General features: G+C 43.7%; 14 protein-coding genes and 2 non-coding genes across 23 annotated transcripts; 7 read left to right on the forward strand and 9 right to left on the reverse strand.

Moving 5' to 3' along the window:
* Positions 1-40,885: 40,885 nt before the first annotated feature.
* BRIP1 (BRCA1 interacting DNA helicase 1) lies at positions 40,886-98,665 on the reverse strand. Its single transcript, XM_031053731.2, has 20 exons — positions 98,613-98,665; positions 97,070-97,198; positions 96,118-96,229; positions 95,462-95,653; positions 95,041-95,168; positions 94,033-94,167; positions 87,586-87,879; positions 86,893-87,114; positions 86,350-86,549; positions 83,107-83,239; positions 82,438-82,589; positions 81,960-82,131; positions 81,706-81,843; positions 81,138-81,299; positions 61,013-61,172; positions 60,123-60,244; positions 47,767-47,879; positions 45,326-45,408; positions 43,338-43,664; positions 40,886-42,550 (listed from the first exon to the last, which is right to left on the reverse strand). The coding sequence occupies exons 2-20, from the start codon at positions 97,160-97,162 to the stop codon at positions 41,667-41,669; spliced, it is 3,822 nt and encodes a 1,273-aa protein (XP_030909591.2). The 5' UTR covers positions 97,163-97,198; positions 98,613-98,665; the 3' UTR covers positions 40,886-41,666.
* Positions 98,666-98,992: 327 nt separating this feature from the next.
* Positions 98,993-116,922, reverse strand: INTS2 (integrator complex subunit 2). Its single transcript, XM_005154418.4, has 24 exons — positions 116,605-116,922; positions 115,973-116,111; positions 115,266-115,368; positions 114,917-115,030; positions 114,128-114,258; positions 113,866-114,039; positions 113,150-113,376; positions 112,203-112,328; positions 111,724-111,795; positions 111,517-111,631; positions 110,789-110,857; positions 110,194-110,328; positions 109,543-109,719; positions 108,742-108,850; positions 107,707-107,811; positions 107,079-107,243; positions 106,685-106,886; positions 106,016-106,141; positions 104,281-104,470; positions 103,118-103,360; positions 101,973-102,080; positions 101,364-101,469; positions 101,063-101,239; positions 98,993-100,650 (listed from the first exon to the last, which is right to left on the reverse strand). Exons 1-24 carry the CDS (start codon positions 116,895-116,897, stop codon positions 100,481-100,483), a joined length of 3,576 nt encoding a protein of 1,191 aa, XP_005154475.2. The 5' UTR covers positions 116,898-116,922; the 3' UTR covers positions 98,993-100,480.
* Positions 116,923-119,419: 2,497 nt separating this feature from the next.
* Positions 119,420-172,315, reverse strand: MED13 (mediator complex subunit 13). Its single transcript, XM_005154339.4, has 30 exons — positions 172,174-172,315; positions 169,994-170,228; positions 160,160-160,328; positions 146,958-147,103; positions 145,983-146,180; positions 144,905-145,099; positions 143,920-144,082; positions 143,502-143,612; positions 140,868-141,551; positions 137,283-137,499; positions 136,256-136,340; positions 135,831-135,952; positions 134,554-134,644; positions 134,141-134,355; positions 133,492-133,688; positions 131,363-132,279; positions 129,770-129,937; positions 128,501-128,724; positions 127,742-127,931; positions 126,736-127,201; positions 125,921-126,140; positions 125,136-125,327; positions 124,764-124,987; positions 124,168-124,310; positions 123,780-123,938; positions 123,500-123,685; positions 123,158-123,306; positions 122,736-122,909; positions 121,478-121,578; positions 119,420-120,821 (listed from the first exon to the last, which is right to left on the reverse strand). Exons 1-30 carry the CDS (start codon positions 172,237-172,239, stop codon positions 120,689-120,691), a joined length of 6,540 nt encoding a protein of 2,179 aa, XP_005154396.1. The 5' UTR covers positions 172,240-172,315; the 3' UTR covers positions 119,420-120,688.
* Positions 172,316-200,782: 28,467 nt separating this feature from the next.
* Positions 200,783-204,322, reverse strand: RSKR (ribosomal protein S6 kinase related). Its single transcript, XM_034068945.1, is given in 15 exon segments — positions 200,783-201,016; positions 201,111-201,221; positions 201,292-201,380; positions 201,451-201,540; positions 201,644-201,671; positions 201,769-201,809; positions 201,919-202,026; positions 202,640-202,709; positions 202,827-202,895; positions 202,969-203,052; positions 203,612-203,812; positions 203,814-203,868; positions 203,870-203,954; positions 203,957-204,016; positions 204,193-204,322. Coding segments are annotated over 15 exon segments (1,455 nt in total).
* Positions 204,323-204,343: 21 nt separating this feature from the next.
* On the reverse strand, positions 204,344-218,144 carry BLTP2 (bridge-like lipid transfer protein family member 2). 2 transcript variants are annotated; one of them, XM_031053665.2, is made up of 39 exons: positions 218,049-218,144; positions 217,170-217,299; positions 216,885-216,931; positions 216,493-216,655; positions 216,302-216,420; positions 215,673-215,733; positions 215,192-215,390; positions 214,933-215,056; positions 214,466-214,590; positions 214,312-214,379; positions 214,069-214,217; positions 213,709-213,827; positions 213,397-213,560; positions 212,801-213,065; positions 212,494-212,699; positions 211,251-212,340; positions 210,823-211,014; positions 210,538-210,740; positions 210,340-210,458; positions 210,046-210,266; positions 209,752-209,942; positions 209,568-209,667; positions 209,292-209,494; positions 208,717-209,011; positions 208,441-208,598; positions 208,156-208,362; positions 207,982-208,081; positions 207,624-207,806; positions 207,238-207,359; positions 207,004-207,159; positions 206,808-206,929; positions 206,542-206,722; positions 206,377-206,463; positions 206,181-206,291; positions 205,966-206,101; positions 205,644-205,768; positions 205,317-205,418; positions 205,079-205,213; positions 204,344-204,878 (listed from the first exon to the last, which is right to left on the reverse strand). In XM_031053665.2, exons 1-39 carry the CDS (start codon positions 218,111-218,113, stop codon positions 204,696-204,698), a joined length of 6,726 nt encoding a protein of 2,241 aa, XP_030909525.2. In that variant the 5' UTR covers positions 218,114-218,144; the 3' UTR covers positions 204,344-204,695. The 2 variants fall into 2 exon arrangements, with proteins under 2 accessions (XP_030909525.2, XP_030909526.2); XM_031053666.2 differs by lacking the exons at positions 204,344-204,878; positions 205,079-205,213; positions 205,317-205,418 and having other exon boundaries at positions 205,711-205,839.
* Positions 218,145-218,316: 172 nt separating this feature from the next.
* SDF2 (stromal cell derived factor 2) lies at positions 218,317-224,868 on the reverse strand. Its single transcript, XM_005154421.3, is given in 5 exon segments — positions 218,317-219,337; positions 219,960-220,156; positions 220,235-220,424; positions 220,427-220,678; positions 224,827-224,868. Coding segments are annotated over 5 exon segments (969 nt in total). The 3' UTR covers positions 218,317-219,049.
* SUPT6H (SPT6 homolog, histone chaperone and transcription elongation factor) lies at positions 220,479-247,954 on the forward strand. 2 transcript variants are annotated; one of them, XM_034068687.1, is made up of 37 exons: positions 220,479-220,548; positions 225,760-225,901; positions 226,363-226,521; positions 226,695-226,765; positions 227,356-227,551; positions 228,222-228,306; positions 228,697-228,970; positions 230,059-230,160; positions 230,629-230,745; positions 231,263-231,352; positions 231,799-231,941; positions 232,203-232,354; positions 232,789-232,887; positions 233,003-233,132; positions 233,218-233,368; positions 233,778-233,932; positions 234,503-234,698; positions 235,176-235,315; positions 235,394-235,511; positions 236,002-236,078; positions 236,238-236,373; positions 236,787-236,924; positions 237,251-237,418; positions 237,855-237,982; positions 238,726-238,933; positions 239,386-239,533; positions 239,768-239,910; positions 240,638-240,778; positions 241,868-242,063; positions 242,198-242,436; positions 242,552-242,665; positions 243,151-243,275; positions 243,690-243,802; positions 244,015-244,092; positions 244,180-244,346; positions 245,680-245,867; positions 246,027-246,213. In XM_034068687.1, exons 2-37 carry the CDS (start codon positions 225,793-225,795, stop codon positions 246,211-246,213), a joined length of 5,181 nt encoding a protein of 1,726 aa, XP_033924578.1. In that variant the 5' UTR covers positions 220,479-220,548; positions 225,760-225,792. The 2 variants fall into 2 exon arrangements, with proteins under 2 accessions (XP_033924578.1, XP_030909493.1); XM_031053633.2 differs by lacking the exon at positions 220,479-220,548 and having other exon boundaries at positions 225,793-225,901; positions 246,027-247,954.
* Positions 247,955-248,854: 900 nt separating this feature from the next.
* PROCA1 (protein interacting with cyclin A1) lies at positions 248,855-250,819 on the reverse strand. Its single transcript, XM_034068946.1, has 4 exons — positions 250,669-250,819; positions 249,696-249,828; positions 249,458-249,592; positions 248,855-249,380 (listed from the first exon to the last, which is right to left on the reverse strand). The coding sequence occupies exons 1-4, from the start codon at positions 250,817-250,819 to the stop codon at positions 248,855-248,857; spliced, it is 945 nt and encodes a 314-aa protein (XP_033924837.1).
* Positions 250,820-251,996: 1,177 nt separating this feature from the next.
* LOC117436955 (adenine phosphoribosyltransferase-like) lies at positions 251,997-252,968 on the forward strand. Its single transcript, XM_034069094.1, has 5 exons — positions 251,997-252,119; positions 252,261-252,354; positions 252,434-252,580; positions 252,667-252,762; positions 252,841-252,968. Exons 1-5 carry the CDS (start codon positions 251,997-251,999, stop codon positions 252,966-252,968), a joined length of 588 nt encoding a protein of 195 aa, XP_033924985.1.
* A 321-nt stretch (positions 252,969-253,289) lies between these two features.
* RAB34 (RAB34, member RAS oncogene family) lies at positions 253,290-256,159 on the reverse strand. Of its 2 annotated transcripts, none has more exons than XM_034068883.1 (11): positions 256,098-256,159; positions 255,334-255,420; positions 255,158-255,249; positions 254,755-254,820; positions 254,447-254,548; positions 254,306-254,370; positions 254,177-254,228; positions 253,947-254,028; positions 253,773-253,863; positions 253,577-253,684; positions 253,290-253,479 (listed from the first exon to the last, which is right to left on the reverse strand). In XM_034068883.1, exons 2-11 carry the CDS (start codon positions 255,385-255,387, stop codon positions 253,412-253,414), a joined length of 780 nt encoding a protein of 259 aa, XP_033924774.1. In that variant the 5' UTR covers positions 255,388-255,420; positions 256,098-256,159; the 3' UTR covers positions 253,290-253,411. The 2 variants fall into 2 exon arrangements, with proteins under 2 accessions (XP_033924774.1, XP_033924775.1); XM_034068884.1 differs by having other exon boundaries at positions 255,334-255,459.
* A 281-nt stretch (positions 256,160-256,440) lies between these two features.
* RPL23A (ribosomal protein L23a) lies at positions 256,441-258,486 on the forward strand. Its single transcript, XM_005154341.4, has 5 exons — positions 256,441-256,538; positions 257,020-257,200; positions 257,501-257,677; positions 257,975-258,044; positions 258,419-258,486. Exons 1-5 carry the CDS (start codon positions 256,514-256,516, stop codon positions 258,431-258,433), a joined length of 468 nt encoding a protein of 155 aa, XP_005154398.1. The 5' UTR covers positions 256,441-256,513; the 3' UTR covers positions 258,434-258,486.
* Positions 257,354-257,427, forward strand: LOC115947355 (small nucleolar RNA Z17). The gene has a single exon (XR_004081287.1). It is a non-coding gene; the product is annotated as a small nucleolar RNA Z17 (small nucleolar RNA).
* Positions 257,833-257,899, forward strand: LOC115947354 (small nucleolar RNA SNORD42). Its single transcript, XR_004081286.2, has one exon. It is a non-coding gene; the product is annotated as a small nucleolar RNA SNORD42 (small nucleolar RNA).
* A 2,790-nt stretch (positions 258,487-261,276) lies between the features above and the next one.
* TLCD1 (TLC domain containing 1) lies at positions 261,277-263,339 on the reverse strand. The gene is made up of 4 exons (XM_034068717.1): positions 263,121-263,339; positions 262,899-262,981; positions 262,491-262,573; positions 261,277-262,043 (listed from the first exon to the last, which is right to left on the reverse strand). The coding sequence occupies exons 1-4, from the start codon at positions 263,315-263,317 to the stop codon at positions 261,648-261,650; spliced, it is 759 nt and encodes a 252-aa protein (XP_033924608.1). The 5' UTR covers positions 263,318-263,339; the 3' UTR covers positions 261,277-261,647.
* On the forward strand, positions 262,173-273,911 carry NEK8 (NIMA related kinase 8). Of its 4 annotated transcripts, none has more exons than XM_034068713.1 (15): positions 262,173-262,630; positions 264,490-264,695; positions 265,554-265,786; positions 266,459-266,590; positions 266,785-266,993; positions 267,380-267,459; positions 267,946-268,127; positions 268,331-268,481; positions 269,501-269,577; positions 270,649-270,766; positions 271,009-271,159; positions 271,380-271,543; positions 271,749-271,907; positions 272,055-272,213; positions 273,776-273,911. In XM_034068713.1, the coding sequence occupies exons 1-15, from the start codon at positions 262,533-262,535 to the stop codon at positions 273,802-273,804; spliced, it is 2,148 nt and encodes a 715-aa protein (XP_033924604.1). In that variant the 5' UTR covers positions 262,173-262,532; the 3' UTR covers positions 273,805-273,911. The 4 variants fall into 4 exon arrangements, with proteins under 4 accessions (XP_033924604.1, XP_033924605.1, XP_033924603.1 ...); XM_034068714.1 differs by having other exon boundaries at positions 262,174-262,663; XM_034068712.1 differs by lacking the exon at positions 262,173-262,630 and adding an exon at positions 263,615-263,808.
* Positions 273,903-284,317, forward strand: TRAF4 (TNF receptor associated factor 4). 2 transcript variants are annotated; one of them, XM_034068716.1, is made up of 8 exons: positions 273,956-274,089; positions 278,538-278,855; positions 281,203-281,254; positions 281,577-281,681; positions 281,764-281,925; positions 282,340-282,501; positions 282,573-282,728; positions 283,359-283,991. In XM_034068716.1, the coding sequence occupies exons 2-8, from the start codon at positions 278,713-278,715 to the stop codon at positions 283,989-283,991; spliced, it is 1,413 nt and encodes a 470-aa protein (XP_033924607.1). In that variant the 5' UTR covers positions 273,956-274,089; positions 278,538-278,712. The 2 variants fall into 2 exon arrangements, with proteins under 2 accessions (XP_033924606.1, XP_033924607.1); XM_034068715.1 differs by lacking the exon at positions 278,538-278,855 and having other exon boundaries at positions 273,903-274,089; positions 283,359-284,317.
* The last annotated feature ends 144 nt before the right edge of the window (positions 284,318-284,461 follow it).

Consider the following 284,461-nt stretch of genomic DNA (forward strand, 5'->3'; position numbering starts at 1 on the left):
TCAGAGAGCTTTTACTTAAAGGCACTATCATGAGATTGTCCAGAAAACATGACAGGTTAAAGACAGTAGTGAACCAACCTGAAGCAAATGCTTTTGTTTTTTTGGCCTTCTGAAAACCTGTGAATCACCAGCCATTACTATTGGCATGGGTAAGCAGCTGACAATTTGGAAATTACTGTGAGCCCAGACACAAAGCCAGCAGCTACTCTAGCACAAAACCTATTTGCCAGCACATTTAATGATTAAGCCAAAATCTAAGTGTTTCCTGCCATTAAAAATGTATTAATCATGGAAAATATTTGATAATAAACTGCAGTTTTACTTATATTCTTGCCTTCTATTCAAAGCTTAGTTGTTCAGGTTACAGGGAAGTTACCAGCAACAAAGTTGAAAAGGATTTCAGGCCAGCCAGAGCTGGTTAAGCTGCCCAGCTAGTAGACTATGTAGAAGAAAAGATACTCTCAATATTTCTAATTTCATGTCCATGCCATTGTCTTTGCTAAGATATTTCTACAGATCTATGAATGAGAAGCTGGTAATAATGTTACCTATGCAAGTAAGTGCATAAGTTTTGTCCAAGACCATAAATTCAACAGACCATGCCAACTTTTACTTGCTGTACACATTCAAATAATTTGGATTAGTATCTCCACAGTGGGGCAAAAATGAGTTATAGTCTTAATTGAACATGAACTGATAATTTCTGGATATCAAAGCTACATTTTACCATAACATTTCAGATGTTGTATATTTCCTAATAATAATCAAAAAGTTATGCTTCTAGACAGCAGCACTGCCATTTAATGACAAATGAGGCACAGGAACTACTTTGCTAAAAAACTGCTGTATGTTTCTTCAAAAGGCTTGATGGAGGAGCACTTAAACCTCCAAGTGTTTGTCTAAAATATTAATGCCACACCACAAAAGAAATAATAACAGATAATATTTCACAATAATTAAAACAATATTTAAGGAACACAAGATGACCATTTTGTTTAACTGCATGACAAAACCCCTGACCAAAATTGTTTTATAAAATGACTAATGGAATGTAATTGCTGCAAGATTTCCACTTGAGCATGAACCGCTGGGTCTTGAGGACCTCTGCTGTCCAGGCAGTGCACTGTACAGCCGCATGCTCAGAGTATTAATCTCCACTCAGCAGCAAAGGTAAACAACTTCGCTTTATCTTTAGATCTTACCCTATACATTCAGTATAATAACCTCTGTATTTTTGTACATTTTCTTTCAGCTATTGATCATTTATAAAGTTAGAGACTGCTGTGAAAATTCCCATAGCCAGTATTCCAATTCACCTGCTTAAATCTGTGCACTGACAATGAAACTTGGAGATATGACTATATTTTCCTTTCACCATTTGAAACAGTTCAGAGTAAAAAGAAACTCACAAGTAACATTGGAGACACCACAGATACAGCAGATGCAGTAAAATCTTCATAGAGTGTTCTCTGTGTAGGAATAGTCTCCATCTAGGACAACAGCAAATCAAAACATCTAACACCCAAAATCTGGGGACAGTAGCAACAGCCCAGAGAGGCTGCCTCTGATACCACAGGGCAACTGGAATGCCATAAGAATGCTACCTGTGAACCAGCCCGACTGATCCACTACTGATTGAACGTGACTGCTTCAAACACCAGTTCTTACATACAAAGGGGAAATACCCAAGTGAGGGCTACAAATGCCAATAAGAGAAAGAACGTCTGGTTATTAAATTAAAGAGGCACTTTCAGGGAGCATGAGAAAGGTAAGCATTTTTATTCTGCCCTTTAGGCTTTGGAAAACCACCCTCTCTGTAACATCTGCTCATTGCACACACAGAATTCACACACAGTCTATAGACTTGCATATGACACATACTCATAAAAGTGGCTGGGGTTTGTTCTAATTCTTCTTAAGCTACTAATTGTTCTTCATTAAGAAATAGTTTTTATTTTCCAGGAATAGGTGGACAGAAAAGTTTTGCACCAGAACTTGCTATTTGTCTCTTTTGAATGCCACTGGAAGAAAGGCTGCACAAACAGAGTGCAGGCAGTGTTCTAACTCCACCCTCGGTGTCCTGCCCTTGACAAGTATTCTCCTTTTAGAGGTATTAAATCTTGGCAACATCCATTGCAGTTCCCACTTAAGCTGAAGTAAGTACATGTACAGAAGGGCTCTGTCAACATATCTGAGTGGAAAGATGTTTGGATTAACTAAGAAAACCTATTTCAAATCTCAGATAATAAAATGTCCTCCTAAATCCTAATTGCAACTTTCATCTTGTGTCTTAGGCCTTGCCACCAGCTGATGTGCCGATACAGATCAAGTGTTTAGTTTGATAAATGCGGCTTACTAGGGTCTTGGTATTGCTGACTGACAGAGTAGCTGAATAGGATCCAGGCTTCTAAAGGTGATTATCTGCCTAAAGAAGGAAGAAGATGAGCACAGGACAACCTTGTTTGTCATTTTGTGCACTTAATCAGACAAAGCTCATAATACTAAGAGCTCCTCTATACTATCAAAAATAAAACAAAAGCAGCTTTCGAATAAATTACACTACCATTTTACAGAGGGGGAAATCCATAAGCATGCATTGGAGAATTATCTTTTAGTTGCTATTTTCCAGCAAAAAGAACTTACAACTGTGACACTAAATCATATTTCCAGAGTCCTTTCCTTAAGACTGTTGAGTTTGGAGTTTATTGCAGCCAGATCTCTCTATATGCACACATAAAGCAGCACTCTTGTTTTAAACAACATAACCAGGTAGAAAGCCACTAGAGTACAAGAACTGTCCTTTTAGTTTTAAATTGTTAGCTAAAAGTAATAGGAATATCACGTTGTTTCAAGGAAGATACCGGCCCAACAAGGCTTCACCCACCAATACCCCTGTTTGCTGTTTTCAAAAGGAAAAATCTGGGAAGGGGGAAAAGGAGTTTTACTATTGGTTCTGCTTTGGAGTTAATAGAACACCTATAGTTTCTTTCTACAATGTACAAAATCTGTGATATTTAATTTGCATTTCTTTAACTACGAGTTTGCATCAAATTGGTTTAATACTCCTATAAGTACAAATGGAGTATTAAGAGTAGATGTAATCAATATACATATAAATAAGCAGTATTTTCAGTGGGTTGTACTCCCCCATTCAAACGACAAATAAATAACCCCCCACCCCAAACCTGAAGAAGCAATAAAGCTGCCTCAGTCACATCTCTTGAATATCAGGATTTCAAAAAGGATGAGTCAAAATCTCATTTGGAATGCATTTAATCCAAAAAAAAACATTGCACATGAAGAATTGCCAATAACTTGTTATATCATTATTATTACAACTTAACAATCGAATTCCTATTTCATAGTGAAAGGTCCTATTGCATGTTACATGCAGAAAACACTTAAGCAGCCAATTTTCATAAAATAAATCCCAAAGTAAAGGCCATTTTCTCTAAACCTTTAGAATGGGAGCAGGCTCATTGATGTCTACAGCACTGCTCACATGAGTGCAGCCTTGCAGTGTCGAGAGCTGATACCAAGCACTGCACTTTTTGGCTGTTGAATACTTCAGCTCACAAGTTCAGAATACTGATTATTGGCAGTATAGTTTATTACTATTAATTTCATAGCTGACAGGTTTTGATTATGAATTCTGCAACCCAAGCAATTTCCAAGTGTTTTGTAACCACACCTAATTCTGCATCTGAATCATTAGAAGGATAAAGTTGTTATACTTGTAATGGTATTTGTCCTACTTTGAACATTACCAAACTGTTTTCTCTAATCCTTTAGGAAACACCATAATGAGGCTCATCTGATGGCTTCTATTAGTTAGGAAGGCAAACTAAAAGATTTAGCTCCTCAGTCTGTCTCTAAATCTTCTAAGTGAAAGATGATTTACAGTTAAGCTATGAAAAATGTGACCACTCTCAAGTCTGGAAAGTCTCAATCTGATTTCAGCAAACTTAAATCACGAGAAAAGATTGCGTCTCACTAACTATAGATTTGCTTACCTAGGGAATCAGCATGTGGTGTGAAACATTCATTAAGTTATAAAAGGTTTATAGACTTGTCTGAGCTTCTATTAGGAAAAGGTTTGATTTTTCACTGAAAACACTGATCTGAAAGGTTATGTTTCTAGCTTCTGCGTTTGATATCTAAAATAATGGTTTTCTGTTCCAATTCCAAGAATGTTACAAGATCAAATACAATCTAAATAATTATTGTGAGACAAAACAGAGTCATCTCACTACATCAAGACAAATATTTACAGAAATTAGAAAAGAAAGTGAGGTTGTTTTTGTTATGATAAAGCTAAATACCCATCCTTTTGGAATTACTTGATCTCCAAAGGGTCTGAAGACAAAAAGAGGATGAAGCCATAAAACATTTATAAAGACAAGACTGTATTTTGTTTAGAAGTCAAAGCAAAGATTTAACAGCTAATAGCTTCACAGCAATAAAATCAGGAGATAAGAAGGGGAATGGAACCTAATTGAATAGACACACAAACTTGTACCAAGGTTTTGAAGGTTGATGCTTGCCTTTGTCAGAGACCCATGCCCATGCTTCACCACACCTTAGGATGAACTCCATCCCCCTATTAATTCTTCTGAGTCTCTACACAGCACCTACAAACAGGTTGGAATTTGCAATACAGGGAGCAGGTGCCCCTGCTCTTGTCACCAGTATTTCTCACTTAACCAGTCAAGTCCTGCTAAACAACATGTGGGAAACTTGCACTCTGAAGCCAGAAGAGGCGACTGCTTAGGAAACATGCAAAAGACATCTCTGAAAGCAAATTTGGGTTTGATCCTAAGAACCACTCTTAATTAGAGTCAAAGGGAACTATTTCCTTGTAAAAATATTCTTCTGTCTTAAAAATAAAGTTTTGTACATTAAACCAGAATTTTATTACTAGTTTGATGGCCAGACAATAATCACCTAGGTATATAAGCAAGTCTGCTATAGCTGATACCTCTGTGCAAAATTTAAACCTCTGCTCCCCTTCCCCTCCACAAAATAAAAGGGAAGAAGAAATAGCTAGAAAGAAAAGCAGAATCTCAGGAAAGAGCTTTAAAATGCTTTAGAATAGAAGTGAATGCATATCCAGTATGCTTATTTGCAAAACCAGTAAAATTATTTAGAATAGACACAAGTTCACAAGTTCATCATATCTAAATGAAAATTAAGGTTAAAGCATATGAGTTTAGCACCATGGGTTGATGTGCCCATTTTACCTTCCTCCCAAGAATGTATTCACAGAAATCTGGGAAAGAAATTGTTTTCATGTCCTGTTCAAAGGGCTAAGCATTGTGCAGTGTTGAGTGGCTTTCCGTTTGAATAGCAATACAAGCACACCTGCTGAAATAGTATTCTTCAGTTAATGTTTACTTGGGGAATAAGAGTTTGGGTTTTGCAGTTTCGTGCTATGACACCACTGAAAACCTAATCTGAAAAGGTCTTTTCAGTAGTACCTTTGCTATGATCTGCATTTGATGTGATCTGTTCCGTGCTTTTGTCTGTTGTTCTGGTGTGCTTATCCAGAGTCTTTGTTATTAGCAACTTGCTATTCACACAACCTGTGAAAAGTTTAATGTAACTAGTGATCAGCTGAGAGCATCTTCAAAAGCACAATAACTTTTGTGGTACTGGGTGTAACCTAAAATTTGAACCTCTTCAATATTATGTATCACTGCTTTAGCACATTCGTGTAACTAAATTCTATATGAACCTTTATCATACACACAAAAGCCTTTACAATGCCCAAGGTATTAGAAAGCCAAGTTATTATTTCTCTTCAGTGCAGTGCTGACAATAACAGAACAATATGATGTATGACTAAGGCAGATGAAAATGAACATCTGAAACAGTCCATGGAAACCGTGAATTGCTTACTTGTTCTAAAGAATATATTCAAAATTGGCTTTGAACTTCCCTCTGCTGCGAATGATGACTGCAAAGAATATGTAAAAGCAGAGCTAACACAGACACAATCCATTTCTGACTTACACCTCCATTGTCCTCAACTGCACTTTTTTTCCCCACCTTTGCATTAGGAAGAACTACAGTGTTAAGGAGAAGTTCCTTTATAGATAGACATGAACAGGTTTGATTTGCATTCACATTCATATAACAGCATTGTTAGTCTATCCACAGTACACATCAAAGAGTAATTTGTATTTAATTTACAAATGTTACTATATAGTATTCCAGATGTCTAAAAAATATTCTGACAAATGATAGACACATTATTATTGTTCTCTATAATGACTCCAGAGCAAAATAAGGTAAAGCTACTGTCCAGTAACATACACAGAAGTTGCTTGCTTACACATTTGTCAGAGACACCTATTTTTTCTCTCCTAGCTCTGTTGATAGAAATTATTCACACATTCCTCAGAAAGGGAATTTAGTAATAGGCAAATATTCCAAGCTGGCAGCTTTGGAGAAAAACACTCTGTTTAAACACAGAGCAATTGGTAGTTATAGGAAGTCTACTACCCCACTCCTGCTTGCTAAGGCAATTCAACAAGGACCAAGAGTACCTCTGAAAACTAATTGTAGGATCCTCCTGGTTTCTAGTCCTCAAAGTGTGGCCTGTTCTCCACACCTGGGAGGTTCTGTCCTTCGTTACAATAATTCCTATGCCCCAGTCATACAATGTTGATTTTAAGACACTAAAATGCAAATCTACTCATCAGAGAATGTAAGGCAAAAAGCACTAGACAGCACAAGCATTCCAGTATGTTTGATTCTTATTCTTCCTATGAGGAACAAGCACACACAGCTAGAAAATAAGCTAATAGTAACACTTCTCTGTTAGGACAAATCATTTTGTGAACAATTTAACTAAACAATGTGCTCTGCAATAGTCTCTATTTGTATTTCCCAAAGCAAAAAATCACACACCCCCCTACTTATCTTTTTTACAGTTTGCCCATATTTCATTCATAACACAAAAGCTAATAGATAACTTAAAATACGCACTTACAAGTAGGTGATATGCTGTATTATGGTACGACTTACCAATATTTTGTCCATTTTGCAAAATTTTACAGGATTCTGTACAAATATATCTGGCAAATTACTTACCTATATTTAAGGTACTGATCTCAGTAATGCTTAGCTTTTCCTGTTCTGGTTTTATACACAGCATAGCAGTTTGGCTTACAATTAAGATAAGGTATGTGTATCTGCGGGCACTAGGACAAAGATCTTAGAAGCTTGCCAGACAGAGCAGAATTCTCTGCAATATGGAAAACAAAAACTAGTCCTATTCGAAAAAAAAAACATTCAATCTGCATATTAAACAAAGTCAATCTTTCTACAGCATTATCAACGTTTATATTAATATCCTCCTAGCAGTCCATTTAGACACCGAGGCTGGGTAAGAATAACGCTAGTGTTCTGCTGCCACCTGCAGCTGAAGGAAGAGTGCTTGTTTTTTCAGCAGTAACCCAAGGCCAGAGCTTGTCTGACGTTAGCTATGATTTTCAACCATTAAGATAAACCAAATCTGTACAAGGTCTATTGTCTTTGTTCCGGAAGAAAAAAATGGTGAGAAATTTCAAAGGGTGATCCACCTATTTGAGCAATTCATAATGGACTTGGAAGAGAATAAATGTATGAAAGCTTTGAAGAGTATAAAACCTACATCAATTCAGTACACAACATTGAATGCTTGCAAAAAAAATACTTCAAACAGGTCTTTATTTAATATTTAAAGACTGGGTATTTTTACATTTCCAATGTCCTTATCCGTACACACTGTTACAAGCAATTTGACTCATTCAGAAGCTTTATCACTTTGCTAAGGGAATTGTGCAGTATTTTAAGCTGAACAAACCTGATTCACATTCTTCCTGAAATGGGGCAGTAGTAGTCCTTGTAAAGATCTATTACAGCCTCCTACTGCATCCTGATGCTTTTCTCTGGGTGTGTTATTTCTAAACATTTATTAACATTCAGAAGTGAACACCACCATACATATGAAACGACACAGAAGACCTAAGACACATAGTCACAGAAATGAAATGAACCTTGTCTGAAGAGTTCCTAACTTATGTGCTATCTTCAATAAACAAAAGTGATTGCCAAGAAAGGCTCAAAAAGCTGCAGATTAAACTAGAAACTCCCTGTAACAGATCTGCGGCTTTGAATGGTCAGTTCTGAATGGCCTAAAGTCTTAATTAAAATCGTATATATACACAAACACGCATATTCTTATGTATGTATGTGTAGGTATATATATGCGTGTGTTTGTGTACACACACATACATGTAGTAAAAAAAGGAAAGATTTAAAGATATGCCCTAAAACAATGCACACCAAAGGTATGAACAGTCAAAAAACTAAACTGGTCATACCTTGTATAACTTATCACATACTGCTTCAAGAAGATATTAAAGTCATAGAAAACAGGTATCAATATTAAATCAGAGTAGATAAGAAACTGAAAACAAACATATACTCCTTTGAAAAAAAATATTTCGTAACAGTAGCATGTGTTTGAAAATCAGCATAGAAAATGTGCCCAGACATCCAATAATGTGACAGGAGGTATTAGTGCATGAAAGATCAGGTGGCATTCGTGCATGAAAGATTAGCATCCTGTGGAGGCCTTGGAAAATGAGCAGGGACTGGTTAATATTTACTAGTCCGGGTATCCCATCAGACAGGCTACAACAGTGACTCTGCCAGTCAGCAGTGCTGGCAGTGCTGTCTGCCTCCCTCCCTTCAAGCATCAGAGCAATGAGCTCCACTGCAGCTTCTTAGCTCTCTTGCCAATGTTACTGTCCTATAAAATGTAGTGAGCCCCTAATGGCATTATAATTTAATCATAGCAAAAAGAAGAGTGACTGTCATACTGACAGCCAGTAATTGACATGGCCTGGATTTCTGCTGTCAAAGATTTGCATGTCAATCAATAAGAACCAATATGGCATGTGTTTACAATGATCAGAAGTCATTTGATATCAGTATCTTAGCAAAGCTTTGACAGAAATGAAATAGGATCCATGTTCTATATTCCCAGACATAAGAATTACAATAGATTCATGCAGAGCTCTCAGTTGCTGACTTAATGCACATTAATGCTGAGATGGGTTTGAGAACACAATGCTCTAACAACAAAACCATCAGGCAATGTTTGCTTATTAAATTCAATGAGGATGCCATGTCTGCTCCTGGCACACTGTCCCATTGCTGTTCCTATTGATTTTGCAGCTTTCCATTTTATGAAATAATACATCTCCTCTAAATGTGCATGTGTGCGAAACTCATCACCTCTGGTAATGTCATCAACCATGAATTATTACTGAGCTACATCTAGACTTCTTTCATAGTTTCTTTTGGCACTTCATGTGTTCACTTCCACTTTCTGTCTGAAGTATTGCAAGATCATCAGCTAAATTTGGAATGCAATTGGAGAACACTCAGGCTGACAGGAGGATCTGAACATTAGATTCCAGAGAGAAAAATAACTTATCAGGCAGATATCCTTATTGCTTTAAATATCTGGCACAGTGTTCACTGGGAAACTATTCTGGATGAGGGCCACAAAAACTCACATGAACTCATGCTGGTTTTATTGCAAATTCTTGATAGCAAAAAAATGCATGTCTGGTAGTAATCATAGCTGGGCATAATACCATCCTGTAATGCAATTCTGTGAATCCAAAGAGTGATAAAAAGTATCTTGACCCTGCTTATCCATGACTGAGGAGGCCACAAATTTACCCAAGTGTACTGCAAGAGCAATAAAGCTTTTCTCTCCATAAATGAGTTTCACATTCTTAATCCTGCCTGCACACTAACAGAGCATATCTGAGCATCCTTTCACACTAATATTCTCACACACACACACACAAATACACCCAGTCTGCAGAAAGTACAATTCATTCTAATTTTTGCTAACTTCTTCCTATTTCTTCATATGGAACCTCTTCTAATGAATGATCTGCTATGGCTGCTAATGCCAGTTTTTCCAGATAACCTATTAGCTGTATGTGACATTCAATTGCAGTTGGAGAGTGTAAAGTGCAATCACACTGTAGGTAGCTTTACCTGGACCATTCATTAGAAGATGGACAGCTGAGAGATTTCCCATGTCTCTCTGGAAATGTACCTAAATATAGTATTAAATGAGTTAACCTGCAGAACAATAACAATCCAAACTCTTTTTTGATGGAAGAACATGAAAAAAAAAGTTAGAACTGGGTTCTAGCCCAAGTTCTTTCTGCTCAAACTGCCAAGTCTGCATTGTCTTGCTTGTACCAGCTACTTGCCTTTCCTGGATGGTCATTTAATGGGGCAATTGCTTCATCATTTCTAAGTCTAAATGATATGTGCCTAGACAAGTTTTGCTTTTGTATATACGTAATTCCTTCATCCTTTTATTGGCTTTAGTGCAATTCAGTGGTGACTCAGTTTGCAAAGGAGAGATGCGCAGCTTTGGTTTGGATAAGAATTACCTGGCTCTCCAACAGCAGCAAGTTTTTGCTTCCTGCACAAAATGCTTTTTCACTTTAGCACACCATTCTACCATTGTGACCCTAATCAAATAAACTGATGAAAGTAAACATCTGCAATTCAGGATGCATTTGATCACTGCCTTTCCTCTGCATTTGAACCAAAGGGCTCTTTTACAAGATAACTGCCCTCTCCCAGGGTGGTATATGTGATTACCCAATTCCTGTTGTTACAACAGACATGCTTAAACCACCTATTGTGGGTACTATCCATAATTATATTTGTGGTTTTGTTCTGCACTTCTTCTGGTCTGTGAGCTCATGCCTTTCCTAATCCTCTTTAAATGAATGACACACAGTTCTAAGGCCCCGAGATCTTGTTACCAACAATTACCAATTTCTGCCTTTTTACAACACTTAAGGAATCAGACCTACAGAAAGGATATTAAAGATCTTTCAAATACATGAATCAATAAGTCATGTTGAATTTAAAGAATTTATCAGCAACCCTTTAATAAATCTGGAAGCATTAAACCTAAGAAATATTACAGTGACCCCAGGTTAAGTACAATAAGGGAATATAGATGATGAAATATGTCTGACTATTGTATTGAAAAGTGTGCAGAAGACTGTTGGAACTGCAGTGCTTGGTTATACCCCTCTGCCTTGATCTTGTACCACGTTATTATTATTCTCATTGGGTTGGTACACTGTGAATGTTCACAGCCCATGGAATTAAAGCGAAAAGCCTACTCTTTGTAGTAGAAAGACTCTTGAGAAATTTGAGGTAGCTGCATCCCTGCAAGGTCTGGTCCTAAAGCATTTTGGCCACTTAAAAAAAAGAAGTATTCCCCTGCTACCAGCCCAAAACAGCTTTATTTCTATTATTTATGACTTTAAAATGAGCTATATGAGAGAACCTCACATTTTCAAACACTGCTTGCTTAAACAAATACCTGGTAACTATCAAGAAGAAGAAAAGTCCCTCCCCACCATGGTTACAAGGAGGAAAGTAACTTTATTAATACTAAAGTAACCCTGTGTTCCTTTTCTTTAGCATTTTGTTAACCTTCTCTTGGTATATTCAGGGTGATTTCACCTGGCAAACAGACCCTTTGCTTGTTCCTCAAGTATCAGCAGGTGACAAACCCCTTGAATTATTGCTGCAACCTATTGTCCCATTTCTTTAAAGTGGTTTCACTTAACTCTTCCTAGTAAAGGTATTCAATATACTGCATCCAAAAGCTGAGTGGCAACTGAAAACAAGATATTAAGAACTATGCATGACATTAGACAACTGTATACTATATGCCTGCAAAAAAAAGCTGACCAATCCTGCCAAATACAGTAAAATGAGACAAGTATTTCCCTGATTCTTTCTGTTGCATCCCTTTTATGATAAAGTAATAATTAAGATCTACATATATTTAACAAATACAATTAAAATACATTTTACTGATAACTCTCCATTTTATTCTCTGCATTTTGCAGTACAATTTACAGGAACCAATCCAAAGTAGCAATCCCAAACTATTGGGACTTCTTCATCCAGTTGCAAAACACAGGTTCAACAATAGAACTGTTTAGAACGCACAGCATGACTGAAATCCAAGTTGGGGGAAACTCCTTTCTCTTTAAAGGTCAGATAGATTCAATTTTGACTGAAATTTCAAAAAGATCAGAATAATAAAAACTACATTAAATTTGGGACACAAGGAAAAAAAAAGCATACAAAAGTAATTTCCATAAGAAGGCCAATTTTGGTTTTGTGTCACTTGATGTATAGAAAGTCTTACGCCTTAATAAAGCTATATTTTATTTCTTTAAACAATCAACTGCGGGATTAGTGAATATTATTTGTTACATTTCAGTGGACATCTAAGCCCTGTGTCCCTTCAATAATAATATTCACTCCAGAGATTAATATTTTCTAGATAGAGCTTATTATAACATTAGTATTTTAACGACATTCTTTTTCCAAACACAAGAGACAAATTAATATCCACTCTATGCAGACAGCCACACATAAAAGGCAGTTAATTTAATTGGAATATCTGGTAGAGTAAAAGCTAAAAATAGATTACAGACTGCACTGCAATACTAACGACATTTTATTGTCCATCGTATATGTATTTCTTTATTGCCTAAACTGCTAAGTTTTATTTTCTTCCCCTCATATAGAACCTTTACACCTAAGTTGGATTTGAGAGATTAGAAACTGGCTGAAAACTTCTTCATTGAAAGTGGCCAAATTCTGAAAGCCCTTATAAATGAATACATTTTAGAAAGTGTAGGCAGATTTGTATGAGAATATACATGCACATCAGCCTTTGTAAAGTGCTTTAAGATGATGAGAACATAAAGATTCAGATACAGACAAAATTCCATAGAGGGAAATCTAATCATTACTTTCATCCCCTGCCCCATCTCTAACAGTGTCCAATACTACTTGGTTCAAACTGTCAGAATTGAGGTGACAGGCAACCACAAAATCGAGGTGTACAATCCTTGACCCCCACTACAAGACTAACCCTGATAAACTGGAGCAAGTTCAGCAGAAGGCCAGCAAGAAAGTCAGGCTGCTGGAGCAGCAGCTCTAAGAGGAGGAGCTAGGAACTGCCTTGTTTAGCCTGGAGAAGAGATAGCTTAAACCAGGGACACAATTGGAGCTTGCCAGTACCTACAAGAAGGTAGGAACCAAGCTCCTTACTGATGGGTAGTGTGGGACAAGAGGCTGTGGTCATAAATTAAAACAGGGGAAGTTCTGACTAGATATAAGGAAACAAAACCAAACCACTGAGACGATAACTGAGCTGTGCAACAGTGGCCAAGATAAGCAGGGAAATCTCCACCTTTACTCCAAGTTTTTGAGACTGGACAAAGTCCCAAGGCATCTGGTTTGAATTACATCCTGCTTTGAGCAGGAGACTGGACTACTGATCCCCAAAGGACTCTACCAATCTGAATTAAGCTGTTCTGGGCCCTGTTAAACATCCATCTGAATGCACAAGAGCATTCTTCTAAGAGCGGCCTAAGTGACCAGGAAGAGAAAGAAACTTAGGAGAAGCATAATGACCCATAGCCCAGGTTCCAGTTCACGGATTTCCAGAGCTGGTAGGGTGTTTTCTCTCTATTAACATCTTGTTTCCAGTTCTTGAAGTAATTAATTCTTGTTGCAGAGCTTTCTTCCACGAGTATTTCTAATTGCTTTTGGAATCCATTTACGCACTAGGCACATGTTACAACCTGCTTCAGGGAGCCTCACAATTCAATTCAGCAATGCATGAAATGTATCACGGTCTTTCATATACATCAAACGCTTTTCATTCATTGCTGAGCTCATGGGTTTTTTTTCTCTAATGAGAAACCCTTTTTTCTTATTGTTTACAAGCAAAGTAATCAAATTGTAATCAAGTTTGCAGTGATCACTTTGGAAGAAAGGCAGCAGTGATAAAATCCCTTTTGGATCCATAGCAGTCAATCATTTTTACCTGTTCTCTTTAAAGTTCAAATACTAAGATGAGATACTACTAAACATGTAACATTGAATCACTATTGCAAAATGCAGTATTAGTCTAAGAACTTATTAAGAGCATTCATAACAAATATGTTCCTTCACAGAGAGATAGTTTCCTTTTGATTTGCTGAAGGGCCCAATCTAAAGCCCTTTTCCATCAGTCCTTCAATGGATTTCAACAGGATCTGAATCAGATTTTTACTGAAAAATAATTACAGGCAAAAATGTGAGAGGAAAAAAACCAAAACCCAAGCCTGAAAGGCACAAGCCTACATCCAGGTCCATCACTTGCGGTAACCAGAATGTGCCCCCAGCCAACTATGGCTTCTGTTTTACTTGACCAGGCTACAGTCAGCCACACACACAGGTGGGTTTTGGACACAGAAGCTCATGTGTAGGAGGGCACAGTTATTTCTCCCTATGATAGTTCCAGAGAAAAGAGGTTAATAACAATAAAGGGCTACCCTCACTTATCTTTCAACAGCTATTAGATGCTCTTCTTCTGAACATGTGTACTAAATTTAACTTTAAATTGTTGCAAAAGTTGACTCCTCCCAAACCTTTCAACATAGGTTTTATTCCCTCTCATTGAAGAACTGTTCTTTGCCTCTGCTGCTAGATACACAAGAAGAAACTAGCTTAATTTGCAGCAAAGATTAAGGCAGCATACAGGAAGCCTCTCTAGCTCTAAAGGCAGGGCAACCCTTTTGCAGGCTCCCCAAGAAGCCTATGGAATCTCTTTCAGTGAAGATTTTGAAGATGACAAACATCAGACAAAGATGGTCTAATTATATTTGATCTTGTCTCTGTATAAAGGGCCAAACTAGAATGTCTGTCTTGTTACATCCTTCTGATCTCTATGACTGACTGATACTTCTTCAGATTTTAGCTTCTGTGCATTGTGCAAACAACACTTTTATTTCAAACCACTCCAATCACTTGCTCATTCATCAGACTATAAAGTTTGCAAACACTGTAATACCTAAACAAGAGGCAGTGCATGCCATGCAAATTCTAAGCATGTCTAAAGAAGTTTGATGAAATTCTAGTCCATCACAGTGCTTTTTTCTTTTTAAAGCTTAGTCTTTATTTAAAAGTTTCTAAATAGGCTCCTCAGAGATTTACCATTCATGCAGAGACCAATATAGTCCAGGAAACTAGAGAGACATAAGATTTTCAAATCCAGTTACAGAAACAATGGCATTTACTGGGCTCACTTCTTCTCCTAGCGGAAGTTTGTTTCAAATTACTATGGGCTCTAATTTGACATACACTATTTAATCCAATACAACTAATTTCTTTGAGTTTTACTCAAACTAGGTAATTTGGGAGAGTCACTTTTCTTACTTTGTTTTTTCTTTTTTAAGACAGCAGTGAAAATACAATATTTACGAAGCCTGCTCTACACCAGAAGGCTTTGATATGGAAAAAGGAAATATTATGCTCAATTAAACCTGTAGAACCAGCTTTAAACTGTGATTTTCAAAGCTGCTAAAATAAGAAACCTTCTTGAAAATGCCATAATCAAAATGAATATATATACGTGTATTTTCATACAACTAAGTTACATCAAGGAGGCAAAATAGGGCAAGTTAAGAACAGAATGATAAACTGAACTATGAAGTTTGTTAACAGTTTCATTAATACCTTCAATTACTATTAAATTCAATATTAAAAATAAGTTACTTTAATATATTTTCCATAGAATTCCAACTAAACACAATCCCCTGTATATGTATATAAACCTCCACTGGGAAAAACACTCAGTTACTTTCTGCGTGCATAATGACACTACATAATAATCTTAAACTCATATTCAAAAGGAGTTTAAGTTTTTAACTAGGGATTTAGTCACACTTCATCAGTATCATATTTACATGAGCTCAGTCAAACACAAGTGAAAGTTTTACTGTCAACTTACTTTGCATGTTCTGGTACTAATCCATACAAACTCCACTGAGGTAGTCCCCAAGGTACAATCAGTTTTCAAATGCTGTGAAGAATGTTTAAACTCTAGGCTAAATGGATTTGCCAAGGTATGGATTTTGCCCTAGGATAAGTTTAAAATGAGCAAGGTAATTAAAAACCATCTGTAGTACTATATACCAGCCTTAAAGATGACAGAGAGATACACAATTTAATATTCTGCATTATCTATGTGTTTTGTACATGTATGTATAGTACAGATTTGTAAATATATGCATTGTAGTAATCAGATAAATCATTACTATGAATACTATTTTATTCTTTTTTGCAGTTACAAATTCCCCAGAGTCTGATTGAGGGTGAAGCACCATCATGCTGGGTTTTGACCAGACAACACAAAATGAGCTTTCAAGGGTTTGCTATCTAGATAGGCAAATCAGACAAGTTCTCTATTAATGGATTTATACATCCTATAAGTAAAAGATACAACAAACCCAACAAACACTACAAGCACTTACGGTACAAGGCAGCATCATATGTCTGCATACCATTATAAATGTTTAATACCTATTTCTATATAGCAACAATACTTTTTAGCTCTTTAACTATTATAAATAATCAAGGGGATGTGTATACAGGAATTTAAGGTCTAAAAAGTAAGTGAATATGGGCTATTCTTAAAATAAGTAATATAAAACTGAACATTTTAAACTTCTCAGTCTATTAGCAATAAAGCACATTTGTATTTTAAGAGGTTTTCCAAGTGCAAGTGTGATTTACATTGTTCAGACACTTAGAGTTATTATTCATTTCCATGAAGCAATGCCCAGGAGAAGGGCTTTGCATGATTCATCTTTACCTTGTGCCAGTTCTGTACTTTTTGTTTGCACCTGTGTAGATGGCAGAGCTTTTGGTGGTGGTGGTGTGTTCAATTTGGGGCTTTTTTCCCCCAAAGCTGTATTTTCCCTCTGAACTACCTAAACACTCTACCCCTTACTTTACAAATACCTGCCATTCTCCCAGAATATTTGATATATTCTATGAGTTAGCTCTAAAAAATTCCATATAGTCGTCAAGACCTATCAGGGTCATTTCCTTCAGATGAGTTATGTTTTGACTGGATTTTTCAATTTTTTTACTATGGCAACATATGGCCAATCAGACTAGAAAATCCCATCTGTTTGCAATTGGTTTCAGCTACTATGTTTTAGTCTGCTGGTAATATTTTGCATTTTAAGCTAGGTAGGACTTAGGCTAAGATTTTATTTTTTTTAATAGATTTCTACAAAGAAGAAGATTCTGAAACAGGTTTAATTCAGCAGTGACACTTTGAGATCAACTTCAAGGCTTTCATTTCTATACTATCATCAAAATCAGAATAATTGTTTTTTTTGTAATGTCTGTAGTTCTATAAAAGATAAAATCACCAAGGAAATGACAACCCCAAATGTAAGTGTCTTTAATATTTATATTATAGCCCAATACAGCATTCATTGTGCTGAGATCAATATTTGTCTCAAGCTATGACTTAAAGCATTTAGAGGAAATAGTTTATAACAAAGCATGACTGCTTCTGGCATTGAAACTACCTGACACTGGACTTGTCCAACCAGCTTTGATTGAAATTCCTCTCTCAACATGTCTCAAGAAGACTTCCTGCTAAACAAACACCTGGGTGGGGAAAGTAGCTGGATGAACCAGGACTGCAAGCCTGGGCTACATTTATTTTTACTGGATTACTTATAATCCATACCATTCCTTTTTTCTAAAACTCTTCCATTTGTATATTCTTAGAAACTTTCAGTACAATGTATCACCACTGTTAAGCACAGCTATGCTGCTTTAAAAAGCAACCACCGCTGAACAATGAAACTGTATATTCAATTAAAAAGAGGGCAATAACTATTATAGTCAAATTCATATTCATTACATGGCCTACTATGTACCTCTGCACCTCCTGAAGCAACTAGCCAAGTGGTATATCAGATGCTGTAAAAGGTGACTTATGAAATTCTTGTACTTGCTAAGCACCAACTAAAATAAGTTGCATACTCACAGGACAAGGCAGTCTTTAAGATTAGAGTCTGATAAGGGGATAAATAAACCATACACCTAACAGGAATAATAATCTAAGCATTGAAGTTATTAAACCTACTGTGCATCAAATCATCTCACCACTGTGTATGATGAAAACACTTGAAAATAAACACCTGATAAATCATCATGCAGAGACACGGCTAAACGCAAACTTATACAACGTACACACCCAAATGAACATTTCAGGACAGATTTATTAGCTTGTGGATGTTCCTAATTATTTGAAAAACTATAGTCTTATTACCAATAGTAACAGAAATCTGTAATAAGACCCTAAATCTCAGAAAAAAAGAAGTCACTTACTGAAGAAACGAAGAATAAAAAGAGAGAGAAAATTAAGCCAATCTTGTCACGTAAAGAAAACATATGGTGGGCAAGGGCAGTTGTCCCTTGCATCAGCACTGTTATCCTGTCACTACCAACAAGGCTTTCTATAAGTACGAACTCAAAGATACAATGCAGAAGGTATACCAGAGAGAACGCAAGGGAAGATTTATTGCATTCAATTATTTTTGTTTAAAAGTTTCCTCTGGGGCACAAGCACGTAATATATTGTACTTTCCATTACCTGGTGCAAATGTAAAACATACCTGAAAAACACATTTCATGCTTATTACATATTAAAACAACAAGTAAGATGTCATGGCATGAGTTGATAGATTAACTGCCAGTTACTGATGTTGTACTTTATTAGTTAACAGCAAATTAATATCATCAGGCATATTTCCTCTCTTATACCTAAAAAATACTAGCATGGAAACAGAGATTCCCATAAATTCCTATCACTAGATTCTAGAATAGGGCTTTTAATATAACTTGGGACAAGATAAGCAGCAATTCAGAATTTGTTTGCAAACATATTACACTTATGTAAAACCTCTACTACCTCAGTTACCTTTTGCACATGAAAGAATTTTTATACTATAAACTCAAAAAGGCTTCCCCATGATTCTTTCGCTGTGATACTGATTCCACCTCACACACAAACACCCTTGTACCTTAGGAAGTAGCTCCTAAAGAATATTTCAACAAATTGTACTGAGTTTACAGGAACTGTCCCTATTATAAAATGTGATCAAAATCATCAGCAACACCTTTAATTTAAGGTTATATAGCTCTGTAGATTCACTGTTAGACAAAGTAAAACGAATGGGAAGCCAGCATGTTCTTGTACGGGCTTTACATCACCACACTTACTTATTACTTCCACTATCTACTATTAGTAAATCTTATTTGACTTGTCTTCCACACTTTTTTCCAAAGCAATGAAAGCAAAGATATAAATAGAAAACAACCTGACACAAAAATCAGATGCAAGCTAAAGTCTAAAACATTATTGTGTTGAACATATGGCTAAGTTTGGTCTTTCATGCTTAGTATTCTGCATGCTCCACTGGATGCACATTTCAATTACAATTAATTGTAATGAGTGACACATTGCTACATACTTCTCCTGGCTCCACCTCCAGAATAAAACTACAAACACATTACTTTTGGCTAAACCACATCAACTTCCCTTCAGATACCACTTCAAGCCATATCACAAAATGAAGCTTCTTCTAGTACAACAGCCAAGTTCTGCAAACACTTAGCCATAATAATGAGCTGGACATGTCCCCAGCGTTGTTGTAAGTAGAAGGCTCCCCTCTAGCACAGGCTGTTCTTCCATGTTAGATATATATAACCTTCTGCTTCCTTTGACCTGAGAAGAACCCAGTAGTGGCTTTCTGACATATTTCTTAAGGATAGGGTTATAAAATTGGAGTTCACAGTCTGGAGTTCACTGTCCCTGGCCTAGTGATAACCCTCACAGTTTCTGCTGATGGAAACAGTCCTTCCCTACAGCCCCAGGAATTTGAGACCAAATGTCATCTCTTCACATGTATAACAGAAAAAGTGGACACAAATGGGTTTACGTGGATTTAAAGTAATAAAATCCCACAATAAACATCGATCAACATCTCATAATTTTGAGAATTTTCTAAGCTTCAATGAAATTTCTCAAAGTTGTCCAAACTCCTCACATCCTGCTGGTATTTACTGTCTGAATTACAAAGATTCTCTCTATCTTTTTCAACCTCTCCCTCTAAGATAATTATTTTCTCTTTTATCAGGATACTATCCCATTGCTAAATCTAATAGGCTCAAAGATAAGTTCTCCAGCCATCTCTATTAGCAAGAGCTGGACAAATCAGCCCTTCAGGTGAGTAATGGCAACTACAAGTACAGCCACCCCATATGACTGGATTAATAACTCTGTTTAAGGCAGCCTTTGGTCTGCAATATAAGGCAGCAGCTGTGGCTCCAAGCAGCACTCCTGACCTCTGATTTATGTATGAATTTCTGATTTAGACTTCCAGACCCCTGACTCCTGTTTTGGTTCCTGGCTGGGTCCAGATCTGTGGCTCTTGAAACACTGGCTTACAGCATATTTGCCTATCACTCAAACCTTCCCATTAGTTAAAGGATTTATTACATCTTCCTGAGAATTCCAATTCAAGTAACTGTTTTGTCCCACACTTTCACAGCTTTTCGTTCAGTTAAGCTTTTAAATAGGGGATCATCAAAGTTTCTTCCATTGTTCCTGGTCCTGAAAATTTATTGTGTAGAGTTGGTATGACATGGCTGAATACACATTCAATAAAGAATAGAGTAATGGGGAAATTTCATAGCCAAAATTGACCAGTTATGCATATATCACCTCACACAGTGACGTGGTCTGAAGTCACAACTCCAGTCTCTGAAACCTAAAAATTATATAAAATCTACAAGAACAAATTATCTATCTTTGTTTTTCAGTTTTTTAAACATATTTTTATTGTTTCTTATCTTTACTGTACAATCCCAAGCACTAGAAATTTAATCAAAGAAAGCTGATGTTCATAGATGCTCACAATCATATAGGAATTAAATTGGGAACCATCCACCCACCTTACTTGTCCCCAGGAAGAAAATCTGTGCATTTTATCTCCATAACATTACTACCAGAATGAAAGTGACACGTTACCCTGAATGTTTAAAAGGAAACAGGCACCTCTTTGAAGAGCACAACGTGTGCTACTTGCACATAAGCCTTTGTTATCATCACAAGTGGTGGTATTTCTACATTTCAAACTTGTCTTTCTGGCAAACTTCTACTCCATCCAAAATACATTTTAAACACAGGGTTTTTTTACAGCTGTTTTCTGTTTTTCCAGCCACCTCTCATCCTTACTGACATCCATATTATTCCTCCAGCACTTTTCCAACCCTCAAATAAACAGACATGTCCATAGTCTCTCTGCTTCAAAACATACTTACTGGCATGAGCAGGACTTTGGAGTGGAGTCCATGAGTCCAGATTCGAATGCACACCAGTGGACAAAGGTGTGTATTGATCTGAGTTAATGCTAAGCACTTGACTCACAAAGTTTTTAGTATTATCTGTGTATGTCATTTAATCTCTCCATAAACTTAGTAATTAAAAAACCCCAAAACAAACCAGCAGTAATGGTTATGAAAACTAGTATAAGTAGACCTGGGTTACATTTTTCGTACGTTAACTTTTCAGTGGTATAGTATGGTGCCTATGGCTTAACACAGAACACAAACGGGAAGGAAGCATCTTTTGAATGCTAACGTTTCAGCTTTTTCTTTAGTATGCCATGAAGCATCAAAATGACTGAAATTCATGTTCTTTTGCAGATGTAGCTATGGACTCTGCTTCCCCCTCCTTTACAAAACAATTCTTTTACAGAGTTCTAAGATTAAGCTATGACAATATAAACCCACTGGAGTTCAGAGTCACGCTACTGGAAAGCACAGTAATGAAGAAAGATTCAACCCCCAGTTCAGTGATGACAAATGAGCTATATAAGCTGACATTCCTAACTTTTGCCAAAAAGAAAATCAATAGAATCTTTAATGACTAGCAATCATCTCTAATCATACCAAACAAATGGTTGAGAACCCTCCTGTAATAGGGACAGACTGTGTTAATATAGTAAAATATGTGCTATAAAGCAGAGGAATGGCTCTACAGCTCCTGCTCTCAAGAGCTCCACTGCTGCCCAAGAGACAGCTGGCATGGATAGAACTGCAGAAAATAAAGCTTTGAAGGAATGCGATTCAGTCTGTTATAAAAATACTAGTAATAAAACGATAGAGAAAAATAACACTCTAGCTGTATTAATTTGTTCTATAAAAGCAAATGCAAAAGTAAGTAAATATGAATCTGTATTAAATTCCTATTTTCATATTTTCCAGCTCCAGACCATAAGGAAGTATACAGTGGAGGAAGTGGGTTTGATTAATTAAAACAGCAGCAATACGAGACTGCAGCTGTTCCTGCTTAAGCACAGAGCTTTGGAAAACTTTGTTCAGTTCTGCAACCTTGATCTCAAGGCATTCCGTCCCAGTTTCCTTCAGAAGAGGATGAAGAACTTGACTAATGCTGTACAACATGGCTAAACTTTCATCCAGAATCTTTTTTGTGGGCTTTGCTTTATTCAAAGAAATGCATTTTAAACAGAACTTTGGGGGAAAATCTGCTATATAAAGAGAACCCAGAGCTGCTGAACTAGAAAGCAAAATTGTTCTGCTAAATCTTTATTTTCATATTTTGAAGTACTAAGCAAAAAACTATAAAAAATATACTGCATTTAGATTATTTTAAACAACCACAAATAAGAATGGCTGTGCCTGGTTTATTCAGAATCTAGTGAGTGTTGCTAATGCAAAGGGGAAAGGAAAGCTCTGTCCAGGAATCCTAAAAGAGCAAGTATTACAGAAGTAGTGAAATGTGCAGCCCAGTGAAAGGTTCAGCATCTACTGGTAACAGCACAGCAGTGATTCAACAGCAAATAAATGAAAAATCAATGAGCTTTGAGAAATTCTGACAATGAAAAGTCTCTCTCCCTGTGAGATCAAGTGGAGAAGCCCCATTAACAGAGCAGCCATCTGCTTTTTCCTGCTTGTTCTGTGTGGTGCAACCATTCATGCTTTCTCCTTCATCATTACAAGGACATTCACAATTGAGTAAACAGGTCCAACATGAGGGGAGGAAAAAATCATGTTTGATGACACAGAAGGGTGCAAGAAAACAGCCTTTAACAGCAAACAAAACCCAGCACAGTATTTGGAAATTGGAGAAACAAGAACTTGCTGCATGCACTATCCCCAGTGCCAGGCAAACCAATGACTCCAGGAAGCCCTGAGCCTGATGTGTGCCCCATTGAGGAAAGTGATTATTCACACTTAGAGAGATTAAATATTTGTGTAAATTCATTTGCAAGAGCATCTAACACTCTTGTCAAGCAAGCCTGATTGCCCTGAATGCTGCTGAATAAACTTTGAGATGAAGGACAAATTTGTATTATTGACAAATGCCTCTCTTGACTTGTCTCCTTTGATAACCCACCACGTTAATGTCGTTCTAGACAGGCTAAATGTTTCTAATATAACTGCTGAAATACATACTGCAGAGGAATACATTTTACAAGAGATACCATATAACAAAGTGGCGGTAGATAAGACGAGCCTAAAAGAGAAAGGAAGTAAAAATTCCACTCTCTTGAAGAGAAAATTGGCTCAGATTCATTCCCTGAAGGTGACATTCAGAACAAAATCCAAAGCAACAAGTGGTTTGGATTTGGGGTCTGTTTTATCAGCTGATAGTTGAAATCTAGCTGTAAGAAAGGAAACATTCTGGTTCCATTCATGGTGGCTCTCTTGTTGCTTTGCATGACTTTCAAAGCAACAAAATAGTTGGGAAATAAATTAATTAAAGAACAACTCATTATAATTAACATTCAGACATCTGCATTTACCAAAAAAATGCAAAATAAAGCTTGCCTCTTAATCACAGTCACTCATGTGGACAGCGCACTGTGGAGGAATGTAACGAGTGTTTTGGCTACAGCACTAATTCTTTTCAGAGTATAAATATATTTGCTTTAAAAGTAATGCAGAACATACATATTCCTTTCCAAATTCCCCAAGTGCCTCCTCTTCTTTTCCCCATCCTTCCTGAGGATTTTTTTACATGCATTTAATGGACAAACATTTCTTCAATTTAGTAGTCTTACAGCTAATTAAGAGGGGATGCTAATTCTTTACCACTAAAATTTAGAGCTGTTCCTCTTCAATCTGTATTCTTCAACACAATTTATACTGAAACTATAGCATGAGCAGATCTGACCTTACATAATGGCTCTCAAGTTTATGACACAAGAAAAACATTTTCTCTATTACTATAAATTCTAATGACTCATTTTAAATTAGTAAAATGAGGGAGTTTAGCTCCACTGATGAACTTACATGTACCGCATTGATACTTCTTTTAAAAAGCATAAGTAGTGAAATACATGAGAAAAACTAAACCAAATCATTCACCAGTTTGCCGCAGATTGGCTTTATGGGTTACATTTAAAATAACCTTTATTTATAAATATTTTCCCCATGCAGAAATATCCCAGAATGTTAAAATCTGGCATGGAATATTTACATGCATGAAGCAAACCCGTATTTTACAGTGATAAGAGAGATGACAACAGTTTAAGAGATAATAACGCCTGCTTGTTTCCCAGAAGAATGAGGTGTAATCTCATGGTAGGGTGGTTCAAACAAAATCACATTCACTCAAAAAACCCCTCTAAACTACTCTGTAAGCTACAGATTTCTTACTTTTAAAAAGAATGTACAGCACTATCATGCCTTTACTACAATTTCTCAGATGATTTCCAAATGTTTCATTACTGCATAGTATGGGATACGGTTTCTGATCCAGATGCTTAAAAGAACAAATCTAACAAAGAAACTTGATCTGAGCTAGACTTGGCAAATTTTCCAGAAAAAAAAGTAGACTGATGTTTTGGAAGCTGCTCAAACAAAAGCCAAAATGGAAATATGCCTCTTTCAACCATACCCTAGGCTGCTGTTAAAAATAAAAAGACACTTACAGTTTCCACAAGTGTGAACTGCAGCTGAGGTTTATAAAATACAAAACTTAGATATCAAAACTGCCCAAGAATAATTCTTCACTCTAATCTAAAGCTAACATAACCATTTGATACACTGCATTAAGAAAAAAAATACCAACATAAATGAGATCCTACATAGATTTTAATGATTCTGTATGAATTAGAATGAAAACACTCATTATTTTCATGTTATTAAAATTTACAATTTAAAAGTAAGCTGTGGTAGCATGGAAATGGTACAAAACTGACACAAGTCCATTAAGCAATTATAACTCATGCTTCTACATAAACTTTAATCTGACCATTTCAAAGCACTTAATGAACACCAGCTAAAAGTTTTGAGAAGTTTTTTCCATCTCTGTACTAGGAAGCCATAGGAAAGACAGCTCAAACATGTCTGGAGTCACGTATGATTTACGTGAATTCAAATGTGCTGAGGTATTGTTTTATCTGATAGCCTTGTTCCTCCCTGAAGAAAGACATGGTTAAACCTTTGTATAGCCACACATCTATCTATAAACACCATAAAAATCTTTAAAATCTTAGCCATTTCTTTTTTAAATTATTATTATTATTTCAAGACTTTCAGAGAGGAGAAATCCAAATTTGTCCTTGGCTCCACTTACTTCAAGCAAAGAATTTGGCCAAATGTTTGTATTCCATCAATATGAAGAAACTATGAACTTAAACAATAAAAATAACTAATACCATATAAAAATTAACCATGGAAGAATGATCGTAATTGTCTATCTTTCCACCCCCCTAACCTTATATTAGTGCTGTATGGTTGCAATTTAAGAACTAGAAAAATTCCCAAACTAGAATTCCTACAGCAAACTAGCCAGACATAACTACCACAGAGAATATCCCTGTCCACTTCATACCACAGTCTGCCTGGTCTGATACACACCATGGAGTTTAATTAGGTAAACCTATAATACTATATTCACATTATATAGGTCCGTTTTATTCTACTTTCCTAGAAAGGGGGAATGGCTCACAGAACCCAGGGGTAGCTGACGTAGAAAACATCTGCAACAAATCTAATTCCCTCTTTCATTCTCCTACAACCACTTGGCTCTTAAAGTGTGAAAAATGGCTATCACTTAGTAAACTTAAGTGTCAAACTACTTGAAAGTACACTCACTTTAAGAATAAAAGTTAAATTGCAAACGTGCTTACCTTGACTGGAGGTTAGCATTTTATAATAGAATGGAAATTTACAAGAAGGGTGAGTTCAATGTACAAAACGAATGATGAGCAGTTTAGATGCATCTAATGAATAAAAGTTCTGTGGCATTCAGATGCTTTAACTACTTCATCTATACTTCAATTATGCAACAAGGTAAAGTACAAATTTAAAAAAGACTCGAATATAGTCATTTATAGACAACATTTAGACTCCTGTCAATGAATCGTGGAGCTTTTAATTTTGCCTGTGCATGATTGCTATTCTGTTTTGAACTCACACCCACAATGGCCAAGATATTTCCCATACTGATAACAAAGAGGGGTTTTGTTACTGCTGATTGAGGAGTCAGTGGCAGCTGCACTATGTGGCTGACATAATCAGTATAAAAATACTAGCTTGCAGCAAGGGTTGCTCATTAGAATATAAAACAATCAGAATGTGGAATCTGTAATTTCAGCAGCTGCTACTGTACATTTTCCATAACTTTCAAGCTCCAGCTCTCAGCACACCCACTTTCTGCTTCTACATGTCCCAGATCTCACTTTTGTGATAAAAACCATTTGTGCAATTATACCACAAATCAAATGCCTGAAATGATCCAGTTTAAAAATAATCCCAGAGAAATGGCAATATTCTTAATCCAAACCATTCCAGAGATGCATTTTGCAATGCAGCTTCTTAAAGAATTGCCCCATCGCAGCAGAGGAACAGACCAAGGCACAGATTAAGACCTAGGAGTAATGGAAGGACAGAAACTTCCCAACTCAGGCTTGCCTTCAAAGCCAGCTTTGCCTGCAGAGATGACCTGAGTTTTTATACACAAAAGCTTATTCTATTTTTGCATCAACACAGCACTACTGCAAAGGAAGCAAGCAAAATTGTTGCATTTGTCACTCACAACCTCAGTGAGCATTGGCCTTGGTTGATGAAAGATCACTTGATTATCAGTGCCAGACAGACAATAAATCACAGTGCTGGTGATTGTCAAAGCACTTTAGGGAAATTTAATATATGTTGGGCGAGTTTCTGTTTCCTGTATTTTTCAATATCTTGTTAAAAAATATTTAAAGTAGTTATATATATTTTAACTCTTATTTCTCTCCTGTATGTAGTTTTTCTCAGAAGACCACTTTGTGAGCAGCCCCCATGAACAGAGATGCTTTTATGCACCCCCATCAGGCTTGTGCCCAGACCAGTCCATTTTAACATCACAGTCCTAAAGCCACAGAGGCACAAGGTTATGGATCTAATGCTACATTTAAATGGAAATAATCTCTGCCGTCATCAATGATAAAAACCATCCTCAACTAAGAGATCTTCCTGGTAAAAGCATACCATATCAGATGGTATGAAATCATCCTACAACACTTAAGGGAACCTGTACAATTGTCCCTGACCTCAACAACAAAGGAAAGCTATACTTCCAGGTGAGAAAAATAACATAGTGCATTTACTGGCTTCCCCTCAATCACTCCTGCTGTTGTCTGGATTGCACCTCTGCTGACCAGCTTTCTCATCCGTGTCTAACATCTTCTGACACTCAGCAAGCTCTGTCAGAGGAGAAAGAAATGTAGCTGTCATCAACCTACTAAAAACTCTGCAGAATGTATCTTCTTATTCACCCTCCTAACAATATCTTGCATGAAGACATTTATGATTAATGAGAATTAAACTGTAGAAAGAGAAGAAACGGTACTTTGGAATTTAAAAATAAAACTGAGTAAAGACTATAAATTATACCATGAGAATATCCAGAGAAAGAATAGGTTTTATGATCTAAGAGTTGGCCTCATTCCTGTGCTTTCCAGGCCAGTTTCTGCATCCCCCTCTGTACCGGGTTTATGGGGCAACACACTCCTTAACTAGTTAGTAGTTACTCAAGAGTTATCCCTTCTTGTCAGTGACCATGGAAATATGCACTTGTATAAGTAAACTTTTAAGTATCTGGTACTATTATTCAATAGTTTACTATTATTCAATAAATTCAGGTCTTAAAAGAAGACATCAAAAGTGCTAGCAACTGCAAGATGGCTTTCAGAGGTTGTCAGGTATTTCTCACTTAATAGGATTGAGTTTCACTTAAATATAGCTCTCAAGGAATGAACTAAAGAATGACAAATTCAGTCACACACCTAGAGCTTTCAGCCTTATCAAAGAATACTGTAAACAGGGTTATGGAGACTTGCAATGAAACATGGTACACACTAGCATCCATAGAAACATTTGCTGAAACATCATCTACCTTCCTCCCAGAGTTATAAACCCATTTTTTTCTTCTTTAATAAGGCTTCATCTTCAGCAAACAACAATATTGACAGCATCCAAACATTCTTTTTATGAGAAGGGTAGCTGTGGCCTGCAAGTATTTTCAATGCACTCCACACAATTCAAACAGCAATGTCAGCGGAAAACAGCAATGACCACAGTGAGGATCTCCTTCCCCTCGCTGAGAGAGAAGGAATGAATGCATTTTTGGCCAAGTGCAAATAATCACATTCAGTGTCAAGCACAAGTAAAGCAATTCAGACAGATTAATTCCTGGGAGACAATTGATTCTGGCACCAGCAGAAAGAAGCAACACAAAAGACCTTTTCCAAGGTTATTTATGGCTCTTCCCCTCTGACAGTGTGCATAGGGATTCTCCGAAAACATTTAATCCATTTAAGCTCAGGTAAGTTCCAATATCCCCTGGCCTGTCAGTACAGCTTTTATGGAAATACTCAACAAGCCTCACACAAGTGCTCAAGAAATGGTGTGGTGGAGATCTAGTTTTCCGTATGAAATAAAATCACCCACTGAAAGGAACAGATCAGATCTAATTGTGGTAATTGGTTAAAACTGGTAACTAAAGAGATAATTAACCTCAAAGTAGCTGGGAGGGAAAAAGTGCAGAGCAGAGAATGTCATTTCATAGGAACTGAAAAGTACAGTTTGTGAAGCAAAAGTGCAGTGTCAAACTATTGCAGATACAAACCCTTTTCAGCTTGATTTAACAATTAGCTGCAAGTTGTATGCATGTTTTTAAGAAAGGAGTGTCTTTATAGGCACTTGTACTGCATTTAAACATACTTATCAGTGTATGCCGTATTATCACTACAAGTTTTGAAAGCATTTATTACAAATGTTGACAATCATGGTTGCAGAACCTCTGTAATTAACAGTATCCCTGTGCCTGTTCAGAGCTATATATTCCCTGTCATTTTAAATAATCCAAGTAAAAGAAAATAATTATTTCTTCAAAGCCTAACCAACTATTTTGTATTTGTATCAGTCAAGTGTTTTAGCAAGCAAATATCCATTTGCCCAGCAGCTAACAGTGCAGGAAAGGGAATCTGGTCTCTGCAGACAATTTCACATTGATTTTTCAGAAGTGTAAGATATGTCTGTCCTTAACATATACTGGGTAATGATCTATTACATGTGAAATGTTTAAAGAATATTTTATAGCTAGCATATAATATTTGAATTTGTGTTGGATGAAGCCACCGCTATATTTAAATGATGGCATTAGCTGACATAAGCAAGTATTTAACACCAACCAGATGCAGTTAAACTCTAAAATTACCAGATGTAAGTAATGTCAGATAGAATCATAGAATGGTTTGGGTTGGAGGGGCCTTTACATGAATGTTATTCTCCTCCTAATTCTCAAAGATACCTGTTTCAATGCTAATATATAATCATAGAATCATTGAACAATTAGGGTTGGAAAGGACTTTAAGATCATCTAGTTCCAACAATTGCCACTCAGAAATACTTTTCTTGAGAAATAGTCGCTATATCATTTGGGCTATATTGTCAACAAAACTAATGTTAAGAAAATTTAAGCTGATGTAATGGTTTTCACGGCATCTTTTCGACAGCACAGCTTGTATCCAAGATCTGACCACTCACAATTTCTAAACCAGATTATAAAGCTAAATCCATGCAAACCCTTAATGGATCAGGATTTTATTTCCAGCACTGCAAAAACTTCAGTTGTGGCCAAGTCTTATCAGCCACAGTGGCAGACAGATTACAGAAGATGCGCCACGGATAAGTATGAAGCGCTAGCAGCTTAAACCAATTACACCCTTAGCACAAAGTTGTCAAGCTACAGATGAATGCCAAATCCTAACATGTAATTTCTATCATCCTTACAAATCTTAAGGAGAATTATACTGAATACAGAGCCTGTAAGAAAAGCAAATGTAGATGGGAAAACACATGACAGAAAGAACAGTATTTGCAAATATGTAAGATTTTAGTGGTGTTTAAATAAGGAACCCACATTAACTCAAGAATTACCATTTCAGAATCTACAGGATTTTTACTAATAGTCCATAGTTCAAACTTTCCTGTATCTATTCTTTAATGGACATATCTATTAAATTATTTGCCAGCTGAGAATCATTTCTTTCACAATAAGAAGCGTAGTGAGAGGTAACTACAAAGCAATCCATAGCTGTCCTACTTACTCTTCACAGGCAGGAAAATATGTGATAAAATGCATGGTTTGTGATTCACTTCCTCTGGTTTCCTTACTTTGGTACTATTAACCTGGAACTCCTGATGGCCTTCTACAGTGCTCTTAGACCATATCAAAAAAATCTAGACAGACAATCACTGTACAATTTCAGGCACATAATTAGCAATTATTTCATGCACACTTCACAATAATAATCTGTTACCTACTAAGGGAAAGAAACATTAATGAGCTACTTCTGGTGCTGCTCTGTGTACTGTGTTTGCATAATAATGAGGTCCAATCTGCTGGAAAACACATAAAGGACAAATTAATAAGGTCGTCATTTTTGTCTAATGATGCTTAATACAGTTTTAGCAATCTGCTCAAGACAAAAGATGGTCACTCAGACATAGCCGATTATGCATTCGCGTGGCAGATGAAATCTTTATTAAACAGAATGATGAATCTGATTAACATGCGATAACAAATATACAGTCTGCGAGAATGACCGTGCCACCTCCTGCAAGCATCCCTCACGTCGACTATTAAGGCTTTACTCAGATTGAGGTCAGACTGGTATTCCCGATAGGCGCATTAAGATAAAAGTTTGCCAAATGTGGTAACATGATGAGCAAAACAATATCCTGTTATATAAAAGCTACTGTCTCAACAGCTGACTGTCTAATCAGTTCTAGCAACAACTCCTTAATAAGTTTAAAAATCTAATTGTCAGTTTCGTTCACCTTTTAACATATGAAAGACAATTTATTACATTAGCTAAGCTAGATCTTAAAGCACCCCCAGTCCTCTACGTTTATGGTACCAAAACATTTTCTCTAAGTAGCCAAGTACTGTCTAAAGTGGTTACCATTTCACAACAATTACTGCAAACAGGATTATAAAATTATTTAGAGTAATTGAAAGAATATAAAAAATACTAGTTTATATAGCACTGATTCCACCAAGACTGAATATGTTAATGGAGGTTTCTAGGTCAGTGGCCAACACGTTACATGATGTAATCAAATTTGTAGCAGTAAATGAAAACCCCTGATTTTTCATATAAATGCCTAACTGATGAAAAGTACGTTAAAATATATTTACAAAATGTGATTTGTTAATCTTGCCTTACAATTCAGTGGTGAAAATAGTGTCACCTCTTTAAAGGATTACCAAATCTAGAAGTAAATTACAGACCTTAAATCCAATGATTCTATTTTAAGCTTGCTTTGCTATAGCAATATGATTTCTATTAAAGGAACAATTCCTTGCCTTCCAGAACCAACTGTACTTGATTTACAGACAGCACACAACACAAAGTAATTTAAGATGACACATGATACCTTATGACAGTGTGCATGACTTAATACAGGGTAGGCAGCACTATAAACTACAATGCTGATTTTATCTCTACAAATATATTGCTCAACAACAGCAGGATCTTGTATTCAAGAACATAACTGGGAGCTAAAACTGACTTAATCACAGCTTCTTCACTTTAATGCATATGTGTTTGCTCTGATATATGATAGTATATAATAAATCATCATTTTAAACTCCTTTGACTCATTCTATATCTCTTCATTTGCATTCATGTATTCCTAATTATAGAAAACAGCCATTTGATTTAAAGCAAGGAGGTGATAAAATCAAAGCTGTATTTACCTCTACCATCATTCCTCCCCAGTCCATTCTACCGCCCTAAGTAACATTATCTTCACACACACACACACAAAATAACAGTAGTTTCCTTCCTCATCCCCACAACTCTTACATTCAAGTCATCTGGCATAGTAATCTAGACATAAGTCACACAGTTTGCAACAGATCTGAATCAAAGATGCCAGTTCTGACAATTGTTTCAAGGGTCTATTTAAGATGATGGGATATGTTTTTCCCCAAGCCCATCTTTGAAACAGACATGCATTAACAGATTAGATATCTCTACTGAAAGCCATTAGCTTTCAGAACTGCTCTCCAAAGCCAGATGTGGCCTTGTTGCCTCATTGCTCTTCTAGGCCTAGAAGTTTACTGAGATTTCTTCCTAGCGGATAGAAACAGAATATAAGAAAAGACTAGGAAAGGAAGGCACTTCTTCAGGAAACCTGAAACAATCAACAGTGTCTTTCTAGCTTAAAGAAACAGAAGTTAAATCTACAAGTAGGCTAAGAACATAACACTTGTTTGTTTTATACTAATAAAAGCACAACGCTTTAAACCCAGTACCAGCTGATTACACATTTCTGCATGAAGCACCTGGGATGAAAGACAGCCAGTTCACCCTTCCAACTGCCTACCTATCCAAGCAGTATGACTCAAACTGATGAGTGGTTGGTTTGCACAGCCAGTCATGGGAAGCAACAAAGAAGTGGAACACAATGCTGCTGATTTCCTGGCAGTGTTACAGAGCCTCTTGTTTGAAATGTACAGAAAAAGACTGTTAAGAAGGTAAAACAATTTCATTATACCACACAGGATCCTATTATTTCCTATTCCTTCAGTATAAATTCACTCAATATTTCATTATCTTTGATACAAAATGAATGCTAGAATACCATGAAACCTTAGTAATAGTGTTTGAAGTTCCAACTCTCATGGCAAGTAATGCTTCATAAACTGTCCCATCATCTCATTGTCATATAGTGCATTTCAAATAGCTTGTACAGTAGATAATGATGGACACACTTCAAAACTTAAGGATCGTACTCAGTTTTTGGCAAAGTTTTAGTCTCAAAAATCTAATTAAATTCAGTTATATTTATATCCACAGTACAAATGAGGGAAAATTGAGGAAAGGCATAGGTGTCCTAAGGTTACCTGCATAGCTCATTCAGGATGGAGCCTCACCCTCTGTCTTTATCTAAAACTAAGGAACTAAGAGTACAATAAAAATACACATAGCTTTCAAAGAGTTCAATCAAGAATTTAGTTTGCAAAAATTGTTGGAAATACAATACCTATAAAAAAAATTCTTGCAGTTGACTCCTTTAGACCTTGTCCATGTTCATCCATCAGGGTCTGATTAGTATTTTTTTAGTGCCAGAAATAATATAAAACTACATGTCTGAAAGTTCAAGTCTGGCTCTGTAATTTGTGTAAATATGTATTGTTCTGGTATTCCTTTCATGAAAGACATGAATAGCTGCTGCTTACTTTCCTATCCCTTTCAATATAGGCATTGCATCAAATTAAGTACAGACAACTACAAATACATTAAGTGACCTGAACTCAAATCCCTATGGTAGAAATTAGATGAATCATACACAATTCATATAGATAAAATAAAATTTTCATCCTAGCTTTTAAAAAAATAGTACTTTAATATTTAAGATACAAATAATTCAGTAATCATTTCAATGTACAAAGTAAACTAATTTGACTTACCCGAGACTGTACTTTATTATTGAAATGAATAACCTCAGCTCCTATCAAAGGACATGGAGAAACTGACTGAATGACACAGCTCCTGCATTGTAAGTAACTTGTCAGAGAATATTCCTTCTCATTCCAAACAGCATTTAAAGATAAACTGGCATTCAAGTCTTTCAAAAGGAAAGAAAAAGTACTTTATATAGGCATCAAGAGACATTTTTAAACAGATAAAAGATCACAAGTTGCACTTCACATTTCAAAATGTAATGTTCTTATTTACCAAGAAAGTAACATGGTAAGGAATGCTTACCAACCTCTGCAGACCTAGCAACTTCTAAATTAGAGTCCTTGTGCCAAAATCCACCTATTATTAACTATGCCATCCTAACACCAGAATTGCCCACATACGGACAAAAGTAAGTACTGTACTTCTGATATCTGCCACCTGAATGCTGCTAAAGGATTACACATTTCATGTCCTGACATCTGGAATCATTTCATATTGAACACACTACTTCTGCAGAGTCCTGCTTCAGCCACTGGAGCTGCAGGGTATATGCCTTCAATTCATGGATTGTAATGTGTTATAAGAAATGTAAATGATTCTGTTCTCATTATCCTTATCTTTTCTTTTTGATCAGAATATTAGGTAAGGACATGAGAAATTTGGAGCAGAGGGGAAACTGGTATGCATCCTCAGTGTTAAACATGCAGAGCTCAGCAGATCTCAGAAGAGTTTTGCTTGCTTCCAGTCAACAGTAATCGTGTGTGGCACTCCTTTTATGTATCAACCAATTCTCCCTCTCAGTGTGATGGCTGAACAAGACAGCATCTCAAAGGAAAAATCTTACCATCAACTTCCTAAAAGGCCAAAGGCAAGGGCTGTAAAAGTCCTGCAAATACCCCAGTTACGAGAAAAGAAGTGTATATATTTTCTTGGCCCAGTACCACTGTCAATATCCCATTTGCCAACTTCTGTATTTCCAGACTCCTGAAAAAAACCCACTGACCCACATGGTTTTGCTATTTATCTGCTTTCTGCCCAAATGCTGTGTCTTGGACAGTAAGCTTCTACTGCTGCATGGTAGTATCGCTTCTATGCTCATTTCACCTTTCAAAGCTTTCCTGGGATTTTCAGAAACATTCACAACCCTTGGAGAGAGGACATAAAAATACCAGATCATTGAAAGATCAGATATTTTCATGGAAGAAAAAAAAATTATTTGCTTTAAGAAGCAAAATGTTCCTTTCAACAAGTTATGAAACAGAATGATGGCCTTGAAGGAGAAAGCAAATGGCCAGAGCATTTCATTCATATCCAGTAAAGAATGGCTGGGTATCAGACTTCCTTCAAACTTACAGAAATATAAGTAGGAGCAATGCAAAGGTGTGGAAGTTACAGAATAATTCAGACTCAACCACCACACTGTGGCAACAAAGCACTGTTAGACAAAATATTTCATCAACAAAGATGTAGTGAAGCGAAGAAATGAAGATGACACAAAAAAATAGAATCAGAATTATTGATCAAGAGGTGGGCAAAAGTCAATACCAAGACTTTATGATAAAAACAGTCTTTGCAGCAACTACACTCAGGAAAAGTAAACAGGTAGAATGCATGATTTGTAACATGGTATTCAAGGTTTCTTACAAGGAGGAAATTTCCTAATGAGGAAACAATAATAACAAAGCTTTAGAACAGCTCTGAATGCTCTCCGCATAATAATTTACAGAAAGACAGGTTATAGTCTTTTTGAAAGCTCACATACTTCTCTTGGCTTAAAAAGGCTTTCTATTAAAAATATCTGGAAAACTTCTATGGTGTTACTTTGGAGATGAAGAAGTACTGGGGCAAAACACTCACACTGGTTGACTCCATAGGAGATTTCACAGATCAAGAGATAAAACACAATACTAAAATTAAAAGCTTCTGCAGAAAATGAAAGAAACCAATGCATTGTGAAGTTAAAGCTAAAGGACTTGACAAATGTTAGGTGGTATTTATCAGTAATCAGTAAGATTTACCTTCATTTTTCACTGGCATCTGATAAACTGCCAAAGTTTCTTTCAGATGACTAAGGCTTGCAGCATCTGAGATGATCAACATCATATTATCATCTTCTGAACTGGCATCTAGTTCACACATACAATTATTAATGGATTCTTTACTTCTTGTATTAGTATTTCTGAAGAGTTTCCAGATTATTCTCAGTTCAATATTACTGCAGCAAACTTTTCTCAAAATTCCTATAATTTAAAAAGTGGGGTATAAGACTTATATGTACACATGCTTTTGAATACAGTACTGTCTGAATGCACTACAAACTTTCCACATTTACAAGATGGTAATTTAGGCCCTGATCCAATACCCACTGAAGTCAGTGAAAAGACTTCTATGGAGGTAAATGGACTTTGGAAAAAGGCCTTATTTAAATTTTTTAACATGTCCAAAAATTTACTTTTCAGCAGATAATTTTCCCCTTGTTATTACACCCAAATTGACCAGAGAATTTGCATCCACTTTGAATAAAGTCATTTATTTTTCATTTTCTCCAAACTGTGGCAGATTTTTTAACTTTCCTCAATCAACTGACATCTGAAATTCAGTTTAAACACCATAAAAATTCCCATTGACAGTGGATACCTTGGCAACTGTAGGCATTAAAGAATGCTTTAATTTAATTCCATAGTGCTTCTATTTTGCAGATTACATATCAAATTGCAAAGATATGATGATACTTATAGATCAATGTTAAGGAAATGAAGTTGACTGGTAAGATTATAAAAGTCTTAAAGGAGATACACTATGGTTGCTGTGTGAAAACAGAGGCAACAAGTGGCCTTCATCACCTGGGCCTTCCTTTACTGCAATGACAACAAGGACTCTGCTAGCTGGTATGTAACCCTAATAGCTCCAGAAGCAATATGGGTATCTCCCACACTCCCTTGGGCTCAGGTCTGGTTTGTGAAAGAGAAGACTTGTCCTTTCTTTTTGTTTGATTTCATCTGATCCAGATAATTTCTGGTCTAGCTTTGATCTGATGTTCAGCTCGGCTACATCACACAATGCGGTCATGAGCCACTACCACCTGGTTCCAGCCTACCAAGCCTGGCCTCCCTCACTATATGCATGAAAAGGATGACTTGAGAAGGTTATTTGGGACTTTTTTTTTCTTTTTTGGCTACTGTAATTCCTTTCCTACCAGTTCCATGCTTGTTTTATCCCTTTATGAGCTTTTGGGGCAGTAAAAGGGATCCTAAGAAAGGACAGAGGACCTTCAAGGGTCTCATAACATAGGGGCTGCCATAAACAAGACTGCACAAGAAACAGGTCTTCGCTCTGTGTCTAACACACACTTCTCTTCATCTCAACCTCTGTATCATTTCTACCACCACCTAAAAATTCTGGCTTTCTTTCAAGGTCTTGAGATGTACTTGCAAGGCACTCAAAAGCAAATGTCTTACCTTCAGATCTGCAAAACCTAGGACCAGTTAAATCCCCACTAAATTCTCCTGGAGAACAATGGGTTATGTGTTAAGTGCATTAAGCATCTATATCTAATTGGTTTTGTAATTGATGAGAGCATTTTGCAATTAGGTTCTTACCTGGCATGGCACAGTAGCCTGAAGATAGAGTGCATTTTTAAAAGCAGCAGTTGTTAACAGTAGTAGTTGTTACTATCATTATCAGCTTTTAGACCTTCCTAAATTAGAGTGCCTTACAAAACCACAGAGACAACTTCCAAGAACATCTAACCCTCACTTTGTAAAATGGGTTACAGAAGACTAAAACCCAAACTAAATTAATACAAGGTAGGTTACATTTCGAAGAACAACAGTGTGAACACAGAGTTCTTCAGTAAAACTTTTGATAGGTTCATTAAGACATGTATCAGATTCACAGAGCTACAGTGCCAAGATATTAGCAAACTTCTCACAGCAACCGGTAGCAAATTAACACCTAATCCTTAGAAGGAACATTTCCCAATGAATGGGCCACTATGTTACAAATAATTTCTTTCAGCCTTCCATAATGCCAGGAGCAGTTGCCTTCAGTTAACTCTTTAATACCAGTCAGACTCCCATTGTACTTCAAGATAGGTCACTATATCAGGACACTGAATCAAGCAACAGAAATATGCCATAAGGGTAACTTATTTTCACTGAAATAAGTAACAGTAACTTATTTCCACCCAAATGCCAAGTAAAAATAGTTGTGGTACTGTGACTAGTCCCTCTTTCTCCCCCTGCAAAGATTTTCTGCAAGTCTCCAGGGCCTTTCTAGTATGTCATGGATCCAGTTCCCATATCCACTGGAGAAATTCAACAATTACTCTAAAATTTCCTTCGAGTATCAAAAGTGCAAAAGGAAAAAGATGGATTAAAAATCCTATCATTCCTAACCTGAAACAAATGACCAGTTCCAGAGATCTTACCCTCTGCTTTTGGCAGTATTTCAGCTCCACAGACAATACAATAAAGTCCTTTCTTGCAAGGCTGGTGAGGTGTTTCCTTCTAACAAGACAACATACAAATTCATGCAAATACTAGTTTGCATATAGTAACTATGCAGATTGAAGCACTTCAGCATTAACACAAAGAAATGTATCAAAACTGCCTCAAAGAAATATACTACTTGAAATACCCAAATAAATCTATTTGAATCAATACTTATAATTTATATTAGCAAATAATTAAAATACCCACCATGCTAACACTTAACCTAACTTAAATAGAAATACTGTCATATAAAATATGAGGCATTTTATAGTTTATAAAGCTCCAGGCTATCAAAGATTTAGTTTGGAGTTTTGCAAAGGAGCCTAAGGTGATAGGTGCCCAACCCTTCCAGAGTTGTAGTGTGATTGTGTTCTTACACTTATGCAAATCCTGCCCTATAAGTTACATACTAACCAGAAACCAGAAGCACTGCTTATATTGAAAGGGGAATCACATCTGTGATGAGTTAGGAGCTGCACTCTGCAGGCAGTCCGTATCTGCATTTTCTACTTGTGTTAACAGGACTTGAAAACACTCAGCCTTTTTGTTTCCCATGAGAAACAAAGGTATCTATTGAGCATGTAAATCGTAAAGATCTAGAGCAAACCATACAGACCATGAATAAAATATTTAATCTGTATTATTTCACTTAAAAGATTACATAATAAATTATTCTTATTTCCCTTGCACCTTAACATTCAACAGCAGCCACTTAAAATGGTATTGTATTCTATCTGCATGGTACCTTTCTTTCAGAGGTGTAGCAACTGTGCCTAACTGCAGCTTTTCTTCGTCTGTGTTGCCTCTGAACTTTCAATCCTTTAATAAATCCAAGATTTTATGATTATTTTAGACAGAAGAGATCACATAGGTATAATATCAAAATATGAGAGGAAGTGTCAAGAATTTAGCTTTTATAGATTTGGGAATTCCAAACAAATTGCTCTAGGAAAGTTGGTACACTGACTTCCCCTCTATTGGCAGGCTGGCAGTTTAATTCAATACTGGGAATCATCATAAAAATATTAACTACAGAAATAAAGGACATACTTACCATCAACGTATTAAATACCATAGTTAGGTATAAAGACAGGCTAAAACTGAATATTCACAGACTTTACACCAAAAGAAACTGTCCACCCCATATCACCCCAATACCCAGCAGTAACATAAAGACTATTATCCATCAGTTGTCTGAAGCAACACTGGTATGGTCAGGATTTGAGTTTCTGAACTTCTGGAAAATCTAGTATCTCATAAAATACTAGAAAAATCTAGTGTCTAGTAGGCCAAATACTGATACTTCAATACATGATTTAAAAAATAACGATAAAGGAATAATTTTATATTACATGAGATAAAAAAATGCAAAGTCTTTGACTTGCAGAAGGCTATGTCTTAAAGGATTTCTAATCAAAGTAAGATGCAACACAAGATCAAGAAAGGAACAATCTGCTCCAGATAAGGAAAGGAAGATGGATTTTCTTTTTTTTTAATGTTACAGATTTAAAGACAGACAAATCTTCTGAAGGATAAATAAGAGACAGTGGTCTATGAGATGAGCAGACAAGCCACAAAGCTTAAGTGATTTCTATTATCTATTTAGATATACATAAACATAAAAAGTGGTTTGGAATAGAAGACTTGTTTTAAGAAAACCAAGCTATTAGAGACTCATGAGGATCAAGTTGATCAGCAAAGCCACCTGCCACAGGCTGCCTCAGGATTTGCTGTGGGATATGAGACAATTCTAGTCCAGAGCCAGTTATAAACAGGACTGTGTCCACCCTACTGAGTCTTGATATTTAATCAATTACTTAGATCTAAATTAAGTATTTTTATCTTTAGATGTGTTATATGTTTAAAGTGCTCTCAACATTAGGGCTCACTTCTGCCTTATCAACTAGTTCAAAACCATCAGCATCCAATGATTAAGTGAATACCAGGAAACCTAAACCAAAGGAATATGGTCCTCATGTGGATTCAATATACTAAAAGGCTTAATCCAATGCCTTATACTAAGTATTGTAAGACAATGCTTGTTAAAGAAATTCAACAGTATTCCTGTTGTTCTTGCAGAGTATCTAATTTTATAAAGATGCACTTATTGTGTAAAGAAAGGATACTATTTAAATCATATTGAGAGGAACACATGCACAGCCGTGTCTCAGAACATTATTTAGATGAACTATTGAAAACGACCAGTTAGCAATTGGTCAAAATACATGAATACCTATGAACCAAACTTAAGACTGTAAAAATCCTGCATCTTCATATACAGTATGAAGATGCATATTCAATATATGATGGAAATGAACAACCCTTTATTGAAAATTCAGGCATAGTGTGTTTTATTAATTGTGGTTAGTTTGATTGCAATAAATGAAAGAAATGTGTATAACACTTCAAATAAAAAATAAACTGAGGAATATTTAAAGACCTTTATGTACACATTTACATTGGGATATATTGCATATCTGTAGGACATACAAATAAGTACACGTTTTGATACGAATACATAATTTGACCAAAAGAAATCAGATCACATAAAAGAAAACTTTGAAAGAAACCTAAACTTCTGAAACAAAACAAAGGCCTCTGAAGGAGCCTCTCACCATCATCAGATTGAAATGTTCAGATACTGCTACTACTACACAGTTTCTGAGACATTTTGGCAAAAGAAAACTGACTGAGGGAAACACAGTACTGAAGACTACCTCTATTTCAATATTTAGGCTCAGTCTATCATCCTATTTGATCAGCAAAGACCTTATTCTTCTTATTGAAGAAAAAAAAAGCCCTAACAAATGCAGAAACCCATAATTTGATTATATGGGTGCTTTTGGAGAAACCCTAATTGTTTGATTGTACTTAATGGGGGATTAATTAAACCTGTAATAGACAAACCTCTTTAGCCTATAATTACAAGTCAAATGCTACTTGGGCTTCTATTTCAAATTTCCACACATGATGCCCTTTTGCCACACAGTTAGGATGGAGTATCTTAGTTATATTTATAGAGATCTGTGTTTTTCATAACTTTCACAGTGAAAACTGAAAAAGTATAATGAAAAAATTGAGTCTGAGAATAGCACATATGAAAGGAGCACTAGAAAGCCATCACAGCTCTCTAGTGAGGCCATGTTGTAAAGGCTGCCCACTAAGTTTTCTACAGCAGCTGTCACTATGTGCTGGGACTGTTCAATGGAAAAGATGACACACCTTTATTTCGTGATCTGGAAAGACTGATTTTGTGTTTTTTGGTGTCCATCTCTTGAGGTGCTATCCGCTTTGCTTCTATCTCACTACTCATCTCTACATTATTAAGTGCACTGTCCTTGCTCCCCTCATTTTGCATTATTCCATGTAAACTTGTGCTTCTGCCATCATTATCATCAGTCATGTTTTTAGTCACACTTAGTGTTTCTGAGGTGTTGATTGCAGAAAGATAGTCAGTGACTGCGGGGTTGCCACATTCAATCCAATTCTCAATTGTATTACAGGTTGGAACCAGTGGTTTGATGTTCTGTTCCTCAGATTCTACCTCATCATTATCATAAAGTTCTGGTGTGAAATAGATGCTGTCATCCTCATCTTCAGCTTCTGTAGCTACATTTAACACTGAGAGTTCAGATTTCCCTCCTGCTGAAGGAAACTCACTGCGGGGCCCAACCTGAAGCTGTAGCTTATCAGGATGCTCTTCAGCAAGTGGAGGCTCAGCATTTTTAATTGAAAAATCAGTTGTTTCCAAACATGATTCTGATACAGTTGGTTGATGTTCTGAAATTAATGATGACTGGCATTGATTTACACCGTCAATAACTTCACTAGCCCTTCCCACATTCTTCTGTTTGCTAGTAGCTGTGGACACACAGTTCTTGGCTACAGGCAAAGGTGTTGAAGTCAGTGGTTTAAAGCAGCAATGTTCTTTCATAGTATCAGCATTAGTCCAACCCTTCTTTTCTTCTCTCTCAGTTTTATTTGCTGGCATTTGGGGTGTGCAGTCCATATGTTTTGCTCTTGGTGCTACATGGTGAGAATGACTCTCAACAGTAATTTTCTGGCCACCTGTGAAAATCACAAAATATTAATTAATTGTATATGCCTTCCCCTGCTGATTTACAGCATATTTAGCACACTGAAATTGCCACTGTTATATTAGGTTTACAGGTTTTTTTACAAATACTCATTAAGATCCAATACAAACAAAAGCCCAGATGTTTCAACTATCTCTGCACATGAACTACCAGAACTAAATGAATAGATTAACTGGAGGATGTAAAGCTAGAATAAAGTATGATTGGATTTTAAATCTGTAATTCTTCTTTATTATTGTGCTCTTCTGTTATTTAACAGAATTTATGTTATTCTTTCTTGCCTGGAATGAGTCATAAACTTTCCTAAAATTTAGGAATGAACAGATACTTACTTGTAAAGCTGGTACCAGAAAAGATTATACGCAAGATGTCTCACAGCATTGTCTAAACAACTGATGTAGCTTGAACCAAGGCACTCACCTTACAATAATGCTAATCTCTGTGTTTTAAATATATTTTAGTTTTAAATATATTTTAAATTATCTTCATAGTTTTCAATGGAAAAATAAACTTAAGTGAAAACACTTTAGAGCATACTATAAAACTATCAAACATTATCAACTGTTTTAAGACAACCAGATGGAATGACAATTAATTTCAGTCGGTTGAGCACTGCTAATACACATTTGTGAATACTTATCATTTTGCACCATAACATTCTGTAATTTCAAAAAACATTTGTTTCTTCCAAAATTAAAACAATGCAACTTCACATTTCAAATTGTTAATGAGTATTTTTCCATAGGAAATGAGCATACTTTGTTTCAATGCTGCTGTGATGTTACTCGGCTGATCCTTTGCTGTAGAACTAAGTGAGCTGATGGTTGTAGCAAAACTGATTTCTGAAACCAAGTTTTGCTCCTGACTTTGTGCAGGAACACCTGGTGACAGATGAATAGTCACCTCCTGCTGAGAGGATTGTGACAGGTCCTTTGAGTTTGAAGGTACACAGACAGATTCACCACTGCACACTGGTGAACCTTCAGTACTTTTCTGATTCTTTACAGCAAACGCACGCAAGGATTCAAGTGCACTACTAAAATTTTCATGGTGCTGGATTTGTTGACGAATCCATTTAGATAATCCTAAGAAAATAAAAAATAGATTGTTACTACAAAACTACATCACCTATACCAGGTATTTCATCTCAGTACCCTAACATTGCAAATACTTCTACATATGTACAGACAGATTCATAGATGTCACTAAGTTGCTCATGAAAGTAAGATAATGCATGTCTTCCTTTCAGGGCTGGGAACTTGATTTAATCAATGGTAGTATTTTGATGAGTAATACTAATAATATCATTCTTTTTTATTTAAAAAAGTTACCTTTTTACCTAATATGTTTAAGTTCAAACTGCTGCATTGCAAAAACTTCATTATATTCTGTTATGCCTGGATGTTAATTTTGCTTGTTTTCACAAATTATTAAAAAGAAACTTACATAGAGGACAGCTATTTATTATCATACTGATAGGGACTGGCAAAAATTGGAACATAATAGAGCTTTTGCAACTTTATTTCAGGCGAAGGAACAGTAACTTGGGTATTCAGAAAGAATCACACTGCCTAATAGCTGATACATAATACAAAATGCTCTTACATAACAAAAAATTCTCAAAGAGCAGATGTCTCAAATATAATAACTGTTTAGGTGGTGCTGGAACACGCAAGAGTGAAGTAAAAAGTAACTTCCGTGATTTTTAAGAGTTTTAAGCACCATTTAAATATGCTTTTAATAGCAATTACCTTGCACAACAAAAATCCAAGAGAGAACTTGATTCTTCTGTGAAGTTTTACATTTTAGAAAAAGTACTGAAGTACTAACCTTACCAAGGCTTGAACATCTAGGTTATTTGTATTACCATATGAGTTACTTCTGTTTACTCAGATAACTTCAACGTATTTTTAGTACAGATATGTCAGAAAAGAAGTTTGGCTTGTACTGCAGCAGCTGAGCTCCACCTGCTGACTAGACTGCAACATTATCTGTTTACATCATCCTGCCTATCTCTTTGAAACAAGGCAAGAAGATACACAATCCATTCTTATGCAATTCTTTGTATTATTATTTCTTTATTCAGGTAGTGTGCATGACATGTTTTATTTTATTTGCCTTTATTTCTAGCCAATATAAAATTACAAACAGAAAATACTTTTTCTGTATTGAGTATTTGGTGGTTCCAAATGGCACAACCTTTATCTGTTCTGATCAAAAAAGCCAGAATGCCAGATTCAGACTGCTAACCCTGATTATGAAAGCTCCCTATAGGCAGAAAGCATACCTCCACTGGATACTGATCCAATGTCCAAATAAAAACCTAGTAACTATTTTTTAATACATACGTATATATACATGCACACATACGTATACCTACATTATACATATTTAATATGCAAAGACTGAGAGTCCTTAAGTGTTTTTATAGGTCCCATTTTAAGAATGAATTCTTAAATCCTGCACACTGAAATTTTTATATCATTATCTGTATACCCAAAAGGGGAAAGAAATTAAATCAATTGAATGTTGCTATCAACATGTTTCAGTGGGTTTAATGAACTAGCAAACACCAAGATACAGGTTTAGAGTTTTCAGTTTCAACTGCACAATTTTGTATTCAATGGATCTATTTCTTTTTGATTTTTCCTCCTCACCTGTATTTCTAGAACCATATTTCTGTAATCTGGATTTTCCACTAGTTGTTAATACTAGAAACTTTCCTACAAAGATGTTTACAGCTTACCAGTTATGTATTTATTAGGGTTATTCCGGAAGCGGTCATCAACTAAAATAAGAGCACCCCAGTCATTCCTATGTCTTATACACCTATAAGTGAGCAACAAAAAAAGAGTGTATTTATAATTATAGTACATTTGTTAAAAGCCGTGGGGACCAGGCAACAGGGACTGCAATGAGTCAGCTAGAATATACAAAAATATACTGGAAGTGCTTTCCTGCTGTCTTGCACCAAAATTGTTGTGGAAGCCACAGCGACTTAATTGTCCTTTAGTTCCTCAATTTACTATATGAAAACAGGTACATTAGAAAAAGAAAATACCCCCCACAAATACTCAGCTAGTAACCAAACCACATCTTTTGTTTTCCACTCTTAGCTGGGTTGCATAAATAACGAAGGGAGAACTTATAAAAGTATGAAAGAAAATAGACTGATGTAACTGAAAGCAGTTTTTTAAGTAACTATGCACTTTTTTGTTTCTAACCCACATTATTCCTAACTTTCTTCAGGAATAAAATGAATAATGCTACAGATCAAAGTTGTTAGCGATACTGTAGAGTTCATAATTCACTCGTTAGAGGCCTACAGAACTACTCCAGCAGTCATTTCACACACACTGATGTTATTTTTAACATTATTTGGATTTCTATACTGCCTGCCAAAAAAAAAGTAATTATTAGGGAACAGTGATAACAAATGAAATATGGAAAAGAATCTGTCAGCAATAGTTTAGGGTTTATCCCCATTGTATAAGAAGAGGACAACACTTGAAGATGATGTTTACAAATGTACATAAACCCATGAGTATCAGCATTAGGTCTTAAAATGGGAGTTACAAGGCTAGATCTCCAAAGAAATATTATTTATTTACATTTGAAGTCTCTCTGTGATAAGCTACAAAAGCATCTTTAAACAGAATTCTTCCAGCTTCTCTTTTTTTTCATTGCTTTAATATATGGCCTTTTAATGCATAGTTTAAATGAATTATGCCCACTGGAGATATATCCCACACTTCTGGAAAAAGTTGAACTGCAGGAATTCATAGCATGATTGTCACCTGGCCATACACACCATCTGTTCTATTCCCAGAGGCTGCTATTTCATTTCATGGACTGGTGTTACTTCATATCATGTACCAGCACTAAATTAGGAGAAAAGTGCCAGACTGAAGACTATCATGCTTTTGCTCACTTCTCTCCCTCCAGGCATCTTTACAGTAGGAAGCTTCCCATCCACTGATTAAGTCAGTCTCAGCTTAGTAGATTGTTCCAGTTTTATGGAAATGGTTATCATACACTGTCATCCTTTGCCATATCTCAGTTTAGAGTTTAGTATAAGAGTGTTATACACAGTTTATATATTTATGTCAGGATGGAAGTCTATTTTGTCCATTCAAGTTAGCCCAGCATGATTTAATTCAAATTATAAATTATACAATAAACAATTTTTACTAAACTAGATTTAAGTTAAAACCTATTTCACAGTGACAAAACTTCAGTTTGTGTTATTAGCATTCCACAATGTCCTTAGATTTTTGTTAACAAATTAACTAATGCTCTTACTCTCCAAAGAGGGATCTAAGAAATCAGCCCTGTAACAAAAAGAAATTACAGTGAGATTTTACTAGTATAGAATATTGTCTCTCAAGTTCTTTTCTAAGCCTGCATTTATATCATTATGTTTGAATAACATCTAATTCAAATAACAAGAGTCTTCCAGCTAATGCTTCTCTTTATACATAAATCTGTGTCTGTACCTCTATATATATCTCTGACAGAAGCATGGCATCTATGCCAGTATGGATGACAGACAGCTATGGGTATCCATGTATATGTTAAATTTCGTTGGAGCAGGATGAATTAATTCTATCCTGTTAATAAGACTGGGGGTAGGTGGGGGGAGATGTTTTCAGTTAAGAAAGTAAGCTATACTTCTTCTTCTAAACCAGGAAAGAGATCAGTGAGCATGATAATTGAATTGACCTTTTGCAAAGGTCTGAGAAAATCCCTGCTACTTCTCCCTTTCAAAAATACTTGTAGGCTAAACATCAAACAAGTGCTCTGAGCCCACCAGGAGTGTGAACAATCAGTGTATTTGAAAATACCTAAGAACTTTAGTTTAGTTTAGAAGCTCAAGAACTATTTATCTCTGCAAATGCTTTCATTTCTGTATATCTGGATTACAAATAATAAAAGCTGTAACCAAAAGATGGTGGATCCTGAATGTAAAACAAAACAAAACTCTGGATTATAACAATGTTCAAATGCACAACAACCTGAAAACCAGACAATTGCCAGTATAGAACAGCTGAAACTTGATTTTCGCAATATGGATATTTTGGCCCAATCTATCCCGTTTGTGCTAACAATGAGGAATTAATCCCTAAAGGTGTTGCAAATTTTTTTTCCTATAAATATATATTTTTAATTATGTTCAGCTTATCTCACCTTCCCAGGGCTTGGTTCAGAGCCCTATAAGCTTGAATTTCATACCACTGACTCCCTGGTAAAAGGCCTCTTGTATTTTTGTGCTGGTCATTGTATTTCCTCTTTAATTCAACCTAAGAAAGAAATAATGAAATACGTTTTTTAATAATGATGTTGAAAAGGAAATATTCTGAAAGGGGGAAAGGACCAAACATGCATTAAATAAGTGAATATGTAAAGCGTGCTTCAGTGTTTCAACTTTGTATCTTGCATACAGCTACGGTTTTTACCCTTCTAAAGTTATTCTTAACATGTGATCTATTCCAGTAATTTATATGGAATAACACAACCACACATTTATCCAAATCTCTGTGCTAGCAAGAGCAGGATAAGCTTTCACACAGGCAGAAAACCCAGATACTAGACCACAGTCACATTTGCTTATCTGGAAGCAAATTATATAATGGAGATCTTTATCCTTTATCACAAACTCTGACTCCTAATCTATTGATGGTACCAGACCATACTTTTCTCAAGTGAGGGTTAAGCAAATATAACCCCTTCTTCTACAAAAGCTAAGAGTGTACTTCAGAGACAGAGTGGCCTCGCCAAAACACCAGACGTCAGCAACACCACCTCTAATTCCTAGCTTAGCATCACCTTCTGCACTTTGGAAACAAACATTTCCCTGACTAATTGTGAAGCGAAGGCAGCAGCTAAGGTTTGCTGGCCCATGGGCCAGCGTATGGCAGAAAAGAGCACACTCCTCTTGTTCTGAAAATGCTCTCCTACCTGCTTCAAAAGCAGATCTGGTATCAACTGCAAAAGAAATCCCAGCCACCCCTTTCTAATCATATGGACTACACATACAATGCCTGATCTGTACCTGAACAAGAATTTGCATTGGGACATTATACACAGTTCCAACATATATCAGAATGACTTATTTTTGGGAGGGGGGAAATGAATTTTATTATTATTTTAAATAAACAAACATAAAACTACACCAAAAAGGATCTTTCCTTTGCTCTTTTGTACAGTATTAACCTTTCTAAACTGACAAGTGAAAGGACACGCTTCAGGAGAGAAAATAGCAGACTTCTAACCTCTTCTGACAGGTAACTTTCAAGTTGTATTTGGATAAGAAATTTTATTTTATGTACTTCTGCCCTTTAAATTGCCTGTCAAATTTCTAAATTCAATCCTTACAGCCAGAAAGTAAATTCAGTTTGATTTCACAGATTTAATATTTGTTCCAGTCACTCAGAATTTATTGACTGGCAAGTGAGGTTTCCTTTGCAATTTTCAAAACGGAACATGATGTCTTCCAAACATTTTATGAACATTAAAATCATTCCTTAAAAATGAACTTGAGCACATCTGTGCATTTCTACAAATGGAACCCCTGTCTGGAGAAACAAAAAGGTCCTCTGCACCATCTGAAAGGAGGTATGATGTTGGGAAATTCCCTTGAAGCCTTTAAAACATAACCAATGACAATATACACCTGCACATTATTTGCATTTGTCTTCTAGTCCTGGTAAATTTTCTAACAACTTCCTCTTTTGAAGATTTTCCGTTAGCTTTGGCCAATTGGAAGAAATGCAGCATTAGCAGTTTCTTACATTCCTAGCAAGCACTTCCAAACAGAATTCCTACTCATCTGTCTTACACAAATAAAAATGACATTTTTCATTATGTGCATAAAACCACTGAAGTAACAGATGGCGTCAAACCAGTAGCATCATCTGCTCTATTCTGCATTACCCTGTAAAATGTAATGTGAATAAAACACATTAGGTTTATATTTTCATACATGTTAACTTAAATGTGTATTGCTTGTAAAGCATATCAGTAACAACATTTCATTTCTCAAATCATAGAGAAACCCACACTCTGTTTCATTGTGTAACGTGTCATTAAACCCTGTCTTTTCTACCTTAATTGAAAAAGGGTTAACAGAAAATAAACATTCTGTTTTCTCACTTAAATGATCATGTCTCAGCACGAGATGACAAGTTACATTGCTGAGAGTTCAGTTTTCATTGTAAGTCTTCTAAAAGTAAAAGGCCAGGGCATGTCATTTTAATGCAATCAGAATCTATTTCATTGTATAACTCTTACATTATCAAGCATCAAATCAACGCCCAATTCAAAATGACATGTTACATATGTGAAAAAGCCAGTCTCTCCTGCTAGCAAATATCCTAAATGTGCAGTAAACCACAGGCTAGAAGGGATTAGTTAAAATGTCAAAAGACAGCCTTTTACTTTTACCTGTTCATCCTTAAAAATATACTCTTAGCTATCAGGCATGCTTTACAGACAAATAGCTTCAGCAAGCAGCAGCAGAAGGCCTGTGGCAAGCTCTGCCATCTTGTAGCTGTCAGACAGATTAGTCTTTGATCTATCTGGGAGGTCATGGTCACATTCACATTAACTGAAGTCTAACAACATTATACCTGCTAAGCACTCGTTCTTTTAATGCCTAATTAGTTCGACATCTTTCACTATGGAATATTAAGGGAGAAAAAGCATCAAAAAATAAATGCCATGAACAAATTTTTTTTTAATTACTTGGGAAAATATTTTGAGGCAGTTTCTGCTACAACAGAAGAATTTTCAAGTGTGGCTTTCAATCAAAACCAGCAATATAAGTTTTTCATCAACGACAACATGAAAACCTTGTATAATGAATGTTGTTTAAGTGTTTGATAAGCCACAAAAGAAGTTACCTGTGGTAACATTGCTTCACATGAAGAAGCTCAGAGTTATTCAGGATTCAAGCAATATGTAAGTATATAAAGTGGATTTATACTGTGATGACCATGGATTATATCAGTTGCCTTATGGCACGAAGCTCAGAAAAGTTGTTCAAACACTAGAACCAGGACCCAAAATAGCCCCCAGGACCACATGCAGAAGCATGCTTTTTTAGCAACATGCCAGGCTGAACCACATTTCGTCAAAATTAACAAAAACACGCCTGTATTTAACAGCAAGGATACAGATATCCACCTACTATGAACTATTTGTTTCTGCAGAAAAAAAATCAATAGTTTGAACAAGTAAAATTAAAGCAGCATTTTCTCCTTTAAACTGAGCTCTTCCCATTCTGTAAATATAAAGGTTTTCGGTGTTCTGCTGTCATAACTAAAACTGAGATAACAAAGTATGAAACTATTGCAATGCATATTAGATATCTTCAGCTAAAGGTCTGCCCAGCATCCTACATGCTAATTTAACTGTTACGAAGTTTTAAGGAGAAAGCATTCAGAAAGTAATCAGAATACTGTAAACTGATTATCAGTGCCAGTATTACAATATGAAGGTTAAACAGGCTAAACCACAATATATATTTTCTTACTTGGTGAGATTTAAATCAGCAAAACTAAACTGTGTCTGGTTTTACTGCACCTGGCAAAGTTTGGAGAGTTTTCTTTGGATTCGGTTACTTTACTCAACCAAATGTAGTGCTATACTTTGCTTTCTAAAAACAAACAAAAAAATCCTAAGCTGTTCCTAGCAGTTAACAAGCCAGGAATGTTCCCTGACAAGACATCACTTCACAAACATCCTTAACTGTCTCCTATTTTCTCCAGTAGATTCAAAATGACCCCCGGTTTGTAACTGTGGGGGACTACACTCCAGATTACCTAGAAATCTATAGACAAGACAGAAATTCATGAATACAATGGCACTGTTGTGAGCACTGGGACAGAGCACTCATCTGAGCCTGCATTCCTCTTCACATCAGCACTTAGCAGTGCTGTGACAGCTCAGGTTAAAGAAAGAGGCAACTGCTAAAAGGAAAAAGCAAATAAACTTGAAACTGTGCCGGTGCACGAACACATATGTAGGTAGGTACATGTACACACATGGGTGTAAACTCATGTCTTCCACTCCCCAACACTCTCCTCCATCTGTCCTCCAAGGAAATACAAATCGGAAAATGGATATAAATGTGTTCTGGCATTCCACTGACTTGTTTCTCTGGTCTTATGAGGAAAATAGTAATGAAAACAAAGAACATTGCTCATATCAACCAAAAAAACTTTCAAAGACACATTTAGATTTAAAATCTACTAATGCCTCACCTCCTAAAAAACAAACAAGCAAAACCGACCACATGGTCATTCCCTGCTTCCATCCCCTCAGAAGACATTAAAATGGTTTTAAAGCAAATTTACCATCCTAAAAATCTCCTGTGCCCAGTTAGAGTCTCTCTTCCACCTGAAATAGCAATAATCAGAATACTTCAAGAACATACCTGCCTTCTACTTTCCTCCTGATGAATGCCAAGTAATCGTAAAAGTTTGTAAGTGCAGGAAAGTAAGACATGAAACCCAATTTCTTTTCTCTTACATCTGAAAATCCTTAAATAGAAGTAGCATTAAATAGTGCAGTGTTTAACTTTTCCTCCCTCACTTCAAAAGCAGTAACAACGTCTGTGAGATTTAAGGCTAAATAATGCACGTGTAAAGACCTGGCTGAGTCATAAACCATGCTTCAAATATGCTCACTCCTCAGTGGACGTACTAAAAGCAGTATTGTCTCAATTTATTAGCCCACAGGAAAAAGATATTACAGCAAGAGGTTATCTTTAAATGCTCCACACATTCCAAGTGCAGTGTTAACACATACAAAACAAAATGAAATAAGCAAATGCTTATTACCTATAATTTAGCAAACCAGATTCTGTATATGACAATAATATATTATGGCCATTCTAACCATCTCCTATGCCTAAAGATGGCCACAAGGCACACATATCATGTTCTCTTCTGCTTTCATACACCAATACTGCATCTCTTTAAAAACTAATGAAACCCCCAAACTGTGAGCACAGCAATACTATATATACAGTGAATATTACCAGGTAGAGACATGATCAATACTTTGCACTGCTCAGGTATCTTCAAGGTGCTCTGTTACTCAGCTCCACCCTGCGAGTCTCTTGAGCAGATGAAGCACTGCAAGGGCAAACCCTGCACCCACCACCCTCTACTCCAGCAGCTGCCCTGGCAGAGGCCACTGACTCCAATCAGTAACTCCTGCATCAGAGCCACATAAGCTTAACAGTAGTTCAGGTGACCTCTTCTGCCTGAAGATTTCTATGCACCCTTAAAAATTCACCTTCCTCGAATAATACTGAATGAAGTAGAGAAAGAACATCTCTGCAGATCTAGATCTCTGACTAGCTGTACTAGCTTTAGTTGCAGGCTGTTGCAGCTAAACAGTGCACCTGAAAAGGTACCAGGCATTCATCAGATTTAAACAGCACAACGTCTTCTGGGGTAGAACAACAGCACCACCACTCATGCAAGGCTGTATTTCTCTTATTTTGAACTCAAGAGGTATTTTACAACTAAATGCTTCCCCAGTATTCTCACTCTTAATCCCAGTGTTAGAGAGATGGGAAGCTTATGTAATGTTGTAACTGCTGAACACTTTTAGTATTGTCAACTACACCATGTGGCATCTCAGAGATCTGAAAGTTCTGCGGTTTGACAAATCTTGTAGCACATTCACCCCAGGCCCATCTACTCATCTCAGTCTTGTAGGCTTTGAGGGACTGTGAACAAGTGACTTGATTAAAATCTAATGCAACCAAAACTCTCCTCTGAAGAGAAAATTCAATCCATTTCCAGTGAAGCAGAAGTGAAAAAAATCAAACAGCTTCCCCTGCGGTCCAACGCTGCTGCATACGCTCAGTGCTGCTGTGTCTGAGGTGAAGTGGTAAGTGTCAGTCATCCTTACAAATCCCCAAGGTGATAGCTTCACTTTTAAAGCTTTCAACATACTTTGACAGTAAAGTAAAAACTTAAAGGTCAACACTACCTGCTAAGGACAAGATAAACACAAGAAAATCACTTTGAAAAATTTTATGGATCAGAAAAGTAAACTATTAAATGTAAAGGTAAAGTTTTGATTTGCTGCGTTATTTATCCAAAGGCTTAACTTCTGGATATATTTAGGGATGAATTCTGTGATCTGTGCCAACATATTGACATTAGCCTTGCACCAGTAGAAGAGAAATGCCATCCACTAGTCTCACATGTTAAGTTAAACTTGAATGTTACCTTTCCTAGCTACAGGCATGCTGTATGCCACAGGATTGTACAGCAACTCCCACAAATTAAGCCTCTCCCATCAATATTTTTTCATAATTAACACAATTTCTGTTGGATGTGGATGACTTTGACTTTATACAACTATTCTCATCTCTCAAAAAGATGGGAAGTAAAAGGCTTTTGTGATCTATTACTGCTTCAAACGGATAGAAGAAATTGCCACACCATGATGTATTTACTGCATTGCTTGTTTTTTCTCTAACACAAATAGATACACCTCCTGGTAGTTACACCTCTTCTCCTTTGGGGAGAAGAAACTAAAAATCAAGTGATGGAGATCTGTATATCCAGCCAATCATCTGGTTACGATGCTATTCTGCACACTGCATTACCCCCTTAGCAAACAGAATTCACAGCAGATTCCAGTGACTTACAGTGTACTGCTGCAAGACCAGAACAAGGCTGAACAGTCTAGAAGTACGCTTTTGTCTAAAATTTAGAAGTATATTGCCCCAGTAACTGCTATTGAACATCGAGAAGCTTGCTGCACAACTTTGTACATTTCAGTGATGTAAGTTTAGTTCTTATTTACATCCTTGATTGATTCCAAAAGCTATTTTGCAATTAGAATTAAAAAAACCCAAAACTAAATCTGAAGTGGGACATGGAAAAAGGACTAGTGTGTGTATGTATGTATTTATATATACAAATACATAGACACGTTGCACTTTTACGCTATTCAGTATTTCCTGCTCAGAGCACATTCAATAAATAATACACCATGATGCTTGCCTTCCCTGTGAAAATTCCATAAATGCTATTCTGCTCCCCACATTATATTTGTAATTTATCTGACAGTAACAGAATGAAGAAGAAAGTCAAAGTGACTGAGGTTTAGGCAGCCATGACATAGACAATCAATCAAACAATCGATCACTACTTCCAAACATTTCAATCATACAGAAGATGATGGCACATGCTGTGCCTTGAGGCTTTTACAACAAATGTCAGGTTTCACTGGAAAGTTGGAGGAAAGTTGCTCAGAACCATTCAGCCTGCTTCAAACAATCACATCAATAACAGAACAGTCTCACTTCTCTCCAAAAACTTAACTTCACTGGGAACTTTCAAATTCTACTAAACACAACAATGACCTTCCCATGAAATGGGACTGTCTGGACCAATTTTCCCATATCTTAAAACAATCCTTCATTTCGAAAATAAGTGAAAACACTTCTGAAGTGATGCAAAGCTGTGATGAAATTCCTGCCATGGGTGGTACGTTTCTCAACTGAGGTTAAGCCCCTAAAACAAGAATCATTTTCTTAGAATACAGAATGCAAGAAACGAATTATTTCAGCAACCACTTCTCTAGCACAAGATTCTTTCTCCTTTTAACGGAGAAAAAACCATACAGGTTTAAAAATTGCCACAAGAACTAGAAATTAACTTACATGTTTTGAAAAATGCCATTATTCTGAAAGGATACAAATATCTCTGTGGAGTCCTCAAGAAAGGAGAAACTTCAGCTAGATAGCTGCAAACTCTCTATATCATTAGGTTACCTATAGCTCAGAGCACTGTAATTGAAATGGTGTGCTCCATCATGCTTCAGAAATTATGTTACTGGAAACAATAAAGAAAGTATTTGCCATTGTAGATCATATTCACCCTATAGCAGCTATGGGAAATACTTCTCGTTAGTGGCGAACTCAGCTACAGTCCTTGTGAAATGCCACTACACAGTAATCCTGGCCTTATCAAGTTTATTTTCCTTGCACATCTACTGATGTAAAAGAGTTTGACTCTGTTTTCCTCTATACTTTGCTAAAGTTCTCGGAGCTGTTACATGATTAAGTACACTCTACTGTACTACGATCAAAAGCATCTGGAAAGGTGGAATTGAAGAAATGCTCTCTGGGAAAGTTAGCTTAATGCTTGCACTTCAGAGTCACCCATTATCAACATTTCATAGCGAGTTTCTTTATTTTCAGGTCCCCAAGGTGAGAACAGTAAATTATGACTTGAACTAAACAAGTCACACTTGGCTCCAAAATCAGATTTTCCTACCTCTACTTTCAGGTCCCAGAGGTGGGCAGAGGAAATCCTGGTCACAGCCAAAGAAGTCATTTTTGGCTCTGAAATAAATTTTCCTGCTTTCCTAGAGCCAAACCCCACCATTGAGAGTACCATAGCTTTAAGCAATACTTCAACATTTCTTTTATATATTTTGCTTTAGCAACCTGATTCTTTAGCAATAAGAAGCCGTTTTCAGTTACGCAGAATTAGGGGTTTGGCCTCTCTTTCTTAAATAAGTATTGCTTATTATACAGTTACTAAAGGAGAGTAAGTTCTTGCCATTTAATACCAGAAGTTGTGGCATATATTTAGCACAAACATATGGCGAAAATAAAATTGGATACTATACATCACGCTTGACAGTGAGTTTCTCCCCAAGTAAAGACTGATGCCTGGATCCAAAATGCAACAATTCAAAATATATAACAGTAGTTAATGAGTAGTATGTTAGCATCAGATAACATGTATATGGGATTACACATCTTTTCTTGTCACATTATTTATATTCTCTAATACTACAGTTCACTGGTATTTAATCACGTTACAAATCATAAAACACATTTAGAAAGCAGGTTCATCACAGACAAGTAACAGTAGTGGAGATGAGCCAACATCAAACTGCTAACATGAAATACTAGTCTCCAAAGGCACGATTCTACAAACCCTTACAACTGTGCACAGTCCTAGAAGTATTAAGGGGATTACTCACACAAGTAAAAGCTATGTGCAGGAGTAAGGGGTTATGGAATTGAGTCTTAAGAGGACTTCTACTAACCCAAAAGCAGACATGCAAAGTGTATTTTCATGTAGAAGCGAAGCACTTTTAGTGATTTAAACCAATCCCAGAACTACCTCATTCATGGATATCCAAGGGAATTGTTAATCATTTGTATTTCCTATTTTTAAAGGGATGTCATTATTAATCATCTTATCAGTTTCTTCATTTGGTGTATCTGTTAAGCCCCTGTTGCTATGTAAAAACTACAGCTGTACCTGTGCTAACAATTTTACGTCTATATAGGTCAAACTTGACTTGCATCACTGTGTTTTGAATTTTCTTCCATCTGCTCAAAGTCAAGTTCTTCCCAAAGCCTCAGGGTTGGAAGTTTTAAATTACCAGGTATAAATCAATTCTCTGTTAGCTTAAAAAAACTAAAGAAACAACAACTGTATCAGAAAAGCAAATGTCCCAACTATCCTAACAAACTTCAACTGTTTCATTTGGGAACTTAACACATCCTAAAAAACCAACCAACCAAAAGATAAACTCTACATGTCTTCTAATTTTTAAAAATCTGGATTCTTCTAACCTCAGGAGAGAAAGAGAATTTCAATAGAGAAAAAAAATTGTTAATAAGGAAAAGCATTTAAAGTGGAATCAGCCACCCTAAAAAAAGCATTTAGAATAATTACAATAAAATGAAGAGGAATAAAACTTTGTTTTCCTTTCTGATGTTCAGGTAAGGTCTGTTGCCGTAGGGGGACTGAAGTAATAAACAATTTGCTTTTGTTAATACAGATGATTAAAAATACAGTATCAATTGATTTTATATATAGTTCATGATTTTTGTAACAGGTAGTGCTTAGTTTTCTGTACCCTTTTATAAAACATCTGTTTCATTCCATTCTGAGAAGCAATCCTATTGGATCACCTGTTGCAGAAATAAACCAAGAGAATACTTTCAGGTGGAAACTGGTGTTGTGTCTCTTTTTTCCTCCCCTCTTTTTAATTTTACAAGTCAACCTTCAATATCAAGAGCCAGTTTTCCCTAAAAATGCAATTCTAAATCCTTTTATGAGCTGACATGCTGCTGAAAAAGACGGTTAATCTTCCAGTTGCTTTTGTATCTATGTTCATATTTCTACAAAGCTATTCATTATTCTTCAGTGAAGAGAGTGACTTTCCTTCACCATGCAATTGAGCTCAACTGGTAAAACAAACATACATTAACAGAACTTTTTGGAGTATCTACTACGCCTAAGGGCTTGGTCAAAATAAAACATCATTCAATTTAAAGGGAAGTACTGCCCAGCTGGGTATCACTTGGGAGCCAAGTTCTTGAGCAAAAGGCACATTTACAATAAACCAAATTTCCTCTAGCGTTATTCTGGGAGCACTGCCATGCACCAGACAGCTCCTCAAATCTGATGCTAAGAGACTGGTGCATGCCCTTCTCTCATCCAGAATTGATCACTGCAGTGCTTTGTGCATCACCATATCTAAATATATACACTCAAACCTTTAGCTGCTTGCAATTTGGCAGCTAGTGTTTCTATCCCTACTAAAAAATTTAGAGGTTTTCTTCAGTCTAATTAAAAAAAGTTTAACACAACACTGATTTTTTGGAATTTAGTTATCAGTAATGGGATGTTCTGCCTGTGATTCTGTTATTTTACATATTTGGTTGAACTCGGTAAAATCAAATATACCATTTTCATCTTAAACATAATTCACCCTTGACACATTCTTTTTAATTTATTTTTGTATCATTTAGAACACAAAAGTCCTGACTTTCTGAAAATCATGTGGAGTAAACGGTAAGAGTTCCAGCCATACTACAGACCATTTTCAAAATACCATTTCAGCATACACTTCTAAACCAAAGCATCCCTAACTCTGGAAACAGTGCTAAGTATTCTTTCAATGTAAATGCTTTTATACTGAAGTACAGCATATTACATTTTAGTAAGGCAAAAAATGCTGTGGCTGAATGAGTGCTTCAAGAAGGTTATGCAAACATTGAAAGAACATTGCGCTAGGCAGCCACCACTAATACAACCGTCCTAGTCCTTATAGGATGTGGGTTTTTTCCAGCAAGGCTGTAATTAGGCACACACTGTAGACAACAAAGAAGCCTTTGGTTGTTCACTGTAGTTCAGAATACATCTCTAAAGCAAAAGCTGAGTCTGTATGGGCTTTCAAGTGTGAACCTACGACTTTGTTGTTTGATTTGGCACTAGTAATAACCAGAATTCAGCTGTTCCGGTATTTATTTATTCTGTGATACTATTTTGTTTCTTACTTCACAGAGTAGTCCCCAAAAGTTCTAAAAGATTCACATAAGATAAAACAGTGACAGTAGCTATTATCACTGGAAGAAGTGTGCCAGCAACTGGGTGACTACCTAAGTGACATGCACAGACCACTGAAAACTGAGCAGTCTTACAAATGAGTCAATAATAAATATTCTCAGTAAGTAGAAAGAAAGTCTGAAAAAACACTTTTCCATGTTCATTAGCTTTCTTTTCCTTTATGAATGCTTGGCTTCAACAACGAAGTGCCTATTCTAATGGAACATCACCTACCCACGAGACAAGATGTGCTGAAGTCAAAGGGAAGGAAGGGTTGATGTGGGTAATTACACAGAAGTCCAAGCAACAGGATCCTGCTTTGGCCACTTGCTGAAAACTAGAAATAGTCTCCAATTTCTTTAATTGGAGGCACTTCAAAATGCTGTTTTTTTAGAAGGCAGAAGTTTTTGCCTAAAATGAATTATGAAAATACTAATGTCTTCAGTATCCAGGAGGAGGTTGTATTATGTCATGATTTCATACCTCAAAATTGCAAGCTAATAAAGTAGCATTAACTTGGAAAACATTTACAGTTCTACTGGCTGTTTAAGTGGGAAATATCATTCACATAGTTACAGTACAGAAGGCAACAGGGATTAGAAAGGTGATGTATTGCAATCAATAACGATGTGTGTGAAACATTGCTTCATTGTTACTATTTTACACTAAAATTACATTTATCTTTCCACCTATTTTCTGAAATAATCTTTTGATCAACCTAAATGCCTTATTTAAACTAGTATTTTCCTAGAGTTTATCCCAGAGCTTCACAACTGAATGACCAAAGTGACTTTGTTCCTATGCCAATGGCATGAGTTTCAGTGCATGAGAAAAGGTGAGGGAATCTGGACTGCTGCTTTGCAGAGTATGAAGTTAATGAGCATTTTAACAATGCAATAGCCTTCACCAGCAATGTCAGTCAAAAACTTACAATACATCTATAGCATGATATACATTTATTTACAATGACATAAATGAGTCCCCAAGACATGCTATGCTGTTTCTCCTCTTACCTGTGTAGAAGGAAACTCAAAGAATTCAAAAGGGATTGGGAGGAACACAAGGGTACACATTTAGAGAAAGTATTTTGTGCATATTTGGTGTTTCAAACATGACATACAAATAAAGCACAACTCTCACTTGGTATCCTACCTGGAGGTCTTTCACATTTGGAAACGGAATACCTATGGTTATAACTGCACGGGCATTCTCATCACAGAAATCCAAGCCTTCACTAACTTTTCCTCTGCAAACAGCTATAAGGAGTGCTCCATCTTGAAGAAGCCAGAGAGGAATATACAAATCATTCCCAGTGATAAACTGAGTATCAGAAGAAAGTTTCACTAACATCTTTCAAGAGACTTTAAAGAGCTAAACATAACAGAGCATAATACACTATGTATCAGTCCAGAAAAGATAAGTGGATATAAAAATATAGACTTCTTTGTTAAAGGGATGAGATTAACTCCATTTTGGTCAGTAATATTGTGTATGATATTGAGTATCAACTAGCTAAGTAATTTCACTCTATATAATACAGTAGTACTTAATTATGCAAGAGCTGTATGTATCTACAACAAGCTTCTAAATTTCAGACCTTGTATTTTGCACTCCAAAAATCACACTATTTGTCTTTTTGCTATACTTGATCTTCTGTACTGATATTTAAGTCTTTTGAGAAGAAATCCTATACTGGCTGCACTATAAGATGGCAATTGACAGTTATGCAACAAACAGTAAATTTGACTCTCTGAGAAGCTGCTCTAACACCCTGTGGGACACACAACTGCACATCCTTACACAGCTCAGTGCCTTTTGGATATCATATCATGATTAGGATTACGCATCATCCTGTACTTCCCTACATCCTCATGCAACAATATAAGTAGCAGTTAATCTGCCTCATTTACCACAATAATTTATTAAAATGAGATTAATATAACTGTTCATTCATACCTTATTCTGTTAAGCACTTTAAGAATCCCTTTTATTTTTAACTTGAAGATTCGGTATCAACTATTTTGTATGTCTGAAGAACGTACCTTTTTCTCCTTTACATTTTATTGCTTCATAGTATATTTTAAGCAGTTCATCAAAGTCACTCTTTGCCCCTCCTTGAGGCTCTGCAATGACTGTTTTCACCATCTCCAGGTTTTCCCATAAGCCAGTATGCATCCAGCGATCTTTCAGTTTGTCCAACAGCTGAAAACAAACAGAAAAATCCAGAAGAGCTGTAATGAAAAGTTAGTGACTTGAACTGTTCAAATAAAGCACCCAAAGATACTTCTTCAGTGAAATTATCCAGGTTTGTATTAATGAAGTATCCCTACCATACACTGCTCCACAGCTATGCAATGCTTTGTGAACAATGGCCACTAATTTTGCTAATTAGAAAAGCTGATGTTTTCTGAGTTATAAAAGCAAAACTCTAAATCTATGAGTGGTCACTAAAGAGCATCTTCTGGTACTCCACAAACCAAGAGGAATGTCATCCAAAGAAAAAATTGGAATTATCTGATTACTCAGTAAGACTGAAAACAAATTCTAAGCTAATTTTAAACAAGTTTTTATATCTTCTATTTTCACAATATCTCAGTATTTCTTAAATTACATAGGTAAGTTGGGGTGGAAGGTATTTATGCAGGATTTAGCAACAGTCTCCTCTCCTTCCTGAAGGGCCTTCAGCTTTGTTATACCTACCAGATTCTGAGCTGTGCACATTTTACTCCAAATCAGTACATGTTCAGGTCTGGATGCAAACAAGCTTGTTCCACATTTAGTGTGAATGTAATGAGAATATGTATTGCATTACAAAAGAAAAGTCTAAAATCACCCTGGAAATTGAGTGGATGGAGGTAAATACTTTATTTGACTCCATTTATTATTCAGTAATCACTAGAGTGATCCTAACTATCATGTAGTAGCGTTACCCAGCTTCATACATACAGAGATTTTAAATTCAGAGATTTTGTAATAAGGGTTATGCTCTTCATTTGTCTGTTCTTCCCTCAAGTCCACACACTGAAGACTTTCTCAGTATTTTGCTTCAGGCTATATAAAACTACCTGGAACCTGCACTTGCCCCAGTTGATTCCTCAGAAAGCCTCAGCATGCGGTAACTCCAGCCCCACTTACCTTGCTGAAGCACTCCAGCCAAGATCTCAGCACCCTGAATGGCTGGGTTGTTACAAAATTAATCTGTCCCATGTCCAAATATCAAGTTTAAGTGTTATTGTGAAGCAGAACTAAGGTAACTGTCACATTTGAGTTTAAAGGGAGAACACCTGCAAATTCATATGAGACTCTTTACAAGAACCTGTGCATTATTTCATGTTCGCAGCATTAAAAATCTGAACTTACAACATTAAGTATTTGGATTAGTTCCTTCTGAGGTACATGTGGTTCAGAGGGGACAAATACTGCATTATTCTTGAATTTTCACCAGCTTTGTTCAAACCTCTGCTCAGAGAATCACACGTGCTTACTACTGATGTGACACCATTATCAAGCAAGCACTGAGAGACTAAGTGATGAATAGTAGGAACAGTTTGCTACACACATAGATGTTACTTTAAAATAAATCATCTCTTCTTAATGTGTCTGTCCTACTTCTTGTCCCCTTTGCCACCAGATCTGTCATTTCCTGGCAGCATCCTATCTGTAATTTTTTATCTAAAAGGTCATAATACTATGATGAGCAATGACTGTCCATCTTGCCATCCACAGTCTGCCACTGTGTCTTTAGTTCTTGGATATGACATGGAGATAATTCTGGTAAAGAAAAGAATCAAACATATTATGCCTCTAAGTACATCCATTTGGGATCTGCTAGAGCTGCCAGTGACTGTAACACTATTAGCTTTCCAGATTTCATTCTTCCTTCTGTGAAGTTAATGTCTGCCTAGGCCTCCACTCTATATGCTAAATTCACCTCCAGCACTGCCTGCTATTTACCATGCATGACAAGAGGAAGCCAGTAAGATAATATACACAGGATATATTTGGGTATGTGTGAATTTCACATTTACATACATAAACTACCCACGTTTTGACTTGTAGGGGTCACTCATCCCTGACTTTCTCCTCCTCGTATCATCCCCCCTACTGAAATCAACTGGTATTTTTCACAAAACCTCCCTTATAAAGTGTTCTTTAAAGAAAAAATTGTTTCTTCATTCCAGAGAACCAAAGTCTGTTGATAGTCTCAGAAAGGACAAAATTCCTTACAAAAATTACTTGATCCCTCAAATCCACTGTATTTCTCTCATATTTGTAAAGAGTGTAACTTATTTTCATAGTTGGAAAGGCGGCAGTAGAAAAGCATCCTCCAAATTCTAACATCTTTTCTGTGGGTTACACAACCACTTGAGACAAGTATCTCTTAAGACCATAACAGGTTCAGATTTCTTGTTTAATTGACAGCAACCTGTGATCTATGATTTTTGATGGACATGTATGGATTATTTATTAGAATCTTCAGCAAGAATGGAACAATTCATTTAATTCACACAAAAGCTATTACCCCTTCCATTTAATGGAGTTTGCTAGATGTGGAAACTTTCTGGTACACAGGAAAGCATGCACAAACACACACAACACCCATGCTCCAGACAGAGACACTCAAGCAACAAGAATTATGGATATGACTGGATACAAATAAATAAAATATAGAATCCATACGTGCCTCATAAGAGCTAGGAACCAAGTGCAGGTTTCTCATAAAAAAATATTTCACTTTGGGTTGAAAAAGTGCAAATGGGAGGACGATATAATGCCAGGAATCCCAGGAAGCAACCATTAATGCCCACAGTCAGTCACTTTTTCTACCCAAGGGAATAATAGCTTCTGCAGTAGAAGGCAGTCGGTGTATATTTTATTAAATCCCTTAAAAATGGATTCTCAAATGGTTTATTAACAAATGGTCTTCCTCCAGGAGAGCAGAAAATCTTGTTAGAAAGAATCTGTCATCTTCCCATGCACCACTGAGGGATTTTTACTTTGATATCTTTTCCTTTTTTTCCCCCTTCTGCAGTTTAAAGACCTGTAAGCTATGATCATAGAAACTATGAGCTCAGTACTCAGAGTCACCATTCCTCTTTGTCAGCATCCCCCTTTTTAAGCAGTTTTTGAAGCGCTTTTGAAGTTCGGGAATGGGAGAAACTATTTTCTCAACATCTTTGCCATTACATTGCACTCCTAGGAAAAATCCTCTTCTGTGTCAACGAAGGAAAAGCTTTGCTTGTTTCCATCTGCCGCTTTGTTTTATACAGTGCCAAAAATTGCATTAGGGGTTTCCCATGTCATGAAGCAAGACCAAAGACTTGTTTAATGTATTTTACCCTAAGGCAAGATCATTGTAATTTCCAGCATCTTAGCAAAGTTGAGAAGTTAACTTGCAGCAATCAAGTTGCTGGGGATGCACTTTTTCTGTAGTATTCATTACCTTCTGGCAGTGATTTTTGAAGTAGCAATTACCTGAGATGAGGGAGAGCCTAACAGAAAACACTGTTAACATGTGAGTTACTTATTCTGGTTTACAGCTCCCTAGCTCTTTTCCTGCTACTAAATTTATTTACTTAGAATATTCCTTAATGAATGGATTGCACCTTGCTAGCAGAGTAAAAACACAAGAAATAATCCCTTCATCAAAAAGTGTTTGGGGAAACAACAGGACAAGTCAAAATATGAAAGACCTTTCAAGAGCAGTGCAGGACAAAAAGGATAATGACCTAAGCAGCAGAGTAAAATAACTCTTGCTTTATTGACTAGTTCAACAACTTTTACCTATGTAATAATAACTATCAGTTAAAGTTCTATTGTATATTCTCATGCATCATTAAAACTCTATGTTGTCTTGTTATCCATACATTTATATAACGATAACTGAACAAGAGGTTTTTCAAGGTGCACAATATTTACACAAGTATCTTGTAACCTGCTTAACAGTCTGCTGTTATACATTAAAAACCCCACTTCTCTAACTTTGGTATTTTTTCATATTGTTTCTATGTAGTTTTTCTTTTTTTAATGATATGAAGCTCCAGTTTTCATTGTTATTCAGATATGAATATTAACTGAGGGGAGAAAGGAAACAGCCATTAGGTTTTTCTTAATAAAATCAGTATTGGAACCACTGTTAGTGCAAAAAGTCAGAGATTCTCCAGGGACTAGCATTGATCTAAAAGCCTTTTCCCAAGCAGAGCTCTTCATGTGTTTGCTACCAGAATTTTCTTTTTGAATAAGCACTGCTTCAAATCAAAGTGTGTCTCCAGTGGGCTGGAAATGTGTTTGAAGGGTCAAATAGAAGTTCTACTCACAGTCAGCATAAAACTTCAGCAATGGAAAATAGACATCTATGGCCAAGACAGGGGCTGAGCAACAGGACTTACCTCACTAGACTCCACTTTGGTAGAACTAAGAAAGCTGTGCTACACTCGGGACTAAAAGAGCATTCACGTGCAGAAAATGGGCTTATCATCCAATCCACCAACACGTAAACATGACACTCAAAGACATACAGTGCCACTATAATGATGCACTCTTAGATCATCTTTCAAGTATCAGTCCATTAATGTACTTTCTACATACAGACACCAAACATCTAACAGTAAAACTTGATAGTAACAAATACCTTTTGCTTTTTGTAAAACATTTTAGAAGTATTTTGTCTATCAATAAGAATGTGCAGATATCAGTCTTTTGAAAATCTACTATGTCAGACCTCACCAGCAGTGTGCTTAACATTTTAAATGGCTTTTCTGTACATTTTATATTAAATGCAAATATAATTTATACCTTCTTCAGTAACAGAAGACATTAATTTCTGTATCTTTACTCTCCTACTGATCTCATAAATTCTGCTTTGCTTCAAGACACTGAGAAACTCAGTCCTTCAGTGAGTGCTTTTATCTTATCTAAACAACAAGGAGGCGGCAGTGGAGTGGAGAAGGCAGAGGAGTGCAGATACCAAATTCATACACTGAGTTTTATCAAATGTTTTGCTTGAATGCAATGCAAGTATCTTGACAGAAAAATAACAGGTGTCAAAACCAAATAAGGAGTTTTTATTTCCTCTGCACCTACTGAAAACCCCTCACATTCAGAGAGAATGTCAAGAAGATATGCAGTTTTCTCGCCTTACTACAAAATGTTTTTCACCATTTGGACTGTCTGCAAAGAAAGAACAGTACAGGTTGCTTTACATATCACAGGACAAATTAACCTGCATCTGCATGACTGCCTCCTCTCTTCCTTTTAGTGAAAGAAAAGTAAAAATCTATACACTGACAGATCCTTCTGCAAATTTATGCTATTAGGATGGAGAACATCACATTTTCCACTAAAGTAATCCTCTGGTGATCACAAGGCACAGATGTTTTTATAATGTATCTAATTCCATAGGTATTGCATTACCTTTAATAAGCTTTCAGGATGCTGCAGTTTGCTGAGTCAGCTGCTTAGCTACAGCTGTAACTTTTTGTTCAAACACTCTCCCCTGTCTCAAAGCTCTGGTCCGTTCAGTGTGATGACTGAATACCTGGGTGAGTGCTGTACTTCCATTATGAAAGAATGGTACTGTCTCTGTATTAGTGATAATCCCAAAATACATTCAGTCATTAATAAATGCATTTAGTACATCACACACTAAAGGCCTTAAATTCAGGTTATTTTAAAGTAGCCCTGGAGAATGTATCTGGCCAAACTCCACCCACTTTTTCAAATCACATACTGGTATTACAGGCCCTTTAGCAACTAAGATGGCTTGGAAAAGTATAGAACTAGCAGAAGATATTTAACAGTTCTGTGAACTAAAAGGGTTGCCAAGCCTGTGCATTAAATGACCCAGAATCCTACAGATAACTGACCTCCAGAACTACTAGAACTCTTCTATGTGGGGGAAACAACAGTTTACAAAACCAATATGGTGGCTTGATATCAGTAATTAATTCCATTTGCACCTTTATAACCAAACAAAACACGAAACCCAAAACCCAGCAGCAGCAACAACAGAAATAGTCCTTTCTGGTTAAAAGTGAACACAAAGGAAACAGTAGAAGGAAGAAAGTAAAGAGAGTACTGAAACGGGAATAAAAGATTTCAGGGACCAGAGGTAACTGTCTGGAAGGATTTGTGTGAAAGGAAAACGCTGAGTTTCCTTCCAGAAACAGGAGGGAAAATATTTGGGCCAATGAACCAATAAAATCTAATGTCCATTATCCAAAACTTTAAAATAAATTTGGAATAGCACTCCAGAACTATTAAAAAGAGCACTATAAAAAGCACAATGTCCCTTAAGAAGAATAAAAGGTCACATGTATGAAAAGAAAGCAATGAAACCCAATAACATTTATCAACATCACCAAAAATATTACCTGCTTTTAAAAGGACTGAAAGAATACGTGCCTTATGGCCACTAGTCATTTCCCAAGCTGTAGAATCAATTTACATTTTGTCTTTGTGCCTTTTTTCATTTTTAATCAACCTTTACACCTTTTCAGCAGTGATTTTATTCTCAATGCATTCCTCACCAAAAAAGAAAACCCCTCAATTTAGCTTGACACCCAGACATTTGCACTGCATGGGGCTGGGGCTCCACCAGCCAAGAATAACTTGGTCCACTGAATTATTTAAGCAGTTGTTTGCACTCAATTAGATTTTCATGAAAGGTTAAGCAATAGACTGATTCACAGAAACCTCTTTGTGGTTATGGGAGGTATCTAACGTAACACAGAGATATATTTAAAATTCATTATTTTAAATGACTAAGCTGATACAAAATACTGAAGTATCTAGTCATCAAAAAAATTTAGTTTCAAATTCCATTTTCTGCACTTCTAACAGATTTAATTTAAAGAGAACATAAAAATGTCTGTCCCTAAAAGTTTTAATTTGTGAAGTAAAATCTACTCTCAAAATAGAATGCTAATTTCTCACTGTTAATGGGAAACTGGAGACAAATACCAAAAGCTTGCACAAATACATATGCACAGGTAATCTTTTCTTTATGTGCCAAAAATAAACTGATTCAATGCAGCATTTTAATGGAAATAGGCCACACAAAGATGCTATCAAGCAGAGGCTATGCCTCCCTTCTGCTGCACATATCCCTAACTACTTATTATCATCATGGGGCTACCACAAGCTTCCAAGCTTCTTTTAAACCATACCTGGTTTACAAAGTCCTAACTCTGATCAGTTTCTGTCTGGTTTCACTTTCCCAAAGTTTCAATGCTCAATGATTGCAAACAGAATATACACAAAAATGAAAATAAAATATTTAGCTTTTTTTTTCTGTGATCAGGAAAAAGAAACCAATAATTAAAGAATACAGGGAAAACAGTATGTTCAGCAATTTTGATTTCTTCTTTTTAAGGAATATGAAGACTAGGCAACATAGAGAGGAATTCTAACATGGGAAGACCTTAGAAGAGTCCTGATATAAAAGTAGACATTGCGAAGGAATGAGACCAGAAAACTTCAGCTTGCACAGATAGTCATGATTCCAAAATTAAAACAAAATCTGACGCTGATGTAAGCTCAGCTGGTTATTCCCTTCTGTAAGACAAATTATACTGTATTGGAAAGACTTGGACAGTCCAGAGATGGAATCCAGGGAGTGGTAAAGGGACCTTGACCCAAGTTATGACTTCAAGAGCTATGAAGAAAGATCATGCAGTCTTTTCATTTTCCTAACAGGAAATCTATATCACGGAGTCCTTCCTCGACACATCTCCTGGGAGAAAGCTGCCCTCAATTGGAAATCTGCAGTACTGCTATGTGTGCTATTTCCCAAGGTTTTTCACTTCGAGATCTCTTACCATTTCTTCACTGCCACGTAAGAGTCTTGATTTTCAAGAACTTGTGGGGGGAAAGTGTCTTTTTAAGTTCAGAAGTACTGTACTTATTTCCCCAGGAAACATTTTAAACAAATGTGAAAGAAACCCAAATATTTAGGACTAAAACTAACATGTTGAGATAACCATATATGCTAGGCGATGCAGGGTTATATCTGTGCTAACCCACACTGGCTTGGCAGCCACACTGGGGGGGGAAGAAAGGGAAAAAACCTAAATCTACTGTGCAACTCAACTACATAATTAAACTAAACCCTGAACATGGTGAAAAACTCCATATTACGAACAAGATTCTGATCACCATGTGCACACTCCAGCACAATAAAAGGTGAATAATTCATACTCATTTTCAAAGGAAAAGTATGCATCACTCAACTTGGGGGAAACACAGGGGATTTCACTGGTATGATTTTTCTTTAGGGACAATGACAAAGTGCCGCTCACCAGCAGGAAACTGAAGCACTGAACTGTGTTCCATGTGCCATAAATCAACACTGCAGCCTACAGGATGTCTCTCTGGTACCAACATACCATCAATTTTTCAATAACCTCCTTAAATAATGGAATATGTGAACGGCGACAACAGTAATGAAAAATGAAATGTTTTGCACGCCAAAGACTCTAGAATAACGTGGTTAATATGTTGCTTCTACAGTTAAAGAAGCTTCTTTATATAAAATCTTTTCCCCCAAAACCCAATCTGTTTTACCCCAGAACAATCTGGATAGCCCTTGAAGCATTCAGTCTTTGAGCTCTGTCACAGCTGGTTCTAAACAACCTGGTTCAAAACAGGGTTTCTTTTGTGGTTTTAAAATTAACCAAGACAACAGCTTTCTGTGTTACCAGAACTGCCTGTACATTCACCCTAGGCTATCATTACACTTCCAGGTTCCAGTGAGGGAGCAATCCTTCACACAAAGACAGCTCCCCAGAAAAAAAAGTATTTTTTAAAAGGATTGTGTAGATCCTGGTCCAGAATCAAACCCCAAATTATTAATTGTTCATTAATGCAGTCAGGGTCCTTCACTGCTGCCCACCATGAGCCAAAACCCAAGTTCACTCATCCTTGACCTTTTTTTTCCCCAGAATAAAGAGGGGAAAAAAGGACAAGGTTGTCTTAGTGGCACATGAGCAGTGAAGCACAGTACCATCTGGGAGAAGTGATTCAACAGACGTGCAGGCATGAGGCTGACCAAGTCTATGAATACTCACACAGTAAATGGGGGCAGGCAAATGTCTGTCATGGGGAACTGACACCAAGGGTGGGAGAGTAACAGGTTCTATTAACACTAACAGAGAATATATTTTTTATATTTATAGAAGCCATTTTACACCTGTAGCTATTATATCGTTTTAAGAAAGAATAATATTCCTTTACTTCCTCAGACAACTTAGTAATTTTTCACTTTTATATGGCAAATCAGTGCACATATCATCAGATAATTTCTCAGGCACAATCACGTATTGTATCCATGATGTTGAGCTCTGAATAAGTAATGACATAATGATAAATTATGATAACAGGGAACCATATCAACTCTTATTCTTGAAGAAACCTAAAACCTGCCATTTGAGAAGCAGGACCACTAAACAGAAAAATCAGTACAATTCCACACCAAAGGCAAAGAATCAAACAAATGTTCAAATACAGAAATGCAAAGTGAAGAAACTTTCTGCAATCATGGCAATGCCAATGATGACCCTTACCCATGTCACCAGTAGTAGAAATACATATTTCATTCAGAAGAAATTAAGAAAGAATTAATCTCACACAGCAAGAAGCTATTCAATGACTTCAGTGAAAGAAAGTGTCACAGTAATCTGTGACTAAGTATATAACTGTTAAAAATAACATTTCTATAACAAGGGATAAGATAGGATTTCATAGGTAAAAGAGCATGAATAATAAGAATGAATCATAAACTCTTCTCTATGCCACAGAAAGACTCTGATGCTGGGGAGGAAAACCTGAAGGCAGGATCTCTAAACACAAACTTTACCATAAATCCACTGACCTCACTGGAAATGTTAAGACTCAAGTTCAGACTTGATTTTGAGATGAGGTTTTGTCCCAACTTTTCAATGAGGGAGAATTGCTCTGAATTTTGAAAATTCCGAAATCCCTTTCAATACATTTAATATTCATGTTCTTGTATATGCCGCTACATTGCTGATACAGAACATGCTATCTAAATATATGCTCTTAAGTATATTTTATCTCATATAGAGAGACAATGAAATATATGACTTTTCACACAAGTCGCTCACATCTCTACCACATCAGGCAGTGAACCTCTTAGAAACACCAAAAAGATCAGGAACTCTGCAGGTTGTAATGGTTCAGAACCTGTGCAAAACACACTACCTTAAAAATAACGTTGCTTATGTATATTGTTCCCTATTAATAATTCTTTCCATCCCACTTTCTCTCCCCTTCATTAAAAGCTCTTGAGGAAAAAAACAGTGACTGTAACTGTTATTTACTATTTGGACTCTGAGATTCACAGAGTATAAAATTCTTGACTGTGAAAACTCATTTTCAATGCAGATACTACTGGAATGGTAAGAAAAATAAGCGAGCAGGAAGTGTTAATTACAAGGGAAACTGGAGCATGTGTTAACTAGACACAACAATTCAGCTTGCAGCACTTTGACAAGTCAGAGCTCAGAAGTGCAAAACAATACTAGATTTTCAGTTTATTTTCCTGATGCTGTATGCTCAGAGTATTTAAACTAACAGCATAATAAAATATTAAACTGCACAGCTCCCAGGGTGTGAAATTCACAAGCAAAACACTCATCTACCAGCATAGCATATGATTTTTTTAGACATAATACCCAATAATCTGCCACAGACTGTCGCTACGGATTCTACTTTATATGATGTGCAGATGCTATCAGGAAGTGTATCTGCTCCATGTAAAAAGCAAGTGCCAGAGGGCACTTGAATAATTGCACATCACCTGCTGGTCACCGTAGCAGTTCAGTAAGCCACAAAAAGTATATTTGTTCATCTCTGCAGCCAGTAATTAAAAAGATAAGGTGGGACTCAAACCACAGCTAGAAACTTCCCCTGAGCCAACAGCACTGAGCTGCTAGAACACAAACACCACAGTCACTGTGCACTCAAAAGAGTGGCCATGTTTAGAATGTCTGACTGCAGTAAGCGGTACATAGAGACAGCAAACAGCTCCTCCATTCCCACAGTTTCTGCAGGTTTCCACAGAACAAGCAGTTAGAACAGTTCATTCCTTTCATATCACCTCACCCAAATTTCCACTCACCCTGAATATTCACCTGAGTAACCCTCCAGTTTATTTGGTTAATATGCAGCAGAGACTCAGTTAACAAAGCTGTAATTTCATACCAACAACTTTATAACACAAACCATATTTCATAAAGAGATCAGAATTTCCAAATGAGTATCTTTATAGATTCTCATATGAAGGTCAACCACTGAAAAGCATGTAAAAAAGCATAGAAATGTCTCATCCCTGAGACTGAGCTCTAGCAGTAAAAGGAATGATGCTGCTCCCTTCCTTGAGCGTGCAATATCATCTCTTCCCTTGAGCTATCTCTGACACTTCTGTGAACTCCAGATGAGCCAACTCAGTTCACAAAGTCAGCAGAAAACTAACCAGGGAAAAAAAAACAACACAGATAAAAACTTTTCTTTTGTTCTAGAGATCCAAATCTCTGATACAAAATTCAAAGTAGCACAAGAATGATGACAAGGAAAGGGGGAAGAACTTTGTCATTCAGCAGCAAGCTGCTGGATCATCTCCTCCAACTTCTCTAAGCACATCTAAGTTTGGATTGTCTCTAATTTCCCAGAAACCAGGAAAATTACCCCATAACCAGTGCACATATCTAGGATCCTGTCATATTATTTAAGAATGAAAATACATATTGTGCAACTATTCAGATTGTTAGTTATCACTCCCCAAAGATAAAATTTTATCTTTGAAGGAGCCCAAGACCAACATTTTTATTGGCCTGCTTTGTGAGTAACAAAACTGAAATCAGCCACGAGTAACCAAGCAGTAGAGAAAGAAAAAAACCACAGAAACACCCCAGACACAAACAACTCAAGAGGTTAAAGAATCCTAAGTGAAAACATTCTAATAAATTCATAACAAAACAAGCAACAGCTTTAAAAATCTAAGAGAACTTCAACTATATTGCACTTCAGTTATTCCTTTGAAGGATAATCGAGCACTTTCAGCTTTCGTATTCCAAGGAGGTATGTTTGCTGCAGCTTCTATAATTACACAAGAAGTGATCTTGTGCAGTGTGAACTACTAGCTCCATCTTCAGATTTAGTTTAGCAGAGTAACTTGATTGAACTCATGACAGGAAAGAAGGAGGCTTGTCAGCATAACTTGAGCATAAATATATACCTGGCTATAGAAAAACTCCTAATTCTTTTTGTACAAACTTCACTCTTCCTTCTGCTACTGTCTTTCTCTATTTGAACCAATATCACCACAACAGCCTTCAGTGCCTGAGGCAGAGAAAAGAGCATAGTGATGGAATGGTTGAAGCCTTCCACCACACACAGTGATTTTTACATACATGTCTTGATATGCCCAAGTCAATGGGAAATATTGAAACTGTAGACTTCAGAAATCACATTAAGATTTACAGGAGCTATTTGAGCTCCAGAAGACACCTCAGATAATGCACACCAAGCCTGTAAATTGTTCATTTGGATGAATGTGAGGGCCCCAATACCTAGACAGTTTATATTACAGGCATTTAAAGGTTTAAATTATGAAAAAATAGAGAATAAAACTGCAAGTAGATACTGTACATGATTAATGGAAGCAAATAAAACCATAGAAGATGAAGAAGCTGAGATAAAGATCAGAGAGAAAAAAAAGTATCAGTGAAGAGTAGGAGTGAAAAGCAAGCAATGAAGAAATAGTGGACAACAAGTAAAACAAGATTCTATCCATATGGGTTTATTACGTACAAATGTTGCAATGCACAGATTTTGACTCTTTGTAATTCCACTTTTTTAGATCACGTTTTCCCCAAATTATGCCCCATCAGACAGAAATCACTTTACCAAGATTTTCATCAGAGTAATGCAGAGACACAGCTTTAGAATCTGGCAATAAGCCTTTCTTTTGAAAGAAAAACAAAAACCGAAGGGTCACTGTAATGTCATGAGCCCACCTCAGCTTCCAGTCACTGACAAAGCTCCAGTGGCTTCCAGGGGGCATTGCACAGAGTGGGTAGTGCCAAGGAAGAAACCCAGAGAGCTTCTCACATGTTGTTTGATTACTCTTCCAACATTTTGCTCTACTTTCATTGTTGGGTATTTGCACATAACGTGAGACAGCAAGGAGGGCAAAATTCTATTCTCTAAAGTATTTTCTTGGTTTTAGGGTTTCTTACGTAGTGTCATAGCATTATTGAAGCTGTTTGGCTCAAACAAATAAAGCTTCTGGAATAAGAGAATGCCTTTCCCTTGAGGGCAGAAAACAAATGCTGTGCAGGAAGTATCATTATTAATTTATAATTATTTAATAACTTACCTGTGATATGCCAGCCTGTTTGAAGGCTTCTTTTCTTTTCATCCCCAAAATGTGATGTTGAATATTAGCTATAGTTAAAACATCTAAAACTAGACAACATATTGAAACATTCTCTAGCCAGTATCATTTTTAAGATATAATAGTGTAAATCATATTCTCCATCATTAACAATATGCAGAAAGTTAACATTTATGTAACTTCAAGGAACAAATTTCTGTCATAAAAGATACCTGGTGCAAACAGATCCCTACATCTTGCAAATGTTTTACACACAGGAGTAAATCTCTTCTTCAAAGTACTCCTACAGCTGTCAACAAGAATATTAAGAAGAATATTACTCTTGATAAAGCATTTAGCCGTGCATGTAATACCTAAATACACCTACCTAAAAAAAGATTAAACAATCTAATGGAACCCACCCATAATAATATATAATGCATAATTCCTCACCTAAGAACTCCACAATCAGTGTGACTGCACCATGGAGCATCCATCTCTGGTGCAAATAACTGTTTTCCCACTTAATTTCAAATTCACCTTTTAACTGCACAAACCTAATGGTTTCTACTTTTTTCCTCCATACACATTACAAGCCAAAAGACACTGTGGAATGTTTATCTCTTATCTGGATATTGTCATTTTACTGTCTCAAACTTCTTAAAACAAGCTTTTCGCTAGGGAGGAAATCAGTCAGCATCAGACCTAGTGGGGAAACCCTGCACTTGCTCAATGTCTATGGCTTTTACATAGTTCCAGATGTTCAGAACATTAATAATGCACTAACTCAAAACCTCTTTTTGAAACTTTAGAATGTGCAAATTGCATTAAAACCTCTTTGCCCTCATTAATGGTATTGTTACAATCCCAGTACCCTGGAAAATGTTTTTTGGCATTTGTTTAACTTTGTGATATTGCCATTTACTCTTTTTAACAGCCAGTGCTCAAATCTTAATGCTTTTAATAGGCCTGGCTAAACAGACTACCATCTTTTGTAAATTTATTGAAGTAATTTATTAAACAAGTAAAAGTTATCTGAAGGCAGCGTTGGGGTTTTTATTGACGGCAGCTAAAAAAAGGGTTTTTTTATCATTTATTTACAAAACTGTGTTTCAGCAAAGTTTTACAAATTAAAATATTTTGTTCTTTTTTCAGTCTTACAACTGATGCATTTTCTGCCACTCTGCCACAGACTTCTCAAAAAAAGAACAATTCTACTAACCTCATACAAATCTCAGTAAGAAAGGGGTCTGTCTTAGGCTAAGAAGTGCCAGACATTCAGAATTAATGCAGAAACTGTATCCCTCTCTCAGCCTCTCATATGTAGGGGTGGCACATTTATGTCCAGGCCAGGAAATGGCACATTCAAGGACTCAGGCTCATATCCAATGCAGACACACTGCTCTGCAATGGCAGAGTGCAATAGCAAGAGGTTAAACTGAGGTCCCTCCTGTTGATTCCAAACAACTACCTAGATGGAACCCAAAGATTCTCAATCTATTTGAAAACAGCAGAAATTATACCTACCGCCATGCTCAATTAGATCTATTGCCAGGCTCTGTGCTGCTCACAGAATTAACTGATGTTAAGGTCTGTCTGCCTGAAGTTGTATAATACCACCAAGAATGGTTTTGTCAACAGACTAGTAAACAGCACTTGTCTGTAACTTCACTACAGCTTTGGTTGATACTTTAAACACAGAAAGGGAACCAAGACAGTCAACAGAGGTGTTCCAGTCCAAATGCCTTTACTATCACCCAATCCTGACTGTTCTCACGGAAGAAACCATGATCAGCCAAGAAAACAGGAAAATGGGACAAGATTGACAGAACCTAAGCTCTGAACTCGTTGCTCTTGAGATACATAGCGACTCAAATGTGAAATTCAGAATTTATATTTTGCTAAAGTTATTATATATGTATTCTTATAATCTTACCCCAAAATTCCCCAGTGCAACAGCAAATGCAATGCAGCATTAATTGGGCTGTATGTATATGTTAATATTAATATAATGCAACATAATAGTTCTGCCAGGTCCAAGAGATTTCCCTCTACAAAACTATTGGATACAGTATAATACAAAATACACAGCAACAGTGTGCAACTGCTGAGCAGGACTGCTTTAACCTCAAAAGTTAACGCTTTGTAAAAGAAAGCAAATACAAATGAAATACAATTAATCTGCATCAGTGGAGAGCACTAGATCTTGAAGGTGTAAGTGGAAAAAAAAAAGCAGTACACAAATTTTGGATTCTCAAGAGAACACTTCCCAGTTGTTAAGTTTTACTGTTTGAAAACCATCATTCAAACCCTTTTGGGCAACTATGTTATTTTTAAAATGTTACTTTCAAGTTATGGCTCAACAATTAGCAGATACAAATCCAGTAACAATGCCTCACAGGAAAAAAAAACCAAGCAAAACACAACAAACCCACAACATTAACATCACTGGCCAAAGCCTGTTTTGTAGAAAAGCTACTAAAGGTCAGTTAATTCATCATGATGGATTATCACTAAAATTTATAAGCATTAGCATTTTTCTCCTTGCTGGATACCTTGACTTTGATATGACACATGCTGGATGAATCATCTAAGGCACAGGCACCAGGAAAGATATATCTTAATGCAGACAGGTTGGCAACATGAACCCTAATGGTCCTTATCTTAATCTTGTTTAAAAGCATCTTAGATTTTTGAGTAATCTTTTCACCTTCTGATATTCTCTTTTATAGAGTGTTTTTGCTGGAGTTGCTACTGATTTTCACATAAACTCATTTTTGTTGCATAATATCACCAGTTTTAGTAGCCTTCAAATGATCTAGGTTTGCAATTTAATCAATGCTAAGATTAAGCTTATGTTAAAAAAGTCAACATGCCAGAAGAATTTGTATGTTATTGTAGATTATCCATTTGTGAAACATGGCATCACAGCTGTTCAGAACAGACACCCACCAAACACGGAGACGTGTATCTGATGCACTGTTTTATTCTCATCCATATATTTTCCTCTACTGCATTATTAATCTCAGATATTTTCCATATGTATTTTTTAAACAGTCACTTCTCAATGAAAAGTATGTTTATTCAAATACCTGATCAAGATAAAAGGAAGTTCCTCTACTATTGCTTTTTCCCTATTCAAATTGCATCTGGCAATTCCGAATTACACAGACAGATCAAGGTGGCAGACTTTGCCCACAGAACCGCACTGAGCTGTTTCTGCTACAGCTATTTTGATAAGAAAAACCCAAACAATGAAGCAGGGGATAGAATGGGCACAGAAGATAACCACCAAATTAGTTTTTATTCAGACTTTTTTGCAGTAGCAGAAGTTCATACATTAGGCAAAAAGATCCTTTGAAAGTAACTTCTCAGCCTAAGTATCTTCTTCTTAAATCATTAGGAAAGAATGCAGGTTTACAATGCTGACTTCCAATTCTTTACAAAACAGTTGAATAATATTCTACAGATTATAAATATCTTGTGGTAAGAGGCACTCCAGAGCAAAACATAGACAAGTGACTACTACCTCTTCCTGGCAGTGGACAGCTTCTTCAAAGAAATCTAGAATCTCCCAGGAAATAATCTACCTAAAGAAGCACTAATAGAGAAAAATGCAAGCCACTGATGGATGCTTTCTGCAAGCATTAGCACTGGAAGGAGTATGTGACTGAAACGCCAGCTGCTACAGCAACAGACCCTGCTGACATTTATAGCATCCATCTCCAATGTTCTATGAGCAGGAGCCAGTTTTTTCATTTTATGATTAGGTTAATATGGTGACATTTAGAAATTTCACTTGCCCTCTATTTGTACATGGAAACCTTCTAGTACTTTGACATCTTCTAGGTGAGTACGAGATAGTTTTTCTATTATACACTTCAGAAGCCTGAAACAAATCACGATATTTCTGCCAGAGTTTGTTTCTCCAGCTCTAACATGAATACAGGAGTCAGTCACCACTTTCACCAAGTATTGGCAGATCATTACTTTCATGTATAAAAAGCAACCTGAAATTTCAGAAAAAATAGAGAGAAACAAATATTACTCATAAAAGCTCCTTAAATTCCAGACTGGGAAGTTTAAATTATATTATTTTTTCTACTCCTGCCCAAAATTTATTTTCAACATTGTGTAGAGAAGCTCTGCCTAACAGTACAAGCCAGAGGAGAATGCTGCCTGATGCTTGCTTTAGGGTCCCAACATCAGTCATCACAAACTGCCTCAGGCAGGGTTCTCAGCTTCTACTTCCTGTGGCAGAGGTTAGACCCTCCACTTTTTCTGTTTCCATAGACTGGGGCAAAAAAGTAGTGATTTACCATTCCTACAATGAAAAAGAACATTTACCTATATTTTATTAAAGTGAACAAAATTCAAAGTGAACAGAAATGAACAGAAGTGCTATTTCTGTCCTTAACATCTCCTTGTATCTAAACCCTTGAAACTAACATATAATTTACTACCTGAATTACATTAATAATGGGCTTTCCAGAAAAATAAAACTAACTTTATTTACAAAGCAAAAGAATTTGGGATAACTATCAAAGAGGTTTTCAGACAAACAGTTAAGAAAGAATGGGCAGGATGAGTGCTGAAAGTGAGGTACTGAACCAGACAGAGCCATCCAAAAAGCAGGGCTTCTGATTCTTAAAACAGAAAGAGAACACTGCACTGGAAAACACATCTATAAGTGTAACCAAACTGACATCCAGTGTACATGCCTAAATTCAAGCTCCATCAAATTATCTGCATAGATAGTACTCGACATTCAGAGCATTGCCATCAGCCTTCCAGACATGTAAAAACTTTATTTTTCACTTAATCCGAAGTTGAAACACCAATTCATAAAACCTTCAAAGAATTTGCTTAACTCATAATGGTTAATTTAGTGATGTATGTGACACGTATATTAATCAGATCTTGATAGCCTTGAACAATTTCTTTAAAAGCTGTGGGGTTTTTTAGAGATATAGTAACTTCCCCACAAAAATCTCTGAAAATCAGGTTTGAAATGTAAATGTGCAGGTAAGCCATATTCTGTACGATGACAAAAGAAAAATACCTTGTTTTCCCTGTACTAATATGCTTATGCTTACATTATTCTGTGTTTTCAACATATTAATCTGAGACTTACAGGCAACCTGATCCAGAATAGTAGAAGTGGAATGAAAAAGGGCATCAGTAGAAAAATATTGGCAATGTGATTTAAAAATATCATCATTCAATTGTCTGCAATTTATATTTATCAATATTTTTGCTAGGATAATGGAAGTGTTCCCACAAAGAGAAAAGACCACTCACTGTATTTAGCTAGATGACCTTTCAGTGAAACATAAGGGCAGTGAGGCGGGAGGGTACAAGAGCTGTCCAGCAATCTCTTTCCTTCCTTATTAAATGTCATTACAAATTCTCTCTATGCTTTCAATTCAGATTACTATTCTCATATAAGATCAACCATCACGTACTGTTCAACATTAGTAAAAAGAATAATGACAATACTCCTGTTCCAATTCTTCAATAAATTGAATGCAAAATTTATTTTCAGATCATTAACTATGCATATAAGTGCAGTGTCTTGAGCCAGGTTAAGCAAACTTCTAGTCAGTAACCTGCTTTACCAGTGACTGTACATTACCTGGTCTAATGTGGTCACCTAATGGTTGCTGTCAGTAATTGCATCAATAACTCTAATTCTTTATAGACACCCAGTAACGAAAAACCCATCACTTTGCAGCCTCATCAGTTCAAATTATTATAAAGACTTTGGAGATAAAAAAAAAGAAAATTAAAGAAAACTCTTTCTTTCTCTTTTTAAAGTTTTTCTTATTTTCCTCTTAAGGAACTTTCAAGATGAGGGAAATGGTTGAATCTGTTATTTCCATTCGCTGGGGGGGTTTGTTCATTTGGTAGGATTTAGTGAGTTTGGAGTTTTTTTGAGAGGTTTTTGTATTCTTTGTCGAGAGGATTTTTTAAAATCATAAATGATGGTTCCAAATGAAAAAATCACACTCTTACAAACATTACAAGACAAATGGGTATGAATTATGGAATTATATTGCAGGTTTATATTCCTGTTCCTCAGAGCTCACCAGAAATAACAGCAAGAAAGAACTGAGAGAAGAAAACAGAACCACTGTGAGGTACAGATTAACCATACTTAGGTATCTGCTGTCAGTGAAATTAGATATGACGTAGTTTGAAATTGAGAAATTTGATTCCTTTCAGACAATGCCAGTGAGCAATTCCCCTGACTCAAGAAAAATACACAAGAATCTCCAATGAAGTGAAATGGAACAAGAGAGAAGGAAATAAGAAATTAGCTGAATGAATACAGCAGTCAAGTAGCACACAGAAAACATGCTAAGGCATTCTTGCTGCCAAGTTATACACATAAATTTTCCTTTCCTGATGTGTGTTACAAAGATTAGGTTGGGGGATTTTTATAATAGTTTCAAAACATTCAGGGAAACAATTAAAAAACCCTGCAGATCAGTCTGGCTTGTTTTGTAAAACTGAAACAATTGTACCCATTAGCTAAGATACAGGCACCTGCTGAAAACAAATATAAACATGGGTTTTCATTAAAACAAACTTTTATACCAGCCTATAGGAAATTCACAACCTGACAATACAATGTCATCACAATGTGTTATTACATTTATTTTATATAAAGATTTATATATGTTGATGCATAAAGCAAGAGATTACACAGTACATTTTCAAGCAAAGTGTGTGTCGTTTTAAAGGAAGAATACAAATTAAGATTGCCTTACCTTATAGGATGGCAAAAAGCACAAAATTCCTTGGGCTACTGTTTGACACACTGAAAGCAGAAGTGCTCCCACCTCATCCTGGAACTCAAAGGTCTCTGTATGCTGGAATGTGGCACACAACTTCCGACCGTTAGGGCCCACTCCAATGGTACCAATCCAAACCTGGTGTAGTTCATATTTTAAAAGTTAATTCTAAAATACACAGCACAAACTGTATGAAATTACTTGAGGTTAACTAATGAAATATTAATTGTGAGGGGAAATATTGAGATATAATATTAGATTTCTAAACAAATTAATTCCAGTACTTAAAAACAGAAGAGAAAGTGCAATTAACTGGTAAGATGGCTGTTTACCAATACAGCACAACTTTAACTTTTCCAGGAACACATTTAAAATTGCCCCTTTTTCCATTTGAAAATGTACTATATAATTGCATTAATCCAAGCAATAGTTCTGTACATTCCTTTTTACACTTATAGAATGGATTTGTCATCAACAGTTACTATTTCACATCCAATGGCCATCATTACACCTCAGGAGAGGGAACCACAATGCAAAAGTTTACCTGTGAATTCCGAATAACATGATTTGCCTCCAACTGAATAGAAAACTTCACACCAAGCTCTGAAGAAAATGAATCCATTGGAGAGAGTGTACCGGATGTCAGAACAATTGTTCTCACATCATTTAAGTCGGAAAAAGCCTAGTATGGAGAAAGAAAAGCAGGAATTCAAAGTGATTGCACTAATTTTCTAAGAACTTATATGCATTTGTCATGACTAAAATTACTGAAGGTTTTCTGCTTCACACCCAGCTTACCACAGCAGGATTCAAGCACCAAAAATTAAGTGTGTGGACTACAGTTTTGTGCCGCAAATTCTTTTTACGCCTGGGCCGTGCAAAGAAGGCACTTGTATCTGAAGCATCAAGTTGGTTTTCATTCATCCAGGTGTAAGTTTGTTGTAAAGCAACTCTGTAGTCATCTGCAAACCTACAGAGAGATACAATAATATGAAAAAATCCTACAAGAAAGAATTGAAAGTTTAAGCATTACGCTCATACACAGCACAATCAGTGTTGCTAAAAGGCATTTACAATTAAGTATAAAAAAGAATTTTATACTTTCTAAAAAAATAGTGAAATTTTATAATAATTAATATTTTAAAATAAGGTTTAATCCAGAAGCAGCTCAGAAGCCAGACACCATAACTGAGGGGTTCACAAACAAAAGAGGTGTTTTGTCAAAGCAGCTGAATTCACCACCACCACACTGCTCAGGCTACGGACTTGAACTGACCTGCTCTTATCTTTAAAAAGATATAGAAGAACCATGAATAATCCCTTCAGCACCATCTGAGTGGCAGGGCTCACAACTGGTATCTCAATCAGTTCCTCTTTACCAAACACTGATACTTTTTCTTCTTTTTCCAGGACAGCAGCTAAATGTTCCTATGACAGGCAAACAAACTCCACATTAACAACATCCTAAGTATCTTCTCAAAGACAAAGCTAATAGAGATACAAGAGTTCCAGCACACTGCTTTAAAAGTTCACCTAAAACACCCATATAGTCAGACTGAAGACAGAATTGGAAGGGAAAAGTAACATCTTTAAAGTGTTTGGTTTATACAGAAAGGAGGGATAAAATTGAAAAGAGGGTAAATACATTTCAACAGTCAAGAAAAATGCAGATGGACAAAATAGACAAAACTATTACTGACTCAATGCTGCAATTTAAATAATTGCACATTATCAGTTATATCCATTAAAATATTGATTCTCCACAAATCCCAGTAGCTCAAGTGGAATACTCATGGTTTTCCATCGGGCATCCTCTTCACACAGCTTTTTATTATTGCAATAAATTAAAAGACCTGTTAGCATTTTAACTCATTTACATTTTATGATGTTTAACAACATCAATATTGTGCACTCTGGTACTCAGTTATATAGCATACAATATTACCTGTAAAATGGGAAAAGTAGTATCAGTTATTCCCATTTTGTGCAAAATGCTGAGCATCTCTTTTCCATTCCAAACCTTAAAAGAAGTTTCATACCCTCTTTCTACCAGTTGACTAGAGCTCTCCTTTAACCAGCTGTAAAAAGAAAGAGAAATCAGAAATAACTTCAGCATTAATTTTAAATATTTAGAGATACTTTACATGTAAAAACCAAACCTCAAAAATTGCACCAGACTTCTATAATGTTGATGGTGAATATTTTACTATATCTAAATACAGAGAATCTGCTTTTCTATATGTCTCTTTGTCACTGTTGAACTAACTTCTGGTAACTGCTCATGCTGCAGCTCATTGAAGGTGAGAAGAAAATTTGTCCCTATAGCATTCTGTTTTATCATCACATAGTATCTCTACAATAAAGAAAAATGATTAAAATATACAATATGTCAGGCTCATTTAAGAAAGACTTCTGCTGTACTTTTCAAGCTACTCATTTTTACTCTAGTTGATGCTAGTTCACTATGGGGCAATAAAAAGTGCAGGTCTATCTGCAGGTATCTGTAACTGCTACAGTTTGAAAATGAAGCAGAATTACAGCTGTTATGTACAAAGCAAAACGTGATAGGACTTCCTGAAAACCTGATCTAAACATGTAGATCACCTCATTTGTGGCACAGCTAAAATCTTTTCTAACTGAATGTGTCCTCTATCATCCCTGCAGTATTATGAGACCTTCTCTCTGTCTAGAGAGCAGGCAGGCTTCCTCCTTGTCAGGAAATGCCGAAGCTGTCCGTTTCATCAACCAGCAGAAGGCATCAGAAAGACAGCTGTCATTTCTACAACCGTTCAAAGTATTTACCTGTAAAAACAGTTATTCATTACCAACAAAAGCAACAAGGCTCAGTGACTGTTTCAGTGCCAGATTTCCTGTCATGTGTCCACAAATAATCTGATCAATGGAACAATTAAAAAAGAACCCAAACCTTTCCTTTTGCCAGGTTAAATGCAAACAAACCCCCATAAATACTACCAGAACAACCACTTCTTTGGCTATAATTTGCTTTTCCTTATTAAGCAATGATGATCACTAACACAGGCAGGACTTCACCAGTGTAGTACCCTGCCCCATTTCCTCAAACGCAGGATCAGAAAGACCTGGAACTAAAATTAGAAAACTGCCACTGTGACAGAAACAACACAGATTTACAATGGATAAAACATGTCTGCAGATATAAAACTTCTGTCTACCTGTTATGAACTTCAAAAACCATCACATACTTTTGAAATGGTCACACTATAAATGCAAACACAAACTTCACACAGTAACCTTCCTAATACTAAAATATCACCAAAAAAAGCAAATCCTAGAATAATTTCCACCAATTCTGCATCTCATCAGAAAAGCTTGACAGTATGCCTCCAGTGGTATACCTTCAAATTCTTCAGAACAGTCATTCTAGCACCCCTGTGGCACTAAGCCCATGCTTAAGTGCTTTCTAGAATGAAGGTCCAGGATCTTTATAACTGAAGTAAGGTTTTTCTAATTACCCACGTGTTTGGCAAACTCACCTCACACTGCATTTTACCAGTTACTGGCTATTTACACCCAGTCTTCTGTTGTCCATGCTATTGTAAAATTTGCCATGACAACCATCCTTATTTTTTCTGATAAGGTTAAAAAGCTTGAGGCAATCAAATCACCAGCCATGCTATTCTTATCTTTTACTAAAATTTAACATTTCAAATATCTAAGGTAGGAGAATCAGCTTCTGTGACACATAAACATTAACTCTCGGAATGGAGACTTGTTGTAGTGTACTCTGAAGTCTATTTCATCAGCCACTAATGCAACAAAATGACAATCTTGACATGCACTTAATCAGAGTTCAGTTCACTTCAAAGCCACTTGTATCATTATTCACTTTTGTTCTGCTGAGTTTGCTGCTCCAGGTTTCATTAGCAGTGGTTTTGAACTCTTTCAGTCCCTGGATCCCTCACATGAAAAATTCAAAAATTAAGGACTACAGAGCTAAATTCCAAATTCCTTAGTGGTGATAAACACTTCTGATTTTGTTTCAAATTCCTCATGTTCCCGCTCCATCCATAAGACTTTTGCTTTCACTCTTTATTCCTTGCCCTCTTTCCTGAGCTTCTGACCCCAGCCCATTTGCTTTTTTTCCATCCCTTCTCATAATTGTTAACTTCTTCTCAGGTCTTCCACTTCCTACTCTATTTCCATAGTTTCTGAAAGTTACCTTTTTTTTCCACTCTTACTACCTTTTCCTCTATGGGTGCAGAAAGAAGCAAAAAGGAGAACACCTGGGTTTTGAGCTTCTTTCTGCCTTACTGATCAACTCCTGCTTTCAAAACCACTCCCTCAATCATCCTTATTTCTCCATCCACTGGACTCCTCTATCCTTGTGTTCCAACAAGACAGGTACAAAGAGATTCAGCATGTCCTTGGTTTCAATTTCAGTATGAAAGCAAATCATTAAAATCACATTCTACTGACATAGTCCAGGAATTATCAGTAGTCCGGTGTGGACAACTTTTTCATGAGAATAATCAGAAATTCAAAAGGGAAAGATCGTGCATGCTTTGTTCAAAGACGTTGCTACCTGAATTCTCTACAGACTTTAGTCTCTTCTAAGAATTTGCATGTACCTCAGTTTTTCAGACCCTTGTATCTTTGTTCAAGTTGTTTCACAGGGAAAACAAAGGGCACGACAGATAAATTCACTTTCACCTATGAAGAACCCATTCCAAATAGATTCCAATCTGATTCCAAGAACAGATTCCAGCCTGCTCCAAACACCTCCTTCCCAAGGCTCTGAAAGCATTTTATAAATGTAAACTATGTAATGCTTTGACAAAATAATGCTGTTACTGTTTGTTGTGTAAGCTAACAGAAACATGTGAAACAGAAAAATTATTTATCTCAGGTAAAGTTTTCATACAGAGCTTCCTAAGTTAGGACAGTAACCCCCAGAAAGATCAGTGAATCATTCAAGAGGAAACATACTTTTCAAAACAGGATTTCAGTGTTTGTCTTTGAATAAGATGGACTTTTTAACTACATCAAAACCCTCCGAATTCCCCAAATGAACAAAAACTGGGTGACTCCATAGTTTGAATTATACCTAAGTTGCAAAATAGCAACCAGTAAATTGCATTAGCAACAGGAATCTAATTGTACTTTTAAAAACCTCTAATTGATGTAATGGAATTAGAAAGAGTTGCTTTACTTTGTCAGAGAGCAGCACACAGCCTGTAGGGGCTCATGATCCTTCTGTCTGATGTGGCTGTTGATCATGAAGTCTAGCTCTTCTCGAGCAGCTTTTAGTTGACTTTCTGTAACACCAAAGCTCATAGATTCTCGAGCACAGTCCTCAATATTATGGGCTTCATCTAAAATGACTACTTGGCCTTTTAGGTTAATTTCCATCTGAAAAGAAAATTATGATCTAGTGAAACAAAGTGAAAGACAGTAAAGAGAAACAGCAACTAACAGGATGCTGTTAAAAAAGTCTGGATTAATATAATCTGAACCTACCACACTCTCCATAAACCAAACAACTGCGAAGTTTGGCTTACCTTCCATTGATCAAAAAAAAACCCAACAAGTCCCAAACTGATCAGAGTATGGGACCAGTGGAAGCATTCCTTGGAATACAGGAGTTATTTTGTAGATAATATTTTGGATACAAATCAGATTTCAGTTGGCCATTATGTTTTTAACTTCCCTTTAACTTCAGTTATTGCAATCTCTTCCTTACAAACATACTTACACTCTCCCGTATCTGTGGGTCCAGAAGATAATTATAGGGACAAAATACAATATCTGCTCCCACCATGAGTTCTCTGGCTGCAAAATACGCACAGGCACGAAGCTTCTTTCCCAGACTTACTAGATCTTCAATGTCCCAAGCCTGATACACATTGTGGGCAGACTGTAGTGCATGGTGCTCACTGAGTTTATGAACACCATGATAGTAAGGACAGGACTTGCCCTAAAGGCAAAGAAGGCAGATAATCCATGGTTACAAAATACTAATGATAATCAAGTGAGATTAAATCCCCTAAATTGTTACACGCATGTGACTTCATTTTCTGGGAACATTCCTAACAGCTACTTTTTTATGTCAGATACTAATGACAAACACATCAAGTCAGACAGAAAACAGGTAAATTCATGTTCCTAAAATAAGGGACACTTCCTTCTTCTTCATCTATAAAAGCAAAGACAATCTAAGTCTTCTTAAGAACATTAACCTCACAGTCATAAATACTATTCTTATCTGCATAATTTTTTTTCAGTACCAATACTGTGCATCACATTTTCTAACAGTATTTAAGCGAAATTACCTGGACCCATTTAAGCAACATAGTATAAAGAAGTAAACAATGTTACTCATTCTAACTGTTCAACTACATTTTAGTGTGTTCGACCAGTGTTCATTTTCCCAAATGAAATTACTCACATGTTTTCCTTCCAGCAACTCTACACACATTTCATTCCTGTTACCACCACTATTAGATACCGTTGGATGAATACAGGTATAATCCCGGCTAGAAAGAATTGTCATGGGGACACTGGAATATGCTGTTCTCTTCAACTCTCTGGTAATCTGGGATATTTGCTTGTGTGTTCGTGTTCCAAAAAATATTTTGGGAACGAAAGGCTGATCTCCATTTCCTTTCTTCTTCCTGTTACTAGCATCTTTATCAGTTTCTTTTCCAGAAGAACAGGAACACTCAGTGCAAGGGCCAGAAGACTGCAACCCAAGAAGAAAAGATTAACAAAATCCCACTGTAAGATGAACATGATAAATCTGTTTATGCTCTATCTAGAAAATACCCTCTAAGATAGTTTAAGTTAGTCAGTTAAATCATCAAGGTGGCCTATCAAACTGCAAAAAGTTTAGAAATGCTAAAGCATAGACACCACATCCTCATGCCTGAAAAACCTTAAGAAACTTCTGGCAGTCACTAGATGCAACTTTATCAAACCCAATTGCAGAAAGAGCTATTATTCCAGTTAAGTATGTACACAGGCAAACAAACTTCTTGTATTTGAGCTTCACCATAAGGACACTTCTGTTACAGAACAAGAAGTGTCCAGCACCTTCACTGAAGACAACCTTGGAACCAGACACTCAAATTAGAATACTGAGAACATTTTTACCTTGAAGCAAACAGAAGAAATTTAGACAGTTTAACAAAATCTGCAGATAAAACAGACTGTCATACAGTCTCTATTAGAAACATGTTTGCCATGCCATTATGTCAAAGGTCATCTAGTATGAGAATTAAAGACACACAGGGAATAATTCTAAACAGAACCTAATCCTGTAAAATATTTGTTAAAAGTAATTTTTTTCTTCCTGAGAAGCACTGTCTCTCATAATGTAAAGTACTGGAAAGACTGTCATGAAATTATAATAATTAGTGTGAAAAAAATAGCAGAAAAGAAGTAACTCATGAGTAACCATGTCCACATACGTCCCATAAAAGATAATGAATTCTTCTAGTATAAAAGAGTTTTTATTTCATTTTCAGGTGACAGTGCAAGTAACATGTAGTTGCCCACTCAAATACTCCTCCCTCCCCTTTTAATTGTAATCAGTAAGATTATCCATTATAAACAAATGCCAAATCCTGCTGTGTGTTACACCACAACTCTGGAGATCAAGCTGTCTTTTAGCCTCCACTCTGAGGAAAAGCAAGTTCGTATTACCTTTAGTCTCTCTCAGCCTTGTCCGCCATTAAATATTACAATACATGATAGAACGCATGTAAATGTAACCCTTCTGGAGCTGTCACTCACTGGGATAAAAGGTTCACTGATGTGCCAAGTAAACAGGCCCTCAAAGCAGATAAAGTTACACCCATGCTGGAATTGTTACATTCGCCTCTCAGGTTGCCAGTAACAGCAGATTTCATTACCATGTGCTGCCACATTAAATAGCCAGTTCCAAATATCCTGCCTTCTATATTGAATAATTACTTATTCACTGAAAGGATAAAAAGAAGAGTTATGAATGGGGCTCTTGTCAACAGCGAAGAAGGAAACAGCTGACATATGGTATATGTTACATATGTTGCAATACCCAACTGTGTTTGCACTCACGCAGAAAACTGCAATGCAAATTGTACCTTGATAATTCTACCTACATTCTATTTTGCTCTTTGAAATAATGAAAACACTGCTACAATTAATATAACTGAAGCAGTTACTGTGTAGGGCCTTTAAGAACATGCTCATCTTTTGATTTGAATTCAAGTCAGAATGTGTTTTCAAAGTTAAAAGAAATACACAGAATTCCAACATGATACCATACCTCTAATACATCACTGCTATTGCTCAGCCTGACATTTAGTTTGCCAAATAAAAGTAACAGAAATTATTAGGAATCAGGCAGCTATTTTGAAAACGTTTTTCTAACAAAAGAAAAATGCAGTTCAAATAAATATATATATAAACATGAACTGAAAGCTCTTCTATGATGGGTTTAAAAAAAAACAAAACCCAAAATTCTTTATTAAAAGAATTAAGTATCCTTATGTGTAAGGCTTCTTAAGGACAGTGTTTTACAGGTGGCCTTTAAAGTTTTTCCTAAAAGGTGTGAAATTGGTGTAGTACTGGCTTTAAGCAGCATTTTAGCCCATGGTCCAGTTTTCAAATGTTACCTTTTGCTTTGAAAAACAAATTTTATTTCAAAAAAATCAACACTGCAAAAGTTGTAAACTCAGGCTCATTTATAGTAACTCATAAGAGTATAAACATCTGAAAGCCACAAACACCATTAGCCAAACATATGTAAATACATAAATAAAACCTTTCTAGAAGGTGCTTTATAACAAAGTAAAACTTGAAGAAACTGGTTAAAGCAGTTTAAAAGTTAGGTTCTTCCTGCTATTTGCACATTATTCAAATGTGTCAATTTGCATTTTTAGGCTTTAGAAAATGGTGTGGCCATCTTTAAATTTTATTGAAACCAAACTATCTTAATTCTATATGTCTACAAAGAGAATTTACTATTAATATCACACACCAAAACCTAATGTGGTGTTATTCTCCTGTTACTACAGCAAAAGGAAAGAAAATAGTCTCCACCTGAGCAAAGTGGTAACTCCAATATGGCAGTTTCCATAGCAGTATTGCCTCTTAAAGTGCAAATTTTTAGAGACACAACAAAGAGCTGGTTAAATTATAATAAAATCAGACAAAGTTTCCATTTACTACGAAAGAATTGGGAGTGGGGAGCCAAGTACAAATACGTAAAATATAAAAGTATTAAGACAACAAAAAACTACTTTATAACACCCTCTGACTTCAGAACTAAACATATTTTCAGCTGTTTGTATTTGGAATATAGATTTTCAGTTGGGGGGGAAGGGGGAAGATACTTCTCTGCTTTCTGCAGTTTAATCAGAAACACACAGTAACAGATGCTGTTAGAGATCAGACACCAGACTGTATGGACCTTAGGCTAATCTAACTTGTTTCTACTTCTGTCAGGGGCTAGATAAAACAGCCTATCACATCAATATTTATATGGCAAAAACGTGGAAGTCTGATTTAAAAAGGAATCATCAAGTCCACCAACCTGTCCTACGTGTAAAATAGAGCTAAACAAACATTGAGGCTATGATCTTTGAAACACAAAGAGGTAAGAGGAGTTCTTCATATCTTCATCTACATTTCCTGGTTACAAAGCCATCTGAATGATACAGCAGTGAATACCTCTTGTGTGAAATATCACACAAGCACAATCTAGTAAGATATCAGCAGTGACATTACTAGAGCTTTTCAGCTATTCCTTTATAAGCTCTCAAAAAGCACAGTATTCTGCTGGTGCTGCAGCCTCTTGATTAAAGTACACAAAGCAGCTGTTTATCCTCTCACAGTAACCAGCAGGTGAACCCAGTTCAATATTTATCACAGGCTTTCACAGATCACTGCTAACCAAGCAAACGTTTTAATTAAGCTGGAACTTGCTTCAAAGAGCTCATTCAAAATGTCAGTCAGCAGAAAAAGGATCAGATACGGTGTCAGGTGAGAGCATGTAATACAAATCCACAACTTTCTTCATCCCATCGTGGTAAATTAGCCTATTCTGAAGTCCAGACCCTGATTGTAACAGGCTGCCAGTCTCCTGGAATGTGTAACAGAAGTCACTCAAACTCCATTGTGAAGGTTGTAAGCAATATGTTAAACTGCAATGGGCTAGCACATTAAGACAGATTCTTTTCACAGCTGTTTTTTGATACCCCAAGTGTTTGTTACACTACTCTCCATTTACTGTTTACTTTTTTTACCTGGTATAAATGGGGATTCCTTAACCCAGCTGACCCAGTTTCTCAGACCGCATGCTTTGACAGAATTAATCAAGAGAGTACCTTAAGGGTATAATTTCCCATCTAAACTCACACTAGAACTGCCCTCTCTTGCAAGGATTAACAGCAGGACAAAAATGGATTCCCAGGCTGTGGACTGAAAGCAGCTAAAAACAGTCAGTTGCCTCAGGCAGAAGATCCTCACCCACTGGGCTCTACAAGTGTTCATCTGATGCAGCAGCACTGAAAGTGCTTCTCATGTTCTTCCAACGAACTCATTCTCTCTCTTGGGCTATAAAAAAGGGCTTGACAAGAAACTAAACTTGCTTTAAGCACAGGACTGACTACAGTAAAACATAAGCTATACAAATCAGGATTATTTCATTGATTAAGAAAATATTTTTATTGCATTATTATATCATCCTAAATATATAGTCCATTATGGTAAGTGCTGAACATCACCTCAGCTGACTTTGTTTCATAAGCTACACTAGAAAACTAACCTACCAGCCTATGTTGTGATGCTCTTCATGTCTTAATGTAGTTAAGCCACAGAACTACTAATGATAAATAAGGTCTTACTTTCTGCAATTGTTTCTTGACAATTGTTTCACCTCTCAGTATGATGAGGTTCACTGCAGATAAATAATACCTTATTATTTCAATCTTAAAAATAATTTATTCTTTTTCTTTTATGTCTTCTTAAGTTACTTCTCTCTAAAAGAAGTACTAAACAGCATAGTATTTGAACTTTGAATAGTATACTGTACTGTCTATCTGCAAACTCAGATCCATGGAGAGCACATTATAACACAAACAGGTACAGCACAGGTACTGTTACAAAAATTAAGAGTTTTCTCAGAAAATCGGAATACGGTTCAATATTTTATATTAGTTGATCTATACTCAAAGTTTTCAGTTTACTTCACTATGTGAACTTTCTAGAAGTTGTAAATAAAGTTTTTCAGATACCCACACAAAAGTACCAAAGCACCAAAGCAAATTTTACAGGGAAGGAAGAAAGGTCTTATTTGAAAATCAACAGCACACTCTGCTGGCCTTTGTACTTCAAACCAGCAATTGAAGCTCAGTGGCACAAAGCATTTCAAATCCTACTCAAAAAATCTACAGAGCTTTCCAAAACTGGCAAAATTTAGTTTCCATCAAATGACCTAGAACACAGATTCACTTTTGTCAAGAAAAGATTAACTCCCAGTGTCTTAAAGTAATACCAAAGCTTTTGGCTTCCTTTGTTTTCACAAATGTATAGTATACTGGAGAAGAGCTCTTGAAGTTAAAACACACACTGATTAAAATAGAACCCAATTCAGGACATACAAAGAGCCAAGTGCTGTTGCAAGATGTTGAAACAGAAATTGACAAACATACATAAAACCCCCTGTACTTAGAAGCTGAGCTACCTACAGATGGTTATTACCATAAAGCAATACAAAAATAAGAAATATATATTGGAAAGGGAGAACATTATTTGCCTTTTGAAAGAAGGAAGTAAATTTCTGTACTGACAAAACAAAGACCAGACCTCATTCCTGTCTTCTATTTGTATCAAACATACAATTTCATGATATTATAGCATGCTCCCTGCATTTTAATACAGACAAAAACTATTCTATCATTCCATTCTGATTGTATTCTATGCCACAGCCTTTGATAAACACTCACGGGAACTACATTAGTAATGTAGTTTGGCACCTGACATGTCTCTACTGCCTCAGATTTCTTCAACTGGTTTTGCTTCAATGAACTTCTATGTAAAATCAGTGAGATTCAAGAAATGCAGAAAATGCTTAGCAAAAAGCTGGAAAAAATAGTTTCTGCTATGGAAAGTGGTAATTAAAAAAAAAAGAAAAAACCAAACCCAAAATATAACTCTATCACAGTTAACACACAGGATTTTATTTCTTAATCATGTGCAGTATTTATTACTCATTTTTGTTATAATATATTGTAATGACCAGCTCAAACTTTCTCCAGCTTAAAGACAAATTTATTAATATTAAATGCTGTCTTTTATTTACTATATATGCCACAAAATAATGAATGGCAAGTTGAACAAAATCTACACTCCTGATGTCACTCAATTTCTATGGTCCTAGTTTCAAGTTCTTCCACGATATCATAAACCTGCCATAAACAGAAATATAACAAACAGATTTACAGCTGCTTTACAACTGCTGTCACATATTGAAAGTTCACAGGCAGAATTGCTGGGCCAGACTGTGTGCTACTGGAGAGCCAGGGTGTAAAAGAGTTCAACCCACTGTTTAGAAGAACAACTTTCACAGAAACAGTTCACACTTTGCAAACCACATTGGTTAGACAGCACCATTAGGAGCAAAAGCCACTGCAGCTCTTTCCAGCAATAGTGACAAAGTTCACTATTACTCCAAAGCAACCTATATATACTTGGAAATCTTTCCATTAGGCTGTAATGCAGCCAGAGGTATAGTGTTTTCTGAAACTATATTAACAAGCTGTATTTCATGCATAATCTCTTTACAGTAGATTTTTTTAAACTGCTTTTGAACTAACAGTCCTGATATAAACTATATTACTGTATTACTTACTGGTTTGAGAGAAAAAGTGGTGGGTTTTGCACTTTTCTCAGAGTGAACAATCAGCTCTCCATTTTTTCTCTGATTATAAACTTCTAAAGCATCAACAAGCTGGACTCCTTTTGCAACACAATGACGTTTTCTAACCTGTTGGGAAAAAAAAGAATGTACTGTGTTCAAACACACTGGGCAGAAGTATGTGCTGACACTAGCAGTCAGTGATTTCCTTTCAACTGTTTTCCACTGGATCTGTTTCAGTAACACAGTGCACCACTAATATTTTTTAACTGTTTAAATAAATCTAAGCCAGACAACAGTTTGGGAAAAGCTATAAAGTCTTAATTAAAAAACTCAGTAACAATAACAACAAAATCTGTAATTACTGCTGAGCTTTTCTTCTTTAATTCCCCACTGTAACAAAACTGATAGGAATTACAATACTAGCAGAACTTTCATAAGTAAAACAAGAAATAAAACCAAGCCATACTTATCTGAAAACCTAAACAAAAGCAACCACCTGAGCAATACTGCAGAGCAACAACATAAAAGCTGTTTACAATGCAAGTACTGTCATGTGACTGACACAGGTGGAAACATGACAAAAATGTTGCACTCTACATAGTAGGGCAGAGATAGCTGCATTTTACAGGATAAAATAAACCAGAACTTGAATACATTCACAGCATTATTTAAGTTTCTAATACGTATTTGCAAGGGCACTTCAATTCTAGAATCTCACACTTTTACACAATAGTGTGGATCAACTGCTTATAAACAAGTTTTGGGGATATTAAGTGTTTAAATATGCAAAATATAATTTAGGACATGGTATTATGAACAATTTTGAGCAACAATGAACTCTTTTGTAACAAGTGACAATACAACTGAAAAAAAGCTGTCAGTCGAAACTATGACTGTGACTCAATTATTCTCTAAGCCCTTCTCTGAAATGTTGATTGCTATTTGACAGCTTCGTTGAGCTACGCCTGGATTATTCTATTGCAAATAAACTTTCCTCACCTGCTGCTCAGTTTCTAAAGGACGAATCCTTTTTCTGTCTACTTGAAAATCATCGCTCTCATTGTCATGTAGTGATAACCTTTTTTTGGCAGACAATTTTGAAGCTAGTGTTTCATTTTCCTTACATTCTGTAATGAAAAATAAAATAAAAGGTATGTTCAATACTAAGAATGCATTAAATAAGGGCAATATTTTAAAAATGGAATTTACTATAAATACACATGATATAGGAGATAGCATTAGACATTCCTAGACAAATTAACCATCATTCCACATTGATTTCTACACAAAGCAGAATCATGTAGTAGTCTGCTATTATGACAGTAAAAAAAGTCCCTGACTTTAAAGCAAAAAAACTTGACATCACTGGCTCATATTTGACTTCCAGGACAGATTTTTAGCAGCTTGGGTATGAAGTTACCTGTGTTTGTTAGTGGGCTTCCAGGTTTTACAGAACTTCCCGTTTCACAATTAGTAATAGAAGAAGCACCATGATTCACACTCGTTGCTGCCTCACTGCTCTTACAGTGGGAGTGACACGTGCAGCGACACAGCGGTGAGGTCTCTGGCTTTCTGTCTTCCTTTTCACATGACGATTTAAGCAGTGGTTTCTCTAAAGGACACAGTCATTTGTCTTCCATTGAACACTATTCAAGACTATACATGAGAAAAAGACTTTCAAAACAGTCAAGATGACAGCTTTTCTTTAGGTACCAGTTTTAAACTTTGTGTCTACAAAGTCTGAACAAGCATTCATCACCCTTTGACAAACTGCAGTGCAAAGAACTGTAATAACTTGCAAAAATGAAAAACACCCCTCTCTTACAATTCAATCTGCATAACTACAATACATAATTATATTATTTCAAAGTTCCAACAGCCATATAATTCCCTTACACCATATTGAAATCCATACAGGCCATTTCCAGCTTATGTTGCCAATAAGACAATATGTATAATGGTAGACAAAGACGTGCTTAGATTCCTGAAACCAGGAATGTTTAAAGGCTGAAAACCAGCAAATTTATTATATTTTGGCAATTAAAAACTGGGCAAAGAGATACCAAGATAACTTACCATACTGAGATTGCTGCCATGATAATGCAGAACAAAGTAATGCCAAGCTTTTCCCACTTCCTGTAGGGCTCTCCAACAAACAGTGTTGCCTGTTATTTAAACCCTTAATAATCTTTAAGGAAAGTAACAAGAACAAAACCAGAATTAATAGAAAACCAAACAAAGTGGAGGTCTTTAGCCACGCTTGAAATTACTTCTAAAAATAGATCAGGACACCTGCTGTCTTGTAAAAAAAAACAAACCAATAAATGAAAATCAGAAACACATCACCACCCCTCATTACCCTTAATAATAACAATAGGTCAGGAAGCCTTAGATGTATTTCTCTCTAGAGGAACACACCTCACTAGCTATGCTTGGGGGTTCACTTAGAGAGGACACTGAAATACGTACCTGCTATTGGGAATACCTAATGGGACTGGCTCACTTCCTTTAGCCTTACAGAACCAGACCATTGAAAACATCTGTCAGGTAACCAAACCAGTTGTCCCATAGGAAAAATCAAACCCATTGTCTCACACCTTAAAAATGGTTAAAACTATTTTAAAAAGTTTAAATGTAAGGTGTAATAATTCATTTTTAAAAATGCCAAAAAGCAAAATCTTAGTGAAATACTATGATATACTTAAGAGAGATGTTTAACTAAATCATTCGCTCCTTATATGGAAGGAATTTGCAAACTTACATAAAATACCTATTACAGTATATTTAATTAAACAGTCATATGTAACTCATAACTTCTTAGCACAAATATTCACAAATCCAAAAACTACTTCAATTTCCCCTAGTCACGGGCCAGATTTCATTGTATGGCACAAAGAAGAGTAAGTTACAAATTCAATTCTCAAAATACTGGTGGCTCCGAATTTCATGTGTTTGTTTTCTAAATGCTGGTAGATATTAGAAAACATAAGCTATTAGCTTAGCCAATGTTAATCTAACTTCTACTTACAGCATTCATCATAGCAAGTTGTGAAGGGTAAGCCTTGCAAGGGAACATGATCTTCACTCCCCCAATAGTATATGCTGACACATCGGAGGACATTGCCACTTTTTCCTCCGGTTTACTTCAGGTTTATAACTGCAATAAAAAATAGTATTAACAAATCAACACTAACAACCAGGCAAAGCCTGAAACAACATATGGCACCAAAAAAAAACCAAGCAGGAACTGCTGACCTGGTAAGGGGTCTGGGCAGTTCAGGATATTATCACAACTGGCATACAGGGACTCATACTATCCACTGTCAGTTCAGATGCACTCCTTGCTACACACGAGAGCAACTTGCCACCATCTGATGAGTAACACCAGCAATTTAACTAAACACATGATCCACTGTGCACATCCTTTCAGATTCTCTCAGACTGAATACTATTGGGATAAGCCAAATCCTTGGGGGAAAAGTATTTTGAGATATTTAATAACTGAAAGTAGCTAACTTTTCAATTAAGCAGGTCCATTAGCTTGAACTCCAACACATTGAAACTACAAAGATACACCTGACAACAGTAGCTTGAACTGTTCATTTTATAGCACTGAGAAATTAAAGCTGCACATTGGACTTCAAAAATTAGATGTTTAAAAACTGACGCTTTTCTTCCACAAATAATACAATCATTATTCAGGGGAAAATGAGGTGTCACTGACTTTGCTATTCTCTGAGCACTATTCAGCATTTCTCTCTGCATAACAGAATAAAGTCAGTTTCCCTATTATCCTAAAACCTTGTAATTACTGAATTAAAAATACTGAAAAGGCATAGATGGCTTTAAAAAATGAATACTTTTTTAAAACAACACAGATTTTTTTCTTACAGGTTTCCAGCATCTACAATATAAAAGATTTTAAAATGGCAGACTCCCTGCGATAAATTATCTCGCTAACCTGTGTCCTAATCTCACTTTTAATGAGTAAACATATGCAGCAAATACCAGTGTATGGGATGAGACAGCTTCATCATCTCAATGGGCAAAAGAAATCCTAGCAAAAAGAGGCTGCTAACACGAGTTTATACCCTAGCCTTCCTTCCAAAAATGTAACTCCACCCAGCAAAAGGGTTTTTCCCCCTGTGTGACAGGGGGAGGTGGAGGGGTTGTGTACGCTTAAAGGAGCACTACTTAGAATTGAGTTACACCCGAGACAAAAAGCAAGCCCCCATCGGGGTGGTGGGAACAATTCAACACCGGACCGGGCAGGAAGCGGCAGCGGTCCGAGACCCAAGGAACGCGGAAGGACCTTCTGTGCCGGCCTGCGCCTTTGGGCTCACTCCCCAGGGCAACCCCGACACCGCCATGACCCTACTCTAGATCCATGACTTTTCTGCCTCTGTGCGGCTGAGGGGGGGGTGCACTGAGCAGCTGCTGCTGCCATCCTCCGGTGCGTGTGACGCCCCAGCCTTCACAGAAGCGTTTCCTTCATCTTGTTTAAGGGGTGAAGGCCCCCAGAGCACCGACCCCCCTCCCCACGGGAGCCCGTTCTCCTCACGGCCGCTCACCTCAGGCGACACTGACCCCTTCCCGGTCCGTCCTTCCCGCCTCCGCCCCTGCGCCAATCAGCTGACAGGAAAGAGCCCTGCGCCGCCAGTCAGCAAATAGCAGACTGAGGTGCTCCCGCCTTCCGGCTGGGCGCTACGGGAACCAATCACGGAAGGTCTTCTTGGCTACAGGTGGTGGGCGTTGCTAGGCAACGACGCGTTCAGCTTGAGGAGCTGTACGGCACAACAACCCTTCCTTATCACAGATAATGGCTTTAGTAAGGTCAGCGGGTTGTTAACATCGCCCCGCACGGGCACCCGTGGGGGAAAGGCCTCTGCCGGTCCCCGGGGTCAGGGCACTCGATACAGGTAAGTCCCTTGGAAATTACGCCATAAACTAGTTTGTTTTGGGTTTTTTTTATTTAAATACACTAAAACATATAAAAGTCACCCTTAAGAGAAAGAAAACAAATCCCCCAAACATACATTTCGATTATTTACATACTTTACAGCAAGATGACACGGATATCCTTGGTAGCCAGATGGTGCTAGCGGGTGGTTACAGCAGGCTTGGCATCCTGGAATGCAACCCCAAGCTGGTGTGAGCCTTCCTAAGCCACCATCCAACATGGGCCAAAGGCAAGCTCTGAAAGGCTTTGTCAAGGCCACACTAAAGAAACAGGCAATTATTTCTGGAATATAAACTGGTTGAAATTGAAAACAGTATTTGCCATATTTAAGGACCCTGGCTGCTGTCACGTAAGAAAAGAGTTAAGCGCTGGAATGACAAGTTTAGCAATTCAAGTGTGTCGAAGTACTGCATTCTGGCACAACAGCCACACCTTCATTTCGTTTCTCTGCCACAAAAGCACATGCTGTGCCACGCACCATCAGAAAACTCCCAACTACAGCACCACACACCTCATTCTGCAATGCACAAAATCCATCTGTCGAGGCCAAATCCTGCAGCTTTTGTAGATGTGAAAGGACAACCAACTTCATACATGAAGCACAAAGGATTCAGCTGCATGTCAGCATTTCAGTATGGCTAAAACCTGCCATTCCCCTCATCACAAGGAAATGCAGCTTCTGTCACAGTCTCCCTCAACACTGACATCCTTTTTTAATCTTATCCTGATGACAACTTAAAAATACCTTGGCACTTATCTTAAGTCTTTCTCATCCCTTTTAAACTAAGTGATGTTAAAAAATACTGAACAATCTGAACTGCATGAAAAACACCCATTCTTCAGAAATCACATTCAGACAGCTTATTTTGTACTCCTTTCCTTAAAGAAACTTCTAGACCAGTTTCACACTTTTAATGCAGGCTATCTTCAACTGAAGTTCCTGATGTCATGAACTCTGACCAATGGTTTGAAACACAAATTAACAAAAAGTGAAAGCATCTTCTTAGTACTCAATGTGATGGTACAAGGTAGTTACACCACTTTTTCAAGTCTTCCTTGGAGTATTCCATCTTGCTCTGCAAGGCTCTGGAACAGTATTTGATTTAACATAAGCAAAGTGCTTCCATCTCAAATTTTTCTTACCATCGTTTTGTTGTTTGCTCAACAAATTCAGTATTCACTTTTAAGAGTCTTATAAACCCTTCTGGGTGTTGCTGTTTCACTTCAGAAGCCAAGCAAGCCTGAAAACTATGCTCAGTTTCACTGGAAACTATTTACTGACCTCATGGGCCTCAAGTTTTCACTGGAAGCAAAACAATCCTCTTCAAAGAATTTCCTTTTCAGACGTAACTGAATTGAATGAATGAAAAATGTGGACTTCTTGTGCTCCAGTTCCTCAATCTACTTCCACATCTTTCTCCAAATTTAGGCACCATAAACCATGGGGTTAGCTACAGCACAATTTGACTTGAGTTCTTCCTAAACTCCGCTTACGCTCATGTTAATTATATCAATGATAGTATTTTCAACACACTGGCATAACCGAACATCAGGGTCCATGCTTGCAACGTCCCCTGAACAGCTTTTGTTAGATGAATCTTTACAAAGACCTGACACTTCATTTGGTTTCTCTTTCAGTTGCTGGAGACCTAGAAAATTAAGTAGAAACAGCAAAGTACATATAAATAAATGAATAAATCAAAAATTAAAACTGTTCCATTATACCCATAGGTATGCTATGAAATTGCAAATTTTAGCCAATCCTAGGTCATGGACCAGGCAAAACTCAATTATTTCTACAGACACTACAACATTCCTTTTTTAATACATCTTGAAATTATAAAAGCAGGGAAATAAAACAGAAGGCAGTACAAAGTTTAATAAATAGGGTATTTCTAGCACCCTTTAGCCTCTAAACTCTGCCCTCCAACCCATTAAATCTGCCTATCCTTACTCTTCCTATATTTACAAGACACCAGCAGTACATTCCATACTACATTCCAACTGCACTCAAACTTTTTTTCTCCCAGGGACTATGACAATACAAGGTATTTTACTTACGTGTAATAATTGGGTCTACATCTCTTGTTTGTGTAGCAACATCAGAGGCACAAACTTGCCCTATTTGTATCAGCAGAGACATAATATCCTCATATAAAGGAGGAAAGGCTTGACAGAATGACACCAAACAAGGCAGGGTCGGCATAAAGAAAGCGTAGCGCTTCGACTGGGTTAAAACTGCCAAGGAAAAGAAAATGGTTAAGTACAAAGGAATCATTATAAAAACCCAGTCAAGGAATGTTGTTACTTTTATAATCGTAATTAACACAACAATGTCTTTGTTAGTTGCCAGAGTGCTCACCTGTGAGTAGGGTTCCCATCACATTGATAGCTAAACGAGCCACACTGAGAGATTTAGGTAGTGCGTACTGGATACACAGAAATGAAAGTAACTGGATGGCAAATATCTGTTGAGCAGGTGGAAGGCAAAAGAGAAATAAGCAATAATGTTACAGATTGCTTTGTACCTTCTATCCGAAGCTCTTCATGTAACTTATGAGTTACCAAATACTCTCTATTTTACCAATGAGGAAGTTCCTGTAGCTACAAATATCAGACAAAAATTAATAGGAAAAAAAATTGCTAACTGATTTATACTCAACATAAAGAACGAAAGTCACTATTGAATAGAACTTTCATTCACGTGCTTGAAGGCAATATTGAAATTCATGAATGTTTCCTAAGCAAGTGCATAGAGATATGTTAGAGGAGTTGTCACAATCTCTGATTTGAAGGGGATTTAAAGACCAGGCCTTTAATATAAGGTAAAAGTGCTACAGACATCGGCTTGATATCACAGCCAAGTTAGAACAGGACTTTTTTTATGATCCTTTAATTTTCTGCCCTTAACCAATACTTCATCAGGGTTAACTGCTCACAGTGATTCTCAGACTACATGACTGTACAGTACCTGTTTTTCAAGTTCAGGCTGAGCAATGAGCTCTGGTATGAAATCCAGACAGATGTGCATCGACGGAATCCCTGCCACTGTCAGTGCCAGAAGTTCACATGGATAACCCTGCATGATAAAGGAAACAGATGTCTCAGCGGGGTTTAAAAATTCTGCTTCAATTAGAATTTAAAATATTATCTGTGTTAATGCTTTTTTCAACATCAATATACTTGTAAATCTCTTTCGTTCAGAATTACAAGCACCGGACCAGTATCTCAAGGCACCAAGAGGCAGGCTGAGTGAGAAATGCAGGGTTTGAATCAGTTCTTTCTCCTCAATATTCAATGTATTACTTGCCTAGAAACTGTCCCCTACGCCTACAACTAAACCAGACTGCAGTGACCCTCTCCTGTGTCTTTCCCCAATGCTCCAAACTTCACCATAGGCCTCAATTTGCTTATTTCATGACTGGACCATTATGACTGCTTTAGCACTTAATCAGTTCTGGGTCAAGGCAAATTAACTGCTTTTAAAGAGGAGTTAATGTGTTAAATATGTTGGCACCTGGCAACAAGTAATTAAACACACACCAAAAACACATTCATATTTTAAAGATAGCTAGCCTTTCCCCACTTCTTTTTCTGAAGGCATACAGCTGCTTTGGCAGGGGCAACCTTTTTCCTTCCACTCTAAAGTGATGAACTGTGCCCTAACAAAAAGGGAAGATAAGATGGATAATGTTTACATTTGAAGCCAAACTACAGTTTTGAATAAGGCGGCATACTAATGTAAAAACATACCCAGAAAATATAAGTAACCCACAAAAGATGTGGAGCCAGGAATAAGAAGGTGATGAGGCCAGTTTTCCTTGGCCTAGAATGGACAAACTATCTCGGTACAAAAAAGGGCAGAGGCACAAACAAAGCTTGTGCTTAATGATGAGGAACAGGCATAACCTAGGTGCTCCCTTCTCAGCCACAACACAGAGTCCAAGCACTGAAATATGGAGGAAATGCAGGTACTACGAATTTGACAGGATGGTAAGCAGTGAAGTGCACTGGTTTAATTTTTGAGGAACAGCATTCAACATCCTTTGCCACCTTCATCTGGCTGTTTCTTAACCAGAGGAAACATGAAAACCACTAAAATAGCGCAAAGCTGACCTGGAAATGAACTAGTTTAACTATGTTGGGATCAGCTATATACATCTGGTGCAGCAGACAGCAGATCAGACACTGGACCTCTCGAAGATTACACAGCAAACTGTCTTCTTCTTCTGGTTCAGGACTCTTAGGGCCTGTGGTACCATGAACACTTTTCAGCAAACTGTGGGTGTTACTGCTCTGGGATTTCTCTTCTTCTGTAGGTAGGCAGATCTCTAGAAGAATCTGCACAGCAGCACTGTCCTGTGAAGAAAATAAGCAATGTAACATGCATAAAACAAAACCCAATGAAATCAAAGAAATCAAATGCAAACTAATGACTGTTTAAGAACAGAAGACTGTCAGGTGGCTAGAATTTATACCTATAGATATTTTTTTACATAGAATAAAAACAAGTCAGTTCAAGAGTCACAAGTCCTACAGAACATTAAAAGAATCCCAACACTTTTTCTGAATCAAGACTCAAAAGGAAAAAAACTTCAATCCAACAGATAATCATAACAGATCAAACAAGTAAGTTCAATGGAATCTTGTACTGTTTCAAAATATCCAGTGGTCCCTTATGGCATCCAGGTCACACAAAATAAGCACATGGCCATGTAATTCACAGTATTCAGGGGAGACTACACTACTCATTTAAATAAGGAACTTCCTATTCAGTCAAAAGATCATCTTCTAACAGGGACTATATATGTGACATTCTTCCAGATGGAGTTAAGAAGAGACTGTCTGTGCAACAGGATTAGTCAGGAATTTCCATAATGTCAACCTAAGTTAACCATTGTTCAGCCTCACTGGCTGCTTCTCTCAGATAACATAGTTCAAATGGTCATGCACAGGTCTGTCACATTTATTCATGTTTTATTGCTCCAAATGTAAGAACAGAACAAACCTCTGTACACATGCAACAAGACAGAAGGGCTGGTAAGCAGAACTGTTCTAACAGAACACAACAGTATTTAACCAATGCAAGGCTTCAGACTAGGAAAGAGAAGACCTAAAATATTTAACAATCTGAACACAGAGGCAGTTTTCATTTTCACGGTAACAGATGTTAGTAAAAAAGAAGTAAAAAGGTCTCCTTTTTTAATTTCCTGTTCCTATCTTTCTGTTTTATCATTGCCTTCCCTCACATCCTTTAATATCCATTTCTTTCCCCTTACCTGAGCAGCAAGCAATGCATTTTTCAATTCTTCCCTTGTAACTTCTGGGGCCTCTGGACCCATTGCATTGTTTTGGGATGGCCTAATGTCCTGCTCTGCTGTTTCTTTTAGATGAGAATTGAGGTAAGCTTTTGAAGCAAGAAGATATCCATTCAACATGTGCAAAGTTATATCCATCAGAGGAGGGCTCCTGATACAGGAACACATGATAAAATAAAGGCATTTCAGTAGGCAAATCAGTAAGACAGTAACATAAACCGACTAAAAGCACTTCTGAAAGGCTCATCTGGTTGTAGTCTGGTTCATACTAAACCTGTTTTCCCTAGCAGAACACTAAAGGTCACTATCCCTTCTGCTGGCCTGCCATCCAGTCCTACTTCTATCATGTGCAGACACATACATGCACACTACAAAACCAAGCAACTGCCAAAGAGACCAATTTCTGACAAACAAAGGAAACTCAAAAAGGGTCAGCTGCAAGTGAAGTAAGGAAAATAATTATCTGAATGATAGAGAAAAATAATGCAGGCAAGCTCTGAACTGCTTCACAATACCAAGACGATAGCTTTCAGGTCACACTGTATTATATATCTCCCTAACAGTTTTAGAAGCGTAGGAGTTTTCATTTGCATCCAGGGCTGAAGGAACACACATTTAAATATTTCACCTACGGGCTGAGGATTAAAGATGTCATCAACAGAAACCTGAGTCTAGCAGAATTGTAGCAACTCAAAAGAAAACTGAATGTATGGCTCCATTGCTAAAGGGCAAGGGGGGACAGATGCATGCAAACAAGAACATGAAGAACAAATCAAGCTGACTATTAGGTATTTATTATGAACAAAAGGGTAACAAAAAGGGGAAAAATAAACCACAACTGACAGAAAACATAAAAAAGAATACACAAGGAGTAAAGCCAGGGGCTGAAGTACATACAATTGTTAACCATATTATTTTAGAATAACAGATGCAATCTGCTTCATTACTATGAAAAGCAAAGTTATAATTTACAAATTCTGACTGTCTGCGTTATTTCATATTCTCCTTAAAAGCTGATCCATTGCTACCAATTATGATAATTTTCACTACTTCAATTCTCAGCTTATTCTTCTGCATCAGAGCCATAAAAGCAGCATTACACATCCTCCTCTGTCACCACTGACATCTAGAGGAACTAATTTCTAAGTACTACTGAAAGACTTTCTTGAGAAATTAAGCAAATCTACCTTTGTCATATCCATCTAGCATCCACTGGCAGAAAATGTTACTCAAAAAGATGGAATACCTACAGGCCCACGAAGGATGACAAAAGACAATGTGAAGTGAAAAGATGCTACAGCTACAACCTCAGCAGCCACCACCACCATGTGGCAGCAGCCATTTTAACTGTGCTGCAATGTCTATTTAGAACAAATTCACACACAAATCTAAAATGGATGACCTATGTACAAATCCCAAAGTTTCCAAAACGGAACTGGGTGCAAGGCTGTCCAACCAGACATGCAGCTGGAGAGTGTGACCTGCTGAAACAGCACACCCAGCTCACTCAGTCCTCACATCAACAAGCTTAACAAAAAAGAGATGGAACTTAGAAGCTCAGATGATTACTCTGAAAATGTTTTGTGGTACTGAAAGCTTTTAGAAGTTTTCTGTAAGACAATTCTATGTTTACCATGCACAATGTATCAATATAAGTAGCACAGAACATAGAAAGCTCAAGGAGGGAAGTGCTTACCTATGAACTCTCTGATCACACCTCAGTACAATCAAGGGATCAATCATCAGATCATTCTGAGTGTATTTCTGCTGTCGGACTATTTTTACTGAAGGCTGCAGAGCATTAACAGTCATAACCCACAACCTAAAATGAGATTATTTTATGATTTTTAATAGATAATCCATATGTGAAAAGGGATCACATAAGTATCTGGACACTCACTTACTTGTTTGCTGTGTTTTTCTAGGCCTATCAAGAGGCAAAACCCCCACACTTCACCTGCAGCCCTTGAATTTAGCCAAGATATTGGTAACTTATATTCACCGCAATTGCAGTAACCAAACTGCTTTCCCTCCAACAGATCATCACTTCCTCACAAAAGGCATGTTCTTACCAGAGAGAGTTCACGTTTCATCAGTAATTCACCATAAACAACGCACACTACAAAACTATACTCCTATATTTTAAGCAAACTGATGGCTTTTTTTCCTGTGAGAACAAGAACCACCTTCCTTATAAATGCAGAGGTTAAAAATTTCAAGGAGCAAATAGGAATTCAAAACCAACACTGTCTATACAGTCACAACCTCCAGTTCCCCAGACAAAGGCACTGTGTCATGATTTCTGAAACAGAAAGTGCCACTCCACCTAACTGCATGACCACACTAACCAGGATTTTAAGCCTACCTTCTCGGCATCACAGTGTTAAGAACCATCCAAAGTTTATTGACAGTCTGAAGAATCCCCCGAGGGACTCCAGCATTCAGCAAGCGATTCATATTTGATGTCAACACTTCTGCATACGGAATCAATTCAGCAGCTGAGAGAAGTGTTAAATGTTCCAGGATCTGCATCAGCTGGGTATGATTTCCAGGCAGCATGGAAAATGCTGTGAAATGAAGACAAGGGGATCTTGGGAAAAGTGGACTTCTGACATGTTCTCTGACTTGGCAGCAGCACACTTTCAGTACGCAGATGCAGTATGATCAAATGAATGAAATGGCTACACACTTCCAAATCAACCACATTCCAATCAATTTAAAAAGAACACTGCTCACTTCAGCTGAAGTAGTTTGTTTACCTTCCTGGAGCTGTTTGGGAGAGTGATTCTTTGCAGTGTTTGTAAGAAGCATCCTCCTCAGTAAGGCATCAGTGCCCGTGATCTGCTCCTCACAGATCCAGTCATCCACAATGCAGAGGTGTGGATAGTTAGTTGCAAGAAGACGTAGCAGTGCAGAATGCAAGCCTTTAGGGGTTTTAAGAGAGTACACACCTTAGATTTGAGCAGCTATATCTTTCACCCCAACATATTTGTGCCCATCTTTTCAAGAACAGACCTTAACTGAATCACTGCCAAGAAGTTCAAATGCTTGTGTGTTTATAGCCTGATATTCTAACTGCAACAGAAAAGTTACCTTTTGGAAAGGTGGGAGGACTCTACAGTAACTCTTCAACTCAGTCTGGAATAATTTCTAGGATTCTCAGGCAATTCCTATTCTAAAACCTACTCCAGATCGGCAAGGCCTATGCTAAAAAGAACTGCCTCCCTCAAACTTCCACTATTCCTCTTATATATGTAATCTCATAGCTACTACTGACAGATTTTAAAAGAAAGGAAGGCACACTATGGAACAGACAACGGCCACTGGGCTGGAAGCATGCTTAGCCTTCCTTCTTCACACATATTACACTTTCACACACAGATATACCTCCCAGTTCCTGCTGCAATCCTTGTGCTTGCCGAATGAGGTACTTGATTGGAATCTGATCCATTAATGCTGAAGAGTAAGACTTGGGTTTTCTCTGCATGGCAGCTATAAGGGAACAGAACAAGAAACCACATGTGACAGTCACAGTTGGGAAAAAAATACTACCCCAATAAGATCAGTAAAGAAAACGTAAAGCACTTGTTTCTGTGTTATCTGTGTAAAACAGAGAAAATCCCAAATAACACATCTCATTCCTGTGAAGGTATTACATGAAGCTATTCAGGAAACCGTTTCTGTGAAGATTTCCATTTACAGATTTCCTGGCATTTAGATTTGTTCACAGGGTCTCCATACTGTCTTTGACCAAGTCCAGCTGATTTTGAGATCGTAGCTCAAATGTACACTTTCTTTATTCAAGGGTTTTTTCTCTTTAACAACAAATGGTTATCGGTTGGTACCTGGAATTCAAATTGTTGGCACATGTAACACCCTGCAGTGAGCTGGAAGTTAGAAATGCAGGAAGAACCATAATTTATTTTATAGTACTTTACCCTTTCTCAAACAGCACTGATGAATGCTGCAAGTTTGGCATCCTAAAGAGGACAGGTAAAAACACCCACCAGACATAAACACTATGTTTGCAATGAAATTAAGCTCTGTCAATAAACTACACCACATTCTTTAAGAACTGATTTAAAGAGATCATTCAGCATTGTCGACTATAAAATCCCAACCCAAAGAAATGGGTGTGCAAGTTTGATGACACATGAGCAGACAACAATCTGAAGGAGTTAAGAAGTCTGGTAACTTGCTGGTTAGCTCAGACCCTTTTTAACCTGGAAAACAAATAACTACAGTTTTAGCAGAAACTTTTCTCTCCCAAATTCGTACAGCAATGCTATATTTATTACAAGAATCTAAACTTTTTATGCTGTGTGAATCTGACAGGAACATGAATTCTAGTTATTGTAAGAACTCTTCTCTTTGCATCTAAGTCTCAGTTCATCTGTCTTCCACTGCTGCACTCATATGTACCTAGTATCTTTGTGCTTGCCAGAAGTGCTTCTTCATATGACAGGACATAGTAGAGGACAAGCAATTGCGTTGTGATGCTGTATCGCTGAGTAAGACGAGCGTTTTCTCCCTGTACATAAAACCAAAAGAGAAAGGTCATACTGCATTCCTGACACTTGAGGACAAAAAGTGGAATTTCCTTGCAAATATGAGAAAGATCAGGCAGTGAGCCTTGTATAAAAACACCAAACCATACAAGGTCCAGGATTAAAGTTGCAGGGAACTTTTTAAATGAGTTTCAAAAATAAACTGTATTTTTGACATCTTGGGACACTAACAAGGAGTAATCCCAGGATTCTGATGCAAGGCAATGCTTGCCACTCATTCTACATTTGTCCAAGTGACCATTCTCATGCTTCTATCATGAAAATGCTTCTTTCAAAACTAGCTGCAGTGCCTTAGTTAAACAGCATCTTTATCTAACAAGACCAAATCCATACAAAAATCATACAAATCCTACATAAACACCTCCACTTTTCAATCCATGAAGTGCTTTTCTTTGCATTTTTAAGATTTGAGTTGGTGAGTTTGCAAGAAAAAGGGCAAGACAGGGACAAACAGCAATCCTCCTAAAAATCTGAGTACCACTAACAAGGTTCACTTCAGAACACACAACCACCCCCATAGCAGGAGGCAGTTTACTACACAGGCATTAAAGACAAAAAAGTGAGGCAACTTGATAAATCAGCATGAAGTATATATATAAAACACTGCATCACACTTCACATTAAAGTACATGACAGAAGCAAACAAACCATTTACCCCAGTCAGTCCTTGAAAAACATTCAGTATCTCCTGCTCTGTGACAGGCTGATTTGTGGCCTCTGGGTTGGATTTAGATGCAGGAGTAAGAATAGAGTTAATGTAGACATCAATGAGAGGAAGCAGCTGAGGATGGAGTGGAGTGGTGGTTTCACAGAGCTGCCGATAGATCCAGTCCTAGAAAAAACACACCATTATCTGTTCAGTTTCAAAGCTGAGACCAGTTTGGTTTAGCTGCAAATACATCCCTTTAAACTAGTTACATAAAATGTAACTGAATGAGGCTTGGACTTTGGAAAGTATGACTGAGTTGGGCCTGGTCATAAACTGTATCTGTGTATCATGGACCCTGCTCTGCACAGACCCACCAATAAAACTTGTCCTGGCTGGAAATACTCCAACTGTGATTTTGTTAAGTGCAGACAGGGGGAGAGAGATAGCTCTCTTATTATTTTTAATTTCATTAAATTGTGACCTCTGGATTACAGAGCTAAAACTGGGTACCCTGACTTAATATGCAGCCCCTTCTTCAATTACATGGCAATAGGCTGTAAGAGTCATCTAGAATTCTGTTGCTAAAATTCAACCCAAAACAACCTACCCTGCAAAACCTAGTCAATATTACGAGCAGAAATAAAATGAAGGCCATACCTTAATGGATACTTTGTGCTTGGTGAATGATCGGCTTTTTAACAGCTGGTAAATGCAGTGAATAGGTAAAAACCCAGTAATGTTGGCACTGAGATTGCCTGTAACAGGCACACGAACTGCATGGGCCGTAACAACCTAAAGGAAAGTTGTAATTAACACACACAAAAAATGCCACAAATGTTCAACTTCTCACAGTATATAAGCACAAGGTGACAAACACACACAGCTACAGTCTTTCTGGCATTTACTTATTTTTGGCTGTTTGGAAGCTGGAGAACACTTTTATGTAGTTTAATACAGTATGTGCAGAGGAGTAGCACATGTACAACACTTGTGAACGGTCTCCTGCTACTGCGAAAAATAATGCCACAGCAAACAAAAATGGTTCCTTTGCTTGGCTGCTATTTACAAAAGCCAAGTGTTCAGAATGCATATTCAGAACAGAGTAGAAGAAAGAGACAAGACTCTTCAGTACCATCAGGACTTGGATTCTTCTTGTAGATCAAACTGAAGTGATTACAGAGGAACAAAAAAAGAGCAAAAGGAAAAAATAAGGGGGGGGGGGGAAGGGGAAGAAGAACCAGGCTTAAAATACCTGTTCAGTGAAAATCTCTTGTGTGAAGATTGTCTTCATTCTGCTGAGTGAGCTGGGCTTAATAACAATCTGAAACGAAGAACAAAGTACTTGTCATTTCAAGTTCTCGCTTTCTTGTACATAAGAACTGCATATCCCTTTTATAAACTACTAATGTTTCAACTTTCTAAACTTGTTTTCACTGGGATACCCAGAGAACATTCACAGGTAAAACACAGGCATTTTCTAACGTCACAAGTTCATCACTCCCTACCTTCCTTATCCAAAAAACTACCTACCTAACTTTCACATCTGATGAGACACTGTTTCACCACAGTGATGGGAAGGCAAGACTCCCTTGGTAATTTTCAGAAACTAATTATTACCCATCTCCATATTTCTCTGAACTATTTAGGATAATTGCAGCTCAGTTTGGAAATTACTTCAATTAGTCTTCTAAAATAACATCACATCTTGCAAATAATGACCTCAACAGGTCAGCACTTTTAGAATGTACATATTATGTTTTATCATAACGTTGCTCTGTATCAAGAGAAATGCATAGTTTAAAGTTTTTCTAAAGGAACTAATTCATTTAGGTACCTTTTTTTTGTTTTACATTTGCTTTAAGTATAACAGCAAAACTAAAGTTCTTCACATAAAAACTGAAGTAGATATAAGAGTATAAATACACAGCAAAAAGTTAAAGAACAGAGAAACATACATGCTAGAAACAGTTTAGGACTTGCCTTCATTCCCAAGGTGGAGCAGACCAAATCAATGATAGCACTGAGCTGGTTACTGTGAAAATACATGGCTACCAAGAGAAGCATCTCTCCAAAAGAAGCAGACACACCTGAAATGCTAATGATAACAAAGAGGAGTTGATTTCCCATAGGACATAAGTAAATGTGAGATTACTGGAATGATTAAAAACAAAAGCTGCCTGCCCTCACCTTTCGAAGTAAGCTTCTTCCTTTATCATCCAGCTGAGCCACATAACCATGAGCTGCTCTTGTTCTGGGGTGCTGCACAAAGAAAATCCTTATAAGATCCTTTTCCCAGGAAATACCGCTAGTTTTGCTAACAATCAGTAGCAGAAAAGCCAGTACTGGAGGAATCTTGAGCCAGGAGACATTCTGACACTTTCATTTTTGGCTTCAAACAGCTCATAAACATTGATATTTGGCAAAACCCATTCCAAACAAAGCTAATGTCAATGCTCCCCTCTCAAAAGATTTGCTATAAACAAGAGGGAGAGCAGAGTGGACCATCAGTTTACTCATCGCAGTCTGAGCCAAACCCCTTCAATCAACACAGAGAGGTTTGTATAAAGAATGAGGAGAGAAAAACTGTGCAGCTCTGGGGAGGTCACTGCCCTAACCGTGCTAAAACATTAACATCTTTACTAAGCTCCTGCTCTATTGAGAAGTACCTGACAAGAGTGGAGAAGGCCAGAAGCATACAAAACGAAAGAGATACAAAGCGAACACCAGCTGGAGTCGCGGGAGGCCGGCTGGTCATTAGCTGCAGTAGCTGCTCAGCTTCTTCATCAGTTGGTCTGAATAGGACAGAGGAAGAACAAAAGCCATGCTGCTAATTTAAAACTGAGGAGATTTCCCATCTCATCACATTTTTCCTGTTATTTAATCTGTTTATCAAGTTGCTATCAATAAATATCAAGATTAGCTCGTAATTCTCTTTAAACTCAAAGACATAAAAACCTCTGTTAAGAGAGAACAACAATGAGAAAACTTCCCCAGGATATAATCTTGCCTATTAGTATTAAATACTTAAATTAAAACTAACAGTGTGTAAAGATTGCACATCAGCACCCCCCAGAAAGTAAAAGCAAAGGAACAGAAATTCAGAACTCATACTGTTTGTTGCTAGGGCTTTTCACTCTTTCTGTTCTACACACTGCTCCAACCACTTGGGCTTAGACTTCGTTTAACGAGTCTGTAGAACTGATTTTGCAGCACTGAAGAGAGCACCATATGTACTAAAATATTTTAGATTAAACAAAAAAAATCAGTAAAGTTGATAAATGGATCTTAACCATCAGAATGAAAAAAAAAATTCTACTGAGAATAATACTGGAAAGTGAAAACCACCCCTCCCTCCATGAACCATGGCATTATTTATTACTACAAATAATATTTGCTCTCTGCGCTATAAAGAAGCTTCCATCAGCTGGCAGCTCCAGCCCTCCACATGAGAAGGGCCTCCCCTAGTACCAAAACTGGCGAGTCTTGCCAAGACTGCTCCAAGGACACAATGGCAGTGAGAGACAGCTCATGTTAAAAGTGCACAAAGCTCTCAACCTCTGTTTAAATGGACAGACAGTGAATAAAGAACACAGAGCATTAGAACATTCATTACTTCAGCCCAGCAATTCCCATCAAAGCGCAATAGAGACGTAACAATGCACTGGCTTTCACGACATGCTCTTCCTTCAGTCCTGAATACACGGACACATTTGGCTCCATATCAACATCTGCTTCTTCAACAATGTGTGTGCTGTGAACCGTGGGAAGGATTCCCATGAGCTCCAGGAGCAGCTGCCTCCTCATTTGCCAAAGCACAGAACTGATATTATCTCTTTTTCTCTGTGTAAGAGGTTAAAAGATGAGAGCAACAATGTAAAATTCATCCCATTGAACAATGTATTAAATAGAAGCTTCCGTAATTATGAAGTCAAGAGAAAAAAACAGAAGTGGGGAGGGAAAGGGACGAAGAATTCTTTTTAGATAGAATTTGCAATACCAGGGCAACAGTAACACACGGTCATATTACAACAGCTTATTACACCAAAACACAATCTTTAACTAACTCAGCTAAGGAAGTCAAGACACAGCTTCCTATTGTGAACACTGAGGATGAATATATTCATCAGGTAAACATTAGAAGCTTACAATCCCCTGGTTTCCATGCCTCAGGGACACTATTTATAGGCTCAATGGTCCCATAAGAAGAGGTTGCCCTGTACAAGCAGCTCCAAGACAGGATTTATTTGCATTTGGACAAATAGGGGTGCCCACACCCAGAGAAGTTACCACAAGCACTAAGAGCAGCAGAATATTCAAAGGTCTTTATACCTGTTGGCCATTTCGGACAAAAGTTCCAAACCAGGTTCGAACCTTTGCATTTGTTCCAAGTAGCAAACCACTCACAAAACACACCAGGTCACTCACTCCATCATCTGAAGATTCATTTTTGGTGTGATCCAAGGTCAAAGCCACACCAAGACCTGGTAGATGACACTCTTCCACCTAGATAAAATGCTCAGGTTCAATGATCTTTGTTGTTTTTAAAGCTCCAATAATGATGATTCTCACGACAGACTAATGACAGACTTACCACCATGCCCCGGACCCTCAGAGCTTGGGAAGGGTTCATTTTACACAGGTGGCGGAGTGCTTCTGTCCTACGTCGGCCTCCAACACTTTCCTCATCCTGCCGCTCTCCATTCTTAATCAAACCTCTGCAGACTAAATATCCAATAGGAGGTGTAATAAAATCCAGCCTTTCCAACAGAAAGCCACATGAACAAAACCACACAAGCCAAGATGTTCCATTCAGCTCACTATCATTTAGTAGTTGGGCCACACAAACTTTGTCTGGGTAAGAACACAAGATCTACACTAAATAAGCAAAACAAGGAGATAGCCTTTCTCTTCAGAGAAATTATAGGGTCATTACAGATATACAGGGTCATCCAATTACTACTCATGCTCTATCTGATGTAACTTGTGAATCTGGCAACCCTGGAAACTGAAATCTTATTGTGAGATAAGGGATGTTAAACAGGCATCAGCAATGCAAATTCTTCACCTAGTAAGGGACAAAAACTACTGACAAGGCCAGACCAGGTTTGTATCATCACTTGAGTCAGCCTTTATAAAGGTGACCTACACATGAACAGCTGCAACATCCACACGATGAGTCTACAAGAAAGGGGAAGCAACATAAGAACAGGAGCCCATCAGCATCTCTAGGTATAAATGTATTCAAATGTATTTTGTAAGCCAAACACTCTTCAGCTCAAACATATATGAAACGTGGATTAGCTCAGAATTAGCTGTATTGCTAGAAATCATTTCAAACCTTTAGGAAAAGTTACCTGGACAAGAAGAAACTGTAACTCACCCTCATTGAAGCTATCAGGAACGTTGGCCACCAGAAGGCAAAGGAACCAGGCTCCATTTTTAACGTGCAACAGAGCTTCAGCCACATCAACTATTGGCAACAGCGATGGCAGCTCTGGATGAAAAGAGGGATTTGAAAGTCAGTGTTTCACTGTGAAACAAATGAAATCTTGCATTTAATATGCAAAATAACACATTCAAGCCAATGAATGGAAAAACAACCAATGATCTATTCCTCTCTCAAAGAGCTTGACAGCCTGGATTAACCTTAAATCAGTCACAATGGCTCCAAGTGATTTTGTTACCTTTGTTAAGAGGCTGGAAAACACTAAAAATTCAGGACACTTCACCTGCTTGCAAAATGCAGAGAACATCTGCTGCCTCTTCCAGGTAAACAGGGCTCTCAAAGAGCTCGGAGGACTTGAGGAAAAACTCGCCATTGGATTCCGATACCTACAAGACATTATTCACCATCACCAAACAGGCTTTATGAAGCAATCTGTATAATCAGTCTTTTAAGGCTTTAAACTCAGCAGACTGAATACATGAAACCTGCCAAAATGTACAGCTATCAACACAGGACAGGCAGAAAAAGTGTTTAGAATGAGAAATATTTACACAAGGAAAATAAAGTGCTGGTGGGTGAAAGGAAGAACCAGGAAGGAGAAGTAAGAGAAATAGGATGTCTAATATCATACTGCAATAGCAGTAAAGAGCTGGATGGAGAAAAGTCATAATTTTGTTTTCAAATATGATTTCTGCACTGATGCTTCACAAAATCATATGAGTACAGCATGTTACAGTCTATCAGATTAGCAAACATCACCCTCATTTGTTTCAAGGAAGAAAGACTTCCTATAGGAAGCAGAGGGATACATGAGGGGCTTATACCCAGGTATACCCAGACTGAGACTTCAAGTTCTGCTGAAGCAGGTAAGAACTGGAGTACCCACACACAGCAGCAGGGCCAGAGACAGAACCACAGAGCACATCAACCCACCCAGAGTGCATTTCCCTGATGTAACACTTGTAAATGCCCAGAAATAGATACATTTACCTTATTCATAATTGCCAGTAATTCACTAAGTACAAGACGAAGCCGACGAGGTGAATCGCTGTGCTCAAATTCCAGCGTCAGCCCATGCTGAAGCTGCGACACCAAAATGCTTTCTCCACTACCTCCTCCCAGCTTGTGCCTAACAGACAATTGAAAACAAGCATTAAACACTTCTGCACTCACAGCACAGCTGCAGCTAAAGGAAGATGCAATTCTGCAGGGATTTCTCCTATCTTGCCAATGCCCAGAGAAGACTGTGTTAACTGCAGCACATCATGGCATGGAACTGCATAGCCAACAAAGTTTCAAGCACATCTGCTCTGCCCACAGCCGAGTGAGACCGTGAGCCCACAGTTCCTTCCTGCCCCCCCAGCCTGGGCACCTCCCCAAGCAGAAACATTAGGGTTAGAAAGGGGCTCTGGACATCACCCAGTCCAATTCCCCTGCCTGGGCAGGGCCACCCTGAGCCGGAACGTGCCCAGGAACGTCTCCACAACGGCCCTGTGCAGACCAGCTCCCTGCTCTGTCCAAACCCGGGGTGTTGCCAAGAGACTCCTGAGGCACACGGAGGGCAGCAGCGAATAAAGCAGCTGGAGAAGCCACACAGCGGCTTTCGCCACGCTCTGCACTACCGGAGCTGCTGCTCTTTGCTGGCGTCCTGCTCCAGGGCGTGGAAGTCCACGGACAGCAATGCCACGATGGAGTTGACGGCCTCCACACCCGACAGGAGCCGCAGGATGAGCTTCTTGTCCTGCGCCCAGCTCTGGCTCTGGTCGGCGGGGGCGCAGAGGGCCATGCGCACCAGGCAGGGCAGCAGCAGCCGCAGCTCGGGGTCGCTCAGCGCTGCCAGCCGCACCACATCCACCTTCTGCATGGCCTCGAAGGCGTAAGGGCTGACGAACTGCAGCCCGGAGCACTCCGCCATGGCGGGGCTCCCCTCACGGCTACCCGCCGCCGCCGCCGCTTCCGGCGCACGCTGAGCACGTCACTGCGGGCAGGGCGCAGGAAGTGAGGCCATGGCGGCCCGGCCTGTGGGGAGGGAGGAGGCCGCAGAGCGAAGGCTTCGTGAATAGTTTATTCCATTTGAATTGCTGTAAAGTATAAACCGTTTCCATGTCCTCCATCGCAGTTTGTACAGCTCAGAGTGCGCGGCACTCGGCACCAGCACTGTTTGTTCTTTGATCGCTTCTCTGAGGGAAGGGGAACGGCCCCGGCTGCAGTATCCCGACCCCAGCGCTGCGCCCGGGCCTCCCGTCCAGTGCGCTCGGAAACCCCTAAGCTCGGTGAGTAACGTCCTGCGACAGTGACCCTGAGGATTGTGCTCGGCCCCGGCTGCAGCTCCAGCCCTGCAGGGCAGGAAGCACCACTGGAAACAACAAGTGCACCCACAAACGGTAATGAAATAAACACCCTTTAAGCACGAAGCAGAGTCCGGGTCCTTCGCTACAGACAAACCAAACCCTTCCCACGTGGAAGTGATGTTGTACAATGTCACCTCATTCATTCGTTCATCAGAACATGGGTTCTGCAGCATTACTCCCCCAACAGACCGATAACACTGTGCCATTCTTGTGTGCTCAAAGTATATGGTGCAGGAGCAGTGAAACCAAAACACATGTTACTCTTACGTTTGAAAGTTTTAAAATAATGCTGTGTAATATTGTGATATCACAGTATTAAATGGTGCTTGATTAAAGACATCTGCAGGTCTTTATAGCAACACATGAAGTTAAAATTACCATCAGAGGTAAATACAGAAATACAGTAACCTGCACCATAGCTGAGGATTTAAATATAAATCCATTTATATTTAATTACTTCAGGAAAAGTTAGAAAGATCTAAATGTTACTTTAAAATGTAAGGGTTGTTTGCAAGTACAACTGGGGGCCCGCTGGCCTAGCAGCAGGGTTGTTAGAAATCCAGTTCAAATAGCAAGTCAAAAGTGAGTAAATGACTTAAACACAGCAGCATCTAGGTTAAAATGGGTGGTTTTAATGTGAATGGAGGGAGCCCAGATTCTTCTCTCAGTGGATACGTCAGAGGAGGTGACCTCCACCAGCCACAGAACAGGGTGCTGTCGCAGAGTGATGCTTTCTTGCAAGACCATTCTGAGAAGCTTATTTTCAAAGATTTAAGCTTGTACTTGTTAAACAGCCCCAGTGACCCAGGTTGTGACGACTTCATTCATTAACCAGCCATTATGTGCTCTTCAAACAGGTAAATGGGAGTAACTAACCAAGAAAAAAAAGGATTCCCAATGCAGTAGTTGACTCCATGGTGCTGGCAGGTTTGATATGAACAGTGCTGGCTGTGACTCACACTCCAGAAAGGACCCTCATGTTCTGTCCTAGCTGAACTTTTTTAACCCAGTGATTACAACACTGAAATTTACTTTAACTGGATTGGCAGGGCAGTGTGGAACCGGCTGCTTTCACAGTTGGAGAGGTTCCTTGGGAAGGCTGTGATCCAGGTAACACAGTTACACCAGTGTGCAGGCAGTTGATTCACTTACCTTTATGAATACAAGTCAGATTGAACTCAAAGCCACACCAAAACCTGTCCCTTGGAACATGGCTAAACTGAGCCAGGGCTAAAAATGACCACCTAGCAACAAAGCTTAAAAATATAAAAAGGACATATGCTTTGAAAATTCCAGTTTTAGGAGCACTTTTCCACTTCAAAAATCTCAAGACAAATGCAAAACAAAACCAAACCCTTCTGAAGGACAATAATGTGCTGCTACATCTGTGGTGTTACCATTACCAAGATAAAGTAAGACAGCCCCAGTTCTTAACTATCAAAATATGCAAACTTCTGATTGCAGTCACGTTATTCTGAAGGAATGACTGAGAATTTTCATCACCAATTGTACCTCTGTATACAAAACTCAGCATAGTTGCTAATATTGTATATACACAATTCAGTGAGACTGTTCATGTGACAAATGATCTCGGGCAGGTATTCTGCATTTACAAACATGATTTCCATTAAAACACTATGTTTCATAAATGCGATTCCTTCCTTGTAGAGGATTAACAATAGGTGCACAAATGGATCTTAAAACTTGCTCCTTTTAACAGTTTAAACCAGCGAGAAGGGCAGTATTAAGACCCAGGATGTGGGTTTTCGCTGCAGTCAGATGAGGAACCCAGAAAAAACAAATGTAATTGCTCTTCAGCACCCGTAGGGGCTATTTTAGAGCAGCATCAGACACTGGGTGTGTGCAAGGAAAAAGGAGGAAAACTACTGAGGAAAAATGGTCACTGTAGAGTGAGACGTTTAGGAAAGCCTTGGGATCTGTCAGTCCCTTCCTTAGGGAGGGCGAAGCCTCCTTGGCACATGCCCCAGCCAGAGCCTGAAAAGGGGTTATGGGGAAGGCCATTCACTGATACTTGGGACCTTCACCACAGTGCCAAAAATACATGAAAAAAGGAAAATGTTCAGGGTTTCGTGCTGTTTTTTTTTTTTACTAGTGGAATAAAATCTGAAGACCAGAATTCACTGAGAATCTATATACACCACATTTTAGTTCAACACACACCAATCTTAAAGTCAAGATTGACTAGTCTTGCATTTGTGAAATGGCTAGAGCTGGGCTAAATTTCAGCCTTACAGGAGACTTTGGATAAGATCAAGAGTTTTCCGTGTGTTTCACCTCGGATTCAGGTTTTATCACAAATGTGGAAGAAAACAACAGTCACCACAGTGCCAAGAACATCTTGGTAACAAGAATGCACAATAGATATTCTTGTGATATTCAAACTTGTATACTGGAAAGGGATCTGAGAATCTAGCCACAGCCCTGAACCATAACACAAACTTCAATTGAAGAGTTTATTCATTTTATTCTCACTACAAGTTAAACCACCTACAATATCACTTATATATTGCCATTGTTACTCTGTAAAGGTGTGATATAAAATGCTGTAAGACCCGGTACCTTTTCCATTTATATAAACACAGTGAACTTCATTACTGTACATGTACTCTGCAACTACAGCTTAGCTGTAAATCCCCCACACACAATGGTATGGACATTAACCCCTCTATCCCCATTAAACTGTACATCAAGACAATACAAATTGACTGTCCCGACCCACCCCTTACAAAAAAATAATACTCTAAAAGCAACCTACTGCAACTTTTAATTAAGACGATTACATATATTTTAGACCAATTGCTTTAAAGCAAGAAGGCAGTATAAACCTTCTAGGAAAATTTTTATAAAAGAGGTTAAGAAATATAAGACAATTTATACATTTAAAAACTTACAATAAATAAGAGATGCAGGCATTTTTGAATACTAGGTACTATAATCCAATACAAGAACATCTTGATGTTCTGAAGCCATAGGTTGAAACTTAATTGTTCCTCATGTTTCTTCTCATTTCCATGCTTTTAATATTCATTAACCATGACTGGGTACTATGGCTCATTACTCTTCACAAATACTGTGGCTGGGGAAAAATGGTTAATTTTGCTACTAAAAATGTTATAATACACTTTCAGATCATCATTCTAAAGCGTCCCCCATAGTCAATGACTCAAAGACAGCAGGGTGATAGCTGCCCCTCTCACAAGTCAAACCAATATTTGCTCCAAGTAACAAGATTCATACCCCATCACAAACAACTTGCACTGAGAAGATTTATAACGTAGTCCTGCAGTGAAATATCCCTTTTCCTCATTTTTGTCTTGCAAACGTCAGATGAAGATCACAGCATATTCATGATAAAGTTATACAACTGATTCAGCACCACAAAATGAATTGGGAGACATGACCGTCTGTCCTGGGTTGCAGGATCACAGGTTAGCCAGGAGAGTGCATTGTACTGTTCCAGAACAAACCTGAAAAGCAAACAAGCTTCCATTAAACCAACAGATTTTTCTACCAGCACTTTATAGTCCTAATATACTATAATCCAGTTTCTTTGGCATTAAAAACAAAACAGGTTTGCCAATGTTCTGAAATAACATGCCTTATGAATGACTACAAGCAGCTCAGTGGAAACTTTAATTCTGTGCTTAGTTAACATCAAGAGGTTCACATATTGAGAAGAACCCAAACTCAAGAAGACAAAAAACCAGCATTTTCTCAGCAAGTTCCCTGTGCTTACATGAGTCTAGACTCTTGTATTTCAGCATTTCAGTGTTTCCACAAGAGTGCCCTGCTTAACGGTAACTGTCTTCCACTGATCTACATACTGTCTTGTGTGTTACACGCCAAACTCTCTTCTGGTTTGAGGAATTCATTGTCTTTCAAATATTTTCAGTTGCAATCAACACTGATTAGTTCAAGAAGGGCTTAGAGATGTTTGTGTTTAATCGCGCTGTTCTCTGATAAAGCCATCTTTTAATCACTCCAAGCACAGCAATTTATTCTGTCTCTGATATATTAAGGATATCAGCAACACAAAGAAAAAAGCTAACAGCAAGAAAAACAAACAGCAGCTTCACTGCAGCAGCAATGCACAATGTTTTTGCAAGTGATCAATCATAAATACCTGAGCACATCAGAAGTTTGATTAGAATCAAGTGGATGGGAGTGTTTACTGTGGAGTAGCTCGTCTGATTGCACTGAAGGCACGTGGAGGTGCAAGGAGGCCTGGGAAAGAAAGGAAGATGCCAGCAGTTACTGCCTTGTTCAACTACAGCCTATTATTCCCTCTGTGTTGTTGGCCCATCCCTTGCAGTCACCTTCTATTCTCTGACATGGAAGCCAAAATAAACCCTATCCTTAGGCCATTAACAGGTTCAGGAATGACCAGATATGAAGGAAATGCATGCAGATCTCTTCTAAAAGCACAATGCTAGTAGTATAATAAATGTTAGGGAAAAAAATTAATCCCTTTGTTACATTAAGTGATTATTAAAAAAAAGCAAATCAAATGGCCCAAGACATCTAATAACATATGGACTCGGAAGTTCAGTTGCTTTCCATAAGACAGGTCTGTTTATAATCCATATAAAGAGCTGCTTAGGGTAAATAATAAATCTCCTATGCAAAAATATGTCTTATAGCAAAGCCACAGCTGACCTTAGGCCAAGGCTAATCCAGACACAAATAAGGCTGCAGAAGATATATCTGTACCATCAGAAAATAAAGCATGGTATTAGAGATCCTAATTTAAGTCAAAAGTGAATAATGTTAATACAGAATTTTTCTCTATGTACTATTGTGTAGCCTTAAGTGTGCCAAGTATGTCTTGACTGTACCATAAAAAGACAAGGGAATCAGGTAATATCCAGACAGATGATACAATGGCTATCACTTGGCAGCAGCCAACACGGAAACCTGGCTTCTGTGCTTTTTGCAATGCATAAATAGTGTTATATTTATACCCAGTAATTTTTACATATTACATGGCACTTGTGTACTTTTCTCTCTACCAGTCCCGACAGGAGTGGGACATTAACCAGAGATCCGTCTAGATGCTCAGCCTGTTCTTAAAAACACTGTAACACAAAGCCAGAGAAAGAAAGGAGCCCAGACTACTGTGAAGAAACCATTGGAAGAGCGCAGAACCCTCCAGAACATCTGCTACTTCCATTAATCCTTTTTCTTCCCTTAAAAACGAGTGAACATAAAAAGCCAAAGCTCAGAAATTTAACACCCAACCTCTCCTGAAGCTAAAGCACACATATTCCAAGGGACATGCTGCAACTTCGTTTTGAACATAATAGCTTTTGTAATTCAGATCCCTGCACACTCCACAACTTTCTATGTCAGACTGCCCAGGAAGATGGCTTAAATTACAGTACCTTAAGAAACAGGGGACACTGATTTTGTGCTTGAGGGCACGCTGACCAAAACCAGTCAGGCAATGGACCTGCTTTGGCAGTTGACACAAAATAGCCAAGGGCCAATGGCTGTTGCAGTATATTTGTTACTTCATCATGAGATTCTGTTGAAAGCAATCGATCTGTACCTTGACCCTGTGAAACAACAGGCAGTGGTTTAATATTAGGACAGCACAAACTTGATAGGAATTATCTGTAGCTTTCAAAACACAAAGCACTTTGAAATACCCAAGCATTACACGAATCTTGCAAAGACAATCCAATATTAAATTGATTCAAAACATTTTGTAGGAACCTTTCATGCCACAAAGGGAAATTAGCAGATGGAAAAAAACCGAACCAAACATACCCCTCAGCCCCCCTGGTTCTACTCTTATAGTTACCTTGCCCATATCACCTCCATGGGGGTAGTGGGACCCTGGAGAATGTACAGGGGATCCAGTAGGGGATGCAGGAAGAATATTTATAATATCAGGATCAAGATCATCTCCAGTGTCTAACAAGTCAAAGATTCCCATTCCATCTGCTCCATCTTGAAAAAAGAAAAAGACCAGTGAATGTCTATATGCTGTGTACAGTAAATGATAATGCATTCTGAAATCAAGTGATTTTCCATATCAGTCTTGTGGCTCATTAGAATAAAAGTCTTATTATAGGGGTAGTGACAAGGGGTCTTTTTTCAGTTGGGTTTGGTTTTAAAGCAAGAATAAATCCAACCTACTAACCATTGTTTGTGTTAAAGGCCAGATCCAAGTTTTCAGTGGTGTAAGTTGACGATGCTACTTGCACAGATGCAGATGTGGGAAACACAAGTATATGAGTGCATGATGTGTCCTGTGGGGTGTTCAGCTGAGATGTCTGCATGTTTAAAGTGGTGCTACGTCCAAATACAGAGCCAGTCGATACAGAATCTTTGGGAGAGAAATCAAGTATTTCCTTAGTTTTGTTAACCCCAAATTAGTAGTTCTCTTGCCAAAAAAGAGGAAGAGAGAGCTTGTCAAATACCTGGCATAATAATGAAGGACCCCTGTGGTTCCATTGCCACCAAACAAGCACTGAGAATGCTGGGGGAGTCCGCAGCAGAGATACCACACATTCTGCACATGTCTTTTAGTCTCTTGCTAAGGGACTGAAGGTTTCGGCGACTCAGCAAACAACTCCAGTCTGAGGGAATAAATGATACAGCATACAGCTTGTCTAGGAGAACAATGCTTGCTGCAGAATACATTTCTACATAAAATAGAGCCTGGTGTAAACTTCAAGTCTTAATACAGAATACACAAAGGAACTCAAATTATTTAGGTTTTCTTCCAGAAGTGGGGACAGACACTTTATATTACTGAAAACTTAAAGCTTCAAATTGATTTTAGACTCTAAAAAATGCCAGTGTTACCTTTTAATTCCCCATGCCCTATTCTTCCCAGGCGACCTATTACAACTCTCCATGGCAAAGAGCTCATCTGCACAAGTCCCAAGCACCATTCCCAGAGTTTCTGAAGACCAAGTCTGCGGGCAGAACCCTTTTTCCTGCGAGCTCTAGAATTAAGAAAGGGGAGAAAACAAAGCTAGAACCCATCTGCAGTAAGTTTCTATTGCCACTTTTGGAACTTATTTGCATTAACCTGAACAATCCCAGAACCCAGCTATGTTTGTATTGTAGTACATCGACTGCAACTTCTGCTTGTGGTTTTTGTAATTAATCACATTCTAACACTGACATCAAAAGCCAGTTAAGTGTATGGGGGAGTGGGGTGTGAATAAGAACAAAACCACCCAAGAATCACATGAAATCAAGTAACATTCTTCTAGAAATTTAACTCAAACCAGTATGCATGTAATACGGAAATTACCCATTTGCTTTAGCTAGTGTTGCAGCACAGAGAGTCTGCAAAAGTCAGAGTTATTCTTACAGCATCATAAACAATGAAATTCTTCATGGGAATGAAAAGATACACATGCTAAGAATTTATGTAATAGTTTTGTTCTTACCTGTTTGGTACATCAATATTAATTATGCAAGTTTCTAACTGTTCTCCATAGAGATCTGTACAAGATGCAAGAAGCCATCGTTGATCGTGAGACAAACAGTAGCCTACAAAAAGCACGTTATACTTCTGGCCAGCTTCTCCAAAAGTTTCTCCTAGTTCTGTTTGCTTGTCCTTTACTGGAGCCAGTATAAAAGGAGGGGTGTATAGTCGAATACACTCAGGTCTCTATAAAAATGACAGAGCACACAATGAAGTTTCAAGAAGCAATTATTCCTAAGAACTCTAGTTAGTTAACATGAAAGAACTAGTGATTTAATAAACACGGACATTTCTCCGATCTGCATATTTACACAATCATGTTAACAATACTCACATCAGGGCTCTTAAGAGCCGTTTCCATGGCTAAACCTGGGCCAAAGCCAGTTAACGTTTTCACATTGGTGGAAGTTGGAAGAGGTCTCCGACACTGAGTAAAAGCTGAAAATGCCAGAGATTTTAAATGCTGAGTGTAAATCTGCCGGTCCTCATGTTTCACAGGTTGGAGAAGGTACTGACACGGGACAATCTAGAACAGATTACAGAGGGGAAAACAAAATAATTGCTGTTTCATCCTTAGATTAAAATGGCTTTTGAGCTAGTGTCTGGGTATGCAGCTTTTAGAGTTTTACTTGGCAGTCTGGATCTTGGCTATCTCCTGCCACTTCTTCCAAAGCTATGTGGGACTTCAAGGGATTATTCTCCTTGAAATTTTCCTCAGAGAAAAAAATTACTTGTTTAGAAGAGAATCTTAATGATTTCTCCAAAAAGATGTCCTCTGTTAACTTGTTCTGCAGCTGCTGACAGCACCACAGTTGGATGTCTACCAGGAAGGAGCACTATCGAACACTCAGCAGGGTCAGGCCAACAGCACAGATTCCAGCAGCTTTCCTACGCGTTACTCATTATTGGAGTGAGGAGTTTGGAATCTACTACAGGATTTGGCTTTGGTTAATTACACTCAAACTGCTCTGAAAAACTATAATCCTCATGACTTAACAGCAGCAAAATTGTAAGTAATGTTTACAAAGCAAACTCTCACCTCAAGGGTGTTACCGCCTCCAAAACATAACCAAAGCCAAAGATACTTTGCTCAATATGTTTCTATAAACGTTAGCTCACCTGCACAGAAATTATATTCTTGATGTTAGGAGGAAGAACCTGAACCATCTCTAAGAAGCAGCGCAGAAGTCCAAGTGTCCACAAACTAGATGAGCTGCTGTTCTCATCCTTTTTTTCATATGTAAAAGGATCGACAATGTAAACTACAATTGCAGGTGGATAGGTGATAGCATGTGAATCTCCATCTGTAGGGACTCCAACTTTATCACGATCCATAGTGCTGGAAATGAAATTTTGAAACCAGTTACAAAAAGCCAAGTTTTATACTGATTTACTTTAAAACTAAGATCAAATTGTCAAATATTAATCTGAAAGACCTTTAAGTCAACTGTGGTGTAAGAAACAGTCTGTTTATTTCATTCTTGTATCCAAGCTTATCAGCAACTCAGCATTGCTTGTCTTTGCTTTAGCCTTCTTTATTACAGAAACTCAACGGCACATAACTCTATTGCTTTAACTGGGGAACAAGAGCATTTACAAGGTTGGTCTCTCAGTAAGAGCTGTCTTTACTAATATAACTTCATTAACAGAAAATAGAACTTTAAGATGCTGACAGTGCATAGTTTGGTGAATTTTAAAGTTTATTTTTGTACCACAACAGACACTGAGATAATATTAGAACTGCAGCTAAGATCAGAACCAGAAAGTTCAGCTCCATTATGAAGGAAATCTCATTCTCTCTGAAAAGCAGCCTTGTGGCTATTTCTTATATAGGATTTTTACTAAAGGGACAAGAGCAGCATTAACAGGTTCACATTAGTTGAGCTGAGGGGTTCTTTTTTAGCCAAAGAAGGTCTGACTCTGCGGTTCGTTACCTTTCAGAAACTTCTGGATGGGGCTGTGCAGGTGCTGAAGTAGCATCTCCAGACATCCCAGCTGTTTGCAGTGTTGGCTGTTGCTGCTGTCCTCCTGTTTGCCCATTCTGGACTGCTGCAGCCTGAGTGGGCAGGGAGGCAGAAGTGGTATTGTTCATACTGCTAAAAGGTGGAAATGAAGAAGGCTTGCTTGTTGGGATCCCACTGCCTAGGTTGGCAGAAGAGGATGATGGGGCAGTGGTGGTCAACGTCGAATTAGCTGTAGTAGCTGCAGAAGACATGGCACTGTTTGATGTCACTGTAATAGTACTACTGGTGGGAGCTGCAGGAGCAGATGACGGAGTGTTAGGATTTCCAGTGTTAGCTGTCACTGGGGGCAGAGCAGAGGCCGGCTGGCTGGAGGGAGGGACCAGATTTATTTGGGAAAGTAAAGAATTGTCCAAAGGCTGAGAAGCGAGATAAGGACCTAAAACCAGAAAAGAGCATAAATTTTATATTGCAGCTGTTTTTAAGCTTACTTCATCTATGTACGCCTATAATTTTAACAAAACTGAGAGCAAACCTTCAGCATATATTTTACCTCTCTAATTAAAATACCTGTAACTAAATGTTCAAATTCTAGTATTCTTGTAAGACTCTTTCAGAAATATCCAGAAATACTTTATTTAAAAAAAAACCCAAAAAACATTTTCTTTTTCAGCTATGTTGAATTGCAAGAAAGCACTGCTTCACAACCTAAGTTCCCAGTGCAAAAAGACAATCCAGGTCCCTGCCAGGCAGCAAAATTGCCATTCCCTAAAGATACTGATAGATGGTAAGAAGCCATTTGAGCATGTATTTAAGTAGGTCAGGGGCTTGGGGTTTTTTTCCCCCCTCAAGCCTAAAACCAGAAAACCACAACAAACAATAAGACTCAATGAATGAAGGCAATGGTCTCTTACCCCTCTACTGGAATGGATTAAGTGGTAATTGTATGAAATAAGAAACACTGAGAAAAATTTCATACCCAGCTCATATCTGCACACTTGAGCATATAGTTTGAGTTTGGAAAATGCTTCGTTGTTGGCATTAGATGTCTGTGAGAACCACTCTGTGACCAGCTTCTCAGAAAGTTTCTTTGAAGCAGTAGGACCAACTCTCATGATTCCATCAGGCAATAACTTACAGATAGGTCTGTGCTGACCAAGCCTGCATGACTGAAAAGAAGGAAACAGAGGAGGCAAGATAAGGAATTTGTAAGCCTTAAAAATGTTTAATATCACACAAAGGATCATATATGTGTAAAAACAGAGAACTCATAGTTCAATAAAATGTTACTTTGGAATATCATTAATCCTAGAAGACTACACCACTCTGAAAGGCTATATAGTGATTTCATAATTTATTTTCAGGTTTTCCTAAATGCAAGAAAACCAGGTCCAGACATCATCTACTCTAATTTTAACCACAAACTAAGTGATACATGTATTTAATTAATTAATTACAGCTAAAACAATTGAAGTGGTAATACAGAGTTTTACCACTGAGTGGCGTTTATCAGATAAAGACTCAAAACAGCTACTACCAGAAGGAACAGTGAGCAGCATGAGCAACCCTTTATCTTCCAAGTGCCCATTCCTAAAATCCTTTCTAGCAGCTTTCTGAGATAGCATTCCATGCAAGTGTTTATATCATCTGAGACAAGCCTGATGAGTAGTTATGAGCTTGTATTAGACACAGTCTTTCAAAAACTCCATCTCACTGCTAACTGCCATAAATAATGTACCTCATATATTGCAGTCAGATCCCTAAAGAAGCTTTTTGCTCCATTCAGCAGAGCCTCGTTCTCAGGGCACACCACAACATAAGCAACATCTCTTTGAGATCCATAAGGTTCCAGCATCAGCCTCTCCCAATACGGCAATGCAAATGGAGACAGCACCAGAAAATCGTAATCGTATCCCAACAAAAATGTTGGGATTGGCAGTGGTTCCGGGGACTCATCAGTTCCTGGAAAAGCAAGACACATTTTCCAATATATTAAGCAGAAAGCTTAAAATTAACACCCTGCTTCTAGGAAACACGAACAGAAAAAAAACACGAGCATTCCCAGCATCTAACAGGAAGTAGCACTGGTTATAAATGGAACAGTTCTCATTTTAACAGATATAAACTGAAAACCTGCATGTATGATCCAACCCTCTGCAAAAAAACATCAGCTAATTGTTTTCATTTGAAATCACTTGGGACCTCAAGAAGTTCACAGTTGTTTACTATTTCTATCAGTATACAGACAATCAGGAACAGATCTTTCTGGCCAAGAGGAGAGCCTACATAACTGGTGATCAAAAAACCAGAGGGAAGAAATGTACATAGTCAAAGCAGGTATGTTAAGGACCGCAGAAGGAAGACAAACCAACACTGAACATGCATTTATAGTACATGTAAATGTATAATTGCTGTGTTCTAAATATAGCTACAAAAGATCTGCTGGTAAAAGGTCACTCTTCTACACAGTGGTAAATCAATCTCATATGCTAATGAAGTCAGTTTAAATCGCAAATGCACAAAATTTACCTTGTATCTGTAAACGTGCATAATGTGTTGGCCACTCCCAATATTTATCAGAGACAACAGTGTGATAACCTCAGATCTTCAACATAGTTCTGAAACTACTGAGCAATAAAGCACACTTTTTCAAGCATTTCAAAGCTAGTAGTTTTAACTATGCTATTTTTGGAGTCTTTTGAGTAAAAAAAAACAAACCAAACAAAACCCAGAGCAATTACTCTGTTTTTAACATTAAATCCATCTTTGCAATTTCAGTCCCTCACTTGGAGAAGCATCAGCTGTACATTGACAGGGCAATCAAGGCTGTTCATTTTAAAACTCATCTTCAACTCATTCCCCCCTGTCTAATAGCTCTTTTTAGGGTAGGGAAAGGTCACAAATGCTGCCTAGAATCCCAGCAGGCTACACAGCACCCAGACCCTGAGGTTTGGTGGCCAGAGCAGGCAGAGGTGAACAGACCAGAGCCTACTGGGCAGCACTTTACCGTAAGAGCCTCTGCCAGCCATCTTGTGGAACTGCTGCCATGTGAGGGGTCCCTGCACACCCCAGGACCGGACCGTCCGCTTCTTCTGAATTGCATCCTGAAGGACAGGCTGGAGCGAGAGCAGCATGCGGAGGATGTCCTGGGAACACTGCATGCTCACATCCACAACTGCAAGGACAAGAAAGTCGTCAAGGCCCTACTGCAACAACAGGATGCAATGAAGCCCTCCACAAACACCCCAGAATCCTAAATCACCTTGATTCGAAACTAAATCATTATCTTCCAAAACGTACACGCAGGACACCCAAAGGCCGTGGTGTAACACGCTAAGCCCACAAACTCAGAATTCTTCTTCTTCCCCTCTCAGCCACTTAGAAAACACACAGATTGGTTTTTATCATTATTCGTTTCCATGTAGAGTTTTTCCCCTGAAAGCTTTACCAGCTTGATTTAAATTATGGGGAAAAAAACCCCTAAAATTAAAAGCAATAATAAAACCCCAAACATAAGACCACGTTGTACAACCCTTAAACTACAGGATTTCCCCTCCAAATAAAGGAGGGTTAGGCAGACTGCCACCCAGTGCTCACTTCACAGAAGTCGAGGGAAGCATCAAACAGTCACAGCCCATTTCATCAGCTTGTCACCACTATGCCATTTAATGTACACAGTGTTTAACAATAAAAAGCTGACACAAAATGTGGTATGGCTATAATTTCACAGCCTTCTGTTTAAAAGTATCTTTACATATTTTTATCCTAAATACCAAGGTCACAGTAACACTCAGTTTTCTGGGTGCCCGAAAACATCCATAGCCTGTGTTTTTAAACTTAACCCCCACTGATACACAGAAACCAAGCTGTGTTTTACTGTTAGTCCTCCTCATCCTCATTAACAACTGTGAATTGCAGCTAACTGCTACAGAAGTTTCACATTTCACTGTTGACCCTGCTGGAGTTGCTACTTGTAAAGACTATTATTGTGAGAAGTACACAAATACACACAGTAAAGAGTATTTGTGACATGGTGTCTCATTAGTTAGACCCTAGAAGGAAAAATCCAAGGATCTCTGGCAGACCAACATACAGTCAAGGCTACGAAAACGCTTTATTTGCCACACATGCCATTAAACTATTGTTCTGCCCACCCTCAAGGAGGGGGAAGCCAATTGTATCATAGATCTTGTTTAATTCTGCCACAGTAGCCTTGACAGTACAGTCACCATTTGAACCGCCTACACTTCCTATGTACACTCATTCCACAGAGCCTCTGTGGATGCAGTCACCAAAAGCTGCTTTAAAAGAATAAGCCCCATGAAGTGTTGTGGACAGTTACTGTGGTCTTACATTACACTTAGGAATTTACAGCTGATGGCAGCCAAGGCCTGCACTCTGCTTGGTGTAGTGTACAGCACAGAACGTAAAAGGAAGGGTTATTCTCAACACCATTAAAATAGAAGTTTATGCAAGCACACAGGTGGAACAAACAATCTTAAGCATCTAATATTCACAAAGGAAAAATACAAAACCCAAACCCTTAAAAAAACCCGTTCATAGGTGGATAAGTAGAAAACAAACTGGTTTCCATATTTACCATTTCTTTTTGACCAGTGGTGCAAGCAAGTAGTTTTCACAAGTGCTTCATCAACTTTCCCTCCTGACATATTGTCCATGAACTGCCGTCCATGTTCCAAGGCTAAGTAGCAGTCATTGCAACAATCCCTTTCTTCTACACGTACCAGGTTGCTAACTGCACCAACTTTGGGAATGGAATCTTGATCTGCTGCTCCAAACGGTGAGAACAAGTTGGTGCACTGATCCTGCAGCAGCAGTATTAACTCATCAGGCAGCTTCTCAGGTTCTTTCAGCCCTCCACTGCCATGTTCAATAGAAGTAGCTCTGAGAGCTTCAAAGCGTTTTTCTGCTTCTTTGCCGCACTCTGTATTACGTCCTAGAATATCCAATTCATCTTCAAGAAACAGTCCAGAACTGTTGCCGAATTTTCTATTCATAACAGCACTGAAACCACAGGTACACCTATACTGGGCCTCTTGTGTTGGATCAGGAATGTAAACTCCAACATCAGCACCTTTGATGTTCATATTGCAAACACATATGCAGCAGCTGTCAAAGTTACAGTCTTTGAAGAGATTCATTACAGACTCTGAGAGGATGAGATTCACATAAAGACTATGTGCCTCTGGAATGGAAGGCACAGTTGCAGGTTCAACAGAATTAAGCGGTCTACATGTTGATGGTGTGGAAGCTGGTGAGTATAAATCAGAGTTCTCATATTTGACTGAACCCTGTGCACTTGCAGGTCCACCAGCCCCACGAGGGGTTCGAGGAGTCCTTGGTGTTCTAGGAGTTGGGAAACGAGGGGTAGAAGGAGAAGGGAGAATTCCAGCTCCACTGTTACTGGGAGGTGCGCTACTTGGTGGCATCCCAAATGGAGTATGAGTTTGTGGCGTGTATGCAGGGCCATACTCTTGATCCATAGTGCTTCCATCACTAAGAGCAGCCAGGAGAAGAAGGAAATACTTTAAGTATACAACATATTGGTTTTGAAGTGTAAGTCTCAAATTTCAAAGGAAGGACCTTCCTAATTAATATTTGCTTTTTTAAACTAGCCTTTCATAATCCACAGCAAGATTTTCACTCCCTAAGGAACTCCAGGAACATTTGTTCTAAATGACTTTGCAGGACTCCCACTGACAGCACTGTTTAAGAATCTTTCCCCACCTCCTTTCGTCTTTTTCTTTGCACAAAGCTTCCAGAGAACAAATGTGGTCAGAATAAATTATAAATTCTATGGTTGTACGGAGTCTAAAGGACACCTTTCTTGTTCATGTTTTATTTACACATCATGTTGACACACACTAAGAAAACATACTGGGTCTATCACAGCAGCAGATTCAGCTGGATTCATGAGGAAAGTATCACCTGGAAATGTTTAAACATTTGCTCTCCTAAGCAGCTGAGTACCTCTAAAGACCTACAAGGCTAATGAGACCTGGAAACATATTGCTTACGAATGACCCTAAGCGAAAGAATGTCAGTATCAACACCAAGATTTAATATTCATATCATTTTATCGACACATGCATAGCCTCCTTGTTGCCTAATCCATTTGTACCCACTAGTAATGCAGAAGAGGAATAACTATTTTCTTCATGAACTGCCAGCAAGACAATCACTACCAAACGCAGATTACAGAAATGCCTACTGCAATACTACTGTTATCAGGCAATGTCACATTGGGCAGAGCTTCCAATCAAAGGAAATGTTTCCCAGTGCAGCCAACTACTGCTATTTAAGAAAACAATTTAAGAAACAGAAGCACCACCTACTAAGTCCTTACAGTACCTACAACACCACCGCAAAAAAACAAACTCCCAAGTTTACATTTATCTTGATTGTTACCATCTTCATTACTTATTAAAACTGGACTTGCACCATTAAGCTTCCCCAAGAAACCTTTAAATGAGACAACAAATAAAACGTACGCACAGTTAAGAAGCTATTTGAGAAGACTATTTCCTACAGTAAGGTTTAACCATAAGGATTTCTCTAAAGGCTCTTGTCAGTTGTAGAAAACACAGCTTGTCTTTAGAAATATTCCTCATTCCAGAGTTACCAAAGAAAAACAGTTTAGGGGTACTTCCTATAGTGTGGATAACTGACCACTTCCCAAAGCTTAAACATCTGTGGCACAGCTCATACCCATCTTTGATGAATGGCATGGCAGGTCCTGGAGGAAGTAAATCCAACTTTCCCACAGCCCAACTCTGGCGATAAATGCATTCTTCTGGCAGTTTGATGGGAGGAAGACACTGGCTGGGAAGCGTCTTCAGTGGTGCAAACATGGAACATCCCACTAAAGCTTGACAATTCTCAGGTTTATAAACATAAGAATAATCCTAAAAGTGAGACATGGTAAAACATCAGCATGGAAATTAAACCACTTTCACAATGAAAACACTTCTCAAAAATATACAACTAAGTTCAAGCAGTGGTTCTTTAATAGTAGATCCTGATATAGCTGCAAAAGAGGAAGTTAGATGTATACACACATTATTTGCACCCATGGCTCTCCAAAAAGCAATATGCTAACACAAAACAAACAAGGAACTGCAATTACTCTAATGCATTCCTTCAGCTTACTAATGAGTAACTGTGTATTACTCTTTCTTGATGTTTAAGTGGTAAAATACTATATACTACTTACTAGAATGTGCACCACCTACCCCAGCGTAATGCTGAACACAAGTTACAAATTGTACTTAATTTTCCACAGTTCCCATTCAGGATTAAGTAACAAACAGAACAACAATTATTAAAAACATTTATCAGGACTATCAGCAGTACCTACCTTTATTTCAGCAGGTTTGGGGCTACAAAAACCCTCATCTACTTCAATTCTGAACTGAGCTCCCACACTTGAGCTATTCCCTTCAAGTACTGTTCCTCCAAGTGTAGTGTCCATACTGCCATATTCCTTATTATTCATGTTCATTGGAGAAAATCCCATAATATGCTGTTCCAGTGAAGGTGGAGTTGGATACATTTTATGGAGATCTGCAGTGCCTAGTTTCAGATTAGAAGGAGGCTTTAGAGCACAAAAACATTTGGAAGTGTTTCCCATGTCTCAACATTTCAGTAGGGCAAATGAAACACATGTTCCCAAATTCCCACAACATACTAGCAGTCCAATGTTTAGAGCAAGTACTCTGTTCAGGGTGGGGAGGGGTGGGAGAAAACACCACCAAAACCAAAAAAGCTTACTTATGCATGACAGTGGGTCTAGATTTCCTGCTTTTGCCTCTTTGCAGTTGGATTTGTCGTCAGTGCCATTCACTGTTCTTTTAGATCCAGGCTAAGAGAGAAAGGTAGTATTGTAATAAAATCACTTCAGACATGAACACATACTTATATTCCCTGCTAACAGGAAATTTCCTGGGGAGTGGACATACAAAGTTGAGGCTTTGTATAATATTTAGAAAAATGAAAATAAATCAGAAGGCCAGCGCTAGTAAGTTGGGGTTACATTTGTCCTCCCTTAATACCTGTACCTCAGAGAATGCTCTCCCATCAAGTCACGATGCTATTAAAATGAAAGACTACTTAGAAAATAACAGCCTGTTAGCAGACAAATAAAAAAAGCTAAATAGGGCTGCCCACAATCTATCAGGAAAAACATACACGCTCCCAAAGCCATGCTAACATTACTGGTGTTACCAATGAACAGGAATAGAAACACAGAGAAACACAAATCCTGGAACAAGAAGTACAGGGAAGAAAAGCTGTTGAAATTAAAAGAACAAGAGATACATTTTACAATGTTTAGACAGTACTAGCAGCTATAGAAAATAAAGAGTCCTCATGTTTTAAGAGAAAATCCACTTGCTTTATATAATGATGACCTTTGATGGCTATTAAGATCCTTCTGCCCTTACTCAGCTACAGCTCCCATTAAAGTTGATGAGCATTTTGTCTGGGTAAGGGGATTTAGGATTAAGCATGGAGCAAAGTACAGTTCGGGAAAGACAACTGATTACAAACAGTATTGAAATAGAAACTAGAAAGATAATGGATTCAGAGCCATCAGAGACTGCAAGAGAAACTGTTCCAAGATAATAGCTGCTGCAATGAAGCAACTTACTTGGCAGAATGTCCACATGTTTAAATGCCTCTTTCAGAAGTTTTTGTTTTATTTTGGTATTACCTTTATTGACTAGTGAAACAGAACCTAGACCATATCAAAAAAGCACTACTACCACTGCTGAACCTGTAAAACTATACCTAAAGGTATATTCAAGAAGCATATGCTGTCTGGATAGTAAGGATATAAGATCAAAAGCTTGTTTCTATCAAAAAATATGAGTGTCTAAGTCAACTAGAACAGTACATCTGCTAAAGAGGAGCTTACAGCACTTGCTTATCTGCATGTTTTGCAATCTCCTACAAATGCCAACAAAAAAAAAACCCAAGCCCCTAAGAGACATACTTGTTCCTCACAGCTTTTTGTCTAGCAGCTGCCCCTGCTTTTGCACATCACTTACTGTTAGTTCATCTTCATCAGAATTGAAGAGATTGTCAAGGTCAGTATAGGAGACCACTAAGTCTGTTTCATGGAACAGGCTAGTTGATGCAGTGCGAGCATGAGCAGCAATACGTTGGGCATCTATAAAGCAAAACAAACATGAGAAAAACATGGGCAATATATATTCATTTAAAAAAATAAAGACATCTTAAGAACCATTTCCACAGCGGGGGTGGAACACTTGGATTTTATAGACAGCATTTATTTGCAAGGTGCAACCAAGAAAATGTGTTCCAGACAGACTCCTAATTCCAAAGGGACAAGGAAATGCAAACTATAAAGTAAAATGTTAGTTACCTATTAGAATCTACTGAATATTCAAGAGATCATTAATATAGTATAATTAAAAGAGGAAAAAAAAAAGATAAAAATAAGTCTCTTTACCTTGCTTGACAGAAGGACTAAATAGAGACATAGCATCCTCTCCTTCGTGGGATAGAACTGTAACACCAGATGTCCCATCCTCAGCCTATTAAAAAGCAAGCAAACAAAAAGTCCAGAAGTTTGCTTAAATTAATTGGCAAGATGGAAGGTATTTTATCTCCCTGGGGAATTCTTGTATATATATCAAATGTATCAAGTTCTCATTAGCCTTCTAGCTCAGCAAGGGTCTGGGGGGTCTGGTTAGGCATTTGCTCAGAGAGAAGGAAACTCGGGATACAGACAATATGCCAGCCACACACAGGTGATGAGCATGGATAAGAATGTAAATCTTAGATTCTGTGTTGGGGATAAACTTCAAAAGCAAGCTGTGGCTTCTTCCTCATCACCTTACTGAAAAACACTTGCTATCAAATGCTGCACATTAATGATACTAGTTACTAAATGAAACTCTCGATACCAGGAGTGCATACACCCACAACTACTCCTAATAAGTAAGTTTAATATACAGGCTCCCAATGCAGGCATATTTTCTCCTTTTTTGGAGGGGGTACTTTTGCTTTAACTTGGTACCAGCTAAAGTGAAGCAGGGTAGGGGGAAAAGGGAAGGAACAGTAAATAAATAAAATTTAAATTCACCGTGCAGGCAACTCGCCAGAGTTCAGCTCACCTACCCCAAACCTTTCCACACATGGACAAAGCATTTGCCTCATTCCTCCTCTCTTCCCCAAGCACCTGCCATCACCCATTTCTACAGAAAGGCTAGAAAGATAGATTGATTTTTGTTCTGTTCCAGCAGTGTTCTCCCAGCATAAGCCATAAACCCTAATGCAATAACACCATCAGTGTGCCAAAAACATTTTAGGTGTAGCTAGAGGCATGCTGCATCATTTCATTGATCATTTCTGCTAGAATACAATTTTCTTTAATGTACTTCTAAATACACAGAGAAGGATTTAAATTATATTTGGTGACTAAAGCAATTTGTTTTAATCTCATCACCGATTTGTTTCCTCACTCCTTTACTCACCTTGTGTTTCTTCCCAGCTTCCCTCTCAATGTTCTGCCTATCTTTTTTGCTATCAGGGAATAAGAATTCCACATCACCATCAACAAAGGCATAAGGATCAATTTCAGGTTCCTGGTCAGCTTCCGTCGCTACTGCTGCTAGGTATTGGTTTTTACTCTGATACTTTTGCACCAGTTCATCTGAAACCTTTAGAGGTTTCCTACATTGCACCATTAATCTGCACAGAAGAAAAATAAAAATCACAAGATATTGTCATTTATGATGTGGAAATACTTGAACTAACACACAGCCTTTATAAGAACAACTGCATCTTCCCTTCCCACTTTCTTCTATTCCACCCCAGTTTCAGAAGATTTGGGGAAAAAAGATTAAATCATTAGTCATTTAATATAACCTCCTCACACACGTCAGATACAGCAGTGATTCATTCTGCCCATCTCTCCTCAAGCACTGTCAATTCAGATAAAGATTAGTAATTTAACCCAGGTCATAGCTGTCATTTATTATAAAGTACAAATGTATTAAACTATCTATATCCACGAAAAGGAACTCACCAGGTTAAAAACATTACTCATTGTCATGCCCCATCCATGTCCAAACAAATGATCAGAAAGAAGTGATTAAACCTGAATTCTTCTTTTTTTAAGAGCTTGATTTTACATATCCAGGTATACAAAAGGCACCAAGTGAGAAAGGTATTCCTCCAAGCAAGAAAAGTATTTCAGGAGTATCAGACTAATACAGGGATTTCTTCTTGTTCCAAGACCCCCTTCCTCTCAAGCAGCGACAGAATGACCAGCAAGAAGCATTTACAGAAGTCTCGTGTGTGAAATGAAAAAGGGGTGTTGCAAGAATACAGATGATAGAGGGATACCTCAAGTCCAAACAGAGGTTCTAATGTGTCTATTCTTTCCCTTCTCAAGCCTCTGTCCAAAAGGAAACGGACATAAGAAGCTGTCTCCCACAACTAGCAGGCCCTGGTTTGGGCCTAACTACATGCAGACACTAATCTGGAGTTTAGAATAAGGTAAGCTTACATTTCTCTTCTGAAAGATCAGAAATAATGAAAAGTGTGATACAGAACAAGTCAAAGAGTTCAACCTTGAAATTCCGCACACAAAAAGGCACAGTGATCCCTCAGAACCCTCCTCGCTGCCTTGTACATCCCTGTCAACTACAGGTATGAGAAAGGAAACAGAAACAGGTTTACTTTGTCAGAAGGCTCCTTAGAAATAATCTTTCCAAAGAAACACCTCAGAGCCAACACCACTGTCAAATCCACCCATGCTGGTCATCCACTCTCAATAAAGTCTTGCCTTAGGCATGACCACCACAGCACAGCTGCCCCAGACAACAGTGCAATATGGGTGGCTTTGTGTCAAGCACCATTGGCACTGACGTGTGAAGTAGCACTCAATGGACATGAAAAAAGATGGGAATGACTTTCTATGAACAAGGAATTAAACACCAGAAAAATATATAACAAAAGCAAGTAGGGCTTTCCAGTATTTTTGACCACAGAGGAAGAGAAATTGTCAGATACTCAGGAGGGGAGGGAAGAGAGAAATACATTCAATAAGTTGTTAAATCAAACCAGAAGCCATACAAGGACAGACCGTGCCTTGGACAGAAAAAAGCAAGTTTTGAAGTAGAACGTATCTTTCTAGTTGGCTGAAACGAATTCAAGGCAAAAAAGAATAGCACTAAAAATCCTATAAATGCATATCTTGAAAGAGTCAAGACGTGCATGGTGAACACGAAAGATACACCTACAAAACTGTGTATGAGAACAGACCAACAGCTACAGCATATTTGCTTCTTGTAGCTTTCCTACCCAGCAAAGTCAAGGTGACTGCCATCACTGCGGCTTTCCACTGCTAGCAATGAAACAAAAATCAACATAAAATTTCAGTCTTGGGAGCAGCTACTTCAACTCTTGTACAAATTGAGTACACTGACTGAAAAAACAGCTTCAGTAATTTGATGCTGATCACATTAAGAGTCTCCTTCCACCTGAACAGGAAAAAGATAATTGGACCAAAGTAATCAACAGCAAGTGAGTTGAGAGAGGCAATTCTGGGGGCATTTGAGATGCATTTTTTAACCCTTGATCGCATCCCCAAGCCCAAGTTTGTCACCTCTGGATCCAGGTCCCAGTCCCATTAAGTTGAGAATGCTATGGACAGCCCTATCAGCACCTGGAGCTTCCCATTACCATCCCCTTCCTACAGCACATCCTCTCAAGGAAGTGCTGGAAAAGGTGGATGACAGGAAGAATTTCTTATATAGTATAACAGCAAAGAAGCCACAGCCAAGTGGTTTTCTTTCAGGTTTGTTGTTCTCATGTTTGGGGTTTTATTTATTTGGTGGGGGGTCTGGGCTATTTTTGGTCGTGGTGACTCCTTTCAAGGGGAGTTTGGTTTTGCTTTCACTGGTAGAAAAAAATCCATGTTGATTTATTCTGCAGTAAAACAGAGCTCAAACCTAAGTTTTAACACAAAACCACCAGTGTTGTTTTCCTCCATTGCCTCGAAGCTCCGTAATTTATTAACACTTAGGCAGTATGAGAAAAGTGACTAATTCAGCAGAGTAGAACATTTCAAAACCTGGTGCTAAATAACACAAGCTTTCAAGCATAAACTGTACTTATTCCACAACCCTCTTTTTAAAACAGTTATAGACTACACACACATTACTTCAAGACAATATTAGCTTATGTTAAGATAATATTAAACAAGAAAATCAACACTCTCAAGTACATTTCCTGTAGCTCAAAGGCTGAGGTTCTAACAAGGATCTAGTCTGAATGTCTCAATATTTCTTCAAGTTAGACAAGCTTTGTTTAATGAATGAGGGTTTCTCATACAAGTCGAGGTCCACAAGCAGTAACAGGAGACACACTGGTCACTTGTTTTCTTCGAATGATAACATCAAATCTTTATGCTTTTTGAACACCATGGAGAGAATGCACCGTGTGTAAGAACACCAACTGATGTTACTGACTCCAAAGTGAAATTTCTGATATTAGAAAGTAGCCACAGCCTACATTAAAGTTAACACCTACCAGGAAACCAGGTTAGCTTCCTTATTCCCATCAGCTGTTTAAAATACCAGCTCTTCTGAATAAAGAGCAGAACTGAGGTACAAGAAACTTCATTTTTAACAGAATAAGTCTGCAGCTGAGGCCATCCATGCTTTCTTCAATGAGAAAATTACTGAGGGGAAGGGGGGAAAAATGGACACTATAACTTTAAGTCCCAAATAGGCATAATTTGGCTACAGATTAATTTTAAGGTAGAAAAATAAACTTCATTGCCATCTGCTAAGTGAGAGTTCTAATGAGAAAAAGCTGCAGAGTTTTACTACACACTTAACTGTGCTTCATGCTCACATTTCACAAGTATTATCTCCTTGCATGCAGACAGCACAGACAGTTATGCTCACACACTCAGTGCTACTGCTCGAGCTGATGAGAACAACGTTCTGGTTTAGTGACAAGCTTGCTTATACTGCGAAACTACTGCCTTTAGCCACTCAGTTTCCTCACTTTCTCATGTTATTACTATGATATTAAGCACTACTTACTCTGTAACTGATGTTAGGTTTTCCTGTCCAGCAGGTATTACTGGATCATCTCTCAACTTATCATTTGGAAGCTGAGGTGGTAAGAATTCCCCATCCTTTTTCTTTGGAACTTTATAATACTTCCAAGTAGTATCAGCTTCATCTTCCTCCAAATTCACTGCAGTACCAACATACATTGTAGGCTCTATAACTTCGGGAAATTGAGCTGGAAAAGGCTGAGACAAGCCATCGAGTCTGTCTTCTATTGTTTTTGTGGGAACCAAGGGGTCTGGTGTTGGCATCTGGTAGAAATGCTGACTCTGAGGAGTAGAAGGAGCTTTAGCTACCCCTTCATCAACTACGTCACACGGGTGAGGACTAAGTGGTGGTGGCTGAGGTGAATTTGCCATTTCAGCATTATGCATCTGAGGAGTCTTTGCTACATCATTAGTTCGGATATTTGAAAATCTCACTTGACTGTCTGGTGCAGTCATCACAAGCCTCTGACTTGCTGAATCTGCCTCCATGGCAACATCATCACTGATAGATACACGATGATGAAAAGGAGTCAAAGGGCGTTTCTGTGGCTTATCCCCTTTGTCTTGCTTCTCATTTGTCTTGTGCTTTGGAGCTGCTTGCTGTTGTTGGCCCACAGGTGGTGCCTGCCCCTGCTGACCTGAATTTCTTGGTTTGAGATTTTTGTGCCTGCAGAATTAATACAGGAGAAAATACTTCACATTAATCTTTCAAATATGTCTATCATGTTCCTTTTCACCAGATAAAAACCTGCTTCTAAGCCATTAAACAGCTGATTATAGAAGCCTGAAACTGATACCATTCTGAAGTGAAGCTGCTTCTTTCTGACCATAACTTAACATGAATGACCCAAGTAGCACTGCAAGATTTTAGGACACCGTTTTAAAAAACTGGAAAAACTGTCCTATGAGCAAAACACACACATAATCCTTGTAACCAAAGACACTATTTTAACAGAAATAGGCACATGAACATGTCACTTTTAACTTCTGGCAACACTGATGAATCAGTAGAACAACGTATGAATTGGTGAATGACTTCCTGAATTCAGGCATTGATACTAACCAGTCATGCTGTCCAAGTCCATAGGTTAAGGAGTGGAGAATTAACATCAAGAATCTAGAAGAGAAGCTCAGTCCTACAAAAGCTATCTCAAAGCTTTTGCAGCTATTCATTAACAAATTTAGCAAGAGTGGAAAAAAGGAAAACTCAACTGGTTAATGTAGGTGTTCTTGAACATCTGTTCACCATGAAAACTTTCTAGATCATCTGACAGAATGAGAGACATGAAATACCAAAGTCTAGAATGAAATGTTTATGATTAAGCTACTGCACTTAATGAACTGCAAGTGCATCCTTAGCACCTGGTATTCTTTGCCATTCTTCCATTAGCGAAGCTAAGAAACATGCAACTTTTCAACTTAAAAAAAACACCACAGGATTAAGCAGGGAAAGAAAAAAGGTAAGAGGTATCAAAATCTATTTTTACTTTTAACTCTCATACACATACACGTTTTTCACTGCTTAGAATTCAAAATACAGAGAACAATAAGGGGGTTTAAGTCTTTGCAATTTCTCTTTAGGCAACTGCAGATTTCTAATACACACCTCACAGTTCATTGATGGTTTTCTCTTAACAAGTGCTATCATATCTAAATTTTCCTTTAACAGAATATTCAATCCTCCTCCATCTCCCAGCTCATCTTAGGACATAAGTATTTCTATGGAATTTCAGCCAACCATTTCAATAAAGGGGAAAAAAATGTACTTCTTTCAAAATGTTATATCCTCCAGACATTAATTTTTAAGATGCCAATATTCATTGCAAAGTAATCAGTGTGACACTTAAATCAGAGCAAGCGTTTAAACCTTTGCAACACTTCAGTCACCTAAAGATTAGTATTCTGCCAGAAGTACAGAAATTGAGAGTTCACTCAAATTAATGTTTCCATTTATTTTAAACTCCTGTATTAACAGTCTGTGTCATTGCACAGTTTCAAAACAAAAGTCATAACAAACGTGGAAGTTGAATTCAGACTTTCCCTGTGCTTTTCCTCTTTCCCCCCACCTCCATCTAATACAAAAAACATATACTGCCAACCACCTCCCAGAAAAGCAGTTTTATATACAAGCATCCATGAAAACTTCACAAAAAGTAAAGCAAGTTTGGGTTTCTTTCTCATATTCTTCTAGACACAATGCTACAATCACCCTGCTCTTGATTAATAGCTTTCTCCCTTCAAGGCTGATGTCACAGCCCTGTAGAAAAGGTTCTTAATTCCTAAATAAATAGGCATTCCCTTTCCATTGCTGCCCAAGAAAGTTGCCCAGAGATAGTTTCTACAGGCCTAAGGAATTCCAGCCCAAGATTCAAGAACAGTCACTGAACTGCCAGCAGGTCAACTCCAATGATTCACTTGAATAAAACCTCTGCATAATCTTATTGGGCAGAGTTTCAAGACCTACAATGACATTTAGGAGATGAGATACAAATTTTGTTACCGCTTCTCTACAAGCAGCTATTGCTTAATTACTCCTAAAGGACTCATCACGAGCCCTCTCCTGAGCACTTCAATCTCAATGTACATTGTTGGACTGCAGGTTTGCCAAGTACTGTACCTTGAACAATTGCAATTTGTCCTCTGCGTGGCTTCAACAAAATCCCAGCATGCTATCTTTTCAGCTGTTTCTTCATCACACAAGCCATTTGAAGTAGCAGAATACTTCCTCCTATGATCCAATATGGGCAGAATTATTTGGGATTAACATACGTTCTTTCCTTATCTTCTGTCATACCTCAAGAATGGTTTTGTGGCACCAGATTCAGCAAAGAAATTCTAAATATCCTTTTACTAACATATTAAAAAGAGAACTAAACAAACTACTACTTAGGAACAAATTAACTTCTTCAAAATGTCTTAGTACTAAGAGTAAAGAATCTTCTACTAGCAGTCACCACATCTTTAACAGAACTACTTTCTGCAACGAATACACAAGATACCATGGGTATTTTTAGCTTCACAGAATGAGAACGTACTTGTTCTGTGCTCTGTTCATATTGCATTCTTGCCAAACTCTGTCCACCACTTGGTTGGCCAGCTTTCTAGGTATTTTGCCACCATGATGACTGGTACTGTCAGAGATGAATCCATCAGAAACTGAAGAGAACTTCACCCACTTCTGGGCAGACTGAGCATCAACTGAAAAGAAGCATGAGAGGAAATAGTCTTAGGCAATGTGGCAATATGCTCACAACCACTATTACTCCTATTCAAACACCACAGGAACATCTTAGGAAGAAAAGTATCTTCTTAACTCAAATGAGAAAACTATAAATAAATAAAAAAAACAGGTATAGGAGCAGATTATTATAACATGCTTCCCTCCCTGTGAAAATAAAAAAACCAAACCATCATATATGTTTAGAACTGGTCTTTTTCTTCCAAGCAATTATATACCTGAAGAAAGTAACTTGAGCAAAGCCGCCTGTTAGCAAATTTAATAGTATTATTATTTAAAAAACCCAAACAAAAAAAAAGGTCAAACTAAGGTAAAAGGAGACTGGGGAAAAAAAACAAAACCTCTTCTGCACAAGAACTGTATGTAAAGCCACTCTGATAGCTCACTATCAGTCAGCCTTACCCACTTTGACTGACTTTGACTTAAGAATGGTTTACCATGACCACTACTCACACACAGTTCATAGAGCTCACAGCCTTACTGGAAACCTAACTACAAAGAGTCTTCCTTGGCCTGAGAAGAAGATGGAAAAAATCACTTTGCTCTCTAATGTCTGACGGCAACATTCAGTACAAAAGTGGTCCTGATTTCAGCAACTTACAAAAGTGTTAATTTTGCACAAAACTGAACAATAAAAATTGGTTTTACTACAACAGACTTATGACTAAAGAAATATGATGTCAGCTGCACAAAGAACATCTGAATCCTTTCCGACCATTGCTAGGTTTAAAGAAGAAGCCATCAAAATGATTCCCCACATGCTGAAGCTGATTTTATAATACCTGTTTGAACTTCCTCTGGAGATGTTGGTGGAGTGAGAGTTACTGAAGACATGGCAGGATCTCTTGTGGAAGCAGGCACTTGGTGGACACCCAAGCAAGTAGTTGAACAGTGCGATGCCCCTACAGTACTAGGGGCAGGGATGTCTGTCTGGGGAACTAGAACGAAGCATGCTGGGTATACCATTCGCACACCAGCTGCAATAAAGAGCAAGTCCATTTTACAGCTGTTTACCAAAACTTTACATTCAAAAAATCATCAACAACTGGATCATTTTACCCATCACTCGTAAGTTTACCTACCCTTTATACCTACTAATGCATCATTCTTGGACAAAAAGTACCTGTTGTCACCCTCATCATTACTTTATGGCTTGTTTTATACAGAAGATTTGAGTGAGTGAATGAAAATGGCTTTGTATATACAGGCAAACAGAGCCCTAATACCTAACCTGCTACTGCTGGCTTCTATCATTTTGTTTTATAAACAAGACTGAGAATATGCTTTTTAGTACCACGTAAAACTGACAAGATCCCCCTCCCCATCATCAGGGTCTCCAGCCATCACTGCAATACAAGCTTGTAACACTCATTACAGAGACATGATTACATTAGCTGGCAAATCAAAGGTCAATAGCCTGTAGGAGAGGAACAAACTACTGTGTCCCAGGGGCTTAGATTTTTAGGAACAGCAGCAGATGAATGCACTGCCCAAGTACATCAAGTTCTCCAGGATTGTGGGTTTGAAGAGGTCCCTGTTCCGTTTGAATTTGCACAGAACCTGAAGCAGGTGTTTGTGATGCACCTCTGATGTCCGTGGAGACAGCCTAGGGAGGTTTGATTATGGGTTTATTTTAAAAACAATCTTGTTTCTCAGGGCACAAAGAAAAAACCTCCTCCTAACAGGTCTGCAAACCCCACCTTAACCAACAACTCATTCTACATCAGTCCTGAGCATTAAACGGAAAGAAACACAAGACCAACAGCAGTTGGAAGTCGTAAAAAAAAGGAATAAAATGCATTCAGAATTGCAGACCAAACCATCCAAATTATTTCAGTAGAAGGTAATCCGAGTACTAACCAACAAGGACTTCAACAGCAGCTAAAGAATCATCCTCCCAGTCCATGTCTTCTTGTTTTTCCTCAGATCCCTCCTTCAAGTTGGATGTGACAGGATAGAATTGTTTCCATTCACCAATAAGCTTTTTTGTCGATGAATCAGAAAGCTTGAATGACTGCCCTGTGAGCGTGCCATTTAATCCAAAGGGACTTAGAATAACTAAAAAGAGAAATAAAAATACATTGGAGAGTATGTCCAAACAAAACTCACTCTTCCCCACTGAAACAGTGTTACTGTTATTTCAGCCACACCTAATACCTTACCACTGTTAAGTCAAAAATACACCCTACTCACGTTTTACCACACTGCAGAAGTTTTTGGTAATAGATACACATTGTTAAATGTATGTACCAGCATACAGGTGGGATAAAGAAATACTATTTCAAACTCTGTCAGAGTTAAGCTGTTTCCTCATCCTTTCATCCTGCTTGGTACAGTTACAACAATGTATACACAGGGAAGTAAGCCATTTCATGTTTAGTCTTGTCCATATTAGGAAAGCACAGCTACTGGTAAATTGCATTCAAAAAGAGCAAGTTTGGACACTGAGCATTAATAAACAAGGGCAGTGTGGTCATGCAGAAGAACTGACTTCCAACGCAAGTGGGTCTAAGGGAATGATCAAACAGCCCACTAACCAGACTCAGGCCCCATCACTCCTTTGTCTTTGAGAACATAGCCTGCATCTACTAGTGGAACTAAAGGAATTTACAGGAAAGGAAGAGCCAAATAAGAATGGGTACGGAGAATGAACTGGTTAAGATTATAGAGTCAGAAATAGATTTCTAAAAGAGGGAACATCTGGGGAGAATGTTTGATCAATACAAAACTGGTAACACCTCTTGTCCCCCTCCCATTCTTTGCCAGAAGTCTTCATTCTATGCAATTGGAAGCACTGATTCATTTTAATACATGCTACTAACTGGCAAAACCTACCTTGAAAAGGGCTGTTGGACTGCTGGGCGAGAGTGAGGTGTTCTTCACTGAGCAGGTACACAGGTTGATGCTGACTGATCTCCACACTGGTGCAAACGTTGCTATCTCCATGTAAGAAGAAGGTGAATGAGCAGGACAAGTGCTCGCTGGGTAAAGAGAAATGGGGAGGGTGCAGAGAGTGGAAGGGAGGGAAAAAATTCCTAAGTATAGAACCTCAAAGAAGGTGATGGCTTTCTCAACTGGTCTGAAGGCATTTCCTCCCAAAATATATATTAATGAAGTAACCAAAAATCCCTTCTATCTAAATAGCAAGAGGTGCTAAATACGTGTGCTAATACAGACCTGAAGCATTTACAAAGCATTCCAGCATTAGAGACAAAACCAAGATCAATCAGTTTGAAAACAACAGACAGCAGGTTTCCAGTCTCTTTAGACTCACACTTTATATTTTGAAGTCTGGATTAAATTTAAAATATAGTATATTGCAAGACAAAAAAGAAACAACCTATAACTCATTACATTTATATCTATTTATTTAAATTCTATACAAATATTTCTGAGCATTATTAATTCTAGTGAGGTCATAGATAGGTTTTCTTGTCACAGACCAACTAAGCAAAATTTATACTTTAAGATTTATAGTTAGTATTTGCCAACAATTCACTTATTTAAAAGCAAGAAGAATGGCAACAGCTTTGAGAAGTGCTGGTTTTGGTTTTAAAACTGAATCTTATCTCCATGCTCCTGAAGCCAATCAAGTCACTAAAAGTTAAATCCCTTATCCACAAGATAAAATCAATTTAAGAAAATACAAAATTCAAGTCATTGTTAAAGTCATTAAAGCAAATATCAGTGTTTAATGTCTGATGCTTCACTGATGCTTCTCTCAGTCCAAAGTGTTTGAGAAAAAACAAAACAAAACCAGTCCTATACAGCAAGACACCCCAACAATAAACATATCTCCTTCATAAAGGGCAGAAATGCAGCTGGAAGGCGAAGCAGCAGCTCCCTGCCAGGACACCACAGCATTGGTACATCTTCATACTCAGCTCCATCCAAAAACACTTCTTTTTTAAGAAGTTGGACAGGCACAGCCATTTTCAGTTGTATTAGCTACGGGCTCTCTCAAGTGTCTGCCAGACTAATACAATCCCATAGGAAAAGAAGCAATGTTTAAAAGCAAGAAGATGCCGCTCACATTGGATTTGAAATTAGGTCCACCATGTCAGTAATGGAAGAAGGAATGCAAAGGAGAACTTTAAAAGTACTTCATAAACTACACAAGAGAAAATGAATCCTTCTCTGTAAGAAGGGAAGCATCAGGCACTGGCTCAGGGAAAGGAAAAACACAACAACAAACAAGTCAAAGGAAACAGACAAAATTCAGTTAGTCAAAATAGCAAAAACTGGTGCATTCTTTGCAAGGCAAAATGGAAAAGACACTCTGTGAATGACTGTAGCCTAGAAAGACTGTATAAATGCAACACAACTATTTCCCCAAAAAATAACATTAGACCCCCACAACTAAGGCCCAGGACTGTGTGCATGCTGTCTGACCCACTGAAATGCTTGCATTGCTTGCTCCACAGCAGGAGAATGCAAAGTTTTGCATTCCTGAAAGAGAGACAAACAAAGCTCCAGAGCACAAAGAACAGAAACTCCAGCACCTGAGCAGCCTTATTAAAGTGCAACCTCTGCACATGTAGTTACTAGATACATCTTTAGTGGTGTTTCCAAGATGCTTCTTTCTTCCACCTGAGGACAGCTGGTAAAGGAAAAAGTAAAATTCTGGAATTGGCACGGGCAGGTTTATATAACCCAATGTATAAATTGGTTCACTGAGTCTCACCCAAAGAGCAGCCACCAGGGCAGTCACCACAATGAGAAGGAAGAAGGCGACAGCATCAGGGACACGGCTTTGCCTACCAGCAGGTTTAAAATTAGGGACCTGAAACATTTCAAGGATGAGAGAACCCACAAACCGTTCAAGGAGGAACAGGAAGTGCAGCACGTTTTATATGACAGTAACAAAGCAGGCACGAGGATGAGGAACTGTTCTGAGCAGCTGGCCCTGACTGATGCCCATCAGTCTTCAGGGTGCATCAAGCCTGTGGTGGTGGCTGCTCTGCTGCTGCATTTAATGTGCTTTAGGAATAAAAGGCAAGATCCAGATGAGCAAATTATCACTCTCCATTAATAGTTACTCAGCACAACTGCTTCAGTTGGTCAGCTCTGGACAGGATACCTCCTTGCAGATGAAATAACACACTGCTTAGGAATCCCAGTAAAGTTAGTTTCCAAAATGGAGTGATGATGGAGATAAGCACCTTGTTGATGCGTTCAAGTTCAGGCCAAGTCAGGTGGCTAGCAAACACCACTAAATTCCTACATGGGAATCTGATCAAAATTCAATCCTTATGCAAATAGTTGAATAGTTCTTTCCAAATCAAATTTCATTTTAAAATATCATATTGGAGGTTTAAGGTGAAAGAGTGGAAGGTGTTCTTGGTTCTGAGTGACACGTAACAATCTGGGAGTTCAGTGTAAGTGAAGCAAAGTTTAAACAAAAAAAAGCACATATTCTTCAAATACACTTTAAATGCAGGGAAGCTGGTTTTGGTAAACACCGCATTACTGCACAGATAAAGGGTAGACAATTGTAGCATTAGCTGATGGAACTGAGATAAACCAAGACAAAAAGAAGCATCAGCATGATAACAGAAGTGTTTCAACCCATTCCTCTGCAAAACTAGTCCTAAGAAGCAAGGAAAATTCAAGGTCACCATGCAAAAGCCAAATCAAAACCAGCAACAAAAACAACCCCCAGAATTAGAACTCCTTTCTTGCTCTAGTCAGCAGGAGAGATTTCCAACGAAATAATAAAGAGAGTAGCCGCTGCTGTCACTGACACCATTCAGCCAGCCTTGGCATGTGAGCTGTGAGCATGCTACGGGCACGGCAGGGAGAGCAGATGTATCGTGGCACCATTCATTCTAGAAAATCCAAATGTTATTCAATTTTCACTAATTCTGGCTATAAGTTTAAGTGTTCAACAGCAAAATTGATGCACACCACCTTAGGGTTTTGCCTTGGTACCTTCTGAGATGCAGCAAGGTCATGTTACACACCATGGGATAATATTGTTTCATCATAGAAATACGTATTAAAAACCTTTACTGTCCTTAAGCACAAGCTAGGGGAAACAGATTCCCACACAGTGTAAACAGTATCTCCTGAAAAAAGGAGTCATCTTTAAAGGTTAACATGAAAGGCAAAACTAACACTTGACTCAAACATAGCATTCGATTTCTTCCTAGCTTGTCATGCTAGTCATGTTTCTCCACATTTAACACCCTAATTTCTGCTAGGTTACAAAACTTTAGGAAATATCAGTGCAGGGGAAATAATCACGAGAAAAACAATGAAGAATCCTAATGGAAAATAGCAAATTAAATCCATATGAAGCTTCTTTGCAGGGAAGTGGAGAAAAGGAGGAAGGAAAACAAAGAACCAGAGCTGTAAGTCACTGGATGCCCTATACACACCATTTTACAGATCTTGTAAGAAACTATATATTGTTTTTATTAATAATGTTGTACATTCTCAAAATTCCTTATGTTTCTACAGATTGCTAGTACACAGTGCCACCTCAACCTCAGTTAGGAGGGAGCTTCTCAAACCTTATCATAACCTGTTAAAAACAATACACACACACACACATATATATATCTTTCTCCACTCTTTCTTTATGTCTGTCTCTCCTATTCTCAATAACTCACCTCACAACCAAAAATCCTAATCAGGTAACAAAAAATTACCTACTTATCACTTTGGGGTAAACAGGTAAATTACCTTCACCATTCAACCAAGGACACAACAGAGAGCAAGCTGGTGGTTTCCTGCTTGCTAATGCAGGGTTCACCCTTTGCTTTTATTTGCAGACATTTTAAGTAGCTCAGAAGATCACCAGATAATTTGTGCAGAACGTGTCGGGACTGAAGTATTTAAAACCACCTCAATGCTCAGAACTTCCATCCTGCACGGGGAGAGAATGAGGGAAGTCCTTAAGGTGCATATACAGCAATAAAAAATACTGGCTTGTCTTAGGGGTAGCATTGATATCCTCCCCCAACCTGTTTATTTTGTGGTACTTTAACAATGACGGGGAGGTATTGTTGCATGTGCACATAGGAGAGAGAAGGGCAGAGGACTGAGTTGTAACAGAAAAGTCTGAAAACAAAACCCCTATTTTCCCAAAAATCTCATTTTCTCACCTGAATATGAAGTTACTCCATTAATATTTGATTGACTTCATCTCATTAAAGTTCTAATCACAGAACTCAAATATCAATAATCCAGTTACCAACTGATCTCTGAATACAAATGTTATGAAGTGTCATCAGAACGAGCGTTCTTCATGAATTTTCATCTGAACGCACCAGAACTCCGTCAGAATTAATTACAATACTACAGGAAACTTTAAAAAGGAAATTAAATACAAATTTTAAAAGGCTACACTATTTGGAAGTGATGCAATTTTAAGCAAAATAATCCTCACCTAGGCCTCATTAAAATACATCTGTATAAATAACATTTATTTCCTCACACTCCCTCTGCACTCGAATCATACCAAAGAAGATGTTTTAGTTTCAGTGACAAAGAATTATGATTCTATGTGGGGGGAAAAAACCCCAAACAAATAAACAGAAACCAACTTGAACCATTTCAATACAATTTCTACTTCTACCTTTGTAAGGGAACCTGAAGGGTAGAAGGGGACAGCACACTAAAATTCACATATACATGAGATTTGTACATTTCCATTAGCAACTCTGAAAATACCTTCTTGATAAAAAGATAACTAGGTCTGTTTCTTTTCCTCCACATTAGTACTTATGTAGAGCTTTACGTCTTCAAAGTGCTTCACAAACATGAGCTGCATTAGAACCTCACTAATCCACACTTCACTAGATTGCATACTTCAAGTCAGCCCCACGCTACAATTTAAAGGCAGGGAGATTGCAACACCCGAAGCAACAAAGCAGTCTCCAACTAAAACACCTAAAGCACATTTAATAGTAAATGCAAAAGAAGCATCCAAATGCTTCAACTGAAAGAGAATGGGGTTTGTTTTGTTCTTTTTTTTACAATTTTTATCTCACATTTTCCTAGATTGCCCTCCTAATTTACTTCTGGTTTGAACCAGGAGTACCTAACCAAATCAAGGCTCTGCTAACCCTGACCCTATCCTTATAAACCATAAACTTCCTACTGCCACTTCCTACATGAGGAAAACAGACATTAAAAAGTAAAATTACTGTCCCAGAAGTAATTGCCATTACAATTAGGATTCTATGACTTCACCTTCAGTGGGGCGAAATACACCTTGTTTAGGATTTTTAAGTTGCTTATTAATATGCATCATTATTTCAGACTATTATAATACCTTTGCCAAAAATTGGTACCTTTTGGCCAGCACCCAGAACCCTTTGGGGCATTTTGACCACGAATCAGTACATCATGATCATGACTGGCTGACAACAGTTATCAGCAGCAGCAATAGACCTGAGAGTTCCCAACTGATGCATCATGGCTGCTCAAATAGAAGCATCTCCAAATAGTTATTCCTCACTACAGACTATTTCTGTATGTCACTTAAATAAATTTCAAGTATCAGAGAAGCTCCTTTTCAAAAGGTGACAGTTGCCTTCTATAGAGGCAAATTCTTGGGCTGGAGAACATAGTCCTGCAATTAAATAGGTTCTTGTGGAAATAAAAGATATAATGCAAAAAAACTTTGAAAGGGACACACATATCCCATGAAGCCCTCAGACCATTCCTATTCAGTTGTTAGTTTCTTCTTTTCCCTTTAACCAGGTTGAGACACAATACTATAGCAACCAGCACAGGATAGAAAACAAAACACAGCTGCCAAGGAGTAAGTCTCGAGGAATTACATACCTGACCACATGCTCAACATGCACTACACTGTCCTCTGTTCTATGATACGTTATGCCACACGCTTTGTTCTTTGTCAGGCAGCCCTCTAGGGCTTTTCATCGCTGAGAAGAAAGAGTGAAGCTGCCAAGCCACTTGAGGCTTTCTGAGCTAACAGAAGAAAAACGGAAGCAACTCCCTCAAGACAACCCATCTACCACCTTTCCTTTGTAAGCGTGTGTTCAGAGTGGTGCTTTGTGACTTTATAAATCTTCCAGGTACAGCCATAACACTGCAACGGGCTCATGACACTTATGACAAGATGCTTTCTATGCAGCCACCATCACACTTACGCTGCTTCAACAACCCATCTTATTTTAAGCATGGCATTCTCAATTTCCACATACCAGTCATAATTCTGAATTATGAAACTCCATATCTTAATTCAGACTAGAAAGGAATAAGAAATTAAATATGAATTTGCTGTAATAAGCAAAATATGAAAGAAGTATAATACTAAAATCAGATTGATATTAACACAGTACTAACAATCATTCCCAGGGGTTTTTTAATTTCTTAAATCACAAAAAAAAAGCCAAAAAAACACAAAACAAAATCCAACAAACAAAAAACACACACATACAAAAAAACCTCAAACACCAAAGGAGAAAACCCATAAGGCAAATATACAAGTTGTTTCAATTATTACACACTTCATGAGCTCTCTCAGGTTGTCTTTTAGCTATTTGGAGAGAGGTGTTTTGATTCTTAAGCGCTGGGGGCTGAGGCAAATGGAGGATAGGAGAAATTGGTTCCTAGTTCTCTACAAAGAATGGGCTATCACACACTCTCATTACACTGCAGCACTACTTTTTATGATAAGAGCTTGAATCATCATTAATCAATTCACAAACGTGCCTTTCTTGCCCTTGGCTACAAGTTCCCCTCCAACATCAGAGTTTGTATCAGCCCCATGACAAGATCTGCACGTCAAGCAGACACAGTGGCACTAACATGCTTAATGTGAAAGCACAAAGAAATCTAAACAAATGCACATCTACATTTTCTAGCAAGTTACACATTCTGTATCTTAACATGAAGTAATAGGATCTCAAAACACAGATGCTTCTCTAACTACTGACAAAAAGATGGAACAGCGGACATTTTTCTAAGCATCTCTGAGTACTCCCTGTGGTCATGAAGGTAAATATAGCAGAAAGCTGATTTTGATGATAACACAAAGCAAAAAACATAGCTAATAGCAAAGGAGAAAAAACTTCCAGTTCAAAGCACATCATTAATGACTACTGTCAAAAGGCTCTCCAAAATATTCTTTACATAGCTGAGAATGTTTTTAGTTAGACCTGTGAGTTAAAAATACTTATTTATTCCATAACCAAGTTAAACACACTAAAATACAAATGTAGCCAGTGACCTGTATTTCATAACAGGTCATATTCACCTTAAAGACATCCAACATTTGTAAATTAACTTCATTCTTAATGAGCTTAGCTTCATCCCAACAGAAACAAGGCTGAAACTCCAGCATGGCATCTTACAAAGAAGCGAAACTGATTTTTTCAGAATGCAACTAGAAGTTCATGTATACACATAAAGTCCATTTCTCCAGATATAACAATTATAAGCAATACTACAAAACGTTTACTCATTTTCCTGTATTTCAGAATTAAAGTGAGACTAACAAACTATCACTTTACACTTCAGCATCCTTTAATTATTGAGGATGCAAATCTCAATTATCTGAACTTGAGCTTTCACAATGAAATATACATGTGCTATAAAGAATGAGAATCCAAATCATATTTGGAAAATGGATAATGGCTAGACATTACTCTGTTTGAAAGACAGTGTAACAGCTCTCAATGTACTGTTCTGAGACGTTTACAAACATTTTGTTAAGCCAGGGTTGGTTTTTATTCCCCCCTCAAAGTTCAACATTGAAACGTGTTATGGAATTTTCATTGAACAAAGTCTGAAATACCTGTATGGTTTTTCTGTTACCTTATTGTTCAGTGTACAAAAAGAGCACAGATTTATTATCGAAACCTAAAAACCAAGGGTCATATCATTTTTTCATCTTTCCTAATGAACCAACTACCACTGTAACTTAAGCTAAATATGAGAAAACTGCTTTGTGATGTAAAGTGCTAAATTTGTCTGCTTGTAGTCTCTGTAGCAACCCAATATTCCAAAGAGACAATCATGTGATCAATGCTCTCAGCTCCTGCTGTTTATCCTGCACTGTCCTACTTACAGCAGCTCTCAATTCCAGCTGTCTACAGTAAAAGGAAAAACATCACCTGCTCTCCTGCCGGGACATGATGCCAGAACAGCCTCATTAGAGCTGTTGTAAAAAAATGTTGACATTGTTTGATTTAAAGATTAACATAGGGAGGAAATTCACACTGCAAAAGAGTTGAACAGACTTAATAGAAAATATTCCAACAGTATCAAGGAAGAGCACTCATTTTCAGCTATTAAGATGTTGAATTAAATACATGAACTAAATGTGAAACCTGTGGCTACACGTCGTTCTGGTGTGCTTAACTCCCTCGAGTGTGAGGACATTTTAGAGCTTTAGTGCTAAACCTCAATCTGTTCCTTAATAATAATTCACAGCATCATTCTAGAGGGATCAAGAAGCAAACTACTCTGTTCCTATGGAAAGAAGACCCAAGGGAAATGGGAAAAACATAGCCAAACAGGGGGGAAAGGCAGAAACGTGGGCTCAGGACTAGGAGAGCATTCCTTTGTCTTGAGGGCAGTGAAGACCAAACAGACAATAGGCGATCTCATTCAAGCTGTTACATTATCAAGACAAACATTTTTGCATGTTTCTGAATGGCCACAGCCATTCAAGACTGCAGATTTGCCAATACACTTGCACCAAACCCAGGGATCACAGCCAGTTTGGCTAGTTTCACCTCTGAATGAGGCAGGGAGAATAAAAATACATGTACTGAGAACTATGACAATCACACCTTTAAAACAGGGTAACTACATGTACAAATGCTTATAACAATACCAAATTTATATCTATGAATATTTTTCAGCAGTCATATTTATTGTTTACATCAGGTAGCTAAAACAGTATTTCCACAAAAAAATTAAGACTACAGTGGCTTGGCATTATAAAATCCTGTACCCAGACTAATGTGAAACAGCATTACCTGTGAAACCTGTGCAGCAAGTTTCATTCTGTATGCTACGATAAGCTTATCACTTCTAATTTGCCACATGGGTTTTGGGGATTTGGGGGTTTTTTTTACTATTTGTTTTTGGGTGTGTGGTGCTTTATTTTCGGGGAGGGGGGGGTTGTTCTTTGAAGTGAACTTGTCAGACACATGTTTTGGTCTGCCACCCACTGCACTTGGTTATACTCTTCCCTATTTACAATGAGAGGGAAAAAAAGAGAAGGTAACCCATACAAGTTTACATACAGTGGCTTTTGGTGTTGTAGATTTTCAGTTGTCTATCAGATCCTCCCACAAACTCAGGATTACTCAATTATTTGCTTACTGGTATTTTGATTGTGTTAAAGTTTAGCAAGTTGCATTTCTTACCAAAACTTTAGAGGAAATCCTCCACATAAGCAGTTCATACTTTTGTTTCATTAGGGCTGTCAGATTAAATCTTCATTAAGGAGTTGTATCTAAAATAGTGTTTAATCTGACAAGTTTCCTAATCATATTTATTCCAAGCAGACAGTACTATTTTATCATCCAGTTGGCCAGAGGAGAAGTCTCATCCAAAGGCTGTTATTTGAGCAGCCTAACAGGAAAACTAGACAGACAATTGGATGCAGCAGATCCCAATCTCCCTCTCATATATTTATAGGGTGGATTTTGGAATAAAGCATACACCATCATATTTCTGAACACAGCAATAACACCACAATAGTTTGGAAAGGAGAAAGAAGAGGATGACATTCCTATTTGGAAAACTTTGTAATTTAATACACAGTCATTTAAACCACATCACTGAGCTTCTGTAATCTACCTTGCTATGAGTGATTGAAAAGGGTTGTGACAAATATGGAGGCAATTATTCCCCCCCTCCCCTTGGTTACAACTCAGACCATTAGCAAAACTTTCTCATTTGTCTTTCATTCTACTGTTGCTCTCCTCCTGACCCACATCACCCATCCAGAAAACTGAAAATCACCTACTTCTAAATGGGCAATGACAAAGGCCCACCACACACACTTTAGGGAGTCAGCAACTCCATTCCTGCCCTATCTATAAACAGAAGTGGGACTGGCATACTTGAAAACCTCAGACAGTTTCCTCAGGCACAGTAATCGTGACTTGTTCTAACAGATCAAATTTCACCAAATACATGACTGTCTCACTTTTCTCAATGCTGGTTTTAGACTGGCAAGAAGCAGGGGGAGGGAGAGAAGAGCAGGTCATGGTTATTACCTTGCAGCCTTGTCAACATGCAGCATGTGACTGCAGAATGCAAACAGATGAGGGTTTTACTCTTTCCATGGCAAAATATTTAAGATACATTAGAATAATACATAATTAATAATATGAGGTTAGTTTAATAAGTTTGGTTTAGGAGTCACATCACTACGCATAATTACACAGCAGACATTTAAAATAACCTAATTCTTAGTTCCTTGGTCATCTATTCACACATCACAGTGGCAACAGTTTATGAACATTGAGGACTGTGGTCCTTTTAAAAGTAAAATGTATGCAATGCAATGATGAAATGGGTTTATTTGGATTTTGGTTGGTTGGTTGGTTTGGGGTTTTATTTATTAATTTAATATAACCTTATAAAAGGAGGAAGAACAACACAGCAGCAGACAGGAAGCCACAGCTGCCTGAAGATCTGTCCTCACAGCCAAACACCTATTAGAAATCACAGCCTTACATTCACAGCCTTACGCCTGTTGCACTACTATGTAGATACAAAAACTGCAACCCTACTGATCCCTATTGTTGGGGGAACAGATAACAGAAAATCTCACATTCTGGAGCCACATGCTTTCAAACAGAACTCGGAAAAATCCAGATGGGATCAGCTTCAAATGAAAGAAATAGCTCTATTCACACATCCTTCAAAGAGAAGCACTGGGGAAAAGGAGGACTAAAGGCCTGCACATAGCTCAACCACAGCTCCAGAAAGCACCTACTGAGAAGTTACCTCCACCACCGAGAGCACCAACTACTCAGTTACTAATCAAAGTCCTTGCAATTAAAGACTATCAGCAAAAACAACCAACCTTATAAAAATCTGTAGTGACAACAGACAGAAAACCAGTCTACACAGCAGCTGGCCAAACCCCAGAGCATGTAGTAGTATAAACTATGCTCTGAAGCAGTCTGGTAACAGACTTTGTATCCCCAGTATACTAATCGCCTTTTAGTTATACAGGCACATGAATCCTACCTCAGGCTTTCCAAATGTTAATGAAGAGAACACTCTCAAAGAAAGCAAAGCATATGTAATAATATGGGATAGAAGCAGGCATTAAAGAGAACAGTAACAAGGCCCGAGATGAAGCAAAACACACTTTCTAGCCACAGAGGTGGTATCCCAAAGCACCCTATGATTTCAGTCATTTGGGTTTTTCCCACAGAAAGTTGCTGGCAACAGCAGAGGCCTGAACCAATACCTCTGAACAGTCCAACTTTACAGAGAGTGTAGGTATCCAAATTCTAGATATTCCTAGAAGGGATGAGCCAAATCTGCCACAAGTACGCACATCTGTCAGCCATTCCCTTCACTTTGTTTCATAAAAGCCAGTACTCAAGAATATCATGTGGAACTGAGCTATCGAGATTTCTCTGCCATGAAATTGTCTTACACAGATCTGCCTAATCTTTCTACATATTTTTCCAAGAGTTCTGGACTACCTATGATGAAGCTGTGGTGTGGGTAAAGCACACAATTCCTTCAGTTATTTCCATCAAGCATGCTGACCTTCTGAAAGAAAAGAATCAGGGTCTCCAAATTAAACAAACTGCTATTTTGTTTTAAAAGCTTTCATCAGCTTTGCTGGCTGCTGTAGAGCATTTTATAGAATTACTGTAAGAGATGCCATGACATAACTAATGCTAGTTTCAAAAGGCAATTTGGAAAACCAGTTCCTCAAATGAGGAAAGCCCAGACTGTGCCAAGACAATATTGGCCTAAATAGTTAGAAGTAAACTCTTTACTATTGATTTACAGCAACAACACACAGAAGAAATGGATGGACAAGGACACCCCAGAGAGGAAACATTTGCCCTGACTAGTGGGCAGAAAGAGATGCCTAGAACCAAAGGACAGTTTATATGTAAATTAAAAGCAGGAGTTCACAAGTACTAATAGAAACATACACAAACATGTGCTTCTGCTTCTTTTGCTCCAAAACAGCTCTAATTTTCTTTCAAGTTTAAATTTATTGCAGAAGATGCCAACAATGGCCAACTCCACACCCAGAAAGCAAAGCCACTGATCTCAAGATTTCATGCATGCAAGATTTAACACATACATAGAGACACACACACAAAAAAAATACATACACACAAAAACTCCCCATCATCTAAGCTTTAAATTACTTTGTATTTTAAAAGCTGATTTGGGAACAGCGATTAAACTTGTTCCAGCTAACCTAGTTTTTATTCATTTCATTATTTATTGCTAGGCAACATAGACCGTGTCAAACCACGTTAGAACCATGAGAAGAAGTCCTTCCAATTTAAATCAAAAATTCTCTTCTTGCCCTCCTCCCCCTCAATGTGGAGGCCACATGTGCTCTTTTAACACCAGCTTTTCCAGACACAGCCTTCTTTCTGACCAGGAGCTGACATTTCAAACTCTTCTCAACATCTCCCATAAAATGCTACTTACCCAAACCTTATGTGGTGCCTGTAAACAGCTTTCTATATCCCACTTGCTCAAAGAATGAGTCTTTCTTAGTGTTTACGATGAGAATTAGTCCCAGTCACTATACTGGCAAGTCCAGAATAGGTATCCTTTTCTTCCTTTCTAGAAGACTCAAGTTTCTTTTCCAATATCCCTATTACCTGTGGTCTGTATATGAGTACCACAAAAGACCACCTGCTGCCTTTAGTATTACTTCCTTCACTCGTAAGGAAGTTTTGAAGAACTCCAGAAAGGCAGAAAACCAAGAAAAAGCAGAGATCCAGATCCCAAATAAACAGAGCACTCTTCATTAAATATTTCTTCCAGCATGAAATTTAAACCCTACAACTTCTTTAATACAGCAACATAAAACATCCTACCTTTTGTTTATAGGTTTTTCATCTTTCTCATAAGGCTTCACAAACCACTTCCCAATGCGTACGAAATTCCTGTTCATCAGACACCTCTCCAACAGGTTGTGAACGGCTTTGAAAAGCAGAGTGCGACATTCATAAGAAAGTCCATTCTCCCAAACACCATCTTCCTCTTCTACAAGGCAAAGGGGAAAAATAAGTTAGCATTGAATTCCATCCTGTTATTTCATGCACACATCACAATATCCTTTTCTCTCCCACAAGGCTTTAAGACATTTGCAGCATAACATGCAACCAAAAGAAGCCTGTAACATTCAGATAATAACTACTTACTTCATAATAGTATAACTACTAAAAGTAATAAGCTATAAAAATAACTCATCTCCTACAAGAAAAAAAAAAGATTAAACTGCAATTTGTCCAGAAAAGGAACAATCAGCAGCAGTACATTATATATTTCAGCCTGCAAGATCACTGTATACTGACCTGTCTGTACTGTGGTGCACATTCTGGGTAGTCTGAATTGCTTATCCTGAAGAGTTAGCTGACAATTATGCTTAAAAATTAACTGCCCAAACTTTTAGTATATATTCACTGTCTTCAGCTACCACTGACTGAGGAAAGCTGGGCACAAATATTGATCAACTGACCCTCAATGTTCAACAATTTGCTAGAGGGGAAACAAAAAAAATACCCAGATTCAGAAAACTGGTAAGAACATCCTGAAGAGGACTCACAACTGCAGTACTTCTTTTGTGTTCAAAATAAGAGATTTTGAAGCAGGCTAGTCCTGCTTTCTGATCTATACATAGAGAAAGACAGCAAGCAGAAAGACAGACCCCAGCTCATACTGACAGGATTCTGAAGTTGAACACCGGGATCTCATGTGCCCCACAAATCAAACCTAGTCATGGAATCCAACTTACACAAGGCAAAGTGATTTGCCAAATTGGAAAGCAAGATCCATTACAAGAAGCTGTAATCTCTTTAACCACTCTGGCTTGTAATCAGTGTTTGAAAACAGTTTATGGGTCCTAATAGTATATGCAGTGGTCCAAAGAACTACAGTGGCATGACAATTACATTACACAAGTAAAATTAGGGACATTCGAAAGTTCCTGTAGTATCTCTCAGTTTATATGTGACATCATTCACCATTCCCAGTAACACACTAATACGGAGGTTAACATAGGCAAATTCAAGTTCTTATCCTTAAACTACCGGCAATCAGGTCTTAACTTTCTGCCCGCAATTCTCTGTATATCATCTTTTACATATATCCCTAAGGATCTGCTATGGGTCTCCTTGGATTAACCTAGCATAGTTATTCTTATAATGCCACTTCTTTTGTGCTCCAGGTAACAGCAGAGACTAGAAGACTGTCTGACATAGATAAGGAGACATATTTTTACTCCAGTCTCTGGACAGTCATGGAATAATTTAGGTTGAAAGGAACCCTTGGAGGTCACCTGCTCCAACCCCCACTCCGTGCTCAAACTTGTTCCCATCCCACATTCATTGCCCCCCATGCCGTCTCTGTGCACCTCCAAGAATCAAGGCTTCAGTTCAGGTTTAGTTCCATAAAACAGGTCTTACAGTGGTGACCTGTCCATCCACCTCTCTCCTTCACAGAGAATTTTGGTTGAAGCGGCTTCCCACCGGCTTGCTTGATGACCAGAAAACCTCAGTAATACAGACAAGCCCTTGCATTTTAAATCCTCGTTTGAAATAAGCCCGTTCACCTTTACCTGGGAGCCACTTACAAGCTTAAAAGGATGCAACAGCATTAACTAAAGCCTCAATATCCTTACATTAGAGAGCATGTAGAAAACCCAACAGACACCTCAGAGTTTTGTTTAGGAAAAAAAATAGGGATTATTACAATAAACAATATTTAAGACAAAGATGACAGAGAAAGGTATTTCTAGATGCTACTGCAACAAGAACATGGTGGCCATATCCATGTATTGCTAGATTCCACACAAGTACATTTCCACTCCAGATGAGCATTGTGCGTTAAAGAGACAATAAGAGTAAACAGACCTGCCACATAACTTACAAATGAGGTGTGCATCATTACAGATGAATCATTACATGAAATAATTTTCTGGTAAAGACAAGGAAAAGCAAGAAACCCTATTTCCTAAACAGTAGGCTTCACCAGGAGTTTCCCACTCCACTAACCTATCACAGTTTTGAAGTTCAGCTAAAACCTGCGTTTAAAAGCCATAAAGCTACAAGATTAATACAGTAACTCGCTAAAGAAACATCGTACAAGAAGCTTGTAACAAAAAAGCAACTAAGGTCCAAAGTCAAAGGGTATAAAATGTTTGAGCCAAGAGGACACAGTTTCCCCCAGCTCAGAGATTGGTAGCAGTACACAGCTGAGCCGCCCTGTCCCAGCGCCACTTCTGTCGGCACACGCTGCTCAACTGGTGGCAAACAAGCAGCTCAACAGAGCAAACATTAACTACAAAGCTTAATGATATTGGACTTTAACTGCACAATAAACTCCACACCATCTCAAAGGTTAAATAGTTGGTCTCTGTATGGCACTTGTCATTTGAAAAAAAGAAATCATTCTGAGAACATCCCCAGCATCCACTACCCACTGTAAAACAGAGCTATTTCCAGCCTTTATGCCCAATTTTGTTTTGACATGCTAGTGTATCAAATAGAAGAAAGATGCTGAAATAGCAAAGATACTGAAGCGTGATTCAAACTTTGTGTTTTGATGGTCATACTGTGGATACAAAGGAAAGGTTTCAATTTTCTGAAGACACCACAAAGCGCCAGGTATTTCATTTAGCATTTACAGCTGTGCTGACAACCAAATTATGAGCAAAAGCTTACATGCAAGAACTTGCCACAAGTTGGTAATTCTTAAGAGCTCTCCTAGCTTAGTGTACTGATGAAACACACAGCTCTTAGGTGAGCATATTATGTGGGGAAAACACGAGGCATTAGATGGAAATTACAATGAAACCCCTAGTATTTAAGAAGACAGCACAATGTAAGCCTGCCTTGTGATCAGGAAGAATGTCTGGTCCCCAAAATAAGACCACCTGTTCAAGCTGCAGTGCATCTTGCTATAGAAAGGGAAGGTTAAATAAAACGACAGTTAAAGATATCCTCATTTCAAAACATTATTCAAATTAATGCAAAAAAATAGCAGTGAGAGTTCTGTGTCTTTTTGAAGTCTATTTAGTCATTCTCCCCTCCCCCTTTTTTTAGTGTGGTGGATGGAAAGAGAAACATGACATCTGCTCACATCTCCCAACTATTTTTTTCCTCAGTTCACATTGTTGTTTATCAACACAAGAAAAATCCTCCTACTTAATAGAATTGTACAAAGTAAACCATTTCTAAAGAAGAGGAAGATGTGCTTTTGTCTTGTAATCTTTCTTAAACACAATAACTTGAAACATTCAATCTGGTAGTGATAACAAACCAAAATAAGCTGCCGACTCATTTTAAGAAGGTGTTAAGCCACAATTACTCTTCACACCAGTGGTATCCACAAAAGTGCTTTGGTAACCTGAAGGTTACCAACATTGTATTTTTGATCATTTGCCTTAACTGTTCAAACCCCTCAGCTCCTCTGTGCTATACTTTTATGACAACCATTTCAAAAGTTATGCACATGTCATCTCACTCTAACAAATTTAGTTCTCTCTCTCTTTACACCAACAGAAAGAGTTTTCCTTAAACAAAGCTTAAAAATTCTCAGGAAGTGAAGAATTAATGGAAACAATGGCCAGGAAAAAGCAATTTTCATACACAACAAACTTTCTCAGACAACACCTCCTTGATGTTACCACCATTCAGTTTTAAAGACAGGGTTGTAGGAGGCTATTTGCTTTCAGTACTTTTATGTTCTACTTTACATTCTTCGCACAGCTTACCTGAAACATTGAAGTTCATTTTTACTGATTATGTCCTCCTGTCTGGTGCTCTTGGACAAGTGTTTGGTGAGACAGCTCAAAATCATGCTCAGAGTACAAAAGCCTTGCAATTTTTAATGAAAAAACAGTATCTTTAAAACTTTTCCATTTAATTAAAATCAGATGTTCTAAATCATATTTGTTGCCAGATATGGTAACAGATCTTTAGCCAAATGTACTAATCAAGGATTGCCAACAAACAAACAGACCTTTGCTGAATGCATGGGGTTTTTTTCAAGAAAACCATTTTTAAATTTCTTAATCTATAATGCAACAGATAAATAAACTGTATCAAAAACGCCATTTTCAAGAAGACTTTTAAAGAAGTGGATTTTCCCCCTTTCTCCTTTTAACATAGCTGGCAGCAAAACACCAGTAAGCATCAATTCTTGAAAAGGCTGAATATGTTTACCATACCATTAAAAATATCTTCCTAATGCTCAATGAACCTCTAAAATAAACTATACACAGGAACAGATCACAGTAAAGACTCCAATTTGGACCACAATTCCTCTCCTCCTCCCCCAGTTACTTCCATTACACAGAGGAAAAATCCATTCCTTAGTATCATGACTGAGACGGGTCTTTTATAAGTATTACTTACCATCATAGGCTTCCTTTCTGTCACCATTTGACACCATGCCAGTTATAGAAATAGACTGATGCAAAACTGATTTATACAATCAAACTTCCTATATAAGCCTCAGATTACAGGGGAAGTATAATGAACAAAGCAGCATGAAAGTGCTGCTGTATACAATATTGTAACAGCCTGACAGAAACACTCCAAGTAAAGTTACCTATTTTTAACAGATTTCAAAATCCAAATAATGAAGATTAAATAAGATTGCTCAATGCCAGAATTACCCAGTTAACTTACTGGAAAATAATTGAGGGCCTATATCCCTTATGAAATAAGTGAGAAGCATCAGATTTAGCAAGCAAAAAAAAAAGGGGGGGACTAAATACAATTCAAAAATACCAAGTTAAGAACCCAAGTAAGACAAGTTCAGTTTGTTTCTTCTAGCAGAGCTGTAGCCATTACCTACATTCACTGAAAAGAGCCTTGATCTAAGACTCCAGATATCCAAACTAATTGGAAAATTTCACTAACTGAGAAAGAAGCCAAAACAAGAGCTACTGTTTGAAACACCATAACCAAAATACTCAGCACTCAACACTACAAGTTAGCTTTTGCAGTGCCACCCCTTTACCAGTATCACATATATAGGTTTTTTCTACCCAGCAGAATATTTTACTAAATATTGAAAATTTCAGTGTGTAGGCTTTTCTGTAAGTGTGTGACCAGGCCTGTTCACATGGTTAAGAGGGTAACAGCCTTCCTTTGCTATTTCTTACATGTAAGTTTGGCTGGGCTGCATGGCCACAAGAAAAGAAAAGCTGAAACATTTTCTAGCTAGATGTGCATAAGAAATTACTCAAGGAGAGCAGGGAGGAAGATATTGGAACATGTATTTCACTTACATTGCCCTTTCACTTACATTTCACATATATTTCACTTGCGCTTAGCATCAGATGTCAAGCGACAACAGCCATTGCTCTTATTTATACAAATATATTATGCATGTGACATTGTAGATACAACGAACGTAATATGATGCAGAATCCTCATTTACTGTGACAAAGTATTGTGTATTGTGACAAAGTATTGTGACAAACTATGGTACCTTACTCCACAGATACTTCACATGCATGCTGGTTACAAAAAAGGAGAAAAGATAAACCTCACCTTTGAGCTGGTACTCACACCAGGTGACACAAATTTTACAAAGACTGCTTCAGTTGGTTTTGCATAATATTTATCAACAGTTGTGCTTAAATGACCACATCTCTAACATGGAAGACTAAAGAAATGCTAAAGCATCACTGCACCGTGAAGCAAGGAACATTCATAACCCTTCTTAGTCCATATGTGGGAACATACACATCCAATGACAGACAGGTTGACATAAACACACCACATTATATTAGGTGCAGAATTTTCAAGAACGCATGCTTTTGTGGTGGTGGGTTTGGTGGTTTTGTTGGGTTTTTGTTTGTTTGTTTTGGCAGGAATTAAATGGTCTCACAAAGCCAATGTTTAAAAAAAAAGGCAAGCCACTGGCTGAACTGTTTTCAAAGTTCCTTTTGCCAGCTACTTGCAACTGGCAGGTTTTTCTGCAGAAGCCTGGGTATGATACTGGCTCATACGCTGGTTTCCATTATATTAAAAGTAATGAGACACTCAGTGCTGCCATCAGCACAAACCAACCAATTCACAGGTTTGTTTGGAGATGAGAGTTTGATCTATACTGCACACATACCAATAATTACCCAACAGAGAAGTCTCTGCTGGTTTTACCATACAGTACCCACAGACAAGCACCAGTATACAGATCTTTCTCCTTTTGAGCTCTCCTACACACCCAGCAAAGACCTAAGGCTAGCCTTATTTTTATATATTTATCCCTGGTAGAAGCATGAGGAAGACTGGCAAACAAAAACTTCCTTGTATGATAGGTACAAGAAAAACTCTAACTTTTCAAAGTAAATTAACAAGATTTAATATGCACCAGAATGAAGAAGGCACATCTTGTAGCTCATCATCTAAAAGATGCAATTTGAAGGTCAAAGGCATACAGAAGCATTCCCCTATCCAAGCATTAATCAAATTGTAACCATTTTCTTGGGACTATGTCTTGTACATAATTCATCATGTTCTCAGGTCTGAAATCGTCTTCTGCCAATGTAAAAAACAAAATCCAAGTGTACAGGTAAGCACTTTCAAGCAAGAACCTATCTGGTAAAATAACTGCTGATCAGGACAGTGAGAGATCATTGCCTTCTGAAACCTAAAGAGATGTCCTACTTTAAGGTTTGAGTTGCAGGACTTACTATAATCAAGCCTCACTGTCACAACAAAAACATAATCTTTGAGGTTGTTAGGGGATAAAATAGCATTTCACTAACTTCTGTCTGCCTCTAGCTATGTTGGGGTACAAATAGACTTCTGTGGTTTTTGGTATTACATACAGCAAGGAGCTTCCCAGGGAAGGGGAAAAAAATGATTGAGTGAAGTCAATATTACTGATCAATCAGCATCTCTGAACAAGTCTCCTTCTGACATGCCCCCAGGCAACAACAATCTCTGACCATCAACAAGACAGCTACCCAAGGCTTCATACGAGAACTCAGATATAGCCAGTAGCAGGCAAACAAACATATCTCCAGGGCAAAGAGCTAACTTCTAGAATGTACAGGCTGAAAAGACAGACACATCATTTTTTCTCTTTTAATCTGGTATGCAGAGATGTACACCCACAAAATTGTATGCTCCCTTTTGAAGTGATCTTGGGACAAAAAAATCCTTGAAGGCTGCCATACTTTAAATCCCAGAGGGTTGATAACCAAGATGTGTTCTAGACACTGAACGTCCATTGTTCACTGAAACTACGTATCACCAAAAAAGTCAAAAACTGTCAGAATACTGACTTCTCCTTAACAGGCAGCTACATACCAAACAAAGCCTGAACCAAAAGTTATTAACATTGCTCTGGCATATTTCTAACTACAGCTTCACCTACCTAGTAGAAAAGTTCTAAATGAGGCAGCACCTTAACCTTCAGCAGCAAACAATGTCCAATCAATCCTGCAGGTAACAAGCTTCTCCTAAGAAGTGATTTATCTTTCCCATTGAAAATGTAACAGGCAATCATTGGGAGAACAGGGCAATGTGAATTAGGAGGAGAAATTGTCCACCAATGAAAAAAATCCATTAGGTCTGTGACAAAGGTCAGATAACATTGTTTGGGTTCAGCCATAATTCTTCCTTATATGAGGTTCACATTAAGATTTTGTGTAAAGGAAAAAAGCACAAGTGCAGGCGCTCTTCAGCCATCTCCTCCACAATCTAGCTGATTAATATCAACTTCATAATACAGCCAAGAAAACTAACACACTCAAAAAGATTATAATGTCTCCTTTTAATTAAAAGGAGACAAAAACATGCCTGCAAAAACCAAGATGTCAGATACACCGAACATAGACAATAGGTAACAGTCTCCTGAGTGATAAGCATTGACGTAGAAAAACATCTAACAGCAAGACATGTGGAACAGCTCTACTGAAGCGCACACGCTCACAGGTGACCTGAACAAAGAAAACACACAAAACAATTGCAAAGACACAGCTTGGAAACTCTAATCCTCCACTATCTCTCCCTTATACCCTAAGAGAGGTTAAGAGTTGATAAGCAGTTAGGATGATACATGCTTAAAGTGTAATGCCATAAAGGTTCAGCTACTAAACACCACTATTTGCAAAAGGCACCTCTATACTAAATCACTAGCAGATAGATTCAAGAGAGAATGCAAAGCTGGTGAAACAAATTATTTTCATAGCCAAGTAGTGCAGAAATGAACCCTCCAAATGGCTTAACTTTTATTTGATCTTCCACTCAAAAAATAACATAACATACTTGTCACAATTCAATCCCACTAGCCAACAGCATACAAAACCTACAATAGAGACTTATGTGCAACTGTTGGTCTTTGCTCGTGGTGGGCCCAGACCAAAACCAGCATTTAGTCTAAGTTACACCTCAGTCGTAAAGAGAATGTTCCCTGCAGGTCAAGATTGAGCTTATCCATAAGGCAAAATGAGGAAGCCTTAAATGCACCAAAATATCAAGCAACCTACAATAGAAGAGCCATTTAAGATGCAAAGTTGTAATGCCAGGACAGACAGGAATACAAGCAACATCCCAACCTTTGAAGTCAATTATCCAAAGAAATAAACATCATTTTAGTGAGTCAATTGTTTTTCATTATTTTTGCAAGAAAATTCCACACAACATCAAATTGCTTCAAGTCAACTTCCTTGGCGGCACTTCAAACTCGCATTTGTTCTTCGGCTTATCCACAAACACAAACAGCATTAACAATTTCTGGTTACCAGGTCACCAAACCTTGGTCTCATTTTACACTTCAGTAATCCAAACACTGTACATTATTTGAAAGGAAAGTGGAGTGAAACGACTTTTTTGGTTTCCCCTAGAATTAGTACAGTCTTACCACTAGACTTACACAGTTTGAAAACCTAACTTTGTCATCTTACTGACAAGCAACCGAGAAGCCATCTACTAACTGGAAAGCCATCTACCTTGGGAACTGAGATCACTAAGTAAACATTTTCAAAACAAGGTGCCAATTTTGAAGTACAACATTACTGAGAAATGTAAATATTGTCAGTCTTTCAAAAGTCGAAGTTTGAAAGCAGGTACAAGTTCAGAGCAGTGGGAAAGGTGGGGAGAGAAGTAAGAATACAACGTGTGGAGAGATTCCTACACTTGGAAACAGCCAGTTAGTTCCAGATGCTGTCTTTTGAGGGCTTCTCACTGATGATTTGACTTCCAATCAAAACAACTCCATAGGTTCAAAAGTTGCCCAGATTTCTACCATTCTTATTACATAATAAAATGGGGTTTCACTATTTGAATTTGAAAGTTCTAATTGCCCAACAAAAAGAATCTTATCAAAACATGTTTAAGACATCACTCGTGAATCACAGGCACAGCTTTCGGCACAGCTTTCTTGGGAAGAAGCTGCCAAAAATCATAGGCTTGTTTTCAGAAGAAAAAAGTGGAGAACAAAAACTTGTTTCTTTAAAATCTAGCAGTCCAAGATGACCTAAACACACACAGGAGCTGTTGGATCACTGTGCTGCCATAATAACCTGGTGTCAACTGCAGCAATAAATCTATCTTAACTATAGATAACAGTCAAGCGCGTACAGATTTAATAAGGGCTGGCAACAGATTATCCAAGGGGTGGCAGAAGACTGCCCTGAGTAAAAGCATCCTTTCACTGACCAAAAGAAGGTATTAATTTCCTCCTACCTGAGAGGTCATGATGAATAAGGTCAGCAAAGTTGGGGTCATCACCCCACCAAAATATCCATAGCTCCCTGCGTCCTGGTCTCTGGTCTCGGCGCCAAACACTGAGTACATCCGCCTTCAGACAGCGGCTGAAGCTGCTCAAAATAGGGTCTTCTTCCGTGACCGGAAAGAGAATCGGGGCAGATGTTGGACCCTGCCATACATATCGCTTCCATTTAATCCCAGTTAGATCAGCCTAAGGGAAGGAAAAGAACAACTGGTCAGACAGTGGGGTAGGTACACCCCCAACAGAAACATGCTGCTATGACAAGATGATGATGATGATGATGGTGGCACAGGAAGAGGCGGGTGGAAGGGAAAAGGAAGGATTAATACAGTAAATTTTTTAACAGAAAACATACTTGTTGTGTACCTTAGAAGAAAAAACTCTATATACAAGCTCCCTGTTTTAAAAGCTCCTTCAATAACTACAATAAAGCAAGAGCTGTTTAAAGCAAAGCAGCATTAAGATTACAGAGAGAAAAGTCTGGCTTGATTTAAAACAAAAAAGTGAAAGACGAGTGAATAATGTATTTATTTGCAGACTGCAACTCTCCAATCTACTAAACACATCTCTTAGCAAAGACTGTCTTTCTTTTTGCTCACTTATGCATACACCAGCTTTTCAACCCAAGATTACTCTAGGGAGATAGATAATAAGGTAAAACTAACTCAAGCATACATTCTTCCAGTCATCTACTACTTTGGAAGATAGCCCAAGTTTCTTCATTGTAAAAAGTCCCTGTATCTCACACAGGTACACTTATTTTACCAAAAGCTATCACACTTTCATTCCTCACACCACATTTTATGAATTTAAATCCTGGTTTTACCATTAAATTACATAGCAGACTTGTGTCCGCACTAACCATGATCCACTAAATCCTCTTCCAGGCAAAAATTCATTTGACTTTATAAAGTAAGATAGTTACTACTATATGTAACGGGAAATAGACAATTCCTGGTGTATCTACAATGCAATACCTCACTAAGTTTTACACTAAGCTTTTTCACTGAGGACAGTCACCTTAAGGCATGTAGGGGAGGCACTGCCCCCCGGGGTTCTCTATGTGAAGGGAGCAAATGCCAGCCTACCTTGTTCCAAGAAGTCACTATTTTTTTCTTTCCCAATATGACAGCACACAAAAACATTGCTGCAACATTTCAACCTAACATGGCAGCCTTCCTATCTTCAGGAGGAGAAGCAATTTATACCAAAGGTAGTCTGTAACTGTTGATACTTAAGAAAGACTCCAAGATTTAAAAATGTACTACTAATACGGAGCCGCAGGCCTGGTGCAGGCTGCAGACATGTTCAGGCTGTCCAGGTTCTCCTCCGCCTGAAAATATTAGTACCAGAGCTTGGCTCAGGTTTTTACTTACAACAACCTCCAGAATAACAAATACCAGGCAGCCAACTAAAATCAGCTAATTTGCATTAAAAAGCAGATGAAACAGCTCAGCACAGCCACCAGAAATTGCATCACAGCCCAGTTACATCGAATTTACTTTGGGGGCTACCAAAAATCAACAATGTGAATGATTTCATACTTGGGTTAAAAACAACAAAAAAAAAAGACTACAAAATGGTGCACAACAAAACATAAGACACCACTGCTTCACTGGGAGCATCACCAAAAGCAAACCTCCAAACAACAACAAGCAGTAAAAGAGATCACTTTGAAAGCAAGGAAGAACGCAGGTTTCAGCTCAATTTCTCTGGGATGTCACGAGTGGGGACATGAAAGAGAAAGTTCCCCGAGCCGTGGGGCCGAAAGGAGAAGGCTCAGATGTCCTTACCTCCTGCGAGAAACAGCTGGTTCAGGAGCAGAGGCAGGAAGATGGGCAGAAAGGAGGAAAAGTTGCAGGCGAGGAAAGGGAAAAGGCGAGTTGCAGGGAGGATACTCTCCAGGAAGAAACCGGAGGGAGGGGCAAGGCGAGACAGACAGCGATGGAGGGGGAACCAGAGGGGCATGGGAGAGTTGGCTGGCTCCAGGCAGGGCCTACTCTGAGGACTCATCCAACAGAAGCTATGCTAAAAATGGCTGCTTTGCTTCCACTACCCCTTCCTCCCCTCCCCCAAACCTCCTCTCTCTCCCACCCCGTGTCTACCGTGTGTGTGTGCCGGTGGCCGCACTTACCAGGCAGAAGAGGTTGGAATGGCAATCCTCCAGGCTGGCCCCGTTCGGCACGAAGCAGGAACTCATCCTCACAGCCACAACCCACACGCCATTATCCCACAGCCTCCGACAAGAAAGAAAGAGACAGACAGAGAGAGGGAGAGAGAGGGAGACAGACACCGAGAGGGAAAGGGGGGAGGGGGGACTCTGCACACGCACAAATAATAATACAATTAAATAAGGGATTTACATAGGGACACACAGGCACGCGAAATAGTGGCAGGATAAATAACCCGGAGGAGAGTGGTACCGGAGAGGGGTAAAAAATAGATTTAAAAAAATAATAATAATTAAAAAAAATTAAAGAGAAACTCGGAACGTTTTCTCTTCTTATGGATAGCGAACGCGAGGGGGGGGTGGTAAAACCACCGTGGAAGGGGAGAACAGAAAGAGGGAGGTGGTAAGTAATCCAACGACGGGAGATTAAGATCAAAATCCTCCCTGTTCCTCTTGTCTTCTCGTTCGCTTGAGGAGAGGGAGAGGAGGTAAGGTGAAGGGGTAATTGATCCAATAAGAGAATAAAACCGGGGTAATTAATCCAGGGGGGCTAGGGGTAAAAATCAGTTGACATCCCTCCTTCCTCTCTTCTCGGATGCCAAGCAAGAGTAGTAGGGAACAAAATAAATAATCCAGTGGGGGTAATTAATCCAGAAACCTCCCTCCTCTTCCTCCTGTTTCTTTAGTCATCAGACGAGAAAGGGGCAAATTGTGGAATGACTGGGAAGGATTGGCTGTGGGAGAGAAAAATCCAGGCTCGTCTCTTCGGAGTCCGAGGGCAACAGGGTGTGGGGGGGTCAGATTCTTCTCCCCTGCTCCAAAAATATTCCAAATAAATTAAAATTTCAGATCATAAAAACAAACTTCAGATGCCAGAGGCCGAGTCTGGAGAATTCATAAAAGCAGGACACGAACAATGTCCTGGGGTGTACCCCAAAAACACATCTGCGGGGGCAGGGGAGGGGGGAAGGTGTTCCTTGAGAGAGAAAGGCCGCAAAAGTCTCCGTAGCAGCCCAGCGGGGGGGGGATTAAATTCCCCCGTGGAAAACCCCCCTCCCCAAAACGAAATACTCCTCACAGAGAGGGCGAAACCAAAATATCCTCTGCCGGGTAAAAAAACCTTTCCGTGGGGAATGGAAGAAGGGGGAGAGGGGTGGAAGGAGGAAATTGCGGGTGACCCTCGAAGTCTCTTCGGGGAAGGATGGAGGAGTCTCCCGGAGGCCGATCCCCAGTCTCTTCGGAGGAGGAGGCAGGGGTAAAGCGCAGAGTGTCTTCAGGGCAGCTCGACCCCCCCACCCCCCAGCTGTCCTCCGGGGCCGGGGGAGCCCCACCAAGTCCACCGGGCTGGGTGGGTCTCTTCAGGGGAGCCCGGACCCCGCCAAGTTATCGCCGAGCGCCGGAGGAAGGGGGGTTCCGGGGTAGGGAGGGCCCCCTCCACCGCACCAAACCCCGCAAGACCCCTGCGAGCCGGTGGGGGGAGGCGAGGCGGGGAGGGACCGGCCTGGCAGCTGGGCTGGTCCCTTACAAAAAATTAATGGTTTTCCTTTAAAAAACAAACCCGGCAAAGAAAGGGGGGAGGGGGGAATAAAAATATAAACCGATAGTCTTCAAGCGGAGCGTTGTCTTCCGCGGGGGTGTGAGGGGGGGGAGAGGAGCGAGCCCCGAGACCCTCCCGTCGGGGCGGCGGCCCCGTCTCTCCTCAGGTGAGGGGGCTCCGGGAGCCCGTCGAGCCGGCGGCTGCTGCGGGCAGGCTCCGCGCCGCCCGCTGCGGCGGCCCCGCGGGGGCAGTGGGCGGAGGGCCCCCTCCCCGAGGTCTTCTGGTGAGGGCGGGGAGGCGGCGGCCGAGCCCGGGGCTCTCCTCAGCCGGAAGGGCCTCGGGGGAAGGGGTCAGAACCCCACAACCGCCGGCCCCGCCGTGTGCCGACACACTGGGACGCGGCGGCCGTTGCTGCTGCTGGCGGAGTCGGTGCCCCGAAGCCCCCGCCGCGGTCTCCTCCTCCTCGCTTCCCCTCAGCGGTGCCTCTGTCGGCGGCTGCCCGGCCGCGGCATCCCGGCCAGCGGGCTCCCCTCAGCGCGGCTCCCCCATGGCGCGGGCAGGGGAGGGGGGTTCTTCTGCCGTTTAATTCCGAGACCCTTTTTCTTTAATGGCGGCCACAGGGACGAGAGTCGGGGCCCCCCTGCCGCGCTCTGATTGGCGGACGCGCCGTCACGTGGGGCTGCACAGCGATGGCCGCCGTCGCTGCTGGGGGAAGGAGGGTGCAGTGACGCTGCGCGGCCGCCAGGGGCGCCACCAGAGCCTAGCAACCGCGCGCGTTGCTCGTTGGGAGGCCGCCATCTAGCGGCCGCATCGAGTAATGGCGCAGCGACCTGCGCCGCAGGTTTGTGCGCAGCGGCAGGGGGTCCGCGGGTTCGAGTCCTGCCTACCCCAGGTCCCGGGCCGGGGGGCCCCGTCGACCCCCGAGCTGAGCTTCCCATGCCCCACGTCGGCCGGTCAGAGACGAGGCACAGCCTGTCCCATGTCCCCACCAGTAAAGCACTCACCCCACCACCCCCATTGCAAACTTCACCCCTTGGCAGAGTCTTCTCCAGATCTGTAGAGCAAAATTCCATCCTACTGCTCTCAGAGCCTTTTTAAATAAAAGATATGCAAGTGTTTGGAAAGCCTGCACTAATATTTAACACAAGCATTAATGCTTTCACCAGTCCCACTGACACCGTATGTGTTGGAGCTGAACTGTACTCCAAAATCCCATTTTTATGCACATATACATAGCGTACAGTTTATGAGGATGAAGTAGGTGGTTTCTCTGTTACTATGCAGAGATTTGCAGAAGGACTTTGAAATTATTCAGAATTAAGATGCTACAGTGACAGCAATAGCTATTTTTAAGAGATATTTGGATGTATTTGCATCTTGCTGATCTTCTCATTACATACTATTTTTCTACGTAGAATGTGAAATTTTAAGTTACTACATACAGAATTTTTTGACTGCAAAGTTAAAGTGAAAATACAAACCAGTGTAAAATGCCTCAAGTAAAGGTAGACGTGAATGTCCCAGCTAACATGACATTCACATTAAAATATGATACATTGATGTAACAGCAGCACACTGCATCACAACTATGCAACACGATGATGTTTCAAAGGCCCTGCAACTTATTTCAGGACTCATGAACCAGACGAGTGGCAACCTTCTGCAGTAGAGTAGGAGGAAAGAAGGGCATTCTATAAATAAATTTATATGAGGAGTTAAAGAAAAAAAAGCAAGGATAGATATTTTCACCAAGAGGAACTTTGAAGATTTACTCACACTAAGACTATTTTTGTGCGGCAGTGTAGGCAAGGAAGAGTCTTCTTTTCATCCAAATAGAACCAGAGTATTTTTAACGCAGGAGACTCATCCCCTCTGTGCTCATCGAAACACGGCAGCTGGGGCTGGAGCCGGGATGCGGGGGGGAGGGCGTGTGGAACCCAACCCCTTTCCAAGTGGAACAGATGGTTTTCTCCGTGGTGACTGCAGACGAGGACTGCGGTGAGAGGAGGATTCGCCCCACGCTGCCAGGGGTGTCGAGGGGCACACCAAGGTCCTCCCAGGCTTCAGCACCCTGCTTTGGTCGCTAGAGGGGTTACCTCGCTGAGCAGGGAGGTGACATTAAGTCACACCTGAAGGAGAAATCCAATGCTTCAAAGGAAACACAAGAAAGCAGCGCTTGGCATTAGTGCACAGGAGCTGGTGTGGGTTTCCCTCTAAGAGGAAAAATTACCCTTTGGTAAAACTGTGATTTGGGAGAGGGAGCAGAAATCCCATGCAATGACTCAGGGTGGGCTTGATGCACAGCAAATGTACCCTTGCATTTCCCCATTGATTTCAGGATGACACCAAATCTTCACTCACTGAGAATCCATTTCTTTGGCCTGAAACCGCACAGCTCGACTTCTAGAAGAAAGGATTAACTTAGTGTCTAACACTGGGTTTGGCATCGATTCACTTCACAGCTTGGAGGAACCCAGCTTCTGTGTCTCAGTTTACTTATCTGTAAAATACAGTTTGAGATCCGTTTCATTAGTACTTACATATTAGTCATCATAAATACTTACATGGGATCCCAGCACAGACAAGTGCAGAACATAATTTTTCCTGTAAACATAAATATGGGATAAGGAACTAATAAAATATTGACAAAAGAGGAAAGAAAACTAACACAACAACTAGAGATTTTTAAGAGTCATTCCCTTTCTCTTCATATACAATAGTATCCATGTTTGGCAAATTTTGGACCGGATACAGAACTTGCTGCCCTTAGCAAACTGTACATGTTACTTGGGATATAAAGCCTCTTAAAAACTGGGGAGGAGGTGGGAAAAAAGCTCTTGAAAATATGCTTTCTATTTTTTAGATAGGTTCTCATATAGTTCTCATCTCTGCAAGTTCCAGAAGTGCATTAAGCTGCATAATTAGCATCTGTCACATGTAGCCTTTTCCTTCTCTCTTCCTTTCCCTAGAGGGAACCTCATGAAGAAATTTTAATATGAATTTTAGTATATACACAGCACAATGCATTCATATGAGGAAAGACACAGTCGGTGAGTTGTGCTCAGTCTCACGGTCACCCTTCTGTAATGAAAACTTTACCAGTTTAAAAACAATGCTACTGATCCAGTTTAAAAATTAACTGGTTTCTTGGAAGTACAGCAGTAGTGGGGGCAGGGGTGAGATGATCCCCATTGCATCAAATTAAACAGAATCCTTAGGAACTGGACAGTTAACATTACTCATCCTGTGTTCTATTGTACTCTCTCCGATAGTTGCATTGAAACATCTAGCCAAAAGTAGTAAGGGATGTATGGATGATTTTCCCCTTTAGTCAAAAGTATTTATCTGGAAAGGAATAATTATGTTTTGAAAAACATCAAAATAAGTAAGACTTCATAACGCTTGTTCTTTCACATTAAAAGATACTCCACTATTGCATATAAAAAGTCAATGGACTCCAGCATCTCCCAGTAAATCTCTGTGGACAAACTTAAAAGAAGATGCTAGCTTTTAGAAGTAAAGACTAAAATGAAAGAAACGCAGCTGAAGAGCAATAGCAACATGAAAAACAGTGACATTATTTAGCCTTTGATTTCCATTCAGACTCTCCTCATTTTCCAAAGTCTTTATTTTCTACTTAATTAGTTCAAAGAAAATCGAGATTACAGGACTGCACATGCTGCCAACAACCTGAGCTAGGAAGTGCAGACTGAATGCTTAAACTCCAGCTACAGAGGTGGTAATTATTGTAATTGGTCCATGTGAAGCAAATATATCAAGTAGTAGAGAGTTCAAACCCATGCCAGTCAGTCTCCAGTTGGCACCGACAGCTCTGTCAGGAGGATGCAGAGGTCTCAGCAGGACTTACTGTTGGCAACTGTTCAACAGTTCTCTTCCCCAAATGGTTTCAAGGGGATTTGGGTGGGAAGAAAGATAATTTTTAACAAATTACACTACCTAAAAATGGCGAGATGCCCAGAGCCACCTCGTCAGCATTGCTCACTGCTACCAAACTAGTCTAAAATGAAGATTTAGAACACCATAGCTATAAAGAAATGTCTATCTGACTTTAATATTACAATCAGATCACTGCAAAGTTAACCACACACGTACTGTACTCCATACTGCAAGTACGCATGGACATACGTCCAGAACAAAAGGTACAGCAGTATATTTACAGTGCGTGTTCCTCAGAAAACAATGAGTTCAAGTTACTGGAATCCAAGCATTCCTATGAGGACATTCCATCTAATTTCTTGAATCTATAAGACCACTTACTTTGTAATTAAAAATGACAACAGAAAAGCCCCCATGGGAGAAGAGACTGGGGGACCACTTATTTCCCGTTAGCGTTTATCTGACAGCATTTGTAAGGTGTCCATAATTGTGGTGTAAAACATAGTCCAGATTTGCACCGGGAGTTTCCACAGGAGACTGCTCTGTGCCATATCGATCTTCAGCTGCTTTGTTTAGATTTTGCAAGAATGCTTTTTTCCAGATGGTGAATATGTCATTTTTAGCAGAGGTCTCTGAGAGAAGATGTGAGTTTAATGCACGGCAATAAAAAGAGGAATATGAGAATTCTTGCTCTCTTTAGTGTCAGCTTTGGTTAAGACGTATGAATGCACATGAATAGTCTTGTCAGAATCTCGGGGGCTACTGACATTCAAGATCTAACATATTATTATTTCTGACCAGAACATTACCTGCTATGCAGTATAAAGAAGAGAGAGAGAAAAGATAGGACCACTCCCTGATCAGACAGAAATTGTTATGTATTTCCCTGGTTGGAAATCTCTGAACAGAGCTTTGCTGCTGGGAAAACAGAATGCTTATTTTCTCCAATCTGAGATTAATGATCATACATACTCTTTAAATCTGCAGCAGGAAAAAAACCAAAACAAATCATTGTTTAATGCCTTTTACTCATGGATGGGATCCTGGTTAACTCATGTAAATAAAGACTGTAAAACCAACTATTACATCCTCGTAAAAGACATATGCTTATCATGAGAAAGGTTCTAGCATTTCTAGCTGCTGACTCTACCACTGAAAGTCTGAGTTACTAGTTTCAGATAAAAATAAGCTAGTTAAAGAATTCAGTTAAAATAATGTAATTCAGATGCCAGTATCTATTAAATCTGGACACCACTAGAGTGGAATGGTTCATTCACCAGAAGCAAAAACCTTACAGTGTGCTTCTGGCTGAGTTAAGAGAAAATATACTTCAGATTTTGTGCTGTTAACAATTTGTTGCCAAATAAATTGAAATCATTGAAAAGCATTGAGATTAGTTTAATCAGTGTGTTTGTCTTCCGAAATCTGACATTAATGCCTTTCTTTTCTAGTGTAACAAAACAGAATATTCTGCACTTTGCAATTGAAACTACCTTTAGTCCACATTGAAGAGCTACAGCATGTCAGACAAAGAAACTGGTTTGTTTGGTGCAAAAAATGATAGCAGACCTTTACATATTTGAAGTGCAACAGATGGTCTTCCAAGCAGAGCATAATGACTGGCAGACAGTACACTCCCTTAGAGTGGCTTGGAATGTCTTCAGCAATTACATAGAGTGCTTGGGGGGGAAGCCCTGTCATGTCTCTGATCCTTCTCGTGTAAAGAGCTGTGGTTTCCTGTTTAGATGCTAAAAATTGTATCATTTAAACCCCAACAAGCTAGCAAGTGAATTAGAAAAGGAAGCACATCTAGTGCTCCCAAGACTATTCAAAATGAGGTTCCACACATTTTGTCCACTGAGAAGAGAGATGTAAGTAGAAAAAAACCAAAACCAAACCAAAACCCAAACACACAAATCCACAAAACCCCCATAGAAACACAAAAACCACACACAAACTAAAGAAAAGCATTAAGAAGGAACAATCTTGGGCCTGTTGCCCAAGGAAGTTGTGAATGCTCCACCCCCGGCAGTGTTCACAAGTGTTGGATGATGTGGTTTGGTGTGAGGTGTCCCTGCCCATGGCAGGGGGTTGGAACTGGATGATCTTCAGGTCCTTTCAAACCCGAACTATTCTGATTCGATATAACTGTGAAACTATTAATCCACAGTCAAGTATTCCATGGAGATGTAATCTAGGGAAAAAAAAGGAAGGTTTAAAACAAGGTTCTTCAGACTTCTAGAAGATGGGAAGTTTGCAGATATACATGCAGAATATATAGGGAAAAATATGTGAAGACTGAATTACTAACAACCTCCTTTGGAAAACTGGTGACTTTGGAAGAGTCCTCTTCAACATGAAACATTGTGGCTACAGCTATTCAGGGAGGGGAAAAGCCAGCTTTTCTGAGGCTGTGACAGTCCTTCCATTTTCATTGACAAGTTATTCCACAGGCCAGCCATTAACAGTTATAATAAAGAGAAAGAGGAATAAAATGCTGATCTTTAATACTGTATATGCAGGCTAGAAAAATTAAACTTCTCTCTATCTCTCCCTTTCCCCTAATCCTGGAATTAATCTTTCCTGTTATAAAATCTTCCCCACCAAATTCACCCTGAGTAAAATCTTATGTGCAACATAAACACAAGTAAAACCATGTCCTTTAACACTGTAACTTAAATGTTGATGGAATCATAACTGCATTACACCCTCTCCAATTAGCAGCAGCATTCTTTATGTTTGCTTATGAAGCGTAAACTGTTCCCTTGTCACTACAAAGACCTTCTGTAGAGGACTTAAAAAAACAGCCACAGCAATTAAAATGACAACAACAGAGGTGGATTGGTCGCATTATGACAGAAAATATCCAGCTGTTTCTTTCCAGCAAAAGGATACACCAACTACACACAACGACCAAAAGGATATGAAATCCTATGATCAGTTATCAGTCTGCCTAAAGCTGGTGAATATTCTGGCAAAAGTACGGATTTCCAAGACAGGAATAGACTAATATAGAACTAGATCTAACCTCACAGACTGATTTTCCACACACACCTCCACCTCATCAGGATTATCACTCATCCTTTTTGCCCATACAAATTTCCCTTTTTGCTAGAACTATTCTAGCTAGAACTACTCTATTCTGTGAGAAATTCTCTATACAATAACAACAGTCTGGGGCTTTGTCATCCAAAATGAGCAAGGCAAAAAGTAAACTGCTAGGGTTAGGGCACCTACATTAGATTTTAAACTTATTTACTTCAGTTGTGTTAAAAACATTTGAAGAGTTAATTAAGACCATAAGTCTCATTACACCCAGGGTATTACTTATGCTAACCTCTGTTACAGTCACATCTGTCTCTGCTACTGGTTCCTGCCTGCTCTGCTTCACAACAGCAATAACATGGGGATTAAGGAAATATTTTAAACATACATTTAAATTATTAAAAAGTCTAAAAGGGAAATGTGTCAACGTTTCCTGGTTCAGATTATAGGGACTAAACACCTGAAGTGATAAGGTAGGTTTGATTTCTAATAGGGGAAGACAGACCAGGAGAAAATAATTGACACATATGGAAGAGCCATTCAGGGTGGGCAAAAAACAAACCCTGGGGAACCCACCTACAGGTGTATCCTTGGAGGAAAAACAATGAGAAAATTATTGGGAAGACTTTCATCATTGGTTCTTTTCTGGAAGACTTTGCCTCTCGTAACAGCGCAGACATGGTGAGTGGAATGTATCAGAACTCATCCATGCATTATACTTTGCACATCAAATTAAGTTGATTATCCATGACTTTTTAGGCAAACACGGGAATGCATAAAACATGTCAGCTGTTATATACAGAATATACAAGCATTTCATTCCTTCCTTCACGTTTGGAAAGAGCAGCAGACAATGAGCTCAACCATTACATGGAGGATAAATTTCATTTGCAAGTTCAGAAGTAACCCTGGCTCCTTATCTGTTCTGTGGACCAGAACTTACAGGTACCTCATAACATTTGTCTTCTGAGTTGTGTTTGTCTTCAGAGTAATTGCCATAAGTGGGCAAAATCCTTAATGTTGTCTTCTTTATACCTTCAGCCATAAAGTTCTCCATAAACAGAGAATTTACAGACTCAAAACAACTACTGCAAGATACAGGGGGGTGAAGGGGGTGAGAAAAAGAGGAAAAGAAGAAGAGTACAAACATAGCAGACTTGAAAACCTTCACCAGAATGAATGCAAAATGCAAGTAAAGCATTAAGTTGCATGTGCAGTGTAGGAGTGGACTTCTAGCTGCAAGTTGAATCAAAACCCTTTGTATGAAGTGAATGATGACTACTTAATGTGAAATTACAAAATACCTACAGAATTCTATGATCTGACCAGTGTAAAATGGTTCTGTTTGTCCACATATCAAGAGTTCTAACACGGTCAAAAAAGGTCTTCTTTAAATGAAGAACTTTCTGGAAGGTTGATTGATGTTTGTTGAGTACTGGATATAGTCTGAGTATTGGCACATTTCACAAAGGTGTAACTTTTCAATAAGGCTGCAGCTCTTGTAGAACTTGTAGATAGAAAACTAGGGACAAGGCAAAACACCTCTTGTGCCAGAAAGACCTAAAAGATTCAGTGAAGGAACTGATGGAAAGTGCCCTTCCTGTAAATGCAAACACCTGCACAGCCACAGTAACTGCAGGGAAACAACCAAAAGGCTGCACATATGACAAGGTGACACAGCAGACATATCATCTGCCATGCTGATATGGACAGTTTCCAGTATTGTTCAGTACCATCCACAGTGATCTTGGCTTTCTGATCTAGCTCCCAAAAGAAGAAAAGTATTAATCTTCAAATATATAAACAGTATGCATCTCAGTACAACCTGAGGTTGTCTCCTATCAACTATGCAATCTTCTATCTATCTATATATATATAAAATATCAACTATATAATATGTTCCATCAACACACGGATGCTGAAAACACAAGCCTCTGGATTACAGCATCTGGAAGTATAACAGAGAATGAAACCCCGCTTCTGTCAGGTAGAGCAGGAGCCCATGGCAACAAGAATCACATTATTGCTCAACAGATGTACTTGAACTACAGAGATAAACTACTTAAAAATACATGGAAGTTATGTGCAAACTGTTTTGTCACTTGTGCCTCTTTCATTGTTGGGTAAGTGAATACTAGCCAGGATTCTGAATACCTTATTCTGTAGAAAGTCAGGGGAAAAAATGAGCCAAAGAAATCTTATCAATACACAATCACCCAGTGTATTAGGAGAAGGCGGAAGACAACACTGATAAGGCACAAGCACCCATAAAGCCAATACATATACAAATTAGAACATAGTAAGTACACTCACCACTGAACAAAATGCAAGTAAATCTCTCTCCCGAGAAGGCTTTAAGACTGTGTTCCTTTTGTTAATTCTACATCACCAGTGAAGGCCTATAAAACATTATCTTGTAAATAAAGTGGTCATCCTCACTTCTGGCAACTGCAGTAAGAGCTGCCTTACAGAAAAGGTCCTGCAAGTAGTTTTTATTCCTGTAAGTAAACTCAAAGAGTGAGGAGAAAACATGAGCTAAAATTACTTGCACAATCATGTTCCATATCTGTTCCTAGCCTAGCAATATTGGTCCTTCCCCTTCCCAAGTACAAAAGTGCACAAACTTTTCTCTCTTTTTCTAAGAGGAAAAACAATAAACCTGCTTATCCTTGGATAAGGCTGGAGTTTGGAGGAGCTCAGAACAATGGAGCACTGTGTGCCCCACTCATCACACAGACACTGAAAAAGAAGTATGGCAAAGAATGCACAGAGCATGTAATTACTGTTTCACAAGATAATTTCATTATTAATACATCCCCAAAGATAGCATGCACAGTGTTGCAGTTTAATTAGATGATAACTGGAGGGGGTTTGAATTTATGAGGTAATAAATATATTTTGGACTAATAAACTCCAAGGCTGAAGTGTTTATTAATCTAGAATATAAAGATTATATAGTTGATAGGAGACAACCTCAGATTGTGCTGAGATGCCTACTGCTCATGTATTTGAAAATGAATATTTTCCTTCTTTTGGGAGCTAGATCAGAAAACCAAGATCACTGTGGATGGCACTGAACAATACCAGAAACTGTCCAGCCATTACGTGTTCTCAAAGGCAAAGACTATTTAAGTCTCAGAAGATGTTGTGGTCTTGAACATTCACCTCCTAAAGTATTAAGTACTGGAAATATATCCTCTATACTATGCCTTCTAACAGCTGTCAATGCCTTATTTCAGTGTAAGAAAGGAGATTCCCTTGAACGATAACCAGACCCTTTACAAGACTAATCGAACCCTCCCCTTCTCCTCCCAGATATTCAATTCTGTCTCTATTTTCCTGTTTTTGGACCCACCTGCAAGTCTGCACCAGGTAGTGAACAAGCACATCAATTTTAGTGTCTCATTAGATGTTCTTTTTTCCTTAACATCGTCCTATAAGCTTTTTGCCTAGCACAGCACATTAAATATTTGGAAACTAAGTGTTCACCAGTGTGAGGATTTATACCCCAAACAGCTGTGCCAAGAAGTCAGAGGAATCAAATCTATTAACTTGTCCTTGGGTAGTTACAACAAGAGCTTTACAAATTGCCATAGAGTTCAGTCCATTTAAACTACATTCCCCTGCTATTTTGAAAGTGTCACAGGCAACAGAGAAAACCAAATTGAGCCCAGGATAAAAGAGTTCATGGCTGAAGTCAAAAGACTGGGTTAAGCCAAAACTAAATTAAGGTCTGAGTGAACTACAGAGAATGAAAAAGGAAGAAACACCAGGAGTAATAACATCTGGCACCCTCTCCATGCAGATGAAATAAGACTAACAAATGCAAAGGCAACCCTATCCACACACAACTGAGTAACAGCTGCTGTAGCATCAATGGGCAAAACCAGGGAAGTCTTGGCTGTGCCAAAAGAACCATGGCACATGGGGCAGAAGCATGGAGAGAAAGAAAGGGGCAAGACCAGCCAATCTATGTCGGGTGTCAGCAGCAAGAAAGTTGTGTTATTGAGGGATGGAAAGATCAAGATATTTAAGAAAATGCTTATTACTTAACTTAGGTGATCCAAATATAAATGGCCATGTGCTCAGACAGCTTCCAGTCTGGCTCCATAAGTTCAGGAAAAGCCTCAACACTAAGTCTTGAGAAGACTCTACAGATAATTAAGGGGAAATGATGATGACAGCCATTTCCAAAGCTCCTGGTTTTAATTCCCAGGCGTATATACTCTCTCCAAATGAAACAAGCAACAGAGCTAACTTTCCTATATTAAATCTCTAGGCAGTAAGTTATTCATACAGCTTATGTAGATGTCTTTACCCTCTGGAAAAACAAAGTTGAAGAAAAATGGTTCTATCTTTGGGGAACAGTTTAAGTCTCAGGATAACCACATTAGGAAATTTAACTCTGTTACTTTGTATCTTACATTTTATTACTAGATTGGTAATAGGAAATTACCAAATAAAATTGGTATTTTACTTGGTAATTTTTTTTCCATGGGCCTCGTCTAATACGAAAGATGGTGATCATCAAATTTATTCAAGTTTTCCTGTCAACAACATCATTAACCAAATCCCTCAATTTCAAAGTAAATAAAAGCATCTGGGCTTCTCGCACAGCAAGACTGACTTGCATATTTAAGCCTCATATATAGATGAATTTGCACTGGACCAAATTTGCATATTAATGAAGGACTAATTGCTCTCTGCAGTCAATTTTATGCAGATGAATTTACTCCTCTCAGAACAATTTTCATAATGTTCAGAAAGAACCAAAAAATGTAAAACTTTTTAGAAGTACACAAATGTTAGACAATCAAGGAAGAAATATCATAATGACATCAAACAGCTTTACATTAAATTGCATATAACTCATCTTTTATATTGTTCCTTTATTTTAACAGCCTCTCACGAAGAATGGAACAATTCATGGAATAACTTCAGCCTATTCCCCCTCCTTGGTCTCAGATTTTAACAGCTTGTAACAACCCATTATATTATCTTGTTTCCAGCTGGAAAGATGGAGCCTGAATTTATGGAAGTTAGATTTGTTAAACAGGACTTTCTTTTCTCTGTCCTCCTCATGCACAGGTCAGTTAGGACATACCCAAACCCCCACAATTTTAAGGTACTTTCTACCCAGTTTGGCAGTATCAAGGAAAAGCTCAAGACCCAAATCCCTCTTTAGTCTTTCCTCCTGAGCTAAAGTACCAAATACCAAGAAAAAGACGGGGAAGTACATGCAAAAGAGAGACATCAACAAACACTGAGGGAAAATGGGAACATTAGGGAGGAAAGGGGAAAATATAAATACTGGAGTAGAAGAGGAAAGGAAGTAGAAATGGAAGGAGAGCAAAATGATGATTCAATGTGTATATGCAGGTCTAGATAAAAAGAACAAAACTGAAGCATTTGGGAGAAAGTTCAAGGCAAAGGAAACAAATACAAGAGAAAAATGCAGCCAAAAATATAGCCACAAAAAAGAAAAATAAAGGGAAAGATAAGGAAGCAAGAAACGAAATGAGAAGACAAAGAAACGGATAAAAAAGAAGATATTAAAAATAGAGGTTTTCTTAATTCTGCTGGAATGTAAGTGCAGAGTTAGTAGAAATGCATTAGGAATTTGAATTTGCATGTATAGCCTTCCCCTTGCCTAAGGGAAAAGCCTTACTTTAACCATGAAAACTGCTAAACATAATATTTATATGTATCATAAAATCACTTACAGAAGATTAATCAGAAAATGAATAGCGTAAAAGTTATATCTTTAAATGGCTTCAAGGCCTTTTGTAGAAAGAACATGGAGATATGGTTCACAATCACTACATCTGCTGTATCTTTGATTGCATTTGTTGCCCTTCCCTACAGCTTTTGCTGTTTTAACATATCCTTTTGAAGGCACACAGGACTCAAGGTACAGATGTATGATGGTTTTATAGTAGTATCAGAAAGTTGCTCATGTTTTTCTCGCTATTTCTTTCCTAGTAATTCCTTGTATGCTACTAGCTCTCTGGACCATGGAACACTGAGCTCACAGATCATCCATAATCCCACCATTTTGTTCCTGAGAAGCAGCAGTTTATAACTATAATGACATTTCATGATCAATACTGAGCATATTCTATCAGCAATGTCCGATGCTTACAGCTTAGAAAGAAGAAAAGCTGGTTAGTAACAGTAACTAGAGGTTATCTCTAACAGTTACACTCTAGCAAGGAAATGATAGATGTTATATGAGGGGGTGTCATATATTAAATGACCATGTTGTGAATGCTCCATCCCTGGCAGTGTTCAAGGCCAGGTTGGACAGAGCCTTGGGTGCCATGGTTCAGTGTGAGGTGTCCCTGCCCATGGCAGGGGTTGGAACTGGATGATCTTAAGGTCCTTTCCAACCCAAACCATTCTATGATTCTATGCAAATAAACCAGACTTGAGTATGAACACTTCTGAGTGAGCTATAGAGTCCTTCCCAAAGAAGAATTCCCAAGCCTCAAATACAGGCTAGAGGGAAGACAGAAAAGATGCCAGAAGGTCACTCTGCAGCCTCTCCTTTTGGTCTTCCCAACCTCGATGACAGAAGCCACAATATATGGAGCATTTGAATGGATACACTCCTCCATGAGCACTAAACACAATGGTTGTATCAAGGCAAGATCTAGCCATTGTAGGAAAACAAACAAACAAAAGGCATTAGCAAGAAAAGCTGGCAGAAAACATCAGACTGAGGGGAAGGACAGGGAAAATAACCAAGAAGCTTTCACTAGGATGCAAAAAAGATGAACAGACCACAGAACAAACACAGAGTTATAAAAGAACAACAATAATAATTGGAAAAGAATGAGAATTACCAGGAAAATCCTGCAGTGCTGCTGCTGAAGAACGCTCATGGAGAAACAAGACTCAGCTGATCAGCCTGGAGGACTCACTTTTAAAGTCATTTGAAAACAAACTACAGTTCTTTCTGTACTTCACAAATACAGCTTTTATGATACATTATGTATTCAAATGTCTTCCTATTTTGCTCATAGAGAGGAATGAAGTGAAATGCATCCTCCTCTATAACTTACCTATACAGCATCTGGGCACACTCCCTTTCTTTCCAAAAGGTGCCTGGTTCAAGTGATGAATGCTGTGTGAATGTAAACGGAGATAATGATTCAAACAAGAAGATGCTCCACCCAAAACAATTAGCTTTTCCAGTGGATGAGATGCTCAAGAAAGGTTAAGCTGACCCCATTTAATTAGCTATTTAATACAATCATAAAGATTGTATTGCATACATTATTGGTGAGGAAATGCCTACAGAAGCAACACTGCATTCAGTGTTGAAACAAAACCTCCATCAAGCACCAAGTCTGTGCTGTTATTACATGATTGTACTGATATAAGTACTTCCCAAGTTTTTATATCCACTGTACATACTTCTGCAATCGTCTATGTGGAACTTCACCTGATTAACATTAATAGACATTAAACAATCAAAAAAGCAAGAAACACCATCTTAAAATTCAATGACAAAATAAACGCAATGATATTTCTGAACACTTCAGATTCATAGACAAAGTCACCTGGTTTGTACAGACTATTTGAGGGTTACAGCATTAAAGTGAAATAAGCTCTTGTTTCCTTGTAATCAAAAGAACTAAACATTTTTTATCACTTTTTGGGAATCATGGCTGCAGAGCAAAGTTCTGACTGAATTCACTCTTGCTGCTGGGGTGTATTTTAAAGAGCTGCTTCTCTGCAGAACAGATGTTTTCAAGTTTTGTGGCTACCATCAATATTAAGAATTGGGCAATACATTTTAGAAGGCAGTTTTCATTGACCTGCTAGCATCTGATTTCTGAATGAGGACTGTGTCTTTTGAAAGAATTTACTATTTTCTTATATATATATATGAGATATCAGACAGACATTTTCAGCACAGAGTTGATATTTTTGGTGAAAAAAATAAATACCAGTCTTACTCTGGAATATTTCCCTAATAACAAAATGAAAGCTTTCTATTACAGTAATAAAACAACTTGCAAGCACTTAAATATTAGATATTGGGAATAGTGCAAAATATATTACATTTCAAAGAATGTTAGGGAATTTTATTGGCCTTGTCTCTGGATGGTATGTATGGCACTTGGTGGTTGAGGCCGGTTGTATCTCAAAGTGTTACCAAATAATGAATTTTAAAGGGGAGGACTGGGCATCAGACCTTCTATTTTCTTTCAGTAAAGTTTAAACATCCCTTATAAGAAACAGTTCAGTGCAAAACAACATATCTGATATTGATTTATTCTATTCATAAAAAGTAACAACATCATTGTAAATTTAATCTGTTCAATGAGAAGTTTATGAGCTTAAATATATCAAAAGGGCAATGAAAGCTAATATATAGTGATTAAATAACAATCTGTGAGAAAAAGACACAGCATTCAATTGCACTATACTGAAATCACATGCTGATGAAGAGCAGGGTTTTGAATTGTCTCAAAGGAAGCTGCAGCCATTTGCTCTTTTTAACAGCTTGGAAGTTCACAAGGAAAGATTCATTTGTGATTTAACTGAAGTGCATCTCAAAGTTTTTGATGAAAATCTGCATTTCTGAGCCTCCTGGCAGTGCCAATACTGCTGAAACAGGACATCAGCTGCAACACCAGCACTTCTGGAATGCAATACCATCAACTGTAAATTGGTTTTGTCCCCTTTAATATCAGTTTAACAACAAAAGAAGAACTTCGATGTTTAATATTTAAATAGTATAATTATTCCTTTAAAACTAAGTCCAGAAGGGACATGGGTACAGAGTGCAAAACATCAACAAGGAAAATGTGCTTTGGCTACAGTAAGAGGCTTTAATTTGTAGGACCCAGCTGAAAGGTACAGCACAATTTCTGTGTGTTGCAGGAGATTCCACAGGAACCCGTTAGAAGGGGAAATGCTCTCCCACAGTGAAGGTGATGCCAGCGGATTCATGCACAACATTGAACAACAAATCCTATAAACTGTCAAAGCAGAGAACTGTGAACAACATCCACTACAGCTGCTTAGAAACCACCACCAGCTGCCTGTCCTGGTGCCTTGGTTTGGAAACCCAGACACTAGGGTTGTTTTCTTCATCCTTGTTTTTGAAGTGGAGATTTGAGCAAGCAAAGCTTCCTTTTCCCGTCCCTCCTGCCTTTTACCACTTCAGGATGGGTGAACACAGAAAAAATAGGTTTTGGGGAGGAATGTCTACAACTATGAGGTAAGTGCTGTCACTGAATTAATAATGGTCATATGCAGTGTTTTTCCTGTTTTGGAAGAACATTAAAGAGCAGGTAAGTTCTGCACCTGTGCTACAATACAGGGTAATGATAACTGCAACTGTCAATTTTTGCCAACCACACAGGACTCTAGAAATACAAAAACATTTCCCATGCTTAAATAGATACAAGATACTACTGCAAATACAATAACAATTATCTGCTGTAACAGAGAAAACTCTCATATGTTCAAATGTGAGATAAAGATGTCATTCATCTTGGTCAGATCAAGCAATTACAGAATGACAGCCACTGAGGAAGGATGAGAGAGTGGCAGAGGAATATAGGCTGAACTACAACTTTGTGATGCAAGGAACATTCAAAGTAGCAAGAGCTTCCAGGATGTAGAAGACAGGCATTATAACATGACTTCAGGTGGTAGGATCACAAAATCCACCTATGCCTAAAAATACGCTTAACCCAGTGCTATACTGCATTATACAGTATTTGGTCACTATGTTTCATAGACATCAAAATACAAGCTATGCACTGGAACTAAATCATGGCTATTAATTATGAAGTCATTTGTTTATAGCATTCTGCTTTAATTTGTTCCAGAAATTAAAACCAAAACAAACAAAACTGTAATTAATAGAAAAGGAAAACGAAAGAAGAGACAGTTTCATGATTAAAGTGGATGGATGCTATCCAGGGAACTGAATGCTGCTGCTACATCTACCATGGGATTCCGGTGCAATGCAAGGAAGTTACAGAAAGTCATTCTCTTCAACATTAAGAAATGCTGCTAAAAGTGTAAAAAGTTATATATTGATAATTAGCATAGCAATTAATATTAACATCTGAGAACTGGAAGCCAGCACTCACCTTTAATAACAATTGCAACCCTAACTTATTAAACTGAATTTTGAGAACAAGGAATCTTTATATCTGAATGCAAATCAAGACACCTCCTTCAGCAGTGTAGAAAGAAACTAGTCCCTTAATGAAAACAAGATGGATTATCTTTTCTTATTTATCTTTGCATTCTTACTCCACAGTTTTCAAGGGCCATGTAATAGCATTGTGAACTGAAACAAAATTTAAAGTGCAAGTTTATTTGCTCAACCATTATTCACTGTTTGTATTATTCCAAAAGAGAAATAACCAGATTTCTTTGTATCTTATATGCCTGTGTGAACACTTAGATACTTTATATATAATTAGTGTTCAGTGGCTTAAGTCCAGAAAGTGTATGCACACACATCTAGACAGGCAGGATCTACAGATTACTTGTATACAGAGAGGGAGTGCACATACAGAGGCATTTGCATGTAACAAAAGTAGAGTGCTATTTACTACCTAACACAGATGGACAAGTCCACTTTGGAGACCTCTGCAGACTTGTGAAATCAGGATGACGTGTTTGGAATTCTTCCTCTCCTCCACTGCTGAAGTAAATCAGGCAAATGCAAGTTGACAGCTCCTTGAGAGATTCAAACGAACTCATTTTACATAATAACCTCTGGCTGCATTAAACACAAACACACAAAAAACCAAGTAGCACAAGTACCAAAACCTAAATTTGTATCACTCACAAAATACAAACATAATTTTGCAAATAAATCATAAGTAAACTAAAAGACTTTTCACACTAAGTTGGGTTGTCCATGAGAACATTGGTCTTTCAAGAGCAAAGTCTTTACCCAGAGTGAAGTTCTCGCACCAAAGTGGTGTTCTTCCCAAGGCAACTGGGTAAACTGTTGAAGCCACCTCTAAACATATTGGCTCCTATCAAGTCAAGAAAAAGTCTCCTGAGGTGTTGGAAGTCCCTGCTCAGAAAAACTCTTATGCAAAGTGCAACTCTACTGCATTGAAAAAACCCTCTTGTTCCCTTGCTCCTAGTGAGCAGTTAACACTGAAGCTCATGGCTTTTGCACTCCCTGTTTCTTAATTTATTTGTTGCTGGGCATAGACCTCATAGCAGCCTTCCAGTGTCTGAAGGGGGCTATAGGGATGCTGGGGAGGGACTCTTCATTAGGGACTGCAGTGATAGGACAAGGGGTAACGGGTTGAAACTCAAACAGCAGAGGTTTAGATTGGATGTAAGGAAGAAATTCTTTACTGTTAGGGAGGTGAGGCACTGGAATGGGTTGCCCAGGGAGGTTGTGAATGCTCCATCCCTGGCAGTGTTCAAGGCCAGGTTGGACAGAGCCTTGGGTGCCATGGTTTAGTGTGAGGTGTCCCTGCCCATGGCAGGGGGGTTGGAACTGGATGATCTTAAGGTCCTTTCCAACCCTAACTATTCTATGATTCCATGATTCTATAAGAACAGCTGAAACCATAACTCCAAAAAAACAAATGAAACTAATCTATTTCCAATCGAAATTGTAATTAACTGTTTTACTTTGGCATTGCATCTTAATCACTACAGATTACTTGGAGGCATATGCAATAAAGAAGTTCTACAGAACAATCGAATGCATGAGAATGAATATAAAAACATTGCCTTGAAACTTTCAGCTATTTTTCTCCAAACTGTAAAAAAAAATAAAATAAAATGTATATGGTTGTTCAAAACAACATTCAGACATAGGAACAGAAATATTAGCTGACAGAAGAGAATAGACCTGATCCCTATGAATCAACTCCATTTTACCAGGCACATGAAACTAAACTAGCTTCAGCTTGATGCAACTGTTATACCTCCAAAAGGAATGTTAGACATGAAATAGCAACAAGGCTGGTGAGACAGATTTATCTTCTAGGGGGGGTTGTTATTATTCCCCTTCTACATTTCCAAAATATCCCTTAATGTCTTTCCTTTCAGAAGGAAATCTAAGTCTCTCAAACAATATTTACAGTCTCAGCTGCCATTTCCTTCATGGTGATTCACTCTGGGTGTTTGTTGCTTTTTGTGAGGAATAGTTCTGCTCCAGTTCTTCACTTAGAACAAAACAACTTTGTTTTCCTGATATGTTTCATATTCAAATTATTCCAAAGTGTGGCACAGAGAAATGGATTAGGTAATGGTATAGAGAAATGTGTAATTCATACATGGCTGCCATGATGAGCTCACCAGTAACTGATACAGCTTTGAACATTAAAATGACTTTAATGAGAGACAATACTGACCTAAATGTCAGAGTCACTACCACTACTTCCTTTAAACAAAACAACAATTGATTTAACTTCCACTTCAGCAGTCTCCACTGACAAATAGTTTCATTTAATATCTACTTCCAATTTCCATTAAAATACCTTTAGATTGATTTAGATATGACAGTTTCAGAAACAACCTCTACCTTAGTTTCCTATAGTCCTGTAATTTTTACACTCTCTTATAATTAAAAAGAATTCCAGCTTCTCTTTCTGTCTAATTCAAAGACAGATGCAATATACCATGGTTATTCCTACTGCCTCTCTAATTAATAAGACTGTTGCTGTGCAGCCCTTCATAAAGTTTCCAGATAAAAACAAGTGTCTAGTGTAGTGGATCTGTTGTTTCAGGTTATTGCTAACACAGAACTGGATATAACCCTTTCCTCTCTACACCAGTCTCCATTGCAGTAAGTACAACCCAATGCACACAGGTGCTCAGTCTGCAGCTCTTAAAACCAGCAGCACTACAGCTGCAGCAGCAGCACAGCCTACGACCCCTGCCCTGTTCCTGAGACACTGCTGTCCATGCCAGGTGGATAAATGCAAGGTCATCTTCCCTGCACCCATTGTAACCACACATCTGACTGCTGCAGCAAACCTGCTTTTAGCTAGCGAACTACAAGGTAACTTCTGTGATTAAGACGAGCTATCAATAATCATCTGTTTTTAAGAACAGCATCCCATAAATCCTCCTAATTAGTGAACTAGATGTCTTCTTTTTAGCAAACAATCCCCAGCCTATTCCCTTATTTATTTTCTTGAATTCAATTACATTTGCCACCTGCTGGCCCCATCACCTAAATGACAGATTCTGGATGTAAGGTAGAAGCTGGGCCATAAACAATAATTCCATTATAGTTCAATTTAAAGTATTTGCCTGCACCTATTTTCTCTGCTTTATGAAGAATGTTGATGCTGTTTCTTCCTCCAAGGCTCTGCACCCATCAGGAGAGGCAGCAGCAGCACCAGTTTTGCACTGCTCCCTATCCTCCACTGCTGACTGTAAGAAACCAAAGCTGAGACTTTTCCTGGAGGGGAGGGACCTCCAGAGGCTGAATAAAGAGGGGACAAGTGATTTCCAACCCTGGACAGAAAAACTGATAAAGGTGCAAAAAAATGTAGTTTGTTGCTATAAATGACTCCTGGTAAAACAAAGGTTAGGAAGTATTTCTTTAGGAGATGAAAATAGAACTTCTTTTGACATGGAAAGAACTGGAGGAGGCTGAAGTCATGGCACTGAAGCCATTCATTGCCTTTAAGGATCAAAAGACACAGAGGCAGGTTGCTATCAGACTGGAAGCACACAGTCCTATCATACAGATGGAAAGACCTAAACTGGAATCTGGCTTGGTCCACTTCATTCTTGACTGGAAACTCAACACCATCCAAACCATCAGGGTACTACCTTCAAAGAAACCACATTTCCTTCTATCTTTTGAAGCATAACTTACAAACCTACCTTCAGTTATGCACTGATTCATTCTGAAACCCATGGAAAAGCTGCCCTTCTGAAACTGAATGAACAGATCTCAGTGTTGTGATGGGAGATGATAAAAGCAATACCCTGGATTCCTGAGCATTTGCCCACTTTCCACTACCATTGTATTTTCTTATAGCTAGTTAAGAATACATATAAGCACTAGTTACTCTTTAGCAACTCATTTTGTTTCATGATCTTACATCTTTCTCTCCAGATTTATTTTCCATTGAGTTTCACAGTTTGAAAATTAATGTTAAGCCAATATTGGGTAAAATTATTATTTTACGATGCTTCCTTTGCAATAAATAGTAATCTGGGTGAGCATGTAAAACTTTACTACATATAAATGAAAACACTAACCAAACTAGAGGCACACGGTCAGTTAATGCCCTAATAGAGGAGCCTTGCAGAGAGAAACTGCACAGCATTTTTATGTAGCATGTGGGAAAACTGTGCAGCTTGGGAGTTCTGAACGTTAATACTGCAGCTGTACTAAATCTCCTGTGTCAGACTCTGTCTGCAAGCAAACCAGATTTAAGGAAGTACAATTTTACTGCAGTGTTGGAGGCTGACAAACGGTTAACTTAGTGAAGTTCAACAGAAGTAAGTTCAGCTTACTTAGAACAGACATAAGTGATGTGCACCTGTTAAATAGTCACAGATGAACAGCTCTGTATGTAGACGATTACATGGCCTGTATAAAGGTTCAAATTATGGATCAAAGAGTAATACATTTTACACTCATATTTTAACACTGTGGCAATTATGCACGATAGAGCATAATTACTCTATCAGGATTGAAACTGTGAAAACCATAACTGTTGATCATTGCTTCATGTCTTTTGCTGAATGTACTACAAAATGTTAGCTGGATATCTGAGTGGGCAGACCCTGGGCAGGATTTGCGGTATTATTTTGGTGTAGTGTTTCATATTTGCTTGTATGTTACAAGAAAACAATGTTCTGCTGCACATAGGAATCCAAATGCTGTTCAGTTGCTGTTATCAATGTGATCCATTTAAGAAATCTAAACAAACACACCAACCCCCTGCAAGCCTTGAATTGGAACCGAACACAACACTGGCCCCACTGTAGGTTGTGCAGAAGACATTCTGCAGGCCCTTTCTGACAAGTGCCACAAAGAAATATCCTCTGATATTACAGAAGTTCTGTAAGGTAGGATGCACAACTCAGAAGTCTGGAAAAGTATGTATGCACACATCCACACACATGCAAGAGTTTTGGGCATCTATTACATTACAGATGGAATCCTATCAGTGCTATGACATATTGAACATATAGGTTAATCTACCTATATCTCTCCTTATGCTGTTGTTCTCTAGCTCTCTCCACTGTCACTGAGCTGACAAGAATCTTTGGTCTGTATATACTCAACCACATGTTCCTTTTCCACAGCTTCTGCTCATACCGTTGGCATCCCCATTCGGTTTTCTCTAAGAAGCTACTGTCAAATTGTAACTGTAATGATTCCAGAACAAAGAAACAAACACGTGCACCCCTGAACAGTGCAGTGTGATGAACCCAGTATGAAAAACAGAAGTTACAGAGTGGGAGACCAAACTTTTCAAATCTGAATGCCTGAAGTTACACAGTCAGATCCTTATTTACACATAGAATGAAGCCTGGTTTGCATCAGGCATGCTCAGGCCTCCCAGTTGCTAGGACTTTATCACTTGAAGAAGGCTTTTTATTTAGGTATTTGTCTACTGATTTCTTGCCTAATTTCAGACTATCAAGTTGTATGATTTTCACTTGGAAATGTTGGCACTTCAGCTGCTACATCAATAACAAGGACTCTGTAACTTGCTGGATCTTGAATGACCCTCAGCAAATATTTTGCTTGTATTTTTGATCTGTGGGCAGTCAGAGGCCTGCCTGAAACTGGTGGACAAGACAGCCACCTTCTACTGAAAACAGGGAAGACAATGCCAGACTTCAGCTTGTGCAAGCTCTCGTAATCATAATGTCTTGTGGAAGAAGCTATGTATGAGCGTAAGATTAATTCCACTATTCCTTTACCAATGTTTTACTCTATTAGTTCTTAGCTAAGTAGTAAGTACTCTTCTAAGCAGTCTTCCATTAATTATTGCTATTCCTGAAGAAAAGGACTAAGTGAGCTAGAAATCACTATTAAATTAAGATAATGATTATCATAAACAGATGTTTTATTTGACAGTTTGAGAGAAATTGGTGTGCTGTGATTTAGTTCAGAGACTTCAGTTCAATTGAAGACTCAGACTGTAAGTTTAAATGAATTAAACAGCCTCACCCTCATTTTTAATTGTATGAATCATAAAATTGCCCCTCTAAGGGTCAGTATTGGAGATCTTTGCAAGAAGACGCAAATCTTGGCTTGTGCCATAGCTGCAAACACACCGAATATTCTCTACCTCCTCAGAACTGGTTTTAAGTATGCCACTGCAAGAAAAGTGTGTGTTACAGCAAGATAATAGATGTGTCTTGCTTAACAAACAACAGTGTTATCTCCTTTGACCAGACGCCAATTAAATGGCGCTATCTCTTAACCATATGCTGCAGACAAAGCCTCTGGCAGGTGGAAAGTCAAACACCTCCTAGTATAATGTATCAACTCATAACTAAACCCCTGAAAAAGAAGCATAGACACAAGTATGGTGTAAGTATGAAATGTATGGGGAAAAAATTCCATGGAAATGAAGTGTCAGGTTTGGAAGTGTAGACTAGTCAGCTATAAGGATGTACAGGTTCCGTTTCTGCCACTTCTGTAAGCTGGTGGACACAGATTCTATGGTGATTTCCTTGCAACAAACAGCAAGTTAGAAACTTGTATCAGAAATATAGAAAATGGGATTGTAATTTCTTCAGAATACTGGAGAACATTTATGACAGGGAGCAAACAGTGTGTTCTTGCAAAACCACCCAATGCTCACTTCTACTGCACCTCTAAACCGGTGAATGGGGACTCCAGCTGACCATAGTCCAGGATTTCCAAAGGGAGGATCAAGGTAGTACTCACCCATTATCAGATGAGAATCTTTGAAAACACCTCTCAAGATAAACATCTGAAGAGAAGCAAAGATGAAAGCATCATGCAAGAGCAAACTTACCACAAATCACGTTTTGTCTTTTCCTCCCCAATTTCTTTTTCTTCTTTTAACACATTTGGCCATGAAATACAAATCTGCAAAATGCAAAGACTAAAAAAAACCCCAACAAAATAAAAAGACCACACACCCCACACAAAACAGAACTCACAGAAGGGCTCTGTGGTTCTTTCAGAGGAAGGTGGGATACGCAAGGAATTACACACTACATCTAGATGACAAGCATTTCCTTCAGTCATGTTGCTGATTTATCCCGATTTAACCCCCAATAGCATTTATATCATTTATATCATTTGTTAATTATGTATTATTATATTTTATTATCCTTCCTGTACCTGTGGAATGTTATAGACATCATCTGGATAATCTTATTACATGATGCACATGATCTTACTTGTGGATAAGACTTGCTAATAAACACACATTTGTTAATACAACATTATTTTTGTTAGAAAAGCAGCAAAAAAGCCTTCCATAATTCTAGAAACAGAGAATTTGATGTATTTGCACCAAACTAAAACCAGAAGGTAAGCATTAACTTTATGAAGTGCAAGCCAGGTCTTATTGACCAGTGAAGCAAACATTGACTGAAGTGAAGCAAATATTTACATGCTGATGTTAATGGGACAAGCCTCATACAACACAACAAACAAGAGTTTTGCCTGCTCTATTTAGGTGTTTGTATTTATTCTGAAGGTTCTGAAAGGAAATCCCTCTATAATGGTAATGCTTTTTAAATACAATTAGTTTTCCTTAGCCTGAAATGGACATGGATTCAGAGGGCCAGAATGTTTTGACCTTGTACAAGACAAAAGCTTAGCAAACTGCAGGCAGAAAGTGTTAACTCACTCACTAAATTCTGAACAGTAACAACATCCAAGACCTCTGTTTAACTGATCTCTAAGAAGATAAACAGAAAGATAGTCAACTTTCAGCCCCTCAGATTCTTTCTCTCATCATTTATTCAGGTTATAGTCAGGCAAATAAAACGTTTTATGGCAGACAATCTTAATACTTACGAAGACAGCCTTTTTCTTCTGTGAGTTTAAGACTATTAAACACTACCCCAAATTAATAAATAAAGCTTTTAACTACTTCAATATTATTAGTTATGGTAGAACATTACTTTGGTTTTTGAACCTAACATATATTACTATGTACCACGGAAAATCATAGAATCGTAGAATCATAGAACAGTTAGGGTTGGAAAGGACCTTAAGATCATCTAGTTCCAGCCCTCCTGCCATGGGCAGGGACACCTCACACTAAACCATGGCACCCGAGGCTCTGTCCACAACTCTTTGCGTGCGGCCATCCAGCCAGTTCTTTATCCACTGAGCGCTCCACCTATCAAATTGATGTCTCTTCAATTTAGAGACAAGGATGTCATGTGGGACAGTGTCGAACGCTTTGCACAAGTCCAGGTAGATGACATCAACTGCTCTACCCCTGTCCTTCAGTTCCATAGCCCCATTAGAGAAGGCCGCCAAATTGGTGAGGCAGGATTTCCCCTCAGTGAAGCCATGTTGGCTGTCACCAAGCACCTGGTTGTTTTTCATGTGCCCTAGCATGCCTTCCAGGAGGATCTGCTCTCAGATGTTGCCAGGCACAGAGGTGACACTGACTGCTCTGTAATCCCCCAGCTCATCCATTTTCCCTTCTTGAAAATGGGGGTTATATTTCCCTTTTTCCAGTCATCAGGAACTTCACCTGACTGCCCTGATGTTTCAAATATGATGGCCAGTGGCTTAGCAGCTTCATTCACCAGCTCCTTTCATCAGGTCCCATGGACTTGTGTACATTCAGGTTCTTAAGATGGTCTCGAACCAGATCCTCATGTACAGTGGGCCCAAGGTCTAGGTTTTCACAGTCCTGCAGGGGGGTGCGCCGGGGCCGCTGCTGTGCCTGGGGAGGAGGTGATGGGGAGGGGAGCACCGGGGGTCACTGTCGGGGCCGCCCCATTGAGCCCTGTTCGGGTCTATCCCCGGCCCGCACGGCCCCGCTCCGGTCAAGCCTCATCCCGGTCTCCATCCCGATCCCAGCTCCGGTCCGGCCCCACCGCAGCCGCTGCCCATTTGAATACCGGCGCTGCGCTCTGATCGGCTCCCGGTGCGCGCGGGGCGGGGCGGTGATGGGCGTGGCTTTGGGCGAGACCACGCCCCCTCCTCTCCCCCCCCCCCCCCCCCCCCCCCCTCGCTGTGCAGCCCCGAGCACCGAGACCCGCCGAGGATAACGGGTCCGGTTCCCCCCCGGTCCCGGGGGCTTCCCCCGGCCCTGCCCCGGCCGCAGGTAGGGACTGACCCGGAGACAGCTCCAGGAACAAACTGGTAACGAAGGTTTCCAGCTGACAGGCAGGAGTTCTTTATTGCTGCACCGGCAGACACGGGGATGGCTCCAACTAACGTGTGTCTATTGCTGCACAAGACATCCTTGTATAGTCCCTGGGCACACATACCTATTGGTGAGGCTACCTATGGATTACATTCCTTTCCAGAAGGTTCCCTGCATGTGTACAGAACTGTGGTGGTCTCTGAGGGGCGTTTACTTCTTCCAACAATCTTCATCACTTCTGGCAGCCTTTGAAGCATGTGCAGTAGATGCTTGTACCAGTTTAATTGGTTTGTTAGCACCAGAGACATAACAACCCTCCTATCCTCCTACTTATCAGTTAGTTTACCTGTAGCCTATCCTGGGCCCCTGCCATTCCCAGATACTCCTTATCCCTGTGTCCTGTTCTTCTAGACTGTTTCTGTTAAAACTATGTCAACTATAGCGATTTACCTTGGACAAGAACACTCAGGATGTTCTCCAGCTGGACTCTATTTGTTTCTATGTACCATGCGCCTCAGTAATTCTCCATTGCTGCTGTTACGAAGCCATCAAACTTAACATTGCTTAAAACTGATTCTAAAGGTTTATAGATTCCATTCTGTGACTCTGTGCCCCCTTGGTTCAGGACCCAGCCCCACGCCCCCCGCAGGACACAGCCGCAGCGATGCCCGCGGCTCTGGGGTTCATTGCTCCCACTGGAGAGCTACAACAGTGGGGTACGGGGGAGCCCGGCCTGGGACCGGGGCTGGGGGGGTGTCCCTGAGCGATGCTGGGGGCAATGGGGGGCTCAGCCAGGCCAGGGCCGGCCAGGGGGTGCAGTCGAAGGGACTTGGAGGTCGCAGTCGAAGTCATTGAAGGTGGTGGGGTCTGGCGGGGGCTGCTCCGGGGGCTGCGGGGCCACCGGCACCGGCACCGGGTCCTTCTGCAGGAGGTCGGCATCGAAGGCCACACCACGGAAGAAGGGGTGACCCTGGAAGTGATGGAGGTGGCGCAGGCGGTGCAGGGGGTTGTGGCACAGCAGCTGGGGATGGAGGAGGGCAGCTGAGCAGGGGGGTCCCCAGTGCCAAGCCAGGGATGGGGCCGTGGGGACCCCACATCCCATGCGGGGTGACTACCTCGGCCATCAGCCGGGCCAGCGCGGGGCTGAAGGCGGGTGGGCTCTCGTAGCTGCTCTGCTTGACACGCTCCAGCATGGCCACATGGTCCCCTGCTGGTGCCACGGGGAACTGGGGGACAGAAATGGGTTTAGGGGCACCCCATCGAGCCCCATTATCCCCCTTACCCCATGGTCCTCACCTCCCCGCTGGCCAGAGCGAAGAGCAGGACACCCAGGGACCACCAGTCGGCTGCATGGCTGTAGGGCCCCCCGCTCAGCACCTCTGGGGCTGTGGGGGGGAGTAGATGAGTGCCTGGGGGGACCGTGTCCCCCATCACAGCCCCCCATTGCTCCCTTACCCATGTACTGCAGGGTGCCACAGATGGTGTGGGCTCGCTCGCCCCACTGCAGGTGCCGGGAGAGGCCGAAATCAGTGAGCTTGAGGTGCCCTATGGGGCGAGACAACACGAGGGGTCCAAGGATGGGGTGTCCCCATGGACAGGGTGTCCCCACAGATGATACACCCTCAGACCAGTGCCACCAGGCTCTTACCACGCTCATCCAGGAGGATGTTCTCCATCTGAAACGAGACAGGCGCTGGAGAGGCCTCTCCATGCTGGGGGGTTCAGAGACCCCCCTACCCCATCCTCGGACCCCCCATCCCCACTGTCACCCACCTTCACATCTCTGTGTATGATGCCCAGGTCGTGCAGGTACACTGGGGGGAAGATGGGGCCATCAGCACCATGGGTCCCCTCCCGCAGCACCCAGCAGGTCCCATCCATGGGGACCCATGGGGGCCTGTCCCCAGCATGGGGAGCACTCACCCAGCACCAGCACCAGCTCGGCAGCAAACAGGCGGACAGTGGCCTCGGTGAAGGACCCGGCCGCACGCCACAGCGCGTACAGGTCCCCAGTGCTGCAGTAGGTGCACACTGTGGGGATGGGTGACATGGGCATGAGGGGCATGGGAAAAGGGGGGGTATGGGGGGGGGCAGGTGGGTCACTGGGGCTGTGCACCAAGGTGATGTAGCCACTATGGGCATGCACCAAGGTGATACAAGCCGTGGGGATATAGGGTGGCACAAGCAGCAGGGCAATGTGGGCACCAGGATCAACATCCTAAGGTGACACGGTATGTCATACTTAGTCACACTAAGGCCACATAGGAGCATGCAAGTACCAGGGCCACGTACCATGGTGACAAGGAGCACTGGGAACAGGCAAGCTCCAAGGTGACAGAAGCCACGTGGGGACCAAAGTGACAGGGCCCCCCCAGGGTCATACAGGCACCAGGAGCACAGCAGTGACAGGGGCATGCAGGTGGGACAGGCATCAGGGCCGGCAGCGCCAGGGCTGGGGCTCCTCCTGCCCCCCCGCACATCCCTGCCCCACTGCAGCCTGACCCCATCCCCTCCATCCCTGCAGGGCCGGAGCCATCAGCTGCATCCCGGGGGCCGTGCGGGGGGAGCGTGTGCGTGTGCGGGGACACGTGTGCTGGCGGCGGGGACACGTGCGCGGGGGGGCCGGGGGCAGATGGCCACTCACGGATGAAGAGGTGGCGCTGGCCCTGCCAGCTGTCCCCCAGGACGTGGGCAAACGGGTGCCTGACCTGTCTCTGGGACACAAACAAAGGGGGTGAGCAGGGGGTGTGCATGGGGACCCCGCTCCTGTCACCCTCCCACCGGCCTCTGCCATCCCCGGTGTGACCCCATGGGCTGCGGTTCCCCCTAACCTGGATGCTGACTTCTTCCTTGCACTGCTTGAGGGTGTCTCTGCGCAGCACCTCCACTTTAGGCAAGACCTGGGGGGGCAAAGGGGTGTGAGGAGGGGCTGAGGGCAGGCAGGGTACACATGGGTCCTGGGGCAGCACCCACCTTCACGGCGCAGACCTTCTCCCGCCCGCAGTCCAGCACCTTGAGGATGGTCCCGAAGGAGCCTTTGGCCACAAAGCCCAGGATCTGGGGGGGAATTAGGGACTTTTCACCCCACGGAGATGGGATCAGGGTGGAACAGGGTGTGGGGTCCTGTGTGGGGTGACGGGGTGGTCCAGGGCACCCATGGCAGGTGATGGGGACACTTGGGGACCAGGAGAACCCGCTGGGGACCACAGTAGGATGCAGAGGACCCGGTGTGGGGCACATAGGGACGGGGAACAGGGATGCAGTAGGACACACGGGGACCCCATAACGGTGCAGAGGGACCCCGGTAAGACGCACGGAGACTTCACACCGGGGCACGGGGACCTGGCGAGGATAGAAGGGGACCCGGTGGGACGGGAGCGGACACCGTTAAGATGTGAAGGGACGGGGCAAGGGCTTGCGAGGAGAGCCGGGAGGCGGTCGGCATCCCGGGATGCACGGACGGCGCGGGAGGATGCTCGGGGCGCCGGGGGACCCGGGTAGGACGTGCAGGGGCTCCGGTAACGGGGTGCGAGGGGACCCGCCTGCAGGGACGGTCGGGGACCCCGATAGGATGTAACGAGAACCGGGTAAGGGGATGGGAGCCCCCGGACGGCACCTTGAGCTGCTGCTGGCGGCCGGAGGGGCGCACGGGGAACTCCGGCAGGAAAAGCGAGACGAGCTGCGGCAGCGGCCACCCGATCAGCGGCGGCTCCTCCGTGCTTCCCTGCGGGACCAGGGCGAGCCCCGACCCCGGTACCGGCCGGGCCCGGCCCAACAGCGCCCGCACCCACGACCCCACAGCGCGGCCCTACGGAACCAGGGGGCAGCGTCAGCGGGGGGAGGACACGGGAACCGGGAGGGGGGGACCCCGGGGCCGCCGCACGCACCTGGGGGGGCCGCACCGGGACCGGGGCCAGGCCGGGGCCGCTGCTCGATGCTCCCATGGCGGCGCCGCCCCGGCCCCGGCCCCGGTAATCCGCGGCTTTACATAACCCCGCAGCCCCGCCTCGCTCTGCCCCGCCTGGGTGCGACAACCCCCGGGACTGCCCCTTGCATCGGGGGCACCCACCGGTGGCTGCTCCCCCCTCACCTCGGGGCACGTCTCACCCTTCGGGCCCCCCCTTCACACTTTGCGGGTCCCCATCACCCACTCGTCCTCTCTTTGCATCCCCTGCTCCCGGGTGCCCGGTGCGGTACCCACAGTCCCCAGCACCGGGGGTGATGTGGATGCTGCTCCCCCGAAGTGCGTGTCCTGGGGAAGGGCAGGGGGCGAAGCCACAGTGGGTCCAGGGCTGAGCTCCTGGCACTGCAGCGTGAACGGGGACATCAGGAATGAGCCACCAAAGGGTTCCAAATTAAAAACTCTTTTATTTAAACTCTCTCTTGTTCCCCTTTCTCCCAGCCTGGAGCCATCCTGCTGCTTTCCCAGGCCCAGCACCCGCACAGCAGGGAGCAGGGAAGCTCATGGGGCACCACTGGCACAGGGCATGGAGGGGTCTGCACCCCACATAGCAGCCCCAGAGCACACTGCACCCCACAGCCCCGTGCTGCTGCCCCTACATCCCACAGCAACAGCACTGCCGGGGGGCTACATGTGGCTAATCCCCCCCTTGGGCATCACCGAGCAGCACAGCCACCCCTCATAGCCATAGGGGAGCATGGAGCACCCCGGTCCCTTCCCGGCCTGCCGGGTGATGCCGTCATTTGCGCCTGCCGAAAATGGACTTCTTGCTGGGGTTCTTGTCCCCCACACTCAGGCCGATGAGCAGCCGAGCCTTCTCGTCCTCCTCCTGCTGCTGGATGGGCCCATCCGATTTGTTCTCCAGCTTCCCCCTGGCCTCTGCGCCTGCTGCTGGCTTCAGGCGTAGCTTCTCCTTGATCACCTGCCCCGGGAGTCAGGGGGATCAGCATCCCATGGATGCACCCAAGCCCCCTCGCATGGGTGAGAGCTGGAGCTGCTGAGCCTGGGAAGCTGTTTCCCACTCTTGCTACGCACCATGGTGGGCATCCCCAGACCTCCATGCAGCTCCAGCAGCCTCCCTGGGAGCAGGGAGGATGCGCAGCAAGATGGGACCCCACGTACCTGTGCCACCAAGGCTTTGCGGCTGTCCCTCTTCACCGCCATGGCAAAGTCCAGCCACGTCCAGGTGTTGTTGTGGTACTCCAGGCACGGCAGCACCAGGTTCAGGTCGCCCCAATCCACGCTGTTCTTCTCGCCCTGGGTGACCCACAGTGTGGGATGATGCCCCATGGCCCCCCCCCCCCAAGCTGGAGGGGCTGTGACCCCTTCTCCAGCACACCCCATTGCACCAGCCCCACACCTTGTAGCTGACGCAGAGCGGCACCTGCGGGATCTTGATGTAGATGAAGGAGTTGTTCATGGCCGCTCGCTCCTTCATCTTGTCGATGTCATCCACGGGATGCTGGGAACAGAGCAGGAGCCGTGAGCAGAAGGGAAGGAGAGGGGAGAGAGCCAGGAAGCAGCAGGGAAGGGATACCAGGGCACTAAGCCATGGCATTGCTTCATGGGGGACAGGTGGGAGCTGCTCTGGTGTGCTGTGAGCAAAATGAGATGCTGCAGGGATCACCTCACTTGGATGTAAAGGATGCAAACCCTCCAAATCCCCCCCAAAGGCAGCAGCAGGTACCTCGGGTGCTTTCCGGAATGATCTCCTGACCCCTGACGTCCGATTCAGTCCCTGAGCAACTCCTTTCCCTGGGCCCAGTGAGTCATCAGCCACAATGAGCTGCCGCGGCTTCACCACAGGGATCCCTGGGACAAATGGGGTGGGAGATGGTGGCTGGTGGGGATTATCCATCACTCAGACCCCTCCTCTGCTCTACCTGCCCACAGGGATGACCACAGATCCCTATGTATTGACATCTGTCCCACCAGCAGCTACCACAAACACATGGAGCTGCTCTAGGACACTGCTCCAGTGCCATGAGTGGTGACCATGAGCCTCTTACCTGTTGTCACCAGCTTCGATTTATCTTCTTCATCCCCCACCTCCTCCTCCTCCACGTTGCGGCCGGGGAAGAAGAAACCCATCATCCTGTGGAAGAACTGGTGGGTGAGCTGGATGGTGAGAGGTACCACGTTCACCTGCGGGAGAGAGGCACATCACACCCTGCCCGTGCCCTGGGGGGACCTCAGCCACCTCCCAGCCCATCATCCCCAGCACCTCAAAGTGCTCCTTGATGGAGATGCCTCCAACGGGTGGCCGGACCTTGCTGAAGATCCTCAGTGCCAGCTGCCGGCCGGACTGGCAGGAGCTCTGCGGACGCAGCACCACCTGCAGGGAATAGGGATGGGTGGCTGGGATGAGGACAGACAGCCTCATCCCATGTGCCCCCAGGGATGCAGGGCTGGCTCCTTGCCTTGTACACAGCATTGGGCAGGAGGTTGTTCATCGTGACCCAGCCCAGCTCCAGCAGATGCTCGGCTGTATCATCAGACTTGTTGACCTGCGCACATGGATCCATCAGCTCTGCGCACCCCAGGCCCCAGTTTGGGGGCTGTGGGTGCCACCAGCCCATCCCTACCTTGCTGTAGAGGAAGCGCTGGAGCTCCAGCTCGGCTATGCCCAGCTGCCCATCCTCCTCGGTCAGGCGCCAGCGTGCCTGGGCAAAGTAGAACTCAGTCCGTCGTGCCACGCTCACGTCCTCCGGCTGCTTCCGCAGCTCCATCTTGTTGGCTCGCTGCAGCTGGAAGTCCTTGAAGCACCTGCAGCACACAGGGGAGCAATGGGATGTTGAAGCCATGGAACAAGGGGGACACAACACTGGGGAAAGCCAGAGACGGGCTCTACCTGATCAGTATGTTGAGCTCCTCGCTTTCCAGCTGCAGGTCAGCCTTCTCCTGGCTGAGCTGCTGCTGCAGCCGGTGGTTGAGGTCCAGCAGGCTCTCGTTTTTGCTGTCATCCTGCAGGGACTGAAGGACACACGGCCCTCAGCACCCCCTGCCCCACAGCAGGCAGCCAGGCCCTGTCTGGAGATGGGGCTCACCTTCACATTGGAGTACATCTGCTTCTCCAGCTGCCGGATCTGGGCCACGTGCTGCCTCACAGCCTCCTGCAGGTGCAGGATGCTGCTGCGCTGCTCCTCGGGGTTGCTGGAGATCTCCAGCTGGAAGCGCACCCGCTGCTTCTTCTCACTGTGCTCCTGGATACGGGGACAGGGGAAGGTCAGCATTGCCCTGGGTGCTGTGGGTGACACAGTGACCTGAAGCCTCGTGGGTACCTTGCGTTTGGGCTCCACGTGCAGCAGCAGGTTGTTGACGATGTCAAGGATCATGGCATACTGTGCGGGGTTGGTGGAGATCTCCAGGTCGTGGTGGATCAGTGTGAACGTATCCACAGCTCCTGCAGGGACACACAGAGGAGCCTCAGTAGGGCCAGAAATGGGATGCATGCGGGGGCCAGCCAGGGACGGAGAGAGATAAGGAATAAACCAAGGTGGTTACACAGGCACAGCACGTTCAGCATCATCTTGGTGCACTGCCATGTGGCTGGGGACCCCTCCTGTGTGCACCCCTCTGATCTCAGCAGGGCAAAGACAGACCATGCCTGGACTTAGCTGGCACTTGTGGGTCTGCCCCCCAAGACACACTGCCTGCATGCACCCACCCTCCTGCTTCTTCAGCAGATCCTCCTTCTCCTGGTTGGCAGGGGTCTCGGGGGGCTTTATCTGCGTGGCCAGCTCAGGGTCGATGTCATGGCTGTAGCTGATGTAGTACATGCGGCAGCTGCAGCGGGAGATGATCCTCTGTACCTGCTGGGTCTGTTGGGCTTCCGAGGGCTGGTTCCAGTCTGGGGACAAGCAAGGGGACCACGGTCAGAGCACCAGGTCCTGCCACACTGGGGCTCAGAGCATCACCCAGCTCCTGGAGCCATGCGGGGACAGGGCAGCCCTCAGCTTCACCAGCCCTGGGGTCACACACGAGCAGGATGGGCACAGACACAGCAGCCACAGTGTGGGCAGTACCTGTGGTGGTGCTGACCATGCCCCCCACCGCCTGCCCACTCTCCATCAGCTCCTGCACTGAGTCCAGGCTCCGCTGCCGATGCTCCTCAATGTTTTTCACCTAGGAAGGCATGGAGGCACCATTGGCTGTCCTTGCCCTGGCCAGTGCTGCCTGCTCCCTATGCATTCACTCACCTCCAGCCAGAGCTGCCCATGCTCCCTCTCAGTGGGGCCGCTCTCCGTCGTGGCAAAGTACTGCATGCCGTCCAGCAAGCAGGTCCAAGACGTCTTCTGCTTCAGCGTGTCCCCATACCAGGCAGGGTGGTGCTGGCACTGCAGGAGCTGGGCTTTGGCAGCAGACACAATCACGCAGCCCTCGGTCTCCGCGCCGCGCAGCACCATCTGCAAAGGGGGGTCAGATGAGCCATTGTGGGGCAGGGACAGTCCCTCTCACAGCCAGGCCATGGGCAGGACAGGTACCTGGCAGTTGACCAGCTCAATGAGGCAGTTTCTGTTGTAGATGTCATCGGTTTGGCAGGCAGCAATGCCACAAAGCTGCTCACTAGCCCCTGACTCCTCCTCTGTGAAGACCACAAACTTATCTGTCTCCTCAATGAGCTTCTGCAACATGTAGGCCCCTGGGGAAGGAGGAAGGGTCAGTGCAAGGCTCTGTGGTATGACAGGGTGAAGGCAGGCATGGCTTTGGGCTACCATGCATGCTGCCAGTGATGGGTTTCTCCTCCTTGCTGTGCTCACCCCCTGAGGACGCTCTCTCAGGACGGCCACTGGTGATGGGAACAGTCACCCTGGCAGGGATGGAGTGAGCAGAGAGAGGGCCTCGCTTCAGCTTCTTGGCTTGGAGCTGTGTGTCGATCTTGAGCCCCTTCAGCGCCTCGGTGGAGAGGTTGCGCTTGAGCACAGCCGCCTTCTTGTAGCCATCATAGAGGCCGAAGGCGATGTCCCGGTTCGTGGTGGTCCAGGATGCCCGCAGGTCCACCAAGTGCAGCTGATGCGTGTGGAAACCATCGTCCCCATCCCGCAGGGGCAGCTCCTGCACACAAAGGGTCAGAGCTTCAGGGAGGTGAAGCCACCCCCAGGTCCATGCCCATGGGACTCACACACAGGGGCTGGGAGCCCTGCCATGCTCTGCGTGGGGACCACTCCATAGCCCTCACTAGGGATGCTGTGGCTGGAACAGAGCATCCCTCTGGCCACACACTCAGATCAGAGGTCTACCTCCCCTTCAGCCAAATCCCTTCCCCACTGCACCCAAAGACCCCCTTGTCCCATTGGATGCCATTGGGCCATGCCCTATGCATGTGCAGCGGTACCTCCTCTGCTGTGCGGTTGCTGTGCCGCTGGTAGGTGAGGGAGGACAGGCTCAGCAGATGGGTTTTCTTCACCAGGGTGTCGAGCCGGTGGTCAGCGTTCTCATCACAAGTGGAGGCCATGAGGTGCACAGTGACCTGGCTCAGGTCGCTCACCATCTGCGTGATGCTCCACTCCGAAATGAGGCGTCGCATCACCGTGCCGGCTGGGGGACAGGGATAGGGGTCAGCCAGGATCCTGTCCTGCTTGGAAGTGCTGCCGGCAGGGCCCCCACTCACCTTGTGGGATGAGTCGCTGTGTGCCGCGAGTGAAGATGTGCCCCTGGCAGCATTCCACTTGGATTCCCCTCTGCTGGGCAAAGGAAGCCCAATAATGAACCTGCAAGGGAGCAAATACAGGCATTGAGAGCCAAGTGCAGGCAGAGCGGGTCGGCAGCACCAGATCCCCACACCCAGGACTTGCCTGCAGCCGGGGGAAGAGCGCAGTGTAAGATAACTGCTTGTAATGCTGCCCCAGCTTCTTCTTACTGGGTTTCATGTTGTTGAAGAGCTTCCCGCGGCAGATGGGCCTCGTCACGCTGGTCCACGTGGCCCAGAAGTTCTGCATCCAGCGCAGGGTGCTGCTGTAGAGCAGGATCCGGGGCTGGGAGTGCTCTGAGGATACACCCACTGTCAACCAGCACCATGGGGCAGGGATACAGCAGCTCCCAACCCGGGACTGCTAAAACTAAGGGATCCCCGGGGTGCTGTCACCCACCCTCACTGGGCCGTGTCAGGTCCATGCGGATGGAGAGGTTGAGGTTCTCGGAGCGGAAGGCACGGTAGGAATCATACTGCTGCCCCACTGGCACCTCAGGCAGGAACTCAGGGGAGCGCAGCACCACGCCGTGGTGGTCATGGGGGTTCCCATGGCACAGCCACTGCAGGTCCAGCGTCATGCACAGGTCAGGCAGGTGCAGGAAGCAGCAATCATCATACCTGAGGGGGAAAAGAGACCTCATTCCCGTTGCCACCCTCGTGGCAGCCCCTGCATTCCTGGTCCCACACTTACTTGGAAGCTGTCCGCACGTTGATGTCCAAATTGCCCTTGAAGACAAACTGCCCGGGCTTCCAGTGGAAGGAGAGGTGGCTCCACTCCCAGTGCATGTTCTCTGTGGTGTTGTAGGGGTCCTGCAAGGACAAGCACGGGGAGAAGCAGATGTGAGCTGATGCCATGTTGTGCTCTGCTCCCTGCCTCGGCAGCACCCACCTCGGTGGCCAACTGATGCAGGTTGGCCTGTTCAACATCCATGTGCCAGTCCCCGTGCAAGAGAAGGCGGCTCTTGTCCCACCAGGGCAATGGGGCGCTGGGGTCCTCTGAGGGCTTGGTGAGGAGATCCACACACTGGCTGATGAGGGTCCAGGCTGGGTCCCAGCAGGGCCCCCACACGATGGTGAACTGGGAGATCTCAGCTGAGGACACAGAGGTTGGCTCAGCCCTCTGTATGTTCCACACAGCCCTGCCTCAGATCCACCCCATCCCTCCAGCTCTTACAATGGAAGTCATGGTAGAACTTCAAGGGGGGCATGTTCCTCTCCACCGTGGCATCCCCCCAGGGCAGCCCCAGCTTGAGGAGCTGTCGGCGCCGGGAGCAGGCCTGGCCACTCTGCTCGGCTCCGATCAGCCGCCCCGAGAGCTGCCAGTTCCGGATCTCAAAGAGGTAGCGAGGGTAATCACGGATCCGCACTGCGGGGATAGGAAGGGCTGAGATGGGGCAGCAAAGGGACACTGTCCCCGTGCCCCACTCTGAGCCAAGGCAGAGGCGCTGTCCTGTCACACCTCTGCTCCCTTCCCACTTCCATTAACCTCCAAAGCTCATTTCCCCTTGCTTGGCCACACATTCCAGGTGTCAGGGCCTGGGAGCCCAGGCCACATATCCCCCACCATGTCCTCTAAGAGCACCCTCACACAAAGCAACTCACCAAAGAAGCTGCCAACTCTGCCCTTCACCATGCGGCACCACTGCGTGACCATCTCCAGACCCTCGGTGGGAAACGGGCTCACACCATCAATGTCCCTCATCTGCTCCAACACATGCTCTGTGCCATGGAAGGACTCATCGGCCATGGCCACCAGCTCCAGATGAGCCAGGGTCCAGGTGAGGAGGGCTCGCCTCATGGGTGTGTTGGCATAGAGGCGCCGCGAGCGCTGGATGTAGATCTCAATGTTCTTCTTCTCCAGCGAGGCATAGAGCTCCTCGATCTTGCGTGCAGGCAGCAGCTCCCCATGCTGCTTGCGCAGCGCTGCCACCTTTGCATCCAACAGCTGCAGGCGCTTGGCACTCTCCTTGCTCTCATCCTTCATCAGCTCATAGTTGTCTCGCAGCTTGACCTCAAACACATCATCGAGGAAGACCCAGGAGAAGTGTGTCACCTTGAGCAGGAGGTCTGGAGGCAGCGCCGTGCTGCCAGGGTGCCCACACCGGTGCAGGCCCTTCAGCCACTTCTGCACCCCCACCGCAGCGTCCAGCGTGCGGGAGAAGTCATACTGGTATGGGAACTCGATGCTCACGCTGGCAAAGGAGAAGGCCCAGCCGCGGTTACGGAGGGTGCGCAGGGTGGGGAAGGCGCAGCGGTGCAAGGCGACCTCCTCCAGCTCCGGCAGCAGCTTCACCTCCACCTCCTTGAAGCTGAAGATGCTGTGGCCGTCGAAGCCGGCGGCCAGCTCGGGGCAGTAGCCGTGCAGGGCACCGCCGTGCCAGCTCATGGAGGTCCGCTCGGCTGCCAGGCTGATGTAGTTGGCCTCGGAGACGAAGGCTGTGAGTTTGGCAGAGCTCAGCTCCAGGGATAGGGACAGGAGTCTTTTTGGGGGGGTCCCATCCGGCTGGAGGGGTGTCCCAGGAGGGGTGGTGGGGTGGGATGCGGGGCTCTCCAGGGGTAAGGAGGGAGATGTCCTGTGGCCGAGGGCGCTCCGCAAGGCTTCGTGGCACTGCAGGGTGGCCAGGGTGTGATGGTACAAGTGCATGTGGTCAGGTGGGCTCCACAGCACTGCCAGCCCCTCGCCACACTGCAACTACACCAGAGAGAGCAAGCAAGTCACTGCCAGGTCCAGCACAGCCCTGTTATCCTGTCCAGCACCTTTTGGTGCCAGCCAATCTTCCCCCTGCTCCATCCACCCCAGTCCAACAAGGACAAGATAAAGCAGAGACCCAGTGCCCAAACCAACCTCCAGGGAGCGGATGCTGCTGTGGTAGGTGACAGAGAGCATGGAAAGGTTGGCCACTGGGTTGGGGATGGCAGGAGCTTTGCAGCACGGCTGCATCTTCTCCGTGATGCTCTTCACCAAGGCCAGCACCATGCCCTGGACACTGACTGTGCAGCTCTCAGCACTCCCCAGGACTGTCAATGTGTCCAGCCGCAGCTCCAGGGCCCCTAGAGAGGTTGCACATCAATGCTGGAGGCATGGAGGAGGCACACCACGACATGCCAGGTTCCTCTGACAGCCATCTGGGATCAGCCTGGATGCTACTTACCCACCAGAGCTGAGAGTGTGAAAAGATTCACATCCTCCACCTTCAGATCCACCTTCCAGAGCAGCCCCCAGGGCTCGCTGGAGGTGGAAGGCGGCTGCTTGGCAAGCTCAGCTCCACCAGGCCGTGGGCAGAACAAGGGCAGGACCCTGGCCAGGCACTCGGTGCATGTGTCTGACGACTCCACTTGCAGCCCCCGGATGGTGCAGTCCAGGAAGAGGGTGTCTGACTGGGCGCTGGACATGCCCAGGGGCTGGTTGTAGCTGCCCTGCAGAATAAAACAGGATTATAGAACCATGGAATGGTTTGGGTTGGAAGGGACCTTAAAGCTCATCCAGCTCCAACCCCTGCCATGGGCAGGGACACCTTCCACTAGAGCAGCTCCAAGCCCTGTCCAACCTGGCCTTGAACACTGCCAGGGATGGAGCATTTACCACTTCTTTGTGCAGCCTGTTCCAGTGCTTCACCACCCTCACAGTAAAGAACTTATCTCCAACCTGAATTTCCCCTGTTTCAGTTTAAACCCATCACCCCTTGTCCTATTGCTACAGTCCCTGATGAAGAGTCCCTGTCCGGTATCCTTGAGGCTTGCCCCTCACCTGCAGGTTGAAGGAGTCGAGGATGAGGGCTTCTCCCCACACGTGCATGTTGGGGGGATGTGGGGCACGCTGGATGTGCGAGTCATTGCCCACACGCCAGCAGAGGTGGTCCACGGCCAGCACTGCTCGCTGGTGCACGCTCTGCGGCCGGAGGTGCTGGTAGTCTGCAGGCAGAGAGCAGGGGATGGGAGCAGGCAGGGCTCAAACATGGGCAATCCAGATGCAGCCAAGCAGGGATCCACAGCCCCTGGCCCTCCCCATTCCCACCACTGACCCCCAAGAAGAGCCCAGCAGCCACCCTGGCACCAATACCTGCAGAGATGGAGTTGAAGCCCAAGGCGAAGGGTGGTGTGTCCCCCAGCTGCACTGACACATTGACATTGGACAGTGAGGCACACAAGATGATGGGTGCTATGATTTGGGGATAGCTCCTGCATGAGACAAGCAGGTATGGGCTGTTATTGGGGTGATGCCTGGGAGGGAGCAGGCTCACAGGGACCCCCCCTCCACAGGGATCCCCCAACCATCTGCCACTCTCTGTACCACCCTCCCCATCCCACAGGCTGTGCAGAGGGCAGAGAAGATGCTGGGTGCCTGGGCACCCTGCCAGAGCATGGCAAGGAAAGGGGAAACAAGCTGCGTTACCAGCAGCCACACAGAGGCCAAGTTTACCTTCCCTTGTGCCCTTGGCTGGGGACAGGCACTGCCTGGCACCTGTATTCCTGTGCCAACAGCCCCAGCCAGGGGGAAAACTCTTGGTGGCGGTAGTGGATGATGCAGGTGTTGAGCAGCACAGCAGCCGAGAGGTCAATGGCTGTGACCTAGAGCAGGGAAGGGGCCAGGTGGCAAAAACACTCATGCCAGGAGCTGGACCAGCCACCCCAGGGAACAGGAGCGTGCTCAGCCACTACTCACCTGCACACTGGTCTTCAGGGAGTTGAGGCACACGATGCGCTGGCGACTCTGGGACAAGAGAAGGCCATCTGGGGACAAAGAGGAGCAGAAGTGAAGGGTGGAAGAAGGCAGTGATGGCAGCAGTGTCCTAAAAGCATCCTTCTTAGCTACTTGCCCTCCAGCTGGAGGTCTACACTCATTTGGTCCAGGTCTGAGGTGGGTGTGAAGTTGCGCAGGGGAATCTGCTCCTCTTCACGCTGATATAGGAACTGCAGCAGCTTCAAGCTCCAGGTGAGGTGCCTGTAAGAAGCAGGGAGTCACTGCCAGAAGGGAACTGCACTGCCACATCTTCCATCTCCCCATCTCTCACCCCCAGCTGACTGGTACAAAGACACCAGCCAGCACCCAGCTGCAGCCCAGCCCAGCGCTCTCATCCCATCAGCAGAGGATCCCATCACACTGTCCTACTGGAGGACCAGCTCACGGGCCTTTCTCCTTCCCCAGGAGCCCAGCCCTGGGCCAAGCTCAGTCCCTTCTACTGGCTCTAAGACTGGGTATCTGTGGTCTAGCAGAGCAGGGAATGAGCAGTTGTCCCCAAATCCACGTCCCCAGCACCAGGGCAGCTTCCCCCTGCCTCCTCACCTCTTCTGGCTGTTCATTGACAGCACCATGCTGGTGTTCTCCAGCTTCACCTCCACCCTCCTGGGGATGAGCTGCAGCGTGTCCTTGCTTAGCAGAGACAGGGACTTCGGGGGCTCCTCCGGGCCTGGAGAGAACACACAAGAGTCACAGGGAGGCTCCTGCCCAAATCCCCCCGTGAAGGCACAGCCAAATCCCTCTGGCTCCAGTGCAAGTATGGGTGTTGCCAGCCCCTGCCCACATCCGTGTGCCCATCCCTGACCTGTGCCAGGCTGTTCCCCTGCAGGGCTGTGCTGGGGGCTGGCAGTGATGCGGTGCAGCAGTGGGCTACAGAAGAGCCCTTCGTGCAGCTCAGCCTGCAGGGTCCGGACACGCAGCCGGACCCCCACCAGCCGCCGCTTGCTGCTGATCTCCAGTGAGAGGGAGAGTGCCAGGGCCAGCTCTGCCAGGCAGGTGTCATCCTGTAACAGGACACAAACAAGGAATCACAGTCAACAGGTTGGAAAAGGCCTCTAAGATCACTGAGTCCAACAGTTACCCAGCACTGCCAAACCCATCACTAAACCACGTCAAAGGAGTCACCCAGCTCCCAGCTGGTGGATGCTGAAGGTGAAGTGCTGGGCATAGCACAGACCCCAGAGCCCTGCAGCATCACCCAGCCTCAGGGGTACACTGAGCAGGACCTGAGTGTCCTACAGAGCTCAGGTTGTAAGGGTTGGATTTCTTCTTTCCCCAGCACTCACCAGCTGGCTGCTGCGCAGGACTTTGCTGTTCACCTTTGTCAGGCTCAGCTCGCAGGTCAGGCTGGGAAGAGCAGAGAACAGATGGAGAGGCAGAGCATGCTGCTTCCAAACCAAACCCCTGCCTTCTCTTCCATAGAAAGGTTATAGTTGGAAAGGACCTTAAGATCATCCAGTTCCAATCCCCCTGCCATGGGCAGGGATGCCCCACACTAAACCATGCTGCCCAAGGCTCTCACCACCCTCACAGTAAGGAGCTTCTTCCTTATGTCTAACCTGAACTTCTCCTGTTTAAGTTTAAACCCATTACCCCTCGTTCTAAATCCTTTGTCCTTGTTTTCCCTGTGTGACACAGGGACCCCAAGTCCCTGCTTCAAGTCCTCCCAAAAGCAGAGCTTAATTCTGCACAATGAGAGCACAATGCAGCAACTCTTAATTTGGAGAACACACAACTTGAGCTTCCCAGGAAGGGAAAAGGGACCAGGCCAGCTTGGGGGGGGTGTTAATGTGTCACAGCACAGGTGACATGGGATGCTGCTGAGTGGGACAGGAAGAGGTGAGAAGCCAAACTGGGGTTGGAGGGCCCCAGGGCCAGGCTGGGGAAGCAGAGGAGGGTGAGAGGACAGCGTTACCTCTTCCCATCACCATTCAGGAGGAGACGTGTCTTGCTAGCCTGGATGTGCCAGAGAGACTCTGAGGTGGCCACGTGCAGAACCATGATGTTGATGGAGTCCATGTGGATGGAAAAGAGCTGGGGGGGAAGATGCTACCATGAGGGATGTACAACAGCAACGCAGCCCATCACACAGAGCCAGTGCCTCACCTGGCTGAGGAGCCTCAGCAGGGAGGGTTTAAGTGTCAGGTTTGCACTGCTTTCGCTTCCATTGGCTTCTCTGGGAGCCTCTGGGATGGGTGGCTGGAACCCAGAGCCCTTCTGGAGATCCGTGCGGATTCGCACCTCGCCAAAACATAGCTCAAAGTAGCGTCTGTGGAAGACCAGCACTGGAGTTTGCACATCCAGCCCCATGGCCAGGGATGCTCCCACCTTGGGGACATGCAGGACCAGCACAAGGGCACACACAAGACATTGCCACCTCAAAGAGGATTCACTCACACACTGAGCAGACCACAGGGACTGCAAGGAAGGGTAATGGCAGCAGGACATGAGCCAGACTCCCAAGAGAGGAAGGAGGGAGCTGGGGCAGGGATACATACGGCAGCTCCCGGCTCAGTTTACTGGAGATCCAGATGTGGTCAATCTCCTGCAAGGATGGACGGGTAGGTCAGAGAAGAAACAACCCATCTGTGCCTTGTGATGCTCATCCTGATGCTCCCACTCTGCTCCCAACCCCTGGCATCACCCAGGAAGCAGCCAAACCCCAAGTCTGGCTATGGAAGGAAGGGCCTGGCACACACTGTAGGGCAGGGATTTGCTGCCAGCCTGGAAGTGACCCCATCCACCCTCACCCACTGGTGGCCACTCCTCGCCCGGGTACCCACCACCGTCTGCTGCTCCCGCTGGAACTTGAGGCTGATGTTCTGGGCCCAAAAGAAGCCGAAGGAGCCGATCTTGAGCTCCGCATGAAGCTTCTGCCGGCACCAGGTCACAGCCAGGCGACAGGCCAGCCATCTGTGGGGACGGGGGGGCCAGGGTCAGCTCCCCACTGGGGATGGGGACCCCCTTTGTCCTTTGAGCACCAGCTCCAGCAGCCACCAAGCAGGTCCTGCCTCCATGACTGCTCCAAATTGGAGCAGAGACCCTGCAGGGTCACCCCCCCACAAGCCTTAACATCCCCCCTCCTTGGACTGAGGGGCCCCTTTGAGCCCCAGACACCCCATACCCATGCCTGTGAGGTGCCCTGGATGACTGCAAGCCCCTGACACCTTCCCACCCAGCCCTAGGACCCCCCATACCCTTGCAAGCCACCCCAGACTCCTCAGGCCCCCAAACCCTCTTTATCGCCCTTAACCCCTCATTACCTTCTTCTCCACACCCCCAACACTTCACCCTCAGCCCCACAGACCCCCTCCACCCCTGACACTACACCAGCCAGCCCTGTCACTTCCCCAAACCCCAACGCCATCCCCATGGACCTTTATAATCTCCCCCCACCCCCCAAGCAGACCCCCCCGAGCCTTGTCACCCCCAACCCCCCCGATACCCCACTCCCACCTTGGTTTTTATGAGCTCTACCACCCCTACAAGCCCCCGCGGGCTCCAAACCCCCCCCCCGACATCCCACTGCCACCCCCATCTTGACCTTTACGCTCTCCCCCCCAAGCAGATACCCCCTATACCCCTGTCACCCCCCAACCCTCACGCACCCCCCTCATAACCCCTCAGGGCCCCCCCAACCCCGCGGTCCCCCCGGCCCTGACCGCGCCAGCAGCCCGGCGAGCAGCGCGGCGATGAGGAGGCCGAGCAGCGCTGCGGGCAGCGGCATGGCTGGACCCGGACACCGGCCCCGGATACCGGCCCCGCTGCGGCCCCGGCCCGGCCGCCCGTGGGGCCGCGCACCGGGAGTGACGGTTGGAAGGGGCGGGGCCCGACGGCGCTTCCCGGCAGGAACAGCGCCCCCTTCTGGGCTGGCAGCGGGATCGGGCCCCGCTTGTTCCGGCGCTCCCCGTGTAAACAGGCACAAACTGGGGGGATTCGGGTGTTTTATGGCCGTAGGGTAACGGGGTTCGGGGTACAGAGGGGGGAATGGGGTACAGGGTAGTGCTTGATAGGGGTTCTCTATGAGGGGGGCCTGGGGAGTCTGATCCTGCTCTGGGCTGGGTCTGGATGTTGGTAGCTGCTTCTTACTGCGTTTGGGACATCGGGAGCTGGTTTGTGCTGGATTTGTGATGCGCAGACCTGGCTTTTGCTGGGTCTTGGATGCTGGGCTCAGCTTTGGGTCAGGTCTGGATGCTGGGATCTGGTTTGTGTTGGATTTGGGGCATGGGGATCTGCTTCATGTTGGATGTTGGGCTCTGCTCGAGGTCAGGTCTGGATGCTGGGATCTGCTTTAGGCTGGATTTGGGACACGGAGACCTGTTTGTGCTGGGTCTTGGATGCTGGACTCAGTTTTGGTCAGGACTAGACACAGGACCTGCTTTCAGCTGAATTTAGGATGTGAGGATCTGCTCCATGTTGGATCTTGGGCTCTGCCTTGGGTCAGATCTGGATGTTGGACCTGCTTTGTGTCAGATTTGGGACACCAGGATCTGCTTCACATCGAATTCAGGACACTGGGATCTTTGTGTCTGGGATGTGCTTCGTGTTAAAATTGGGGCCCTGTGTCCTGGCACACATCAAACCCCAATGAGAACAGGGGCCATCCCCTTGTCTGAGCGGCCCCAACCACCTCAGGGCAGCACCCAGAGGCCGTCTGCATCCATCACAACTCAGCGTGGTACTGCTCCGCCTTGAAGACCTCACTGGGCTGCATGAAGATGCCCTCCATCACCTTCCAGTAGTTATTCTGGCTGGAGGCAGCCATGCCGTGCACCTCCTTCTGCCCGTGGATGGGGCGCCCATACTGCTCCCCCGTCACCGAGAGGAAGACGTCGGTGGAGGTGTGCTGGAAGCGAACCTCGCTGTCCCGTGACCAGTAGGTCCCAGTGCACACCACTGTCCAGTCGTCCAGGTAATCACCCTCACCGTCCTCCCCGAACGCGCTCACCTCCTGTGGTCCAAAAGAGCTTATTTTGGGGGTGGGATGAGGCAAGGGGGGACCTGGGGGTGCTGAGGTCACCCATGGAGTAAGGAGGAGGCTGAGGGGAAAGGAGGGACCTTGTTGGGATGTGGTGAGTCTGGTTGGGACTGGGGGTGCTGGGGAGGAAACAGAGCCCACCTCAAGGACCTGAGAGCAAGGTGGAACTGGGAAGGATCCAACTGGGACCAGGGAATAAGGGAGCACTGGTGGGGATGTTGGGGGCAAGGGGGATGCAGCCGGGAATGGGGAACAAGGTGGGACTGGTAGGGATAAAGGGAACGTAGTCAGGACCAGGGAACAAGGAAGTGCTGGCAGGGTCATGGGGAACCTGGTTTGGACTGGGAAGCAAAATGGAGCTGGTAGGGACAAGTAGGACAGATAGGACCTGGCAGGGACATGGAGAACCTGATGGGGACTGGGGAATGAGATGGGGCTGGTAGGACAAGGGGGACCTGGCAGGGACATGGAGAACTCAGCCTGTACTGGAGAGCAAGACGGATGTGGGGGGGACAGAGAGGACCCGGTAGGGACGCGGGGAAGGATCTGCTCCGGTAGGACCCGGTGCACGCCGGTGTGGCCGGTGCCCCGGTACCTGGTTCCCGGACAGCGGGGATGCGAAGCGGTGGCTGTGGAGGTTGCGGCCGGTGCCCAGGTGCGTGAGCCGGATGCTCTGCCCGCACCGCACCGGCGCTCCGCGCTCGCAGACCCCGGCCGTGCGGGCCCGCACCCGCCAGTAGCTGTTCCCATCGTCCGCCGCCGACACCCCGGTCACCGACTGCTGCCCGCTGCCTGAGGCCGAGAACCGCGGTCAGGGCCGGCTCGGAAGGGGGGGAACGAGGGGGGGAAAAGGGAGCGATGTCCGGTTACCGGATCCGTAGCGCACATCATGCGAGTGCAGGCGGACGTTGTGCCGCACGTTGAGCAGCTTCACCACGGAGCCGCAGGTGACGACCCCGGTTCCGGTTCCGGTTCCGGTCCCGGTGCGCACAGCAACGCCCAGCGCCAGCGCCAGCACCTGGGCGAGCACCCGCGGCCTCCCCGCCGCGGTGCCCCTCATCCCGCCGCCACCGGAAGAGGAAGTGGCTCCGCTCCGCCCGCCCGGAGGTCGCCGCTCGCCTGCTCCGCCTCTCCTCGCTCGCCGCCGCCGCCGCCGAGGCCTCCATTTTCCCTTCGGCGCTCGGGTAAGGCCGCACCGGGAGGCACCGGCCCCCGCCGGGCAGGGGAGGGCTGGCGGCGGCGGAGGGCCCGTGGGGAGTCGTTGCCAGGGGAACCGTGGGGCTGCGCCGGGCCTGGGGCGGCTCCGGTGCAGGCCTATGGGGCCTAATGCGGGCCCTGTGCCCCCGGCCGCGGGTGGGCCCGGCGGCTTTAGGGGTGGCCGTGGTGGAGATGGGGCTCTGGGGAGGTGAGCGGGGGTGGGCGGCCCGGGGGAGGAGCTGCTGACCGGGACCGTAGCTCCCGTCCGCCGGAGCGGCCCCGCAGCGGCCCCGGGGGCTGTGGGGCAGCGGTGGCAGGGAGGGGAGCGCTGGGAGGGGTGAGGGGTGGGCATGGGGAGCGTGGTTCTGAGCCCTGGAGGGGGGAACAAGGCCTGAGCTCTGTTACACGTGTTCCCACCGCCCCGCTCCCCAGGTGTGATTCCCAGAACATTCCGTGTGGTTTAGCAAGCTTGTGATAGGGTCTTCCATGAAAATCCATGGGGCTGCAGCCTGGGAAGGCCCTTTTGGGGCTTAACCACCGGCTAAAAGGTGGCAAAAAATGGTAGGAATGAAGAAGTGGTGCCACAATGGGGTGAGGTTATTGTGGGGTTCCATCTACATCTCCTGGCTTTATTTTCCTGAATGTGGTGCTGTGGAGAAGGAAAACTTAATCCTAAATTATTTAGGCTGTGATTACCTGCAGAGAACAGGTAATGTGGAGTGGCTGAGGTGTGGTAAATGAGGTACTACATGTGTAAGGAAGGTAACAAGCACTGCAGAGACTGACTCTACATCAGCTTTTACTACGCAGGAAAGAGCTGGTGGTTCTCAGCACTTTCTTTTAAAGCATCCATCACCCCACTGTAGCCTAATGAGGAGATGTTGGAATTGCTTTAAAGGAGCAGAAACAGAGCAGAAGGCATTATGTTGCTGTATAAAGCATTGGCAGTTTGTGCCCTGGCTCTTGCTGGTGGTTCTGGTTTGCCCATCTCAAAAGAGGAGCAGTGGAAAAGGGGCAGGAGCAGCATGGATGAGCAGCTTTGGGGCAGGGGAAGCTTTCCCTTCCTTACCTTAGGGGAGAACTTGCTGATGTGGGGTACAAATCAGGTGTGTGAAGTCCATGTAGGTCAGAGAAAGTGAGGAGGAAAGATGAGTTTTCAGTTTCTTACAGGAAATTCTGATGCAGCAGGGCTAAAATAAACAAGAGGAAGTGCTTTTTCACACAACATGTTATTAAACTGTGGCAGAGGATGTGCTGCCACCCAATAGCATCAGGGCAGCGGGCCCAATGGGGAGCATTAAAAACAAAGTAGGTGTGGGAAGTTCCAGAGCTGCAGTGCTTGGGCTTTCCCTGTTGCAGCATCTTGGTCTCCAAGTCATCATTTCACTCCTACACTCCCTGTTGTTGTAGTCTTTTACTGCGGTGGTTGTACTTAGGCCATGCTAAAATCAATTTCATGAGCATTTAACAGAGCAAATAAATAGATTTGACTTCCTTAGGCCAGTGGTTGAACTGAATCAAGTTTCCAGCCTCTTATTTTCAAAGAGCTTTTCCTCTCCAGCTGAACTTTTTAAAGGTAGACTAAGAACTAAGAAGAACTAAGAACCAAGCAAAACTGTTCAATTTGGCAATGGACCTACGTGGACTGTGAGTTGAATTGTGACATGGCAGAGGTTAAAACAATCCCTTCCCAAACCCTCTGCCACCCAAAAATACCCCCCACAAAACCAGTGTTAGTGTGCGTCAGGGCCTTGATGTTGTTTCTCACACAAAGAATGGGGAGAAGCCAAGAACTTGCTTCTCTTCAGCAGCCATTAGCACTCGGTTTTTCTGTTTTGGGCATCAACAATGATATCCTGAGGTTGATTACTGAAGAATAATCAATGTATCTTGCTGTGAGGATGCTCCTTGGTTGTAGCTGCTGTTCCTGATGCCATCCTGCTCATGACTATGTCCCTGCCTTGCAAGAGGGCCACCCTAACTGGCATGGGGCAGGAGGATTTTCCATAACACTCTGCTGTTCTGCAGGTACTTGCAGTGTATCTCAGTTTCTAAACCTAATGAATTAAGTTGTGTTTAATTAAGGGCTCCTGCCTCCAGCACTGCCATGGTTTGCAGTCCTGAGCAGCCAGCAGCTATCGGGATGCATGGCCATGGCTCTACAGGTGTCTGAAAGTCTGGTTTCCAGTTTCATTACAAAGCAACCCTTGTTCTGAAGGCACTGCCTTGCCTAACCAGGGAGGCAGCCCACAGTGCCTGTGGCTGATGTCTGCCCTGGTCCTGCTGACCTGATGTCTGCAGTCTTGATACTGACAGCAAAGAGAGCTTCTCTGCTCACGGTCATCCCAGTTCAAAGGAGCCTGTGGATTCTGGACAGTTGCCACTGGGCCTTTGAGCTGGGCAAAATGCAGATACCCATGGGTGAAAGCAGAGGTTGTGCAGCTGCTCAGCCCTGAGCTGGTCTGGTGTTGATGTTGAGTGGGAGAGGCTGTATTTGATGTGGGGGCACCTCTCCTTCCCTCACTGGCTGCTCTGGTGCTGTCACAGCATTGCTGTTGTCTTTGGTCCATCTTGGTCAGTGTCTAGTGGCAGTAATGTATCTTTGGGTGAAGCTGTACGTATACATCCCCTGTAAGAGCCTGTCTGCTTGTGTACAGGTGAGTGTGCAGGATTAGGCATGGTCTCCCTGTGGTTTTGGCAGGGATGCTGCTGTGCTGCTCTGAGGAAAGGCCCATAGCATGATACAGCTGAGCTGGCCCAATGCTTATCCAGATGGAATCTTTAAACCCTCCTGTGTGACACACAAGCAATGCTGCTGGAGTGGGGTTCTCTCTGTGTGACCCAGACCAGGCAGCAGTGCTGATCTGAGCTCTGTGTCTCCACCTGCTCTGGCTGCAGTCTCTGCCACCTTCCTGTCCTGTTTTATTTCAAATGAAGGCCTCTCTGGCACCCAGGGTGGGAGAGGCACCTTTAATCCGTATCTGATTCAACATCTCCTTGGTAATAGCTACCCTTCCATTTGCTGTGCTAAGTGACATCCCTGCTGTCCTGAGCTGGATCTCACTGGAGCCAAAAGCACTCGGTTTTGTGGGTGGTTGGCTTGTGTGAAACCTGCTCAGCTGTGTCATTAAATGAGATGTGTTTCCAAGTCCTTGTCATTCCCTGTGTCCAGACAAATTTGATTTGACATGAACTGAAATTGCCAGGAAGTGGTAGAACAAGTGATGACAAAAAAAGTTGGAATTGTGAGTGAAGTGGCAGAGAATAGTAAAATTGCATGTGGTGCTGTGATGAGGGGGGTTCTTTCATCCTGGATTTGCGTGTTGAGCATGGACAAAAGAAAGATGAGATTATTAAACTCGGAAATGCTCTAGGAAAAGCCACTTAGCCTGTTACGTATGTTAATACGCCCTGATGGATACCTGTACAAGAATTGGTGATAAAATGTGAGGTTGACATGATATTAATACACAGGCTGGTGAACATAACAATTCCTGTTGCTCTGCTGTATATAGCTACACTATTCATCAGCGGTGTTTGCTGCAGGGTTTAACTAGCATCTGTACTGCCCTCTGAACAGTTATTCCTGAGAGGGAATACATCTGTGTGAATTCTGCAGTGTCCTCTTGAGGATGGGCATCACCCTGTACGTATGCACGCACCCTGTTTGGGTGCAGAGCAGTACTGTTGGCCTGCTGCAGTTTCTGCCTGTCTGGAGCATGGCAGATAGATATTGGCCACAACCACGTAATCCCCAGCCAAGGAGTACAAGCTGCTGTCTGCTGGTGTCTGAAACTTGGCAGAGGCCTTTCCCTTGTCTTTGTTGGGGGTTTTCCTCAATGAGATATGGCTCCTTTGGAGCTACTGGTACTTTAAGACTTAAAAGATTATCCAAGATCAGCCTTGCACCTTTTTGTTGCTTTTCTTTAAGTGAGGAGTAAGTCCCTGGTTTTCCCTAAGTTGTGTTTGTGCACCAGATGTGTGGATCTCAGGGTGGAACAAGAAGTCCTGCACACAAGAAGTGTCATGGCAAAGCCTTGGTCAAGTTGTTCCATACGGGACCAATTTCCTTCAGCTGTTTGTTTGCAGTGGGAAATGATTAAGGAACATTTGGAAGCATGTTTGTTTAAGTATTGTTCCCTGGCCTATGGAGTTCCCTTCTTTTTTCCTTTCTCTTTTTGGTGTGTGTTAAATTACATCAGATGTAATTTCATGTGAAGGTTTTGGCTTTAGATCTGACACTTCCTCTGAGCTGCCTTTTGTACCTTCCCGAAGCCTGGTGGTTCTTCCTGGGCAGGAGTCTTCATCTTCACACCCGTTTGAGGGATTAATTTGGGTTTTTTTCTCATAGCTGACAGTGTGAGCTGGTCTTGTTTTGATGTATGTAAAAAGGAACCCAGAAATTCCTTTGGAAAGTTTGGGAACGACAGCAAGTTTGGTAACCACAAGAAGCAGAAGCTCAGAGAGACAGAAGCTGAGCTGTGTCTTCGTGGACCCATGCTTTCCTTTGTGCCAAGCTGGATCTATACTGCTTCCAGAAACATCAAACAGAAGCTTCTGGGTATACGAAACACCCTGTATCTGTGGTCTCATTTATTTAGCTCTGGAAGAGACCCCTGGCTCTGGCTGTGTGGGCCAGTGGAGCTGGGCAAGCGGCAGCTCCTAGCCCCTTGTTTGCTCCCAGGCCTTTTGCTCTCCCCATGGGGCTCCAGAGCCCTGCTAACATCCTCCAGCTCAGTCAAGGCCCTTCTCAGCATCACCCTGGCTTTGTTAACTGTGTGAGGATTACTCACATTAACATCCTCATTGGCTGGACAGTGTGCCCAACACCGTGCAGTGTCAGTGGCAGCTTTCCTGGCTGTGTGGGAGGGTATGGATGGGATGAAGGGCTTTGGCTGCATGTGCTGGTTCAGCCTCAGCCCAGAGCTCAGCTGTGTGATGAATGCTGCTGTGACAGGTCCTGTCCTGCTTGCTGAGACATGGGTTGACAGGAGCTGGCAGCATCTGGCCACTGGCTTTGCTTGCCTAATCTCTGGTGACAGGGATGTCCAGGCAAGGTGGACCCTGGGTAATTCAAGGCCTTGATAGGTAATTTCAAGCCCTCTTGCCTTAGCTGACTTCTCTCCAAAGCCCTGTAGGGGGAAGTGCTTGTGTTTTGCTTGCTCAGATGATGGGATGGATGTTTCCTCTTCCCACAGTTGCACTGGAGCCGTGTGTGAGAGCCTGCAACCATGTCTGACTTCGTAGAAAGTGAAGCAGAGGAGTCAGAGGAAGAGTACAACCAGGATGGGGAGGTTGTGCCCAGAGTAACCAAGAAGTTTGTGGAGGAGGATGAGGATGGTGAGTCTGCCTGTCAGTTCTGAGTTTGCTGAGTTGTCTGGGTGCCTCACTGCTCTGTTTTACATCCTGTGGCTGCAGATGGAGCCGTAACTGTGCTATAATAGCCTGGCCATCTGTAGTTGATCATCTGAGCTCTTTAAGTGCCTCCTTTTCTTCAAGTGCTTAGGTGGTTTTATATTTGGCAACAGAAAATACACTGCTTCACCCCCGTGGCACTTGCAGGCACACAGTTTAGTAGTAAACAGTAGAAGCAGAGGGTTGTCCAGTGTAACCACTCCACCTGTTCCATCTGCAGCAAGAGCATGAGATCACGAGTCAAGAAGTGGGGTTGTGACAAGAGCAGTTGCTGGGTTCTGCGTCAGTAGAAGTGTTCACTGTAAACTCTCTGTGTGGATAGTGTGAAGGAGTCTTGGCAGATAACCAATGAGTACATGTTTAACACTTGCTGCTCTTCCCCCCAGATGAGGAGGAGGAGGAGGAAAATCTTGATGATCAAGATGAGCAAGGGAACCTGAAAGGATTCATTAATGATGATGACGATGAGGAAGAAGAAGAGGAGGAAGAAGCCAGTGACTCTGGAGATTCTGAAGATGATGTTGGCCACAAAAAGAGAAAGCGCAGTAAGTTTTATGTTCATAACAGCTCACAGTGTAACGCTCTCCCTGTCCTGCCAGAGAGCAGAACTCTCCCTCTGCCCTGGGTGTCTGCATGGGCTGGGTGAGCTGTACCCATCTTACTGTTGGTCCATTCCCAGCTTAGTAGAGTGTAACTCTTCTCTACTTTCTTCTCTTAGCTTTTGATGATCGCCTGGAGGATGATGATTTTGATCTCATTGAAGAGAATTTGGGTGTTAAAGTCAAAAGAGTGAGTTGTGTTCCCATGCTGCTGTTAATGGGGTGGTGGGTCTTAGCGTGAAGGAACCTGGAGTGAGCAAGAGGTACCTTCTGTCTGCTCCTACCCTTTTGGGGATGAGTGCTTGATGGAAACGGTATCTTTCCCTGCCCAGGCAGCTGGGACCTGGCTTCCTAGAGTTTGCAAAACACTTCTGGTTCCTAAAATCTGCCGTGCTCCTCCCTTCCCATCTCTGCATGGCAGTCTTAGGAGCCTGTTTTCCAGTAACATTGTCCTGCATGGTGCTAACCTCTAAGTCACCACAGGCTATTATGGGCTGTAAAGCTCCTTCCACAATGCTCACTAGAGGCACACCAAGCCAGGCTAACACTGGTGGTGACAGCATGCAAGTGGCACAGTCCTCAGCAGGCAGTTACATTGTGTGTACACTGAGCCCCATGAGTACCTGCAGCTGCCAGGGGATGGCCCTTCTCCCTTGCATGCCTTTGCTGGGCTCCATCCTGCTCCCTCCCAGAGAAGTGCAGCCATGGCCTGGGGAGGCCACACTGAGCCCAGTGTCCATGCTAGGAATTGTGGGCCCTAATGAATTGTTTTGCTTGCAGCAAAAGTTCAGGCGTGTGCGGAAAATGTCCGATGATGAGGATGATGAGGAGGAAGACTATGGGAAGGAAGAACACGAGAAGGAAGCCATTGCTGAAGAAATCTTTCAGGATGGCGAAGGCGAGGACGGAGGGGAAGCTGTTGAAGCTCCTGTTGCTCCACCAGAAGAGGAAGAGGAAGAAGAGGAAGATGAATCTGGTGAGCGTGGATGGCCAGTTACATCCAAAGTGTAAAGCCCAGGAACCAAATTAAGGCTTTCTCTGAGCTACAAGTAACTAAAGGCTGTAGCCCAATTGTGGTAAAGCTCATTTTAGTCTGATTAGTACAGTCTTTAGAAGGAAGTGTTTCTGAGTGGCAGAATGAGTTTGTCTAAACCAGTTTGTCCAGAAGCACATGACATATGCTGAGGTGTTGAATGTTTCCAACATGGAAACAGTTCAAAGGAAGGAAGTCAAGGCTCACTGCTTAGTACCTAGTAGTACAGCACATGGCACATGCCTGCTTTACTGGAGCATCAGCCTGTTGCCACTGCTAATACCATACTGAAAGAATGTCAAGAATTCTTTCTGTCTGCTGCCCGAAGCAGCAAGGCCTTTTCTGACTGTAGTTCAATGCACTGAGCTGCACATACCTGCCAGATGGCTTTGCCTGTGTCTGGAAGTTCATTCTATCTTGTTATTGTGGGTCAGGCTCCTGGAATGTTTGAGGTTGGTGTAGGAGATGCTGTGGGTAGGTGGGCAGACTGACAGACAGTGGCATCCTAGGCCTGTAGTGGAGACTCATAGTTGCATTGGCTGAGCTGAGCTTCGTGAGAGGTACCAGTTGAATATGTGGGGTCCTGACTAGTAAATTGTTTCTCCGTGTCCAGACATTGATGACTTCATTGTGGATGATGATGGACAACCTCTGAAGAAGCCAAAATGGCGAAAGAAGCTCCCTGGATACACAGATGCGTAAGTATTGATTGGAAATTGGCCTGGAGCCTCAAAAATGGTGCTCAGCTTGAGTCTTGCAACTGCAGAGTGATTCAGCTTGTGGCTGGGTACTTCTGGTCTCTTTGCCTAAAGGAACCTAGTAAATTTAAACATGGAGCCTTTAGTCTGTGATTCCTTAAATGTCTGACTCCTTCCCTGGATTTTTTACAGGGATACCAAAACCAGTCCCCTAAGAGAGGTGTTTGCACGTAAAGATCAAATAATTGTGTACTTATCTAAAAAATCTATGATTTTTTAGCCTGGAGGGAAACTAAAACTTAGATTTAGGTGCTGTGGCTTCTTCTGTGTGGCTAGGGGGATGTTCTGTAACTTCACTGTGGGGCTAAATGGTAGCTTTTTGCCTTCCAGTGCTTTGCAGGAAGCCCAGGAAATCTTTGGTGTGGACTTTGACTATGATGAGTTTGAGAAGTACAATGAGTACGATGAGGAGTTGGAGGAGGAATATGAGTATGAGGACGAAGAAGCTGAAGGGGAGACCCGTGTACGACCCAAGAAGACCACCAAGAAGCGCGTCAGCCGACGAAGCATCTTTGAGATGTATGAGCCCAGTGAGCTGGAGAGCAGTCATCTAACGGACCAGGACAACGAGATCCGCATGACAGACATGCCTGAGAGGTTCCAGGTGAGGGAAGAGGGAGCCAGAAGGTATTTCAGCTTTGAGATGTATTGGTGACATTGTGAATTGTGTTAGCTGTGTAAGCCCTGTTTTAGCACTGGTCCTAGGTTCTCTTTGGCCACTGGGTGCCAGTGTTGCACTTGTGCTCTGCTGAGGTGTCCTTTATGCTGGATGCTGTTAGGAGTCCCTTGAGTTGTACCTCTGGATAACAAGAGGTACAGTGCCAGAGAAGGTTTGCTGGGGTTTCTAGACCACCCATTTGCCAGCCAACACATACCTGTTCTGTACCAATTGTAACTCAATTTAATCCAAGTGACTGGGACTTACACAGCTCTCAATGCGGAGTCCTGTTTGTGCTGCTGGGAATCATTCTGATGTCTCATATTTTTGTTTTAATTTTACCCTGTATTCAGATTTTCACTGAACAATCCATCTCCCTTTATGTTAATGTAATTCTGTGCAGAGACTTGTTACCCTCCCTTGTAAAAGGGACAGCTGAAGCTACCAACTCTTCAGAAGGACCACTTTTCCCATGCCAGTGTGCACAGCACAAGGGAGTGCTCTTTGGAATGTCTTCTGTCCGTATGTGGCCTGCTCAGACATTCTGTCATCCTCATGGATGTTGGTGATAATTAGGGCAGGCTCCTGAAAGAGAAGTGTCTGAGACTAAAAGCCCAGAGAGGGTTTGGAGCTGCTTTATGTTCTGTTATTCTGTGTCTGCAGCAAGAAGAGTGATGATAGAACAAACAGACTGAAATAGAGGATGTAACTGCAGAGGGTTTGGGTCTGATAGGAAGAAGGGGATAACCTAGCTTGATCCTCACAAAAGATTTAACACCATTGCAGGCCTTTCCACAAGCCTTTGTGAGAATTGTAGCTGCATTTCTGGTGTAAAGCTGATGCAGGTTTCTTGTGTGCTCAGAAAATGCAGATATTGAAGTGCTGTCCTTAGCAAAATCCAGTGGGTATGGGAGGTACTGAGTACCTATAGGCAATCTGCAGCTCAAAATAGTAATTTCCAGGCCTTTTGGAAAGATGGTAGCACAAGCCCTGGTGTTGCAGGTACCTCTGCTCATCCTGTTGTCTCCCCACAGTTACGATCCATCCCGGTGAAGAACGCTGAGGATGATGAGCTGGAGGAAGAAGCTGATTGGATTTATAGGAATGCATTTGCAACACCCACCATCTCCTTGCAGGTAAAGGACTATGCCTGGGACTTCTGTCCTGCTTGACTTCCAGATTTCCACTCTGGAGACATTGTTCCAGGAGACTGCTGAATGTGGTGCCCCATATATGTTTCTTCCTGGTTTTCAGCAGGTCATTTAACATACACGTATCTTCATTCTCACATCCGCAAAACAGGACAAAAAGGCACACAGGGAAGTTGCAAGAATAACTAAAAATGATTGAAAGATCTCTGAGCCACTGTGTACTTAGAACTAAACCAGTATTAACCATGATCTGCTTTTAATCATCAGTCACTTTGCCCAGATGCTGCTTCGCTTCCTTTAAGCCAGTCAGGGCTAGGATGCTTTTCTGTGGTCTAAAATCAGAGCATGTACCTAAGCCTGCATTCCTAAGACTGCTGTTTTCCACCCTTGGCCCAGGCTGGTCTTTTAAGGAGGTCAGCTTAGGAATGCAAACAACACGTTTCTTCCTTTTAGGAAAGTTCTGACTACCTCGATCGTGGACAGGCCAGTAGCAGCTTCAGCCGCAAGGGTCCCAGCACCATCCAGAAGATTAAAGAAGCCCTGAATTTCATGAGAAATCAACACTTTGAGGTAATTTTGCTCCATTGCCATGACAAGGTCTGAGTTGCTGTCTGCTTACCCTGACAGGATTAGCAGAAAGCCTGCTGGAAGCATTTAGGGCAGCAAACTAGAAGGGACTGAGATACCTGGTTGCCTCTCCTGTGGCAAAATTGGTGCAGCTCATCTTGCATGAGCTGTGACAACACAGGTTTTTAAGGCCTGTTTGATTGGGCTGCTGTCATCATATTTCCCTGATCCTGAACAAATGATGTTAACTAAGATGGAGGAATTTCAAACTCTCTTCAGTCTTGCTTAGTCCATTCAACCTATTCTCTGAGCAGCCTGCTGCTGCAGAAGCTCTTTCATTTGTGTGGTGTGTTCTTTGGTGGATCAGTCCTAAGAGCTGGGGCATAGCTTGTTATATTTCCTACACTGCTGCTCCATTACCTTGTTCTTCCACGTGGAACAGGAGCATTCTCTGGACTTCTGGCTGCCAGGAGCAGCCTGGTCTCCTGCATGGTGGTGATGAGTCTCATTTCTGACCCAGGTCCCATTCATCGCCTTCTATAGAAAGGAGTATGTGGAGCCAGAGCTGCACATCAATGACCTGTGGAGGGTCTGGCAGTGGGATGAAAAGGTAAGGAGTGTTCTCACTGCTTGTTATCCCATCGATATTTAGCATGTCTTCCCACCTAGCCTGACACTTTCAGCAGATTTTGTTTTGGCTGTGGAGACTTTGTGTGCTTTTTTTACCCATGTTACATGCATGTTTGCTGTCACATGGTGGTAAAGGGTTATCTGATAAAAGAGGATTCAAAACAGTCCTTCCCTTCACCAAGTTCCTTTTGTGTAGTGACCTTCTATCAGGAAGATCCAAACCTTGATTTATTTTCTTCTATTACTACAATCCATCTTTGAGATGCCACATGTCACATCTGGGCTTGGCTGTGGATAATGATTTGATGATTGTTTTTGTATGGCAAATATCCTGTGATCCTGAGAGCCCCTATCTGGGAAGGGAGGAGACTGACATGATGCACTGTCATGGTGCATTTCACTGGAAGTCTTTTGTTCTCATCTTAGTGGACCCAGCTGAAGATCCGCAAGCAGAACCTGACACGGCTGTTTGAGAAGATGCAGGCCTATCAGTATGAACAAATCTCTGCTGACCCAGACAAGCCCTTGGCTGATGGAATAAGGGCCCTGGATACTACTGACATGGAGAGGTATGGTTCCATGACTTGTATTCATTCCAAAACAACTCGAAGTGTGTGTTGACCTGCCCAAACAGCACAGGCTGTCTGGACACTGCAGTGCATTGACTTTAGCCTCCCCACAAAGCCAGTACTGAGAAATATTTAAGTCTCTTGGAAGATGAGCCCAAGTGCTCCTTCTGCCTGTGACCTGTAGCGGAGCAGGTTCCTTGAGTGCTCTGACCATGGCTCAGCTGCAAGCAGGGTGTAACATGCTGGCTTTACATGCTGTAGGCTGAAGGATGTGCAGTCCATGGACGAGCTGAAGGACGTGTATAATCACTTCCTGCTGTACTATGGGCGAGACATCCCCAAGATGCAGAATGCTGCCAAGGCTGCTCGAAAGAAGCAAAAGCGTATCCGAGAGGATGGTGAAGAGGAGGAAGGTTTGTCCCCAGATTTGATAGTTTCCTAATTGTGGGCTGGTTGAAAATCCTGGTTTGAAAGAATGATAAGGAAGTTTGTTGAAAAGCCCGTGTGTTTGCACAGAGCAGCTCTACTGCTCAGTTCTACCTCAAGTTAGTTCCAGCTTTTTCAGGCATCTCTGATCAGCCACCTTGATGTGTGTTTTAATGTGCAGCCCAGAGATACTGCTATTAAAACTGCAAAAGAATGAAACTGAAAATAAGGTAGTGTTTTCAGGGTGTTTTTTCTAACCCTGAATAATTTTAAGACTATGACCTTTGAGATGGGCTTGTGGAATTTAGGGTATCTAATGCACAATGTAGGTTGTGTTTAATCCCTGTGCTGTACTTCTGACACACTGCAGCTGTCTGGATGCTTCTGTAAAGAGGCCTTGCTAAGCATATCCTTCCTATAGGTGATGGGGAGGATGCAGAAGATGATGAGCAGAAAGGGCCTGAGCTGAAGCAGGCTTCCCGGCGGGATATGTACACCATCTGTCAAACAGCTGGGCTGGGTAAGAGCTGTGCTCTGTCATGCTGAGCTTGCATTGGCTTACCTGTAGGAGAACTGATGGTTAGCTCAGTATAAGCTGCTTGTCCTTATTGGTTTTGTTGTTTTCCTATTACCAGATGGCTTGGCTAAGAAGTTTGGTTTGACTCCTGAGCAGTTTGGAGAGAACCTCCGAGACAGTTACCAGCGTCACGAGACAGAGCAGTTCCCTGCAGAGCCCCTGGAGCTGGCCAAGGATTATGTGTGTAGGTCAGTGGGGGGGGATGTGACAGAAGGGAGGGGATCTGGAAGCATTCTCAAGTCCTAAGCCTTCATGTTGCCTTTTTGCCTTTAGTCAGTTCCCAAGCCCTGAAGCTGTGCTGGAAGGAGCCCGGTACATGGTGGCTTTGCAGATAGCCAGGGAGCCTTTGGTCCGGCAGGTCCTGAGACAGACTTTCCAAGAAAGAGCCAAAATCAACATTTCACCAACCAAAAAGGGGAAAAAGGTAAGGAGGGGGAGCTCCAATGTAAGGGTCAGTGCAGGGAAGGATCTAAACATACAGTGCTCTTTATGCATCTGAAACCTTCTCCCATGTCAGTGGCAACTCAATCTCAGAGCAGTGTGTGAGCTGGGCTGTTGCAGAGGCCAGCTCAGCAGTGTGCTGCCATTTTTAGTCTCAGCATTTCATCAGACCTGATTCTCGCTGTTAAGATGTTGCCTTCAATTATTGGAACAGTCTCTGTTTCTCTGGGGCTGGGAAGGAATTCCACTGTGTCCTGCTGGGGAAGGAAATGCAGACTGGCAGGCATAGGGGCGACAGGGTATTGAATAAAAACAATTGTCTGCTGGGTATACAGAAGGGTCTTTCTTCATGAATGCCTTGCATGCATGCTGACTTGTCTCTCCTCTCCCAGGATATTGATGAAGCCCACTATGCCTATTCCTTTAAATACTTGAAGAACAAGCCTGTGAAGGAGCTGCGAGATGACCAGTTCCTGAAAATGAGCCTGGCAGAGGATGAGGCACTGCTCACTATAGATATCAGCATTGACATGAAAGGAGTGGAGGGGTGAGTCCTCACTGGCTGTGCCATTCATGCCTTGGCAGAGCTCGTTCATCCAGTGATGCTGTGCTGTTAGAGCTCTTCTATAACTCAAACTGCCCGTGGAAGACATGGCCTGGTACTTTCTTGCGCCTTAAAGTAAGCCAGCCTCTTAGGGTCTTGTCTGCGTAAGTTTTCATTAAGATGAAGAGAAAAAACATCTCCCATATTCATTTGAACCCTGCAGCCTTTAGGATTTTTCTGAGATGATGCTTTTTGTTTCCCCAGCTACACTCACTCTGTGCTCCTTGGTTCTTTCCCTGCACATCTGAGGAGCCACACTGCAATGTGGCTGTGGGCTGCCCTGTGTTACGCTGATCAGGCCACCAGCATGGCTTTTGGCTGTGATCTGTCTCACAGGATAGCTCTTGCAACTAAAGGAGTGTTTGAGGGAAGGATTAGCTCTCCTTTCTAATTTCCAGGCAGCTTCCTGAAGCCAAGCTGCTGCTGTTGCATCCCTGTGCAGGAATCTGCCAGGGATGGTGTCAGTGCAGGCATTTGAAGCCCTTTTATATCTCCTCCTCTTATTTCTTGCAGCTATGGTAGTGACCAGACATACTTTGAGGAAATCAAGCAGTTCTATTACCGGGATGAATTCAGCCATCAGGTGCAGGAGTGGAATCGGCAGCGTACGATGGCCATCGAGCGGTCCCTCAACCAGTTCCTCTACGTGCAGATGGCTAAAGAGCTGAAGAACAAGTTGCTGGTAGAGGCCAAGGATTATGTCCTCAAGGTGAGATGAGAGAGCTGGGGTTACAGATGCTAACAGTCCTGCAGCATGCTGGAGATTGCTGCTGACAAGCCATACACAGGCCCTTTCTTGGGAAGGAGGAGGAGGAGGCAGGCAGGGGTCTGCATCTGGTTCTTTCCCCAGATGGGAGAATTAAAACAGGCATCTCAATAGGGAGGGGAGATGGGCTCCATAGTACTGCAGAGCTGGTTCCAGTCCTGGCAGAATACAGTCTTGCTGCCTTGAGCAGTCCATGACTGCCCCATTCCTGGCTATGTACAAGACCAGGTTGGACAGAACCATGGGCAGCATGGCCTAATGTGAGGTGTTCCTGCCCATGGCAGGGGGTTGGAACTGGCTGATCTTAAGGTCCTTTCCAACCCAAACCATTCTATGATTCTGTGATGTCCCCTCTGGAAAAGGGCTCTGCTGAAGCACCTGGATTTTCTCACTCCTCAGTCTGCTTTCCTGTTCTACCAGGCTTGCAGCCGGAAACTGTACAACTGGTTAAAAGTAGCTTCATATCGTCCTGATCAGCAAGTGGAGGAAGATGATGATTTCATGGATGAAAACCAAGGGAAGGGGATTCGGGTGCTAGGCATTGCCTTTTCCTCAGCCAGGTAGGAGGACAGGAATTGCCTCTGGATCCATGTACAGCTTTCGCAGTCCACTGTGTCTCAGTGATCTCTGTTTTGCAGGGACCACCCTGTGTTTTGTGCCCTTGTTAATGGAGAGGGTGAGGTTACAGACTTCCTCCGACTCCCACATTTCACTAAGAGAAGGAATGCCTGGCGTGAGGAAGAGAGGGAAAAGAAGGTGAGCCTTGGTGCAGCTATTGTTGGGGTGAATGTCTGCATGTTGGTTTTGGTACCATGTAATCCACTGTGGGCTGGAGAGGAACAGTCAGTCTGAAGACAGCTCAGGCCTTGCCACTCTTGCATGCAAACATACTGCCTTTTCCCCACCCTGTAATTTTCCTGGCAGAAGAGTTGTTTCCAGTTATATTCTAGCTCATCTCTTATGGGGAGTGGCACTTGGGCAGGCTTTTAACTTCCATTGCTACTTTCACTGATTTTCTGTAACATCAGAGCATGACGCTATCAGTCTTTCCTCTGCAGAGCCTTCCTGTCTGACCTTACATTGGTGAGGAGCTGCAGGGCTGGCCTGTGGAGAAGGCATTTAGCCATGTTCATGGCATGGTGGCAGATCAAGGTGGCACTAGGGGAGGATTTACTCTGTGAAATAGGAAGCCAGGACTGGTTCAGTACCCAGGAGTAGCTCTGATGTGTCTCACTTCCCTTTCCAGGCCCAGGATATTGAAACCTTGAAAAAGTTCCTTCTGAACAAGAAGCCTCATGTGGTGACAATTGCAGGCGAGAACAGGTCAGTCTCTGTGTTCCTTCCACTTCCCAGTCTCCTTGCAGTCCTTCCCTCATGCCTGTCCACCTTTCACTTGTTTCTGTCCATGGGGTTATTTCCCAAAGCAATCCCAGGACCCAGCTTTGCACTCTCCCCTCAAGTTCCTTGACTGTCTCTCACTAGGGATGCTCAGATGCTGATGGAGGATGTAAAGAGAATTGTTCATGAGCTGGATCAAGGACAGCAGCTGTCCTCTATTGGAGTGGAGCTAGTGGACAATGAACTGGCCATCCTGTACATGAACAGCAAGAAGTCTGAGGTGAACCTTCTGTTATTTCAGCTATTCCTTAGTCTGTTGTTCATTTGTGCTGTCTCATCCTCTGTTGTGCTGGCCCTACCTTGCATCATCCTCTGCCTCGTGTGATTCATTTAGTGACGTACTGATCTTTCGATCAAGGCACAGCATCTTACTTAGGCTTCCCTGGAGAGATGAACCCCAGCAGATGTACAGGGTAGATATTGATGTAGTCTGAAATTTGAGTCTTGCTCAGCTGAGTGAGTGGGGTTGTTTCATTCCTACTTGCAGCAGAGCTCTTGGAAGCCTCTGACCTCAGCTCTCTTTGTGCTGAGCACCAAATGCTTCCCTTGTTCCAGTCCCCATCTGATGTGTCTTTGCTGCTTGTGCTATGAAGTGTGATAACACCATCAGGGTTCTCCCTGATTCTCTTTCAGAATGAGTTCAGGGATTATCCTCCTCTGCTGCGTCAGGCTGTCTCCCTTGCTCGCCGCATCCAGGACCCTCTCATAGAGTTTGCCCAGGTCTGCAGCTCTGATGAGGATATTCTCTGCCTAAAGCTCCACCCTCTGCAGGTAACTTCTTCATAAGATCCTTGGGCAAGGAAGATCTTTCTCTGCAAGAGAAGGTTGTCTGGGAGTCCTGGGACAGTTTGTTGTCAAAAAAAAGTATTCCAAATTGAACTCGTGCATGTTCTGCCTGTTTATGCAATATGCAGGCTACAGAGCACCTTTTTTTTTACCTCTTTTAACTCATCTGCCTCCTGCCTTTAGGCTGTTTCAGGGGTAACTGAGGTGCAGCACAACTCCCAAGAGCCAGCATGTTATGTTTGGCACAGCTTGCTTATGGCAAAGTGTTGCAAGCATCTCCCTGTGAGGCTAACACCTCTCCTTTCTGTCAGGAGCATGTGGTGAAGGAGGAGCTGCTGAATGCCCTCTACTGCGAATTCATAAACCGTGTGAACGAGGTGGGAGTGGATGTCAATCGAGCCATTGCTCACCCTCACAGCCAGGCTTTGCTGCAGTATGTGTGTGGCCTGGGACCACGCAAAGGCACCCATCTGCTAAAGGTAAGGAGGCTTCTGTCCCTGCCTACAGGAACAGTGCATCATGTGGCCTGATAGCAGTGCTTTTAGATGAGTGAGGGTCCTGTGTGCCAGATGCAGTTGACAGCTCCATTGACATGTGTTTTGTGTCCCTGATAGACCCAAGCAGGTCCATCAGTCCTACGTAGCTCCTGAAACCACAGGGATAGATGCACTGTTAACAGTAGCAAGATGCATTCACATGGTAGAAAACACAAGGCAAAAAGCCAGTGCTTTTCCCTAAAGTCAGAGCTATTCCACGTGGAATCATCTTCCTTCATACATGCAGCCAGGGTTGTTGAGTTGTTGAAGCTTATATTGGATGGTTTGAACACTGCAGTGCCCAGTGTGAGACCACTGCTTTTCCCGGAGGATCCTTGTGTTTGAATATCAAGGTTTCTACTATTCCCTGTCTTTCCAGATCTTAAAACAAAACAACACACGTCTGGAGAACAGGACCCAGCTGGTTACCATGTGCCACATGGGACCCAAGGTGTTTATCAACTGTGCTGGCTTCATCAAGATTGACACAGCATCACTGGGTGATAGGTGGGTATTGAGGTGTATCCAGTGTCATACAGGGTGTGGAGTTATCATGAACAAAGGCTGAAGCAGTCGTGAACCCTGGCACCCATATCCCAGGAATTTCTCAGTGGCCTCTCTGATTCCTGGCCAAGTTCAGGTATTGTTGGTTATTAATCTGATCCCTGAGGGCAGCTAAACTCATACAGCAATGTGAGCTGCACAGCATTAATTATATAGGTTTGAAAGACCCTTTGTGGTCAAGAGGAACTAAACTAAAACCAGTTATTCCCTAATGCAGGAATGTCCGTCAATAACCCATGTGCACTTTGGCTTAGCTTTTGCTGGTCCTACCAACAGTGTTTTACTTTAGGAAAGTTTCAGACTTGAGGGATAACTCCACAATTCAGCTTCCTCTTAAACTAGTAGCAATATTGGGAAGTTTGTAGAGCATTAGGTTACTGGTAACTGAGCAAGAGAAAGGTGTTTGGAGAGCATCAGTAACCTAATTTCTAAATCTCTCGCATCCAAAATGCCTGGCTGTGTCTTTGCAGCACAGGAGCTGCAGACTGGAATTTGTCTTGCATTGGTTCCTGTTGATTAGCAAGGAAGAATTCCTTGTGTCCTTTGTAGTTTGCTCCACAGAGGACAGCGGTGGCAGAGCAGACATGCAGCCAGTCATAGTGCTCAACAGTGTGCTTTATTGTTGAGCTGAAGGAGGTGACTCTGGAACCCTGCAGAGCCCTTCTCTGAATCTTGTTTTATTTCAGCACTGATTCCTACATCGAAGTCCTAGATGGGTCCAGGGTCCATCCTGAAACCTATGAATGGGCAAGAAAAATGGCAGTGGATGCCTTGGAATACGATGAGTCAGCAGAGGATGCTAATCCTGCAGGAGCTCTAGAGGAGATCCTGGAAAACCCCGAGCGTCTGAAGGACTTGGATCTCGATGCCTTTGCTGAAGAACTGGAAAGACAGGTGCACTGGGGGTTTCTGGTGCTGAGAACCAGAGGGAAGCTCTGCTATCCAGCTCAGTTCCTTATGTTTTATAGCTGGTGACCCTTATCCTTTGGAGGAGCTGAGCATTTAGCTGTTGTAAAATGTATAAACGGGCAGTATGAGTATTCAGTGTCTGACAGTGGCAACTAGTAAATGCTTACACATGGAGTAGAGGGAAGAAGGAGGCCACAGACAGTAAGGAGACCATTTAAGCTGTTCTCCCTGAAATTACCTAGCTATTTTCTGAATGTATTGGTACTTTCAACCTCAACATCCTGTAACAGAGTTTGATGGTGGGTTCTTCTTTGCGTTCCTCTGGTTTTGAATTTGGTGTTTGATGAGTTCCTTGAGTTCTTTAATAACTTACACTGAATTCCATACTCGCCTCCTTTCTGCTCCTCATGGCTTTATAACCTTTGAATACCACACAGGGCTATGGTGACAAGCATATCACTTTATATGACATTCGAGCTGAACTAAGCTGCAGGTACAAGGACCTGAGAACCCCATATCGTTCTCCAAACACAGAAGAAGTCTTCAATATGCTGACCAAAGAAACTCCAGAGACTTTTTATATAGGTACATCCCTGGTTTCTGTCATCATAAGTTGACTCGAGATGTGTAAAGGTGGGGCAGAGGGATCTTAGTGAGTGTGATGTCAGGATGGTGCTGGGGTTGCATGTGTCTGAAGTAGCTTTTCTGGGTGGTCTTCTAACACCTACATGTGCAGCTACTTTAGACTGAGGGCTCTCCTTCCCTGCAGTTGACTTGCAGTTGTTCATTCTTCCTTTCTCCTCTCCCATCACACCACAGGTAAAATGATCATCTGCAACGTGACTGGCATAGCCCACAGGCGGCCTCAAGGAGAGAGCTACGACCAGGCGATACGGAACGATGAGACTGGCCTTTGGCAGTGTCCTTTCTGTCAGCAGGATAACTTCCCTGAGCTCAGCGAGGTGGGGCTGCTGCTCCTTATGGGGCTGCCTTTGTTGAGAGCCTGCAATCAGCAGGCTTGAGCATTTTGTAGGGTTCTTGGGAGACAGAGTATCTGCAGTGCCCAGTCCGAATGTGGCCTTTGGCTGAAACTATCTGTTCCACTTTAGACTAATTGCTTCAGTATAGATTTGACAGCTCCTTTATGGCTACATTATGGATTTTAGTGAATTAGGCTGAGAGGAAAATGGACCTGGGGCTAAGCTGGACAGTTCTTTGCAGATACATAAAGCAGGTTTGTTCGTGGTCTAGGATTGTGTTGTACGCAAAGAAACTGCCTGTGACACTGAGAACAGAAGGTTGTTTTGCCACCTTTTCAACTTTAAGAACTTATCTGAACTCCTGCTGCTTAATGCAGCTGTACTTTAGGTCTCTTCTAAACACTGCTGAATTCCAGCCTTGGTAATCCATGGCTTTAAAACTCTATAGCATTCATTAGAAACCAGACCTAGGTGCAAGCTTGTGTTCAGGGTCTGAAAATGTTCTGACCTTCCTGGTTGCAAAGACCCATAAGCTGAGTTAGAACCAAAATAGGGTAGAAAACACTGAAGTTCTCTTTCCCCTGCCCTTTCATATGTCTTTGCTGGCTGCACCAGTTTGCTGACACAGCTTTAGACTTGTTTTTGAGTGTTCACTGCTGGGGCAATTTTGTTTCCATGCTGAATGACTTTTACTTTTGCCTTTCTCAAGGTTTGGAACCACTTTGACAGCGGTTCCTGCCCAGGTCAGGCCATTGGAGTGAAGACACGTCTGGATAATGGTGTTGCTGGCTTCATCCCAACAAAGTTTCTTAGTGATAAGGTGGTCAAGCGGCCAGAAGAAAGAGTAAAGGTATGAAAGCAGTGGATTTCCACATATCCGGCAAGATCTGGAAGAGCCTGGAGCCAGTACCAAAGATTCAGGGTTTGGTTAACAAAACCATTCCCTAAATAACTTTTCCAACCCTTATTTGCATTGAAGGACTTTGAATCAGCAGCAAGTTCAGGCTCTGGTTAATGTCTTTGTCCCACAGTGGAAATCTCTCTTGGCAGTTAGTGGGAGCCATGTTAATCAGTTAACATGTTGCACTGCAGAAGGATTTATGATCATCTGGCTCAAGTCTGGGTTTAGGAGACCAGAAGGCATTCTAATGCAGAGCTGCCCTTTGTTTTGGCTTTCTAAAGGGTTCACAAAGCTGCTGCTAGGTATGCAGGGGTCACTTTCCTTCTCTCACAGCTTTTTCTTCTGTCTCAATTCACTTGTGGAGGTCGAAGTTACTGGTCCAGAATTACAGGTCTTGCTCAAGACAGGGATTGGGGTTCTGAAAGACACAGAATCACGTATTTTTATCACAAAATTAAATAGAGGTTTAAAATCTTTGCTGTCTTTTGAGGTCCCATGGAGGTGATGGATAATCCTGAAAGCTCAAAGGTCTCAGCATTTCTTTCAAGAGCCATTAACTTCAGCATGGTTAACTGGACTAAGACATTGCACTGTTTGTGATGGTATTTTCTTTCCCATTTTATTACAGTAGTCCTTTGGATGTTTCCCACTCTGTTTCAGAACAGACTTAACTGCTTTCTTGTACATACTGAAGTCCAGTTTTGCAGTTCCCATTGTTAAAGATACGTAAAGCCGCAAACCTTATTGTCCTCAGCCTTCAGACGTGCAGTTTCCTGTGTGGTCTGGAGCATAGGTAGTAACTTGCTGGAGAACTGCCCATTTTTCCTTTAATGTCTTTCGATTCTAGTCATCATGGGGATCAGTTGATTTTCATTTTGAATTGAGGGCTCACTTTTAAAGGTTGTATCAGTCTGAAGTAGGTGAAGTAGTTTGTACCTCCTATTGGCAGCATGACCCCACACAGATTGCTGTGTAGCACAGGGAGGCTGGTGCATCAACCAGACCTGCTGATGAGCTTTGCCTGCCCCTCTCCTGTAGGTGGGAATGACCGTTCACTGCAGGATTATGAAGATTGACATAGAAAAGTTCAGTGCAGACCTGACCTGCAGGACCTCAGACCTGATGGATAAGAACAATGAGTGGAAGCTGCCTAAAGACACCTACTACGACTTTGACTCTGAGGCAGCAGATCACAAACAAGAGGAAGACATGAAAAGAAAGCAACAGCGAACAAGTGAGCCTCTAATTTTATTCTCCCTCTTAATGCTGACCTTCTCAGGGTGCTTCAGGAGAATAACCGCAGTTAGGCCTGCAGCTGTAATGAAGCAGTTCCTCTTGGAAACCAAAGCATTCTGTTTTGTTCCCTAGCATACATCAAGAGAGTAATTGCTCACCCATCATTCCACAACATTAGCTTCAAGCAAGCTGAGAAGATGATGGAGACCATGGACCAAGGGGATGTGATTATTCGACCAAGTAGCAAAGGGGAGAACCACCTGACTGTCACCTGGAAGGTGAATGATGGGATTTACCAGCATGTGGATGTCCGAGAAGAGGGCAAGGAGAATGCCTTCAGCCTGGGCTCCATGCTTTGGATTAACACAGAGGTAAGAGCCCTGCAGAGCATCTTGCTGTGCAGAATATATGTCTGAGAGCTGTATACTAGAATAAGAGTTCCTCATCGTGCACCCTATATATCTCTTTAAATGTGTTTCCTCAAAGGAGTTTGAAGACCTGGATGAAATTGTTGCTCGCTATGTGCAGCCAATGGCTTCTTTTGCCAGAGACTTGTTGAATCACAAGTACTATCAGGACTGCAATGGCGGAGACAAGAAGGTAAGCCTGTCCTGGGATGTAGGGCCTTCTGTAGGAGATATAGGGGTATTACATAAATTCCTTTGTCTCAGGACAGGTCTTAAACTCTTTGTGTCTGTCAGAAGCTGCTGCTGGAATGCACTCTCTGGTCTTCCTCTTGTTGCCTGGGGCTTGGCAGTCACTTTCCAGCCATAGCTATAGGAGATTCTGTCTGGGTGTAGTGGAGATACGAGAGCAATGGGAGTATGGTGTGCTGCCAGAGCAGCAAAGGGAGGCCCTGTTCAGCAAATGTCACTGAGAGTAGTTTGCTTTCTGTGACCTGCTGACATTTGTGCACCAGCTTCATGCAGAAGCAGTGGGGCCGGTGTTCCTTGTTGGATTGTGAGCATCGGGGCTCGGAGGAAAAATGGCTGACCACAGCATGGAGGGAGATATCCATGGGCTCTGTGTGTTGATGGAGATGTAGACTCTCCTTGGGCATTTCTCTTCTTTCTCTCTTTAATTAGAAGCTGGAAGAGCTGCTGATAAAGACCAAGAAAGAGAAGCCTACGTTTATTCCCTACTTTATTAGTGCATGTAAAGATCTACCTGGCAAATTCCTCTTGGGATATCAGCCTCGAGGCAAACCAAGGTAAATGAGAAGCAGGCCAACATCTGCAGTTGAGTGCTGCCAGTACCACACCTCAGCTTACTGCTTCCAGATTTCCTTCGAGCTCTGTCAGTTTCCCTGTAAAAGTCATGCCTCCCTTACCCAGGCTGTGGCCTCCTAACAATAGAGGACCCATGAATGGAGTAAATCTTACCCCAGAGACTTGTGTTTCTAACCAGCTGGCTGCTACAAGCAGTACCACCCTGTGCAGGGTGTGTCACAGGAGTATAGGCAGAGATTGATAGATTTTGCTTGGAAAGGAATGGTATTTTGGTAGGTCTGACTGTTCAGTATGTCCATGCCTGTTCTGACTGTGACCTGTCAGTGTGAGGGCAGAGGTATGACTGAAGCAGTCTGCAACCTCGTATCCTCTCCTGCATTCACCACTCCTCACAGGATAGAATATGTGACAGTGACACCAGAAGGATTCCGCTACCGGGGCCAGGTCTTCCCTACTGTGAATGGACTCTTCCGATGGTTTAAGGATCATTATCAGGACCCTGTTCCAGGTGAGCATCCTAAAACTTGAATGCCTCAGCTGTCTTGCCGTTCAGCCAAGTGGCCCTGCAGCAAATGTTGGGCTTGTCCCTTTCCTCTCCCTTAGCCTCCCGCTCACATCATTCCCTGGTAACATAGCCTGTTGCCTGCTTATTCAAATCCTGAATTTCAGCTGCTCTTCCAGGAGAACTAATCCATCTCTCTTGCTTTGTATTTCATACAGGTATTACCCCAAGCAGTAGCAGTCGGACCAGGACTCCAGCCTCCATTAATGCTACTCCAGCTAACATTAACCTGGCAGGTCAGTGCAAGCCTTTCCTGGTTGGAACTGGGATGCGAGTTCCTCATTCAAGCTCTGCTTTCTCTAAGTGGTGGATCTTTCTTGCAGACCTGACCCGTGCAGTGAATGCTCTACCACAGAACATGACTTCCCAGATGTTCAGTGCCATTGCTGCTGTGACAGGCCAGGGACAGAATCCAAATGCCACCCCTGCACAGTGGGCATCCAGTCAGTATGGCTATGGAGGCAGCGGAGGCGGGAGCAGTGCATACCACGTAGGTGTCACTTAAGTGTAAAGGTTGGACCAGATGGTCCTTGAGGTCCTTTCTGACCTAGTATTCTGTGACTATGAGGTTCATGAGAGGAGGGGCTGCATGGCTTCTCCTTGTTGCTAGAAACCATCCCACTGGGAGCCTCAGGGGTTACTTGTTGCCTGCGTCCTATTTGTGGTACCCAGTGGGAGCCTGGCTGGATTCTTGTACCAGGCTTCTTCTTGCCTTCTGTGGCTGAAGAAAGAAGCCCATAACACAGCCCTGCTCTGGTGAGAGTGGAAGCAAGTAGCACATTGGGTCTGGCCCCCAAGGAATGTGGCAGGGTGGAGAGGTGGGATCTAGCAGAGGGTGCACAACCTCCTGATTGTACCCCTGAACTGGCAACGTGAGCTGCCAGGGGGAAGAGATTAGCTATGAAACTATGTGCTGAGCTTGCAGGGCTTTTCAGCTCAGCGTGCTAATCTCCGAGCTGCACCGGCAGGAGAACACCTCAGCCTGACCCAATACCCAGGGGCTTTTTAGGGAATAAGATGGAATTGGGCAGTTTCAGCTTACACTGAAGCCTTTCCTCATGTGTGCTGGTGCCTGCCTCCTCCCAGCCCACACTGCCAGCTCCGTCAATGCTAAATCCAGCTGCAGAATAACTGGGTACAAAAAACACTCCCAGCCACTAGAGATCTTATGAAGAGGTGCTGCAAGACAAGGCTTGCAGGGAGGAGTGATCCTCTTTTAGACCACCTTGGGAGGCTTTCATGGAGTTTGGCACAGTCGGCACTGGGGAGAGGCAGGAACTGTGCATAACCCAATGTGTTAATCATCAAGACAATCTGAAGGAAAGGGAAGATGAATACTGGGAGGCAGAGACTAAACACTCCTTTGGGCTGAGCCAGCCAGCTTGGGATCTGGGAAGGAGCCATCTCGGAAGCTGCTGTGCTCACAGGAAAAGAATTCATCTGTTCTTCAAGCCCACTGTGGGACATCATTCCTGCTAGCTTGCCCCAAGTGTCTCCTGTGCCCATCTCTTACAGCCCTTACCTCTGCTTGGCTTAAGCATCTCCCCTTATACCCTGTGTAGGGAAGGAAGGCAGGATGTGGTGGCCAGGTTGGGTGGGTGATAGATCTCAGGGGCACAAATGCCCTGTGCTCAGCAGGGTGTTGTTACTTCGGCCCTGCAGCCCCCATTCCCTGGGCAATAGTCAGTGCAAACTTCTCCTTGAGGGGCTCCAGCAGGGCTGGGAGTGCACAGTGAGGACATGCACCAGCCTCCTGGGCAAGCAGGGCAATGCAGGGCCCAGCAGATCTTGCCCTCTGTTCTAACACCATCTTCTCTCTGCAGGTCTTCACAACTCCAGCACAGCAACCGGTGGCCACCCCTCTGATGACCCCCAGTTACTCCTACACTACCCCCAGCCAGCCGATCACAACGCCCCAGTACCAGCTCCAGGCCAACACCACACCCCAGTCCACCCAGTCCCAGACACAGTCCCAGCCATCATCCAGCTCCAGGCAGAGGCAGCAGCCAAAGTGAGTGACCCCAGTGCTGGGTGCACATGTATCTGTGTGTCCCATCCTGATATCTGTGTGGTGGGCTTGCCTTGCTCCCTTCCTGCATGGGATCCTTGGGGAGGGAGGGTTTGGAATCTCTCCTGCCATGTGCCTGATGTTGTGCCTGTGTCATTGCAGGACCACCAATCATGCTGCCATCGACTGGGGGAAGATGGCCGAGCAGTGGCTGCAGGAGAAGGAGGCTGAAAGGAGGAAACAGAAGCAGAGGTTGACTCCTCGCCCGTCTCCCAGCCCCATGATCGAGAGCACACCCATGTCCATCGCTGGGGATGCCACACCACTGCTGGATGAGATGGATCGATAGGTGCTGCTGGACCTGACCTGACACCTCCACTCTCTTCTGGGAAGGGGAGAAGAGAGTGAACAGTTGAAAACAACTTCTCTTCCCTTAGCCACATAACTCCTGTTTTATACATCGTGGGAAGTGACTCTTAGTGAGGTGCACCTGAGCAAATGAAAAGACTTGGCAGGGCTGGTCTAAATACATATACTATATATATAAAATTATAGGAAGGGACACTGCAATGGCCTCTGTGTTCTAGGCCCTGGTTCGCCATTTAGGATGCTCAGCAAAGTAATTCTGATGTCAAATGAGTCTGTTCTTGTCCATGTGCAGCAGTTCTGCTTTCACTACAAAGACTAGGAAGCAAACGTAGCTGGAAGCGCAGACCATGGGCCTGGAGTGAGCCTGTTACATCTGGATTCTCCCAAACCCTGACTGTCACCTCCCTGAGCCCTGAGAGCACAGAAACCACAGGGTTTGTGTCAAGCAAACCCAAGTTCTCAGTTTCTGTGGTTGGTTTGCTCCATGGTTTCATGCTCTGCCAACCCCTGGCTGTGTTCATAGGGGTCCAGCACAGCAGCTCTGGAGCTCGGAGTCTTGCTCTCGTACCAAAGGCTTGCTCCTTCCTTTGGCTTCTTTTTGGAACAATATTTATTTAGTTTTGATTTATTATTTCTTTTCTAATCAGACTGCAAAGCAAAGCAGCAGCCACCAGCAGCCATCCCAAGCATGGGACAGACACGTGGGCCTGGAACACAGCTGCTCCTATGGTGGAGAACACGAAGCAGCCGGGCGTGCATGGCATCCTGCTCCGTATCTGCTTAACCCTGCCCACTTTGTAACCAAGAGGGGTGAATAAATAGTGTTTCTACTGAGCTCTAGCTGAGAGCTTTCCTGCCTGCACCCTCTGCTGCCTGCCTGGATTTGCTTAGAAGCAGAGTTCAGTGGTGGAAGTGGATGCTCCTTCGTTTTGTTGCTTGGAGTGTGCTGAAACTCTCCTGGAGAAGCTGATTTCTGTTGTGCTGATGAATAATGGTTTGGTTTGGATGCGTCTTACAGAGACATCACATTGATAGCCGGGATATCTCCTGGAATCTGGTGTCTCTCTGGCTGGGAGAGGTACTGGGGGGGTCTTGGGAAGGGGCAGGTAATGTTGGATAACTTTGGACATGTCAGAAACAGCCCACTGTGGTATTGCAGCACCGAGAGCCATTCCTGAACTGGGACGTTGCTGCTGCACACACTTGCCTCTCTCCTGCTTTGTTAGTAGGGATTTTCTATGGAAGCAGAGCCTTTGTTCCTTCCAAGGGCTCCTGGTCAGGCTCCTCTCTCTAGGAAGTGAGCAAGAACAGCAGATCCTAAGAAAACAAAGGTCTTTTTGCATGTAAATGCTCCTGAAGAATGGCAGCAACCCAGGAGACAAAGCAAAGCTGTTTCCACAGAGAAATGCAGGTCCTGGCTTGGGCACCATCTCCTCTGCAGTACTGGGGGGGCTGCCACGGTGCTGTCCCCCCCCCCCGCAGGCCGGGCTGGGGACGTGTGTGGGGCCCGGGGCTGCTGCACTTGCAGCTGTACTGACCTTAACGCTATTTTCTTATGTTCTGAACTCCATATGATAGGAATTGGAGCGGGAGCAGCTCCTCCATAGGGAAGTGTCGGACCCAGGGCTGGGGGTTGGTTGTGCAGTGCCTGCTCCCTTTAGTTTGGCTCCTTTTGGGTTTAGTTTCACCCTTACCCTCAATAAAAACTCTACTTTTGGGAAGCTGCCTCCGAGCCCCAGGTCTGTGCTTGCTGTGGTGGCCATAAGGACTCTGCACCCGTTAGCAGTGCTCCAGAGGGTGAGATTCATCCCACAGCCTTGGTGTTCCCCTGCTTACGTGGTCTGCTTATTTCAGGGATTGGGGTTTGCATGGAGCAGCTTTGCTCTCTGGGCCTCTGATCTTCCAAGGATGAGTGGCAGGATGGGAGACAGAGCTCCTGTTGCTCCGGCTTGTTCCTGTTGTGGAATGTGGTGTGGGATGCTCTCACTGGGGATGCTCAGAAGCACTTTGGAGGGTGTTGTCCTCACTGTAGGAGCCTGGTTATGAGCAAGGGGAACAAGCCCAGGGGTAATCACCATCCACAGACATAGGCAGCATCTGCCTTTATCCCAGGGCTGGAAAAGTTTCTGTTGTCCCACTTCAAAGAGCATTTTTATGGGGTTTGAGGAGACGAGGCCTCCATTCCTCGCTATTGCCGGAGGCGTTGGTGCCAGTGTGGGAGCCCTGGGGCAAGGCTGTGGGTCCAGTGTAAGACATGGGGTGATGCAATTCATGGTCAGGTCCTCCAGAGAAGAGCAACCCTGTGAGCTGGGACTTGCAGCTCTGTAGCAGGGGGGATGAACCAGGGCTGTGCCCCATGCTGGTGTGGGGACAGGAGCTGTGTCCCCAGTGCCCAGAACAATGGCACAGGTCAGTGGGAGCAGCAAAGAGCAGCTCAAACCCCTCCAATACCCCCCCCCCCCCCCACCTCCAGATGCTCCCTTCCCACATCCCCACAAGCGGGATCAGCCCCAGGATTTCCCCCACTGTGATGTTCCCTCCCCAAGGAGACAGGACTGAGGCTGCACCATCTGCTTGAGCAGATGTGACTTTATTACAGCGCCAGGACCCGCACAGGGGGATCAGGACCGTGGCTCTGGTGCAGGCTGTGCCTCAGCCCTGCCCTTGAGCCTCTTCTTCCTGTTCCTCTCCTTCCTCCTCCTCTTCCCACTGGTTTTTGGAGCCGGGGATGTGGTGGCTGGTGCTGGATCCCTGCCCAAGCCTTCCTGCACTGGGGCATCACTCAGGATGGCGTTGGCTGCTTCCAAATGCAGCAGTGGGACCCATGGATCCTGCCCTGCAGTGGGATGAGGTGGGACAGGGGCTGCAGCATCGCTCAGCTCCGTGTTTCCAGAAGGGCTTTTCTTTCTCAGACCTTTCCCCTTCTTGTTTGCCTTCTTCCTTTTCCTTTCCTGCTTGGCTGTCCTGTGGGATGAGGGCAGGTGGGCAGGCACATCCCTTGGGATGCCTCCTCCATCAGTGCTGCTCCATGGAGGGCTCAGGGGGACCCCCACAGGCCTCGCTGCCCGGTCAATGAGCTCCCCACCGAACTCGTACAGCACCGGCTCCCTGGGTACCGCGATGGCCACTGTGTTGTATGCCTTACACCTGCAAGGAGGAGACACTGAATGAGGCGACCCCAGTGGGGCTGAGCGGGGGCAGTCCCCATGGCAGGGGCCACTCACCAGACATAGAGGTAGGGCTCCACACACTCCTCCCTATAGGTGAACTCAAAGCAGGGCACTTGGATGACATTGAAGTAAGCCTGACCCACCACTCGTGAGGCTGTGTCATTCACCCGCTGCAGGCACTCCTTTAACCTGCCATAGACAGAGCTGGGCTGAGGGAGGATTCCGGGGGGCTGGAACCTCCTTTCCCCCTGCCCAGGGATGCAGGGATGGAAGGATGCTGGGGGATGCTCACCTGCGGTCGCAGTCACAGTGGCTGATGGTGTGCCAGCGCAGGTTGCGGTACCCATAGCGCACAGTGAAGGGGTGGATGATGTGCTGGCAGTGGTCGTGGTCCCGGCAGCACCGGTCCGTGTCCCGGTGCTCCCCTAAAGGGAGGGAAAATGGGCTTTGGGAATGGCTGGGACCAGATGGGGCTGGGATCGGGGCTGCACTGGGGCTGGGATAAGTTAGGACTGGGATCGGTGTTATGAGTGGACTTAAACAGGGCTGGCATCATACTGGGATGGGCAGAGCTGGCACTGGGATGGGGACTGGGGCTGCATAAGCACCACAGTGCAGATGAGACTGGGATAAGGATAGGGCCAGGACCAAGAAAGGGATGAGGACGGAGTCAGTATAGGGACTGGGAGGGAACCAGAATGAGAGCAGGATGGACCAGGGATCAGGCTGGGGACAGAGGGTAGATAAGGGCTGGACCAGTATGAGGATGGGGACAATGATGGGACCAGGATGGACCAGCCCTTTGGTGGAGACTAGACAAAGGTGAACTGGGACTGGAGTGGGGCAGACAAGGATTGAACTAGTATAGGGATGAGGACTGGAGTGGAACAGTGCTGGGATGGGACTGGACTAGGATGGATGGGGACTGACTCAGCACTGGGGTCGAACTGGGACGGGGCTGAAGTGGAGCAGCAGCAGGCTGGAGATGGGATGGGAAGGGAAATGAAAAGAACTGGAAGGGAAGGGAAAGAATTGGAAGGGAAGGGATGAAAAGGGAAGCAAAAGGGTAAAAAGAGAAGGGAAAAGGTGTAAAGGAATGGGAAAAGTTGGGAAGGGAATGGGTGGGATGGGAAAGGATAAGAAGGGATGCGATGGAACGTGAAGAGATGGGAAAGGAAGGGGTGGAAAGGATGGGAAAGGGTGCAATGAATGGGAAGGGATAGGACGGGATGGGGACGGACGGGACCGGAGTGAGCCGCCCTTACCCAGCTGCTCGTAGGCATCCGCGTTGCTGCCGGCTCCGCACCACAGTGTACCGGGGTACGTGAGGCCGCGGCGGGCGCGGGGCCGGCCGGCTCCGGTGCCGGGGGCGGCTGCCAACAGCAACAGCAGCAGGAGCAGCCCCGGGTCGCACATGGCCCCGCACCGTTCACAGCCCTGCGCCTGCCTTATAGCCCCGCGCAGCCCCCCCCGCGGCAGGGATTGGCACAGCCCCGGTACCGTGCGGAGGGTCCCGGAGCGCCGGGCGCTGCAGGGGGAACGGGACACCCCTCCCGGTGGGGCCGGGCCCGTTGCTGTGGCAGCCGGTGGGGTGATGCGCGGGGACCGGTAACACGATGAGCCCGCCCCGTGACGCGCCGGGCCCCTAGCAGCCCCCGGCCCCAGTGGGACAAGGATGAGCCCCATAGTCCTACAGATGCTCCCTGTGCCTTATCCCGTGGATGTTCCCTCTATCCCTTTGTGCAGCTGCTCCTAACCGCACCAGGCTCTGTCCCATAGATGTTTTTCTGCATCAGATCCCATGGATGCTTCCCACATCACGTCCCATGGGTGCTACCCACAGCTCTACATTCTCATGCTCCACAGCCCCATTCCCCATCCCACGGATGCCCACGGCGCCTTCCCAAGGGGCAGCCTCTGTGCCCACGCAGGGCTGGCAGCCCACAGGCAGCTCCCCACACCACGGCTAGCACTTGTCCCCTTTGGCCAGCTCCCCAGCCATGGATCCCATTGATATTCCAGGCATGGACCTGGCACATTGGGCAGCCGATGGAGCCAGCACTTGGCATGGCAGGACAATGCCCCAACACCCCACAGGGACGTGCATGGCTTAAGGAAGTTCCCTCACCCCCAAGACCCCATAGGGGTGCATGGCTGCACCCTGAGCATCACCCCAGCTTGCTGACCCTTGTGCCAGCCCTGGTGCAGGAGGCTGGATGCTGGGGACACCCCAGTGCTCCCACCACTCACTGGCCTGGCTGGGACAACGAATCCCAGTGGGTGCCCACCCCAACCCATGGAGCTGGCAGTGGTTCAGGGCCCGGCTGGCAGAGGGTGCTGGCAGGGGCCCAGCACCTCAGAGGCTGTCCCTGCTCAGCTGTCGCTGTCTGTGACGCTCCCCATGACAGTCCCATCGGCTCAGCCTCGGCACCAGCACCCAGGTATGGAGCACACTGGGATCTTGGGGTGCCCACGAGCAGTTCAATGGGGGCCATGGGGGATTCTGTGCTGTGGGGAACCCCACGGGGTCTGTGGGTGGGGGATCTCCCTCCTGTAGCATGCTCAATGCTCACAGTGCCTGTGGTGCCCACGCATGGACCTGTGCCACGTCCCTGCCACCCAGGAGAAGGGCTGGTACCTGGCACTGATGGCTCCCAACGTCAAGGGTCCCAACTACGCCTGGCTGGACCCCTCCCGGCTCTACTGCCATCCGCAGGTACCCAGCACCCGGTGGTGGTGGCACCCATGGTGGGGCTGGGGTGGGCTGCATCTGCATGGGGCTGCCAGGGCACCCAGCAGTGCCCATGGATGCTGGCACAGGGGCTGCGGGCACCCAGCACCTCTGTTCCCTCTCCAGGGCTTGCAGGACTGTGTAGCTGACCTGCTGCAGCCCTTCCAAGGAGACCCCATTGACATGGTGGCCGGTATCGATGCCATGGGCTTCATCCTGGGTGAGCAGGGACATTGATGAGCCCAGGGTCCCTGTCTCCTGTCCCTGGGGGGGTCTGACAGTGTCGTGCCCTACCCCAGGCTCTGCCACTGCCACTCTGCTGCAGAAAGGCTTCCTGGCCATCCGCAAAGCCGGGCACCTCTGTGTGCAGACGGTGGCACAGCCCTACACCGACTACTCGGGCAGACAGAAGGTGATGGAGGTCCGCACCGATGCCATCTCGCCCGGTGAGCCCGTGGGGTGCTGCTGCTTTGGGCTGTGGGGCTGCTGGTGTGGGGAGCAGGCACTCAGTGCAGCCTCTGCCCCATGCCAGGTCTGCGCATCCTCCTCGTGGACCAGTGGATTGAAACTGGGGGCACCATGAGAGCGGCCATTCAGCTGGTGGAGCGGCTCGGGGGGGTCGTGGCAGGTAGGGTGCACCCATGGGTGCAGTGGGGCCACTGTCCCCACACCCTATGGTGACTCTCCCCTCTCTGTGTCCCCACAGGTGTCGCTGCCATCTGCATTGAGGACAGCGAGGGTGGACGATGGATCCAGGAGCACTACAAGTGCTCCCACTGCGTCCCCCCACACCTGCAGCCCCGCTTCAACCACCATCAGTTGGGCTGGAACTGATGGGGCTGGCTCTGTGTGTGCCCCCTGCATCCCACATGGGGCACAGTGATGCTGGCTCTATAGGATGGGGATGACCGAGGCACCCATCGCCTGTTCCCAATCCCTCCTGGGTGACAGCCACCATCCTCCCCTGCTCCATCCTCCCTGCTGGATGCAGCCTGCACCAGGGGCCAGTGAAAGCCGCAGCCAACCCAAAACCTTCCTTAAAAGCCCCAAACCTTTCTTAAAAAGCATAAAAAAGGTTTTATTAAGACAAACAGGAGCCCGGGGACACCTCCCGTGCGAGTACCTGTGTTTGCATAGCAAAGGGAGCCGCACTGCTCCTGCCCACCCCAGCCGTGGGTGCCCATGCTGGGCAAGCCAGGGGGACAACAGGGATGGCTCCTTGGGGCCGGCCGGGGCCACCCCTCTTTGGTCCAGAGGTGTGAACATGGAGGGGTCCCTCACTGGCAGCACTTGGGTTTCTTGCGGGGTGCTGATAGGTACAGGTCGCTCTCGTTGCTGCTGATCCCTAAGGGGGCAGGGGGAGGGTGTTGGGATGGGGACAGTGGGGGATGGCAGCGCAGACAAGGGGCATACACTGGTATGGTGCTGGGGGGGGCACTCACGCACGGTGTCGCCGATCCTGCGGGCGCTGCTGCGCTCCAGCTCAGCCAGCACACTGCTCTCGAAGGTCAATGCAGCCACACGGAAGAAGAAATCCCGCACGTTCTCCCCTGTCCCATGGCATAAGAACCCCATTGAGTGTCCCCCATCACCTGGCTGGATGCTGGGGTCTGCATCCACACACAGCCAGGGACCCACCGGTAAGGGACGAGACAGCCCAGTACTCTGCCTGCATCTCCTGGGCCACCTTGAGAGCATCCTTCTCCATCAGGTTGTACTGTGCTGGTGTCTGTCAATGAACCAAGAGGTGAACGGGTGACAGGGACACCCGCACTGAGCACAGGGAGCCCATGGGAAGGGGGACACACTCACACTCAAGTCCTTCTTGGAGCCCACCAAGAAGAGGATCACGTTGGATGGGTCATTCTCCTTCAGGGCATCAGCCAACCACTGCCTATGGGAGTCACCAGCCAAGCGCTGCCTTCTTGCTCGCACACTCTAGTATTGCCTCCATCCCATGACCCCCTCCCCAGCTTCACCTCTCCATCCAGCCCCATCATTGCTCATCATCCCCAGTCCCACCTTGGCCGTGTGTCACCTACCGCGTGTGCTCCAGGGACGCCACATCATTGACATCAAAGACAATCACGATGGCTGGAGGAGGGAGGAGAGGGGTGAGATGGGGATGGGGACACTGTGATGGGACAAGATCATGGTGGTGGGGACCTCACCTTGTGCTCCTCGGTAGTAGGTGGATGCGATGCACTTGAAGCGCTCCTGCCCGGCCGTGTCCCACCTTGGGGGGGGCAGGAGGTGACTGGGGGGGCACAGGGGTGCAGAGGGAAGGAAGGGGGGGCTGGCACCTCACTCACAGCTGCAGGCTGAAGGGCACCCCCAGCACCTCAAACCGCTCCATCTCGAAATCCACCCCGATGGTCGCCTTGTAGTTCTTGTCAAAGGTGTCCTTGCAAAAGCTGGGGGGGGGGGGGAAGGCTGTCAGCTGCCCCCCAGCTCCCCCACCCCATAACTGCGGGACGCCCAGCACCAGATCCCAATTGGAATCAGGCTCAGCCCAATCAGTGCTGCTGCTCTTTTAGGAGGGGGGTTGTCTCTTCCTCTGTCCCCTCCCACCCCATTAACCCCCCCCGGGGGGGTCCCATTCCCAGTTAATGACAGTTACCGGTTGATCAGACACGTCTTCCCCACCGAGAGGTCCCCGACCACGATGATCTTGGAGATCTTGAACCTGCAGCACAGGGGGGCTCATGGCTGATTACTGGGGGGGCGAGGGGTTCCCTGCTCCCCCCCCCCAACCAGCCATAGGAGCAGAGGGGTTAATGCGGTTGGGGGGTGCCCCCCAGCCCCCCACATCCCGTGTTTCCCTCCTCCAGCCGCAGCCCATCCCAGACCCCCGTGTCCCCCCCGCGCCGCATTCCTGTGCCGTGACGCAGGGCTCGGCACACGGCAACGCAGGCAAAGCCACGCGGCGCTCGCGCTGGGGACCCCCAACCCCGGGGGGCTGTCCCCGTGTCACCCCCATCACCCCCACGGGGGGGACCCCCCCACATCACCCCCCTGCTCACCCCACGGTGCCCGTCCGCTGCTCCTGGCAGGCGCTGGACACGGTGGGGTGGAAGGAGGAGCGGGTGTGCAGGGCGGCCTCCTTCCGAAAGCACTGCGGGGGAACCGAAGGGGGACACGGGTGTGATCGTGGGGCTCAAGGAGGTCACCCACGGCCGGTGTCCGTCCCCCCGCTCACCGGGGGTAGGTCGGTGATGACCCTGTCCCTGCGGACCGGAGCCAGGATGTTCATTGTCCCGCGGGGCTGTTGGGGCAGGCTGGGTGGCTGTGGGGCAATGGGGATGAGCCGAGGGCAGCTGCGGGGCTTGGGGACAGAGGGAGAAGGGAGCGGTGATGGCCCCGTGTCACAGCTGACCCCATGTCCCCATGCACAGCAGCCTGGGGCTGTCCCTGTGTCCCCAGTGGGGCTGTCCCCTTATTCCAGTTGTATCCACATCCCTGGAACGTGTCTGTCCCTGTGTTCTGGCTGTCTCCATATCCCCAAGCATGGATGTCCTCCTGTCCCAGCCCCCTTAAGCTCCCAGAGTGTGTGTATCCCCATATCCAAGCTGTTCCCATGTCCCAGCCATCCCCACCCCCTAAATGTGCCACCCCAGCATATGTCTGTCCCCATATCCCAGCCATCCCAATGTCCCATCCACCCCATCTCCCTAACGTGCCATCGCAGGGCATGCCCGTCCCCAAACTTTGTTCCAACGTCCCAGCTATCCCCAAATGCGGCATCCCATTGCACTTCCATCCCTCATCCTTGTGTCCCACCAGTCCCTACGTCCCCTAGCGTGTCTTTCCCCACCATCCCTGTCTCCCGGACCAAGACCATCCCCGTGCCCGTCAACGATCCCCCCCCACCGCATCCGTGTCCACAACCAAACCCTCCCCGTCCCATTCCGGTCCCCTCCGCAGGGGAATAGAGCGAAGGGAGAGGGGGGGTGTCCCCGTTACCGGTAACGGTAGCGATGCTCAACGCTGCACACCCAGCCCCGGAGGAACCGGTGTCCTGACTCCTCCCCGCCGCGGCTGTTGCCGCGGCGGGGAGGAGTCAGGACACCGGTTCCTCCGTGTCTGGGTGTACATCGCTGCTGCCTCCATGTTGGGACCCATCCATGCCCCGTTACACCGGAGCTCATACCGGTCCCCACCGTCGGGGCAGCGATAGGAGCCCCCCGTTGCCATTGAGGACTACAACTCCCATGATGCCCTACCCCTTCACGCATGCGCAAATGAGGCAGCCAGCGAGAACTACAACTCCCGGCATACCCCGCGGTGCCGCGAGAGTTGAGGGGAGGTCTCGCGAGATTAAGGTTATAAGCCCGTGCGGTCTGGCGCGGGTAGCCCCTTTCGGCTTCCGCCTGGCCAAGATGGCGCGCAAGGCCAAGAAGGAGGGTGAGGGCTTGAGGCAATGAGGGGCTATGGGGTGGGGATGGGGGGTGCTGAGGTGGTTCTGGGGTATGGGGGTAAGCGGGGAAGGCCGGGTGGAGCGGTTGAAGGGGGTAAAAGAAGCCTGGAGTCCGGTGCTGGGCCGCGGACACGTGGGGGTAGCGGGAGAGGCCTGCAGCGGTGAGGTTATCTGAGGGGGATGAGCCCCGTTTAGGTGCTGAGGGTTTGTGAGGGAGGTGGGGAGGGAATAAGTGCGTAATTGAGGCTTTATAAGGGGAAGCTTCAATCCCTGAGCGTTCTGGGGTTGGTCTTGGTTAGGTGAGGGAGCATGGGCTACCTGAGGAGGGTCCTGGATCTCCATTGGAAGCTCTCCATTGATGAGATCCTTCCCTTTGGGACAAGGGGAAGCTATGGCCCGTTAGGACAGGCAGGGGAGCGGATACTGGCCCTGCAGGTGACGGTTGTGCTGACTGACTTGTCATCGTAGCTGTGCCTCCGAAGACAGAGGCAAAGGCGAAGGCGCTGAAGGCCAAGAAGGCCGTCCTGAAGGGGGTCCACAGTCACAAGAAGAAGAAGATCCGCACATCGCCCACCTTCCGCAGGCCCAAGACCCTGCGGCTGCGGCGGCAGCCCAAGTACCCCCGGAAGAGCGCCCCACGGAGGAACAAGTATGTGTGGGGTGCTGGGCTCTGCCCTGCTACGGGTTGTGTGGGGTGGAAGCAGCTCTTTGCATGGGCCCTATGGACTTTGCTGCAGGTCTCAGGGTGAGACCTCGTCAGTGTCCCATCTTGGGAGCTGGGGAGAGCTGGTGGGGTGTTTGGGGTGCAGGTGATGATTTCAAGCGACCAAAGCCTGAGAGTTTGTGATTAGAGCTTTCTTTGGCAACTGATGCACCCCAGAGAAAGCTCTTGAAGAGCGGAAATGGCTTCTTCCAGCCTGCTGTTAACCACAGGGTTTCCCTCCTGCAGGCTTGACCATTATGCCATTATCAAGTTCCCTTTGACCACAGAGTCTGCCATGAAGAAGATAGAGGATAACAACACCCTTGTTTTCATCGTGGATGTCAAGGCAAACAAGCACCAGATCAAACAGGCTGTCAAGAAGCTTTATGATATTGATGTGGCCAAGGTCAACACATTGATTAGGTGAGAAGAGGGGGAGAATAGGTCATTGAGCTCTGTGGTGGTTCAGTGCTTTGAGACATGCACTTTGTGACTGAGCACATCTCTAGTGGGAGTGAGAGATGTTGGCAGACCAAAGGGGCTTCACCAGGGAGGTCTTCTAACACCCAGGAAGCCTTGTGCAAATGATGTAAATGTTGTTATTCACTGAGTACAGTGATGTTTCCAAAGGAACCACTGATGCACATTGGTACAGTGGGAACGTGGAGCATGTGGGGGTTGTGGTGTGCCTCTGTTCTCATGTGTCCTGTTCCACTCTAGGCCTGATGGAGAGAAGAAGGCTTATGTCCGACTGGCTCCAGATTATGATGCGCTGGATGTAGCCAACAAGGTGAGAAACATTGGTTGTCTTGTATCTTTTCCACCTGATTGTCCTGGTGTACACATGAGGGATTGTGCTTTTAGCACTGTGGCACTTTGGAGCATCCATGTAGTAAGACAGGTTCAGAAGCAAGACCACTGTGGTGTTGCTGGAAGTGGCGGACAGCTTAGTCCTTGGGGGTTTTGGGGTAGGCAAGAGGGACTGTGACTGAGTGCAAGTTACTGTGGCTAAAATGCATTAAGCTGTTGTATAAGTTCAGGTCTGGGATGAAGAAGCCTTTGCTCAGAGGACAGGAATCCTGGGGAGATGCAGTGATACCTGGTTGGAGGCTCTGCCTTCCTGCCACCATAACATCTGTTTTAACATGCTTTGCTTCTTTCCAGATTGGAATCATCTAAACTGCATCTACCGAGGACTGTACAGACAGGAGAATAAACCTCGTGACACCACTGAGGGGCTCATGTGTTTTGTGCCAGCACAGCCTCTGTGAAAGAGAGCACCCAACCAACTTCTGGGGTTCACTTCAGTGAAGGGGGTTCCTGTCTGCCTCCCTGGCACTGGGTGGGCAGAGCTGCCAGCTGCCTGCTGCCTGGGGGATCACACGGGGAGCAGTGCTGTCCTGCTGGTGGGGTCTCCTGCATCTCTGACCTCTGCTGTGGATAAAACATGAGGTGACAGTCCCCCAGGTCTCAGATCTCTCTGTATTTACCTCTGACCTCTGGTATCCTCCTGCATTTTCTTGCACTCTGCAATTAGCATGTGTTTGTGATTGGTGTCCTTCCTTGTGGAGGGTATCCCAGGCTGTTGAGTGCTCAGGAGGGAGGGGGTAACAACAGAAACGTGTGAGTGATTCAGATGTGGCACAAGCAGAGTGTCACACCATTTCCTAAGTGTATCAGTACTTTGCTGTGCTGCAGGCTTCACTTGATGAAGCTAATCCAATAGTAGAGGTGCTGTGTTTTTGTTTCCCTGGTGAGATCTCCCCATGCTGCAGTGTGTGAATCACAGCCTGGTTTCCGTGAGCACTGTTCCTCTAACCACACAGGTTCACAGTCCTCATCAGGACTCTTTTCAAGCTGTTCCTGCCTTGGCAGCCTTTTACTTCCTCAAGTTTGTAGATGAAACCAGCTCGTCAGTGGTTGGAGAGTTGCAGGAATGTGGGTGAGCAGGAAAGGGAGGCAAAGAATGGATAAGCTTTTAGAGGTACTTGGTTTTAAGTGTGGAGTTAGACTTGGGTGAGAAAGGTGTTGAAAGCTGTGTCCAAATATTGATTGGGCTAATTGAGCTCTTGAGGGGTGGGACATGGAGTTCCTTCAAGCCTCTCAGAGTCCTGGGGGGGGGGGTGGTTCATATGTGTGTGCAGGTGAGGGTGTGAGGGGTGGATGGGAAGCGGGGGCTGCTACAGTTTGAGACCCTTCACCCTGCTGCTCAGAGCTGCTGTCACACCTTCACCTTGTCCAGGGATTTGGGATCCTGGGGTTGGAGGTGGGAGCCACCTGGAAGCACCCCCTTCTCCCTGGCCCTGTGGGATGCTCAGCCAGGCTGGGAGGAGAGGCAGGAGGTGAGGGATGAGAAACCACCCGCAGGGAGGAGCACAGCTTCCCTGGATGTTTCCCAGGCAGCAGCCCAACCTGCCCCTGGTCTGGGGAGGGGATGGGCAGCAGCAGGGGCTCAGAGGGGTTTGCCTCAGCCCTGTGCTGCCTCCCCAGCTGTAGTCACCCCAAGAAAGACAAAGGGGGAGAGGTGTCCTTCCTGCAGCAAAGCTGGTACCGCTGCTGGGGTGAGGAGCAGGTTGTGCTGCAGCACAGACACTGGGGAGGGATTTCACATCAGCATGACTTGCAGTCTGCCCTGACCCTGCACGGTGGCTGCTGCTGGCTGGCTCTTTGCTCCCCTGTGCTTTGCCCCTTGCTCTGGGCTGGCAGCTGGCCTGGTCCACAGCTGCCCCAGCATTGCTGGGAGATGATCCGGCTGGAAGCCAGGTGGGCAATGGGGAAAACAGGGCTCCCTGCTTAGGGAAGCCTTGTCATAGCTGACCCTTCCACGCTGTTGTAAGAATGGTGGGAGTGTGTGCTGGTGCCCTGAGCTGGGATGGAGACATACCTGCTCCGTGTGGAGAGACAAGGGGAAAGGTGCAGCAACTGGGATGAGGAGAAACAGATCTGAGCTTGTGTGGGTGATCTGTAGATGGAGTAGGTGCACAGAGGTCATGGAGCTTCAGGTGCTGCTGGGCAGATGTGTATCTGCCAGGATGTGCTCCTGAGGGTGAGGCTGTGCCCTGCTGGGGCTGCTGAGCTCTGTTCTGAGGGTTTGAAGCTGGTGTAGGTCCCTGCCCACTTCCAGTGTCCTGTCTCTGCTCCAGCTGCCAGGCTATTCCCAGCACCTTCCCTGGTGTCAGTGTATCAAGGGAGCCCCAGCAGCATCCCAGCCCTGTGGGATTCCCCCACTGCTCCCACTTAACCACCAGTTTATTCCAGTTTGTGTCTGCCTGAGCTGAGGTGGTGGTGGGATTGGTAGGATGGATCCTGTCCTGGAGCCTAGTCCCTTTAAGCCATATTGCTTATGCCAGTCTGATGTGATCCCTGAGCTGTCACGTCAGCAGGATTTGCCTTCCCAATGCTCTGGTGTTCCACAGGACTGGCTGAGCTGGTTCTGGCCCCACTGCCCCAGGGAGGTGATCCCCCCCCCCTCCTCCTGCTGCTTTAGGGGTGCTGCTGGAGCCAGCCTGGTCCTGCTGCTGCAGGATTGGACCCAGCACCCTCAGAGGAGGCTGGAGCTGCTCTGTGCCAATGAAGAGCATTCCGGGGGGGATGCAAACATGCAGCAGTCTTCCAGGAAGAGCCCGTGGCCTCACACGGCTTTCCCATGCCAGCTCCACTTCACGTGGCTGCCGGGTGAGTCATGCAGAGCGGGCAGGAGGCAGGTCAAGGACTGCAGCAAGGCTCCATACCCCTCCTGGCTCCCTTCCCCTGCTCAGCCCTGGCTCTCTGCAAGATGAGTGAGGAGGAGAAGAGGGACCCAGCCATGGGAGGGATGGGGTCTTGCCTAAAGGCTCAGCTGAGCTGGTGGGACCAAGAGGCTTGAGTGCACCTCTGGAAGGTCCCTAGAACAGAAATGTGTCCTCTTCATCCCTGGGGACTGCCAGCCCTCCTCTGGGAATGGGGGCACATCCTTTCCCATCACTCTGTTCTGATCATCCCCTCCCTGACCCTGCTTGCCCACAGAAGAGCCAGCCCAGGTGTGCTGCGGCAGCAGTAATCAGACCGATTTTAATGCACATAACACCCAACATCACCACGGGAGGGACGTGTCCCTGCCCTCGCAACCCTCTCAGGCCATCAGCTGCGGAACGCAGCCACCCCTGGCCCTCCAGCTGCCCGCGTGGAAACCGGCTTGGGCTGCTTCTCCGTCGGCCATGCCCCTGCTTTCGGTGGCATCCCTGCAGCGAGGCAAGGCTTTTGGGCTGGTCCGGCAGGGAAGTGCTTTTAGGCAGCAGAGCAGGTGAAGGCAGAGCCTGGGGCTGCGGAGCAAGCCCTAAGGCACATCAGAGCAGGCTGGAAGAGCCCAAAACCTCCAGAAGCCAGAGCCTGGGCCCCCCTTGGTGCACATGTCTCAGTCTATCAGAAACTTCTCACCATCCACATCTCTGCCCGCAGAGCCCTTCTGCAGGGAGGGGAAGAAATCGGAGCGGAGGAGGCGGGAGAAGTACATGAGGATCATGGCATCGAGCAGCAGGAGGTTGGCGGTGAGGAAGGCACCCTGGCCCTGCACCTCCACGTAGCGGAGGAAGTACCAGGTGAGGTAAGCCTGGGGCGCCAGGCGGAAGGCGAAGTACATCACCAGGTTGACGTACTTGTTGGCCTCGTAGAGCGCCGGGGAAGGCACGTTGCTCATCTTCAGCAGCATGCGGATGGTGAGGAAGATGTTGCTCACCTCCACCAGCAGCAGCAGCATGGCCGCTACCAAGAAGCGGCCTGTGATGATGAGCGAGACGAAGGCAGAGATGGCCTGGGGAACACACACCCAGGGTACAAGGTAAGCTCTTCTCGCCCTGGGGAAGGTGACTCCTTCCCCGCCTTGGTCTGGGTGCACCCTAAGTGGGACCACACAGTGCTGCTCCCCACACACAGACATCCCCACAGCCCCCCAGGCACCTGGAGAACCAGTCTGGAGAGCCAGTTCCCCCAGGACCAGTTACACCTCCCTGTGCTGGGGAGCTCTTCCCTCACTGGCACGGCAGCCTGTCTGGCTCCCGGCGCTCCGAGACGACGCTGGCAGGAGTCCTGCCCCGCCAGGCACCCTTGCCTTGATGTGCAGCCTACCTGGTAGCCAGAGCAAAGCAGAGGGAAGGGCTCCAGCTTGCCCTGCCATAGCACCCAAAAGCTGCATGGGCTGAGCACTGGGGTGTGTGGTACCCCCTGTGCTGGCCCCTCACCTCCCCGGGGTCATACTCACCATGGCGTGGTGCACCAGGTACTCCCAAGACGAGCGGGACTGATGGTTGAAGATGATATCAAGGGTGTCGTGGATGAAGTAGCCTGTGGGACGAAGGAGAGCACTGAGGGGATCTGGGTTGTGTACAGTCACCCGCTGCAGTAAGGGGAAGCAGCAATGAAGAGGAGGGTGCTGTGAGTATGCTCCATGTGTTGCACCTACACCCTGTCTGAGTGTAGGGTGATGGCCAGGCCCCAGGGGCTGGAAGTCTGCAGGTTCCACGCTCATGATTAAAGCAGGAGGCATGGAGGAAAGTTGCCCAGCCCTTAAGCCAGGGCTCTCCACAGCCGAGAGTGCTGGGAGAGGCTGGAGAGGGGTTGGGCAGAGCCTAAGGAGTGACTGCAGCCATTGCTCTGCCTGGCTCCTTACCTGAGGAGAAGCAGACCAGCAGGTGCCCTGAGACGCTGTAGCCGTCCTGGATGTCGGAGAGCAGCTCCGGGGCGTGCCAGAGGCTGGGGGTGAGGCCAGGAAAGGAGGGAAGGGGTCAGAGGCAGGGCTCTGGGAGCCAGGGGGACCCTGGAGCAGAGGGGTCCAGACCCCCGCTCCCGTTTGACAGGGTGTGCACCCCCCTCCCGCCCCGGCTGCCGGTACCTGCAGAGGGCCCATAGCCCGGCCAGCACCGAGTGTGCGAAGGAGACGAGGAGGTTGAGCCAGCGCCAGGCGCGGCCGGGACGGCTCCGCACGGCAGCGGGCGGGGGCAGCGCCAGAGCCAGGCGCCGGAGCCCCGCGAACAGCGCCACGCTCCCGGCCACCAGCGCCGCCGACGGAGCGCGCCAGCCCGGGCCCATCGCGCCCAGCTCCCGCGGCGCGCCCGCCTGGACACGCCCCCATTGGCCGCGCCTCTCCGCTGGCCACGCCCCCCAAGTGACCACGCCACCTCATTGGCCACGCCTCCACACTGACCACGCCTCCCCAGTGACCACGCCCCCCATCTGCGCGGGAGCGGGCGTGCGGGAAGCGCACACGTGTGTGTGTGTGTGTGTTAAGGCCGGGTGTTGCACGCACGTGTGCAAGGCGCTGCGCTTGTGTCTGCACCTGCTGCGGGTGTTGTGCGTGCTCCTGCTTGTGTAGTGCGCGATTGTGGTGCCTTCTCTGTGCGAAGCGTTGCACACGTGTGGGTCATGTGTGGCACACGCGTGCGGGGCGCTGTGTGTCCGTGCACGACAGGCGTTGCGCATCCATTCCACATCTGTCCTGGTGTTGCACAGCCGGCGTGGGTCCCGAGCATCTGTCCCGCGCACCGCGTGCGTACGGCGGGCACGGTGCTGCTCTGCCCCCGGTAAGCCGGTCGCTAGATGGCAGCACGGACACGAGGCGAGCGGTTGGCAGTGCCAGCGCGGTCCCTGTCCCCTCCACGCCGGGTGCAGGGCGGGACCCCGAGCCGTGGGTACCCCCACAAGCCAGGGGCCAGGTCGGCGTGGGGCGGCATCACCCTCCCCTGGTAGAAGCGGAGAGCCCCCGTCCAGTCCCCCGCGAGCCATATACACATGGACAGACACAGGCAGGGCCTGCGGTGTTTTGTCCTCCCGCGGGTGCCGTAGCAACTCCCGGAAGTGTCTCCATGGAGACAGGAGGAGGCTGGGCCCGGCCGGGGCAGCGATGGAGAAATACGAGCGGATCCGGGTGGTGGGGAGAGGGGCATTCGGGTGAGGGCGGCTCTGGGGCCGGGGGGAACGGGGGTGTCGGAACGGGGGTGTCCCGGCTGTGTGCGGGGAGCGGCGGTGGGAGGCAGGCCGCGTTACCATGGCAACAAAGCGTCGCCGTGGCAATGCGGGGGTCAGCCGGTATGTGGTACCCTAAGGGAGGGGGGTGTCCGGTCTCTGGCTGTTGCCACGGCGATGGGGTGACACGGCACTGGGGTGCAGGCCCTGTTGCCATGGCAACGGGGTGCAGGGACCCGTGTCACCCCGGGGTGGTGGCTGCATGTCCCCTGCACTGAGACCCTGTCCCCATCCTGCAGCATCGTGCACCTCTGCCTGCGCAAGGCCGACCAGAAGCTGGTGATCCTGAAGCAGATCCCGGTGGAGCAGATGAGCAAGGACGAGCGGCTGGCGGCGCAGAACGAGTGTCAGGTCCTCAAGCTGCTCAGCCACCCCAATGTCATCGAGTACTATGAGAACTTCCTGGAGGACAAGGCGCTCATGATCGCCATGGAGTACGCCCCAGGTGGGCCCTCGTGTCCCTTGTCACTGGTGCCTTGGCAGTTGACCATGGTCCAAGTGGCTGAGCACTGGCACAGGGTGCCCAGAGAAGCTATGGCTGCCCCATCCCTGGCAGTGCTCAAGGCCAGGTTGGACACAGGGGCTTGGAGCAGCTGCTCCAGTGGAAGGTGTCCCTGCCTGTGGCAGGGGTTGGGACTGGATGAGCTTTAAGGTCTCTTCCAACCCAAACCATTCCATGATTTTATGTGCCTTATGCATGTTAATCATATCCAAAACAAAGAGATTTCTAACACCTCAGTCACCAGTGAGCGTGCTACCGTCTGCCCTTGGCTTAGGTTTCACACACATCTCCCTGTGTCAGCTCTTGGCCATGCTGCTGCTCCCCCAGCTCTGTGTGGGAAGATGTGATTTCTAACGAGATCTGCTGTGGAGTTGTAGATGAAACCAACGTTTGCATCAGGGTTTGTTACAAGCTGTACGTGAGCCCTGAATCTGCACCTTCCCTTCTCAACAGCAGCCTCTCCTTGCCACGTGGCCTCTTGGACAGCAAGAATCCCCTTCTGCAGAACAGGCTTATCTTGTTCTGCTCCTGAGGTTTGTGTCCTCCTCCAAGAGCTGTAATTTTAGTGTTTCTTTTCCTGCTGCCTTTGACAATATGTCAACAGTAACTTTTCTTTTGCCACTCCATTGTCCCACTGACTGTGCTGCCATTGTTCTCTGCATGGTCTCAGAAGCACTGGAGGACATGCTGCCTGTCCCACCAGGATGTGCTTAGCTTAAGATGCCGTGGCTAAATCCCACTGGATTTGAGACTGGGTTTGTGCAGCCACCCTTGCTGATAGCCTGTTACTGTTCATCACAGGGGGCACACTAGCAGAGTTCATTCATAAGCGCTGCAACTCCTTGCTGGATGAGGACACCATCCTGCACTTCTTCGTGCAGATCCTCCTGGCTCTCCACCATGTGCACACCAAGCAGATCCTGCACCGTGACCTGAAGACTCAGAACATCCTCTTGGACAAGCACCGGATGATTGTCAAGATCGGAGACTTTGGCATCTCCAAAATCCTGAGCAGCAAGAGCAAAGCCTACACGGTGAGTGGCCTGGCTCTGTAGGGGAGCTACTTACCACCATGGCAGCCAGCTGGAAGCTGGACTTGGCTCAGGATAGTCTCTTGGAAGCTGGCAGTGAGGTTGGATGTAGCACACTTGCAGTAGGCTATGTCTATGTGTCATGATGCTGCTTTGGTCCTTGGAGTTTATATAAACTGATGTCTTCACACCCAAGTTTAATGCAGCTCTTTGGGCACACTGGTAAGGGGAGACAGAGTTCCTCCTGCTGCCACAGTGGGAGGGGTGGTGTTTGTGGGTTTGTCTGACACATACTTGGCAACAGAATCCCTGCCAGTGCCTCTGTCCTGTCTTGACTTAATCTTCTCTCCCTGAGTGTCATTCCCCACCTGGTCTAATCTGACTAGACATTTATATCACGCTCATTGCTCCAGGTTCTGATTCTCTCCAGTGAATAGGAGCAAAATGAGGCGTAAGCTCTGTATGAGCAAAGGAGGTCACCAGAAAGGCAGATCCTCATGGTTTTTACAGAGATACTCCAGCAGATGTTGACACCAAGGAACAAAAAGCCCAGTTCCACCAAGCTTTGGTTGGTGGTACTCTAGCCAACCTGCATGCTGGGCTCTAAACTGAGCCCTTCTCTTTCCACCTCGCTGCCCCAGTTTCCCAGCATCATGGCGAAATTGTCTCTTCTAGGTTGTGGGAACCCCATGCTACATCTCTCCAGAGCTCTGTGAAGGGAAGCCTTACAACCAGAAGAGTGATATCTGGGCTCTGGGCTGTGTGCTCTATGAACTCGCCAGCCTCAAGAGGGCTTTTGAAGCTGCGGTAAGAGGGAGGTGGTTTACACACAGCACAGGGAGCTGTGGCCTCTCAGAGAGGTGCAAATGCATGCTTGGATCACTGTTGTCACTGAGCCTGCAGGTGTGAAGGCAGAGAGCAGTGCTCAGAACTTCCTGCTCCTCAGCCTCACCTCTGACCACCCAGATGCTGTATGTGTGTGTCTCTTGTTGTCTCTCCAGAATCTTCCTGCCTTGGTACTGAAGATCATGAGTGGGACGTTTGCCCCAATATCAGACAGATACAGCCCCGACCTGCGCCAGCTCATCCTTAGCATGCTGAACCTGGATCCTTCCAAGCGGCCCCAGCTGAATGAGATCATGGCCCAGGCCATCTGCATTGGGCCCCTTCTGAACCTCTACACTGACGTGGGCAGTGTCAAGATGAGAAGGCAAGTGAAAGTGTCACCTTAGTGTGCCTTGGACAGGCTGCCACAGCTCGCACGTGTCTGACCAGCTCACTGAGCTCCAAAGAGAATTTCCCCATGCAGCTCTCCTGTGTTAGCCAATGTGCAGCTGCTGCAGGCCAAGCCTGGCCCAGCGGCTCGAGGCCATAGCAGGTGCCATGGCAGGTATGAACTTGTTATTAGAGCAAACAGAGCTGTGAGCTCAGGGGAAAGCACAGTGATGCCAACTCCCTTCTCAGGTGGTTTAAAGCACCTGCCGAGGCCATTCAGCCATGGCTTATGCTGCAGCTCTGCCCAGACCTTCTGTGATCCAGGGCTCTGCAGGACCTCTGGACTAAGCTGATGTTAAAGGCTGGATTTTGATTTGGCAGGCCTGAAAAACCCTTGGCTCCGGTGCCAACAGTGACCCACAGCCGGACTGGGGGACGAGTGAGCAGTGCCAGGCCGAGGGGTGAGTCCTGGCACAGTGTGCTCAACACAGCCCCATTCAGAAGGACCCTTTCCTTTGGATGGTGGGAGGCTCAGAGAGGCACTAGAGCTTCTGGAGAGAGGAAGTTTAAGAGATATCATCTTCCATGAGCCCTGGAGGAGTCCATGGGCACCTGAACCAAGTTTCTGCTGTTCCCAACAAAGGCTGGGAATGAGCCAGGGGGATGCTGAGGGAGATGTCCTGGTGCAGGCTGGTGCAGCTGGCATTGATAACACTGAGGAAAGAGCTGTTGTGGTGCCACTTCCCTCAGTCCTGGGGTAAATACAAGGACCTGTTCCCAGCCCCAGCTGGGAGCTCTGCAGCAGCCCCTTGCCAGCCTTGGCCCAGCACTGCTCTGGCTCTGCTGGCTGGCAGGCAGCTATGCTGGCACCCAGAGTGGCTGGTGTCTTCTGTTCCTGTGGGAAGAGAGTCATGGATCCATGTTAATGATTTCTCTATGACCCATAGGTGTTCGAGGGGGCTCGGCCAGGACAGGAATCCCTCCTCCATTGTCATCCATCTACACTTGGGGGAGCGGGATCACCACCCCTCTCCGACTGCCCATGCTTAACACGGAGGTGGTGCAGGTGTCTGCAGGCAGGACACAGAAGGCTGGAGTCACCAAGTCAGGAAGGCTCATCATGTGGGAGGTGAGTGATGGTGACTGATGGCTTCCAGTGGCCGTGGAAGCCTCAGATGTGTGAGTTCTGAGGGGCACACACTTCTCACAGCATAACCCCTGGCACTGCATCCTCCAGCAATGCTGTCCAGTCCAGGGTGTGGGTAACCCTGTGGGAAGGGGCTCCTCTGAGGTCTCCAACCCCACCACAGATACACAGCTTCTCTCCACCAGGCTCCCCCGATGGGTGCTGCAGGAGGCACTTCCCTCCCCGGAGCCACTGAGCAGCTCCAGCCTCAGTTTGTGTCCCGCTTCCTGGAGGGTCAGTCTGGTGTGACCATCAAACACGTGTCCTGTGGGGATCTCTTCACAGCCTGCCTCACAGGTGAGCTGCTGCCTCCTGCCTTCACCTCCCCTGGTGCCAGACCCCTCTGCATGGCATCAGGCTTGCAAATGTAGTGTCACTGTCCGGGGAGCCTGCACAGAGAGGAGCCCTGGAGATGCTGGGGTAGGATGGCACAAAGTCTGTGTGGCCTCTCATATAACATTAGGTAAGGAGCAGAAATAATAGCCATGGTCCTCCTATGGTGCTCAAGTGGTCAACTTAATCCCAAAGCAAAGGTGTGTCTGGTTTGGGGAGGGTCACAGATCTCCTCCTTTTGCTGTCCTGGCTGCATTGATGTTATATGGAGCCAGAACTCACCAGTGTGAGGAGCATCTGGGAAGTTCAGCCTTTGTCACCCTGTGAGTGTGATGCAGACACAGGCAGTGACCAGCAGTGACTGGCGTTGCAGTGTGAAGTCCATGTGAGCTCCTATAGGGCTGGTTGTCCTCAGCTATAGGAAGACAAGGTCTGAAGGCCCCTCAGAGTGAACCAGGCACCTTCTGGCTGGGAGAGGAGCACACACACCAGCTTGAGGCTATTTGTAGGGCAAAGCCCTCCCAGTAATCCTTTTAGAGCCCTGTTTGCACTTCTGCTGGTGATCAGGGCAGCATATGACAGACATGCAATAGGCAAACTCTGCAGGCACAGGTTTGTTCTACCTTTCCATGGCGTTTCCTGCCTCTCCTTCTGCTGGGTGGCTGCTCAGCGACTGCCTCTGTGTGTTTAACACCTTGACACACTGTGGAGTTACACAGCTGCAATAATGTTATCTCAGCTCTCTCCTATCATCTGCTCTTTGTTTGTCGAGGTGTTACAGCACATTGAGGCTGCTGCTCTCTGGAAGCTCACTAAAGGCTTCCGGCCCCTGCAGCAAGTTACAGAATCACACAATCATAAAGTAGTTTGGGTTGGAAGGGACCAGAGTGGGTGCTGAGAGCCACAGCCATCCCCACAGGCTGTGTGTGTGCCTTGCAAGGCCTCAGACGTGCCAGTAACACGACTTCCCTTTGCTTTTCCAGACAGGGGGATAATCATGACCTTCGGCAGCGGCAGCAATGGCTGTTTGGGGCACGGAAACTTCATGGATGTGAGCCAGGTTTGTCGTGAGGGTGCTGGGTGTGCTGCTGCCCCGGGGCACAGGATGGCTCCTGCCTTCTGCGCCACGTGCAGAGGGCTGATCCCAGCTCCAGGGATGTGCATCCCAGCCGTGCTTTGGCATCCAGCTCCCTCCCCTTTCTCTCCCTGTCACTGCGGGGTTTAAAAGACCCAACCTGCATCTCTTTCTTTCCTTCTCCCCCCCCTACACAACGATCCCTTTGAGCGTGGGGGAAGTCAAGAGCTGCCTTGTGGTTGCTGTTGGCAGGCTCCCAGCTTGGAGCCTGCCTCCAATCACACACCTGCCTGCTCCACTCTTGGCCTGCAGCTGCCAGGGTTCACTGAGAAAAGTTGTTTCTCAAAAGCACCACTATTTGCAGAGGAGCCGTGTGCTTCCCATGGGCTCCCAGCACATCGCTCCCTTCCAGCTTCCTCCTCGGATGTGGCAGCAGCAACGGTGGCTTCCAGCCGAGCACAGGCACTGCTGCCATTTGTCACTGTGGTCAGCTGGCTCCGGAGCTGAGCTTACTGCTGGGGGGTCTGGGGGGGAGCAGCAGCCAGATCCCAACAAATGGTGCTTTTCACTGGTAGAAGATAATGAGGATGAGGTTGGCTGTGGAGGTGTCAGATCTAACAGCAGGTCACAGCAGGGGCTGGGCGAGATGTGGAGATCCTGGTCTCTCCACACCCTAACTGATAGCTCACAGCTCTCGTACACAAGAGCCTTTCAGCCAACACATCCTGCACCAAGCCCCTGCCTGCTCAGGGAGTGCGTTACAGCCCCTGGCACTCCCCACATGGGCAGGGGGGCGAATCCCAACCCTTCCCTTTCCAAACCGTTGGTGCTGGCTGCTTTCTTCTGCCCCAGAGATGTTTGCATTATCTTCTGTGCTGTGTGCACGTAGTCTCTGAGCCCTTTGAAGGCTGTTTGGAACTAGAAACCCTTCCCTGGTGTTTGTGGTGGATGAAGACTGGGATACTGCCAGCGCTGTGTTGAGGCTGGGGGGCCGGGTGGGAGGGATGGGGCTGGCTGGGAGGTCTCGGCTGACGGCTGCTGCTCTTCCCCTGCCAGCCCAAGATCGTGGAGGCCCTGCTGGGCTATGAGATGGTGCAGGTGGCCTGTGGCGCATCCCACGTCCTGGCAGTTTCCAACGAACGGGAAGTGTTTGCCTGGGGCAGGGGGGATAATGGTAAGAGACGGCTGCTTGGTAAAACAGGGCTTGTGCTTCCCATTGCCTGTTCCCACTCCTCTCACCAGCCCTGCTTGCCCACGGTCCTCTCCAGATGTGCCAGGGTAGGTGGGTGTGGAGGAGCTGCAGCTGCTTCACCGCATGCCAGTGCCCTGGGGTTTGGATTTCACTTCTATGGTTCTTGCAGCAGCTGCGTTGGTGCAGTTGCCATCAGCTGTGTCCTGCTCTGTTCCCTCTGCCAGGTCGGCTCGGGTTGGGTACCCTGGAGTGCCACAACTCCCCCCAGCAGGTCACAGTCCCGCCGGAGCATGAGGTCCACAGAGTCATCTGTGGCATTGATTCCTCCATGGTCCTCACTGTGAAGAACCAGATTCTTGCCTGTGGGAGCAATAGGTAAGAGGGGTGAAGGTCTGTGCTCCAGAGCTTGTTACAGCCTCCTGGGCCTTTCCCTCTGTGCTCAACCCAGGAAGAGGGAGCAAGGGGCTGTAGAAGACATCAGTCACTGTGTGATCCTGCTCCCCAGCATCATGCTGCTGGTGGTGTGGTTATGCCAAGGCAGGCTTTGTCTTCACTCTGCAAAGTGAAGCTCTGCACTGTGCTTTTCCCCATGCAGGTGTAACAAGCTGGGCCTCGACCGGATTAGCTCAGCAGAGGAGCCCTCCCCAGAGGACCAAGTGGAAGAGGCCACCGTGTTCTTGTGTGCCCAGTCAGCCCCCTTGAACCAAGAGCAGATTGTGTGCGCTGACATTGGTACAGCACACTCAGCTGCAGTCACAGGTGAGGGGTGGGTGCCCAAACCCCTGACTGGGGGGCACCTGCATTTCTCCACCTTCCTGCCTCCATTTCTCCCTCTCAGAGGAGGGAGACATCCTGCTCCTGATGCTGGAGCTCTGTGGAGCAGGATGCTCAGCATGGTACAGAGCAAAGAGCTTCAGTGCATCCTTCAGTGACACCCAGTTGTTTCTCTCATATCTACTGTCAGCTTGTGGCCAGTGTTACACCTTCGGCAGCAACCAGCATGGGCAGCTGGGCACCAACTCCTGCCACAACAGCCGTGTACCCCACCTGGTTGTGGGTCTCCAGGCGATGAAGGTCACTGTGGTGGCTTGTGGGGATGCCTTCACTGTGGCCATTGGTGCAGGTGAGAATGAAACCCCAGTGTTTTGGGCTGCACCAGACTCCAGCTTTCCTCTGCCTGCAGTCCATGCTGTGGTCAAGGAGACAGCCTGGGTTGGTACCAGGGAGGAGGGAGGCTCTGTGTGCAGTGAAGGGATATATCCCTTTGCAGATGGTGAGGTGTGCACATGGGGGAAAGGAGCCAGGGGACGCCTGGGCAGGAAGGATGAGGAAACAGGAACACCAAAGCCGGTGCAGCTGGAGGAGACACATCCCTACCTGGTGACCTCCGTTGCCTGCTGCCACGGGAACACGCTGCTGGCTGTAAAGCGTGAGTAGAGGCTTTGTTACTGTGACTCCTGCATGAAAGCCCAGCCAGACACAATGCCTTGTGACTGGAGCTGTCCCAAGTAACCCTGGCATGTGAGCTCTGTTATTCTAGTCCCTCTCCAGCTGTAGGTGAACAGAAATAACTTGAGGCCCATACAAATCCCCCTTCAGCACTGGGATGCTTCCGCTGGGCTGGGAGAGCAGAGGGACAGCAGAAGAGGTTCTCCTGCACTCCCACAGAGGTGGGGAGCTGAGGATCCAAAAAGAGCAGCTCTGTAATTGCTGCTGCTGAAATAGAAGCTGAGATTTGAGGCGTCGTTTTGGCTGCTGCCTTTCCATTGTGGTTTGGAAAAGATAGTGCTGGTTTTGTGGTTCCTCTCTGCTCGGCCCAAAGGCAGCATCACTGCATGGTTAAAACGTGCCCGTGGCATGACCTGCCCTTCCGTTCCCTGGGTGTATGATGGGAGCTGGGCCCACACTCCTGGAGGGGCCTTTCTTCCTCCTTTCCTTGGCTGATTATGGCCTCAGTGTTGGGCTGAGGGATCCCAGTCCCAGCCCACTTCAAGCAGGCTAATTACACCCTGGAGGGGAGGAGGCAGGGCTGTGACTGCCCCAGTGCAGTGCAATGGGCTGTGACTCCTGTTCTTCCCCTGCGAGAACCAAGCTCTCATGTGATGTGTGCTGCTGCAGGAAGGGGACAGGGAATGGCCGAGTCCCTGGGCTCAGAAACAAGGAGGACATTTGTCATGGGAGCAGAAGGGTTCTGTGTCTGTTCTCCCTTTCCTGAGCTGGTTTGTGGGCTTCCACCTGCAGCACTCTTAAGTGTAGGGACTGAATGTGTAGCCCCATTTCTCTCCCTCTGCACTGCCCAGTTGGAAACCTCAACCTGCTTGCCCTGGTACTGGCAGTGCAAACTCAGCAGCAGCAGTGTCAGGGCAGCAGCCTGGCCTTGCTCTATCCCTATTCATCAGTAACCAGGGTGCAAAAAGCATCGGGAGCTCTGTAAAAAGCTGAGATTTGGGCTTTCACACAGCTCAGTGTGCCTGGAAGCTTCTCCAGAGCACACACGATTGCTGGTGACACGTGTGGTGTCATTGCTGCTGTCAGCTCCGGCTGTGATCTGCCCCACAGAGGCTGCTGGCACCGGTGAGCAGGGCTCTGCCTCTGGGGCAGCCATTCTGCACTGCTCTGTGGTTTCCTCCCATGTGGCAAACACCATTTGTGACTGCTTTGGGTTTCTGCCCACTTCACTGTTGAGGCTGCTGCTGTGCCCTTTGCTCGATCCCACTGTAAACACAGGAATAACTGGGAACAGGCAGGTGTGCTGGAAGGGAGGAGGAGGAGGGCACAAGCTGCAAGAGACTCCTGCTTGGGCTTGGGGTGCTGGGCACTGCCTCCTGCTTGTGCCACTACTGTGGCCTTGCTTCCTGGGATAGCAAGGCAAGGATTGCAGTTGCCCATCTCTTGGGTATCTGGTCTGTGTGGGGCAGGGCACTGCTCCCTGTAGCTGCATCAGGATAGTGGCTTGTGGCTTATTCTTGGTCCTTGCCCTTTGTGTTTCAGCTGCTGTGGAAGAGTCACCTTCCCAGTGAGTTTGAGTCGAGAGGGGACACATCCAGCTGCCTGGAATGCCTTGTCCTCAGTGCTTCCTGATGGCTCAGCCCTGCATCCCCAGGCTCAGGAGCTCCAAACAGGGAGCTCCCAACGATGGTTCCCATGGAACCGGAGCTGGTCTCGGATGGACTCAACCAGGGTCACTGTGAACCTTCAGTGCCTGAGAGCTGCTGCCCTGGTTATGCCCTGGAGTGGACATCCCCAGAGCTCCAGTGCTGCTGTCAATGGGGAAGCCTCCCCGCTGGAAGTGCCTGTGTGGAAGGGTGAGGAGCACAAAGGTTGTTTTCCCAGTGGAAACCGTCTCTGGTTACAGAGCCCAGGCTGACAGCTCGGTGTCTGAGAGAGCTGTCAGCCTGTGCACAGCAGTGTCTGGAGTTAGGGCCCCAGGCACTACTCAGGGTGACTAAGTGCAAACCTCTTTTCTAATTAGAGAAGCCTGTCCTTCCCCATCCCCCAAAGAGCATTTCACCCATTTGTTGGGCTGTTTATCATGCTTCTGAGGGTCCTGCTCTGCACAGCAGGACGAACCCGGGGTGAACAGCCCCTTTGTGCAGCACAACCTGGTTTGCTCTCTCAAAATACAGCCTGGAGCTTTCCAATTAGAGCCTCCCCCAGCGCCAGGAGCTCACCAGAGGATCCTCCAGCTGACATTTGTCCTCAGGCCCCTAAATCCTGCTGCTGACCAGCTCACGGGCTCCCAGCTGAGCTAGCGGAAGGCAGCAAACACAGCGAGTGATTGTCAGCACTTGAAGGTTTTTAACCCAGATCTCTCCAGGGGAGTGATGAGCTTTCACCAGGGATGCTGTCTGTAGGCAGGAGGGAGGATATCACCATGTCACAGACAGGAGCTGCAGGTTTTAGCTCCAGAAGGGTCTTTTCCTTTCCTTTTTTCCCCCCTCCTCTTTTCTTTTTTTAGCTTACATCTGCCCTGGGCCAGCTTTTGATGAGCTCCTGTCTCTGATGTGTCTGACACTGCAAATGCCCCTGCCTTTCACATCCATCTTTGTGTCGTTGCCAGTCTGTTGTGTATAAAGTCAGGGCTTTCATGAGCTGGCTGAGATGAAATCTCTCTAATTATTTCTGTGATTCTCTCCTGTGTTCAATGAGGGGAACCTCACCGGGCTCTGCTAGAAGCCAACTGATCCCTTCTCATGTGGAAGGTAATGAATCCGGCAGCTCTCCTCTTTCTTCCCTTCACCTCCCAGGCTCCTGCTTGGGAAGGGAGCAGGTCCCGTCCGGCCGGGAGAGGCGTGTGCCCTGCCTGCAGACACTGCCTCCCTCTCTGGCTCCTGCCAGGGTGGGAGCTGGGGTTTTCCCTGCTGTGGAGCTGCCTTTCCAGCCGGTTACACCCTGCGAGCCCAGGACGCTCACTGCAATTCAAAGGCTCTGCCAGTCCCTTGGCACTCACTTTGTGCTGCAGGTTATAGGGATGGCTCCAGCAGCCTGGTGTCAGCCGAGGTGAAGGTGTTCTCCACTCCTGGGCACCAGGGTGATCATGGGGCTGCCTCACAGCCCCTCTGGGCTGCTCCCTGTGCCGAGCTGGTGGCAGCATCGGCTCCTACAGCAGCAGACGTCTCTTGCCTGCATTGTGCTCAGCTCCTTGCTCCTTGCACCACATGCAAACACATCCCATAAGAAGGGGCTGATGTTCTGCTACAGCCTCACCAGGGCTGAGAGCTGGTTGGGATGGGAGGACAGAGTTCTCTGCCACTCTTTGTATTGAAGTGGTGGCACCCAAATGCCACTGCTCCATGGGATGTGCAGCACAGAGAGCCACTGGGATCTCCCCATGCTGCCAAACGGAGGGGTGAGCCTCTGTCAGCCCCTTTTCCCACTGATGTGCTGGTGTTAAGTGGGTTTTATGGCTTAATGATGCTTTTGCACCGCAGTGCTGAGCTGTCACCAGCTCGATTATGGTCAGAGGAGCCCGTGTGGACCAGTGTTAGTGCAGGGCCCGGCGCTGGAGCCCTGGGGATTCCGCAGCCTGGTGCTCAGTGCAGCAGCTCCACTGGGAAGCCCAGTAAGATGATTTGAATAATTTAATACCAGGCTGTGACCAAGCCTGGCAAAGGGTAAAGGAAACAAAGGGGCCCCCAGCCCTGAGCAACAATAGCTCTTGAAGCGACAAGCTGAGGCATGTCCGCACTGCCGCAGGCACACAGCAGCCCGGGCAAATAGGCCACTGCATTCCTCACGTCTGCTGCTTTGTTTCCTTGCAGCAGCTCCCGGTGAAAGCTGCAGGTCTTGGGGCTTCTCCCTTTTATCCTTGTGTTGTTCCCGTGTTCTGGGGAGCTGGTGCTGGGTCGGCTGTGTCCCTGTGGCTCTGCTAGCTAAGGAAGGGAAGGGATGAAGGGAGCGGGTAGGGGAGGTGATGCAGGGATGCTTTGTGCACCCCGGCTGGTGTAGGTACCCTCTGTCACTGTCATCCAGGAAAAGCTCATCCCTGTTCCTGTGCTCCATAAGATCCCAGTGACCTGGGGCCGCTGCTGTCAGCAGGAAACAGCCCCACACCCCCTGCTGATCCCAGAGCTGATTTGATTTGGTTTGATTCCGGCCCCTCTGCTGTGGTCACATCCCCATTCCATGAGCCTGTGTCTGTGTCCAGACACCTCACTCCCCTTACCCCCTCCTTTCCTGGGCACAAAGCAGGAAGAGGACTCTCCCTGCTCCCTTCCCCCGGGGCAAACTGTTCCACCTTCACTTCTGTACAAGCTGAGCTTTGTTTTCTGTCCGTCCAGTTTAAGTCAAACACAAGGCGGAGGGGGATGGAGCAGGGCAGGGAGAGGCAGGGGGAAGGCTTCCCAAAGCCCAGATGGGTGCAAGGACTGAGCCGTCACAGGGCGGACAGTGAACATATCGCCTGCACAAAGGGAATTGCCCTGCTCCGAGTGTCGCCTTTGTGCGAGACAAACGCCCCGGCTGTGATGTTGGGAGCGGGGAGGGCTCCCTTAGGGAGAGGGGGATAAAGGAAGGATCTTTGTTTGCAGGGTCTGACACCTCCCAGCCGGCACAGCCAGCACCTCCTGATGGCTCTGTCAGCTCCTGGCTAATTAGCAGAGATGCTCCTAAGCGAGGTTAGGAACGAGAAAGGTTTAAAACATCAAAGAGAGGTGGTAAATGGTGATAAAACTGAGCTGGTCCCTGCCTGTCACGGGGGATGGAGGCTTTCGAAGCTCATCTAAGCAGGAGTGATGCAGGATGGGGCTTGGAGCAACCTGCACTAGTGGAAGGTGTCCCTGCCCGCGGTGGGGGCTTGGAACGGATGAGCTTTTCCAACCCAAACCATTCTATGATGATTCCAAGTGTCCTGTGGTTTCTATAGGGTGGCACAGGGGGTCCCCTCACCCACTGGGGTACCAAGGGCCCATCCTTTTGGTCTGAGCCCCATCCCATAGCAGTGTCCAGGGCTGGTTTTTAGACAGGGCCTGGCTGAGGGTTGTTCAAGCCGAGCCCAGCTCCAGGGTGTGCTGTGACTTAGTGGCAGAACCAGACGGACCACAGGGCTGTTTGTACATCCTGCCCTGGGGGGGTCACGGCTGGAGTGAGCCCAACCCCAGGCTGCCACCACCCCTAAGACAGCTCCGAGGTGCCCAGTGCACCCCTGTGCTCCCTGTACCCTCGCTTGTTCCTACTCGTTGGGTTTCCAGGCTCTCTGGGAGCTGGCTGAAGTTCAGCTCAGTGCTCTCCACCATCCAATGCTGTCAGCCCCATACATCCCTCGGAAAGGACCCTGTGGTGGCTGTTCACACTCAATGTATGTTGGCACCAGCTTTCCTGCTATTTGGGTGTCAGGATTAAAGCCCTGTTGCAGCTCAGGTCAGGGTAACCCCCAAAATGAGCCACCCATCCCCTTGTTGGCAGCTGGGGCAGCAGGCAGGCAGCCTGCCTTCCCCCTCGGGCTGTTGTACGGGGTTATTTTAAGCAGGGAGAAGGGTAACGTGAGCTCCTTGAGTGACAAGTGATAGAGCTTGACTTGCTTAGCGTGTCCCCCAGGAATCCCTCTCCTCTGCCATTTGCTAATTGAAAACTGCTAACATTTGGGGCTGGAGCAACTGCCGCCCTTAATGGGAAGCTGGCTGGAGTGTGCGTTGGTGGGACTAACACATGCTCACAGCCTGTCATCTGCTCGTCTCCATCTCTAGGGAAAGGGGCAAATACTCCCATATGCTGCTCCGGTTTCTGCAAGAGTGAAGTGGGGGCTGGAGCCAGACAGATTTGCTTTTATTCTCCCTCTTCTGAGCTCTTGTGAGGTTGGGAACCACAGGCTGGAGGGATGCTGTTGGATCCTACTCATCTGTGTAAGATGAGGCCACGGGAGCATGGCATGTGTCCCCATCATGCCTGTGGCACATGGGGGGAATCAGAGCAGCCCGTCTATGTCCTGTTGCTGCCCAGCAGGAGCGTGGTACCCCCAAAGGGTAGTGAGGACAGCACACTGTGTGCCCCCAGCCTGGGCTGGGGGGGTGCAGCTGGTAAAGGGGGGTACACGTGTTGGTCTGGCACTGTGTGATGTGATTGATGTGATATGACATGACATGATGCTCCCCAGACTCCTGGGGTGGCTGCACCCAATGCAGGGGGTCCCAAATCCCTTCTGGAAGGTCTGTGCCCAATGCAGTGAGTTCCACCCCCTCCGAGGGGCTGTATCCTATGGGATGCTCCCCAAGGTGCCTATACCCAACGCGGTGCCTCCCACCCCCTCCCACCGTAGGTGCTGATGCTCCCCGAGCCCCGGGGTGCCGGGAGGCGGAGCCCGTGCGGGAGGCGGCGGAGCCCGGCCCCGGGGCGGTGTCCGGCCGGTTCCACCGCCCCGTCCGGCCCCCGGGCGGAGCCGGGCGCTGAGCGCGGAGCGGAGCGGGGCACGGAGGAGCGGAGCGGGGCACGGGATGCCAGGCTACGACTACAAGCTGCTGGAGCGGCCGCGGCGCCGGGTGCTGTGCCCGCTGTGCGGGAAGCCCATGCGGGAGCCCGTCCGCGTCTCTACGTGCGGACACCGCTTCTGCGATACCTGCCTGCAGGAGTTCCTCAGGTGAGCCCCGACGTGGCCGCACGACGCGCACCCTTTCCCCTATGGGGTGCCCCAGTCACAGCCCGGTCCGGGGCGCTGCAACACGGGGGGTACCGGGTGCTTCTTCCCCCCCGCACATCACTACCTGGTGCTGGGTCCCGGGGAGGGATGAGAGGAGCCGCGGGGTGCCCAGGACGGAGTTCGGGGCGGCCCTGGGGATGTCCCGGGGTGGATACGGGGTTACCCCGTGCTGTGGTGCTGCGGGTTATGGAGTGCTCCGGGTTGAGGTGAGGGGGTGCGGGGCTCGCCCAGCCCGTGACAGCCGCCCCACGGGGTGCAGCGGCCCGTGGCCCCTCTCGGTGAGGAGGAGGAGGAGGAAGAGGCCGGGTGAAGCCCTCAGCGCCGAGTTTCGAGCGCTCGCAGAGATTCGTGTTTAACCCGTCCCGCTCCGGCTCCACTGGAGGAAGCGATCGTAGGTGAGGGGGTTCGGCTGTCCCGGTGCCCACGGTGACCGCGACCCGCTCTGTGTGCACCCACAGGGACCAAGGGGACAGGGTCCCTTCGCACGGGCTGTGGGTACCGGCCCCGCTGCCGCCGGCTGGTGCCCGGGGTCTCACCGTGCCCGGTGTCCCCTTGGACGGGCGTGCGGCGGTGCCGAGCGTGCCCTCGGGGCCCGGTTTCCGCTGCCGCCCCCGGCCGCACCTCACCCCAACGAAGCGACCTTTGCCCGTCCGGGGGCCCCGCAGGCGCCGTCACCGCTGCCGGTATCGGTGAAACCGGGCGTTCCCCGCGCCTGTGCCACGCAGCTCCGCTCCCTCCCGCACCGTCCCGCGAGGTCAGGCACGGGGGTCCCGCACTGAACCCCCCCTCGCACCAGACCGAGCTTGGGGATCCCATGGGCTGAGCCATCCGCGGTGCTCGGGGGGTGCTGGGGGGTGCTGGGGATCCCTCACCCCATCACCTCGCTGCTCCCCGGCACGCTGCGAAGGTCAGAGGCAAGGACGGTCCCCCCAGGCGCTGCCTCAGCACATTCCCTGCCTGGCCAAGCGTGAGGAAAGGGGAGGCTTTGTTGGGGATTAGGCGCTGGCTTTGGGTCGCCGACCCTCTTTCCCTGCCAGCCCCAGCACCCTGACACCATCCACGGGGTGCAGGCAGGGCTGGATGCCCCCGGGAAGCCATTGCCAGCCATGGGGCGATGCCATGGGCTCCCCGGAAGGGGCTGGGAGCAGCTCATCTGCCCCAGTGCCTGGTTAACTCCTGAGGGAACACCTGCAGCAGAGTGGGCACAAGGATGTGGCTGCACCCCACAGGGTCCCATTCACAGCACTGGATTCACTGGGGGGGGATGTCACTTTGGGGGTACAGGAATGGTGGTGGAGGGGGTGTCACTGCCCTGTGCCCAGCCATCCCAAGCCAGCACGTGCCAGGCAGCACTGCTGGATCCATTGCTCCGAGTCACATTCGCTTGGCAGCTCCGATTGAGGCCACGCTGGTGCCTGCCAATGGTGTGCAGTGATCAGATGTGGAGGGGTTGAGTGTGGGCAGGACAACCTTGTGGCCTCACCCCGAGAGCCAGAGTCCTTGTGCCGTGTCCCAGTGTCCATGGGGAATGGCACATGGGGAGCCCAACTCATCTATCCCCGGGCAATGTCATGGGGGCCAGGAGTGATGGTGGCTCCTGGCCAACTGTGTCACCATCCATGCTGCCTGTTTGGCTCCAGCCCTGGCTTTCCACCCCATAGAGGTCAGGCTGAGCAGAGCTATTCCCTCTTCAGGGGTGGCTCTTGGGATGAGCACCCCATCCTAGGCCCCAGCAGGATGGGGACCCCTCCAGGACAGCTGCCTGTCCCCATATCCTGCCTCACCTCAGTGGCTGGTGGGGCCGTTTCCTGTGGAGCAGGAGCCCCGGGGCCATGCATCCGGGCTGCACATCTGGCATCCAGCTGTGGCCTCCCACAGCTCCCCTGGGCCCCAGCATCTCAGGCTGTGGGTGCCCATTGTCCCCACCATGGGTCCTGGCCGCAGACATTGGCACCCTGCTGTAATCCCAGGGGAATTGGGGTGGGCAAAGGGGAGGGATCGGGGTCCAGATGGTGCCATGCTCACAGCGGCTGGTCCTGGTCTCTGGGGCAGCCGTGCTGGGCCCGGGGGGGGGGGTGTCTGGTGAGGGCATTTCCCAGCTCAGACAGATGGAGCTGGATTAGAGCTGTGGCTCCCCATGGGCTGGATTTGGGGCGGGGTGAGGCTCAGCGATGCAGGGTCAGCACCAGCTCCATGGGGTGGGATGGTGGGGACCGTGTGGGACATCGTGGCTGTGTCACCAGTGCAGTTCCCAGCCCTGAATGCCCCTGACCCTTCTATCTTGCAGTGAAGGCGTCTTCAAGTGCCCTGAGGACCAGCTGCCCCTGGAGTATGCCAAGGTGAGCCTGGCACATGGATGGGATGCGGGACATCCCCATCCCTGTATCCCCCACTGAGAGGCCAACCCTGCCCCACACTCCCTCCTGGCACAGCCGCACCAGCCTGGCACGGGCACCCATGCGGAAGCAAGAGCCCTTTGTGCCGTGGAGCCGGGAGCGGAAACCCATTCCCGACAAAGGGAGCTTGTTCGTGTGCCGGCGGGGGGGGATCCGGCCCCGGGCAGCGTGCCCACGGCTCCCAGCCAGCCCGGGATAGGGGTCCCTGTGCCCCCCCCCAGCCTGCTTTGGGATGCTGAAGCCATCCATGGTGCTGCTATCCCAGATCTACCCCGACCCGGAGCTGGAGGCGCACGTCCTGAGCCTGGCCATCCGCTGCATCCACAGCGAGGAGGGCTGCCGCTGGAGCGGGCTCATCAAGCACCTCCAGGTAGGAGCCAAGGGGATGTGGGAGGGGGTCAAGGGTGCACCCCATAGACCCCCATTCACCATCCCATTGCCCCCTACCCAAGGCCCATCTCGGTACCTGCGGCTTCAATGTGATCCCGTGCCCCAACCGGTGCAGCATGAAGCTGAGCCGCCGTGACCTGCCCGAGCACGTCCAGCACGGCTGCCCCAAGCGCCGAGTCAAGTGTGAGTTCTGTGCCAGCGACTTCACTGGGGAGGCCTTCGAGGTGAGCAGTGCCAGGGGGCAGTGCTGGGGGGTAGTGCTGGGGGCAGTGCTGGGGGTCAGTGCTGGGGGGCAGTGCTGGGGGGCAGTGCTGGGGTCAGTCCTGGGGGGTAGTGCTGGGGTACAGTGGCCATGGAGGGGACACAGATGGGCAGGGGTGTTACAAGGGGCATGGCCTTGATGTGGGTATTATGGGGGTGTAGCCTGGTTGAAACAAGATGGGCTGCAGGGCACCATGGGGGACACAGCCTGGCAATAGGGACAGAGCCTGGGTGGAGGAGACCATAAGGGACACACCCTGGGTTGGGGACACCATGGAGGACACAGCTTGGCTGTAGGGGGCATGGCATGGCTGCATCCCTGTCCGGGCTGGTCCATGGGGGCAGCTGGACAATGACAGTGCTGTCTTGGTCCCCAGGGCCACCAGGGCACTTGTCCCCAGGAGAGTGTGTACTGTGAGAACAAGTGTGGGGCCCGCATGATGCGGCGCCTGCTGTCCCAGCACACCCTGACCGAGTGCCCCAAGCGCACCCAGCCCTGCACCTACTGTGCCAAGGAGTTCGTCTTTGACACCATCCAGGTGAGATGGGGCCCATGGGGATCCCTCATCCCAGCTCCTGCCTCTTGCTGACAGCCTCTCTCCATCCCCAGAACCACCAGTACCAGTGTCCCCGCTACCCCGTGCCCTGTCCCAACCAGTGTGGGACACCCAGCATCGCCCGTGAGGACGTGCCCACACACCTCAAGGAGAGCTGCAGCACTGCCATGCTGCTGTGCCCCTTCAAGGAGGCTGGCTGCAAGCACCGGGTGAGTGCGTCCCTGTGAGCATCCTTGTGCTGCTCCTATCTGCCCCATGGCATCCCCACATCCTGCTGTCCTATCCCCTCTGGTGTCCATATTCTGCTCTGTCCCATCCATGGTGTAGAATCATAGAATAGTTAGGGTTGGAAAGGACCTTAAAATCATCCAGTTCCAACCCCCCTGCCATGGGCAGGGACACCTCACACTAAACCATGGCACCCAAGGCTCTGTCCAACCTGGCCTTGAACACTGCCAGGGATGGAGCATTCACAACCTCCCTGGGCAACCCATTCCAGTGCCTCAGCACCCTCACAGGGAAGAACTTCTTCCTTATATCCAATCTAAACCTCCCCTGTTTAAGTTTAAACCCGTTACCCCTTGTCCTATCACTACAGTCCCTAATGAGGAGTCCCTCCCCACCATCCTTGTCCTGCCTCTCACTATTTCCCTTTGCCACCCAAGTGTCCCCATGACATCCCAACCAGGTGTCCCTGTGCCACCTCTGTGTCCTCACAACATCCCCGTGCCATCCTGCTGCAGTACCACCACGCTCCAATGCCATCTCCATGACAACCTCACAGCATCCTTCTCCCATCCTGTCCTATGCCCCTGCTTACACTCCCATTGTCCCTGCAGTGCCCCAAGCTGGCCATGGGCCGTCACCTGGAGGAGAGCACCAAGGTCCATCTGGGCATGGTGTGCGTGCTGGTGAGCCGGCAGCGCCAGGAGATCCTGGAGCTGCGCCGGGACGTGGAGGAGCTGTCGGTGAGCAGCGACGGGACCCTCATCTGGAAGATCTCCGACTACACCCGCAAGCTGCAGGAAGCCAAAGCCCGCAGCAACTATGAGTTCTTCAGCCCCCCTTTCTACACCCACAAGTACGGATACAAGCTCCAGGTCTCGGCTTTCCTTAATGGCAATGGGAGCGGGGAGAGCAGCCACCTCTCCGTGTACATCCGCGTGCTGCCGGGCGAGTACGACAACCTGTTGGAGTGGCCCTTCTCCTACCGCGTCACCTTCTCCCTGCTGGACCAGAGCGACCCTTCGCTCTCCAAGCCCCAGCACATCACCGAGACCTTCCACCCTGATCCCAACTGGAAGAACTTCCAGAAGCCGGGAGCGTCGCGCAGCTCCCTGGACGAGAGCACCCTGGGCTTCGGCTACCCCAAGTTCATCTCCCACGAGGACATCAAGAAGCGGAACTATGTGCGGGATAATGCCATCTTCATCAAGGCCTCGGTGGAGATACCCCAGAAGATCCTGGCCTGAAGCCTTGCTGCTCCATGGGGGGACAGGACATGAGTTGGGCACCCGCCATGGGGTGCCCCATTTGGTGCTGAGCCCCTGCCTGCCGCTCGGGTGGGCAGGGATGGGGCTGCTTCCCCATGTCCACCCCAGGGCTGGGACCCTGCTGCAGCCCCTTTTCAGGTGCTTGGGGGGTGCTGGGGGGCTGGGACCCCCAAGCCCCTCATGGGGTGCCCGGTCTCAGTGGGGACCCCCTGCCCAGAGCCATATTTTGTAAGCTGGTGCCCCCCGGGAGCACAGTTGTTATTTATTACCCCGGCCCCCCCTCCCTGCCTCTTGGGTTTGGTCAATAAACGTCTCTTGTATTTATTATGGCTAATTGAAGCTCCTTCCTCTGCCTGGGCAAGGATGGGGGGACCCCTGTGCACTGCCCCCCCCCAGCAATGGGGTGCTCATGTGGGGACGGACGGGGGGGAAATCCCTGACCCACATCC

The sequence above is a fragment of the Melopsittacus undulatus genome, chromosome 13 (genome assembly GCF_012275295.1).
Source record: "Melopsittacus undulatus isolate bMelUnd1 chromosome 13, bMelUnd1.mat.Z, whole genome shotgun sequence".
Taxonomy (NCBI): domain Eukaryota; kingdom Metazoa; phylum Chordata; class Aves; order Psittaciformes; family Psittaculidae; genus Melopsittacus; species Melopsittacus undulatus.

Coding starts and splice junctions, on each gene's coding strand:
- BRIP1 (XM_031053731.2), bottom strand. CDS start 97,162: ATGTCCTCCGATGTGTCAGCATATACTATTGGGGGAGTGAAGATCATG. Junction 94,168..95,040: donor CTTTAGAAACTGAGCAGCAG/GTGAGGAAAGTT, acceptor TTTTCCCAACAG/GTTAGAAAACGTCATTGTGT. Junction 82,132..82,437: donor CTTTTTAAAGATAAGAGCAG/GTCAGTTCAAGT, acceptor ATCTCTCTGTAG/GTTTGCAGATGACTACAGAG.
- INTS2 (XM_005154418.4), bottom strand. CDS start 116,897: ATGGCGGAGTGCTCCGGGCTGCAGTTCGTCAGCCCTTACGCCTTCGAG. Junction 110,329..110,788: donor AAGAGATTTTCACTGAACAG/GTATTTTAAGCC, acceptor ACTTTCCTTTAG/GTTGTTACGGCCCATGCAGT. Junction 106,142..106,684: donor AACACTGTGATGCCGAGAAG/GTAGGCTTAAAA, acceptor ATCTCATTTTAG/GTTGTGGGTTATGACTGTTA.
- MED13 (XM_005154339.4), bottom strand. CDS start 172,239: ATGAGTTCCTGCTTCGTGCCGAACGGGGCCAGCCTGGAGGATTGCCAT. Junction 134,645..135,830: donor CTGATGAAGATGAACTAACA/GTAAGTGATGTG, acceptor TTTCTCTCTTAG/CCTGGATCTAAAAGAACAGT. Junction 123,939..124,167: donor AGGGCATGGGGAATTAAAAG/GTAACACTGGCA, acceptor TTATTCCCTCAG/ACTGGAGTTGTTTGCTGAGT.
- BLTP2 (XM_031053665.2), bottom strand. CDS start 218,113: ATGCCGCTGCCCGCAGCGCTGCTCGGCCTCCTCATCGCCGCGCTGCTC. Junction 209,668..209,751: donor CGCTCTTCCCCCGGCTGCAG/GCAAGTCCTGGG, acceptor GCTCCCTTGCAG/GTTCATTATTGGGCTTCCTT. Junction 206,930..207,003: donor AGATGTACTCCAATGTGAAG/GTGAGCCCCATC, acceptor TGTGTCCTTCAG/TCCCTGCAGGATGACAGCAA.
- SUPT6H (XM_034068687.1), top strand. CDS start 225,793: ATGTCTGACTTCGTAGAAAGTGAAGCAGAGGAGTCAGAGGAAGAGTAC. Junction 232,355..232,788: donor GGATGGTGAAGAGGAGGAAG/GTTTGTCCCCAG, acceptor TCCTTCCTATAG/GTGATGGGGAGGATGCAGAA. Junction 242,666..243,150: donor GCAATGGCGGAGACAAGAAG/GTAAGCCTGTCC, acceptor CTCTTTAATTAG/AAGCTGGAAGAGCTGCTGAT.
- PROCA1 (XM_034068946.1), bottom strand. CDS start 250,819: ATGTGCGACCCGGGGCTGCTCCTGCTGCTGTTGCTGTTGGCAGCCGCC. Junction 249,593..249,695: donor CACTGTGACTGCGACCGCAG/GTGAGCATCCCC, acceptor TGTCTATGGCAG/GTTAAAGGAGTGCCTGCAGC. Junction 249,381..249,457: donor GAGCCCTACCTCTATGTCTG/GTGAGTGGCCCC, acceptor TCCTCCTTGCAG/GTGTAAGGCATACAACACAG.
- LOC117436955 (XM_034069094.1), top strand. CDS start 251,997: ATGGACCTGTGCCACGTCCCTGCCACCCAGGAGAAGGGCTGGTACCTG. Junction 252,355..252,433: donor TGCCATGGGCTTCATCCTGG/GTGAGCAGGGAC, acceptor GCCCTACCCCAG/GCTCTGCCACTGCCACTCTG. Junction 252,581..252,666: donor CACCGATGCCATCTCGCCCG/GTGAGCCCGTGG, acceptor GCCCCATGCCAG/GTCTGCGCATCCTCCTCGTG.
- RAB34 (XM_034068883.1), bottom strand. CDS start 255,387: ATGAACATCCTGGCTCCGGTCCGCAGGGACAGGGTCATCACCGACCTA. Junction 254,229..254,305: donor CTACTACCGAGGAGCACAAG/GTGAGGTCCCCA, acceptor TCCCTCCTCCAG/CCATCGTGATTGTCTTTGAT. Junction 253,864..253,946: donor GCTCCAAGAAGGACTTGAGT/GTGAGTGTGTCC, acceptor GTTCATTGACAG/ACACCAGCACAGTACAACCT.
- RPL23A (XM_005154341.4), top strand. CDS start 256,514: ATGGCGCGCAAGGCCAAGAAGGAGG. Junction 257,201..257,500: donor AGCGCCCCACGGAGGAACAA/GTATGTGTGGGG, acceptor TCCCTCCTGCAG/GCTTGACCATTATGCCATTA. Junction 257,678..257,974: donor AAGGTCAACACATTGATTAG/GTGAGAAGAGGG, acceptor GTTCCACTCTAG/GCCTGATGGAGAGAAGAAGG.
- TLCD1 (XM_034068717.1), bottom strand. CDS start 263,317: ATGGGCCCGGGCTGGCGCGCTCCGTCGGCGGCGCTGGTGGCCGGGAGC. Junction 262,982..263,120: donor GGGCTATGGGCCCTCTGCAG/GTACCGGCAGCC, acceptor CCTCACCCCCAG/CCTCTGGCACGCCCCGGAGC. Junction 262,044..262,490: donor ACCTGGTGCACCACGCCATG/GTGAGTATGACC, acceptor TGTGTTCCCCAG/GCCATCTCTGCCTTCGTCTC.
- NEK8 (XM_034068712.1), top strand. CDS start 263,651: ATGTGTGGCACACGCGTGCGGGGCGCTGTGTGTCCGTGCACGACAGGC. Junction 268,128..268,330: donor GAAGGCTCATCATGTGGGAG/GTGAGTGATGGT, acceptor TCTCTCCACCAG/GCTCCCCCGATGGGTGCTGC. Junction 271,908..272,054: donor CACTGTGGCCATTGGTGCAG/GTGAGAATGAAA, acceptor ATCCCTTTGCAG/ATGGTGAGGTGTGCACATGG.
- TRAF4 (XM_034068715.1), top strand. CDS start 273,920: ATGGTTCCCATGGAACCGGAGCTGGTCTCGGATGGACTCAACCAGGGT. Junction 281,682..281,763: donor GGCTCATCAAGCACCTCCAG/GTAGGAGCCAAG, acceptor CCCCTACCCAAG/GCCCATCTCGGTACCTGCGG. Junction 282,729..283,358: donor AGGCTGGCTGCAAGCACCGG/GTGAGTGCGTCC, acceptor TTGTCCCTGCAG/TGCCCCAAGCTGGCCATGGG.